Source organism: Ranitomeya variabilis, chromosome 3 (assembly GCF_051348905.1).
Source record: "Ranitomeya variabilis isolate aRanVar5 chromosome 3, aRanVar5.hap1, whole genome shotgun sequence".
NCBI lineage: Eukaryota > Metazoa > Chordata > Amphibia > Anura > Dendrobatidae > Ranitomeya > Ranitomeya variabilis.
Window position 1 is genome coordinate 537,276,652 of NC_135234.1, and position 255,159 is coordinate 537,531,810.

A 255,159-nucleotide genomic window follows, 5' to 3' on the forward strand; every position below is an offset into this window, starting at 1 on the left:
ATTATTGTGTGATTTGCTCTAATGTACACTGAATAGAAAGGAAATGACATTTTGCACTAATGTGTAAATTGAAGATGCCTGACATACCGTGAAACATTCTGAGGCTCATGCATGTAATATTGCATATATGACAGTGTTAATATATTTGGTTCAGTTCTGGTCAGGAATGACATCATCATGGCGATCACCTGTTCTCAGCGTGTTTGAGTAGACTGCTAGGTGAATAGGTTTCCTATTACATTGATCCGTGTGAATAGGATCACATTTTGAGCATCAAAAAAAGGGATCGCGAGTCGTGACCAATGTGATAAAGCACCGTCTACAAGCGAACATGAACAAGCATTACATTAGTGATTGTACATTAGCCTGGAACTAGCTGCAACCCAAATTAGATGGTAATGACTGAGATAACTACAGTCATTAGCTAATCGGATCTAATTACAATGGATAGGAGTGCGGTAGTGAAGGAGTTAAGTGATGAGGTCTTCCCTACAGTAGGTGGCGATGATTTTCTGTAGAATAGCCCAGGGTTATGTTATTGCTGTTGGGGTGGGGAGGACTGAAATAAGAGGACAGGGGATTAGAAGGGCAGGCCTGGCTTGTTCTGCAATCCCATCTGACATCTCTCAGGACTTCTGTTGAGCTGCACTGTGCACCTGACACTTTTTGGAGGTAAGGTGTATGAGGCTGGGATTCCTGTATTCATTTCTATCTGGGCAGGAAAGGGTTAACCCTGCAGGATTACATGAAGTGGCCATGTCCTGGGCTGCAGTGCTGCTGCCTGATCCCCCTGCACACAATGGTGTCTGGACCAGCCATCTGCTGGGGCTTTGTTGTGGCCAGGTTGTCTTGGTGCTGCTGCTGACGCAGCCCGGGATCTCCATCCATCTTCTGCTATTTCCTTAATATTCAGATCCTGACGCTATTGGATCTCATTGTTCATCCTTTTACAAAAAATAATCTAATCGTTACGTGTTATATGAACCGCACAAAGCAAACTCAGGGCCGTGACATTACAGGCATGACAGTGTTTGACAAAGACTTGATCATCACATATAAGATAAACATAAGATAAACATATATTTCATGACCTGTAAGTTAACGCGGTTCACGTGGTTTTTTGGTTTTTTTTAAACTTGATAAAATAATTGTAAATTCTAAAATACAAAAAAAAAATCATAGGCTCCGTCAGATTCTGAGTGGTTGTGTTTTGTTTTTAAGTAACAACTGCAGCATGATAAACACTTCAGGGTTACGTTCCCACATAGTGAACATACAGCAGTTTTCTGTCTCCAGGATCTGCCATGTTTTACTGTATCACTGTGTATGAAATTTTAAGAAATCTTATGCACACGCTACAAAAAATATCCACAGTGTAAATAGACCGACATGTCAATTTATTGTGAACATGTCAGTGAATGTTTCATGTGTGGCAATGCGCAGGGTGAAATGAATGAGTTATGAAATTGGCAGCGATATCTCCAGATTTTGCTGCAGGAGATTTGCACCATTAATGTGGAGATGCAGGAATATGCCCTCGGGACACATGGAGCTTGCCAGATTATGTTTATGTGGCTATTACACAGAACAATCAGTCTGTGATGCCTGTGGCTGGTATGTTACATTCCCAGTGGCCAGCAATGCACAAGTAACGCCCAGCAATTTTTCATGGATTTCTAATGCATCCTCCTATTTGGTGTTATGCAAATGTACTGTACTCTTCTTACTTCTTTTACACCTATATTAGTGTTCTCTTATGGCTTGCCCGGAATGTTACAGTGGTCATACATGTGCACTATCCTACCCTACAGTACTAGGCACTTTTTCATCAGGGCTGTGTTCACACGTTTCAGGCAAATCATGGTCGGTGAGCGCCTGTGATGCAGTCGGACCCCATGCTGATAACAGCAAATAGCAATGAATATTCTTTCAGCCATCAGCGCGGTTCTGGTCCGCCGTACAATGTGGCCGGAGTATGTGAACACAGTCCATAGGCTCAAAAAGGTTATAGATGCTTGGTGCCGCTGCAGCAATCAGTGATTTTTTTTATTTTGATATTGACCTATTCTTCATTGTGGCCGTCAGAAATATTTTTTTGCAGTTTTTGTATTTTCCTTAAACAGCATTGTTATTATAAAAATCCATTTTTATCTTAAAGGGAACCTGTCACCCCCAAAATCGAAGGTGAGCTAAGCCCACCGGCATCAGGGGCTTATCTACAGCATTCTGGAATGCTGTAGATAAGCCCCCAATGTATTCTGAAAGATGAGAAAAAGAGGTTAGATTATACTCACCCAGGGGCGGTCCCGCTGCGGTCCGGTCCGATAGGCGTCGCGGTCCGGTCCGGGACTTCGACGCCCATCGTACCGGGACCGCCCCTGGGTGAGTATAATCTAACCTCTCTTTCTCATCTTTCAGGTAACATCGGGGGCTTATCTACAGCATTCCAGAATGCTAAAACATACAAAAGAAAAAAGTAAAAAACCCTGATATAACTAATATAAGTAATGATATAAGTAAAAAAGCAAAGGTGCATTTAAATGACACAGAGTTTTTAGTAATACTGTTTTTTGATCAAAAAATAGCACAAAAGCCATCCCACCTCGTCAAGGTAACTCTGATAGGGACAGTCCTACACTGTCTAATATTAAAACCTTACCATGTGTCAATGTTGACCTCAGTGTGAATAAGGGCAGATAAAAGGACTGGGCCCAACCAGTGAAACACCAGACTGGGGAAGCCTTATATATAGTCTCTAGCTCAGAAACAGGGAGGCCACACCCCGGCTTGCACAGAATGCAACAATACAGAGAGAATTTTTTTTTTAGCTTAGGCTACTTTCACACTAGTGTCGCTTGCTGTACGTCGCAATGCGTCGTTTTAGAGAAAAAACGCATCCTGCAAAGTTGCCCGCAGGATGCGTTTTTCTCCATAGACTTGCATTAGCGATGCATAGTGACGGATTGCGACACGTCGCATCCGTCATGCGACGGCACAAAAAAGTTACATGTAACTTTTTTTGTGCGTCATGTCCACCATTTCCGGACGCGCATGCGCGGCCGAAAACTCCGCCCCCTCCTCCCCGGACATTACAATGGGGCAGCGGATGCGTTGAAAAACTGCATCCGCTGCCCCCGTTGTGCTACTTAACACACTGTCCGTCGGACGTCGTGCTGACGGTTTGCGACGGCACGTACCGACGGACTAGTGTGAAAGTAGCCTTAACTTGAGTTGGTACACATGCAGCATACATCGGGGCTTATCTACAGCATTCCAGAATGCTGTAGATAAGCCCCTGATGCTGGTGGGCTTAGCTCACCTTCGATTTTGGGGGTGACAGGTTCCCTTTAAGCCTTGTTGCGTAACTGCACAAGAATAATATTTTGAGAATAATACATTTTAAAATGACATAACATGTGTTCAATTTTAAGATTGGTGGTGCAGAATCCACCACATAAATCCACAGCTACTCCTGAACATGTGAACATAGCCTTACAGATATCGATTACATTTTCTGTTCTGATTTCTAGAAGATACTGCATATTCATGGAAACCACTCATACCTACAGTACAGAGCAAAAGTTTGGACACACCTTCTCATTTAAAGATTTTTCTGTATTTTCATGACTATGAAAATTGTACATTCACACTGAAGGCATCAAAACTATGAATTAACCCATGTGGAATTATATACTTAACAAAAAAGAGAATGCCAAGAGTGTGCAAAGCAGTCATTAAAGCAAAAGGTGGCTACTTTGAAGAACCTAGAATATAAGACATAATTTCAGTTGTTTCACACTTTTTTGTTAAGTATATAATTCCACATGTGTTAATTCATAGTTTTGATGCCTTCAGTGTGAATGTACAATTTTCATAGTCATGAAAATACAGAAAAATCTTTAAATGAGAAGGTGTGTCCAAACTTTTGCTCTGTACTGTACATAAATTTAGGTAGGGGGTAGATATTGGTAGATTTGGCACAACATTATGTTTTGATTATTCTTATCTGAATTTTCAGTTACACTACTATGAAAGATCAAGTACCAACATGGATCTTATGTGCTTCAGGATATGTGCCAACGATCAGGAATTGCTGCAGGTTTGATGGTGCGTATTTATGCAACGTCAAACCCGCAGCTGCCAGATTTTACAGCATAGTGGATGGAATTTCAAGAAATCCCATTTCCACTATGCGTCCACAGACGACTATGGATTATCCACGGAGACGGATATGCGGTGCGTCTTTCCAGACCGCGGTAATTTCTCTGAAATTACATCAATAGAATGTATTGAACGCGCTAAATCCGTACGGTTCAGTGATCACATGCGGATTTACCTGCGTTCAGTAGACGGCAGCGCTTTGGACGCAGTGAACATACACTGTGTCCAACATGCTGCTAGTTCAGGATTGTGGGCACATGGCAGATCACTTTTACTGTGGAAATCAATGGCTGTCCAATATCCCACATCTCTAATATTGATCCCCTTCATGTATGTATGATACAGAGTTGCTCTAACTTGGTCCAGCAATCAGTCGACTGCTGAAGCCGGACTAGAGAAGTCTTCATTTCTGTGGCCAGCATCTTATGCTTACTAAGCCCTGCAACATCATTACGACTCGTGAGGCTTAAAGAGCAAGTTACTAGACCTCAATGGACAACATGATCTTGCAGAGTTTAGGAAGTGCAAGAGGCGCCCAGTATACCGGGCCGAGTATGTTGGCCACAGGGGTCAATGTGGTCTGGCTGCCATGGAAGACCAGACTGGACCAAGGCAACACAAATCAGTCCTAATGACACATCACATAAATATTTCCCTTTGCGGTTATGTCATCATCCAGAAATTACCACAGCAAATTCCACATGTATAACATACGTATGCCGTTTCTAGTGGATTTCACCCCTCTTTGTTGAAAAAGGTAAAATCTGAGGTGGAAGTCTCTACCAGAAATTGACATGTAGCCATTAAAATTCGCACTTGAGGTCAGTTTCTGTGAAGGGAATTTGTGCAGCATATTAATGAGATTTATCCTGGTTAAATCCAAGTATCTGCTACACTAATCTGCTGCAGATTTACCAAATCTGCATAAATTCCATCCCATACAGTCATGGCCAAAAGTATTGACACCCCTGCAATTCTGTCAGATAATACTCAGTTTCTTCCTGAAAATGATTGCAAACACAAATTCTTCGGTATTGTTTTCTTCATTTAATTTGTCTTAAATGAAAAAACACAAAAGAGAATGAAGCAAAAAGCAAAACATTGATCATTTCACACAAAACTCCAAAAATGGGCCAGACAAAAGTATTGGCACCCTCACCCTAATACTTGGTTGCACAACCTTTAGCCAAAATAACTGCAACCAACCGCTTCCGGTAACCATCAATGAGTTTCTTACAATGCTCTGCTGGAATTTTAGACCATTCTTCTTTGGCAAACTGCTCCAGGTCCCTGATATTTGAAGGGTGCCTTCTCCAAACTGCCATTTTTAGATCTCTCCACAGGTGTTCTTTGGTATTCAGGTCTGGACTCATTGCTGGCCACCTTAGAAGTCTCCAGTGCTTTCTCTCAAACCATTTTCTAGTGTTTTTTGAAGTGTGTTTTGGGTCATTGTCCTGCTGGAAGACCCATGACCTCCGAGGGAGACCCAGCTTTCTCTGTTGTGAATTTGCTTTTTGCTTCCTCTAGTGGTTACTAGTTTTTTGACTCTGGTTTTTCTGTCATTCCTTTTATCCGCACCTGGGTCGTTAGTTAGGGGTGTTGCTATATAAGCTCCCTGGACCTTCAGTTCAATGCCTGGCAACGTAGTTATCAGAGCTAGTCTGCTGTGCTCTTGTCTACTGATCCTGGTTCCAGTTATATCAGCTAAGTCTGCCTTTTGCTTTTTGCTATTTGTTTTGGTTTTGTATTTTTGTCCAGCTTGTTCCAAATCTATATCCTGACCTTTGCTGGAAGCTCTAGGGGGCTGGTGTTCTCCCCCCGGACCGTTAGACGGTTCGGGGGTTCTTGAATTTCCAGTGTGGATTTTGATAGGGTTTTTGTTGACCATATAAGTTACCTTTCTTTATTCTGCTATCAGTAAGCGGGCCTCTCTGTGCTAAACCTGGTTCATTTCTGTGTTTGTCATTTCCTCTTACCTCACCGTCATTATTTGTGGGGGGCTTCTATCCAGCTTTGGGGTCCCCTTCTCTGGAGGCAAGAAAGGTCTTTGTTTTCCTCTACTAGGGGTAGCTAGATTCTCCGGCTGGCGCGTGTCATCTAGAATCAACGTAGGAATGATCCCCGGCTACTTCTAGTGTTGGCGTTAGGAGTAGATATATGGTCAACCCAGTTACCACTGCCCTATGAGCTGGATTTTTGTATTCTGCAGACTTCCACGTTCCTCTGAGACCCTCGCCATTGGGGTCATAACAGTTTGCCAGGCCAGTATTAAATGTTTAATGCATTGCAGAAGAGGGATTATAAGAAAGAAGATTCTGAGTTTTTTTTTTCTTCTTCCCCTTTACCTCAGAGTGGCTATGCTTGCTGCAGACATGAATGTCCAGACCTTGATTACAAGTGTGGACCAGCTGGCTACTCGTGTGCAGGGCATACAAGACTATGTTATCAGAAATCCTAGGTCAGAACCTAAAATACCGATTCCTGAACTGTTTTCCGGAGACAGGTTTAAGTTTAGGAATTTCGTGAATAATTGTAAATTGTTTTTGTCCCTGAGACCCTGTTCATCTGGAGATTCTGCTCAGCAAGTAAAAATTGTTATTTCGTTCTTACGGGGCGACCCTCAGGATTGGGCTTTTTCGCTGGCGCCAGGAGATCCGGCGTTGGCTGATCTTGATGCGTTTTTTCTGGCGCTCGGGTTACTTTATGAGGAACCCAATCTTGAGATTCAGGCAGAAAAGGCCTTGCTGGCTATGTCTCAGGGGCAGGACGAGGCTGAAGTGTATTGCCAAAAATTTCGGAAATGGTCCGTGCTGACACATTGGAACGAGTGTGCACTGGCCGCTAATTTTAGAAATGGCCTTTCTGAAGCCATTAAGAATGTTATGGTGGGTTTTCCCATTCCCACAGGTCTGAATGATACTATGGCACTGGCTATTCAAATTGACCGGCGGTTGCGGGAGCGCAAAACCGCAAATTCCCTCATGGTGTTGTCTGAACAGACACCTAATTCGGTGCAATGTGATAGAAAAACCGCAAATTCCCTCATGGTGTTGTCTGAACAGACACCTGATTTAATGCAATGTGATAGAATCCTGACTAGAAATGAGCGGAAAATTCATAGACGCCGGAATGGCTTGTGCTACTACTGTGGTGATTCTACACATGTTATCTCAGCATGCTCTAAACGTATAGCTAAGGTTGTTAGTCCGGTCACCGTTGGTAATTTGCAACCTAAATTTATTCTGTCTGTAACTTTGATTTGCTCACTGTCATCTTATCCTGTCATGGCGTTTGTAGATTCAGGTGCTGCCCTGAGTCTCATGGATCTCTCATTTGCTAAGCGCTGTGGTTTTACTCTTGAACCATTAGAAAATCCTATTCCTCTTAGGGGTATTGATGCTACACCATTGGCAGCAAATAAACCGCAGTACTGGACACAGGTTACCATGTGCATGACTCCTGAACACCGCGAGGTGATACGTTTCCTGGTTTTACATAAAATGCATGATTTGGTTGTTTTAGGGCTGCCATGGTTACAGACCCATAATCCAGTCCTGGACTGGAAGGCTATGTCAGTCTCAAGTTGGGGCTGTCGTGGTATTCATGGGGATTCCCTGCCTGTGTCTATTGCTTCTTCTACGCCTTCGGAAGTTCCGGAGTATTTGTCTGATTATCAGGATGTCTTCAGTGAGTCTGAGTCCAGTGCACTGCCTCCTCATAGGGACTGTGACTGTGCTATAGATTTGATCCCAGGCAGTAAATTTCCTAAGGGAAGACTGTTTAATCTGTCGGTACCTGAACATACCACTATGCGTTCATATATCAAGGAGTCTCTGGAGAAAGGACATATTCGTCCGTCTTCTTCCCCTCTTGGTGCGGGATTCTTTTTTGTGGCAAAAAAGGACGGATCTTTGAGACCTTGTATTGATTATCGGCTTTTAAATAAGATCACTGTCAAATTTCAGTATCCTTTACCGCTGTTGTCTGACTTGTTTGCCCGGATTAAGGGTGCCAAGTGGTTCACCAAGATAGACCTTCGTGGTGCGTACAACCTTGTGCGCATTAAGCAAGGTGATGAATGGAAAACCGCATTCAATACGCCCGAAGGTCATTTTGAGTACTTGGTGATGCCTTTTGGGCTCTCCAATGCGCCTTCAGTTTTTCAGTCCTTTATGCATGACATTTTCCGGAAGTATCTGGATAAATTTTTGATTGTTTATCTGGATGATATTTTGTTTTTTTCTGATAATTGGGATTCGCATGTGGAGCAGGTCAGGTTGGTCTTTAAAATTTTGCGTGAAAATTCTTTGTTTGTCAAGGGCTCAAAGTGTCTCTTTGGTGTACAGAAGGTTCCCTTTTTGGGGTTCATTTTTTCCCCTTCTGCTGTGGAGATGGACCCAGTCAAGGTCCGAGCTATTCTTGATTGGACTCAGCCCTCGTCAGTTAAGAGTCTTCAGAAGTTCTTGGGCTTCGCTAACTTCTACCGTCGTTTTATCGCTAATTTTTCTAGCATTGTGAAACCTTTGACGGATATGACCAAGAAGGGCTCCGATGTAGCTAACTGGGCTCCTGCTGCCGTGGAGGCTTTCCAGGAGTTGAAACGCCGGTTTACTTCGGCGCCTGTTTTGTGCCAGCCTGACGTCTCACTTCCCTTTCAGGTTGAGGTGGATGCTTCGGAGATTGGGGCAGGGGCCGTTTTGTCGCAGAGAGGCCCTGGTTGCTCTGTTATGAAACCTTGTGCCTTTTTCTCTAGAAAGTTTTCGCCTGCCGAGCGAAATTATGATGTGGGCAATCGGGAGTTGTTGGCCATGAAATGGGCATTGGAGGAGTGGCGTCATTGGCTCGAGGGTGCTAAGCATCGTGTGGTGGTCTTGACTGATCACAAAAATCTGATGTATCTCGAGTCTGCTAAACGCCTTAATCCGAGACAGGCCCGCTGGTCATTGTTTTTCTCCCGCTTTGATTTTGTTGTCTCGTATTTACCAGGTTCAAAGAATGTGAAGGCCGATGCTCTTTCTAGGAGCTTTGTGCCTGATGCTCCTGGAGTCGCTGATCCTGTTGGTATTCTTAAAGATGGAGTTATCTTGTCAGCTATTTCTCCGGATCTGCGACGTGTGTTGCAGAGATTTCAGGCTGATAGGCCTGAGTCTTGTCCACCTGACAGACTGTTTGTCCCGGATAAGTGGACCAGCAGAGTCATTTCCGAGGTTCATTCCTCGGTGTTGGCAGGTCACCCGGGAATTTTTGGCACCAGAGATCTGGTGGCCAGGTCCTTTTGGTGGCCTTCCTTGTCAAGGGATGTGCGGTCATTTGTGCAGTCCTGTGGGACTTGTGCTCGAGCTAAGCCTTGCTGTTCTCGTGCCAGCGGTTTGCTCTTGCCCTTGCCTGTCCCGAAGAGACCTTGGACACATATCTCCATGGATTTCATTTCTGATCTTCCGCTATCTCAGGGCATGTCCGTTATCTGGGTGATATGTGATCGCTTCTCCAAGATGGTCCATTTGGTTCCTTTGCCTAAGCTGCCTTCCTCTTCCGATCTGGTTCCTGTGTTTTTCCAGAACGTGGTTCGTTTGCACGGCATCCCTGAGAATATTGTGTCAGACAGAGGATCCCAGTTCGTTTCCAGGTTCTGGCGATCCTTTTGTAGTAGGATGGGCATTGATTTGTCGTTTTCGTCTGCTTTCCATCCTCAGACTAATGGACAGACGGAGCGAACCAATCAGACTTTGGAGGCTTATTTGAGGTGTTTTGTCTCTGCTGATCAGGACGATTGGGTGACATTCTTGCCGTTGGCTGAGTTTGCCCTTAATAATCGGGCTAGTTCCGCCACCTTGGTTTCGCCTTTTTTCTGCAACTCTGGTTTCCATCCTCGCTTTTCTTCGGGTCATGTGGAGCCTTCTGACTGTCCTGGGGTGGATTCTGTGGTGGATAGGTTGCAGCAGATCTGGAATCATGTGGTGGACAACTTGAAGTTGTCACAGGAGAAGGCTCAGCGCTTTGCCAACCGCCGCCGCGGTGTGGGTCCCCGACTACGCGTTGGGGATTTGGTATGGCTTTCTTCCCGCTTTGTTCCTATGAAGGTCTCCTCTCCCAAATTTAAACCTCGTTTTATTGGGCCTTACAAGATATTGGAAATCCTTAATCCTGTATCTTTTCGTCTGGATCTTCCTATGTCGTTTGCTATTCACAATGTATTTCATAGGTCCTTGTTGCGGCGGTACATTGTGCCTGTAGTTCCTTCTGCTGAGCCTCCTGCTCCGGTGTTGGTTGAGGGCGAGTTGGAGTACGTGGTGGAGAAGATCTTGGATTCTCGCCTCTCCAGGCGGAGGCTTCAGTACCTGGTCAAGTGGAAGGGCTATGGTCAGGAGGATAATTCCTGGGTGGTCGCCTCTGATGTTCATGCGGCCGATTTAGTTCGTGCCTTTCATGCCGCTCATCCTGATCGCCCTGGTGGTCGTGGTGAGGGTTCGGTGACCCCTCACTAAGGGGGGGGGTACTGTTGTGAATTTGCTTTTTGCTTCCTCTAGTGGTTACTAGTTTTTTGACTCTGGTTTTTCTGTCATTCCTTTTATCCGCACCTGGGTCGTTAGTTAGGGGTGTTGCTATATAAGCTCCCTGGACCTTCAGTTCAATGCCTGGCAACGTAGTTATCAGAGTCTGCTGTGCTCTTGTCTACTGATCCTGGTTCCAGTTATATCAGCTAAGTCTGCCTTTTGCTTTTTGCTATTTGTTTTGGTTTTGTATTTTTGTCCAGCTTGTTCCAAATCTATATCCTGACCTTTGCTGGAAGCTCTAGGGGGCTGGTGTTCTCCCCCCGGACCGTTAGACGGTTCGGGGGTTCTTGAATTTCCAGTGTGGATTTTGATAGGGTTTTTGTTGACCATATAAGTTACCTTTCTTTATTCTGCTATCAGTAAGCGGGCCTCTCTGTGCTAAACCTGGTTCATTTCTGTGTTTGTCATTTCCTCTTACCTCACCGTCATTATTTGTGGGGGGCTTCTATCCAGCTTTGGGGTCCCCTTATCTGGAGGCAAGAAAGGTCTTTGTTTTCCTCTACTAGGGGTAGCTAGATTCTCCGGCTGGCGCGTGTCATCTAGAATCAACGTAGGAATGATCCCCGGCTACTTCTAGTGTTGGCGTTAGGAGTAGATATATGGTCAACCCAGTTACCACTGCCCTATGAGCTGGATTTTTGTATTCTGCAGACTTCCACGTTCCTCTGAGACCCTCGCCATTGGGGTCATAACATTTCTCACACTGGGCCCTACATTATGCTGAAAAATTTGTTGGTAGTCTTCAGACTTCATAATGCCATGCACACAGTCAAGCAGTCCAGTGCCAGAGGCAGCAAAGCAACCCCAAAACATCAGTGAACCTCCGCCATGTTTGACTGTAGGGACCGTGTTCTTTTCTTTGAATGCCTCTTTTTTTCTCCTGTAAACTCTATGTTGATGCCTTTGCCCAAAAAGCTCTACTTTTGTCTCATCTGACAGAGAACATTCTTCCAAAACGTTGTAGGCTTTTTCAGGTAAGTTTTGGCAAACTCCAGCCTGGCTTTTTTATGTCTCGGGGTAAGAAGTGGGGTCTTCCTGGGTCTCCTACCATAAAATGCCTTTTCTTTCAGATGCCGATGGATAGTACGGGTTGACACTGTTGTACCCTCGGACTGCAGGGCAGCTTGAACTTGTTTGGATGTTAGTCGAGGTTCTTTATCCAACATCCGCACAATCTTGCGTTGAAATCTCTTGTCAATTTTTCTTTTCCGTCCACATCTAGGGAGGTTAGCCACAGTGCCATTGGCTTTAAACTTCTTGATGACACTGCGCACAGTAGACACAGAAACATTCAGGTCTTTGGAGATGGACTTATAGCCTTGAGATTGCTCATGCTTCCTCACAATTTGGTTTCTCAAGTCCTCAGACAGTTCTTCGGTCTTCTTTCTTTTCTCCATGCTCAATGTGGTACACACAAGGACACAGGACAGAGGTTGAGTCAACTTTAATCCATGTCAACTGACTGCAAGTGTGATTTAGTTATTGCCAACACCTGTTAGGTGCCACAGGTAAGTTACAGGTGCTGTTAAAGGGAACCTATCACCCCGTTTTTTAAAGATTAGATAAAAATAGTGTGAAATAGGGGCAGAGCTGGGCTTTACATTACTGCCTTTTTGGTGCCTTTACACCCCCGTTAGGCTGCCGAAATACCTTTGTGAAGTGGCCGTTTTGTCCTGTCACTCAAGTTGGTCAGGTCGGATGGGCGTGGTCACAGCGCTGTTTCTCCCCCAGATCAGGCTCATCATTACGTTGGTGGCGTAGTGGTGTGCGCATGTCCAAGGTCCCGAATCCTGCACAGGGGTGTGAAAATAGCAGCGATGTCCGTTATTCCATTGGTGGTCGGTGGGCGCGGCCATCTTGCTTTGGCCGCGCGTGCGCAGAAGCGGCGCTCTGCTGGCCGCGGCTTCAGGAAAATGGCCGCGGGCATCCGCGCGTGCGCAGATGGCTATCGCGGAGGCCATTTTCGTGAAGCAGAGTTCGCATCTCGGCTTCACGAAAATGGCCGCCGCGATAGCCATCTGCGCACGCGCGGATGCCCGCGGCCATTTTCCTGAAGCCGCGGCCAGCAGAGCGCCGCTTCTGCGCACGCGCGGCCAAAGCAAGATGGCCGTGCCCACCGACCACCAATGGAATAACGGACATCGCTGCTATTTTCACACCCCTGTGCAGGATTCGGGACCTTGGACATGCGCACACCACTACGCCACCAACGTAATGATGAGCCTGATCTGGGGGAGAAACAGCGCTGTGACCACGCCCATCCGACCTGACCAACTTGAGTGACAGGACAAAACGGCCACTTCACAAAGGTATTTCGGCAGCCTAACGGGGGTGTAAAGGCACCAAAAAGGCAGTAATGTAAAGCCCAGCTCTGCCCCTATTTCACACTATTTTTATTTAATCTTTAAAAAACGGGGTGATAGGTTCCCTTTAATTACGCAAATTAGAGAAGCATCACATGATTTTTCAAACGTGCCAATACTTTTGTCCACCCCCTTTTTTATGTTTGGTGTGGAATTATATCCAATTTGGCTTTAGGACAATTCTTTTTGTGTTTTTTCATTTAAGACAAATTATATGAAGGTAATAATAACAAAGAATTTGTGTTTGCAATCATTTTCAGGAAGAAACTGAGTATTATCTGACAGAATTGCAGGGGTGTCAATACTTTTGGCCATGACTGTATGTACCAATGTCCAGAAACTCTGTAAATGTCTTATACAAAAAATACCTGTTAAAGTCCAGAGCAAACTACACAAAAATCCGAGTTGTCACTTATCACTCTATGTTGGCATGGGCCTGATTACACAGAAGCCTGCTCCATCATTTACTGGCATTACCATAAATACTCTTCATGGCATCCACATGTTCAACATGGTACTTTGCTGGACTAAAATGAAAGAGTTTACATATTTTGGCCACATGTTTATTATAATTACTAGATGGTGGCCCGATTCTAACACATCGGGTATTCTAGAATATGTACGTAGTTTATTTATAAAGTTTTCAGAATAATGCAATTTATACAGAGGATTCAGCCGGCCAGGCGCGACCAATTAGCGAAGCGTGGTTCAAATTCCGCGCCAATTCGCGGGTGGACTGCGCCTGTCGCTGATTCGTCACGCCCGGCCGCGAACAATCAGTGAAGCCAGGGCCTGCTCCAGGTTTTTGAGGGCCCTGGGCGAAACAAGTCTCAGTGGGCCCCCCTCTTTAATGCATACCACGATTCATGATGCACAGATACAGCAGAGAAATATAGCACAGCCCAAGTAGCATACAGCCCACGTAGTATATAACACAGCCCACGTAGTATATAGCAGCCACGTAGTATATAACACAGCCCACGTAGTATATAACACAGCCCACGTAGTATATAACACAGCCCACATAGTATATAGCACAGCCCACGTAGTATATTGCCCAGCCATGTAGTATATTGTCCAGCCACGTAGTATATAGCACAGACACGTAGTATATAGCACAGACTGTCATGTCGGACGCTATTCACACTAGGGCGTCCGACAGACAGCGGTAATTCCACATTCATCCACTATACGCTCAGTGGCGCCGGCTAGATTTTATCCAGGTTGTCTGGGGTTAATCTAGCTGGTAATCTGGTTGGAGGCTGGGTCTTTCCCGTGGCCTTTAAATAGTCATTCTGGACTTTGGGAGTCACCGATTATAGCTTGTGTCTTGTGCCTGGTGATCTCGGTCTGGAGTGGTGGTCTAGGAGAAGAAATATCGTATCTTCTGGTGGTGTATTATCCTTTGTCATATTTCTCCTTCCTATATTTGTGTTTGTTTTGCCCTGTGCACATTATAGTGTTTTTCCTGTGTCTGCGGCGTGGTGCGTTTTTTAGTTTTCCCTGTCTGTGCTTTCTGTGGAGGTTGGTGTGTGGTCTAATCACTGGGTGGCGGGTGGAGGTTTCAGCATAGGGCTGAAACAGGAGTCAGGGTCAGGCCTGGCGGCCCAGACAAGCATACCATCAGTGTAAATTCTGGGAAAGGGACAGACAGGGTTTTCCCTAGTCTGAGGGATATCGCAGGGGCCCGGGTAATCAGCTGTAGTCTACCCAGTACCCCCGTGACATTATAATCGGACTAAATAAATTTTGGATGCCATGAATCCCATGACTTCCATAACCCGCCAGTTGGAGGCGCTGTCCTTACAGGTCACTGAGTTGAAGGGGGCAGTTCAGCAACAGGGTCTTGTAGTATCTAATGTGCAAACTGAAACTGCAGGTAGAGTTGCAGAGCCAAAGATCCCTTTACCTGAGAGGTTTGCTGGGGAACGCAGTAAATTTGTTGTTTTTCATGAAGCTTGCAAATTATATTTTCGTATGCGCCGGTTTCCTCAGGTAATGAGGCTCAGCGTGTGGGCCTGGTATTTTCATTACTGAACGGAGACCCCCAAGCATGGGCATTTTCATTACCATCTGATTCAGCTGCATTTAACTCAGTGGAGTTTTTTTTTTCTGCTCTTGGACTCATATATGATGATCCTGACAGATTGGCTGTAGCAGAATCTAAAATACGCGCTCTCCACCAGGGGGAGCGAATGGCGGAGGATTACTGTTCTGAATTTCGCCGCTGGACGGTGGACACACAATGGAATGACCCTGCGTTGCGGAGTCAGTTTGTACATGGGGTGTCGAGAAGGGTTAAACAAGCCCTCCTGATGTATGAGACTCCTGCTTCTCTAGAGTCTGCCATGAGTCTTGTTGTCTGCATTGATCGCCGTTAGCATCAGGGGGTGCAAGAGACGCCGCTTATGGGGGAGGGCGTAGGTGCACGTGAGGTTGCTACAGGTGAGCCCACGGAGCCTATGCAAATCGCAGGGGTGTCACATCATCGAACCCCCTCACTCAGGAAGCAGGGAGCCTGTTTTTGCTGTGGTAAAAAAGGGCATTATGTAAATGCTTGTCCTCTGTTTTCTAAGAAAAGCGCAACGGCGGAAAACTACTAAGCTCAGAGGGTGTGGAGGAGGCCAATCTGAGCTTATGCATATCCTCCATGGTGGTCTCTCAATGTATGCTCCCTGCCAGAGTTATGGTCGCTGGCAGAGAGCTGCCAATCAATGTTTTTGTGGATAGTGGGTCGGCCACTAATCTCATTGATGAGGAGTTTGCGCGCACGGCCGGGTTCACGGTCGAAAAACTGCCTCATCCTATCCGGGTGCTACTCCACTCCCACAGGGGGAGATTACTGAGTTTGTGGCTGAGGTTAAACTCCACATTGGGGTCCTACATTCTGAGCAAGTTACATGTAGGGTGCTCAGTAATCTTCCTGCACAAATGGTTCTGGGTTTTCCATGGTTGTCTATGCACAACCCAGTGATTGACTGGAAAACTCAGGGCATAATTCAATGGAGCGGATTCTGCCAGGAGAATTGCCTGGCCACATGTATGTCCGCTGTGACTCCTAGCATTCCTGAGTCACTGCTGGATTTCGCAGATGTGTTCTCTGAGAAGGGTAGCTCAGAATTGCCACCACATCGACCCTATGACTGTACTATTAGGTTTAAACCAGGGGCCAAATTGCCGAAAGCTAGGATGTTTAACATCTCTGGTCCTGAGAGGCAAGCTTTAAAAGACTTCATTGCTGAGAGTTTGAGCAAAGGGCACATCAGGCCTTTGTCCTCGCTGGTGGCCAGGGCTGCCACTAGAAATTTCGGGGCCCCATACTGGCAAAATTTTCGGGGCCCCCTTGAGACTCCACCCAGGCTCCACCCCAGCCCCGCCTCCACGCTCCACCCCTCGAACTGTCCACCGTCCCACCGCTCTCTCTTGGAAAATCTCCACTTCTCACCTATCACACATTGACAGTTCCCATCACCAGATCACACATAAAGCCGGCAGCTTTTGTTTTGGCCAAAAGATTTTTTAAGCCACCAAAATGACAAGGTAGACACTTTTGGCCAGGCCCTACTCTACTGTAACCTATTAAATATTTGTTAAAATATGCAATACAATTTAGGTATATTTTTATTTATTTTTCAATTTTTAAAATGACCTATAATACCACATACAAGGAACAAATACCACAGCACCATGACCAGACACCATATTACCACCAGTGACCGAATAATATCACATACAAGGAACAAATACAGCAGCACCATGACCAGATACCATATTACCACCACAGTGACCGAATAATATCAAATACAAGGAACAAATACCACAACACCATGTCCAGACCACATATTACCACCACATAGTGACTGAATAATCACCATAAGTGCCAGTATTCACAGGAGATCTGTACTTAGTATGCAGTGTCTGTGTACAGGTTATACAGTGATCACTGGTGACATTATACACAGGAGCTCTGCATATAGTGTACAGTGTAGTGTCAGTGTATAGGTAACACTGACTCACCAGTGACGTCTCTAGGTGAAGTCCTTCATCTTTCATCCAGAACAGACCGCCATCACTTCATCCAGCCAGGGCTCGTTTCTGCAGGAAATAACACAGTTATCTAGAGTTCCGCTTGCAGAACACATTACTTAATTTTCCCAACTTCTACATTACACCACATGAAGAAGGCAACATAGTATCACTCTACACAGTAACAGGACCGCCCCCCATTTAAAACAGTATACTCAAAAAATAAAATAAATACATAACTGCAGTAATAATATTACTTAATTAGCCCCTATGGTAATAATATTCGCCATCCTAGCCCCCGTGTGTCTCATTCCTGGCATCAGCCATATGTTCTCGCATCCTGCCCTAATGAGTATCCATTCTGCCCCATATGATCTCCCCATCCTGCCCCATCTGTCTCCATCGTATCCATCCTGCCCCATGATCCTGCCCCATCTGTCTCCAATCCTGCCCCCAGTGTCTCCAATCATGCCCATATCACCATTCTGCCCCGTCTCCAATCATGCCCCCATGTCTGCAATCATGCCCCCTGTGTCTCCATTCTGCCCCATCTGTTTCCAATCCTGCCCCATCTGTTTCCAATCCTGCCCCATCTGTTTCCAATCCTGCCCCATCTGTCTCCAGTCATGCCCCAGTGTCTCCAGTCATGCCGCCATGTTTTTCATCCTGCCCCCTGTGTCTCCAATCATGCCCCGTATCTCCATTCTGCCCCTGTGTCCAGCTTTCTGCCCCTGTGTCCAGATTTCTGCCCCAATGTCCAGCTTTCTGCCCCCCGTGTCCAGCATACTGCCCCCGTGTCCAGCATACTGCCCCCGTGTCCAGTATACTGCCCCCGTGTCCAGCATTCTGCCCCGTGTCCAGCATACTGCCCCGTGTCAAGCATACTGCCTCTGTGTCCAGCATACTGCCCCTGTGTCCAGCATTCTGCCCCTTTGTCCAGCATTCTGCCCGTGTCCAGCATACTGCTCCTGTGTTCAGCATCTCTTCTGCCCCTGTGTCCAGCATCTCCTCTGCCCCAGCGTGTCCAGCATTCTGCCCCCGTGTCCAGCATTCTGCCCCCGTGTCCAGCATACTGCCCCCGTGTCCAGCATACTGCCCCCGTGTCCAGCATACTGCCCCCGTGTCCAGCAAACTGCCCTCGTGTCCAGCATTCTGCCCCCGTGTCCAGCATCTCCTCTGCCCCCGTGTCCAGCTTTCTGCCCCCGTGTCCAGCATTCTGCCCCTGTGTCCAGCATCTCCTCTGCCCCTGTGTCCAGCTTTCTGCCCCTTTGTCCAGCATTCTGCCCCTGTGTCCAGCATCTCCTCTGCCCCTGTGTCCAGCTTTCTGCCCCTTTGTCCAGCATTTTGCCCCTGTGTCCAGCATCTCCTCTGCCCAGCTTTCTGCCCCTTTGTCCAGCATTCTGCCCCTGTGTCCAGCATCTCCTCTGCCCCAGCGTGTCCAGCATACTGCCCCTGTGTCCAGCATTCTGCACCTGTGTCCAGCATCTCCTCTGCCCCAGCGTGTCCAGCACACTGCCCCCGTGTCCAGCATACTGCCCCGGGCCCCCCCCCTGGATCGCCGCTACCAAAAAAAAAATATATGTACTTCTTACCTGGCCGTGCTCCTGCGGCGGGCGAAGCTCACTTTCTCCATGCAGGTGAAGGACGCACTCGCCGGCGGCTGATGATGACGTCAGACGCCGGCGAAGTGCGACTGCGCACTGCGGCCGCTCGAGTCTGCTGCCAGCCTCCGACTGGCTGGCGGCGGCTGTTAACTATTGACGTGCGGGCACGGGCCCGCACGTCAATAGTGTGCCGCAGCGCCTGCAGGCGGGGCCCGGTGAGCAGATTAGACGGGGCCTGATGCGGGCCCCCTCTGCCCACCGGGCCCCATACGCCAGTCATGGCTGTAATGCCCTGATGGCGGCCCTGCTGGTGGCAGCGGGGTTCTTCTTCGTTAAGAAGAAAGATGGCGGACTACGCCCGTGTCTGGATTTCAGGGAGTTAAACCAGATTACGGTTCGTGATCCATACCCTATGCCACTGATACCTGATTTGTTCAACCAGGTGGCTGGTGCCAAGTGGTTTTCCAAGCTTGACCTCAGGGGGACGTACAACCTCATAAGAGTCCGTCAAGGTGATGAGTGGAAGATGGCTTTTAATACTCCTGAGGGTCATTTTGAAAATTTGGTGATGCCATTTGGGTTGACAAACGCGCCTGCTGTATTTCAACATTTCATAAATGATGTGTTCTCGCATGTACTGGGGAAATTCTTTATTGTGTACCTAGATGACATTCTCATTTATTCATGCGACCGTGATACTCATTTAGAGCATGTGAGGCAGGTGTTACAGCTACTCAGAGAAAATAAGCTCTATGCAAAACTGGAGAAATGTGTATTTTCGGTTCAGGAGTTGCCTTTCTTGGGTTATATTGTGTCTGCTTCAGGGTTTAAATTGGACGCCGCTAAGGTGCAAGCGGTGCTGCATTGGGAACGGCCTGATAACCTAAAAGCACTCCAGCGATTCCTTGGATTTTCTAATTATTATAGAAAATTTATCAAAGATTTTTCTACCATTGCTAAACCGCTTACTGACATGACGAAAAAGGGTACCAATTTCTCCGCCTGGCCTGAGGCTGCTGTGTGCGCATTCGAATTTCTGAAGAAGTTTTTCTTCGGCCCCCATTTACCGTGGAAGTCGATGCGTCTGAGGTTGGAGTGGGGGCGGTACTGTCACAAGGCTCATCCTTGGGCGAGTTGCGTCCATGCGCCTACTTTTCCAAGAAGCTGTCGCCCGCCGAACGTAACTACGATATCGGCAACAGGGAGTTGTTGGCTATCAAGTTGGCTTTTGAGGAATGGCGACACTTCTTGGAGGGGTCGGTCCACCAGGTTACAGTTATCACCGACCATAAAAATCTGCTTTATTTAGAGTCAGCCAAGCGTCTGTCCCCCAGGCAGGCTCGCTGGGCATTGTTCTTCACACGATTCAACTTTTTTGTCACTTGCTGTCCGGGGTCTAAGAACACTAAGGCAGATGCTTTATCCAGGTGTTTTCCAGGGGGAGAACCTCGGGAAGATCCGGTACCCATCCTCCAAAAGGGTGTAGTGGTCTCGGCTCTCACGACAGAGGTTGAGGCTGAGATTGCCGAGGCTCAGGAGGAAGTACCACCAGAGCTTCCCATTAACAAATCATGTGTACCACTCCATCTTCACCTAAAGGTGTTGGGTGAGCATCATGATACTGTTCTGCCTGGCCATCCAGGGGTTAGGGGTACCTTGGAGTTGGTGTCGCGTCGGTTTTGGTGGCCCAAAATCCGACAGGAAGTGGTCTCGTACGTATCAGCATGTACCACGTGTGCTAGGGCTAAGATGCCTCGCTCCCGTCCTGCTGGCTCATTACATCCTCTAGGGGTACCCAGTAGGCCATGGACGGAGATCTCCATGGATTTTATTACAGACCTACCCTCCTCAGCTGGGAACACGGTCATCTTGGTGGTTGTTGATCGGTTCTCAAAGATGTCGCACTTTGTGTCCTTGCCTTCATTGCCTAACGCGAAGACTCTGGCTCAGGTTTTTGTGCAGGAGGTGGTCAGACTTCACGGGGTCTCGTCTGATATAGTGTCTGATAGGGGTACTCAGTTTGTGGCAAAGTTTTGGAAAGCATTTTGCTCACGGCTGGGGATCAAGTTGTCGCATTCTTCGGCGTTTCATCCTCAGTCAAATGGTCAGACCGAGCGTATGAACCAGAATTTGGAGCATTACTTACGCTGCTTTGTTTCTGACAACCAGGAGGAATGGTCGACGTTCCTTCCTTTGGCTGAGTTTGCCATTAATAATCACCGCCAGGAATCGTCTGGGGAGTTCCCGTTCTTTTGTGTTTACGGGCACCATCCTCAAATTTGTACTCTGCGTCAGGGTGGCTCTGCTGGCGTTCCGGAGGAGGACCAGCTAGGAGCACAACAATCATCTGTTTGGAGGAGAGTGAAACAGCGCTTGCTGAGCGTGGGTGCAAGGTACAAACGAGTGGCTGACAGTAGACGTGTGCCAGGTCCGGACCTCAGTGTGGGTGATTGGGTGTGGTTGTCCACAAAAAACATAAAACTCAAAGTACCATCCCTTAAATTGGGTCCAAGGTTTATTGGTCCATTTAGGGTCGCCGCCATCATTAACCCGGTAGCCTACCGATTGGAGCTTCCTACGGTATATAAAATACACAACGTGTTTCACAGTCTTGGTGGATGGCAATTTGGATTTTGAAGTCTCCAAGGTGGTTGACTCTCGTATAGTGCGCCGCACATTACAGTACCTGGTACACTGGCATGGTTATGGGCTGGAAGAGAGGTCTTGGGTACCAGCTTCGGACATACATGCGGACCGGCTGGTCAGCATGTGTTATGAATTAGACTTTTTTGGCTCCCTCTTGTGGTCACTAGTGGTATGACTCTGGGATTGTCTTTTTTCTGTTTGGCACTCACCTGGGTCGTTAGTCCAGGGGTGTCGCTATATTAACTTCCTGGATCCTTAGTCCAGTGCCTGGCATCGTTGTAATCAGATCCTTCTGTTGCTCCTGTCTGCTGGTCCTGGCTCTTGCAAAGTTAAGCTAAGTCTTGCTTCTTTGTTTTTTGAGTTACTTGCTTGCTACTATTTTTTGTCCAGCTTGTACTAAATGTGATTTCTGACCTTGCTGGAAGCTCTAGGGGGCTGGTGTTCTCCCCCCGGCCGTTAGACGGTTCGGGGGTTCTTGAATATCCAGCGTGGATATTTTAATAGGGTTTTTTGCTGACCATATAAGTCATCTTACTGTATTCTGCTATTAGCTAGTGGGCCTCTCTTTGCTAAATACCTAGCTCATTCTTATGTTTGTCTTTTCCTCTTACCTCACCGTTACTATTTGTTGGGGGCTTGTATCCAACTTTTGGGGTCTTTTCTCTGGAGGCAAGAAAGGTCTTTCTTTTCCCTTCTAGGGTTAGTTAGTTCTCCGGCTGGCGCGAGACGTCTAGAACCAACGTAGGCACGTTCCCCGGCTACTTCTATTTGTGGTGCTAGGATTAGATATATGGTCAGCCCAGTTACCACTGCCCTATGAGCTGGTTTTTTGTGTTTGCAGACTTGGTATTTATTCCTGAGACCCTCTGCCATTGGGGTCATAACAGTATGTTTCACCGCTGCCATCTGGACAAGCCGGGTCCTGTAAGTCGTGAGGGCCCTGGGGTCCCTCGTAGAAGGCGGGGTACTGTCATGTCGGATGCTAATTATACTAGGGTGTCCGGCAGACAGCGGTAATTCCACATTCGTCCACTATACGCTCAGTGGCGCTGGCTAGATTTTATCCAGGTTGTCTGGGGTTAATCTAGCTGGTAATCTGGTTGGAGGCTGGGTCACGCCCGTGGCCTTTAAATAGTCATTCTGGACTTTGGGCATCGCCGATTATAGCTTGTGTCTTGTGCCTGGTGATCTCGGTCTGGAGTGGTGGTCTAGGAGAAGAAATATCGTATCTGGTGGTGTATTATCCTTTGTCATATTTCTCCTTCCTATATTTGTGTTTGTTTTGCCCTGTGCACATTATAGTGTTTTTCCTGTGTGTCTGCGGCGTGGTGCGTTTTTTAGTTTTCCCTGTCTGTGCTTTCTGTGGAGGTTGGTGTGTGGTCTAATCACTGGGTGACAGGTGGAGGTTTCAGCATAGGGCTGAAACAGGAGTCAGGGTCAGGCCTGGCGGCCCAGACAAGCACACCATCAGTGTAAATTCTGGGAGAGGGACAGACAGGGTTTTCCCTAGTCTGAGGGATATCGTTCCATTGCACAGCCACGTTGTAAATAGCATAACCACATAGTATATAGCACAGAGACGTAGTATATAACACTGCCCATGCAGTATATAACACAGGCCACGTAGTATAGAGCACAGCGATGTAGTATATTGCCCAGCCATGTAATATATACCACAGCCACGTAGTATATAGAACAGAGATGTAGTATATAACACAGCCCACGCAGTATCTAACAGAGCCCACGTAGTATATAGCAATGTGGGCACCATATCCCTGTTAAAAAAAGAATTAAAATAAAAAATAGTTATATACTGACCCTCCGTCGGCCCCCCGGATCCAGCCAGCGTTTACCGATGCTCCTCACGACGCTCCGGTCCCAAGAGTGCATTGCGGTCTCGCGAGATGATGACGTAGCGGTCTCGCTGACTGGAGGGGAGTATGGAGCGGGTGCTGACTGCAGGGGAGTAGGGAGCGGCCATTTCGCTGCCGGACTGGGCCCATCATTGATTGGTCGTGGCCGTTTTGCCGTGACCAATCAGCGACTTGGGATTTCCGAGACAGACAGAAAGACGGAAGTGACCCTTAGACAATTATATAGTCTAATATATAATTGCCTAGAATACTACTTCCTGCAATTTGTGCCAACTTCCGTGGCTTTGTCCGGAGCTAATGTCCGGAGCTAATGTCCGGAGATAATGTCCGGAGCTAATGTCCGGAGATAAGTGACGTCACCAGTGTCCTACACCCAGGCAGAGCACAGGAGCCCCAGGCAGCATATGGGGCCCCAGGCAGAGCACAGTGGCCCCAGGCAGAGCACAGGGGCCCCAGGCAGCATATGGGGCCCCAGGCAGAGCACAGTGGTCCCAGGCAGAGCGCAGGGGCCCCAGGCAGCATATGGGGCCCCAGGCAGAGCACAGGGGCCCCAGGCAGCATATGGGGCCCCAGGCAGCATATGGGGCCCCAGGCAGAGCACAGGGGCCCCAGGCAGCATATGGGGCCCCAGGCAGAGCACAGTGGCCCCAGGCAGCATATGGGGCCCCAGGCAGAGCACAGTGGCCCCAGGCAGAGCACAGGGGCCCCAGGCAGAACATGGGGCCCCAGGCAGAGCACAGGGCCCCCAGGCAGCATATGGGGCCCCAGGCAGAGCACAGGGGCCCCAGGCAGAGCACAGGGGCCCCAGGCAGCATATGGGGCCCCAGGCAGAGCACAGGGGCCCCAGGCAGCATATGGGGCCCCAGGCAGAGCACAGTGGCCCCAGGCAGAGCACAGGGGCCCCAGGCAGAACATGGGGCCCCAGGCAGAGCACAGGGGCCCCAGGCAGAGCACAGGGGCCCCAGGCAGCATATGGGGCCCCAGGCAGAGCACAGGGGCCCCAGGCAGCATATGGGGCCCCAGGCAGAGCACAGTGGCCCCAGGCAGCATATGGGGCCCCAGGCAGAGCACAGTGGCCCCAGGCAGAGCACAGGGGCCCCAGGCAGCATATGGGGCCCCAGGCAGAGCACAGTGGTCCCAGGCAGAGCACAGGGGCCCCAGGCAGTTTATGGGGTCCCAGGCAGAGCACAGTGGTCCCAGGCAGAACATGGGGCCCCAGGCAGAGCACAGTGGCCCCAGGCAGAGCACAGGGGCCCCAGGCAGCATATGGGGCCCCAGGCAGAGCACAGGGGCCCCAGGCAGCATATGGGGCCCCAGGCAGAGCACAGTGGCCCCAGGCAGAGCACAGGGGCCCCAGGCAGCATATGGGGCCCCAGGCAGAGCACAGTGGTCCCAGGTAGAGCACAGGGGCCCCAGGCAGCCTATGGGGCCCCAGGCAGAGCACAGGGGCCCCAGGCAGCATATGGGGCCCCAGGCAGAGCACAGGGGCCCCAGGCAGCATATGGGGCCCCAGGCAGAGCACAGTGGTCCCAGGTAGAGCACAGGGGCCCCAGGCAGCCTATGGGGCCCCAGGCAGAGCACAGGGGCCCCAGGCAGCATATGGGGCCCCAGGCAGAGCACAGGGGCCCCAGGAAGCATATGGGGCCCCAGGCAGAGCACAGTGGCCCCAGGCAGAGCACAGGGGCCCCAGGCAGAACATGGGGCCCCAGGCAGAGCACAGGGGCCCCAGGCAGAGCACAGGGGCCCCAGGCAGCATATGGGGCCCCAGGCAGAGCACAGGGGCCCCAGGCAGCATATGGGGCCCCAGGCAGAGCACAGCGATATTTTGGACCACTGTGCGGTGTTTCAGACCCCCTATGTGATGTCTGGGGCCCTGTTCTTAAGTATATTAAAGATTAAAGTAACGTATATTAAAGTATATTATAGATCAAATTTGACACGTTTATGAGCACCATTGAGTGATATACTCAAGAATGACATAATTTTTCAACATTTTATGGTTTCAAACTGTAAACACTCAGAGTTTTTTTTACTTCAACCAGAAAACCTTAACGGTTCATAAAAAACTTGACTGTTCAGGATATGATAAAAGTCATAGTATTCTGAATCTTTAACTTATAAAGATACCTTTACATGGGGTGATTATTTGTTCCAGAGAGACTTTCGGCCGATAATCGTACACATGGCTGGTGACAGGACAATACAATATAAACGTTCAAAGGTAAACACTGATAACATTAAAATCTAATATATAATTGCCTAGAATACTACTTCCGGCAATTTGTGCCAACTTCCGTGGCTTTGTCCGGAGATAATGTCCGGAGATAAGTGACGTCACCAGCGTCCTACACCCGCTCAGGGTGGACAAAGATATATGCCTTCGTGGTGCGCGGCACTTTTCTGATTGGTTGCCGCCTGCCGCGAGCGACCAATCAGAAATGTGCCGTACTGTCAAGAATTGTCAAGAGCTGGTGAGTGCAGCCATTTTTTGTTCTTTCTTACTATTATTTATTAATTGTATTATTCTTACATTTGAATAAATAAAGTATATATGGATTCTAGACTCCCGATTCTTTAGAATCGGGCTGCCATCTAGTAGATCATAAAAGGCTAGGTTCACATTGCGTTAGGGCAATCCGTTTAGCGCTAGCGCTAGCGGATTGCACTAATGCAATGTATTTGTAGGGGCCGCGTTTAGGGGTCGCGCTAACGTCCCCGCTCTCGCAGATCCCCGATCTGCGAGAGCGGGGAACGGACCTTGGGCGCGCCGCGGACGCTGGAAGCAGCGTCCGAGGCACGTCACAAAAGAACGGCACATCGCTAGCGCGAGCCGAAAAAGGCACGCGCTAGCGATGCGCTTCAGGCTGAAACAACATTGCTGTCAATGGGTGCGCTAACGGATTCGTTGCACGGCGTTAATTGCGACATTTTCGCCGTGCAACGCTGTCTGTTAGCGACCACCCACTAACGCAATGTGAACCTAGCCTAAAAGGGATAAAAGCAAGATGAAATAATTAGAGAAAATAATACACAGTGATAAGGCATTAAACCACTGAATTCCGGTCATGTGCAGCAAACCACTGTCCAGTTGCCTGAAAACAGATCAAACAGCTCCTAGAAACGGAGTATCTTTGGAAGGTTTCCACAATGTTAGAGGATGTCATATACATGGTATGTAATATAAAGGAAATAGATTTATTTAGACCAGTGCTTCGGACTGAATAACACGAGACATGGACTCTGTGGATTTCGATCTTTCATGCAGCATGGATGGATAGAAATAATTCTAATCATTCTTAAGAAATTATTCCATTTTTAGTTTCAGTTTAGTTAAATATACTTTCTATCATGATTTTGACTTACCGCCAATTTGTTTTTATTTTATTATTTTTATTTGATTTTGTCTTATCCGATGCTTGCATATTCCTTAGTTTCTCCCGTTATATCCTTCACTTTTCCCTACATTACCTATTCAACCCTAGTGTTATCTGTACCCACCTATTTTATTTTTATGATTAAGATAACAAGCATTTAGTGGAAATAAAAATGTTATATATATATTTTTATACCTTACAGGATTTCCATTCAGTATGAAGCATATGAATCATATCAGAAAATAATCAGTGAAGGAATATCTATTTACCTGAAGCCTGCGCTAACCTCCATCTTGCCTTTTCATTCAATGCCTAACGTAGAGGCAGACAGAGAAGCTAATGGTACCTCCAGCAACGAGCACAAGTCTAAAGAGAAATCTCCGGGAGATCATTCACAAGATAATGTAAAGTCCTTCCATGTGGGGGATTCTGGAAACCTGGGTTCAGGGGGAGAACGCAATTATCCTTGGGGATGTCCAGTGACCCATACAAGGGAAAAATTCTATACTGTTTGTTCAGACTATGCGTTCCTGAACCAAGCAACCTCTCTGTGCAAAACTCCAAGCTCAGTAGGTAGCTCAAGTTCTCAAGATAAACCTGCCTTGAACAATACCCTGACTTACATTGATCGTCAGGCTAATGAGCCTGATCGTAATTATAATGAAGACACAAATTTGGACTCATTGTCTACCAATCTTGGGACTCTTCCTCTTGCCTGGGAGATTGACACATCTGACTTTAACACAATGACTACAAAAATAAAGACCAAACCAGGTGACGTGAATGAAAATACAGCATTTACGTTAATATTTATGGCTATTAATTATAATTGTGTGATGTATTGTCAGTTATCTCAGTGATTGTGTTACTGTATTTGTCACTGATTTAAGGCCTGACTCATGGATGAGGATTAGGTCATACAGTGATATAACATGATTGCCACTATTATCAGATAGCTTTAGAAGAATGTGATAGACTGGCTTAGAAGTTGTCCACAAGTCTCCTAAGTGAAATAAAGGTTATACTCCCCTCCCACATTGGCGTCATTGTAGCAATGCCCACGCTGGGTCTCCTTGCACTTGCGAGACATTATGTCATGCGAGCGCTGCAGCCAATCAGTGGTTGGTAATTGGCTTCTGTTAAAATAGTAAACCCCGCAGCCATTCAATGGTCGCAGCGACTAATTTATATAGCAATGTTCTGTGAGTGCAGTGTGACCCAGCGCCAACGTTGTTGAAAAGGCGCTGGTGCGGAAGAGGAGTATAATACTTATTTGTTTTACTCTTGTGACTTGGGCATTTAACAAGGGGTTAATAGAGGTACATAGCTCCTTAAAAATAAAATGCCTCCTAATTTAAAAAATTTGAACGCGTCTGAAGACGTTTTATAGCTGCCGTACGCTGACAGGTTTTTGGCCCATTGGATCGGCTGAGTGAAGATCAGGATGCCTTCATTCACAAATGATGACTATCTGGTTCCATGTTTAGCTCTTTCACCTTCAGAAAATCTATCCAAAAAGTGACCGAGAGCGAACAGTAAACAAGGCAACATCTTTAACACATTTCTGGATTACAGCCGTGGTTCTCACATTATCACCTCTAACACACGTTAGTGTTCAAAATGGATCCTGTCTTGTAGTTGAAAGAGATTGTCCAGTCATGAGACATTGATGACCTACCTTTGTGACAGGTCATCACTATCAACAGATCAGTGGAGGTCCGACACTCCGCACCCTCACCGATCAGCTGGGGTAATAAGTGTCGAGACCCATTGAATTGATATTGATGACCTATAAAATAGGTCATCAGCATCTTGTGACTGGACATCACCATTAACACAAAAAAGTGCCCATGTAAATAGCTGGATTCATGCACAAAAGATTTTGTGGTTGTTTGGCACAGTTTATTAAAATGAAAAACACATTTAGCCTTTTTCTTACCATTTAAGCACATATCTTACTTCTTAGCTGTAGTTGTGCAACTTTCTAACTTTAGGTTCAAATTCCTCCCTATTTATCCATCTCGGCATGCTCTACAGTAAGTGATAGCATTCATACCTACAACCAAAGGATAAAGGATGAACATCCGCACAGAACCAATGCGTCCCATCCAAGACTGCACACTACAATGTACAATGTCCTCAGTCTGCACAAAAGTCCCAACAGCCTGAGCTCTGTTCATATAGTGTTTACCATGTAAATGAGATGAATCTATTGGTAAAGCTCCTGGCATGTATCGCATATATCCATAGGCCCCCGTTCACCTGGTGGAGACCAAGAGTGTTTTGGCGTTCATTGGACCGGTATACATTGGTTTGGCTTTTATTCTTGCTGTATATGATAGCATATATCTAAAGTTATTCTATATAGTGGTATATACAGTGTGTATATATATATATATATATATACACACACACATACTGTATATATACAGTATATATATATACTGTATATATATACAGTATGTGTATATATATATATATATATATATATATATATATATATACAGTATATATATTTTAACATGAGAGCCGTAGATCACCACATGGCACTGTGTGCCTATATGTCATATACGTCATATGTTGGGGGTATTAATTTTAAATGCAGCCCTCCCTAACTGATACAGTGTATTAATTACTTAGGACAGAAGACAGGTAACAATGTATTACGTTGAAGTCACTGCTGTAGCAGAGCCTCAGATGATTTTTAATAATATTTAACGTATAATAAACTGCATTTTTATTGTTCATCATTAATAAGCTCACTAATTTCCAATAGAAAATGATTGATAAAGTGGTATATCAGTTAAAAGAAAGTGTAACCTATCCGGAGGATAAGTGACAACAACTTCTAAATTCGTGTAGGTCCCACCGGTCACCAGAACATGCAGCATTGTCACCCATCTGAAAGGGCAACTTCAGTTGTCTCTCTATTCTCTATGGGACTTCAGGAGAAACTCAAGCAGTGTAATCTGCTTTGTCCATCAGTCACATAGAGAATGAATGGAGAGATGCTCGTGCAGGCATAGTGTCTTTCCATCCAGCTAGCTGTGGGGTCTTACACTTCGGTCACCCACTGATATAGAATGTGTAAGCTTTATAATAATAATAATAATTTTTATTTATATAGTGCCAACATATTCCGCAGCACTTTACAATTAAGCGGGGACATGTACAGACAAATTCAATACAAGTTAAGACAATTTAAACAGTGACATTAGGAGTGAGGTCCGTGCTCGCAAGCTTACAATCTACAAGGAAATGGGGGGACACAATAGGTGAAAAGTGCTTGTTATTTCAGGTCTGGCAATTATAGTAAATAGGGATTTTCATATAAAGCTGCATGATCCGGTCATCAGCCCGTGTGTTTAAGTGCAATAGTCAAGTAACAAGTGCAGTTATCATGAGCATGGAGGGTGTGGAGACAGATGAATAGTAGGGTGCAGATTCAGAATAATATTTGGAAGGAGGGAACAGGGCAAAGTTAGTTTACTGAGTAGTTGATGTGGTAGGCTTGTTTGAAGAGATGGGTTTTTAAAGCGCGCTTGAATAGGTTGGGGCTAGGTATCAGTCTGATCGTCTGGGGAAGTGCATTCCAGAGAGCTGGCGCAGCACAAGAGAAGTCTTGGAGACGGAGGTGCGAGGTTCGGATTACGGGGGATGTTAGTCTTAGGTCATTTGTAGAACGGAGGGCACGTGTAGGGTGATAGACAGAGATGAGAGAGGAGATGTAAGACAGTGCAGAACTGTGGAGGGCTTTGTGGGTGAGAGAAATGAGTTTATACTGGACCCTGTAGCGAATGGGTAGCCAGTGTAATGACTGGCACAAGATGGAGGCATCGGTGAAGCGGCTGGACAGAAATATGACCCTGGCTGCAGCATTCAAGATGGATTGGAGAGGAGAAAGTTTGGTAAGAGGGAGACCGATCAGAAGAGAGTTGAAGTAGTCCAGACGAGAATGAATAAGAGCGACAGTAAGAGTCTTAGCAGTTTCAAAGGTGAGAAAAGGTCGGATTCTGGAGATGTTTTTAAGATGCAGGTGACAAGAGCGAGTGACTGATTGAATATAGGGAGTAAAGGCAAGTTCGGTGTCGAATATGACCCCAAGACAGAGGGCATGCTGCTTGGGAGTTATGGTTGAACCCTCCAGGGTAATTTCGATGTTGGGTAGAGTGAGGTTAGTAGAGGGGAGAAATACAAGAAGTTCCTTTTTGGAGAGATTTAGTTTCAGATAGAGGGAGGACATGATGTTAGAGACAGCAGACAGACAATCCTTGGTATTTTTAATTAGGGTAGGGGTGATGTCAGGGGAAGAAGTGTATAATTGGGTGTCACCAGCATAGAGATGATACTGGAACCCAAATCTGCTGATTGTTTGTCCAATAGGGGCCGTGTATAGAGAGAAGAGGAGGGGGCCTAGGACTGAGCCCTGTGGAACCCCGATAGTAAGGGGACGAGGAGAGGAAGAGGAGCCGGCAAAGGATACAGTGAAGGAGCGGTCAGAGAGGTAGGAGGAGAACCAGTAGAGGGCTGTGTCCTTGAGGCCTGTGGAGCGGAGCATAGTGAGAAGGAGCTGGTGATCCACAGTGTCAAATGCGGCAGAGAGATCCAGGAGAATCAGCAGGGAGCAATGACCTTTGGATTTAGCTGTTATTAGATCATTAGAGACTTTAGTGAGGGCAGTTTCAGTGGAGTGTAAAGGGCGGAAACCAGATTGTAGGGGGTCGAGAAGAGAGTTATCCGAAAGGTAGCGGATTAGATGGGAGTGGACCAAGCGTTCCAGGAGTTTAGAGATGAAGGAAAGGTTAGAGACAGGTCTGTAGTTAACAGTGCAGTTCTGGTCCAGGGATGGCTTTTTAAGTAAAGGGGTTATGATGGCATGTTTAAATGAGGAGGGAAAGATACCTGAAGAAAGAGAGAGGTTAAATATTTTAGTCAGGTGAGTGGTGTGACCACTGGTGAGAGAGACTGCAGGAGATGTGAAGGAATGGGATCACTGTTGCAGGTTGTAGGCTGAGCAGAAGCGAGGAGCTTGGAAACTTCTTCTTCTGAAACAGGCTCAAAGATGTCTAGTGAGCTTGAGAAGCTTTCCTATGGATAGACAATCATTTCATATAACTGGAATAAAGCTTTCAAATTGCTTGAAATCTACATTCTGCAGATCTAGTTTAGCTATAATAATTATATTTTAATTCACCTTCTTCTTGTATTTTATGTTTTATGTAGGACTGGTCAATAAACAGGTCTCGAAGAAGAAACCAGATAGAAAGGTGAAGCCATTAAGAGACTGCAGCCAACACTTTATTGTGGATGACATTAAGCAGCGGAAAGTTCTTGATCTTCGAAGATGGTATGTAGTATGCATTCATACATCATCTTACAGAAGGAGCCTGATAAGCAGTGATCATTGATTTAAACGATTTTATCGCATGCTGTCTAGAGGGTTATTTCCATCTCATAAAGGGAAAGACTACAAATGTCACATCTGCAGCGTCGGAAAATGATGCTTCAGGTTTTCTTCTCTACACTTTGTTGATGACATTTTGTAAAATCTCATCCCTACACTGGTACTGTCATATGCAGTGGATTATCATCTTAGGTTCCTGCTTTTAATATTAGGGTCCACCTTCTAATACTTCATGTCTGATTTATTAGAATTCAGTGGCTATCATTGTTGCAGTGCAGCTCCACATGCAAAAAATATACTATCCGAGAAAGTAAATTGAAGCACACACCAACTTGTTTTCTTCTTTATTTCCATTAAAACACACAGAACACTGTAGCAAAGAATTGGGAGTGATGGACAGAGGTGACCGACTTTTACATGAACTTGCACTTCTACAGGCCTTACTGGTACCACTTGGCACTCAGCTAAATGTTATAAGAAGATAATATTATTGTGTACAGGCAATCCAAAAATATAGGAGACGTTTCAGTCATATAATGACCTTCATCTGTCAGACGGCATATAAAGAACAAAAAACAGATATATACAGTGTCTTGCAAAAGTATTCACACCCCCCTTCCCCCCTTAGGCTTTGTTAGATTACGGCCCATGTTTAAATATTTTTGTAATCCGATTTGAGCGTGATGCATCAGCAATAAATAGTCTAAGTTGGCTAAGTGAAGTGAGAAAAATATAGGCATAAATTAAATTTATGGGATCAAGTAACTAAAAACTGGCATGTGTATAAGTATTCAACCCTTTTGCTATGAAGCCCCTAAAAATTAATAGAACAAGCAATTACCTCCATAAGTCACATGCTTAGTGAAAGGAAGTGCACCTGTGTACAATCTTAGTGTCACATGGTCTGTCAGTATATACACACCTTTTCTGAAAGGCCACAGAGGCATCACTAACCAAACAACACCATTAAGACCAAAGAGATCTCCAAACAAGACTGGGACAAAGTTATTGAGAAGTACAAGTCAAGGCTGCCTTATTAAAAAAAAAAAATCCCAATCTCTGATGATCACCCAGAGCACCATCAAATCTATTATCATCAAATAATCAGTTATGCATCACAGAAACCAAGGGTAACCCTGAAGGAGCTGCAGAGTTCTCAAGCAGAGACTGGAGTATCTGTCCATACGAGCACAATAAGCCATATACTCCATAGAGGTGGCCTTTATGGAAGAGTAGGCAGAAAAAAAAGTCTTTGCTTACATGCAAATATTGTAAGTCTCGTTTTGCTTGTCAAAAGACATGTAGAAGACTCCTCAAATGTATGGAGGAAGGTGCTGTGGTCAGGTGAGACCAAGAGACCAAAATTTAACTTTTTGGCCACCAAGTTAAACGCTATCCTGGCGCCAAACCAGATCATCACCCCAAGAACACCATCCCCACAGTGAAACATGATGGTGGTGGCAGCATCATGCTGTTGGGATGATTTTCGGCAGCAGGAACAGGGAAAATGGTCTGAGTCGAGAGGAAGATGGATGGTGCGAAATACAGGGAAATTCTTGAGAAAAATCTAATTCAGTCTGTCAGTGATTGGAGACTGGGACAGAAGTTCACCTTCCAACAAGATAATGACCCAAAGCATACAGTTAAAGCAACACTCAAGTAGTTCAAGGGGAAATGTGTAAATGTTTTCGAGTGGCCTAGTCAAAGCTCAGACTTTAATCCAATTTAGAATCTGTGGTCAGACTTGAGGATTGCTGTTCACCAGAGGAAACTTTCTATCTTAAAGGAGCTGGAGCAGTTTTTCCTTGAGGAATGGGCAAAAATTCCCGTGGCAAGATGTGGAAAGCTCATAGAGACTCATCCAAAGCAACTTGCAGCTGTAATTGGCTCTATAAAGTACTGACTTTAGAGGGGTGAATAACTGTGCACACTGAAGTTTTCAGTTATTTTGTCTTTACATGAACTGATGCAAACCCTAAAAAAAAACAGTGAAATTCCAGGTTGTGAGGTAGCAAAACACAAAAAATGCCAAGGAGGAGGGGAGGGGGTGAATACTTTTTCAAACCACTGTATATATACATCAAGTCACTAAAATGAAAATTAACAATAGAGGTGGGGTAATGTAACAAATCACAAATCCACCAATGAAGCAGATAAATTATATGTTCAAACGGAGGGAACGTGGAAGACCAGAATAATACCTTTGAGCAGTAACAAAGAAGAAAGAAAGGAAAAAGGGAGAGAAAGGAAAAAACCTAAGGAAAAATAAAGAAATAAGGTAACAGAACCTGGGATAACTAAATGCAGTAAAAGACATACAGTTTAACAAACATATAAGTATCTCAAAAGAAGTGAATGACTCAATAAGCACACCACTGGAAGGAAAACAACACCAGGGGAAAAGGTGGATTTGTGATTTGTTGCATTACTCCATCTCTATAGTTGATTTTCATTTTGGTGATCTGGTGTGTGTATATATATATATATATATATATATACTAGACTGTGGCCCGATTCTAACGCATCGGGTATTCTAGAATATGCATGTCCCCGTAGTATATGGACAATGATGATTCCAGAATTCGCGGCAGACTGTGCCCGTCGCTGATTGGTCGAGGCAACCTTTATGACATCATCGTCGCCATGGCAACCATTATGACATCTACGTCGATACTGTGCCTGGCAGCCTCGACCAATCAGAGACGCGGGATTTCCAGGACAGACAGACAGACAGACAGACAGACAGACAGACAGACAGACAGAAAGACAGACAGACAGACGGAAAAACCCTTAGACAATTATATATATAGATATATATATATACACACTCACCGGCCACTTTATTAGGTACACCTGTCCAACTTCTTGTTAACACTTAATTTCTAATCAGCCAATCACATGGCGGCAACTCAGTGCATTTAGGCATGTAGACATGGTCAAGACAATCTCCTGCAGTTCAAACCGAGCATCAGTATGGGGAAGAAAGGTGATTTGAGTGCCTTTGAACGTGGCATGGTTGTTGGTGCCAGAAGGGCTGGTCTGAGTATTTCAGAAACTGCTGATCTACTGGGATTTTCACGCACAACGATCTCTAGGGTTTACAGAGAATGGTCCGAAAAAGAAAAAAAATCCAGTGAGCGGCAGTTCTGAGGGCGGAAATGCCTTGTTGATGCCAGAGGTCAGAGGAGAATGGGCAGACTGGTTCGAGCTGATAGAAAGGCAACAGTGACTCAAATCGCCACCCGTTACAACCAAGGTAGGCCTAAGAGCATCTCTGAACGCACAGTGCGTCGAACTTTGAGGCAGATGGGCTACAGCAGCAGAAGACCACACCGGGTACCACTCCTTTCAGCTAAGAACAGGAAACTGAGGCTACAATTTGTACAAGCTCATCGAAATTGGACAGTAGAAGATTGGAAAAACGTTGCTTGGTCTGATGAGTCTCGATTTCTGCTGCGACATTCGGATGGTAGGGTCAGAATTTGGCGTAAACAACATGAAAGCATGGATCCATCCTGCCTTGTATGGAGCATCTTTGGGATGTGCAGCCGACAAATCTGCGGCAACTGTGTGATGCCATCATGTCAATATGGAATAAAATCTCTGAGGAATGCTTCCAGCACCTTGTTGAATCTATGCCACGAAGAATTGAGGCAGTTCTGAAGGCAAAAGGGGGTCCAACCCGTTACTAGCATGGTGTACCTAATAAAGTGGCCGGTGAGTGTATATACTGTATATGATTTTTGTTCTTTATAGGCAGTCTGACAGATGAAGGTCATTACTATATGACCAAAATGTCTTTTTTATTTTTGGATTGCCTGTCTGTACACAATAAAATTATCTCCAATATTTGTATCAGATAGGATCCCACTTGGACTCCATCCACAGGAGTGCTGTAATTACTACTCCGATTACTAGTAGCATGAGATGGGGCAAAACAGCCCTCTGTGCAACGCTCTCCCTCTCTTACTAGTGTGTTTTGTGCGGTGTAATGGTAATAAAGAAGAAAGCACTCATCAGTGAGCATTATAGTCTTTCTATTTTTGTGGATTGCTTGTTTCCACTTGAGAAGTTGAGCACCACCATTGTAAAGGATAGAAAGTTCATGTGATTTGGGGTCTCTCTTGAAAGAATGGACAGTGCCTGTTGTTGGGGTGCCTTTATCTGTAGTAGCCCAAACACTAACGTTGTGGCCAAAAGTATTGACACCTCTTCAATTCTATCAGAAAATACTCCGTTTCTTCCTGAAAATGATTGCAAACACAAATTATTTGTTATTATTATCTTCATTTAATTTGTCTTAAATGAAAAAACACAAAAAGAATTGTCCTAAAGCCAAATTGGATATAATTCCACACCAAACATATAAAAAAGGTGGTGGACAAAAGTATTGGCACTGTTCGAAAAATCATGTGATGCTTCTCTAATTTGTGTAATTAACAGCACCTGTAACTTACCTGTGGCACCTAACAGGTGTTGGCAATAACTAAATCACACTTGCAGCCAGTTGACATGGATTAAAGTTGACTCAACCTCTGTCCTGTGTCCTTGTGTGTACCACATTGAGCATGGAGAAAAGAAAGAAGACCAAAGAACTGTCTGAGGACTTGAGAAACCAAATTGTGAGGAAGCATGAGCAATCTCAAGGCTACAAGTCCATCTCCAAAGACCTGAATGTTCCTGTGTCTACCGTGCGCAGTGTCATCAAGAAGTTTAAAGCCCATGGCGCTGTAGCTAACCTCCCTAGATGTGGACGGAAAAAAAAAATTGACAAGAGATTTCAACGCAAGATTGTGCGGATGTTGGATAAAGAACCTCGACTAACATCCAAACAAGTTCAAGCTGCCCTGCAGTCCGAGGGTACAACAGTGTCAACCCGTACTATCCGTCGGCGTCTGAATGAAAAGGGACTGTATGGTAGGAGACCCAGGAAGACCCCACTTCTTACCCCGAGACATAAAAAAGCCAGGCTGGAGTTTGCGAAAACTTACCTGAAAGAGCCTAAAACGTTTTGGAAGAATGTTCTCTGGTCAGATGAGACAAAAGTAGAGCTTTTTGGGCAAAGGCATCAACATAGAGTTTACAGGAGAAAAAAAGGAGCATTCAAAGAAAAGAACACGGTCCCTACAGTCAAACATGGCGGAGGTTCCCTGATGTTTTGGGGTTGCTTTGCTGCCTCTGGCACTGGACTGCTTGACCGTGTGCATGGCATTATGAAGTCTGAAGACTACGAACAAATTTTGCAACATAATGTAGGGCCCAGTGTGAGAAAGCTGGGTCTCCCTCAGAGGTCATGGGTCTTCCAGCAGGACAGTGACCCAAAACACACTTCAAAAAGCACTAGAAAATGGTTTGAGAGAAAGCACTGGAGACTTCTAAGGTGGCCAGCAATGAGTGGAGACCTGAATCCCATAGAACACCTGTGGAGAGATCTAAAAATGGCAGTTTGGAGAAGGCATCCTTCAAATACCAGGGACTTGGAGCAGTTTGCCAAAGAAGAATGGTCTAAAATTCCAGCAGAGCATTGTAAGAAACTCATTGATGGTTCCTGGAAGCGGTTGGTCGCAGTTATTTTGGCTAAAGGTTGTGCAACCAAGTATTAGGCGGAGGGTGCCAATACTTTTGTCTGGCCCATTATTGGAGTTTTGTGTGAAATGATCAATGTTTTGCTTTTTGCTTCATTCTCTTTTGTGTTTTTTCATTTAAGACAAATTAAATGAAGATAATAATACCAAAGAATTATTTGTGATTGCAATAATTTTCAGGAAGAAACTGAGTATTATCTGACAGAATTGCAGGGTTGTCAATACTTTTGGCCACAACTGTATATCAAGAAGTAATTTGACATTTTATGAAATTGGCCCCTAATGTGTGTCCTGAATAGGTCAAAGTACATTGTCAGCCCCATTAGGAATAAGGATCGATGTGAATTTTTAGAATCTGTACAATCTGAGCTGTGGCATATATTGGAGCTATAAAGGGTGGTTGATAAATAATTAGAACTCAATGTAAAGTTGCACATTAGTTGGTGATTTTAGGTTACTGTTGATTAGAGATGAGTGAATTTGATCGGGTCAGAGCTTATTTGGCAAGCTATAGCGCTTACCGAATAAGCTGCAGAGAGGATCCGGATACATGGAGTGCGCCGGCGGATCAGCTGTTCAGCTCCGCAGCTGCATGTGTCGCGGCTGTGTGACAGTCACAATACATGCATGAAGAGCCTGTTTGTTGGGCTCTCAACAAAGCCACGCCACATGCAGCTTCGGAGCTGAACAGCTGATCCGCCGGCGCACTCCATGTATCCGGATCCCCTCTGCAGCTTATTCGGTAAGCGCTATAGTTTGCCGAATAAACCCTGACCCGATCAAATTTGCTCATCTCTACTGTTAATTCCAAAATTGTAGTCATTTGTATCCGAGGCATAACCCTGGGTCCAGCGTCGGACTGGAGTAGCTTGGGCCCACCAGAGAACATCATTCTAAGGGCCCACCATGCTTAAGGGGTACTAGCTGCAGTGTCTTCCCTTAGCTTCCATCTAGTCAAGCACCCTTATCTGCAGCAGATAATTTTGGGTAAACAAGACAAGTGCTGCCGAGAACAATGATATTCTGTAAGAACAGAAAGATTTTATTATTTAGACATGTGCCACATACACACACTAGACATGACACATACGCACCATTCACACGCTAGACACAGGATACATACACGTGACATACACCAGTCACACGCTAGACACATGACACACTCACACAGCATATAAACACCAGTCACACACTAGACACAGGATTAGAGATGAGCAAACCCTTGGATGTTTGGGTCCGGCCGAACAGTAAAAAAAAAGTCCAGGTTCGGGTACAGCACAGTACCTGGACCCCATTCACTTGAATGGGGGGCCCGAACATCCAGTGTTTACCACTCTGTGCGGTGCAAGACAGTGCGGCAAACACTGCTTCTGATCGGCGGTAAAATCATCCCTGCCAGTCAGACAGCTGAGGTCCACACGCTGTCAAATGATGTGAGCCCGCAGCTGTTGTCGGAGGTATAAAGTTTACCTACGGTCACTCGCGTCGGCTAACCTCATCAAGGTTATAGCAGGTTACTGAGGCTGTGTTCCCAGCTGGGCCCCTGAACTGCGGTGACCTTGGTGAGATCCCCACTAGCACGGTGCAGAGGTGAGTTCACAGCAGTTCGCTTTGAGTAATTTTTATTGGTGAACTCAGCAATGTACCAAGATGCTTTTTCTCATTCCCCCATTCTCCACACAGCCCGTGATCACTCTCCTTTTCCACAAAGCTCATCATCTCCCCTTCTCCACACAGCCCCCTCATCATCCCCCCTTCTCCACACAGCTCCTCATCATCCCTCCTTCTCCACACAGTCCCCTCATCACCCCCCCCTTTTCCACACAGCCCCTCATCATCCCTTCTCCACACAGGTCCTTATCATCCCTCCTTCTGCACACAGCCCCTCAGCATCCCTCCTTCTGCACACAGCCCCTCATCATCCCTCCTTCTGCACACAGCCCCTCAGCATCCCTCCTTCTGCACACAGCCCCTCATCATCCCTCCTTCTCCACACAGCCTCATCATCCCCCTTCTCCACACAACTCCTCATCATCCCTCCTCCACACAGTCCCCTCATCACCCCCCTTTTCCACACAGCCCCTCATCATCCCTCCTTTTCCATACAGCCCCATCATCATCCCCCTTTTCACACAGCCCCTCATCATGACCCTTTTTCCATGCAGCCAGTCATTATCATCTCCCCTTCTCCACCCTGCCCCTCATCATCTTCCCTATACAAGCCTCACTCAAGTTACATCAACCGTTTCCAAAATACATCCTCTCACCACTCTCACTGAATCCTGGGTCTTCATTCTTATTTGTTCAAGGGTCCATTGTGCAGCCCCTCAGTCCTCCCCTCACACAGTTCCATTGTGCAGCCCCTCGGTCCTCTCCTCACGGGGCTCCATGGTGCAGCCTCTCATTTCATTCCTCTCCAGCAGCCTCAGAACAACTCTGCTTCCTGGTCACTGGTCTGATGGAGGCCCCACCCCTTCCGGTGACATCATGTCATTGCCCTCAGGCTCAAAAAATCAACTCTGCTTTAGAGGCTGTGTGATCTGCGTGGTGTGTTATTCCACACCCAGTGCCGGCCGTCTGCACTGCTCAGCAACAAGTGATGTGAGGTGAGAGCTTTCTCATCACCTGCTGCTGCTGCCACTTCTATTGATCTCATTCAGCACACCACAGCTGATAGAGCGGTGAGCGCCACGAGATCAGTAGAAGCCGCAGCAAATGATGAGAAAGCGCTCACATCACTTGTTGCTGAGCAGTGCAGACGGCTGGCACCGGGTATGGAATAATCAACTCACCGCTGGGTGCACGCAATCCTAATACAGGGCAGAGCAGGCACTAATGAATGAGGCAGGACTCAGAGTCTGTTGCTGTTGAGGGGGAGGGCCCACTGGGAGGCGGGCCCACCGGAGGATTACCCGATCTCCCGGTGGGCCAGTCCGACCCTGCCTGGGTCAGAGCCGCATTAAGATTCACAAATGGGAGACCCGTGCATTCCTATGTCTGATACTCTTACTTGTCATAAATCATTCTATACTGGAATATGTGCATCTCAGTGTTCTCATTTTCTGATAAAGTCAGCATAAAGATTTTCTTCATAAGCTGACAATACGATTATGAAATCTTGTTTTCTGTTACTTGGTTTCTCCAGGCAGTGACCATTGAATGCAGCATAAATCAGGAATACATATTGTGAGGGGTTGAGACACTCAGCTGCTTTCCCAGGTAGACATAGGAACCGTTCTGGTAGAAGATCACCTGCTGGTTTATTATGGACAGCATAAACCTTGGCAGGGTTCAGCAAAGTAAACAGCTTCTTGCTGGCATAATGGTAAAACAAACAAAACACAGTCCATAAGAGTCCATTTCCTGCAGGGCTCACCTGCGGTTATCCCACACAGTCCTTTAGCTTCTCCAGGAGCTATGTGGGAGTTCCTGCTCTCCCAAGACACGACACCCACTGACTCTCATGGAAAGGGATTTAACACCCCATGTGATGATCACAAAAAACAAGCGGGGTGGAGGGCACCATCATAATATCACTAACTGGGATCCACCCGGAGTATGTCATGCACGGAACATATAAAAAAAAAAGAGAAGAGAAGACATACACAAAACCAGGGATCACCAAAAATATATGTAAAAAATTACAAATTTTATTATAGTCACACAAGACACATCAAACAATTAAAAACACTTAAAAACCAAAAAATGGTACATACCCTAACAAGGGGGTGCCCCCCAAGACCACATAAAGGCTTATTCCACAATATGTATACATATAAGGTGCAAAGATATAATCAGATAACAATATGTAACCTATATAAACGTGGAAAGTATATAGCTGCTCCAAAATATTTGTAAATGCTCTCTAGGCGTGTAGTCGCTATGACTTATATCATGTTAAATAGAACATGATATATCATATTAATTAAAAATGCAGTATAGAGGTGAAGGAAAATTCCTAACAACACTTTCAATGCATAAGGAAGATAAGAGGATGTACGGTTTAGACAATAGGAAATACCATACCAGGCCTATCTGCAGAAACTGGCTCAGCTTAAACCATGGTGGAAGGAAAATACATGAGATATCAGAGAACGCCCTATAAGATCTACCCAGAGCAGGAGACAGCACCCATGGGGTATGAAGCCGGTAAAAAAAGGGGGGCACAAGAGCCCAACGCGTGTCGCCACGAGCGTGGCTTCATCAGGGGCTATCACTGACGCTAATATGCACAGTGACACATATCTCCCTTCATACACTGTGCCAGTGACCCCGTCACAGTATATACAATATATGTCTGGTTGCACTTGTTTGTATGTGTACATTTGGAAATAGTTCTTTTTCTTCTTGTCTACAAGGTACTGTATCAGTCGACCCCAGTATAAGACATCTTGTGGTATCTCTTCCTTGGTATCCTGCTGGAACTTTCTGTACAGCACTCTGGGCTCAGGAAGGTACTATAGATGAATATTATTATTGCTCGGGGTGGATCACAAGTAGGCCAACTGCAACTATTTATTCTGATGAAGTGTTTTATTTTATTTTCCAAAGTCTTCCACCCCTGACTCAAGAAGAAGCTTTACATATTCTGGGTTTCCAGCCACCTTTCGAAGAAATTCGTTTTGGTCCTTTTACTGGGAATACAACCTTGATGAGGTAAGTCGTTCCAATAGTGTTTCTTCCTACACAATAGAAGTCATGTAACCTTCTGCTAAAAGTAACTATCAGGTCATACAATTATAGAGTCAACTGGAAAGGATTTCACCTAATCTTACACAAGATGTATGTAGACCATACGTACTTACGTACATACGTAAGTTTTTTTCATTAGGGTACAGTATATGCACACATTGTCTTTTCTTTGGTTTTGTTTGTTTCCATGGCCAGTGTGAACATGCTTTAATAACATGCATGTTTTCAAGTCATACTCTGGCTCAGTTGTACCCATACTGTAGATAATAACGTTTATTTGAAAGTCCTCATTTTAAAGGGAACCTGTCACCCCCAAAATCGAAGGTGAGCTAAGCCCACCAGCATCAGGGGCTTATCTACAGCATTCTGGAATGCTGTAGATAAGCCCCCGATGTATCCTGAAAGATGAGAAAAAGAGGTTAGACCAGAACCAGACCGGGACCGCCCCGGGTGAGTATAATCTAACCTCTTTTTCTCCTCATTAAGGATACATCGGGGGCTTATCTACAGCATTCCAGAATGCTGTAGATAAGCCCCCGATGCTGGTGGGCTTAGCTCACCTTCGATTTTGGGGGTGACAGATTCCCTTTAAGGCTAGATTTATATCTGCATTTATTTTGAGTCTCTGTCAAAGATTACATCAAAAAGAAGGATACCTATGAAGAACAAGATGGACCCCAGTCAATAGGATCAGTAGGGCGTTGTTAGTATCCATCATATGACGAATTCAGCACTGCACTGTGGTTTTCGTTATTAATGGAAATTATTACAGTTGCACTCAAAAGTTTACATACCCTGGCAGAATTTTTGCTTTCTTGGCCTTTTTTCAGAGAATATGAATGATAACACCAAAACTTTTTTTCCACTCATGGTTAGTGGTTGGGTGAAGCTATTTATTGTCAAACTACTGTGTTTTCCCTGTTTAAATCATAATGACAACCCAAAACATCCTAATGACCCTGATCAAAAGTTCACAAATCCCTTTTCTCAATGCCGTGTATTGCCCCCTCTAACATCAATGACAGCTTGAAGTCTTTTGTGGTAGTTGTGGAAGAGGTTCTTTATTTTCTCAGATGGTAAAGCTGCTCACTCTTCTTGGCAAAAAGTCTCCAGTTCCTGTAAATTCCTGGGCTTTCTAGCATGAACTGCGTTCTTGAGATCTCCCCAGAGTGGCTCAATGATATTGAGGTCAGGAGACTGAGATGGCCACTCCAGAACCTTCACTTTGTTCTGCTGTAGCCAATGACAGGTCGACTTGGCCTTGTGTTTTGGATCCTTGTCATGTTGGAACGTCCAAATACGTGCTTTACAGTAGGAATGGTGTTCCTTTCATCATAGGCCTTGTTGACCTCTCCCCAAATGTAACGTTTATGGTTGTGGCCAAAAAGTTCAATTTTAGTCTCATCACTCCAAATTACTTTGTTCCTGAAGTTTTGAGGCTTGTCTCTGTGCTGTTTTGTGTATTGTAGATGAGATACTGTGTGGCATTTGCGCAGTAATGGCTTTCTTCTGGCGACTCGACCATGCAGCCCATTTTTCTTCAAGTGCCTCCTTATTGTGCATCTTGAAACAACCACACCGCTAGTTTTCAGAGAGTCCTGTATTTCAGCTGTTATTTCTGGGTTTTTCTTTGCATCCCGAACAATTTTCCTGGCAGTTGTGGATGACATTTTTGTTGGTCTACCTGCCCGTGGTTTTGTTTTTACAGAGCCCCTAATTTTCCATTTGTTAATCACAGTTTGAATGCTGCTGACTGGCATTATCAATTCCTTGGATATCTTTTTGTGTCCCTTGTCTGTTTTATACAGTACAACTACCTTTTCCCGTAGGTCCGTTGACAATTCTTTTGCTTTCCCCATGACTCACAATCCAGAAACATCAGTGGCTGGATGAAAGATGCAAGAGTCTGTCTGGATCCCAGAAACTCACTCAGCTTTTATGCACACACACTGATTACAAGCAAACAGGTCACAGATGAGGATGTTACCTTTAGTAGCCATTCAAATACATTCCTGTGCATGTTATCAGGCCAAAATCACCAGGGTATGTGAACTTTTGATCAGGGTCATTTGGATGTTTTGGGTTGTCATTATGATTTAAAAAGCGAAAACACAGTAGTTTGACAATAAATGGCTTCACCCAACCACCAACCATGAGTGGAGCTAAAGTTTTTGTGTTATCATTCATATTCTCAGGAAAAATGACAAGAAAGCAAAAATTCTGCCGGCGTATGTAAATATATGTAGATATAAATGGAGTCTAAAATAAACCTGAGAAGAGGAAAACTAAAAATGTAGCTTTTGTCTACAGCTGCTGATACGCGTTATCTACACCGCCACACTTTCTCATACCTGAATGGTGCTGTTCCAGAGATCCTCTAATGTCCCTGAATTTGCCACAGCTGAAGTTTGTGCCTACCCTAATAACAGACTAGTCCTCTAATGATTTACTTTGGATTCAGTATAAGGAATATACGCCAATAATATGTGATCCATAATGGTATGGTGATGGCTGATCCACTACAAGGATATCAATGATAAGATTGGAGAATGTAATTATGTATGCTTGGCCTATCCTGCATCATTTCTGTCATTCAGGGAGCTTAGTTGGGGTCATAAAGATACAATTGACTCATTACTCCACGGAGTTATAGCAGCCAATGTAGTATCAGGAAATGTAAAGGTAATGAACATGTAAGCGACGTGATGGCAAATGTTTCATTTCTTTTACAAAAGCATTGCCATTGTATTAGTTACTTATATAAAATTATGACTTCAAACTTTAACAAACCATTAGAGTCCCCTGCACCCAAATAGGGGATTTTCTATACTTCCTACTTACTATAAGAGTTCAACAAATCATATAAAAGAGGGTATTATAGATCCTGACTATTTCTACTGAGATTTATCTTTTAGTTCAGTTTTAGGGTTGTCAGTCATCCGTCAGCAACATATTCTTCCTTCTTTATATGTCACATTGTATTTAACCCTCAACAACATATTTCTTCCTTGATTTTCAGATGGTTCAGACAAATCAATGATCATTTTCATGTGAAAGGTTGTTCCTATGTCCTTTATAAACCTCATGGGAAGAATAAAACTGCAGGAGAATCTGGTGAGTGTGCAGCATAACAAATAATAGCACCAAAATAATTATTTCAAGGAATTGATAACCCTCCCCCCCAAAAAACAATTACAAAAAATCAGTGTGTCCAAACCGTCATGGCTTTTTACATGCCATACCCCTTCCCTTACTTACATTTTTTATAATCATTGTTTCAGCTGCAGCAAAATGATGGCACGCAGACATTAACATGCATTTTTATGTGTATCTGTCTGAGTTTACGGAAAGGAAACCTCTTATTTACTTCTAGAACATAAATGCTATACATACAGGACCATATACTTATCAGCGAAACAAACACCTGGGATCATGATCAGGGCACATTTTTATCCTTTTTTAAGTAAACCAATAAGAGCACCATTCTCAGCTACCGTATTTTCCGGATTATAAGGCGCACATAAAATGTTGAGAATTTCTCAGAAATAGAAAGTGCGCCTTATAATCCAGTGCGCCTTATATATGAACCAAGAGAGAGGTTCATACAGGATCCTTTACCTCTATCGTGGGCGGCAGGGGTCGGCGGCGGCATACCACAGCACCACCACTATTGGTATATATAAGACCAACTGGCTGCGGGCCCGAAGTGAAAGTGAAAGTACAAATAAAGTGCACGCTTATATTACGCCCCTAATTGGCACCTGGTTCCACAGCACAATCTAGCTCCAACAGTATTAAAGGGAACCTGTCACCCCGTTTTTTCAGATTGAGCTATAAATACTGTTAAATAGGGCCTGCGCTGTGCGTTACTATAGTGTATGTAGTGTACCCTGATTCCCCACCTATGCTGAGAAATACATTACCAAAGTCGCTGTTTTCGCCTGTCAATCAGGCTGGTCTGGTCAGATGGGTGTGTTCACAGCGCTCTTTTCTTCCCCAGCTTTCCGTTGGTGGCGTAGTGGTGTGCGCATGTCCAAGTTCCGAATTCCCTGCGCCCACGTGAAGACACAGCGCGCGATCTGCGCTGTCATCCCTTTCATCGGTGGGGGCGGCCATCTTCCTGGGGCCGCGCGTGCGCAGAAGAGTGCTCTGCAGCGTGTCTGCTGCACGGGGCTTCAGGAAGATGGCCGCGGGATGCCGCGCGTGCGCACAAGAGATCGCGGCGGCCATCTTTCCAAAGCCGAGTTTGCATCTCGGCTTTGGGAAGATGGCCGCCGCGATCTCTTCTGCGCACGCGCGGCATCCCGCGGCCATCTTCCTGAAGCCCCGTGCAGCAGACACGCTGCAGAGTTGATGAGGCTGGCGTGCAGGGGTCCCGTGACGTTCCTATACAGCAGGTGGGGCGGAAGAGCTTTGGCCGCAGGGTGGATGTGACCGGCGTGCAGGGTTGCTGTGATACTTACAGCTCTGTGCGCAGGATCCTTGCAATATATCTGTGCTTTAGCGTTAACTATATCCACTACCCCAAAAAATGCCTCCTGTTAAGAGACATGCTTATGATGCAGGTTTCAAGCTTAAAGCTATAAGTTATGCAGTAGAGCATGGAAATAGGGCAGCTGCAAGAGAATTCAACATTAATGAATCCATGGTGCGTAAGTGGAGATTTGCAATTACAGCTGAACCAGTTTCAAGTTATTGTTAAAAAGTGTAATAAATCTTGACTTGCAGTCTGAGCAATGGTTTATTTAACGGTAATGTGCTGCGCCTTATAATCCAGTGCGCCTTATATATGAAACAAAATTGCTTATGAGGCGCTTATAGAAAGTGCGCCTTATAATCCGGTGCGCCTTATAATCCGGAAAATACGGTAATAGCAGATCTTAAAAACACTTGAAGAAAAAATGCACAAATTATGTTAAAGGGAACCTGACAGCGAAAACGTGCTGACCGATCTATGGTTTCAGCCTTATATGTTTAACTCTGAGACGCTGCGGCATTTCAGAGAAAAACATGGTTTAATAACCGCCGGGGACTGAGCCTCAGTGGAGACTATTCAGACAGGCAGGTCTCTGGCGGCTTCTCCCTGCCCACTGCCCTGGAGTGACAGGTCTCTCCAGAACACACATGTAGGGACAGACCTATCACTCCAGGACAGCGGCAGGGAGAAGCCTTTGTGGACCCATCTTACTGGTTAAACGCCCATGCAGCTCGGTCCTTGGTGGTTATGAAACCGTATTTTTCTCTGGAATACCGCAGCATTTCAGAGTCAAACATATATGGCTGAAACCATGCAGCAAGTGTCCATAGATCGGATAGCACGTATGGGCTCTCAGGTTCCCTTTAACTAAGTTTTAGATTCTGAATCCAGAACCCCTCCCCCTTTAAAGGTACTCCGTCATCACACATTGACTGTTCAAACCAAGCACAGGCGCTTGGTGCAATCTTGAAGTGGCCAGACAGTGCAGTGCATATTCCCACATCCTTGTTCTCTCTCGATCTGTTCTTCTCTGGGTCCTGTAATGCCAGAGCTGTGAATCAAGGAAGGAGCAGTGAAGATGGGGGAAAACTAATAGGTAGGAAGTTGTACCTTACTGCACAGCAACAGCAAAGGGGCACCAAGTGCCAGGGTTTGATCTGAACAGTCATTTTGTGCTTACAGAATATATTTATAGCAGCATTACCCATTAGAATTTATATATTTATAGCCCCTTAGTAATATGTTTCTCTATATGAAAATCCAAGCTTTAATCTTCATGTGTGAATGTTGTAAAAAAAAAAAAAAGTTCACTGTGAAAAGTGCTCTATTATATATTTATATTTTTTTCTAGCAATATACCATGACTTACTATAGTGTGACAACCAATTTAAAGGGGTTTTCCAGTATATATTTATTGATGACCTATCCTTCAGCTGAGTCCTCACTATCAGATTGGTGGGGGCAACACTCGGTACCCCGTCCAATCTGCTGCTGGTTGTAACCAGTATGATGGAGAAGAACCCCACCGCTGCATGACACTATTCTCGGGGGGTACTGCTGATCAGATCCATGTACTGCTTTCCTGCTAACATTGCATTATGCAAAAGACTTGCCATTCAGGTTTCTGGAAAACTTGGTGACAACTATGTGTAGGAAATGTATTGGACTTCATATTGGTCTCTCAAAAATAAATCATTAAATGACTCAGTAGAAATATTGCCAACAGAAGGAGACAAAGTCCAGCATTTTATTTGCAGGCATATTTTTATACTAGGTTAACAGCTCTGTGGCAGAAGATTAAATTCTATAACATTTGCACATTTTTCGTGCACATTTAGACAAACACTTTTTGTTATTCGTGACTTCATTGTTGCACTATATTAATTGAAACATGCCATTCTGACCTGGTTTTCAATTTGTGATTTCAGCGGTAGGCGCGTTGTCAAAGTTAACTCAGGGCTTGAAAGATGATTCCATGGCCTATATTTATCACTGCCAGAATCATTATTTTTGCCCTATCGGATTCGAAGCAACTCCAGTAAAAGCCTGCAAAGCGTACAGGTGGGTGTCCATAATGATAGTGGCTGCAGTAAAGCCGCGGATCTCAATATCCATTTGGATGTCACTATACTGTAGCTCTATGGTACGTGCCTTAATAGTATTCGCTTGCATTTTAGGGGTCAGCTATTCCAACATGAAGTAGAATATTGGATATTAATTGGAGAGCCGAGCAGGAAGCATCCAACTATTCACTGTAAAAAGTATGTTACATACTCACTAATAAAGAATTAACCCATTTTATATAGATAGATTTGTAGATGCATTAACCCCTTCATGACCTTGGGATTTTCCGTTTTTCCGTGTTCGTTTTTCGCTCCCCTCCTTCCCAGAGCCATAACTTTTTTTATTTTTCTGTCAGTTTGGCCATGTGAGGGCTTATTTTTTGCAGGACGAGTTGTACTTTTGAACAACATCATTGGTTTTACCATGTCATGTACTAGAAAACGGGAAAAAAATTCCAAGTGCGGTGAAATTGCAAAAAAAGTGCTTGTTTTTTGTTTGGCTTTTTTTGCTAGGTTCACTAAATGCCAAAACTGACCTACCATTATGATTCTCCAGGTCAGTACGAGTTCATAGACACCTAACATGACTAGGTTATTTTTTATCTAAGTGGTGAAAAATTCCAAACTTTGCTAAAAAAAAATAAATTGCGCCATTTTCCGATACTCGTAGCGTCTCCATTTTTCATGATCTTGGGTCGGTTGAGGGCTTATTTTTTGCGTGCCGAGCTGGCGTTTTTAATGATGCCATTTTGGTGCATATACATTCTTTTGATCGCACGTTATTGCATTTTAATGCAATGTCGCGGCGACCAAAAAAACTTAATTCTGGCGTTTCGAATTTTTTTCTCGCTACGCTGTTTAGCGATCAGGTTAATGTTTTTTTTTATTGATAGATCGGGTGATTCTGAACGTGGCGATACCAAATATGTGTAGGTTTGATTTTTTTTTAATTGATTTATTTTGAATGGGGTGAAAGGGGGGTGATTTAAACTTTTATATTTTTTTATTTTTTTCACATTTTTTTTAACTTTTTTTTTTTTACTTTTGCCATGCTTCAATAGCCTCCATAGGAGGCTAGAAGCTGGCACAACGCAATCGGCTCTGCTACATAGCAGTGATCATCAGATCGCTGCTATGCAGCAGAATGCAGGTGTGCTGTGAGCGCCGACCACAGGGTGACGCTCACAGCTACCGGCGATTAGTAACCATAGAGGTCTCAAGGACCTCTAGGGTTACTATTCAGAAGCATCGCTGACCCCCGATCATGTGACGGGGGTCAGCGATGCGCTCATTTCTGGCCGGAAGCGCCGGTTAAATGCCGCTGTCTGCGAAGCGTTCCGCACACGTGCACACGGAGAACAGTGTGCACTCTCCTCCGTGTGCACATACCGCCGCAGGAGAAACAGCGCTACAGTAAGCGCTGTCCCCTGCGTGTGGTGCTGAAGCCGGCATTTATCCCTTCTCTCCTGCTCGGCTGAAAGCAGCGCTAGCAGGAGAGAAGGGATGAAAGATCAAGTTTTTTTTTGTTTAAATTAAGGTTTGGGGTCACCTCCCACCTCCTACCCCCCGTGCGCCCGCTTGCTTGAAGAGAAATACTCACCCAACTCCCACGATGCCTGCTCTCAGCGCCGGCAGCTCTCGTTCTGTGTGAGCGGTCACGTGGTACCACTCATTAAGGTGATGAATATTCATCGCATATTATAATGGTTACCTTGCAAAAAAGAAGGCTAAGGCTACTTTCACACTAGCGTTAACTGCATTACGTCTCAAAACGTCTTTTTTCAGAAAAAACGCATCCAGCAAAAGTTTTTGCTGGATGCGTTTTTTCCCCATAGACTTGTATTGGCGACGTATTGCGACGGATTGGCATACGTCGTGTCCGTTTTACGACGGATGCGTCGAAATTTGGCCACACGTCGTCGGCAAAAAACGTTGCTTGTAACGTTTTTTGTCTCCGCCTAAAAAACGTGTCGCGACGCATCCTGTGGCATACGTCGTTGGCTACAATGGAAGCCTATGAGCGACGGATGCGTCGGGACACGTCGTACGACGCAATGCAGCGCTGCAATACGTTTTTTTGCACTGAGCATGCTCAGAAGCTGGATTTTGTTGCCAATTGGCCAGACACCCCCAAATCTATATAAACCTGGCCTGGGCCTTCAACCCCACATATGCCAGCAAGACCCAGAGAGAAGACTGCCAGCCACAAGACCCCAGCCAGCCACGTATTTAAGTGCCACGTATATAAGTGCCACGTATATAAGTGCCACGTATTTCAGTGCCACGTACTATAAATACTATAACTACGTGGTTATACGTGGCACTTATATACATGGCACTTATATACGTGGCACTGAAATACGTGGCACTTATATACGTGGCACTTATATACGTGGCACTGAAATACGTGGCACTTATATACGTGGCACTTATATACGTGGCACTTATATACGTGGCACTTATATACGTGACACTTATATACGTGACACTTAAATACGTGACACTTAAATACGTGGCACTGAAATACGTGGCACTGAAATACGTGGCACTATGACTGTCAGAAAATGTTCATTAAACGGTTAGGGGTGAGGTTAGGGGTAGGGTTAGGGTTTGGATCCCTTTATCATCATCCGTAGTTCATTAATCGGATGTATCCAGAGTCGCCTCCGTCTCCGTTGCTGCAGAAGCATCCTCCGTTTTTCCGCTGCCGCCTCCTTCTCCCGCACTATGATATCCAGGCGATTCGTCTCAAAGATAATGTCGGTAACCAAACTAGCAATGCTCACAAGAACACCTTCCATCGCTGCCACAAAACTAAAACCCTCAAAGATGGGCTGTAAAAACAGTAACTATATAGTTTTCCATATTTTCCAGTAGCCAATCAAATTTGGGAGCCTCCCTTTTAAAAACGGATCAGTCGTAAAAACGGATGCAACGGATGGTAAAAACGGATGCAACGTATGCAACGCATCCAGTATTTTCGACGGAAACGTTTAACGGACTTGCGACGGATCCGTCGAAATGCTGTATGCGTTGCATACGTTTTTCACTTTTTTGACGCATCCGTTTTTTCGGCAAAAAAACGGATTTGCGACGTAATGCAGTTAACGCTAGTGTGAAAGTAGCCTAAGAGGAGACTTAATAGCTGTTTACAAATATCTGAAGGGATGTTACAGTATAGAGGGATCATCCTTATTCTCATTTGCACATGAAAAGAAGCAATGCAATGAAACTGAAAGGGAGAAGATACAGATTAGATGTTAGAAAAAAACGTTTTGACAATGAGTGGAACAGGTTTCCATGAGAGGTGGTGAGTTTCCTTCAATGGAAGTCTTCAAAAAGAGGCTGGACACATGTCTGTCTGAGATGGTTTAGTGAATCATGCATTGAGCAGGGGCTTGGACATGATGATCCTGGAGATCCCTTCCAACTCTAACATTCTATGTATTTTCCTTGGAAGGGAATGGAACAAAGCTTAACTTTAGTAGCCACATCTCCATTCCATGACCTTAGCTAGAGTGCACGTCTTACAGAGTTAGACAGAACTGAAGATGTTGCCGCAACTATCACTGACTTTGCCAATATATTCTCCCTGGGAGTGAGCATAGCAAGATGATCTTCCAACTGATCTAGATCGTGCTACACATGTAGAGACGACATTTGTCTCCAGTGGGGCTGCCGAAATCTCCCAGGATTTCCTTAACAAACTGTCCATCTTCCATTCTAAAGGATCCTTAAGCTGAGAGGAATCTTTGAATGGTAATGTCGTTTTCTTAACCACTCTTGCTATCTGGATATCATCCTTTGGTATTTCAGACCAACTTATACAAATTTCCTCATCTACCATTAACCTTTTACTTCACCAGACACATTTAGCCGCTTCTCAGGAGATTCCCATTCATCCAAGATTAGGATTTGAACATTTTCGATTATGGGAAATACCATCTTCTTTTTTGATTGGAGGCCTCGAACATCTTTTCATGAATTGTTCGGGTGGTCTTCTCCTCCACTACCTTGATGGTATTCCTTACTGTAGTAATGAGTTCTTCCATATCTTAGGAGGAAAAATAATATTTATTTTTCTCTAGGGCTACGTTTGGGGTTATGGTTAATTCTCCCTCTTCCAATAGCTCTTCCACAAATGCCAGGAAACTTACTGGCATTGGATTAGTGCTGGGCTCTGCAGATCTGTAGCAGGAAGAACATACACCCTCCATAACATTAAAAGGATTGGTCCTATCTTAGGGTGTCTTCTGTACGGGGCACTTATATATCAGTGACCTGACCTGGCACCCTCATTTAATTATACGAGACTGCTTCCCCTGGTCCAATTGTGAAAACAAGGGGTGGTGGGCCCTATAATCACTGGCGGTTATCCTCCCGCCGAATCCTGCTTGTAACAGCTACCGTTAGAAGCATGCGTTGCAGCATGGAATGCAACCGGACGTTCGGACGTGACATTATAAGGGAGCGCCCGGCGTCTAATATCACTTCCGGTAATCAAGAGCTCACTGAACAGGAGTTCCATCGTGGGACGCAACTGGAAGAGACGCTGACTGGAGGAGCCTGGAGTTCAACGTCACCTCCGGCCCCGTGTGTCGGCACACAGAGGGAGAGGAGTGAGACTGGGGAGCTCAGGCAGGCACCCAGCCAAAACACCATCAAACTTTACCCGCAGGCACAGAAGAGATAGGAGTCCTGCGCTTGAGGAGACAGGAGCAACATGGGGAGGCATAGTAGTTGTTCTCCGCTGCCCGGGTTATCCAGGTACATAGCAGTCTCTGCTGCCGGCCACAGAGCACCGCTGGTATGACCTCTTCATCCCAATAGGGACAGGAAAGACACTGGAGATAGGATTTAGGAGGGGCTATTTGACCTCCTTGTGTTTCCTGTCCCTATTAGGCTGCCGTCACACTAGCAGTATTTGGTCAGTATTTTACATCAGTATTGTAAGCCAAAACCAGGAGTGGGTGATAAATGCAGAAGTGGTGCATATGTTTCTATTATACTTTTCCTCTGATTGTTCCACTCCTGGTTTTGGCTTACAAATACTGATGTAAAATACTGACCAAATACTGATAGTGTGATGGCAGCCTTAGGGTGGGATGACATCCTCCCGTGGTGCTATCTTGAACGGTTATTTGAGAAAAACTGTTTTTTTTACTAGCATGCAACTTCTAGGACATAAACAGCTTACGTAGCAACTGTTGCGCAACTTGTGTTCATCTTTTAATGCCCCACCCCCTTTCCCTTTTTATTTTTTCTAAGAAATTATCCTGAAAGTTTAATGTTCTGAACAGATGACTTAATGTCCAAGTATATCCTTGGAGTGTAGCATGCAATCCACACTACATACTAGTTTACCATTTACATTTCAGGTGGGCAGATATTGTTACTGATTTGAACACACAGAATCCTGAATTCTTCGATATAAGACATACAGAAAGGGGCCTTCAATACAGGAAAACAAAAAAGGTAGGTTTTTATCCTAAACTTTGCAAATATTCTGGCATTGGGGAAAGCACCAAACTGCTTTTCATTAATTTTTCATACTTACTGTATTTTGCTGATTATAAGACGCACCGGATTATAAGACGCACCCCAAATTTTGAGGAGAAAATAGGAAAAAAAAACTTGTTGCTGCAGGCCACAGGCTGGGATGAGGGGCTGGCTGTTCGGACGTGCAATGCGGTGCTGAGATCTCATCTCCCGAGATCTTGGTGCCGAGATCTCCATTTGCGCATGCGCCGCCCCCGGCCGGCAGCCATTTTCCTGGAGTCCAGTCCACCACATAGGAAACCGTGTCACTGTGAGGGCTCTGGGCTTTCAAAAGATGGCGGCAGAGCCCCCCCAGCACCGGACACCCGCAACACCAGACATCTGCAGCACCGGACACCCACAGCGGCACGCCGCACCGCACTTCCGAACACTCACTCATCCCAGCCTGCGGCCGGTAAGGTATATCTGCATTATAAGACGCAACCCCATTTTTCCCCAAACATTTTTGGGGAAAAAAGTGCGTCTTATAATCCAAAAAATACGGTATATACTATGTGGAAAGAAAAGTATTGGGACACCTATAGAGTAAACCTAAAGGAGACTTTATGGCATCCCAGCCCAGATCCATAGGCGATACTATGTAGTTGGTCCCCACTGTTAGGGCTCTGCACAGGGGGAATCTCGGGCCATCTCCGCTGCGGTTTCCCATTCTCCTCCTGCCGCAGTGGAGCCTGCTCAGCGGAGACGTCGGTCCCAGCGTCTCGCTCAGTCTGACTCTGTACAAAGAGTTACTGCTGCTTTTCCTGCTTCTGCCATTGAAGTCAGTGCTGGGCAGCGGCGAGCAGACGCTTCTGGGACTAAGTCCTGCTTTTCTCGTTCTGAGCATGCCCAGAGTAAGATCTCTCAGTGGAGATCGAGGGTCACATGATCAGATACTGCAGCTAAGGCCATTGGTCCTTCAGGAAGGTCCTGTAGGTGCTCACGCTCTGTGGCAGCCTCTCATTGGTCCTTCTAGGAAGGTCCTGTATGTGCTGCAACTATTTAAGGCTCGCATGGCCGCACGGCTTTGCGCCAGTGTGGTCATGTGAGTTTGTGTTCAGAGACCCGGCTGAAATAAGCCCCTAGCATGCTGGCACCTCCGGCGAGTTTGTGTGCATGCATGACCACTGACTGCTCTCAGTTGGGTAATTAGCCTGTGCCACTGTGAAGTCAAACAGGGCGCAGTGCTTTGAGTTTTGGCTACTCTGTGAAGTAACAGGGTTAGCTCATACCGCCTTATAGTTCCGTTTGCTAGCAGCAGGTTCTCCTGCATGGTGGACCCCGGGCTGCGAACGCATCTATTATAATAAAACCTCTATATTTACTGGGTGCGTTCCGCTAGCCCTAACACCTACTTTGCAGCTAAAACAGCTTTCACTCTTCTGAAAAGACTTTAGGGTATGTGCACTAGACGTCTTTTTCATGTTGATTGTGCCTGGAACCCACCTGAAATAGCACTAAAAAAAATGCCAAAAAGAATGAATATATAAACTACAATGTCAAAACTTGCTATGCATATGTTCCATCTTTTGTCACTTCTGTTGTCCACTTCAGGCTTCGAAAGCGATCAACTGACTAAAAAGAGTGACCAGTCTATTGTCCAGTCTAGCGACTTCAGCTTAGAAGCAACCATTATGTTATATATATGCAATAATAAAAAAAAAAATACTGAAAGCAGAGTTGGCACAAAAGACAATAAAAAAAGACGTCAGAAAAGACGCACCACCCGCATTTACCTGAAACATCTTCTGCTACAAAAAGTATGTGGGTATGCTGCCGTGCGCGCATACCCTTATATAACATTTTGACGCGTGTATGTGGAAAACTTTGCCCATTTATCCAGGACAGCATTTGTGAGGTTAGACAATGGTGTTAGACAAGAGGGCATGGTTTGCAATCTCCATTTATCCCAATGGTGTTTAATGAGGTTAAGGTTAGGGCTCTGTGCGAGGTAGTTAAGTTTTTCCACACCAAAATTACCCAGCCATGCCTTAATAGACCCAGCTTTGTGCACGGGGTTACAAACATGAGTGAACAGTAAATGCCCTTCCCCATACTGTTCACACCACGTTGGACATAAACATTTGTCCAAAATGTCTTGTACTGAAGGAATAAGATGTCCCTTCACATGAACTAAGTGGTCTGAGCCAGACTTAGAGGCGTTATTCGGTACTCCACAGAACACATTTCCACTGCTTCAGTCCAGTGGTGGTGTGCTTTACAGCTCTTTATCAGATGACTGCCATTGTATTTGGTGACATATGGCTTACATTTCATTGTCCAGCTATGGAACCCCATAGCATGAACCTCCTATCATACAATTTTTTGTGCTGATATTGATGCCAGAGGAGGTTTGGAGCGCTGCAGTGACAGAGTCAACAGAGTGCTAGTGATTTTTATGGCAACTTTTATGCACTACGTGCCAGTCCTCGGTGACCCCACTCGGTAATGTTACAAGGTCTGTCACTTCGTGGCAGAGTTGTGTGGTAACTAGATACTTCCACGTTTCAATAATACTACTCACAATTGAACATGGAATATTTAGGAGGGTATAAATCTCATTAAGTGACTTGTTACAATGCTGGCATCCTATTATAATGCCACACAACACCTTCTATCACAATTGTCAGTAAAGGCAGACTGCATGGCTAAGGGCTCGATTTTATACACCTGTGGCAATGAGACTGAATAAAAAAAAACCTGAATGTGCGTAATAACAGGGTGCCAATGGGTGCCCTGTTGATACTCCTATGAAGCCCAGCCACAGGTTGGATTTCATAACAGACCGTGAATTTACTCATATATTGCACTAAAGTTGTATTGCAATATATAGAATAAGAGATCAGAAGATCAGCTCCTCAAATCCCCTATAAAAAAAATTAAAAAAATATTTAAAAATATTAATTAAAAAAAAAAATTATTTTATTAAAAATATTTTAAAAAACCACCTCATTTGGCATCACCGTGTCCAAAAAAGTCTGATGTATCAACATGAAGTTATTTAATCCATACAATATTATTCAAAAATAGAGGCAGCACTCAAAAGCAGGTCAAAAAAAATAAATCGTTTACTGACCCACTGTGATGGCGACATTCCAAATGTGGAACTTTCCAAACATCGCCATCACACTGCATCAATAAACAATTCATTTTTTTGACCTTGGAGTTCTGCCTCTATTTTTGAATGTTACTAAGGTTTGGTTTTCCCTGGGCTTTGCACCCATTTTCCATTTTTAATCTTGCTGGTGCTGCCCCATTTTTTTGTTAACCCATACAGTGTACGCTGTAAAGCAAAAAAAAATAATAAAATACAACAATTGCCATTTTTTGGTCCCTGCAAATCCTACAAAAAAATGTAATAAAACAATCAAAATATTGTATATACTCCAAAATAGTCTCTCAATGAAAACACATTTCTGAATTTATTTTAATTTTCAAAAGTAAAATTGAAAACAAAAATTATACAAGTTTGGGATCCCCGTAATCGTCTAAACAAAATTCTGGAAACAATGTCGAAATTGTTGATTTTTTGTTATTTCACAATTGGAATTTTCCCCCATTTTTCTCTACATTATATAGTGAAATTTGTTTGTGTACCCCATCTGCCTTTAGTGGTAGTGGGGATTAACTAGTGCTGATCCTGTCCTTCCCTATGCAGGGCTTATTGCCAGGGTCAGGCAGGGGTTACATATCCTGCTCGGTGATAGGTGCGGAACCTATATAGGGAAGCTTAGGGCAGACAGGGTGACGCTAGATCTGCCCAGGGGTCTCCACTCCCCTTTCCCTAGTGTTGGGTTCCCTTCCCCTAATCCCTCCGTGTTGCACTTAGCCTTTCCTACACGGTTCGTGACAATACATCTATAAGACCATATGCCACTTTCATGGCATAGATTATGATGAATTGTCTTGCGGCACCTGGCAACATCCTTCCCAGCAAAGATCCGCCCACTTTTCAAAAAAGTAGCCAGAACTAGAATAAAAATGCTAAATCAAATAAGCCCAAGATACTTCAGATTTTATTAAACCACACATTAATTTTTATTAAATATTTCAATACAAAGATGCAGTGTGACTGTCCTACACAGCCAGTCTATTCTTACCTACTCTAGAAGGAATCCCACTGACGAAGGCTTGGAAGTCACCTTACCAGTGTCTACATTTAAGTGCCTGATATGGTCAATATCTAATTGATACAACCTTCGTGCACAGTTGCTTTCATACATTAATATGTATAGCATGCATTGCAGCATTATATTACAAATATTCTGGAGTAGGTAAGAATAGGTTGGCTGTATAGTACAGCATCAAAAATTTTTTTCTATTGGTGCTACTTGTAATACTTTGGTTGTGTTATACATCCCTGCACTTTATCAGCAGCACTCTGGTCTCTTTTGCTAATGTTTTTATTGAAATATTTAATAAAGATTAAATTGTGGTTTAATACACTCTGAATTATCCTGGGCTGATTTGTGCCTGTGATTTTTTTGTATCTAAAAAAAAATGCTAAATGAATCAAACAACGTGATCATACAATTTAAAATGTACAGTTAGGACCATATATATTTGGACAGAGACAACATTTTTCTAACTTTGGTGGTAGACATTACCACAATGAATTTTAAACAAAACAATTCAGATGCAGTTGAAGTTCAGACTTTCAGCTTTCATTTGAGGGTATCCACATTAAAATTGGATGGAGGGTTTAGGAGTTTCAGCTCCTTAACATGTGCCACCCTGTTTTTAAAGGGACCAAAAGTAATTGGACAATTGACTCCAAGGCTATTTCATGGACAGGTGTGAGCAATCCCTTCGTTAGGTCATTCTCAATTAAGCAGATAAAAGGCCTGGAGTTTATTTGAGGTGTGGTGCTTGCATTTGGAAGGTTTTGCTGTGAAGTAAACATGCGGTCAAAGGAGCTCTCCTTGCAGGTGAAACAAGCCATCCTTAAGCTGTGAAAACAGAAAAAAAACATCCGAGAAATTGCTACAATATTAGGAGTGGCAAAATTTACAGTTTGGTACATCCTGAGAAAGAAAGCACTGGTGAACTCATCAATGCAAGAAGATCTGAGCGCCCACGGAAGACAACAGTGGTGGATGATCGCAGAATAATCTCCATGGTGAAGAGAAACCCCTTCACAACAGCCAACCAAGTGAACAACACTCTCCAGGAGGTAGGCGTATCAATATCCAAATCTACCATAAAGAGAAGACTGCATGAAAGTAAATACAGAGGGTTCACTGCACAGTGCAAGCCACTCATAAGCATCAAGAATATAAAGGCTAGACTGGACTTTGCTAAAAAACATTTAAAAAAGCCAGCACCATTCTGGAAGAACATTCTTTGGACAGATGAAACCAAGATCAACCTCTACCAGAACGATGGAAAGAGAAAGGCGTGTGGCAAATGCATGGTACAGCTCATGATCCAAAGCATACCACATCATCTGTAAAACACGGTGGAGGCAGTGTGATGGCTTGGGCATGCATGGCTGCCAGTGGCACTGGGTCACTAGTGTTTATTGATGATGAGACACAGGACAGAAGCAGCCAAATTAATTCTGAGGTCTTCAGAGATACTGTGTGCTCAGATCCAGCCAAATGCAGCCAAACTGATTGGTCGTCGTTTCATATTACAGATGGACAATGACCCAAAACATAAAGCCAAAGCAACCCAGGAGTTTATTAAAGCAAAGAAGTGGAATATTCTTGAATAGCCAAGTCAGTCACCTGATCTCAACCCAATTGAGCATGCATTTCACTCGTTAAAGACTAAACTTCAGCCAGAAAGGCCCACAAACAAACAGCAACTGAAAACCACTGCAGTGAAGGCCTGGCAGAGCATCAAAAAGGAGGAAACACAGCGTCTGGTGATGTCCATGAGTTCAAGACTTCAGGCAGTCATTGCCAACAAAGGGTTTTCAACCAAGTACTAAAAATGAACATTTTATTTAAAATTATTGAATCTGTCCAATTACTGTTGGTCCCTTTAAAAACAGGGTGGCACATGTTAAGGAGCTGAAACTCCTAAACCCTCCATCCAATTTTATTGTGGATACCCTCAAATGAAAGCTGAAAGTCTGAACTTCAGCTGCATCTGAATTGTTTTGTTTAAAATTCATTGTGGTAATGTCTATAACCAAAATTAGAAAAATGTTGTCTCTGTCCAAATATATATGGACCTAACTGTACGTGTAAAGGGACTATCTGCTTTGTATATCATTTACTGTTCATGTTATCAAATTTTTCATATACTACACACCAGTAATTAAATAATGTTATAGTGAAAAAATCCCTTTTATGAAAAAAAATGCTGTTATTTGAGAAATGTGGTTAAAGAAGGGATGGGTGGTGTAAGGTCACATACTGGACCACCAGTTTAGGGGTGCACATTCAGAAAGGTTAGTGGTCTAAGGGAAAGTGTGATACTATTCTGTGGGTATCAGTGGACTTCTTAACTCCTTTTAACAATGACTTGTTTGTACAGTGTTCATTTAGTCCTATAGGACCTGTGCACACATTGCAGATTTGTCACTTTTTTTTCTGCACTGATTTCCTGACACTAGTAACGAGAATAAGAATCCTGAAGTCTCATGCACACGTTGCTTATTTGTGACTTGCAGATTTGGTGCAGATTTTAATCTGCAGTATGTAATTTCTTTCAGCCTTTTTTGCTGCAGATTTCACCCATACTAATGAGTGGGGAAAAATCTTCACCAAAAAAGCAAGTGAAAAAAACACATAAAAAGCCTATATTACGCTTGTTTTTGCTGACAAAAAATGTGTAGACATTTCTCCAGCAAATACTTAACGTGTGCACATACTCATAGTGGATTCTGGAAAAGTTCCAACCTTATTGTCACTCATTACCGTTATAGGGAGTCATACATGCTTGCTCTAACTTTCCTGGTTTTTGTTTTTATAATAAAAAACAGCTTGTTCTATGTGTAGTTTGTTCTCCACAGAAAAAAAACTTCAGAAAAATAGCATGTAGGAAATGTCAAATATAAAAGGTCATGTTGGAGGAAATAAAACAACCTTGTAGCTATCCTGCCTCTTGCCTTTAGGTTTCCAAATAAGACAAGATTGACCTACACTTAGCTGTTTTGCTTACTTCCATAAGACTTGAGACTCAGATTTACTACTGTTTGGTTGTTTAGAATTCTTTGATCTTTTTCCATATTTTAGTGCATTGGAACCAATGTCTTTTGATTTTACAGATGATCCATTATTGTAATCTACTATATAATTGTCTAAGGGTCACTTCCGTCTTTCTGTCTGTCTTTCTGTCTGTCACAGAAATCCCAAGTCGCTGATTGGTCGCGGCAAAACAGCCACGACCAATCAGCGACGGGCACAGTCCGGCGGCAAAATGGCCGCTCCTTCCTCCCCGCAGTCAGTGTCCGCTGTTGTGAAATTGGATTTTGGGCTCCCCCGGTGGCCACTGGTGGAATTGAACTGGTGTGCATCATCCCCTCTGTTCACCTGCTTCCATCAGGATGTGGGAGTCGCTATTTAACCTTGCTCCTCTGTCACTTCCTTGCCGGTCAACATTGTAATCAGAAGCCTTTCTGTGCATGTTCCTGCTGCTAGACAACTCCCAGCTAAGTTGGACTTTAGTCCTCGTTTGTTTTTGCATCTTGTTCCAGTTCACAGCTGTAGTTTCGTTTCTGTGTCTGGAAAGCTCTTGTGATCTGAAATTGCCTCTCTGATGTTATGAGTTAATACTAGAGTCTTAAAGTAATTTCAGGATGGTATTTTGATAGGGTTTTCAGCTGACCATGAAAGTGCCCTTTCTGTCTTCCTGCTATCTAGTAAGCGGACCTCAATTTTGCTAAACCTATTTTCATACTACGTTTGTCATTTCATCTAAAATCACCGCCAATATATGTGGGGGCCTCTGTCTGCCTATCGGGGAAATTTCTCTAGAGGTGAGCCAGGACTATATTTTCCTCTGCCAGGATTAGTTAGTCCTCCGGCCGGCGCTGGGCGTCTAGGGATAAAAACGTAGGCAACGCTACCCGGCTACTGTTAGTTGTGCGGCAGGTTTAGTTCATGGTCAGTTTAGTTTCCATCCTTCCAAGAGCTAGTACCTATGTTTGCTGGGCTATGTTCTCTTGCCATTGAGAACCATAACAGTTTGACCGGCCCAAAAAAGGGTTAAATTAATTGACAGAGAAAGGAGAGAAAAGAGAAGTCTGCTGAAGATTTTTTTTTTTTTTTTTTCCTTCCCTTCAGTTCTGAGTGTGCTTGTAATTGAATCTCTTGCAAGTCTGCCTATATTGCAGCCTTTCTCTCTCTCTCTCTCCTTCTAATCCTGGAATGGCTCTGTGTTCACCTGTTTAAAATGGATATTCAGAGTTTAGCTGCAGGTTTGAATAATCTCACCACGAAAGTTCAAAATTTACAAGATTTTGTTGTTCATGTTCCTATATCTGAACCTAGAATTCCTTTGCCTGAATTTTTCTCGGGGAATAGATCTTGCTTTCAAAATTTCAAAAATAATTGCAAGTTGTTTTTGTCCCTGAAATCTCGCTCTGCTGGAGATCCTGCTCAGCAGGTCAGGATTGTGATTTCCTTGCTCCGGGGCGACCCTCAGGATTGGGCTTTTGCATTGGCTCCAGGGGATCCTGCGTTGCTCAATGTGGATGCGTTTTTTCTGGCCTTGGGGTTGCTTTATGAGGAACCTCAGTTAGAGCTTCAGGCGGAAAAGGCCTTGATGTCCCTATCTCAGGGGCAAGACGAAGCTGAAATATACTGCCAGAAATTCCGTAAATGGGCTGTGCTTACTCAGTGGAATGAGTGCGCCCTGGCGGCGAATTTCAGAGAGGGTCTCTCTGATGCCATTAAGGATGTTATGGTGGGGTTCCCTGTGCCTGCGGGTCTGAATGAGTCCATGACAATGGCTATCCAGATCGATAGGCGTCTGCGGGAGCGCAAACCTGTGCACCATTTGGCGGTGTCTACTGAGAAGACGCCAGAGAATATGCAATGTGATAGAATTCTGTCCAGAAGTGAACGGCAGAATTTAAGACGAAAAAATGGGTTGTGCTTCTATTGCGGTGATTCAACTCATGTTATATCAGCATGCTCTAAGCGTACTAAGAAGCTTGATAAGTCTGTTTCAATTGGCACTTTACAGTCTAAGTTTATTCTATCTGTGACCCTGATTTGTTCTTTATCATCTATTACCGCGGATGCCTATGTCGACTCTGGCGCCGCTTTGAGTCTTATGGATTGGTCCTTTGCCAAACGCTGTGGGTATGATTTGGAGCCTCTTGAAACTCCTATACCCCTGAAGGGGATTGACTCCACCCCATTGGCTAGTAATAAACCACAATACTGGACACAAGTAACTATGCGGATTAATCCGGATCATCAGGAGATTATTCGCTTTCTTGTGCTGTATAACCTACATGATGTGTTGGTGCTTGGATTGCCATGGCTGCAATCTCATAACCCAGTCCTTGACTGGAAAGCTATGTCTGTGTTAAGCTGGGGATGTAAGGGGACGCATGGGGACGTACCTGTGGTTTCCACTTCATCATCTATTCCCTCTGAGATTCCTGAATTCTTGACTGAATATCGTGACGTTTTTGAAGAGCCTAAGCTTGGTTCATTACCTCCGCACCGGGAGTGCGATTGTGCCATAGATTTGATTCCGGGTAGTAAATACCCTAAGGGTCGTTTATTTAATCTGTCTGTGCCTGAACATGCTGCTATGCGAGAATATATAAAGGAGTCCTTGGAAAAGGGACATATTCGTCCTTCGTCATCTCCCTTAGGAGCCGTTTTTTTCTTTGTGGCTAAGAAAGATGGCTCTTTGAGACCGTGTATTGATTATCGGCTTTTGAATAAAATCACGGTTAAATATCAATATCCGTTGCCACTGCTGACTGATTTGTTTGCTCGCATAAAGGGGGCCAAGTGGTTCTCTAAGATAGATCTCCGTGGGGCGTATAATTTGGTGCGAATTAAGCAGGGGGATGAGTGGAAGACCGCATTTAATACGCCCGAGGGCCACTTTGAGTATTTGGTGATGCCTTTTGGTCTTTCAAATGCCCCTTCAGTCTTTCAGTCCTTTATGCATGACATTTTCCGTGATTATTTGGATAAATTTATGATTGTGTATCTGGATGATATTTTGATTTTTTCGGATGACTGGGACTCTCATGTCCAGCAGGTCAGGAGGGTTTTTCAGGTTTTGCGGTCTAATTCCTTGTGTGTGAAGGGTTCTAAGTGCGTTTTTGGGGTTCAAAAGATTTCCTTTTTGGGATATATTTTTTCCCCCTCTTCCATCGAGATGGATCCTGTCAAGGTTCAGGCTATTTGTGATTGGACGCAACCCTCTTCTCTTAAGAGTCTTCAGAAATTTTTGGGCTTTGCTAACTTTTATCGTCGATTTATTGCTGGTTTTTCTGATGTTGTTAAACCATTGACTGATTTGACTAAGAAGGGTGCTGATGTTGCTGATTGGTCCCCTGCTGCTGTGGAGGCCTTTCGGGAGCTTAAGCGCCGCTTTTCTTCCGCCCCTGTGTTGCGTCAGCCTGATGTTGCTCTTCCTTTTCAGGTTGAGGTCGACGCTTCTGAAATCGGAGCTGGGGCAGTTTTGTCGCAGAGAAGTTCCGATTGTTCCGTGATGAGACCTTGTGCCTTTTTCTCGCGTAAATTTTCGCCCGCCGAGCGGAATTATGATGTTGGGAATCGGGAGCTTTTGGCCATGAAGTGGGCTTTTGAGGAGTGGCGTCATTGGCTTGAGGGGGCTAGACATCAGGTGGTGGTATTGACTGACCACAAAAATCTAATTTATCTTGAGTCCGCCAGACGCCTGAATCCTAGACAGGCGCGCTGGTCGTTGTTTTTCTCTCGGTTTAATTTTGTGGTGTCCTACCTGCCGGGTTCTAAGAATGTTAAGGCGGATGCCCTTTCTAGGAGTTTTGAGCCTGACTCCCCTAGTAACTCTGAACCTACAGGTATCCTTAAGGATGGAGCGATATTGTCTGCCGTTTCTCCAGACCTGCGGCGGGCCTTGCAGGAGTTTCAGGCGGATAGACCTGATCGTTGCCCACCTGGTAGACTGTTTGTTTCTGATGATTGGACCAGTAAAGTCATTTCTGAGGTTCATTCTTCTGCGTTGACAGGTCATCCTGGAATCTTTGGTACCAGGGATTTGGTGGCAAGGTCCTTCTGGTGGCCTTTCCTGTCTTGAGATGTGCGAGGCTTTGTGCAGTCTTGTGACGTTTGTGCTCGGGCCAAGCCTTGTTGTTCTCGGGCTAGTGGATTGTTGTTGCCCTTGCCTATCCCGAAGAGGCCCTGGACGCACATCTCGATGGATTTTATTTCGGATCTTCCTGTTTCTCAGAAGATGTCTGTCATCTGGGTGGTGTGTGACCGTTTCTCTAAGATGGTCCATTTGGTTCCCCTGCCTAAGTTGCCTTCTTCTTCCGAGTTGGTTCCTCTGTTTTTTCAAAATGTGGTCCGTTTGCATGGTATTCCGGAGAATATCGTTTCTGACAGAGGAACCCAATTCGTGTCTAGATTTTGGCGAGCATTCTGTGCTAGGATGGGCATAGATTTGTCTTTCTCGTCTGCTTTCCATCCTCAGACAAATGGCCAGACCGAGCGGACGAATCAGACCTTGGAGACATATTTGAGGTGTTTTGTGTCTGCAGATCAGGATGATTGGGTTGCTTTTTTGCCTTTAGCGGAGTTTGCCCTCAATAATCGGGCCAGCTCTGCCACCTTGGTGTCTCCTTTTTTCTGTAATTCGGGGTTTCATCCTCGATTTTCTTCTGGTCAGGTGGAATCTTCGGATTGTCCTGGAGTGGATGCTGTGGTGGAGAGGTTGCATCAGATTTGGGGGCAGGTAGTGGACAATTTGAAGTTGTCCCAGGAGAAGACTCAGCTTTTTGCCAACCGCCGGCGTCGGGTTGGTCCTCGGCTTTGTGTTGGGGACTTGGTGTGGTTGTCTTCTCGTTTTGTCCCTATGAGGGTTTCTTCTCCTAAGTTTAAGCCTCGGTTCATCGGCCCGTACAAGATATTGGAGATTCTTAACCCTGTGTCCTTCCGTTTGGACCTCCCTGCATCTTTTTCTATTCATAATGTTTTTCATCGGTCATTGTTGCGCAGGTATGAGGTACCGGTTGTGCCTTCCGTTGAGCCTCCTGCTCCGGTGTTGGTTGAGGGCGAGTTGGAGTACGTTGTGGAAAAAATCTTGGACTCCCGTGTTTCCAGACGGAAACTCCAGTATCTGGTCAAATGGAAGGGATACGGTCAGGAGGATAATTCTTGGGTGACTGCCTCTGATGTTCATGCCTCCGATCTGGTCCGTGCCTTTCATAGGGCTCATCCTGATCGCCCTGGTAGTTCTGGTGAGGGTTCGGTGCCCCCTCCTTGAGGGGGGGGGTACTGTTGTGAAATTGGATTTTGGGCTCCCCCGGTGGCCACTGGTGGAATTGAACTGGTGTGCATCATCCCCTCTGTTCACCTGTTTCCATCAGGATGTGGGAGTCGCTATTTAACCTTGCTCCTCTGTCACTTCCTTGCCGGTCAACATTGTAATCAGAAGCCTTTCTGTGCATGTTCCTGCTGCTAGACAACTCCCAGCTAAGTTGGACTTTAGTCCTCGTTTGTTTTTGCATCTTGTTCCAGTTCACAGCTGTAGTTTCGTTTCTGTGTCTGGAAAGCTCTTGTGATCTGAAATTGCCTCTCTGATGTTATGAGTTAATACTAGAGTCTTAAAGTAATTTCAGGATGGTATTTTGATAGGGTTTTCAGCTGACCATGAAAGTGCCCTTTCTGTCTTCCTGCTATCTAGTAAGCGGACCTCAATTTTGCTAAACCTATTTTCATACTACGTTTGTCATTTCATCTAAAATCACCGCCAATATATGTGGGGGCCTCTGTCTGCCTATCGGGGAAATTTCTCTAGAGGTGAGCCAGGACTATATTTTCCTCTGCCAGGATTAGTTAGTCCTCCGGCCGGCGCTGGGCGTCTAGGGATAAAAACGTAGGCAACGCTACCCGGCTACTGTTAGTTGTGCGGCAGGTTTAGTTCATGGTCAGTTTAGTTTCCATCCTTCCAAGAGCTAGTACCTATGTTTGCTGGGCTATGTTCTCTTGCCATTGAGAACCATAACAGTCCGCTCTATAATCCCCTCCAGTCAGCGCTCACACAGGGTTAATGGCAGCGTTAACAGACCGCGTTATGCCGCGGTGTAACGCACTCCCTTAACGCAGCTATTAACCCTGTGTGCCCAACTTTTAACTATTGATGCTGCGTATGTGTTATATACTACGTAGCTGTGCAATATACTATGTGGCTGTGTCGGTTCTGTTATATACAACGTCAACTGTGCAATATACTACGTGGCTCTGTTATATACTACGTAGCTATGCAATATACTACGTGCCTCTACAATATACTATGTGGCTATGTTATATACTACGTGGCTCTGCTATATACTACGTCGCTGACCAATATACTACATAGCTGTGCAATACACTACGTAGCTGTGCAATACACTACGTGACTGTGTTATATACTACGTGCCTGTGCAATATACTACATGGCTCTACAATATACTACGTGGCTATGTTATATACACTGTGTTCCAAATTATTATGCAAATTGGATTTAAGTGTCATAAAGATTTAATTGTTTTGTTTTTCAAATAAACTCGTGGATGGTATTGTGTCTCAGGGCTCAATGGATCACTGAAATCAATCTTAAACACATGTGATAATTGGTTTTCCAGGTGATTCTAATTAAAGGAAAACTACTTAAAAATGATGTTCCACATTATTAAGCGGGTCACAGTTTTCAAGTAACATGGGAAAGAAAATGATGCTGAAAAGCATCAAATAGTGCAATGCCTTGGTGAAGGGATGAAAACATTAGAAATTTTCCAAAAACTTAAGCGTGATCATCATGCTGTTAAGAGATTTGTGGCTGTATCTGAGCACAAATGTGTTTGTGCTGATAAAGGCATAATGAGGAAGATTTCTGCCAGGCAAGTTTATCGGATTAAGAGAGCAGCTGCTAAAAAGCCATTACAAAGCAGCAAACAGATATTTGAAGCTGCTGGTGCCTCTGGAGTCCCTCGAACCTCAAGGTGTAGGCTCCTTCAAAGGCTTGCTGTGGTGCATAAACCTACTATTCGGCCATCCTTAAACAGTGTTCACAAGCAGAAATGGTTGTATTGGGCCCACACATACATGAATACTAATTTCCAAACAGTCTTGTTTACTGATAAGTGTTGCGCAACCCTGGATGGTCCAGATGGATGGAGTAGTGGATGGTTGGTGGATGGCCACCATGTCCCAACAAGGCTGCAACGTCAGCGAGAAGGTGGAGGAGTCATGTTTTAGGCCAGAATCATGGGAAACAGCTGGTAAGGCCCTTTAAGGTTCCTGAAGGTGTGAAAATGACCTCTGCAAAGTATATAGAGTTTCTGACTGACAACTTTCTTCTATGGTCTAAAAAGCAGAAACGTGCCTTCAGGAGCAAAATCATCTTCATGCTGACAATGCCCCATCTCATGCTGCAAAGAATACCTCTGAGTCATTGGCTGCTATGGGCATAAAAGGAGATAAACTCATGGTGTGGCCACCATCTTCCCCTGACCTCAACCCTATAGAGAACCTTTAGAGGATCATCAAGCAAAAGATCTATGAGGGTGGGAGGCAGTTCACATCCAAACAGCAGCTCTGGGAGGCTATTCCAACTTCATGCAAAGAAATACAAGCAGAAACTCTCCAAAAACTCACAAGTTCAATGGATGCAAGAATTGTGAAGGTGACATCAAAGAAGGGTCCTGTTGTGACGCCCGTGAGACCGATGTACCCAGCACCAGATCAATGAGGTCCGTCTCTTGAGGGGGATGTCACTAGTGGCTTGACCCGCTGCTGTGGCCTCAGGCGATGCACAGTGTAAGGGATATCATGAAGGAACAGACACTTACTTGATCAGCAGCAGGTCCTCTCAGCTGTGGTGACCCCGATCCTGGATCGATGGCTATTGTCCAAATGAAAGACTGAGGCGCTGAAACGTTTAACCAGTTTACTTTAACAAAAAGGGATTTGCAACCAATACTGTCACCGGAGTCTGTTTAAGAACTCTGAATTACTTTGATCCTGTCAGGATTTCCACCTCTTATTATGCGCAGTTTCTGTATGGCCCTGCTGCTGTATGTGAACTGGCTGCCAACCCAATCTGTCTCTTCTGTGCTCTGGTTCGACGGACAACCCGAGTCCTTTTTTTGTCGGCTTACCCCCACTGGGAGTACCGCTGAACTCTGTGTCTTTTATCAGGAGGAGAATGAGTAAGTGATATGCCAGAACAACAATTTCAATTTAATAATTATTTTTATTGCATACCATAAACTTATTTTAAATCAATACATAGGTCATTTTTTCATACAAAAAATATATAGTGAATCCCACTAAAGTGTTACGTTAGATGCAGGGTGGAGTTAATAAGACTATGAGTACTCAGCTGTGAAAAAGGGGGATCATTAAAGTGCTTTAGTGCTAATTTCGTCACGCAATGAATGCTTCACAGCTTACAGGCACATCCCCCCACTCTCTTGTAACCGTACTCATGATACATGGTGTGGACACTCACAGATGAATCATCACATGGACTTGTATGCCTTCCCAACCGTAACACAATATCCACACTTTGTATCAAAAAACCAATCCAACGTTAGTACATAGAAGAAATTGGTTCTATTTACCCATAATAAGGTTAAACGTCCACCTCCAACCTGCACCGCATTCCCCAACGCGCGTTTCGCGTACAAATTGTGCTGCTTCCTCAGGGAAGCCCCCTGAGGAAGCAGCACAATTTGTACGCGAAACGCGCGTTGGGGAATGCGGTGCAGGTTGGAGGTGGACGTTTAACCTTATTATGGGTAAATAGAACCAATTTCTTCTATGTACTAACGTTGGATTGGTTTTTTGATACAAAGTGTGGATATTGTGTTACGGTTGGGAAGGCATACAAGTCCATGTGATGATTCATCTGTGAGTGTCCACACCATGTATCATGAGTACGGTTACAAGAGAGTGGGGGGATGTGCCTGTAAGCTGTGAAGCATTCATTGCGTGACGAAATTAGCACTAAAGCACTTTAATGATCCCCCTTTTTCACAGCTGAGTACTCATAGTCTTATTAACTCCACCCTGCATCTAACGTAACACTTTAGTGGGATTCACTATATATTTTTTGTATGAAAAAATGACCTATGTATTGATTTAAAATAAGTTTATGGTATGCAATAAAAATAATTATTAAATTGAAATTGTTGTTCTGGCATATCACTTACTCATTCTCCTCCTGATAAATGATGAATTTATGAGTTGTTGTGCCTACATGGGTCTATAATAATGTCTGGTGTCGTATAGATTGAACTCTGTGTCTGTTGCTGCGTCTTACCCTGGTGAAGCTGATATCACCTCACTTCCTTCCGGTTGCTGTATTATACAGTGCCTACAAGTAGTATTCAACCCCCTGCAGATTTATCAGGTTTAATAAGATGCAAATAAGTTAGAGCCTTCAAACTTCAAACAAGAGCAGGATTTATTAACAGATGCATAAATCTTACAAACCAAAAAGTTTTGTTGCTCAGTTAAATTTTTATAAATTTTAAACATAAAAGTGTGGGTCAATTATTATTCAACCCCTAGGTTTAATATTTTGTGGAATAACCTTTGTTTGCAATTACAGCTAATAATCGTCTTTTATAAGACCTGATCAGGCCGGCACAGGTCTTCTGGAGTTATCTTGGCCCACTCCTCCATGCAGATCTTCTCCAAGTTATCTAGGTTCTTTGGGTGTCTCATGTGGACTCTAATCTTGAGCTCCTTCCACAAGTTTTCAATTGGGTTAAGGTCAGGAGACTGACTAGGCCACTGCAACACCTTGATTTTTTGCCTCTTGAACCAGGCCTTGGTTTTCTTGGCTGTGTGCTTTGGGTCGTTGTCTTGTTGGAAGATGAAATGACGACCCATCTTAAGATCCTTGATGGAGGAGCGGAGGTTCTTGGCCAAAATCTCCAGGTAGGCCGTGCTATCCATCTTCCCATGGATGCGGACCAGATGGCCAGGCCCCTTGGCTGAGAAACAGCCCCACAGCATGATGCTGCCACCACCATGCTTGACTGTAGGGATGGTATTCTTGGGGTCGTATGCAGTGCCATCCAGTCTCCAAACTTCACGTGTGTGGTTGGCACCAAAGATCTCGATCTTGGTCTCATCAGACCAGAGAACCTTGAACCAGTTAGTCTCAGAGTCCTCCAAGTGATCATGAGCAAACTGTAGACGAGCCTTGACATGACGCTTTGAAAGTAAAGGTACCTTACGGGCTCGTCTGGAACGGAGACCATTGCGGTGGAGTACGTTACTTATGGTATTGACTGAAACCAATGTCCCCACTGCCATGAGATCGTCCCGGAGCTCCTTCCTTGTTGTCCTTGGGTTAGCCTTGACTCTTCGGACAAGCCTGGCCTCGGCATGGGAGGGAACTTTCAAAGGCTGTCCAGGCCGTGGAAGGCTAACAGTAGTTCCATAAGCCTTCCACTTCCGGATGATGCTCCCAACAGTGGAGACAGGTAGGCCCAACTCCTTGGAAAGGGTTTTGTACCCCTTGCCAGCCTTGTGACCCTCCACGATCTTGTCTCTGATGGCCTTGGAATGCTCCTTTGTCTTTCCCATGTTGACCATGTTTGAGTGCTGTTCACAAGTTTGGGGAGGGTCTTAAATAGTCAGAAAAGGCTGGAAAAAGAGATAATTAATCCAAACATGTGAAGCTCATTGTTCTTTGTGCCTGAACTACTTCTTAATACTTTAGGGGAACCAAACAGAATTCTGGGGGGTTAAGGGGTTGAATAATAAATGACCCTCTGAAAAAACTTTTCACAATTAAAAAAAAAAATAAACAAAGAAATAACATTCTTTTTTGCTGCAGTGCATTTCACACTTCCAGGCTGATCTACAGTCCAAATGTCACAATGCCAAGTTAATTCCAAATGTGTAAACCTGCTAAATCTGCAGGGGGTTGAATACTACTTGTAGGCACTGTATCTAATGAATATAGCCACGGATCCGGTATCCGTCTCTGCGCCTATTCTGGGTAGAGGTTATTGCTACCCGGTTCTCACAATGTCCTTTTTCTCTATTCCTCTTTTCCTACTATGGGTATTACAGGCCTATAATCCGTCATAGGGCTGTTAGGAGTTCAGTTATACGACCTCTCACTTTCAGCTCCTCAACCCAACTGCCAATCCTTTTCTCAGACCAGAATAGATCAAGGGGAGTCTCTGGAGCTCCCCCTTCTGGCCGGAGATGGTAGTGCAGTCTTACTATTTTAATATTTGTATTTGGTGTCAATAACTATTTTTGTGGCAAATATCCCTAGGGGCGCCACATTCCCCCTTAGTTAAGAACAGTACTCCGGGACTGTGGGATGATAACATTTTGAAATAACAATTGATATGTACAGAGTCTTAAAAATGAAAAGTTACAAAAACCACTCAAAGAAACAAAAAAAAATGGAATTCTGTAAAAAGTCACTTCAAATAGCGTTCATTAATACAGTTCTATCCTTGAAGGTACTAGGAAGCAAAGTTCACAAAGCAGTCTTTCCGGAGCTTTGATTTAGTGTTTCCGGGCTGATAAAAAGTTCAAGAATATGCAAGAAGTTCATACAGGTAAGTCTCTGTAGGTACTGGGCTTAAACGTTACAGAACGATAACAATGACTATAGTCTTATAGTTGGTAATCCGCATACCTGGCCGGTAATTGACCCTGGGTACTACGCTGGGATCTACGTAATAGCGGTGTCTCTTTATGTGGTGTACTACTGTCTACTGCGGATATAGTATCTGCCCTCTCTGCTAAAGATAATTCCACCACTATGGGGTTGGCAAGTCCACCGTGAATGGGATCACTCTGATCAGGAATCTGTTCTTCCTGACCTGGAACCTCTTGTAGTACGGGGTCAGCCTCTTCCTGTCTTGGGACTTCTAATATTGGATTCGGTGTTGGATAAAAGGCCACCATGGGAACCACTACTGCACCATGGTATGTTAGTAGGGTTTTGGGAAAGTCTCCTATACAGGTGTGATACATTTCCTCCTCTTTTTCCTTTACTGGTTGAACCTGTATAGGTTGAATAACTTTTGATTCTGGCTGGACAACTTCTGGCTCTTTCAACGTTTCCGGACATAATTTAAGATTGTCTCTTGACACTAGTACAGATGTTAAACCTCCGTTTTTGCTAATGAGACACATTTTAGGATTATCCATTCTTGTTGGTAAAACTGTATAGGGTACGGCTTCCCATTGATTATCCAGTTTATTGGTTCGACGATTCCTCTTGAGTACTTGGTCACCCGGTCTTAATGGAGTTGCTAGAGCATTCTGGTTGAAAGTTCGCTCTTGTCTTTCTCTGGTTTGCTGGAGGCTTCTTTCCACACTCTCTTGCACTTGGCGATACTGCTTTTGCCGTACGACATCCCAATTGGAGTCTTGAACTTCTGCGTCTGGTTTCAGAATTCCCATTTCTAGATCGATTGGCAACTGGCCGGGTCTTGCACGCATAAGATAAGCTGGGGTGCAGTTGGTAGAGCTCACCGGGACATGATTATACAGATCCACCAAGTCAGGCAATTTCTCTGGCCATTGATTCCTTTCCGTTTCAGGTAAAGTCTTTAGTAGGTCTATCACAATATGGTTCATCTTCTCACATGAGCCGTTTGTTTGCGGATGATAGGCCGTCGTCCGGATCTTTTTGCAACCATACATATTACAGAATTCTCTGAAGATCTCTGATTCAAAGGCTGTACCCTGGTCAGTGAGAACCTGTTCCGGATATCCATGGGGTCTACAAAAGTACGTTTGGAACGCTTTGGCTGCTGTTTTTGCAGTCAGATCTTTTACAGGTACTACTACCAAGAAGCGCGAATAATGATCCACGATGGTCAAGGCATAGACGTAACCGGACCGGCTCGGTGTCAACTTCACGTGGTCCATGGCTACCAGTTCAAGTGGTTGTTTGGTGATTATGGGCTGCAGTGGTGCCCTTTGGCTCTTTTGATCGTTCCTTCTGAGGTTGCACGGGCCACAGTTTCTACACCACTGTTCGATTGATTTTCTCATCCCGACCCAATAAAATCTTTCTCTCAGAAGTACTTCTAGCTTTTTCCAACCAAAGTGACCAGCACCATTGTGGTAAGCCTCGAGGACCATCCTCACATCTTGTTTAGGCACGATAATCTGCCAAACCAATTCATGTGTTTTCGGATTGGTGTATCTTCTACAGAGTTTCCCTTGATACAGGAACATTTTGCCTCTCTCTTTCCAGAGTTGATGCGTCTCTTCTGGGGCATCCTCATCGGGATATGCACTTTGCTCAGTCAATAGTTCCTTCACTAGCTTCACAGCCGGATTGCTATCTTGGGTGTCAGCCCATCTATGGTGTGCTAACGGATTAAAATTCACTTCTTGTTGTTTCTGATAGGTATTTGACTGACGATGTTTTACCTTGGGCTGATGAAAGGCTGGTAGTTCAATTTCTTCAAGCTCCCCCGTTTCTTCTTCTACATCTCTCAAGTGTGGCATCCGGGATAGGGCATTGGCATTTCCATTCTTGCGACCTGCTCGATACTTGATCACGAAGTTGTAATTAGATAACCGGGCTATCCATCGCTGTTCTAACGCACCTAATTTAGCCGTGTCTAGGTGGGTCAATGGATTGTTGTCAGTATAGACAATAAATTCTGCACCGGTCAAATAGTGTTTGAAACGTTCAGTCACAGCCCAAACTACTGCCAGTAGCTCCAATTTGAAGGAGCTATAATTTTCAGAATTTCTTTCAGTAGGCCAGAGTTTTCTACTTGCAAAGGCGATGACTTTCTCCCGACCTTCTTGCTTTTGTGACAGCACCGCTCCCAATCCCACATTACTGGCATCGGTGTAGAGGATGAAAGGTTGATGGTAATCCGGGTACGCCAGAACTTCTTCTCCGGTTAGTGCCTTCTTTAGTTGTTCAAAGGAGTCTTCTCTTTCGTCATTCCACTGAAAAGGAGGGTTTCGGTTTGAAGGTTTCTTCGTCTGCCCTATCAAAGCATCTTGCAAGGGCGCTGCCAATTTGGTAAATCCTTTTATAAATCTACGATAGTAACCCACTAATCCCAAGAATTGCCTCACTTCTTTTGCGTTGGTAGGTCTTGGCCAATCCCTTATGGCAGTTATTTTCTCGGGATCCGGTGCTACTCCCTCCGAACTCACGATGTGCCATAAGTATTGTACCTTTGGCTTGAGAAGGTGACATTTGGATGGTTTGATTTTCATACCATACTTGGATAAGGCTTCGAACACCTCTGCCAGGTCTGTTAAGTGCTGTTCGTAAGTCTTTGAGTAGACGATCACATCATCTAGGTACAGGAGGACGGTCTCGAAGTTCTTGTGTCCGAGGCAACATTCCAACAGTCACTGGAAAGTACCGGATGCGTTGCAGAGTCCGAACGGCATGCGATTAAATTCGCTTAGACCCATTGGTGTGGTGAATGCCGTTTTTTCTTTATCTCTCTCAGCCACAGGGACTTGCCAATACCCGCTTGTTAAGTCTAAGGTGGAAAAATAATTAGTTGATTTCAAAGCAGTCAAGGACTCTTCTATCCTAGGCAAGGGATAGGCGTCTTTATGGGTGATGTTATTAATCCGCCGGTAGTCTACGCACATTCTCATGGTTCCATCCTTTTTTTTGACAATCACCAGAGGGGCCGCCCAAGGGCTACAACTATCTCTTATTACCCCGGCCTGTTTCATCTCTCTCAGCATGTCCTTCGCGCATTGATAGTGAGCGGGCGGTATGGGTCTATATCTTTCTTTTATCGGGGATGGTCACCGGTGGGGATTGTATGTTCCACCCCTTCTAACCGTCCGAAGTCCAATGGGTGTTTACTGAAGACCTGTTCATATTCCGTCACTAATCTATACACCCCTTGTCTTTGATGGGTAGGTGTTGAATCTACACCCACGTCTAGCTGTTGGCACCAATCCTCCGATTCTCCATCTGAGCCGTTATTTTCCACCTGACAGGTCGATTCTAAGGGCTCAACGGTTGTGATGGCATTGTTGTCAACAGTATATAACTTTGCCACTGTAGCGTACCTTGGCAAAGTGACCTCTTCCTCTCCACAGTTCAAAAGTCGTACCGGCACCCGTCCCCGGTGTACCTCGACCACCCCTCGTGCCGTGAGTATAGTGGGCCTGCTGTCGGAGTACGCTGGTTCTATTAAGGCTTGATAGTCTCATCCTTTAGTACCAATGGCCGCTCTACACCATACCAGCATTTCTGTTTTTGGTGGGATTACAATAGACGTTGGATCACTCACCCTCGCACTGCCGATTTCTCCACCTGCAACTTCTATCTGTTGCCTTAACATTAATACTTTTATTTCTCTCCGGAGAACTCTCTGCTGGCAGGACCGGGCAGTTTCATCAATTTGTTGTAAGACAGAAATAACTTCGGAAAAGCAGTTCTCTAACACATTCATTCCTATCAATACAGTTGGTTCACAGTTCTGCCGATCAACATCAACGACAATTATACCCTGTTTCTTCAATTCTGCTTTACCAATCTTTATGGTCATCTCCCTGAATCCTAGTTTCGGTACCAACTTACCATTACTGAACCATATATCTAGTTCAACATCACAGGGGCCTTTATCAATATCTACCTCAGCCCAGTACCTCTTATAAAGGATATATGGTATAGATGAAATCTGGGAACCTGTATCCAGCAAAGCGTTGAGGGGAATTCCGTCCAGCACGATAGGGATGATGGGTCGTCCTCCGATGTACCTGTTGTGCTAGGGTGTTGGGCCTTGAAAATTCATTCCTGCGAAGCGGCCCGCATTCCCAGGGGATTCCCGTTTAAATCACAATTTCGTGCAAAGTGGCCTGGCTGCTGGCAACGGCGGCAAATGGGCTGTCCATCCGGTTGGTAGCGGTCACGGGGTCATACTCTCCATGTCGGGTATCTCCGGGACCTCATCCATGGAACATCCTCTCTACGGTTTGCCAACTCCATCTTGGGTTCTCTCATCTCCTGCATGGTTTTAGCCATTGAAGCAACAACATCAGTTAAAGAGTCAAGCTTTTGCTGATGAGCCTCATTAGTAATGGGCCCCAGGGACTTAGCACTGGCACCGGACGTAGCTGATGTCACTGGCATTCCCCGTTGCTGAAGTGCATCTGCCATGGGTTGTGTGAGATCCTGATCCCGAGGTGCCTCTGCCAACTGGAGACGTATAGCGCTCTCCTTTAATTGGGCAAATGTCAATTCAGGGTTCTTAAAAACAAGCATGCTCACATGCCCCCGGTGAGAAGGGGTGTAGAGTCCCTCAATATATTGATCTCTTAGCAGTTTATTGGCTCCTGTGTTAAAAATAGGTTCAGCCAGTGTAAGTGATTTAAGGGCTTCCTGCAGGTTTAAGGCAAAATCTCTCACGCCCTCATTAGCTTTTTGTTTGCAATTAAAGAATCGTACTTTAGCTTTGCTGCTGGTAGTGGTTTCAAATGTAGCTTTTAATCCAGCAAATATGCGTTCAACAGTACCTTTTAGATCAGTTGCCCATGCCGTGACTTCTCGCTTAGCGTGGCCACTTAACTGCATCATCCGGAGACTAACACGCTGAGCTTCACCCACGGGGAACATCAAAATGAGCCAGCATCTTTTCCCTGAAACCGTCAAGGGTATTAGGTTCACCTTCATACATTGGAAGCCACGGGCCACCCGGGGTATATGGCATCAACACCGGCATGATGGGCACCACTCCTTGCACTGCTGCGCTGCCAGGCTCTCTATCGACACTCTGTCTTTCAGCTGCATTAGCGTCGCCGGGTGCTGCGGCGTCTCCGTGCCGCGACATACTGTACCCCCTTAGTTAATCCAGACCCCTCCGGTCCCAGCTTCCGTCTAGATAATGTAGATTCGTTCCTCTGTGCAGCAGGATGACAATGACATGCCCCCTGCTGCCTCTAACTGCCGCACGCTCTGTGATGGTGGATTTTGAAGTTTTTCAGTTAGACTGGGGCTTGGGTAATGACGTAGCTCGATTAACAGTTTTGTGCCTAACGGTTATGAGATGATTACATCAGGGGATGGTGGCCATTTTTACCCCATTATAACCAATGGAGAAAAGTCACTTTCAATAGTTTTCAATGGGGAACGGGATTTTCTTTAACAAAGTCAATTTCCAAGATTTTTCATCCAAATTTTCACAGTTTCAGACTCCAATTACGGCACACAATACCCAGTGTACGGGCTGGCCCAATCCTGTTCGTGACACCAGTTGTGACGCCCGTGAGACCGAGGTACCCAGCACCAGATCAATGAGGTCCGTCTCTTGAGGGGGATGTCACTAGTGGCTTGACCCGCTGCTGTGGCCTCAGGCGATGCACAGTGTAAGGGATATCATGAAGGAACAGACACTTACTTGATCAGCAGCAGGTCCTCTCAGCTGTGGTGACCCCGATCCTGGATCGATGGCTATTGTCCAAATGAAAGACTGAGGCGCTGAAACGTTTAACCAGTTTACTTTAACAAAAAGGGATTTGCAACCAATACTGTCACCGGAGTCTGTTTAAGAACTCTGAATTACTTTGATCCTGTCAGGATTTCCACCTCTTATTATGCGCAGTTTCTGTATGGCCCTGCTGCTGTATGTGAACTGGCTGCCGACCCAATCTGTCTCTTCTGTGCTCTGGTTCGACGGACAACCCGAGTCCTTTTTTTGTCGGCTTACCCTCACTGGGAGTACCGCTGAACTCTGTGTCTGTTGCTGCGTCTTACCCTGGTGAAGCTGATATCACCTCACTTCCTTCCGGTTGCTGTATTATATCTAATGAATATAGCCACGGATCCGGTATCTGTCTCTGCGCCTATTCTGGGTAGAGGTTATTGCTACCCGGTTCTCACAATGTCCTTTTTCTCTATTCCTCTTTTCCTACTATGGGTATTACAGGCCTATAATCCGTCATAGGGCTGTTAGGAGTTCAGTTATACGACCTCTCACTTTCAGCTCCTCAACCCAACTGCCAATCCTTTTCTCAGACCAGAATAGATCAAGGGGAGTCTCTGGAGCTCCCCCTTCTGGCCGGAGATGGTAGTGCAGTCTTGCTATTTTAATATTTGTATTTGGTGTCAATAACTATTTTTGTGGCAAATACCCCTAGGGGCGCCACACTATGTTAACATGTAACTTGGCCTGTTGGGATGTTTTAGCATTAAATAGCTTTTTTGTTCAGTGAATGTGACCTCCTAATGCTGCAAATTCCACAAATGAGCATTTTCAGTTCTTTAAAACATATTAAATGTATAAAAATTCTACTGTGCATAATAATTTGGAACAGTGCATTTTGAGTTTTTATTCATTTTGGAGATTATACTGTTATCATTGGGAGGTTTCTTCAATAAAATTCGATGTATAATCTAACGGGTGATGACTTTTATTAGACTGACTGTCATTTGCACCGACCATTTAGAAAAATCTGAGAAAAATGTAATTTGCATAATAATTTGGAACATAGTGTACTACGTGGCTGTGTTATATACTACGTAGCTCTGCTATATACTACGTACGCTGTGTTACATACTACGTAGCTCTGTTATATACTATGTCGGTTGTGTTATATACTACGTCACTGTACAATATAGTACATAGCCTGTGCTATATACTACCTACACATTCTAGAATACCCGATACGTTAGAATCAGGTCACCATCTAGTACATTATAATTGTAAGAAAAGGGAGTGGGTCAAGAGACCCAAAAAGACGACCAACAGAGTTCCAAAAAATATCAAAAAAATCCTTTATTATTAAAACAGTAACAACCAGGTAGGGTAATGGCGCAGCATGGCATACAGAGACACTGCACAGTCGTGTAAAGTACCAAGGGCGCAAGGAGCCGGGGAATCAAAAACGCCTACATACTATTGTGAATCGCCATAGAGAACCATGCCTTCCCCCAACAGGAGGAGAAATAGTAAGATACAGTATATACATATCTACATAGAACAGCATGGGTGCACTTTCAGCGGACAAATAGGTATATAAACGGGCCACATAGATCATACGAATAAACCTTTGTAGGAAATACAATAACTGCAGACTACACGGTCCTAATAGTATATCACAAAATGAAAAAGTGCTAATTACCGTATGAGCGTATGACTCCCAGGGTCCGTGCGCCCACCCCGACGCGCGTTTCGGTAAAACACCTTCCTGAGGAAGGTGTTTTACCGAAACGCGTCGGGGTGGGCGCACGGACCCTGGGAGTCATACGCTCATACGGTAATTAGCACTTTTTCATTTTGTGATATACTATTAGGACCGTGTAGTCTGCAGTTATTGTATTTCCTACAAAGGTTTATTCGTATGATCTATGTGGCCCCTGTTTATATACCTATTTGTCCGCTGAAAGTGCACCCATGGTGTTCTATGTAGATATGTATATATCTTACTATTTCTCCTCCTGTTGGGGGAAGGCATGGTTCTCTATGGCGATTCACAATAGTATGTAGGCGTTTTTGATTCCCCGGCTCCTTGCGCCCTTGGTACTTTACACGACTGTGCAGTGTCTCTGTATGCCATGCTGCGCCATTACCCTACCTGGTTGTTACTGTTTTAATAATAAAGGATTTTTTTGATATTTTTTGGAACTCTGTTGGTCGTCTTTTTGGGTCTCTTGACCCACTCCCTTTTCTTGTATGATTGCGACTAGTTCGCATATTTTGTCCTAATATATCAGCATTATTATACTTTATTATTTTTCTGATTTTCTTGGTATTTATTTGCATTATGCTGAATTTGGTTGTCTGTGTGTTTAAATTTTACATTATAATTGTGTAGACTGCATAATATGCTTGTATCTTAAAGAGGTTGTTTCGAGTTCCTATATGGGCAAAATTACCAAGTGCCTGTTAAAACAAAAGCTTTGTAGTTTACCCCTTATTAAAAATACTCTGAGTTCTCAAAAATGGAGGGATTCTTATTCTTATAATATATACTTAATTTCCTAGGTTACCAGCCACTCAGTGGGCTCAGAGTAGCCAGTTACATAAGCAAGGAGCACGTGCCGCTTGCAGTCTCTATGCTTTTGAGCCTTTTCCATCAAGCTTCAGTTGCTCTACGCTTCTCCCATGCTACAGAGGAAAAGGTGTCTCTGCAAGGAGCATTGGAGAGCACTCAGTTTGGACAAGTCATGTGACAATGTCGGTGGTCCGAACTGTCAATGTTCAGGAGCGCTACTTTCTCCGGGAACCACGGATGCTCCTGAAGATTAATTGTATGGAAATCCCTCTACATGGAATTATTCGGTACTAGATACAGCATATGATTGAGACAATTAAACAAAACATCACTCCATTTCTTCTATGTAATAAGATTTGTATTTGTCTTAGGTTACAGTTTCCATTATTTTATCACAGATAATTATGTTTTTTATTAACTCAATATTTAGTCTAATTAAGAATCTTGATTCCTATATTTTAGGCTGGAGGAAATCTTCATTGTCTCTTGGCATTTCAGAGACTTAGCTGGCAGAGATTTGGTCCCTGGACTTTGCAGCTTGGAAACCTGAGACCTGAACCTCAACCTCCTGTTCATGCACGAAGAATTCCTAAATCAGAAAGTGAAGATAATGTCTCAAAGAAACTGCATGGGCGTTTGGGCAGGTCATTCAGTGCAAGCTTTCAGCAAGAGCTTGCATGGAAAAGAATACGTAATATTAGCGAGAGGCGGAGTAGTGGATCTCCAGAAAGTGACACAGACGGTGAAGGAACTGACTAATATGAAAAGGTGTCAAAACAGTAAAAAGCTCGGAAAATCCGCCTCTCCTATATGGCCCTTAGCAATAGTGCTGGATTGAAAAAGAGGTGTGAACTGAAGTAAACTACCGTAATATACCTCCCCTATTTCTGCAGATTAGGTTTTTGACCAGTTCAGGACTACAAACATTTCCAAATGCTCTCTGTTACATCATCAGCGGCACATTTATCACAAGAGGTCTTTGACCTTCTCACAATATCAATGTAAGACGGGTTTGACTAAATGGTAAGGGCAAGCTGCATTATATAGCTACGTGGACCGGAACCAGCTAAAAGAAAAGTTGTTGTGATCTACGCTAAGTAGCTTGTGTCTTCGTGATCAATTACTGCTGGAATGGTGTAGGATTTAGTACAAAGCACTGACACACATAAAAAACATATGTGGTAAGAGAAACCCCACAATAGCAGACAAATAAAGCTCCTGTAAAGGATTTATTCAAGGTGAGACTAGAAGAATGGTATTATTAGCGCATATGGAGGTATGTAGTGCAAAAATACATATATTCCATATATTTATATATCCTTCAGATTCATGCTGAAAAAGGATAGGCATTCCCTAAACTATTGCCATAGAATTGGAAGCAGTTGTCCAAAATATTTTGGTATGGAGTAGCTTTACCTTTTATTGGAAAGAAGCCTAGTCAACACCCTGAAAAAAAGCCCTTTCTAGTGATGGGCGAGTGTGCTCGTATGAGGTGTCATCTGATCCCGCTCGTGTCCCGAGTATTTTTGGTGTGCTTGAAAAAAAATGCTTGCGTCACCGTGGCTGCATGTCTCGCTGCTGTTTGACAACCACAATTAACACGATTGCTAACAATCAGACAATCCCTCCATGTGTTGTGGCTGTCGAACTGCCGTGAGACATGCAGCCGTGCGGACTCGAGCTTTTTTTTCAAGCACGCTGAAAATACTCAGGACACGAGCGGGATCAGATGACACCTTATCCGAGCACACTCGCTCATCACTACAGTAGGCACTATACATCCCCATAGATAATGTTTTCGGGACATCTGTCAAATCCAGATTTAGAGGCAATTTGTGTTGTAACAGAGGATAGGCAATTTAAAAGCAACACACTTGAGCACTCTGCACCCCAATTCTGTAAATCTGCATAGTCTTCTGCCTAGTAGCCCAAATCATTGTATATCCTCAATGCTTCAATTTTATGATGCATTTAAAAGCACCGGGCCCTTCAGCACAACCCATACCGCTCCCAATGTTTGTCTTGGTTTGGTGCACTTTTTTGCAACATGTGTCTGAATGTAATAACAAGAGTGTCCAAATACTCTTAGCCATGCAGTGTATTAGAACAAAAGCTTACGGGCTTTTTCTAAAACAATCCTACTCCCATAGAGAGTAACTAGACTTTTCTTTATTATTAATCATCTTCCTGGTATGGCAAAGTTATGCATTTTTGTAAAATACTCCATTACATTATCTCGCTTTCTTCCCTCCGAAACACTCTACTGCAGTGCTGTTTCAATCTCCAGTTTATGCTCCTTTAGGAGTTGCTTTCAATTGCTTCTCAGCAAACATCTGTACACTAAACTCAAGCAATCTGGTAACAGGGATGTCCCTCTGTGTGCCTCTCTCTTCCCAACTCCTGTATTCAGACTGAACAATTCCCCCCTCTAATGTGTGAAGGTAGTGTAAGATCTTGCTTAGTGGCAGTTGAAAGCTTGTAAAAGAGCATGAACTGGGTATTGAAACAGCACTGCAGCAAAGTTTTTTGGAGACGGAAGCAAAATAAGGTAATAAAATAGAATACAAAAATGTGTATGTTTGAAATGACTGGGGATAACTAAATAAAAAGTTTAGTTACTCTTAAAAAAGTTTGTGATCACATGACACAATGCACCAAATGTATCGACGGTAAAGAAACAAAAGACGATTCCTGCAGTGAAGAAGGTGGGAGACTTCTAATGGAGATCTACAGTAATTGTGTAGCTTCTCACCTGGTAATGCTGCATAACAGACACAACAGGATGGTCCACCTGGAGGAGATCCACTGTGGCTGCCCATCCTCTGGAAGCTGAGATCAAGCATCTAGAGTGTAAAACCCAGATGATCCCAGGCCGTACACAACCTAATAACGGCTGCAATCGGAATTCAGATATTATCTATACTCTGATCATCACTCACAGCCGATAGGCACATATCTGTCACTAGTGATATAATAGGAACTCATTTGACCTTGACTTCTTCTCAGGCCAGAACTGCTTAGGTGTGTGAAAAATATACTCTATATCAGACCTGGGCAAGATGCGGCCCGCGGGCCGCATCCGGCCCGCCTGATGATTTTAAACGGCCCGCCAGCTAGCTGTCACTTCTGACAGCCGCCCCCGGCACCGCTCGGCCAGCCGCTTCTGAGGAGGAACGCTGGCGGCTGGAGTGAAGGCCCCGAGCTCATACGCATCGGCCCTGCAATGTGAGCAGCAGAGCCGGGTTGATCACCGTTTTTTTCGGTGGCGGCGGCCATGTTCCCGAGGCCGCGCGTGCGCAGATGGAGTGCTCTGCTTCATGGGGCTTCAGGAAAATGGCCGCGGGAGGCCGCACGTGCGCAGATGGAGATCGCGGCGGCCATTTTCCTGAAGCCGAGTTTGCAGATTTAGATCTCGGCTTCAGGAAAATGGCCGCCGCGATCTCCATCTGCACACGCGCGGCCTCCCGCGGCCATTTTCCTGAAGCCCCGTGAAGCAGAGCACTCCATCTGCGCACGCGCGGCCTCGGGAAGATGGTCGCCGCCACCTATACTCAACCCGGCTCTGCTGCTCACATTGCATTCCGGGCCGCTGCGTCACCTCACCGGTGGAAGGGACCCTGCGCACGCCATACCACACCTCTGCTGCCGCCACACCACTGCTGCAACCCCCCCATGGACACCAGGCCATGGCGTCGCCCGATTAAGCAGGAAGGGACCCTGCTCAGGTGCACGCCACACCGCATCACCCCACCTCTGCCGACACCATGCCTCCTGTGACCCTGCTCTGCCACCGCCAGCCCTCAGGTAAGATACTGTAAATTCGGACAATAAGACGGACCCCCATCTTATAAAAAATCTTTTTTTTCTGCAATTTTCACCCCAAATTTGGGGTGCGCCTTATGGTCCGGTGCGTCTTATAGTCCGAAAAATACGGTAATTATATTAGTCCGGCCCTCTAAAACCATCCCAATTTCTCATGCGGCCCCATGGCAAAATTAATTGCCCACCCCTGCTCTATATGATTAACATTGTTAAACAGCATGACATTGAACTGCATGGTTTCCTGGTAAAAAATAGAGGCCTTTTTAATTGTAACCGACCCATTTGGTAAAGGAATAAAAAGTCATCTAGGTATAGACATTTTCCATTCACAGACTTGTATATGGATTTTTATAAATCTTTCCACATGAAAATAATTACCATACCAACATATTTAGATATGATACTTATGCTGGGATCATTCATTTATTGAACTCAAACCTGACTTTCCTTACTAGTAAAGACTTATTTTCTACTTTTGTAGTTGTACTTGGTTACTGCATCATTTTCCTTTTGATACTGTACTTTCGTTTCTTTCTTATGAAATCCTTAAACTACAAGACCTGAATTTACTTGTCTCTTTTCAGAATGGAAATAATAAAAGTAAAGCTTGATGTATGGTTTTCATTAAAATAATAATCTTTACCAAAAAAAAAATAAAAGTATGAAAAAATAAGCAAAATTTGGGCCAACAGGTTTTGTGCAGAATAGCTTACACTGGCAGGAAGTAGATATCCATTTGTGTATTTTTTTTTTGCATTTTTTTCATGTAGTGACCTCAAGGAATACAGAATAACTGGAAAATATGTTTGAGTGGCATAAAATCATAAATATGCACGTGGTTACTATCTCTGTATGTACTGAAGGTAAATATTGGGCTGAAAACGGGAATGTAGGCCATGCTTGATTGCTTGGCTACTTATATGGTTATTAGTTTATTTATCCATTTAATCATTCATAACAAGCATTATATACCATCTAAATGGGTTTTTTACTACACTCCTATGGAGGACTTAGATTTCAGATTATCATTATATTGGAGAGCGGTCGAGATCAGCTGCTGTTATCATCAGCTCCAGCATCAGCCGGATGTGAACAGTTCGGTCACACTGTATAATGGCTGCTTTCGGGTATTGTAGATTAGCTCCTATTCAAATCAATAGAACTGATCTGTACTATCCCAGAGTGGCTACAGTTTGATGGAACAGTAGTGTTCTGCTCCGTACCCTAGCTTCATCTGGCCAATGCAAAATTAACAGTGGATCGGTGTTGGGTGTTCGCCCACCCACAGAAGGAGTCAAAATTATTGAGCGAATCATGAACAATCTTATATGCGCAGACGATACAACATTAATACAAACAAACATTCAAAAAGCATAGAAAAATAGATCTGTCTAGAGATATATCTATACCCGTCTCTCCGTTAGTAATTATCTATGAATATGTAGTGGATTATATCGTATATCACCTATATATGGATACAAGGTATCCATGAACTACTCACACGGGTGTATAAAATCAATATAGTTTTATTCAACGTTCATTTAAAAACATATATCATACAAAAAAAACAACATATATGTGAGGTTTGTAGCAAAGAGGATACTACAAGTACAAGAGAGATGGTGCTAGGTCAAGCACTATAATAGAAGGCAAAAGTGCCGCATCAGATCAAATCATTTCATCATAAGAAATATAATTACCAAATGGATATTTCAATGATAAACTTGATCCATGCCATATTAGATCAAATCAGTTAGTCTTAAGGAATACAGTAGGCAAAGTGGTCAATTAATAAATAAGTCTGTAATAGATCTCTGTATAGTCCAAATGAATCATGAGAATGAAATTGCTAAAAAGTCAATGCTTACCCATGATCTGATGTATCAGTTCATAAGACACTACCGCAGACGCCTCGACGCGTTTCGCTCACGTGCTTTCTCAAGGGGAGTGTTCAAAGGGAACATTAACCCCCTTCATGACCTTGGGATTTTCCGTTTTTCCGTGTTCATTTTTCGCTCCCCTCCTTCCCAGAGCCATAACTTTTTTATTTCTCCGTCCATATGGCCATGTGAGGGCTTATTTTTTGCAGGACGAGTTGTACTTTTGAACGACATCATTGGTTTTAGCATGTCGTGTACTAGAAAACGGGGAAAAAATTCCAAGTGCGGTGAAATTGCAGAAAAAGTGCAATCTCACACTTGTTTTTTGTTTGGCTTTTTTGCTAGGTTCACTAAATGCTAAAACTGACCTGCCATTATGATTCTCCAGGTCAGTATGAGTTCATAGACACCTAACATGACTAGGTTATTTTTTATCTAAGTGGTGAAAAAAAATTCCAAACTTTGTTAAAAAAAAAAAAAAAAAAATTGTGCCATTTTCCGATACCCGTAGCATCTCCATTTTTCATGATCTGGGGTCGGTTGAGGGCTTATTTTTTGCGTGCCTAGCTGGTGTTTTTAATGATACCATTTCGGTGCAGATACGTTCTTTTGATCGCCCGTTATTGCATTCTGCATTTGACAACGGCATTTAACTAGTTAATAGGCGCGGGCAGATCTCGATTCTGCCCGCGCCTATTACGGGCACATGTCAGCTGTTCAAAACAGCTGACATGTCCAGGCTTTGATGCGGGCTCACCGCGGAGCCCTGCATCAAAGCAGGGGATCTGACCTCGGACGTACTATCCCGTCCGAGGTCAGAAGGGTTAATAGCATGATGGAATGAAGGACTTATTATGAAGTGTCAAGATGGAAAGTTCGAATATGGAACAGCTACTCAATACAAAGAAGACAAAGATATTGACTACTGCCAGGTACAATCGGGACACATCTGAGATGGACGGCAACAAACTGGAAGTTTTAAAGGACGTCAACCTACTTGAACCGATGATAACTCAAGATGCAGCAACAACACCAGAAGTCAATAGGAGAATATCTATGGGAAAATCAATAATGAAGTCAAGTTCTTCAAATCAAGGAACATTTCACTGACGACAAAGACATGCATGGCTCATATACAGTATAGTTTGGTCTTTTCTGTAGTAACATATGGATGCAAAACCTGGATTACAAAGTAACAAGACAGAAGAAGAATCAATGCCATTGAAATGGGGTGCTGGGGAAGGAAGATATCAATACCATGGATGACAAGAAGAACAAACAAATCAATTTTGGAACAAATTTAAGCAAAATATGTCACTCGGATCAAGAATCACCAAGTTATGACTTGCCTAATTTGGACACCATGGTTGGAAGAATAGAATGAACAAGGCAAAGAGGAAGACCAGCAACCTCGATGGCTTGGTACTATTAAGATAATGGTGAAGACCCCGGTAGACTTATCTAGGCTTGTACAAGATCGATCTTCCTACAGGGAGCTAATCCATCAAGTTGCCATGTGTTATGGACCTGGTGGTTAGGAGCACCCGGAATGACCTGATGAGTAAACTAGTAATCGGAACAAGTTCTGGGAAAGTGGGAAATCTGATGACCGCAAACCCTACTCCTATCACACACACTAGAAATAGCCGTGGAGCGTACCTAACTCTCCCTAGACGCCTCTTCACAGCCTAAGAGCTAACTACCCCTAAAGATAGAAATAGAAGCCTAACCTTGCCTCAGAGAAATTCCCCAAAGGTACAGGCAGCCCCCCACATATATTGACTGCGAGTTAAGAGGGAAGTCACAAACACAGGAATGAAACAGGTTTTAGCAAAGGAGGCCAGACTTCACTAAATAGTCAGAGGATAGAAAAGGGAACTATGCGGTCAGCACAAAAGACTACAAAAAACCACGCAGAGTAAGCAAAAAGACTCCCCACACCGACTCACGGTGTGGAGGTGCCACTCTGCACCCCAGAGCTTCCAGCTAGCAAGGGAATATCATGATAGCAAGCTGGACTAGAAATTAGCAGTACTAAGAAATATATTCAGGAAGCAGTAACAACAAATGAACTAGCAAAGACTTAGCTTCTGCTGGAGTAGACAGGTCCTCAGAGAAGTCCAAGAGAGATCTGAACCAATACTGAAACATTGACAGCTGGCATGAAGTAACGATCTGAGTGGAGTTAAATAGGGAAGCCAGCATAGCAATAAACGAGAGCAGCTGACAAAGCCAACCTCAGTGACCAGCAGTTCCGCTCAAAGCCACCAGAGGGAGTCTGTAGTGAATCTGCTTTTGGGCTCCTTCTGGTGGTGGCTAGTGGTACTGGTGACTCGGGTGTGTTTTCTTTCTCAGTTCACCTGTTTTCATCAGTAGTGGGGAGTTCCTATTTATTCCTGCTCTTCAGTCATTGCCTTGCCGGCCATCAATGTAACCAGAGCCTTTCTGTTGCATGTTCCTGCTCCTAGACTACTGATCAGCTAAGTTGGACTCTTAGTCCTAAGTTTGTTTGCATTTTTTGTTCCAGTTTACAGCTATATCATTCTCTGTAGCTGGAAGCTCTTGTGGGCTGAAATTACCACTCCGGTGTCATGAGTTGACACATGAGTCTTAAAGTAATTTCAGGATGGTATTTTAAAAGGGTTTTCAGCTGACCGTGCAGTTCCCTTTTGTATCTTTCTACTATCTAGTAAGCGGACCTCGCTTTGCTGAACCTACCTTCATACTGCGTATGTCTTTTCCTCTGAACTCACCGTCAATATATGTGGGGGGCTTCTGTCTCCTTTTCGGGGGAATTTCCCTAGAGGTAAGCCAGGTCTGTTTTTTCCTCTACTAGGGTTAGTTAGTCCTCCGGCTGGCGAGAGACGTCTAGGGATAAAACGTAGGTACGCCCCCCGGCCACTATTAGTTGTGTGGTAGGTTTAGCTCACGGTCAGCTCGAGATTCCATCACCCAAGAGCTCGTCCGTTATTTATGTGTCCTGACGTTCCCCTGCCATTGGGAACCATGACAGTATGGCCGGCCAAGTGTTAAAACTGTTGGCAGAAGAAAGGAGAGAAAAAGAAGTCTGCAAATTTTTATTTTTTTTTTCTCCTTGGTGCTTGCTCTATAGTTGAATCAGTTGCATTTCAGCTCTAATTGCAGTCTTTGTCTCCCTCTCCTTCTAACCCTTGAATGGCTCTGATCTCACATGCTTAAAATGGATCCTCAGAGTTTGGCTATAGGTTTGAATAATCTTGCCACAAAAGTTCAAGATTTACAGGATTTTGTTATACATGCTCCTATATCTGAACCTAGAATTCCTATACCAGAATTTTTCTCCGGAGATAGATCTCGTTTTTTGAATTTCAAATATAATTGTAAATTATTTCTTTCTCTGAGACCTCGCTCCGCTGGAGATCCCGCACAGCAGGTTAAGATTATAATTTCCTTGCTGCGAGGTGACCCTCAAGATTGGGCTTTTGCATTGGCACCAGGGGATCCTGCGTTGCTCAATGTGGATGCGTTTTTTCTGGCTTTGGGGTTGCTTTATGAGGAACCTAATTTAGAGATTCAGGCTGAAAAGGCCTTGATGGCCTTGTCTCAAGGGCAAGATGAAGCTGAAATATACTGCCAAAAATTTCGTAAATGGTCTGTGCTTACTCAGTGGAATGAGTGCGCTTTGGCGGCGAATTTCAGAGAGGGTCTCTCTGATGCCATTAAGGATGTTATGGTGGGGTTCCCTGCGCCTACAGGTCTGAATGAGTCCATGACAATGGCTATTCAGATTGATCGGCGTTTGCGGGAGCGTAAACCTGTGCACCATTTGGCGGTGTCTTCTGAGAAGGCGCCAGAGAATATGCAATGTGATAGAATTCTGTCCAGAAGCGAACGGCAGAATTTTAGGTGAAAAAATGGGTTGTGCTTCTATTGTGGTGATTCAACTCATGTTATATCAGCATGCTCTAGACGCACAAAGAAGGTTGATAAGTCTGTTTCAATTGGCACTTTACAGTCTAAGTTTATTCTATCTGTGACCTTGATTTGTTCATTATCGTCAATTACCGCGGACGCCTATGTCGACTCTGGCGCCGCTTTGAGTCTTATGGATTGGTCCTTTGCCAGGCGCTGTGGGTTTAATCTAGAGCCTCTGGAAGTCCCTATACCTCTGAAGGGTATTGATTCTACGCCATTGGCTAGTAATAAACCACAATACTGGACACAAGTGACTATGCGTATAACTCCAGACCATCAGGAGGTGATTCGCTTCCTTGTGTTGTACAATCTACATGATGTTTTGGTGCTCGGATTGCCATGGTTACAATCTCATAATCCAGTCCTTGACTGGAAAGCAATGTCTGTGTTAAGCTGGGGATGTCAGGGGGCTCATGGGGACGTACCTTTGGTTTCCATTTCATCATCTATTCCCTCTGAGATTCCGGCATTTTTGTCTGATTATCGTGATGTTTTTGAGGAGCCTAAGCTTGGTTCACTCCCTCCTCACAGAGATTGCGATTGTACCATAGATCTGATTCCAGGCAGTAAATTTCCAAAGGGTCGTTTGTTTAATTTATCCGTACCTGAACATGTTGCTATGCGAGAGTATATTAAGGAGTCCCTGGAAAAGGGACATATTCGTCCTTCTTCATCTCCCTTAGGAGCCGGTTTTTTCTTTGTGTCTAAAAAAGATGGCTCTTTGAGGCCGTGTATTGATTATCGACTCTTGAATAAAATTACAGTCAAATATCAGTATCCTTTGCCACTGCTGACTGATTTGTTTGCTCGAATAAAGGGGGCTAAGTGGTTCTCTAAGATTGATCTTCGTGGGGCGTATAATTTGGTGCGAATTAAGCAGGGGGATGAGTGGAAAACCGCATTTAATACGCCCGAGGGCCATTTTGAGTATTTAGTAATGCCTTTTGGTCTTTCAAATGCCCCTTCAGTCTTTCAGTCCTTTATGCATAACATTTTCCGTGAATATTTGGATAAATTTATGATTGTGTATCTGGATGATATTTTGATTTTTTCGGATGACTGGGACTCTCATGTCCAACAAGTCAGGAGGGTTTTTCAGGTTTTGCGGGCTAATTCCTTGTGTGTGAAGGGTTCTAAGTGTATTTTTGGGGTTCAAAAGATTTCTTTTTTGGGGTACATTTTTTCCCCTTCTTCCATTGAGATGGATCCTGTCAAGGTTCGGGCTATTGTGATTGGACGCAACCTACTTCTCTTAAGAGCCTTCAGAAATTCTTGGGCTTTGCTAATTTTTATCGTCGATTTATAACTGGTTTTTCGGATGTTGCTAAACCTTTGACTGATTTGACTAAAAAGGGTGCTGATGTTGCTGATTGGTCCCCTGCTGCTGTGGAGGCCTTTCGGGAGCTTAAGCGCCGCTTTTCTTCTGCCCCTGTGTTGCGTCAGCCTGATGTTGCTCTTCCTTTTCAGGTTGAGGTCGACGCTTCCGAGGTCGGAGCTGGGGCGGTTTTGTCGCAGAAAAGTTCCGACTGCTCTGTGATGAGACCTTGTGCGTTCTTTTCTCGAAAATTTTCGCCCGCTGAGCGAAATTATGATATTGGTAATCGGGAGCTTTTGGCTATGAAGTGGGCTTTTGAGGAGTGGCGTCATTGGCTTGAGGGGGCTAGACATCAGGTGGTGGTATTGACCGATCACAAGAATCTGATTTATCTTGAGTCTGCCAAACGCCTGAATCCTAGACAGGCGCGCTGGTCGTTGTTTTTCTCTCGGATTAATTTTGTGGTCTCATACCTACCAGGTTCTAAAAATGTGAAGGCAGATGCCCTTTCTAGGAGTTTTGAGCCTGATTCCCCTGGTGATTCTGAACCTACAGGTATCCTTAAGGATGGGGTGATATCTGCTGTTTCCCCAGACCTGCGACGGGCTTTGCAGGAGTTTCAGGCGGATAGACCTGATCGTTGCCCGCCTGGTAGACAGTTTGTTCCTGATGATTGGACCAGTGGAGTCATCTCGGAGGTTCATTCTTCTGCGTTGGCAGGTCATCCTGGAATCTTTGGTACTAGGGATTTGGTGGCTAGGTCCTTCTGGTGGCCTTCCCTGTCTCGAGACGTACGAGTTTTTGTGCAGTCTTGTGATGTTTGTGCTCGGGCCAAGCCTTGTTCTCGGGCTAGCGGATTGTTGTTGTCTTTGCCTATTCCGAAGAGGCCTTGGACTCACATCTCTATGGATTTTATTTCTGATCTCCCTGCTTCTCAGAAAATGTCTGTCATCTGGGTGGTGTGTGACCGTTTTTCAAAGATGGTTCATTTGGTACCTTTGCCTAAGTTGCCTTCCTCATCCGAATTGGTCCCTCTGTTTTTTCAAAATGTGGTTCGCTTGCATGGTATTCCGGAAAATATCGTTTCTGACAGGGGGACCCAGTTCGTGTCTAGATTTTGGCGGGCATTCTGTGCTAGGATGGGCATTGATTTGTCTTTTTCGTCTGCGTTCCATCCTCAGACTAATGGCCAGACGGAGCGAACTAATCAGACCTTGGAGACTTATTTGAGGTGTTTTGTGTCTGCAGATCAGGATGACTGGGTTGCCTTTTTGCCGTTGGCAGAGTTTGCCCTCAATAATCGGGCTAGTTCTGCCACTTTGGTTTCTCCTTTCTTTTGCAATTCGGGGTTTCACCCTCGTTTTTCTTCCGGTCAGGTGGAGTCTTCGGATTGTCCTGGAGTGGATACTATGGTGGATAGGTTGCATCGGATTTGGGGACAGGTGGTGGACAATTTGAAGTTGTCCCAGGAGAAGACTCAGCATTTTGCCAACCGCCGTCGTCGTGTTGGTCCTCGTCTTCGTGTTGGGGACTTGGTGTGGTTGTCTTCCCGTTTTGTCCCTATGAGGGTTTCTTCTCCTAAGTTTAACCCCTTCATGACCTTGCCGTTTTTTGCAATTCTGACCAGTGTCCCTTTATGAGGTAATAACTCAGGAACGCTTCAACGGATCCTAGCGATTCTGAGATTGTTTTTTCGTGACATATTGGGCTTCATGTTAGTGGTAAATTTAGGTCGATAATTTCTGAGTTTATTTGTGAAAAAAACGGAAATTTGGCAAAAATTTTGAAAATTTCGCAATTTTCACATTTTGAATTTTTATTCTGTTAAACCAGAGAGTTATGTGACACAAAATAGTTAATAAATAACATTTCCCACATGTCTACTTTACATCAGCACAATTTTGGAAACAAATTTTTTTTTTGCTAGGAAGTTATAAGGGTTAAAATTTGACCAGTGATTTCTCATTTTTACAACAAAATTTACAAAACCATTTTTTTTAGGGACCACCTCACATTTGAAGTCAGTTTGAGGGTTCTATATGGCTGAAAATACCCAAAAGTGACACCATTCTAAAAACTGCACCCCTCAAGGTGCTCAAAACCACATTGAAGAAGTTTATTAACCCTTCAGGTGTTTCACAGCAGCAGAAGCAACATGGAAGGAAAAAATGAACATTTAACTTTTTAGTCACAAAAATGATATTTTAGCGAAATTTTTTTTATTTTCCCAAGGGTAAAAGGAGAAACTGGACCACGGACGTTGTTGTCCAATTTGTCCTGAGTACGCTGATACCTCATATGTGGGGGTAAACCACTGTTTGGGCGCACGGCAGGGCTCGGAAGGGAAGGAGCGCCATTTGACTTTTTCAATGAAAAATTGGCTCCAATCTTTAGCGGACACCATGTCGCGTTTGGAGAGCCCCCGTGTGCCTAAACATTGGAGCTCCCCCACAAGTAACCCCATTTTGGAAACTAGACCCCCCAAGGAACTTATCTAGAAGCATAGTGAGCACTTTAAACCCCCAGGTGCTTCACAAATTGATCCGTAAAAATGAAAAAGTACTTTTTTTTCACAAAAAAATTATTTTAGCCTCAATTTTTTCATTTTCACATGGGCAACAGGATAAAATGGATCCTAAATTTTGTTGGGCAATTTCTCCTGAGTACACCAATACCTCACATGTGGGGGTAAACCACTGTTTGGGCACATGGTAAGGCTCGGAAGGGAAGGAGCGCCATTTGACTTTTTGAATGAAAAATTATCTCCATCGTTAGCGGACACCATGTCGCGTTTGGAAAGCCCCTGTGTGCCTAAACATTGGAGCTCCTCCACAAGTGACCCCATTTTGGAAACTAGACCCCCCAAGGAACTCATCTAGAGGCATAGTGAGCACTTTAAACCCCCAGGTGCTTCACAAATTGATCCGCAAAAATGAAAAAGTACTTTTTTTTCACACAAAATTTCTTTTAGCCTCAATTCTTTCATTTTCACATGGGCAACAGGATAAAATGGATCCTAAAATTTGTTGGGCAATTTCTCCTGAGTATGCCGATACCTCATATGTGGGGGTAAACCACTGTTTGGGTGCACGGCAAGGCTCGGAAGGGGAGGCGTGCCATTTGACTTTTTGAATGGAAAATTAGCTCCAATCGTTAGCGGACACCATGTCGCGTTTGGAGAGCCCCTGTGTGCCTAAACATTGGAGCTCCCCTACAAGTGATCCCATTTTGGAAACTAGACCCCCCAAGGAACTTATCTAGATGCATAGTGAGCACTTATAACCCCCAGGTGCTTCACAGAAGTTTATAACGCAGAGCCGTGAAAATAAAAAAATAATTTTTCTTTCCTCAAAAATGATTTTTAGCCCAGAATTTTTTATTTTCCCAAGGGTAATAGGAGAAATTGGACCCCAAATGTTGTTGTCCAGTTTCTCCTGAGTACGATGATACCCCATATGTGGGGGTAAACCACTGTTTTGGCACACGTCGGGGTTCGGAAGGGAAGTAGTGACGTTTTGAAATGCAGACTTTGATGGAATGCTCTGCGGGCGTCAGGTTGCGTTTGCAGAGCCCCTGATGTGCCTAAACAGTAGGAACTCCCCACAATTGACTCCATTTTGGAAACTAGACCCCCAAGGGAACTTATCTAGATGTGTAGTGAGCACTTTGAACCCCCAAGTGCTTCACAGAAGTTTATAACGCAGAGCCGTGAAAATAAAAAATGTGTTTCCTTTCCTCAAAAATATTTTTTTAGCCCAGAATTTTTTTTATTTTTGCAAGAGTAACAGGAGAAATTGGACCCCAAAAGTTGTTGTCCAGTTTCTCCTGAGTACGCTGATACCCCATATGTGGGGGTAAACCACTGTTTTGGCACACGTCGGGGTTCGGAAGGGAAGTAGTGACGTTTTGAAATGCAGACTTTGATGGAATGCTCTGCGGGCATCAGGTTGCGTTTGCAGAGCCCCTGATGTGCCTAAACAGTAGGAACTCCCCACAAGTGACTCCATTTTGGAAACTAGACCCCCAAGGGAACTTATATAGATGTGTGGTGAGCACTTTGAACCCCCAAGTGCTTCACAGAAGTTTATAACGCAGAGCCGTGAAAATAATAAATGTGTTTCCTTTCCTCAAAAATATTTTTTTAGCCCAGAATTTTTTATTTTTGCAAGAGTAACAGGAGAAATTGGACCCCAAAAGTTGTTGTCCAGTTTCTCCTGAGTACGCTAATACCCCATATGTGGGGGTAAACCACTGTTTGGGTACATGCCGGGGCTCGGAAGGGAAGTAGTGACGTTTTGGAATGCAGACTTTGATGGAATGGTCTGCGGGCATCATGTTACGTTTGCAGAGCCCCTGATATGCCTAAACAGTAGAAACCCCCCACAAGTGACCCCATTTTGGAAACTAGACCCCCCAAGGAACTTATCTAGATGTGTGGTGAGCACGTTCAACCCCCAAGTGCTTCACAGAAGTTTACAACGCAGAGCCGTGAAAATAAAAAATCATTTTTCTTTCCTCAAAAAAGATGTTTTAGCAAGCAATTTTTTATTTTCACAAGGGTAACAGGAGAATTTGGACCTCAATATTTGTTGCCCAGTTTGTTGTGAGTACGCTGATACCCCATATGTGGGGGTAAACCATTGTTTGGGCACACGTCAGGGCTCGGAAGGGAAGTAGTGACATTTGAAATGCAGACTTTGATGGAATGGTCTGCGGGCGTCACATTGCATTTGCAGAGCCCCTGATGTGCCTAAACAGTAGGAACTCCCCACAAGTGACTCCATTTTGGAAACTAGACCCCCAAGGGAACTTATATAGATGTGTGGTGAGCACTTTGAACCCCCAAGTGCTTCACAGAAGTTTATAACGCAGAGCCGTGAAAATAATAAATGTGTTTCCTTTCCTCAAAAATATTTTTTTAGCCCAGAATTTTTTATTTTTGCAAGAGTAACAGGAGAAATTGGACCCCAAAAGTTGTTGTCCAGTTTCTCCTGAGTACGCTAATACCCCATATGTGGGGGTAAACCACTGTTTGGGTACATGCCGGGGCTCGGAAGGGAAGTAGTGACGTTTTGGAATGCAGACTTTGATGGAATGGTCTGCGGGCATCATGTTACGTTTGCAGAGCCCCTGATATGCCTAAACAGTAGAAACCCCCCACAAGTGACCCCATTTTGGAAACTAGACCCCCCAAGGAACTTATCTAGATGTGTGGTGAGCACGTTCAACCCCCAAGTGCTTCACAGAAGTTTACAACGCAGAGCCGTGAAAATAAAAAATCATTTTTCTTTCCTCAAAAAAGATGTTTTAGCAAGCAATTTTTTATTTTCACAAGGGTAACAGGAGAATTTGGACCTCAATATTTGTTGCCCAGTTTGTTGTGAGTACGCTGATACCCCATATGTGGGGGTAAACCATTGTTTGGGCACACGTCAGGGCTCGGAAGGGAAGTAGTGACATTTGAAATGCAGACTTTGATGGAATGGTCTGCGGGCGTCACATTGCATTTGCAGAGCCCCTGATGTGCCTAAACAGTAGAAACACCCCACAAGTGACCCCATTTTGGAAACTAGACCCCCGAAGGAACTTATCTAGATGTGTGGTGAGCACTTTCAAACCCCAAGTGCTTCACAGAAGTTTATAACGCAGAGCCGTGAAAATAAAAAATAATTGTTCTTTCCTCAAAAATTATGTTTTAGCAAGTAATTTTTTATTTTTGCAAGGGTAACAGGAGAAATTGGACCCCAACAGTTGTTGCCCAGTTTGTCCTGAGTACGCTGGTACCCCAAATGTGGGGGTAAACCACTGTTTGGGCGCACGTCGGGGCTTGGAAGGGCGGGAGCACCATTTGACTTTTTGAACGCAAGATTGGCTGGAATCAATGGTGGCGCCATGTTGCGTTTGGAGACCCCTGATGTGCCTAAACAGTGGAAACCCCTCAATTCTAACTTCAACACTAACCCCAACACACCCATAATCCTAATCCCAACTGTAGCCATAACCCTAATCACAACCCTAACCCCAACACACCCCTAACCACAACCCTAACCGCAACACAACCGTAACCCTAATTCCAACCCTAATCCTAACCCTAATCCCAACCGTAACCCTAATCCCAACCCTAACCACAACTGTAACCCCAACACACCCCTAACCCTATCCGTAACCCTAACCACAAGCCTAATCTTAACCCTATTTCAAACCCTAGCCCTAATTCCAACCCTAACTCTAATTCCAACCCTAACCCTAAGGCTATGTGCCCACGTTGCGGATTCGTGTGAGATTTTTCCGCACGATTTTTGAAAAATCTGCAGGTAAAAGGCACTGCGTTTTGCCTGCGGATTTACAGCAGATTTCCAGTGTTTTTTTGTGCGGATTTCACCTGCGGATTCCTATTGAGGAACAGGTGTAAAACGCTGCGGAATCCGCACAAAGAATTGACATGCTGCGGAAAATACAATGCAGCGTTTCTGCACGGAATTTTCCGCACCATGGGCACAGCGGATTTGGTTTTCCTTAGGTGTACATGGTACTGTAAACCTGATGGAAAACTGCTTCGAATTCGCAGTGGCCAATCCGCTGCGGATCCGCGGCCAATCCGCTGCGGATCCGCGGCCAATCCGCTGCCGATCCGCTGCAGATCCGCGGCCAATCCGCTGCGGATCCGCTGCCAATCCGCTGCAGATCCGCGGCCAATCCGCTGCGGATCCGCTGCGGATCCGCGGCCGATCCGCTGCGGATCCGCGGCCGATCCGCTGCGGATCCGCGGACGATCCGCTGCGGATCCGCGGCCGATCCGCTGCGGATCCGCGGCCGATCCGCTGCGGATCCGCTGCGGATCCGCGGCCGATCCGCTGCGGGTCCGCGGCCGATCCGCTGCGGATCCGCTGCCGATCCGCTCTGTGTGCACATGCCATAACCCTAACCGTAACCCTAACCCTACCCCTAACCCTACCCCTAGTTCTAACCCTAGTTCTAACCCTAACCCTAGTGGAAAAAGAAAAAAAAATATTTTCTTTATTTTATTATTGTCCCTACCTGTTATGACCCCAATGGCGAGGGTCTCAGAGGAACGTGGAAGTCTGCAGAATACAAAAATCCAGCTCATAGGGCAGTGGTAGCTGGGTTGACCATATATCTACTCCTAACGCCAACACTAGAAGTAGCCGGGGATCATTCCTACGTTGATTCTAGATGACACGCTCCAGCCGGAGAATCTAGCTACCCCTAGTAGAGGAAAACAAAAGACCTTTCTTGCCTCCAGAGAAGGGGACCCCAAAGCTGGATAGAAGCCCCCCACAAATAATAACGGTGAGGTAAGAGGAAATGACAAACACAGAAATGAACCAGGTTTAGCACAGAGAGGCCCGCTTACTGATAGCAGAATAAAGAAAGGTAACTTATATGGTCAACAAAAACCCTATCAAAATCCACACTGGAAATTCAAGAACCCCCGAACCGTCTAACGGTCCGGGGGGAGAACACCAGCCCCCTAGAGCTTCCAGCAAAGGTCAGGATATATATTTGGAACAAGCTGGACAAAAATACAAAACCAAAACAAAATAGCAAAAAGCAAAAAGCGGACTTAGCTGATATAACTGGAACCAGGATCAGTAGACAAGAGCACAGCAGACTAGCTCTGATAACTACGTTGCCAGGCATTGAACTGAAGGTCCAGGGAGCTTAAATAGCAACACCCTTAACTAACGACCCAGGTGCGGATAAAAGGAATGACAGAAAAACCAGAGTCAAAAAACTAGTAACCACTAGAGGGAGCAAAAAGTAAATTCACAACACCTACCTATGGGGGTGATAAAGGGGGGGGTTTATTTATTATTTTTTTATTTTGATCGCTGTGGTAGAACCTTCCACAGCGATCAAAATGTACTTTGTAATGAATCTGCCAGCCTGCAGATTCGGCGGGCGTACTGAACATGCGCCCGCCATCTTGGAAGATGGCGGTGCCCAGGGAGAAGACGGACCGACTTCGGGAGGCTCGGTAAGTATGAGGGGGTGGGGGGGGGGTGGATCGGAGCACAGGGGGGGGGATCGGAGGACAGGGGGAGCGGACAGGAGCACGGGGGAGCGGACAGGAGCACGGGGGAGCGAACAGGGGGACGGAGGGGGGTACCGGACAGAACGGAGGACTGGGGAGGAGATCGGGGGCGGTGGGGGGGGCCAGGACATGATTTCCAGCCATGGCAGATGCTATTGCAGCATCGGCCATGGCTGGATTGCAATATTTCACCATTTTCATAGGTGAAATATTGCTAATTGCTCTGATTGGCTGTTGCACTTTCAACAGCCAATCAGAGCGATCGTAGCCACGTGGGGGCAAAGCCACCCCCCCTAGGCTGAAGTACAACTCCCCCTCTCCCTGCAGATCGGGTAAAATAGGAATTAACCCTTTCACCCGATCTGCAGGGATGCGATCATTCCATGACGCCGCACCACAACCCTAACCGCAACACAACCGTAACCCTAATTCCAACCCTAATCCTAACCCTAATCCCAACCGTAACCCTAATCCCAACCCTAACCACAACTGTAACCCCAACACACCCCTAACCCTATCCGTAACCCTAACCACAAGCCTAATCTTAACCCTATTTCAAACCCTAACCCTAATTCCAACCCTAACTCTAATTCCAACCCTAACCCTAAGGCTATGTGCCCACGTTGCGGATTCGTGTGAGATTTTTCCGCACGATTTTTGAAAAATCTGCAGGTAAAAGGCACTGCGTTTTGCCTGCGGATTTACAGCAGATTTCCAGTGTTTTTTTGTGCGGATTTCACCTGCGGATTCCTATTGAGGAACAGGTGTAAAACGCTGCGGAATCCGCACAAAGAATTGACATGCTGCGGAAAATACAATGCAGCGTTTCTGCACGGAATTTTCCGCACCATGGGCACAGCGGATTTGGTTTTCCTTAGGTGTACATGGTACTGTAAACCTGATGGAAAACTGCTTCGAATTCGCAGTGGCCAATCCGCTGCGGATCCGCGGCCAATCCGCTGCGGATCCGCGGCCAATCCGCTGCAGATCCGCGACCAATCCGCTGCGGATACGCTGCGGATCCGCTGCGGATCCGCGGCCAATCCGCTGCCGATCCGCTGCAGATCCGCGGCCAATCCGCTGCGGATCCGCTGCCAATCCGATGCAGATCCGCGGCCAATCCGCTGCGGATCCGCGGCCGATCCGCTGCGGATCCGCTGCCGATCCGCTCTGTGTGCACATGCCATAACCCTAACCCTACCCGTAACCCTAACCCTACCCCTAACCCTACCCCTAGTTCTAACCCTAGTTCTAACCCTAACCCTAGTGGAAAAAGAAAAAAAAATATTTTCTTTATTTTATTATTGTCCCTACCTATGGGGGTGATAAAGGGGGGGGTTTATTTATTATTTTTTTATTTTGATCGCTGTGGTAGAACCTACCACAGCGATCAAAATGTACTTTGTAATGAATCTGCCAGCCTGCAGATTCGGCGGGCGTACTGAACATGCGCCCGCCATCTTGGAAGATGGCGGCGCCCAGGGAGAAGACGGACCGACTTCGGGAGGCTCGGTAAGTATGAGGGGGTGGGGGGGGGGTGGATCGGAGCACGGGGGGGGGATCGGAGGACGGGGGGAGCGGACAGGAGCACGGGGGAGCGGACAGGAGCACGGGGGAGCGAACAGGGGGACGGAGGGGGGTACCGGACAGAACGGAGGACTGGGGAGGAGATCGGGGGCGGTGGGGGGGCCAGAACATGATTTCCAGCCATGGCAGATGCTATTGCAGCATCGGCCATGGCTGGATTGCAATATTTCACCATTTTCATAGGTGAAATATTGCAAATTGCTCTGATTGGCTGTTGCACTTTCAACAGCCAATCAGAGCGATCGTAGCCACGTGGGGGCAAAGCCACCCCCCCTAGGCTGAAGTACAACTCCCCCTCTCCCTGCAGATCGGGTAAAATAGGAATTAACCCTTTCACCCGATCTGCAGGGATGCGATCATTCCATGACGCCGCATAGGCGTCATGGGTCGGGAAGGGGTTAAGCCTCGGTTCATCGGTCCTTATAGGATTTTGGAGATTCTTAACCCTGTATCCTTTCGTTTAGACCTTCCGGCATCTTTCGCTATCCATAATGTCTTCCATCGGTCGTTGTTGCGGAGGTATGAGGTGCCGGTTGTTCCTTCTACCGAGCCTCCTGCTCCTGTGCTGGTTGAGGGTGAATTGGAGTATGTTGTGGAGAAAATCTTGGACTCCCGTATTTCCAGACGGAGACTACAATATCTGGTTAAGTGGAAGGGTTATGGTCAAGAAGATAATTCTTGGGTAACTGCTTCTGATGTTCACGCCTCTGATTTGGTTCGTGCCTTTCATAGGGCTCATCCGGATCGCCCTGGTGGTTCTTGTGAGGGTTCGGTGCCCCCTCCTTGAGGGGGGGGTACTGTTGTGAATCTGCTTTTGGGCTCCTTCTGGTGGTGGCTAGTGGTACTGGTGACTCGGGTGTGTTTTCTTTCTCAGTTCACCTGTTTTCATCAGTAGTGGGGAGTTCCTATTTATTCCTGCTCTTCAGTCATTGCCTTGCCGGCCATCAATGTAACCAGAGCCTTTCTGTTGCATGTTCCTGCTCCTAGACTACTGATCAGCTAAGTTGGACTCTTAGTCCTAAGTTTGTTTGCATTTTTTGTTCCAGTTTACAGCTATATCATTCTCTGTAGCTGGAAGCTCTTGTGGGCTGAAATTACCACTCCGGTGTCATGAGTTGACACATGAGTCTTAAAGTAATTTCAGGATGGTATTTTAAAAGGGTTTTCAGCTGACCGTGCAGTTCCCTTTTGTATCTTTCTACTATCTAGTAAGCAGACCTCGCTTTGCTGAACCTACCTTCATACTGCGTATGTCTTTTCCTCTGAACTCACCGTCAATATATGTGGGGGGCTTCTGTCTCCTTTTCGGGGGAATTTCCCTAGAGGTAAACCAGGTCTGTTTTTTCCTCTACTAGGGTTAGTTAGTCCTCCGGCTGGCGAGAGACGTCTAGGGATAAAACGTAGGTACGCCCCCCGGCCACTATTAGTTGTGTGGTAGGTTTAGCTCACGGTCAGCTCGAGATTCCATCACCCAAGAGCTCGTCCGTTATTTATGTGTCCTGACATTCCCCTGCCTGTTATGGTTCTCAATGGCAAGAGAACATAGCCCAGCATACATAGGAACTAGCTCTTGGAAGGATGGAAACTTAAACTGACCATGAACTAAACCTGCCGCACAACTAACAGTAGCCGGGTAGCGTAGCCTGCGTTTTATCCCTAGACGCCCAGCGCCGGCCGGAGGACTAACTAATCCTGGCAGAGGAAAATATAGTCCTGGCTCACCTCTAGAGAAATTTCCCCGAAAGGCAGACAGAGGCCCCCACATATATTGGCGGTGATTTAAGATGAAAATGACAAACGTAGTATGAAAATAGGTTTAGCAAAATCGAGGTCCGCTTACTAGATAGCTGGAAGACAGAAAGGGTACTTTCATGGTCAGCTGAAAACCCTATCAATACACCATCCTGAAATTACTTTAAGACTCTAGTATTAACTCATAACATCAGAGTGGCAATTTCAGATCACAAGAGCTTTCCAGACACAGAAACGAAACTGCAGCTGTGAACTGGAACAAAATGCAAAAAACAAACAAGGACAAAAGTCCGACTTAGCTGGAAGTTGTCTGGTAGCAGGAACATGCACAGAAAGGCTTCTGATTACAATGTTGACCGGCATGGAAGTGACAGAGGAGCAAGGTTAAATAGCGACTCCCACATCCTGATGGGAACAGGTGAACAGAGGGGATGATGCACACAAGTTCAATTCCACCAGTGGCCACCGGGGGAGCCCAAAATCCAATTTCACAACAGTACCCCCCCCCTCAAGGAGGGGGCACCGAACCCTCACCAGAACCACCAGGGCGATCAGGATGAGCCCTATGAAAGGCACGGACCAGATCGGAGGCATGAACATCAGAGGCAGTCACCCAAGAATTATCCTCCTGACCGTATCCCTTCCATTTGACCAGATACTGGAGTTTCCGTCTGGAAACACGGGAGTCCAAGATTTTTTCCACAACGTACTCCAACTCGCCCTCAACCAACACCGGAGCAGGAGGCTCAACGGAAGGCACAACCGGTACCTCATACCTGCGCAACAATGACCGATGAAAAACATTATGAATAGAAAAAGATGCAGGGAGGTCCAAACGGAAGGACACAGGGTTAAGAATCTCCAATATCTTGTACGGGCCGATGAACCGAGGCTTAAACTTAGGAGAAGAAACCCTCATAGGGACAAAACGAGAAGACAACCACACCAAGTCCCCGACACAAAGCCGAGGACCAACCCGACGCCGGCGGTTGGCAAAAAGCTGAGTCTTCTCCTGGGACAACTTCAAATTGTCCACCACCTGCCCCCAAATCTGATGCAACCTCTCCACCACAGCATCCACTCCAGGACAATCCGAAGATTCCACCTGACCGGAGGAAAATCGAGGATGAAACCCCGAATTACAGAAAAAAGGAGACACCAAGGTGGCAGAGCTGGCCCGATTATTGAGGGCAAACTCCGCTAAAGGCAAAAAAGCAACCCAATCATCCTGATCTGCAGACACAAAACACCTCAAATATGTCTCCAAAGTCTGATTCGTCCGCTCGGTCTGGCCATTAGTCTGAGGATGGAAAGCAGACGAGAAAGACAAATCTATGCCCATCCTAGCACAGAATGCCCGCCAAAATCTAGACACGAATTGGGTTCCTCTGTCAGAAACGATATTCTCCGGAATACCATGCAAACGGACCACATTTTGAAAAAACAGAGGAACCAACTCGGAAGAAGAAGGCAACTTAGGCAGGGGAACCAAATGGACCATCTTAGAGAAACGGTCACACACCACCCAGATGACAGACATCTTCTGAGAAACAGGAAGATCCGAAATAAAATCCATCGAGATGTGCGTCCAAGGCCTCTTCGGGATAGGCAAGGGCAACAACAATCCACTAGCCCGAGAACAACAAGGCTTGGCCCGAGCACAAACGTCACAAGACTGCACAAAGCCTCGTACATCTCGTGACAGGGAAGGCCACCAGAAGGACCTTGCCACCAAATCCCTGGTACCAAAGATTCCAGGATGACCTGCCAACGCAGAAGAATGAACCTCAGAAATGACTTTACTGGTCCAATCATCAGGAACAAACAGTCTACCAGGTGGGCAACTATCAGGTCTAGCCTGAAAATCCTGCAAGGCCCGCCGCAGGTCTGGAGAAACGGCAGACAATATCACTCCATCCTTAAGGATACCTGTAGGTTCAGAATTACCAGGGGAGTCAGGCTCAAAACTCCTAGAAAGGGCATCCGCCTTAACATTCTTAGAACCCGGTAGGTATGACACCACAAAATTAAACCGAGAGAAAAACAACGACCAGCGCGCCTGTCTAGGATTCAGGCGTCTGGCGGACTCAAGATAAATTAAATTTTTGTGGTCGGTCAATACCACCACCTGATGTCTAGCCCCCTCAAGCCAATGACGCCACTCCTCAAAAGCCCACTTCATGGCCAAAAGCTCCCGATTCCCAATATCATAATTCCGCTCGGCGGGCGAAAATTTACGAGAAAAAAAAGCACAAGGTTTCATCACGGAGCAGTCGGAACTTCTTTGCGACAAAACCGCCCCAGCTCCGATTTCAGAAGCGTCGACCTCAACCTGAAAAGGAAGAGCAACATCAGGCTGACGCAACACAGGGGCGGAAGAAAAGCGGCGCTTAAGCTCCCGAAAGGCCTCCACAGCAGCAGGGGACCAATCAGCAACATCAGCACCCTTCTTAGTCAAATCAGTCAATGGTTTAACAACATCAGAAAAACCAGCAATAAATCGACGATAAAAGTTAGCAAAGCCCAAAAATTTCTGAAGACTCTTAAGAGAAGAGGGTTGCGTCCAATCACAAATAGCCCGAACCTTGACAGGATCCATCTCGATGGAAGAGGGGGAAAAAATGTATCCCAAGAAGGAAATCTTTTGAACCCCAAAAACGCACTTAGAACCCTTCACACACAAGGAATTAGACCGCAAAACCTGAAAAACCCTCCTGACCTGCTGGACATGAGAGTCCCAGTCATCCGAAAAAATCAGAATATCATCCAGATACACGATCATAAATTTATCCAAATAATCACGGAAAATGTCATGCATAAAGGACTGAAAGACTGAAGGGGCATTTGAAAGGCCAAAAGGCATCACCAAATACTCAAAGTGGCCCTCGGGCGTATTAAATGCGGTTTTCCACTCATCCCCCTGCTTAATTCGCACCAAATTATACGCCCCACGGAGATCTATCTTAGAGAACCACTTGGCCCCCTTTATGCGAGCAAACAAATCAGTCAGCAGTGGCAACGGATATTGATATTTAACCGTGATTTTATTCAAAAGCCGATAATCAATACACGGCCTCAAAGAGCCATCTTTCTTAGACACAAAGAAAAAACCGGCTCCTAAGGGAGATGACGAAGGACGAATATGTCCCTTTTCCAAGGACTCCTTTATATATTCTCGCATAGCAGCATGTTCAGGCACAGACAGATTAAATAAACGACCCTTAGGGTATTTACTACCCGGAATCAAATCTATGGCACAATCGCACTCCCGGTGCGGAGGTAATGAACCAAGCTTAGGTTCTTCAAAAACGTCACGATAGTCAGACAAGAATTCAGGAATCTCAGAGGGAATAGATGACGAAATGGAAACCAAAGGTACGTCCCCATGCATCCCCTTACATCCCCAGCTTAACACAGACATAGCGTTCCAGTCGAGGACTGGGTTATGAGATTGCAGCCATGGCAATCCAAGCACCAACACATCATGTAGATTATACAGCACAAGAAAGCGAATAATCTCCTGATGATCCGGATTAATTCGCATAGTTACTTGTGTCCAGTATTGTGGTTTATTACTAGCCAATGGGGTGGAGTCAATCCCCTTCAGAGGTATTGGAGTTTCAAGAGGCTCTAAATCATACCCACAGCGTTTGGCAAAGGACCAATCCATAAGACTCAAAGCGGCGCCAGAGTCGACATAGGCATCCGCGGTAATAGATGATAAAGAACAAATCAGGGTCACAGATAGAATAAACTTAGACTGAAAAGTGCCAATTGAAACTGACTTATCAAGCTTCTTAGTACGCTTAGAGCATGCTGATATAACATGAGTTGAATCACCACAATAAAAGCACAACCCATTTTTTCGTCTAAAATTCTGCCGTTCGCTTCTGGACAGAATTCTATCACATTGCATATTCTCTGGCGTCTTCTCAGTAGACACCGCCAAATGGTGCACAGGTTTGCGCTCCCGCAGACGTCTATCGATCTGGATAGCCATTGTCATGGACTCATTCAGACCCGCAGGCACAGGGAACCCCACCATAACATCCTTAACGGCATCAGAGAGACCCTCTCTGAAATTCGCCGCCAGGGCGCACTCATTCCACTGAGTAAGCACAGACCATTTACGGAATTTTTGGCAGTATATTTCAACTTCATCTTGCCCCTGAGATAGGGACATCAAGGCTTTTTCCGCCTGAAGCTCTAAATGAGGTTCCTCATAAAGCAACCCCAAGGCCAGAAAAAACGCATCCACATTGAGCAACGCAGGATCCCCTGGAGCCAATGCAAAAGCCCAATCTTGAGGGTCGCCCCGGAGCAAGGAAATCACAATCCTGACCTGCTGAGCAGGATCTCCAGCAGAGCGAGATTTCAGGGACAAAAACAACTTGCAATTATTTTTGAAATTTTGAAAGCAAGATCTATTCCCTGAGAAAAATTCAGGCAAAGGAATTCTAGGTTCAGATATAGGAACATGAACAACAAAATCTTGTAAATTTTGAACTTTCGTGGTGAGATTATTCAAACCTGCAGCTAAACTCTGAATATCCATTTTAAACAGGTGAACACAGAGCCATTCCAGGATTAGAAGGAGAGAGAGAGAGGAAGGCTGCAATATAGGCAGACTTGCAAGTGATTCAATTGAAAGCACACTCAGAACTGAAGGAAAAAAAAAAAAAAAAAAAAAATTTCAGCAGACTTCTTTTTTCTCTCCTTTCTCTGCCAATTAATTTAACCCTTTGTGGGCCGGTCAAACTGTTATGGTTCTCAATGGCAAGAGAACATAGCCCAGCATACATAGGAACTAGCTCTTGGAAGGATGGAAACTTAAACTGACCATGAACTAAACCTGCCGCACAACTAACAGTAGCCGGGTAGCGTAGCCTGCGTTTTATCCCTAGACGCCCAGTGCCGGCCGGAGGACTAACTAATCCTGGCAGAGGAAAATATAGTCCTGGCTCACCTCTAGAGAAATTTCCCCGAAAGGCAGACAGAGGCCCCCACATATATTGGCGGTGATTTAAGATGAAAATGACAAACGTAGTATGAAAATAGGTTTAGCAAAATCGAGGTCCGCTTACTAGATAGCTGGAAGACAGAAAGGGTACTTTCATGGTCAGCTGAAAACCCTATCAATACACCATCCTGAAATTACTTTAAGACTCTAGTATTAACTCATAACATCAGAGTGGCAATTTCAGATCACAAGAGCTTTCCAGACACAGAAACGAAACTGCAGCTGTGAACTGGAACAAAATGCAAAAAACAAACAAGGACAAAAGTCCGACTTAGCTGGAAGTTGTCTGGTAGCAGGAACATGCACAGAAAGGCTTCTGATTACAATGTTGACCGGCATGGAAGTGACAGAGGAGCAAGGTTAAATAGCGACTCCCACATCCTGATGGGAACAGGTGAACAGAGGGGATGATGCACACAAGTTCAATTCCACCAGTGGCCACCGGGGGAGCCCAAAATCCAATTTCACAACACCTGCCATTGGGAACCATGACAGGAGTCCAAGAGCAGAACTAACCAAAGTACCATTCATGACCACAGGAGCATACCTCCCAACTTTTGAAGATGGGAAAGAGGGACAAAGTTTGCGGCGCGCTTTGCGCGCCGCGGCAAATTTTAGGCCACGCCTCTGACCACACCCATTCATAATTAGTCACACCCATATCCACATCCCAACCACACCCATTTAGCACTGCCGATCACAGTTTCATATACAATAATTATAAACAAAAAAATATGGCCACACAGTGCCCCATACTGTATAATGGCCACACATGATGCTCCATACTGTACGATGACCACACATGACGCTCCATAATATATAATGACCACACATGACGCTCCATAATATATAATGAACACACATGACGCTCCATACTGTATAATGAACACACATGATGCTCCATACTGTATGACCGCACATGATGCTCCATAGTGTATAATGACCGCACATGATGCTCCAGACTGTATAATGACCGCACATGATGCTCCATACTGTATAATGACCGCACATGATGCTCCATACTGTATAATGACCGCACATGATGCTCCATACTGTATGACCGCAAATGATGCTCCATACTGTATAATGACCGCACATGATGCTCCAGACTGTATAATGACCGCACATGATGCTCCAGACTGTATAATGACCGCACATGATGCTCCAGACTGTATAATGACCGCACATGATGCTCCAGACTGTATAATGACCGCACATGATGCTCCATACTGTATGACCGCAAATGATGCTCCATACTGTATAATCACCGCACATGATGCTCCAGACTGTATAATGACCGCACATGATGCTCCAGACTGTATAATGACCGCACATGATGCTCCAGACTGTATAATGACCGCACATGATGCTCCAGACTGTATAATGACCGCACATGATGCTCCATACTGTATAATGGCCGCACATGATGCTCCATACTGTATAATGGCCGCACATGATGCTCCATACTGTATAATGACCGCACATGATGCTCCATACTGTATAATGGCCACACATGATGCTCCATACTGTATAATGACCGCACATGATGCTCCAGACTGTATAATGACCGCACATGATGCTCCATACTGTATAATGGCCGCACATGATGCTCCATACTGTATAATGGCCGCACATGATGCTCCATACTGTATAATGACCGCACATGATGCTCCATACTGTATAATGGCCACACATGATGCTCCATACTGTATAATGACCGCACATGATGCTCCATACTGTATAATGACCGCACATGATGCTCCATACTGTCTAATGGCCGCACATGATGCTCCATACTGTCTAATGACCGCACATGATGCTCCATACTGTATAATGACCGCACATGATGCTCCATACTGTATAATGACCACACATGATGCTCCATACTGTATAATGACCGCACATGATGCTCCATACTGTATAATGGCCACACATGATGCTCCATACTGTATAATGACCGCACATGATGCTCCATACTGTATAATGACCGCACATGATGCTCCATACTGTATAATGGCCACACATGATGCTCCATACTGTATAATGGCCGCACATGATGCTCCATACTGTCTAATGACCGCACATGATGCTCCATACTGTATAATGGCCGCACATGATGCTCCATACTGTATAATGACCGCACATGATGCTCCATACTGTATAATGACCGCACATGATGCTCCATACTGTATAATGGCCGCACATGATGCTCCATACTGTCTAATGACCGCACATGATGCTCCATACTGTATAATGACCGCACATGATGCTCCATATTGTATAATGACCACACATGATGCTCCATACTGTATAATGACATACAGGCACGCAGCTCACACACAGGCACGCAGCTCACACGCACGCAGCTCACACACGCACGCAGCTCACACACGCACGCAGCTCACAAACACATGCAGCTTTGACACAAATGCATCACACACGCAGCCATCACACACACACGCAGCCATCACACACACACACGCAGCCATCACACACACACACACGCAGCCATCACACACACACACACACGCAGCCATCACACACACACGCAGCCATCACACACACACGCAGACATCACACACACACACGCAGCCATCACACACACACACGCAGCCATCACACACACACACACACGCAGCCATCACACACACACACACACGCAGCCATCACACACACACACACACAGCCATCACACACACACACGCAGCCATCACACACACGCAGCCATCACACACACGCAGCCATCACACACACACAGCCATCACACACACACACACAGCCATCACACACACGCAGCCATCACACACACACACACGCAGCCATCACACACACACGCAGCCATCACACACACACGCAGCCATCACACACACACGCAGCCATCACACACACACAGCCATCACACACACACAGCCATCACACACACACAGCCATCACACACACACAGCCATCACACACACACAGCCATCACACACACACAGCCATCACACACACACAGCCATCACACACACACAGCCATCACACACACACACGCAGCCATCACACACACACACACGCAGCCATCACACACACACACGCAGCCATCACACACACACACACGCAGCCATCACACACACACACGCAGCCATCACACACACACACACGCAGCCATCACACACACACAGCCATCACACACACACACACGCAGCCATCACACACACACACACGCAGCCATCACACACACACACACGCAGCCATCACACACACACAGCCATCACACACACACACCCAGCCATCACACACACACACACGCAGCCATCACACACACACAATCTCCTCTGTGATGCAGGGGCGGCTGATGTCCATGTGCAGCTCTCTGCTGAAGTCTTCAGTCTCCTGCTCACAGCTCTGCACTATCCCGGCACCTCCCCCGTCTCTCCTTCTCTGCCGGGATAGCAGCTAAGAGCAGAAGCCGGAGCTCCGTGCACACACAGCCAGAGGTAGTGAATCGCTGACCTTTCTTCTTGATTGCTGCAGGCTCTCTCTCCTTCAGCGTGGCAGCGCCGCACAGGGGGCGGGAGGGGGGGGGGGGTGTTGCGCGGGCGGTCAGGAGGCAGCTTTTATAAAAAAAAAAAAAAAAACAGGCTGGCTCTCTCTACGTCCCGGAAGTGGGCGGGGCTTCACCGGCGGCCGCAAATTCGGGATTTTAAATGCCCGAAGCGGGACAGCGGGACCCCGGTGCCAAAGCGGGACTGTCCCGCTGAAATCGGGACGGTTGGGAGGTATGCAGGAGGGAGTCCGAGAACGGAATTCACAACAGCCATGGCTCGAGACCCAGCCGAAGGACGTTAAATAATTAGTGTAGTGGAAAAATCCTTCAAGTAAATATGAAGGTACAGATGATTGACCTCGTGGAGACCAAAACATCCAACACCGCGGAGACACCATCACGTGTTTCTCAACGCAGTGATCCAGAACACTGCCCCAATATGCAAATGCATGTAGAGTAGCTGCGGAGACACCATCACGTGTTTCTCAACGCAAGCAGTGAATAGCCAGGCCTTTCCCCGGGAAAAAACAACCACGGGAAGGGCAGCATCTGATAAAGGAAAACATCCAATAAAGGAAAACCACCTATGCCAAGCATGGTATCATCCACAGACAGCTGTTTCGGGGTTTTTGCCCCTCATCAGTGTGGAGTAGGAAACTGGCTATTAGGAGCAGTGCCTAGTAAAAAGGCTATGAAGGTACAGATGATTGTCCTCGTGGAGACCAAAACATCCAACACCGCGGAGACACCATCACGTGTTTCTCAACGCAAGCAGTGAATAGCCAGGCCTTTCCCCGGGAAGGAACAACCACGGGAAGGGCAGCATCCGATAAAGGAAAACATCCAATAAAGGAAAACCACCTATGCCAAGCATGGTATCCATCCATAGACAGCTGTTTCGGGGTTTTAGCCTGCATATTGGGGCAGTGTTCTGGATCACTGCGTTGAGAAACACTTGATTGTGTCTCCGCGGTGTTGGATGTTTTGGTCTCCACGAGGTTAATCATCTGTACCTTCATAGCCTTTTTACTAGGCACTGCTCCTAATAGCCAGTTTCCTACTCCACACTGATGAGGGGCAAAAACCCCGAAAACAGCTGTCTGTGGATGGATACCATGCTTGGCATAGGTGGTTTTCCTTTATTGGACGTCTTCCTTTATCGGATGCTGCCCTTCCCGTGGTTGTTCCTTCCCGGGGAAAGGTCTGGCTATTCACTGCTTGCGTTGAAAACACGTGATGGTGTCTCCGCAGCTACTCTACCTTCAAGTAAATATGACAATATAAAAATCACTCTAGTTTAAGCCACATGGAATCTGTAAAATTTGCGATTTATGCTTATTTCACAATATAATTTGTAAATTCGCAACATGCCCTAAAATAGAAAGATTTTTCTGCTACATTGTGCTAAAGTCTGAGGTCACTCGATGTGCCCATTTGGCGTTTTCTTTTGCCATGATCACATTAAGTTGAAGCATAATATTTTAATGGTATTTTGAAAAATTGCAGAATATGATGAGTTTTTGTCACGATTGTGGTAATAAAATTCAACGGCAGCAACATGTGAACACATAAATATAAAGTGTGTATACTGGCGCCTAGTCACCTGAAAGGGTAGAGTAGAATGCTACGGGAGCTGCAAGTAGTTGCAACAAGTTCTGTGCCAATCCTGTTAAAAAGAACAACCAAGTAGTGAAAGATAATAGAAACCACTGCGCTTCCCAAAAGCAACAGAACAAGCAGAAGAAAAAAACTAGACTTACTTGATAAGGAATTAGTTAATGGGTATAGGAGCCGAAAGTTCCCTTAGGAGCAGAGTAGAACCTGATTACGGTATATAGCTGAAAGGAATGTCATACAGTCAATGGGGTGTTAATAGAATAGTGCAAATGCGATAATAGAGAATATTGTATGCTCGCCGGGGCACGCGAGGCGCTGGTGATCTCCCGCGCTCCTGCGCTCTCGCTAGAACGCGCTTCTGCAGAAAACCCCTGGTATCACCCTGCACCACCAATTGCCGGACCTAATCAGCGCTACCATACTTAGAGGCACTGACCCTAGCAGTACCTGGTGAGTGAACGGACAACTTTTATCCCTTTGCTACCGCCAGCTTTATATGTTCCAGGACAGATTGTTTATGTTACGATAGATTGCTTATATCATCATTCTATCCTTCTCCTTATCAGTATCGGCTAAAATCACACTGCGGCTAGCTAGCACCACCGGTGCAGCCACCAGACCCCCATATAAGCAGTGAGTAGCCTGAATCCATATCAATAAATAGGTTGAAGTTGTATGTTTATGCTTTTTAATACGTAACACACTATTTCTCCTTAGAAACATTCTCTAAGCTTGGGGAAGGAGGATTAGCAGTACCTACATAGGAACACTTTTACAGTATAGCATACAAAAGCCTCTAATAATAAGTAAGTGCGCATACAATATTCTCTATTATCGCATTTGCACTATTCTATTAACACCCCATTGACTGTATGACATTCCTTTCAGCTATATACCGTAATCAGGTTCTACTCTGCTCCTAAGGGAACTTTCGGCTCCTATACCCATTAACTAATTCCTTATCAAGTAAGTCTAGTTTTTTTTATTCTGCTCGTTCTGTTGCTTTTGGGAAGCGCAGTGGTTTCTATTAACATGTGAACACAGCCTAAGTTAGGAATTTTTTTTGAAAATGCCACAGTAAACCTGGAACATTGGAATGCAAAGCCTTATGCCACAAGCCGGTGATGCCAATAACTATGACATGAACAGAGGGCAGGAAGTTAATACGGTTAAATGATGGTCTATACACCTTTCTTGCATCTGTCAATTATTACCCCCCAAAAAACCACAATAAATGTTTACACCAGGGTGCTTTATTTATACATACAATAGGAGATATCATCATAAATTATTTGCCCGTAAAATATCTCGAACACTGGAAATATCAGTTGGGGTAGTCCGACAGCAGCCTCCTGCCAAGATAAATAGAAACTAATAAGTACATGTCACATGAGACTGAACCTTTTTAGTAAATTAAACCCTGAACTACAAAATACATAGACTTGATTAATCAAGAATGGCATTTTGTGCACCAGCCTAGATGAAGAGCGCCAAATTCACCAAAAAGGTGTGTGCCTCTATATTAATTTGGAGCGTATTTTAGCTGCCGTGTCCCCGCATACAAATGTACTCAGTATATTTCTGATGTAGTTTATGCCACAAAAGTTTGCATATATTATGACTAATTTGTTGGTTGTCCTCTCTTGTAGTGTGCAAAGTTTGCAGCAAAATTTTTGTGCAACTTAGAATTGCAACACTTCAAGCTCTTTTATTCCAGGAAGGTGCTCAAATCTGTTTGATGAATTGGGGCCATAATGTTTTCAACCCAAAAGTCCCCATTTAAGTTAAAAATGTAGAGATGAGATACTCACTAATGATGAGCAAACATGCTCGGATAATGTGTTGTCCAAGCATGCTCGGTGCTATCCAAGCATCTGGGTGTGCTCGTGTATTATGTTCGAGTCCTTGCAGCTGCATGTCTTGCGGTGTAGACAGCCACAACTCATGTGGGGATAGCCTGTTAGGCAATCCCCGCACGTGTGGAGACCACCGCAAAACATGAAGCCGCAGGGACTCAAATATATTATCCGAGCACACCCAGATGCTTGGATTACACCCGAGCATGCTCGGACAACACACTATCCGAGCACGTTCGCTCATTACTAATACTCACTAATAGGGAAAAAAGATGGCTGACAGTATTTTTGTTTCCAATACCAAGCTAAACAATAGACTTTACTAATTTGAAAGTGGTGTAAAATAAAGCTAAGGCTACGTTCACATTTGCGGTGTGCGCCGCAGCGTCGTCGCCGCACCAAAACGCATGCGGCGTGCGGCCCTATCTTTAACATTGGGGCCGCATGGCGCCGCATGTACATGCGTTGTCATGCGTTTTGGTGCGTTGTACGCCGCATGCGGCGTTAGGGCGCACCTGTCAGGGCGCGGCAAACGCAACATGTTGCATTTTTTGGGCGGCGCAGACTTTGGAAAAAACGCATGCGTCGTGTTTGCGTCGTCGATGCGGCTTTTTTCCCATTGACTTGTATTGACAACGCAGACGACGCAAGTACTTGCGTCGTGGTGCGTTGTACGACGCATGCGTTTTCCAATAAAAAATGCAAAACATTGTCTAGACTTTTGTCTAGACCAAAAAAAAACACTATATATATATAAAAAAAAAGGGGTTTGGCATTGTCTTTCACAAGGCTATTCACTACAGACAAGACTGAGAGGAGAATCTGCTTTCCAAACCTGTAAGTATATATTTCTCTTTGCATATTTTTTATTCTGTGTGTTATTTTTTGATTTGGATTTAATTTGTGCAATGTTTGGTCTGTGCTATTGTACGGTTATGGCACTGTGGGTTGTTAGTGAAAAATTGTGTTTTTTAATCTTGTTTTGATGTACTTCTGGCGTTATATGATGGCGTTTATTGTCACCGGCCTTGCTTGGTTTTGGATTGGTTTTATGGATTTGGGGTTGTTCTGGTGTCATGCGGTTGTTCAATGTCTTTAAATTTGGCAGATTTTTATGTTAAATTTCTGTTGCATGTTTTTCTGGTTTCTATTGTTGGGGGTATCCGTATGGCATTTTCTTGGCTCATGTCTTGCTGTGTTTTATGCTGTTGGCATTTTTTTTTCTTTCCTTGAGTGTCTTTTCTTGCTGGTGGGGGGGCTGCATTTATGATGTTTCATTTGTATTGTATTGTTCTGTGCTGCTATGCCATTCTATTTTCAATTGTATTTTCCCTTTTTTTTTTTTTTTTTAACTGATGGTTTTATGTCGTTTTCCCCATGGCTTCCGTATGTATCTCCTTTCTTGAATGTTTCCATTGAGAAGTGTGTAGTATGGCCTCTTTTTTTTTTTTTTTTTTTTTTAGTTGGGGGCCTTTTTTTTTTAATTTATTGTGTTTTCTTTTCATTTGGACTATGTTTTATCTTTTGGGTTGCTGTATATTGTAACAGCGGTTGTCCCGTAATGTTTATTGCTTAGTATCTAGAATGTTATTTAGCGCCTTTTTCTGATGTATTTTGGTGGATGTCACCAGATGGTGTTGTTTTGGATTATGTCTTGTTGTAATTGTAAATTATGGCGTTCATAAGTTTGCTTTATTTCATTGTGCCTTTTTTTTTTCCAGTAGAAATTTTTTGGTGTCTATTTTTTCTGAATTTTATTTGGTTCTATTCTTGTATTGTTTCTTCTATTGTATTCTCTTGCAATGTATGGCGTTGTGGTGTCGCTTTTTGAGTTTGCATTGTCCTATCAGTCAACAGTCATTTGTGGTTGTTTTAATGTTTTGGGCCTATTTTACTGTATGTGGCATTGGATGTAATTTTTTGCTCATTTTTTTCATTGCAGAACAAACTTGCAAGAATGCCAAGTTCTTCGGAGCATAGCCAATCGGCGCGGGGGAGTGCGGTGAGTAATTATGTCTAGTTGCTTACAATTCGCTGCCATTTGTAGCATTGACAATAATTTTTGTATACAATTCTTCAAGGCTTCTTCAAGTGAGGGGGAAGACGGTCAGCGGGAGCAGAGAGATCGGGGCCAAGATGTAGCGTCAGGCCGGCGAGTGAGTATTTTTTTTCTTTATTTATTTTTTTTTCAGTAGCATCCTGCTGTGAGGAACATTACATTTGAGGAGCATCCTGCTTTCACTAGGGATGTTTACTAAGCTTAGGCCCCCGTCACACATAGCGAGATCGCTAGCGAGATCGCTGCTGAGTCACTAGTTTTGTGACGCAACAGCGACCTCAGTAGCGATCTCGCTATGTGTGACACGTACCAGCGATCAGGCCCCTGCTTTGAGATCGCTGGCCGTGTTGGAATGGCCTGGGCCGTTTTTTGGTCGTTGAGGTCCCGCTGACATCGCTGAATCGGTGTGTGTGACACCGATCCAGCGATGTCTTCACTGGTAACCAGGGTAAACATCGGGTTACTAAGCGCAGGGCCGCGCTTAGTAACCCGATGTTTACCCTGGTTACCAGCGTAAATGTAAAAAAAACAAACAGTACATACTCACCATCTGATGTCCGTCAGATCCCTTGCCGTCTGCTTCCTGCTCTGACTGAGTGCCGCCGTACAGTGAGAGCAGAGTGCAGCGGTGACGTCACCGCTATGATCTGCTCTCACTTTCCGGCCGGCAGACAGTCAGAGCGGGAAGCAGACGGCAAGGGACCTGACGGACACCGAAAGGCGAGTATGTACTGATGGGTTTTTTTGGTAACCAGGGTAAACATCGGGTTACTAAGCGCGGCCCTGCACTTAGTAACCCGATGTTTACCCTGGTTACCCGGGTGCTGCAGGGGGACATCGGCATCGTTGAAGACAGTTTCAACGATGCCGAAGTCGTTCCCCTGATCGTTGGTCGCTGGAGAGCTGTCTGTGTGACAGCTCCCCAGCGACCACACAACGACTCACCAACGATCACGGCCAGGTCGTATCGCTGGTCGTGATCGTTGGTAAATCGCTATGTGAGACGGGGCCTTTGTACATTATAGATTTTCAGGGCAGCAAGTATTGGGGGAAGGTAAAATAAAGTTGAACTCCCTGCACACAAACATTCCAAAACACAGGTGTAGAAAACATCAATATACATACATCAAATGGCAAAGGATAGGGCAAAGGTACCTATCATTCCAGGTACTGGTGGTTGTTATTATTTGCATATTTTTAACCTATTTGTTTTCTAATTTTTCTAGGTTTCACAACGGGACCAAGGAGATACTGGAATTGATGTTGACCTCCTGATCTCCAGCATCCAGGAGCGTGGCCCGTTGTGGGACAGCCGTGACCCTCGGCACATGGACCAGGTGGTGTCGAGGCGTTTGTGGGCAGAGGTGGCAAAGTCGCTGTGGGATGGCTTTGACAGTGCCTCAGCGAAGGCCAAAGGCAACTTTAGTGAGTATTGCAGATACGCTGCTATGACCCATCTTGCCAGGATAAACACAACCGTGTGTGATGCGATCAACGCCTAAACTTTGCATCGCTCACGGTTGTTTTATCCTTTTAAAATGCTAAATATGTAACCATTTTTTTGTCTTTACATTCACAGTGAAAAAGTTGAGGACCAGATGGCGATCCATGAAGGACCGTTTCAATAAGGGGATCCGTGCTGCGGAGGAGCAAGCTCGGAGTGGTGCTGCTGCGTCCAAGTCGGTGCCGTACAAATACAACAGGGCCCTCCAGTTCCTAAGACCGGTCCTTACCCGCCGACAGTAAGTATTTTGGCCACATAACATATTGCACAGCCACATTGTACATTGCCCAGACACATAGCATATTGCACAGCCACATAGTACATTGCCCAGGCACGTACATTGTGCATCCACATAGTAGATTGCCAGGCCACTATATAGCAGCCACATAGTACACGTTCTAGCTACATATACACATAGTATATTTCCAAAGGAACATAGTGTATTGGCCATCCATGTAGTCATTGTAGCATTTTGGCCATCCTTTTACCCTAGTGGAATGGTATATAGCCCATTAGTAATTTTTTGGTTAGGCGTGAGTCATTGTAGTCCATGACAGGTTACGTTCTGAGTCAGGGTAGTTCTGATCGCATGAATAATGATGACGTCTGGATCACATGATCCTAACGTCATGGCCGTTCCTGCGATCAGATCAGCAAAGTGTATTTATTTATTTTTTTTTTTTTATAAATGTTTTTTTTTAATTTAAATTTTTTACTAATTTTGCGGCATAGGCAGCATCAAGAAAGATTTTTTTTTTTTAAATGTTTTAAAACGATGACAGAGGTATGCATTAACTTTTGCAGCGGGAATGACCAGTCATTTTCTACCGTAGGTATGTCCATGATTGTTATCGTCAGCCCTAATGGTCAGCTGGCGGTAACAATCAGCAATTTATTATAGGCAACACAGACTGTGAGACAGGGGATTGTAATGTATTGATGTGTCATGTAATGTTAATTTTTTAACAGGAGTTGGCGTATGTGATAGGTTATTAATTGAAGACTAATTTTTTCCTTATCTTTTCACAGGACACACAGCAGCACCCTCCAGCGAGCTCGCCCCTGTGAAGCGGAACTTCATGGATCGCCATCTGACCCGTCACAGCCCTCCCACAGCGACAGCAGGCTTGCACCACCATCATCTGGAGAACCGGCTGCCGGTACATCAGGTTTTCCCCTGCCCGAGGCCTCTGGCGCACCTTCGTTCGGGAATTCCCGACAGCGCCAGCGGGCCTCGGACAGGTCAGTCATGCCCGAATTTTTGCACTTGGGCACGGTGTTCCAGAACGGTTTCAAGGCGTTGAGCGATAAAATGTCCAGTATGGAACGGCGCCTTGAAATCCTGGAAGCCGAGCTCTCAAATCCGGCAAAGCATTTTTTAAGCACAATTGCTAAAGGCATGGTGGAAAACCTTACGCCGGAACTCCAGATTTCGGTGATGCAGGACTGCAACAATTCCTACGTGAGGGCTCTGCAGCAGTCTCGGCGCATGCAGTCAGCGACACTGCCAGTAGTACCGTCGCTGGCTAGCATGACTCCGACTACTGCTGCAGAGCCACTCCAGCCAACCCACCCTGGTCCAAGTGCCGAGCGACGCCACCACAGGCACCATAGCAGTGTGCCGCCGACTTCTGCTCCTGCCAGGCCCTCATCCTCCCGCAGCCATCATTCTAGGGGAGATCGTGGAAAAAAAAGAAAAAGAAAACAGAAAAGCAAGAGGACACGCACTGAGGCTCTGGCTGCTCCAGTACAAACAACAAGTAGACGTAGGGGCTCTAGCCGCAGTAGGAGCAGCCAGAGCCAACCAAGAACCTCACAAAGGCTCGTGTTGCCTCCTCCCTCCCCTGCAGAGGTGGCGGTTTGCTCCCCATTAGACCTGCCATCCAGCCTCCTGGACTATAGGTCCACATCCTCCTCCTCCTCCTTGTCGTCGTCATCCTCATTTTCCGCTCCCCATTCCGAAAAAGATACATACCATTCCCCCTTTGTGGCACAGGTTGATACCCCCTAAGTTTATTTCCCCTTTTTTTTTTCTGTTTCCCCCCAATAAAAAATTTTGGTTGTAATACAATATTTGCTCTTATTTACCTGTATACTTCTCAGCAAGTCACACCGTGCGCCGTCTACACATATTTTGTGCTTCAAACAACTCATATATGCAATGTCAGACACTATTTTTACCATTTTTATTTTGCCTTTTTTGGTGTGTCTCTCATTGCTGTATGAGGTGTTCACAAACAATAAAAGTGTATGAGGTGTTTTCAATCACTAAGGCTATGTGTCCACGCTCAGGATTGCATGAGGATTTGGTCATGATTTTACATAAGTATTTGTAACCCAAAACCAGGAGTGGGTGATAAATACAGAAGTGGAGCATATGTTTCTATTCCACTTTGCCTCTAATTGTTCCACTCCTGGTTTTGTATTACAAATACTGAAGAAAAATCGTGACAAAATCATCATGCAATCCTGAACGTGGACACATACCGTAGCAATGCTGCAGCGAAACATACAATGATGCAGATCACTGCAGCATCGCTATTTGGTCGCTGGAGAGCTGTCTGTGTGACAGCTCTCCAGCGACCAACGATGCCGAGGTCCCCGGGTAACCAGGGTAAACATCAGGTTGTTAAGCGCAGGCCGCCGCGCTTCCGATGATTACCCTGGTTACCAGTGTTAAATGTAAATAAAACAACAGTACATACACTCAGAATTGCGTCCCCCGGCGTCCGCTTCCCTGCCCTGACTGAGTGACGGCCCTAACAGCAGAGCGGTCACATCACCGCTGTGCTGTGCATTCACTTTCCGGCCGGCGCTCAGTCAGTGCAGGAAGCGGACGCCGGGGGACGCGAAGATGAGTATATGTCCTGTTTTTTTTAAAAACTTTCACACTGGGAAACAGGGTAAATATCAGTTTACTATGCGCCGCCCTACGCTTAGTAACCTGATATTTACCCTGATTACCATTGTAAAACATCGCTGGTATCGTTGATTTTGCTGTCAAACACAACGATACACGGCGATCTGACAAACAAATAAATATGTTATATGGTATGGTATAAATTTTGTCTTTGAAGCAGGGTAGAAAACTTAAGAAAATTTTTTTATTAAAACACAACATTTTAAAAACAAAGGGTTCCAAGTTTTTTAGATAAGGCACATTACATTGGTGAACTATTTTTAGCATAGTCACACCAGAATACAGTCCAACAGTTTACTACACCATTGTATCTTGCCATGACAGACGGCCAACATCTGACACAAAATAGGCCGCAAAACGATCCCTCATCTGCGCAATTTCCACACTTGTCCTCAGAGGATGATCATGGAAATTGGGCAATGGGTTGGCTATGGTTTCATCAAGATCAACGTTCAGTCTCTCTTTGGCCAGAATAAAATTGTGGAGAACCACACACGCCTTCACCACCTCATCCACTGTCTCAGTTTTCAGATTAATGGCGGATCCTAATATCCGCCATTTTGAGACAAGGATGCCAAAGGCGCACTCCACAGTCCTTCTGGCCCTGGACAGTCTGTAATTGAACACCCTTTTCGTATGGTCCAAGCCCCGACTGGAGTAGGGTTTCAATAGGTTGGCAGACATTTGGAATGCCTCATCCCCAACCACAACAAATGGCATCGCAGGGCCTTCGGTGTGGGGAAGAGGTCGTGGCTGGGGGAAATTGAAATTGTTGCCATATAATTTTTGGCCCATATCCGAGTCTTTAAATGTGCGCGAGTCATTTGAACGGCCAAACGCACCAATGTCGACTGCGAGAAAACGGCAGTCCGCACCGGCAATTGCCATCAGCACAGTGGAAAAATATTTTTTGTAGTTGTAGAAAAGGGATCCACTTTTCCCTGGCTTGGTAATCCGTATGTGCTTGCCATCCACCGCGCCAATACAGTTTGGAAACGAACACACTTCCTCAAATTTCTCGGCGTTGGCCAACCAGATATCGCTTGTAGGGACGGGTAAAAATTCTTCCCGGAGATTATCCCACAAAGCGCGGCATGTCTCAGCAATAATTCCGGAGAGAGTGGAGACTCCAATCCGGAACTGAAATTGAAGGGATCGCAAGGTCTCTCCGGTAGCCAGGAAACTGCCAAGAAGATAAAGAAATTACATTAGTACATTGCAATTTATAAAAGTACATTGACCATACCACCCCCAACAAAAATTAAGAAAAAAAAAAAAAAAAAAGGGAAGATGTGAACGTAGCCGAACATATCTCAGTCATTCAAACAGCTACGTACCGTAGAGTCACCAGCAGCCGCTCCTCTGCGGATATAGCTCTCCGGAGCTGAGTATCCTGCCTGCTAATGGCTCCTTCCACCCGACGCAGAAGATACCGGAAGCTCTCCTGAGACATCCTGGTGTACTCGAAATATTTCTCCAGGTTCTCATTCAGTTCGCCAAACAAGCTATGGTATGCTCCACGGCTCTCCCGGACTTCCAAGATAGGGTGTATCCAAAATCGGCGATGAATCCATCTCCGTTTTTCTCTTTCTCTTTGATGAGCACAGGTGACAGCATAGGCATGAGCCAAGGCAAATTCCATCTCCATATCCATGACGATACTGTCCATGGGACGCTCCATCATGAATACCAGCAAAATGGGAGGAATTCATGTCTGCCATGGTATATATACACAATTACATAAACACCAACCCTCTTCTAGCCATTGGTGGCCCTTATCTATTGTGTAGACACTTTTTTTTGTGGGTGGGATGAAGAATGACTCACTGCACAAAAAACGCATGCGGCGCAAAACGCTGCGTTTTTTGTTGAAAACGCAACTGCGTTTACAAAAAACGCTGCGTTTTGCGCCGCATGCGTTGAAAGCATGCGGCGCAAAACGCAGCGTTGTGCATGCGTTTTGCTGCGTTTTTGTTTGCGTTGTGCGTTGCGGCGACGACGCTGCGGCGCACAACGCAAATGTGAACGTAGCCTTAAATGTAACATTAGTTGTAGTGTTATACTTCAGCATATTATTAAATGTACCTGTAACAAAAAATATTAACCCCTTCATGATGTGGCCATTTTCCATTTTTTGTGTTTTCGGTTTTTCCTTCTTAGGCCCGTAACGCTTCGTTTTCTCTCCACATTTACATATGAGGGCTGTTTTTTTGCTGGATGAGTTGTACTTTTTAATGACACCATCCATTTTACTACATAGCGTACTGGAAAATGGGAAACAAAATTCCAACTGGGGAGAAATTGTGAAATAAACCCCGCAATTCTGACATTGTTTTCACACTGTACATTTTGTGGAAAAAATGACTTTGCAATATGTTTCCACTGATCAGTGCGATTACGGCGATCCCAAACATGTCTAGTTTTTTAAATTATTTTAGTGGTGAAAAAGAAAAAACAACTTTAACAAAAAAAAAATACATTTGGGTTGTGTCACCATTTTCAGAGACCAGCGACGTTTTCATTTTTCAGTTGATGGAGCTGTGTGACGGCTTATTCTTTTTGCAGGGCGAAACAAAGTTTTTATCAATACTATTTTGGGACAGATATGATGCTTTGACCACTTCTTACAACAGCTCTGTAGCACTGGAGCGACCATTTTGGCGTTCTTAAATGTTTTTATTTACGGCGTTTACCAATCGGGTTAATTATTTTTATATTTGATAGGCCGATTTTTCTGAATTCAGTGATACCACATATTTTTATTACCTTTATTTTTAATGGAGAAAAAGGGGGATGATTTGAACTTTTATATATTTTTTAAAACTTTTTTTTAACTTTTTGCTGTCCTTACTAGTCCCTCTAGTAGACTTGAAGCTGTGATTGTCTGATCGCTTGTGCTATATACATCGCTGCATATAGTAAAAATCACAGTCTCCTTTGAAACCCTGGGTTTTAAAGGTAGCTCCATAATGACAAGCACTGAGGTCTTCAACAGACCCCCTGCTATCATAGCAACCCACCGTCGACCCGCAATCACATCACGGGTGCATGGATTCACTTTCCTCCATGCTGGTGTGTGTTAAATGCCACTGTCAGAGTTTGACAGCGGCATTTAACAGGTTAACAATATCAGGGGGAGGCGCTTTGCGCCACCTGCGATTGTTAGAGGCTGTAACACACGGCCTTGTTTTGGGCCCGGTCCATGGACCCGCTTCCGACTTGCGCCTTACGTGTACGGCGGGTGTTGTGGAGGGGTTAAGGTTTCATTTATCATAAAAGAATAAATGCATCCCTCACTTATGGGCAATGTAAGACAATATTACCATATAAAATAAATCCATTTCCGCTTTACAGACCGGAATCAACTATACCGCTAGCTGGGCAACAAGCTACTCACCAATCCATCTTGCACCCAACTGAACCCATTCTAGAGCATATGCAGAGAGCGCCTTATCTGTATTGGAACCTTGCCAGCTATATGAAAAAGCAAGTATAAAATATCGATAAACATGTAAAAAGACTTTATGTACCCAAAGAAATAGCTTAAAGGGATCTGCCAGCAGTGTGAATTGGGCATGATTAAAGCATAATAGACTCCAAACGTCTGCCCCTATTACTCACACTTGACTCATAAGGCTACGTTCCTATCATGAGTTTTTGGAGAGTTTTGTATGCTGTGTATTTTACCCCCCAAAATGCACATAACCTATTTTAGGTTCTGGGTACAGAAATGGTGCAGAAAATGTGCAACATCCAAAGCTCATCATGGGAACGTGGCCTAAGCCTCTTTGTTGTTTTAATTTTTATTACATAAATCCATAGTAGGCATGAAAAATATATGAAAATAAGCAACTGTGTAGTAGAACGGAGACATTTATTGCTTCTTTCTGCTCCTGGATTGAATATTCACTCTTTTATGGGTAAAATCTGCATTCAGGTTAAACAAATCTCCCAAGACTGAGATAGAAGATGGCAGCGGGTTCTATCAGAAGCCAACGTATGCCTTCTGCTGCAAGTTCTCCGGAAGCGACAGATAGGGCCTGTTCACAAGTGGAGTTTCTCAGCTCAAAAAAATGCAGCGTTTTACTGTAACAACAAAGTGAAGGAGAATTCGGAAATCTCAGGCACATTCTGCTTACTTTTTCCTTGCAGAAGTGAGTCAGCTTCATGGCTGCAGCATGTCAATTCTTTCAGCATGTTTCACTCATTCAAATGAATAGGGGAAAAATATGCATCACAAAAACCCACATATTTTACACAGTGTTTTTCCTGCTAAGAAACACGTTTTCATGCAGAAATGCCTGCTGCCAATACCTAACATGTGCACATACCTTTAGGGTTCTCCAGAGATGTTCATGAGCACCAACTGTTATCTCCCAGCTAAGTAATGGGAAAATCTGTGTTCATTGAAGAGAGATTTTACCAGTGACTAGAGAAAATGATCAGTCCAAAAGGAGAAAGAAGATTTCTCTGCTAAGATATATTACTTTTTTTATCTTCATGTGTACTATTGATTTATGGGGAAAATAATTAAAACAATGGTTACTCTTTAACATACTAACTAAAAATACTGATGGAAACACAATCTGGTATTGCACCACCACCATACTCTGGTTACGTACCCCAGGTTGTGGTCCCATTTCTCTCCACTATTGGGATAAACAATCCAATTAATCTTTCGCCCCCGCTTGTTGTTGGCAGATGTTAGGAGGGGACTAACAAAAGCAGGTGAACAGCAATTCACCCCTATAGCCACCATCTGGTTCGATTCTGCCGCGATATTCACTGCTTCATCAAACCTGTCTCCGAAGCTCGTCGTTGTCGGGCTCTAGATGGATAATAAAAACGGCAAATGCTTTGGCAGACTGTAGGTGTTATGTAAGATAGCAGAGCAGAAACTGTGAGTAGCAGAACTACAAAGAATACCGCCTGGATAATGGAAACCAGCGATCACTTACCTGACAAGAGTAGGAAAGCCAGGCTTTATTGTTTGGGAACTCTCTCAGAAGCTGCACCAGGGCTTCTGCCTCCTTCTGACTCGGTATTGTCTCGAAAGCAAAGAGCTCAATCCCGGCAGCTGCCAGACACTGCATCTGTACCCGATGCCAATCCTTTAGCTCCTGCCACCAAAAGACACAGGAGAAATTATTCGATCCGTGCCAACATTTAGGAATATGGGTCTTCTGGCTCTCATGACTGTCCCCTTATTTCCTTGTCCTCCGTCAGCCTTTGATGGACAGGTCACTCTTCTCTCTTCAATCATTGCCCGGGGGCATCTTGTCTGACGGGGCAGCACTCACCCAGTAACCCCCTGATGCCATAGCGGGAGCTGACATAACGATCTGTACGTGCGCTGCTCCCTCTGTTGAGATGACCCCAAGCAATGATTCGGCACCTGTGCAAAATCGCAGCCTAGGGTCGTCTCATCTGAGTCATCTCGTCTGATGAGGCGACCATGGGCCATAATGTGGTGCCTGTGCAGAAGCTTAGGCAGGAGAAGAATGACCTCAGTTAAATACTGAAGGAAGAAACTGAGCAGAACCTCTAGGTTTTTGAGGAGTTTTGCATTTTTGAGAAGGAATTGAAGAGTTTCCTCTTAGTTTCTGCTCCAAAAACTCATCAAAACACAGTGTGTGTACCTACCATAATATAATAATAATCTTTATTTTTTTTATATAGCGCTAACATATTCCGCAGCGCTTTACTGTTTGCACACATTATCATCACTGTCCCCGATGGGGCTCACAATGTAAATTCCCTATCAGTATGTCTTTGGAATGTGGGAGGAAACCGGAGAACCCGGAGGAAACCCACGCAAACACGGGGAGAACATACAAACTCCTTGCAGATATTGTCCTTGGTGGGATTTGAACCCAGGACTCCAGCGCTGCAGTGCTAACCACTGAGCCACCGTGCTGCCCTAATATGGCAACAGACAGAGAAAACAAGTTATTTTTGCCTGTTACAACCTTTGCCAATCTTACTGCCATTTGGTAAAACCCTATAGATTTTCCGCCCAAAGTCTGGGCTAGGAGGCAGAGGAGCGGCAATACTCACCCCAATACTCATGTCTCGTGCATAACTTCCTGTGTACTCCGAGCCGTCGTGGAGGAATGCTCCATATGGGCCTATAGATCCAGCAATTAGAATTTGCCTTTTTTCTATAACAGAAACAGGCCTATTAAAGTGCACTAAGTGACAGGCTTATTTGTGTATCACTTATTTAGCCTCGTGTTTAATATCGGTGTCAATATATTCAGCGTCGGTCTTTGATTCCAGCGATGTATCACTTACTGGGCTGCTTGTTGTAGTTTTGATAAAATCCCTGTTTTGTCTTATGTAGACGTACCAGAGGTAAGACTTTTGGGCTGTGAACAACCCCACTTGCCCTGACTGCCAGCTTCCTGAGTACAGCCTACTTTGTTGTACTGCCAATCAGTGGTGGGGGCGGGGTTACACAGATTAGCCTGACTGGCTTGCACGTGAGACCTAGTCATGTAGTGATAATCTTCTGTTGATAAAACACTGATTGTATTAAAACTACATCACACAGCCTAATAAGTGACACATTCATGGAATCAGGGTCTCTTGCCCTATATTATGCTGCTCTCAGATTAATTTGCAAAAACCTGCTGACAGATAACCTTTAAGTGACTGAATTTCTTATTCATTTAACATGTATACTAAACTGTTTCAAGAATATTACATATCAAATGTGCATGTAATAGAAAAACAAGAGAAATTATATTGCTACACTGGACGGAGAAGATCACGTTGGTTCCTATTCTTCATAGTGGTATCTGCTTCTTACTAACCATGGACATGGTAACATAAGCCATACCTAAGGGCTGCATTGTGAAATCTTCTGCAGCCTCTTTTGCCTGACGCACTGCGACTGTAAAAAGGTTTGCTGCTTCATCAAAGTTCAGCCCGAGATGCTGTGTAAAGCCTTCTATACTGGCCTGATAGGATGCTGTGCTCAGTACATCCGCGCCGCTTTTCAGAAAGCTGGACAAAAAGAAATATGAAGATGAGACAGTAAATATTAAGAGAAGATTTTTTGCTAATTACAATTCACATTCACGACCTTAAGAAAAACCCAAAAAACAAATCACTAAACAGCATCATCCTATTGTTCCCAATTATAGCAACAAACAAAAGACACATTGCGAATATACCATCCCATCTTCCAGACTGCCGATACACCACCCCATCTTCCAGACTGCCGATACACCACCCCATCTTCCAGATTGCCGATACACCACCCCATCTTCCAGACTGCCGACATACCACCCCATCTTCCAGACTGCCGATACACCACCCCATCTTCCAGACTGCCGATACACCACCCCATCTTCCAGACTGCCGACATACCACCCCATCTTCCAGACTGCCGATACACCACCCCATCTTCCAGACTGCCGATACACCACCCCATCTTCCAGACTGCCGATTCACCACACCATCTTCCACACTGCCGATACACCACCCCGTCTTCCACACTGCTGATACACCACCTGCGTCTCCACAAGATAAATTGACATGCTGCGGTCTTAGCACAGGGACATTTTATTTAATCATTTCCTATTGTGGAACTTATAATTATTCCAAGATCTATTGATTAAAATGAACTTTGTATGTGGGAAAACCCCTTTAAGATCCTAATATCTATCCTTGTGGCTTTGCACCATGCCAGGGTTGCCATATTCAGGTTACTTAAAATGTCAATGGACTTGTTACTATGTAAGGACTACTCACAACTGTCTTTTTGAAGACGGGAAGAATATATTAGAGGTTTTTCCTTCCTACATCAGCTATATCACAGTGTAGTTGTCACTTCATTATGATCGGCTCTGCTCAGCTCTTCTCTGAGACCCTGGCTTAGCGATGTATGGACTCGCAGGCTTTCTGTGAGTGGACAGGAGGAGCGAAGATCATAGCTAGGAGCAAACATCATGGCTGAGCACTTCTGACCCTTCATTTTAGATATCAGAGGGGGTGTCAGCTCCTGAACCCCCACTGATCACAACTTCTGATATTGTTAAATAAAGCCTTTTTGGCAATGTAAGTGTCTGTCCATGCAGCGCACAAATGTCGCTCCATAATGAGGGCAAAGGACATCAGGATGACTTCCAGGATTCTTTTACTCAGTTCTAAAAACAGAAAAGAGCATTGCTCCGGCTTCATCTGCAGACTTTCACAGCTTAAAGCCACTTGTCCCTATTTTTTGTAAGCTCTCAATAAAGGAATCCTTAAAGACAAGATGCAGTCCTTTGCCTTCCCTGCCACAATCCTTCTAATACGACAATATGGCAGAGAGTAGAATGAAACCGTCGGTACACCGTGAAGGGATTTTCAGAAATTTCCCTGAATCTGGGAAACCCCCGTAGACATTTAGTACTCGGGGATCAAGGATGACTATACCGAGAGCACCGAGCAGATACAGGCAGCCGGCAGGGTTTCCTCCAGCGATCACTTACTCAGTGTGAACAGTCTTTATCGCTTGAGGATTGGTGTGCAGAAGTCTCGCGCTCCACAGCGGATCGCCCTAGAGAAAAACGGACACAGCGAAGAATATTCACAGGGAAATGGAATATTTCTTGGTGTAACGAACCAGGAGCGGTAACGAGGTTGTCCAGGACTCTAAGTTAGGGTGAATGCTGTACATCGATCTTTTATACTCACCTGGTCACTGTCCTGCTGCTCCGGGGGTCCCGGGGGTCTCGCTGACCAGCAGTGATGTCTGAGTGTGACGCACAACTAGACGGCGGCGAACATTTTTTAATAAAATTCTAAACAATACGAATACAACACATCCATCTTAGCTGAATGTCATTCACCCAAGTGACAGGTTACCTGTGTGAGGAGACCAGCAGCTTCCAGTTCAGTAGATAAGCCTCCACTCAGTACTGTGACCTGCTCGGCCATTAGTGGCCCTCTGCGCTCAGTGCCGGACCAGTCTCGTCTGCACAACACTGGGACACATATAGCCAATTTACCAAGTTCAAAGAACAGCAGTAAGTCCGCCCATCCTGCAGACGGCGCTGTGAGAAGTGCAGACACTCAGCGCAGAAACCAACTCACCAAAGGAGAAAACTACTCCCTATGTTCTGTATGCAGCGAGAGCGCTCCTCCCGTCACTATAGTGGTATCGTCCATCGGGTTATTGAATTGTGGATATTGTAGTATTGTACTGAGCAATAGCTGAAATGTTTTCTAAGCGCGAAACTACAATTCCCAGAAGTCACTTCCTCACCGGTAATCACGTGTGTTGAATTAACCAATAAGCATTAGACATACAGGAAGTGTCAATAATAACAGCTGCTTGTGTGCTGTAAGTTGAAGTTCCTGTGTTGTCAGTGCTTTATACCTAGTGAGGGAGGATGCGCGGAGCGTAATCTGTGCTGCTGACTGCAGGTAATGCTGTACTGTACGTGTGAGCCCGGGGCTGTCAGCCATGTCTTCTCATGCTGCTGCTGCCCTCCAGCTGCGGGGCGGTGCTCTGGTAATTTACAGCCGGCTGTGCAGGGCGCACACTGGGACTCGGCGATCAAGTGCAAGGACAAGCGCAGGTCTCCTGTACATGACTTATACAGGAGGTGCCACAGCAGTCAGGGATTGTACAGCGCTGTGTTATTCCTGCATGTGTGCACTCACAGTGGGCCAGACTGTCACTGGTGGGTGTCCGGCACCGCACTGTATACCGTCAGCTGCCTCACCGCACTGTATACCGTCAGCTGCCTCACCGCACTGTATACCGTCAGCTGCCTCACCACACTGTATACCGTCAGCTGCCTCACCGCACTGTATACCGTCGGCTGCCTCGCCGCACTGTATACCGTCAGCTGCCTCACCGCACTGTATACCGTCGGCTGCCTCACCACACTGTATACCGTCAGCTGCCTCACCACACTGTATACCGTCAGCTGCCTCACCACACTGTATACTGTCAGCTGCCTCACCGCACTGTATACCGTCAGCTGCCTCACCACACTGTATACTGTCAGCTGCCTCACCACACTGTATACTGTCAGCTGCCTCACCGCACTGTATACTGTCAGCTGCCTCACCACACTGTATACTGTCAGCTGCCTCACCACACTGTATACTGTCAGCTGCCACACCACACTGTATACCGTCAGCTGCCTCACCACACTGTATACCGTCAGCTGCCTCACCGCACTGTATACCGTCAGCTGCCTCACCGCACTGTATACCGTCAGCTGCCTGTCCACACTGTATACCGTCAGCTGCCTCACCGCACTGTATACCGTCGGCTGCCTCACCGCACTGTATACCGTCAGCTGCCTCACCACACTGTATACCGTCAGCTGCCTGTCCACACTGTATACCGTCAGCTGCCTGTCCACACCACACTGTATACCGTCAGCTGCCTGTCCACACCACACTGTATACCGTCAGCTGCCTGTCCACACCACACTGTATACTGTCAGCTGCCTGTCCACACTGTATACTGTCAGCTGCCTGTCCACACTATATACCGTCAGCTGCCTGTCCACACTGTATACCGTCAGCTGCCTCACCACACTATATACCGTCAGCTGCCTCACCACACTGTATACCGTCAGCTGCCTGTCCACACTGTATACCGTCAGCTGCCTCACCGCACTGTATACCGTCGGCTGCCTCACCGCACTGTATACCGTCAGCTGCCTCACCACACTGTATACCGTCAGCTGCCTGTCCACACCACACTGTATACCGTCGGCTGCCTCGCCGCACTGTATACCGTCGGCTGCCTCGCCGCACTGTATACCGTCGGCTGCCTCGCCGCACTGTATACCGTCGGCTGCCTCGCCGCACTGTATACCGTCGGCTGCCTGTCCACACCACACTGTATACCGTCGGCTGCCTCGCCGCACTGTATACCGTCGGCTGCCTCGCCGCACTGTATACCGTCAGCTGCCTGTCCACACCACACTGTATACCGTCAGCTGCCTGTCCACACCACACTGTATACCGTCAGCTGCCTGTCCACACCACACTGTATACCGTCAGCTGCCTGTCCACACCACACTGTATACCGTCAGCTGCCTGTCCACACCACACTGTATACCGTCAGCTGCCTGTCCACACTATATACTGTCAGCTTCCTCACCACACTGTATACCGTCAGCTGCCTCACCACACTGTATACCGTCAGCTGCCTCACCACACTGTATACCGTCAGCTGCCTCACCACACTGTATACCGTCAGCTGCCTCACCACACTGTATACCGTCAGCTGCCTCACCACACTGTATACCGTCAGCTGCCTCACCACACTGTATACCGTCAGCTGCCTCACCACACTGTATACCGTCAGCTACCTCACCACACTGTATACCGTCAGCTGCCACACCACACTGTATACCGTCAGCTGCCTCACCACACTGTATACCGTCAGCTGCCTCACCACACTGTATACCGTCAGCTGCCTGTCCACACCACACTGTATACCGTCAGCTGCCTGTCCACACCACACTGTATACCGTCAGCTGCCTGTCCACACCACACTGTATACCGTCAGCTGCCTCACCACACTGTATACCGTCAGCTGCCTCACCACACTGTATACCGTCAGCTGCCTCACCACACTGTATACCGTCAGCTGCCTGTCCACGCCGCACTGTATACCGTCAGCTGCCTGTCCACGCCGCACTGTATACCGTCGGCTGCCTGTCCACGCCGCACTGTATACCGTCGGCTGCCTGTCCACGCCGCACTGTATACCGTCGGCTGCCTGTCCACGCCGCACTGTATACCGTCGGCTGCCTCGCCGCACTGTATACCGTCGGCTGCCTCGCCGCACTGTATACCGTCGGCTGCCTCGCCGCACTGTATACCGTCGGCTGCCTGTCCACACCACACTGTATACCGTCGGCTGCCTCGCCGCACTGTATACCGTCGGCTGCCTCGCCGCACTGTATACCGTTGGCTGCCTCGCCGCACTGTATACCGTCAGCTGCCTGTCCACACCACACTGTATACCGTCAGCTGCCTCACCACACTGTATACCGTCAGCTGCCTCACCACACTGTATACCGTCAGCTGCCTCACCGCACTGTATACCGTCAGCTGCCTCGCCGCACTGTATACCGTCGGCTGCCTCGCCGCACTGTATACCGTCGGCTGCCTCGCCGCACTGTATACCGTCGGCTGCCTCGCCGCACTGTATACCGTCGGCTGCCTCGCCGCACTGTATACCGCCGGCTGCCTCGCCGCACTGTATACCGTCGGCTGCCTCGCCGCACTGTATACCGCCGGCTGCCTGCCCGACACCACACTGTATACTCAGGATGCATGACCTCCTCACTACTGACCCCAGAGAATCCTGACGGCGTGCAGTGCATTCACTGTGAGAATTCCGAAGTCTAAAGTCACATAGAATGACTGCAGATACATCACGTTGGCCAACTCCTTTAACCCTTTCCCGACATGCGCCGTCCATGATCATGCGGCCTCACAATGAGTGTTGCGTCGATCCGGTGCAGGTGTCAGTTCTGTGTGAAAGCTTATACCCCGATAGCACCGATAGCGGGCATTTAACCCCTGTGATGCTGTTGTCAGTAGTGACAGCGACATAGAGGAGTATTTCACAGGGAATGAGTTCTCTGCGCGCTTCCATCAGGATAGCGCAATGCGATTGCGTTGTCCTGATGGTCTCCATGGAGACCCCCAGTCTCAAGATGGCCACGTGGGCCTTCAGGGAAGGTGGCTTCGCAGTGCCTGCAGAGAGCAGGACCTGAGACACACCAGCCTGAGAAGGGAGTGTGCTCATCGCCCTTGAGCGTCGGACCGGGACCGGGAAAATAGCTATTTTCTGTCCCTGAGGAAGCCGCCACAGTTGCGGCGATACGCGTGGGTTTGCCCCCCACACCCCTTTTCCCTCTCCTATATGATATGGCTTTGTCCTCTATTGGCTCCTGCATCATTCCACCTAGGCTCGGACCACCATTTGGTGTATCCTTGTCTATCAACTACCTCCTGTAAGGAAAACTTTCTTTCCTTGGCTTATTTTGTGGGTTAGGTGGTACTGTGATACAGGTTGGCCCTGCTATACACTTTCAAATAGGTGGGTTTTTGCTTTCAGTTTTGTGAGCCTAATATATGCATAAATATTTATTTATCTATTTAATGATAACATTCATGCACTGCCTGCATTCTCACTTACTATTACTAGGGGTCCTGGGCTTTTACATCTCAGTCCAGTTTACTGCACTTTATATTTATAACCATTTGTTGGAGAGGGCAGGGATGTGGTCTGTCATCTTCCCCATATTAGGAGATGACTGCTTTGTTTTTTTGTGTGTTGCATTTTGCATTTTTAATTGGTTTTAATTGTGTTGTGTGATATTGTTTTTGCTGTGCTATTATAAATAAATAAAAGCCTTACCTTTTTTGAATATTCTAATATGTTTTTGGGTTTGCTCCCAATTGTATGGACATGATCTTCTCTTCTACTCAGTCTTTAGTGTTCTTTTGTCCATGGTGAGCCCCTAATTCCCACAATCAGTGGTGCCCTCCGCTTCTATATATATATATATATATATATATATATATATTTATTTATTTTTGGGAAAAAAGTCAGTCTTATAGTTTGAATACGGTAAATGTTTATTTTCTCCTTCAACATTCCAAAAACTCCTGTGAAGCACCTGAAGGGTTGACAAACTTCATGTATGTGGTTTTGAGCACCTTGAGGGGTGCAGTTTTTAGAATGGTGTCACTTCTGGGTATTTTCTGTCACATATGCCCCTCAGTCTCTTCAAATGTGATGTGGTCCCTTAAAAAAAAAAAAATGGTTTTGCAAACACTGTTGTAAACAATGAGAAGTCTCTGGTCAACTTTTAACCCTTATAGCTTCCTAACAAAAAAAAAAGTTTCAAAAATTGGGCTGATATAAAGTAGACATGTGGTAAATGTTACTGAATAACTATTTTGTGCGATATGACTCTCTGATTTTAAGGGCTATGAAAATTTAAAGTTTGAGGATTTCAACATTTTTAAAATTTTCGCCAAATTTCAACTTTTTCCACAAATAAAAGCAATTCATATCAAATAAATGTTACCACTCTCATAAAGTAGAATATGTCACGAGAAAAGTCACCGGATCAGTGGGATCCATTAAAGCGTTCCACAGTTATGACTTCATAAAGTGAAAGTGGTCAGAATTGTAAAAATTGGCCTGGTCAGGAAGGTGAAAACAGGCTTTTGAGCAAAGGGGTTAATGCTTCTAATATAAATGTAGTAACCCTTAACTTGTCAAACATCCTAATGCTTTATTAACATGACCATGTATCATGTAAACTTACAAGTTATGGATTGTTACATGTGTACAGGATTAGAATCAATAACGCCACAAGAATACATCACCAGAACCACCGTCAGTAAATTAGATAGCAGCGTGATTATTATGTTCCTGAATAAAAATATCTGCCCTACACTATGGCCCCAGAATAAATAATTTCCCCTCACTGTGATCCCTACACACCCACACTGTCCCTCTCCTTTCCATACTGGGCCCCCTCTTCACACTGTCCTCTCAAACTGTCCACAGTCTCTCTATACTGTGCCCCTGTCATCATACTGCCCCCATACTACCCAGTCTCTATTCTGTGCCCTTTCACACTTTTCTTCCCCCTATGTCTCCTCACATTATTTCCCTCAATCGTCTCCTCACATTTCCTCCCCCTTGCCCTCTATAAAATCTCCTCTTACATCCCCATCCAGTTTGCTCTCATATTCCCTCCCACTCCTCATATTGTTCCCTCAAATATTCCACACTCCCAAACTATCGCCTCACAGATTCCCCCCCACTCTACAAACTGCCTTACTGTCTCTTCACAGGTCCCCCATCGCTCCCACATACTGTCTCTTTGCAGGTCCTCCCTCATTCCCCATACTGTCTCCTTACAGGTTCTCCTCATTCCCCATTCTGTGTCTGCACCAATTCTCCCCACCCCTGCTTCTCATACTGTGTCTGCACCGAAAGGCCAGGACTGTTATTACTCATTACACCTTGCGCAGAAGTTACCTGTCTGTCCTGGGCCACTCCTTTGTGAGATATAATGACACCCTTCTCTGATCTCTGTGCAGAACGATTGCTAGTTTCTGTGAGCACGATAGACATAAGTGTGATACTGACACTGATCTCTCAGCTCTGGACACACACTGTGGGTAGCAGCAGTACAGCAGCAGTTATTTAAGAGTAGTAGAGCTGACAGAAGGGTTTGTACTGTGACACAGCTAAACTCCGCTGCACAGCCTCTTCCCCCACACTGGAGTAGATCAGGGCAGTCTGTCATTACACATCTCACACACTGATAGATCTGTTTTAAGCTATGCTTGTGGGTGGTCTTCTTTCCTTTCACTGTTGCTGCCTGTCTATGAATGGTCAACATCGTACAGGGGGAAGACGTACACCTATCTATGTCCAGTAATATTTCTATAAATCACAGCAGTGAATTGCAAACCTCTTTTAATCTATAGCCACATGTTTATTATCTATATTGCCATCTATTTATTTGTAGGTGAATCTATAAGGACGCCACATATGTCATCATGGGAGTTCAAGGACTTTGGAAGCTTCTTGAATGTTCTGGAAGGCCAATAAATCCAGAGACTCTGGAGGGGAAAATCCTCGCTGTTGGTATCCTTGCAATATATCGAAATGACATGCAAGTCTTACACATAATTTTCCTCCACCAAGATTTTAAATAAACGCATTACAAGCTATTATCGTGTACAGATATTGCGTCGTTTTAGTATATATTATCATGTAATGAAGAAAGATTGAATAGTACGGGAATAATGAGACTTTAATTACAAAGGAGCAAATGTGTAAGAGAGAAAAATGAACTGCAAAGACCAGTTATTTCTTGTATTTTGAGGGAAACTGTCCTTCTATCTCCATGATACAATCTTGTAGAATTATTTTGCTTGCTTAGTTGGTCCCTGACTGGATTCGCATCCGATAATGGGCCTAGGTCGATGACCATTCCCCGCACTGCCATAGATTCAGTATACGATGGGAAACCAAAAGAAGTGTAGATGCGGCTTTATTGGTCAATGCTTTTCGAGGTAATCCAACCTCTTCATCTGGACAAACCACAGTGGGTATCCTGATAAAGAGGTTGGATTACCTTGAAATTCGTTCATGAATAAAACCGCATCTTCACTTCTTTTGGTTTCCCATCGTATATTGAACCTCTGGCACTGCGGCTTTACACCTTCCTACTTAAAGCCTACCTTAAGGCCTATTCACACAGTCTAGACAAACTTTGTTTTAAATGGTGTGGTTACTACAGAATTGTGATGGTGTTTTATGTCTGGGTTTTTTTGTAAAATTTTGGCAAATTGGCATGTTGTTGCAATTTCCTGGCATCTGCCTTAATAAGCCACAGTTTTACTGATGGTGTAATTATTGACCAGATTCCTTTCTCAGCCATCACTGCGTGTACGGGGACATTTACACGATCGTATCTTCGTGTCCGTGAAAAAAAAAATGGACTTCACATGGTCAGCACTCAGACCAGTGTTATTCCGTTAGGCTGCGTGAAAAAAAAATTCTCAGCATGCAGTAGTGTCTTCATACTCTAGATAACATTCATTTAGTCAAGTCTTTTGGTAGGCAAAAAAAAGATTGGATCCCATACAGCATCCAGTTCTTAAGGGTTTTTTTTTTTAAAATTTATTGCAATTATTAACATTTGTAACTTTTTTTTTGGTCTTGTAAATTTTATCAATGTCTGATATATAAAAACGAATGCCATATGGTGACTTTCTGAAAATCGGACAAATCTATTTTTTTTTTTAATCCGTTCATGTGAATTTTGCCTAATATTAAACCTATCCGTGTTTTCGCTCCCTTTTCTCCCTGTGTAATGTGGGAATCATAGTATTTTCATTAACAATCTCTTAAGATATCAGCATTTGGTTGAATCAAGCGATAAAAGGCGCAAGGGATCGTCATGGGAATGCCATGCAGAACGCTCATCTGCTCACCTTATTCCATCGACTGTGTAAGCTGTTGTTCTTCAGAATCCGGCCCATATTTGTGTTTGACGGAGAAGCACCGCTCCTAAAGAAACAGACTCTAGTAAGTATCTGCTTCTTCGTAGTGAAGAGAACTGATACTGTTCTCAAATGACTAGCCATACTGAACAAAGAGGCAATTTTCTGTATTCTCTCAAAATTTAGGCAAAAAGACGACAGAAGAAAGATACAGCAGCTAGTGAGGCCAAGAAAACGAATGAGAAGTTACTGAAAACCTTCTTAAAAAGACAAGCTATTAAAGCTGCCTTATCTGGGACTAAGCAGAGGTATGTGCCCCTAGTGTCAGGCAGCGCTGGTGTTACACTTTCTAATGTGGCTACAAGTCTATCAATGTCTCTTCTGTTTTTAAAGCGATGAAGACTATCCGAGCCTCTCACATGTACGGAAGAAGGAAGAAGACGATATTTATGCCCTTCCTCCCTTGGAGGAGGATGAGAGAAATAGGTAAATTGCAATAAAACTTTTAGGTTTATTATCTGTTCCTCATCTGCTGCTGCTTGAACCATTTTTCTTACTATAAAAGTGCATTCCTTTAAGAAGAAGTTATCACCTTTCATAGTTCCTAAATTGGTGGATGTCCAACCTCTGAGACCCCACTGATGACGAGAACAAGAGGCTATTGTGCTTCGTTTGATTGGAGCAGCAATCGAGCATGGCCATACTGCTCAATCCACGTTCTGTAGGACTGTTGAAGATGGCAGTCCCGGACTAATTTTATTCCGAACAGCCCATTGATAATGAACATGTACTTTAGTGCTCTATTCAATCGTTACTTCCTGCAGTTGGGGGATGGGGCAGAAGTTGCTCCTGGTGATTGTGAGGGTCTTAGTGGGCAGAAGTACACTAATCGACAAGTTCAAACCTATCAATTTCTTACTAGGGTACCCCTCTAATACCAATTCCTAATGCTCAGCTGTTCCATTTTTCACTTAAGTTGTGATATTTTGCTGTTCGTCAGGCGTGTCACAGCTGGGACTCCCACCAATCCTGAGAACGAGACCCTCCAATGCCAAGTTTGAAAGGAATGATGGTCCCCCATGTGCACCACTGCTCCATCCTTTATCTAAAGGGCTGAACTCCAGAGCCCCATTCTCTGGATTAGTTGGAGTTCCAGGGGTCCACTATCCGGTTACCTTATTTAAACTACTTTATGACCTACAGCCAGGATGTGCCCATCAGTATGTGATCTCGGTGGCTCCACCTGTTTGGACGCTCTGTTGAAAATAAAAGTGCTTGTTCCTGTGTGGTGCCTCACGGCCCCGTTGGCAGTTGTCAAGCACTCTTCTCCTTGTGCTTGTGATCTGGGTCTGGTTTTGCAGATCTGCGCCATTAACATGTCCTGAGCTGCGGCACCAGATATATTGTGTATATGAAGATGGCTCGGTGTCTGGCATACTATGCGACAATTCACCAGAGAAGAAGCCTGATAGAATTCTAAAGCTCCAGTCCAAGAACGAAAAAAGGACCAAACATTCATCATTCCCTTCCCAATACGCCCCGATAAATCCTGTTATGTGTAGACTGATAGTTGATTCACCTGTTTTTTTTTGTTTTTTTTGTTGTTTTTTTTATAGTTCCGAAGAGGAAGAAGAAAAGGAATGGGAAGAACGAATGAATCAAAAACGACTACTTCAGGTACTTTTTTTTTTTTTTTTTTTTTGATGCAGTACTTTTTCTAGTGTTTGTGATTTGAGCCAGTGACTGCGTTTGGAGGGGTTACTATATCCTACACAAATCTAGCCTTGTGTCTCCTTGTGGCCAACCTGCTCTCCACATTCACAGGACACTGCTGGCACTTGTAGACCTCACTGCAGAGTGTCACGGTCTTGCATTTCCCATGTGTTCTGTACTGTAACTAGTGTTTTGTACGTATAGGATGAAATCTTGGCTAATCCTAATTCTGTGGACATAGACTCCGAGGACTTTAGTAGCTTGCCTGCGGAGGTAAAGCATGAGATACTGACTGACATGAAGGAATTTGCGAAACGTAGGAGGACCTTATATGAAGCTATGCCAGAGGTATGTATACTAAACTCATCGGCCATACATAAAATACACCATTAGAAAGGATGAAACTCCTATAAGCAAGGTGACACCTTAGTCCAGTCTGTCTCCTATACCAATATTATCTGAAAATTAGCATAAATCTATCAGTTACATGAAACTTTTTTTTTTTTCCCGCGTAAAAGGCATATAACATGTCTGGTCACTAGTGATGAGCGAACGTGCTCTGATAAGGTATTACCCGAGCATGATGCTAACCAAGTGTCTCCGGCGTGCTCCAAAAATATGTTCGAGTCTCCGCGCCTGCATGTCTCCGGCTGTTAGATAGTAACACTATAGTAATAGCTGTAACAGTAATAGCTGTAACAGTAATACAGTAATAGCTGTAACACATGCCAGGATTGCCTAAGAAGCAGCCAATCCCTGCATGTGCTGAGCTGTCTAACGGCTGTGAGACATGCAGCCGCGGGGTCTCGAACATCTTTTTTGAGCACGCCGAAGACACTTGGTTAGCACCCAAGCATGCTCCAGTAACGCATTTTCGCTCATCACTAGAGGTGAACCAACTGCATAGAAATATTCTATAACGTGCCACCAGATGGCTCCACCTGCATGTGTATTAATATGGTCTCCCTGATGAGGCTACTGGACCATAATGCATGAAATGGCGATGTCTCAAACATTCTATTTGTCCTTGTATATTGGTAAATCATCAGGGACTCCTTTTTAATATTGCAGCTCTCACAAAGCTTTCCTATACTTGTCTGAAATATATATTATCTGATTGTTTAGCCAGGTGTTGCCAGAATATATGGGGGCTCTACTTGTCTCGAAGTGAAGGAAGTTGCTGTCATACCATTAGACATCGGACCCCCAGGCAGTCATTCCGACTCAATCTGATGCTGAGCAAGTGTACATCACGCCACGGTTGTTATGGAGGAGCAGAGTCCCCTTCACATGTGGCAGCTGTTATACAGCCAACTCCTGCCCACAATTGCTAGGATGAAAGATGTGAGGAGAGATTAGTCTGATTTTTTTTTTTTCTATAACTTACTTGGAGGGTATGTAGCGGGCTCAGGCGCTGAGCGTGCCCCAAATATGTTGATGATGGCTATGTTATACAGCTGAAACTTGCCTGCATCTGCCAGGAATAGACATAGCTGAAAGGCTAGGTGGACACTGCATCTGTGCTCCAGGCCTACAATATACCTTTAGGGATGATTCCCATTATGTACTGTAATGTCACAAAAGGCCCTGATTCACAAAATGGAAGTGTGTTCTTTTGCCCTTTGGCCAGTGTGCATCTACATGCCGTTTACTTAAAGGGAACCGGTCACCAGAAAAAACACTCTTAACCTGCCTGGGGCCCTCACTTCGCTGATCGCTGCAGGGAGAAAATGAACTTTATTGCCCCCGGCAGTGTCCCGATTTCAGTCACTGGTCTGAGTATAGAGACTACATTATGTAGTTGACGAAGTGGTGCTATTAACAAATAAAGAATACCCACAATATACAAGCCTATATGCAGCTATGTCGAATGAAGGATTTAAAAAAGTATTTATGAAGATAAAAGAATGAAATTGGGAGAAAAAAAAAAAACTTTGGCTACGTGACAAGGGGTTATATTGTGAACACATTTGTGTCCATAATTCTGTGTGGATTAATTTTCTAGTATTTCTTAGTTACTCGAGATCTGGACACACACACAGATTTTATAAAGTGTTTTTGTATTTTGTATTTTCACTTGACCCAGCCAAACGTGACATTTCCCTTTTCTCTGCCCAATTGTTATATGATCTGGAGTCATGCACTTGGGCACATCACCTTTGCACCTCAGACTCTTGTGTCTGTTTCTGCTGCGGCTGTGTGTGGGGAATATACGGCTTGTGTCCAGCATCAGAAGTATCCGTGCACCTAGTTGTTTTTGTTTGGTGGATAAAGACATTGAGGAGCTGGATGGAAACCAAAATGTCATCCCGTCTGTTCTGATGGATTGTTGCTTGATTCTCCTTGACCCAGTTTAGTGTATTTTTAGGAATCCTGAAATTGCTGTAGAACTGTATGGACTTTTGGAGCTGATCTGATTAAAAGCCTATTAAACAAGATATTTTTATGTTTACAGTAAAGATGTCCTTGAAAGGCTTTTATTCAGACTATCTCTTACACTAGAGCCTTGTTCACATTGTGGTTTTTAAAGGGTTGTTCCTGTTTTCTTCAGGAGTGCACCGCTCCCCTTCCTCCCATCTTGCTGGTGGCAGTGCTCTCATAAAGACTGACCTTTGAGACCAGTGGTATCGTTGTGCTGCTGTATGGACATGTGCTCTCTCCCATGCACTGACAAGACACAGCGTTGATTCTGCAGCATCAAAAAAGCTCAGTGACCCCGGGGTCTGGCAGAACCCACCGATCTAGTTGGCTTAAGAGCAGCGCTCACATACTCTTCACCAATGTCCTCCAATGCTAGTCCTCAAAAGCCACCAACAGATCATGTTTTCAGGATCTAGTCAGTATGGCACAGGAGATGGAATATGAAATTATTACCTGGGCATTATTAAGGCTACTTTCACACTAGTGTCGGGCACTGCACGTCGCAATGCTTCGTTGTGGAGAAAAAACGCATCCTGCAAAGTTGCCTGCAGGATGCGTTTTTTTTCTCCATACACTTTTATTAGCGACGCATTGCGACACGTTGCAACCGTCGTGCGACGGTTGCGTCGTGTTTTGGCGCACCGCCGCCACAAAAAAAGTTACATGTAAAGTTTTTTTGTGCATCGAGACCGCCATTTTCAACCGCGCATGCGCGACCGAAACTCCGCCCCCTCTTCCCCGGACCTTACAATGAAGCAGAGGAAGCTTCTTAAGACTGCTTCCGCTGCCAACGACGGGCATTTTATTCACAGTATGCGTCGGTACGTCGGGCCGACGCTAGTGTGAAAGCAGCCTTAGAAAAACCTGAAAACATGGCTGTTGGGGAGCACTGCTCTACAGTATAGCAGAGGTGGCCAATACAAATACTAAGACAATAAGCAGTAAATAATAAACACTAAAAATCCCTTGCTTCTTGAGAATCTTATAAAATGAGGCCAGTGCTTTTAGGTCACTAGACGTAAATGTTGCCGTGTTTTGGATAAATTTCTGGTTCGGTTGTAAAACGCATAACAGTAGATGATGATGATTTCCAGTATCCATATTGTTTTGCCTTAAAACAGTAGTAGTTTGTTCAGTCTGCGGGCAGTCTTCATCTTCTGCTATGGTGATGCTCTTCTGCCTTCTTTTCAGGACTCCAGTGATTTCTCCCAGTATCAGCTGAAAGGATTGCTGAAAAAAAATAACTTGAACAGGTGCCTCGATGATGTGCGGAAAGAGATGAACCAGCAGTGCATCGGGGAGGTCCGCGCTCAGTTTGAAACAGAAGGTGGATTTATGAAAGAGGTTGAAACGCGGCGTCTGGTCTCAGAGGACACGTCTCATTATATTCTAATTAAAGGTATAAGTACACAGGGCAGCAAGTGCTTGGTAGGAACAGCGCCAGCTGTACCACATCAGGTTGTAGGAAGGGAGATTCTCCGCATTACTGCACACACCTCATTAATATTGTAAACCTTATGTTTGTCTTCAACTTTCTAATGATCAAATTCTATTATTAATTTTAGCACTGCTTTTACAAATTGAAATTTATTTTAATGCATTACATTTGATTTTTATGGTGAAAGTCAAATGCTTTTATTAATCTATTAAACCTCTTGAAAATGCGTCTGCCGCTCCTTGCAAATAGCTGGTGCCAGTCAGTCATTTGGTGCTTCAGAAGAAATGATGTATTATTGCTTGGTGATCATTCAGATGAATGGGGGCTTTGTGTAGTAGGATGGCTCAAGTTTGCCAAAATTAGACCCATATTTGCAGAGAAACCGTCCATTATGTCTCTGAGCAGAAGACCTTTATGATATCCAAATGCCTCGATATGAGGGGATTTTTCTTTGAGACCACCCCTAGGATTGGACACCAGAATATTTTAATTTTAAAATTGGAAGAAAGAAAAAAAAAAAATGATTCACCTGCTGGACTCCTACCACTGCTCCGCATCACTTCCCAGGGGCCCTGCTGGTGTCCTCATTTCCTCTTCCACTGGGGGACATGTGCCCACTGAAGTCAATCAGTAGTCTGCAGCCATGACATTCTGGAGGAGAAGGAGTGAAGAAACTGTTTTTTCAGCTTTGACCGAATGGCTTGGCTTAGAGAATCTCCCTGCCGGTTTTTAGTATGTAATCTGTGAGCATCATAATGTAGTCACTGAGAGCCTGATTGCAGGTATGTGTCGCTTAGGCTTCTTTCACACTTCCATCGGTTGGCGGCCGTCAGAATGCGTCACTGCGAGGTATCGACGGATGTCCGAAAAATAGTGGAAACCGGATGTAACGCATCCAGTTTTTTGACGGATGCGTTGAATTAGGCGCTGCCTGAATTTGAATGTCAAAAATGATGGAGAGAGAGAGAGATTCCCCTGACTAGAAAATCCTTCCAGGCATGCTCAGAATAGAAAAACCGGATACGTCGCTGGATTCCTGTTTTTGACGCTCAGCGACGGATCCTGCGTCCATAGGCTTCCATTATAGCCAATGACAGGCAGCGCAGGACCCGTCGCTGAGCGATTTTCCGACGTGCAGAAAAAGCGTTCCTCTGAACGTTTTCTCCGCCCGACGGACAGCGATTTTCTGACGGATCCAGTGCACAACGGATGGCCATTTGTCACAATCCATCGCTAACACAAGTCTATGGGAAAAAACAGGATCCAGCAGAAAAATTTGCAGGATCCTGTCTTTTCAAAAATCAACGGATTTCGACGGGAGCTAAAAGACGGAAGTGTGAAAGAGGCCTTACTGGGTTGTGTTGTAGTTTACATACAATGAGTGTGTTATCAGCAGGAGATGAACTCTACATGACTACTTCTCATGTGCAGACAGATCAGGTTCATCTATAACCCTGCCCTCACCACTGATTAGCAGCTTGCTGACACTGCACAGTCAGGGGTGTGGGCAGTATTACACAAAGCTCTGCATTCTAAACGGATTAAAACTGTACCAAGCAGTCCAGTAAATGACACATTGCTGGAGTCGGGGTCTCCTGTCCTATATTATGTTGCTCTCCTATTCCCATACAAGGCAAAAACCTGCTGACAGATTCCCTTTTAAGCCAATCAGGGTTTGCTGAGTGGCTGCAGGGGTTCCACACTGGTAGAGGAAGCCAGGAATACCGGTGGGTGGAGGTACCAGCAGAAGTGGGGCATTCAGTAGGCAAGTTTGTGCAATAAAATATTGTTTTGAACAAACCCTTTAATCTTAGTAATTCTAGTTATTTTTAACATTTATTGCATAGAAATGTTTTTACCACTTTCTTTTTTTTTTTTTTTTTTTTTTTTTCTTTCTAGGAGTTCAGTCAAAAGCAGAAGATAAGGAAGATAATATGCCTGAGAGAGAAATACCCTGTAGTTCTAGTGATGCACCAAAAACCTACCTTGATATGAAGCTAGCTTCTGCTCATAAACCTAAGAAGGCACAGGATAATGTTCCAGATGAGGCACCACCATCCCCAAGAACATTTCTTGCTATACAGGAAGCCATGATGGAGAGCATCTCTGATGAGGAACTCCATGTCAGTGGGACAACACAAAGCTCCGATAATTCATCCGAGTCTGTTGAGGCCGTAGATGGCAGTGTCTCGCCCAGAACCCTGAAAGCGATTCAGGAGGTTATTGCTGAAGATGAAATGGGCTTGAGCAGGAAAAGGCATGTTGAGAAAAATGTGGTCGAGGTAGAGCAACCTAAAGCCAAGGTTTTGGCAGTTAGCAGCTCAGATGAGGAAGTTGAACCCTTTGTTATTGCGAATGAAGAGAAAACTCCCCCTGGTAGATCTCAAACAAGCTCTGGGCAATTCAGGTCTACAGATGGCAGTGGTGAATCCATAATCCATAATTTGGTTTCTATCACAAACCTGGATCGGCTACGTCACAAACAAAATGTTACCGAAGTAGACAACAAAAAACCAGTTTGGCACGAGGCCAAGAGAAATCTTTTCCAATCATGGGATACACGTGCATCCAGCAATATTAACAAACCGGCCTCTATACAACCTTCCCTTAAGAGCAGTAATTCATCTCCATGGAATATTACTCCTGTATTTTACGGTTCATTGGAGATTCCTATGCTTAATCCCATGAACACGTCTTTCCCATTCAATATTTTAGCTTCTTCGTCACGGTCCGTGCCAGATTTTCCTGTATTATTGCCTGAAGACAAGGGGCAGGAAGTCCTACTGCCACCACAGCAGAAGGCCTCTGGCGAGGAGAAGGCTTGTTGTCAAGAAGTATCTTCAGCAAATGTTCCTGATGTAGGATATGTTCCCATGACTCCAGAAAGCATACCTGCACCTGATGAAGAATCGGACAGAGATAAAGAAATAGATTCAGACTCTAATAGTAAGTGCATTTCATCTGATATGTTATGTATTGTTCCAGTGGCCTCTTATTTATTAGTTCAACTTGATTATGTTGATAGTGTTACATAGAATTTGTTAAAAGGGTTTACTGCTTTACTAAAAAAGTAACACATTCTCCATCATAGCAGATAATATCCAATCGGGTCTGGGGGAGGAAAGGGTTAACCATGCACGGTCTACTCTGTTTATCTACGTGTCCACCCCTTACCACACACTACTTCTCCCGTGGATATAAAAAGTGTACACACCCCTATTAGAATGCCAGGTTTTTGTCAAGTTAAAAAAAAAAAAAGAACAATTTTGGATCTTTTTACACCTTTTTAAGCTCTCTTCCCGAAATGGCCTTTTTTTGGTTACATTTTCGTTTCATTTTATTTATATTTTTTTCTGTCCACATAGACCTATGAAGGCTTGTTTTTTTTTTGCACTTTGTGAATTAGACCATTAATTTTACCATACAGTGTACTGGAAAATGGGAGGAGAATATTTCAAGTGTGGTAAAATGGCATAAATACGCAATTCTGACTTTTTGGGAATGGCTTTATGGTGTACATTGTCTGAGACAAATAACCAGGCATCATGATTGTTCAGGTCAGTACAATTTACAGCGATACATAGCTGGTCTAGTTTATCTTAATATTTTACTGGTGTTGAGAAAAAAATGTATTTTTTTTTTTTTTTTTTTTTTTTTAGTAACCCCCCACGACAGCACACCGGACGATGTTACCCCTCTCCTAATAGGGAGAGGAAATACCAAAGAGGATAAATAACCCCTCCCACGTCCCATCCCCCCCCCCCCTCAGTTTTCTTTCCTGTTCCTACTAGGGATGAAGAGGTTATCCACGGTGTGTTGTGCTGGCACCAGTCATCGGTGGGGGGAAAGAGATTCAGGCCGGGCAGCAGGGAACCAGATTTGCCCCTCCTCCCCGAGCACTGCTCCCGTCTCCATTCTGGACTCAAAACCCCGACACCCCCCCCCCCCCTTCCCCTCCAGTCCCCACATTCGGGTAAGCTCTGTGGGGGATTATTCAGCTGCAGACCTCTCTGAGCTCTCCAGCCCCCTCTCCTCCGGCATTGTGGATCTAGAGCAGCGTGTCGCGCTGGGCGTGCACGTGTGAAGACTTCCGGGTCTGAAGCCGGCGGAATGATGTAGCGTCACACGCTGGCCAGCTTCAGCATGCAGAGAGGATTTTTGCGTTCTACGCTGGAACACATAGGCAAATTACGGTGCAGATGGTGTCGGCATGCCCCTTCCCACCCTACACTTGGACATGGGAGGGAGGAGCTCCTCTAATCCAGAGCCCCAGACAAGGAAGGCATCTAACGTAGGACCACTGTGTGGTAAACAGCATGGAGATGTCAGGATCCTCTCGCTCTGTGTCTGCATATCCCAGAACCCTCCCGGCCCCAGTGAAAGTCCATTCCCTGTGTGCAGGTTTTGAGCCTTATTATTCCTTCTCCCCTTTCTTGTAGGGGGACAAGGAACCTGCACCAGGAAGCAAGTCCAAGAGTTCACGGAGATGTGCAGTCTGTACAAAAAAGCTGGCCCCTTCACATAAGAATACATTATGCAAAGAGTGCACTGAGAAAGTCATCAGGAAAGAGCAACCATACTTGATGGAAGAAATTAATGGCCTAATCCAACAGGAGATAAAAACCTCCCGGGCTGCTTTTTCCCCGGCCATACCCTCACCCAGTGTCCCTCCAGAAGCTAAAAGGAGGAAGCTTAATTTAGAGGAGGAAAGGGATGATGACTCTCAGGATGAAACATCTATCCCAGACGAACCTCTGGACGAAGGCGAATTAATCCTGGACCCAGAGGTCTCAACAGGAGAGATATTATTTCTCCCAGGTGATATAGAGGAACTCCTCACGGCAGTAAGGACGACCATGGAGACTGAGGTTTAGAAGACTGCCCAGATGGTACAGGAATAAATGTTCGGGGGTCTCCATTCTAGGAAGAAGCAGGTATTTCCCATTCATAAAAACATCTGGGACCTGATCTCAGAGTGGTAATCTCCAGAAAAGAGGCTGACCATTCCAGCAGAGATGGACAAGTTCCCTGTGGACGACGAGAGGGCATCATACTGGTCAGAGATTCCAAAGGTCGATGTACAGATTGCTCTGGTAACTAAGAAGACCACACTTCCATTTGATGATGCCTCACAGTTGAAGGACCCTCTGGAATGCAAGATGGATGGGCTGCTGAGGAAATCATGGGAAACCTCGGCATCTTTACTGAATACCAACGCCGTATCTACCTGTGTGGCCCGATCGATGTACCGTTGGCTGGGGCAGCAGGAGGAACACCTGTCCAAAGGTACTCCCAGAGAGGACATCCTAGCTTCTCTAAATCTCTAGAAGGCAACAGGGTTCCTAGCAGATGCCTCTGCAGAATCCGTGAGAGTGGCAGCAAGATGTCAGTGTTGTCAAACTCTGAGACGAGCGCTCTGGCTGAGATCTTGGAGCGGGGACATGGCTTAGCTTCATTTTTTTTTTATGTTCTATCCCCTTCAAAGGGAAATACAGGTGCATCTCACAAAATTAGGCTGTTTGCACACAATGCGGATTTAGTGCAGATCCGCTGCATTTTTTTCCACGCAGAAACGCTGCAGATCCGCAAAGTGATTTACAGTACAATATAAATCAATAGAAAAAAAAATGTGCTAATGGTGCGGAAAATTCAGCATGAAAAATGCTGTGGATCTGCAGCGTTTCTGAACCATTCCATTATAGAAATCCACAGTGGTAAAAAAACGCATACAATCCGCATAAAAAAGCGTCAAATCTGCACCTGCGTTTTCTGCCAGGAGATGCGGATTTTTTGCAGAAAATTCTGCACCCCAATCTGCAACGTGTGCACATAGCCTTAGAATATCATCAAAAAGTTATTTTGAGTTCTTCAATACAAAATGTGATTAAGTCATTACAAATGGAGTGATGTATTTCAAGTGTTTATTTCTGTTAATGTTGATTATGGTTTACAGCCAATGAAAACCCAAAAGTCGTTATCTCAGTAAACTAGAATAATTCATAACACCATCTTGATTTTAACATCCGAAATGTTGGCCTGCTGAAATGTATGTCCAGTAAATGCACTGAATACTTGGTCGGGGCTCCCTATGCATCAATTACTGCATTAAAGCGGCGTGGCATTGAGGCAATCAGTCTGTGGTACTGCTGAGGTGTTATGGAAGCCCAGGTTACATAGTTACATAGTTGTTAAGGTTGAAGGAAGACTTTAAGTCCATCTAGTTCAACCCATAGCCTAACCTAACATGCCCTAACATGTTGATCCAGAGGAAGGCAAAAAAAACCATGTGGCAAAGAGTTAACTCCACCATGGGGAAAAAAAATTCCACCCCGACTCCACATACGGCAATCAGACTAGTTCCCTGGATCAACACCCTATCAAGGAATCTAGTGTATATACCCTGTAACATTATACTTTTCAAGAAAGGCATCCAGTCCCCTCTTAAATTTAAGTAATGAATCACTCATTACAACATCATACGGCAGAGAGTTCCATAGTCTCACTGCTCTTACAGTAAAGAATCCGCGTCTGTTATTATGCTTAAACCTTCTTTCCTCCAGACGTAGAGGATGCCCCCTTGTCCATGTCTCAGGTCTATGATTAAAAAGATCATCAGAAAGGTCTTTGTACTGTCCCCTCATATATTTATACATTAAAATAAGATCACCCCTTAGCCTTCGTTTTTCCAAACTAAATAGCCCCAAGTGTAATAACCTATCTTGGTATTGCGGACCCCCCAGTCCTCTAATAACCTTGGTCGCTCTTCTCTGCACCCGCTCCAGTTCAGGTATGTCTTTCTTATACACCGGAGACCAGAACTGTGCACAGTATTCTAAGTGTGGTCGCACTAGTGACTTGTATAGAGGTAAAATTATGTTCTCCTCATGAGCATCTGTGCCTCCTAATGGATCCCATTATTTTATTTGCCTTTGTAGCAGCTGCCTGACACTGGCAACTAAATGTGAGTTTGTCATCCACCCATACAGCCAGGTCTTTTTCATTGACGGTTTTGCCCAGAGTTTTAGAATTAAGCACATAGTTATACATCTTATTTCTTCTACCCAAGTCCATGACCTTACATTTATCCCCATTAAAGCTCATTTGCCATTTATCAGCCCAAGCTTCTAGTTTACATAAATTATCCTGTAATATAAAATTGTCCTCCCCTGTATTGGTTACCCTGCAGAGTTTAGTGTCATCTGCAAATATGGAAATTCTACTCTGAATGCCCCCTACAAGGTCATTAAAGGGCCACTGTCACCCCCTCCAGCCGTTATAAACTAAAAGAGCCACCTTGTGCAGCAGTAATGCTGCAGTCTAACAAGGTGGCTCTTTTAGTTTTTGCTTCTGTTATTCCCTCAATAAAGCGTTTTATAATTTTCCCCAAATACCTGTCTTTGTACCTGGAGGCGGGTCTGAAGCCTCCTCTGTGAAGCGCCCAACTGCCGTCACTCATCTCTTCTGGGGCGATGGTCGCCGCCCCCTGCGCGCTGTTTTTCTTAAATCCGGCGCCTGCGCTGTGCGTGCCTGCCCGGGGCTTGCGCAGTGTTCATTGGCCGTCATAGCTCAGATGCCGGGTGCCTGACTGCGCCTGTGCGGGCAGTGCGGCCACCCTGTTACTGAATCCCTGCCCCGCACTGTGTTATGCATTATGCACAGTGCGGGGCTGGGATTCCTGGGCATGCGCACTGCGCTGTTCAGACGCTCCCCCGCCTTCCAGCGTTGCCGGAATATACAGGTTTCCTTGCCGGCGTTTGGAACAGCCACAAAGAACAAAGCTGAAAGGCGGGGGACCTGGGGAGCGTCTAAACAGCGCAGTGCGCATGCCCAGGTATCCCAGCCCCGCACTGTGCATAATGCATAACAGTGTGGGGCGGGGATTCAGTAGCAGGGTGGCCGCACTGCCTGCACAGGCGCAGTCAGGCACCCGGCATCTGAGCTATGACGGCCAATGAACACTGCGCAAGCCCGAGGCAGGCACGCACAGCGCAGGCGCCGGATTTAAGAAAAACAGCGCGCAGGGGGCGGCGACCATCGCCCCAGAAGAGATGAGTGACGGCAGTTGGGCGCTTCACAGAGGAGGCTTCAGACCTGCCTCCAGGTACAAAGACAGGTATTTGGGGAAAATTATAAAACGCTTTATTGAGGGAATAACAGAAGCAAAAACTAAGGCTACTTTCACACTAGCGTCGGGAACAACCCGTCGCTGTGCGTCGGGCCGCCGTTCCCGACGCTAGCGTGGTCTCCGCCGCACAACGGGGGCAGCGGATGCATTTTTCCCACGCATCCGCTGCCCCATTGTGATGTGCGGGGAAGTGCGGGGAGGTGGGGGCGGAGTTCCGGCCGCGCATGCGCGGTCGGAAAAAGCGGACCGTCGGGAGCAAAAAACGTTACATGTAACGTTTTTTTCTCCCGACGGTCCGCTACCACACGCCCAAGCGTCGCAAAACGGACGCGACGTTTTGCAATGCGTCGCAAATGCGTCGCTAATGTTAGTCTATGACGAAAAAACGTATCCAGCAAGAACTTTTGCTGGATGCGTATTTTCGGCAAAACGACGCATTTGCGACGTATTGCAGTTAACGCTAGTGTGAAACTAGCCTAAAAGAGCCACCTTGTTAGACTGCAGCATTACTGCTGCACAAGGTGGCTCTTTTAGTTTATAACGGCTGGAGGGGGTGACAGTGGCCCTTTAATAAATATGTTAAGAAGAGGGCCCAATACTGAGCCCTGTGGTACCCCACTGCTAACCGCGACCCAGTCCGAGTGTGCTCCATTAATAACCACCCTTTGTTTCCTATCCCTGAGCCAGCTCTCAACCCACTTACACATATCTTCCCCTATCCCCATTATTCTCATTTTATGTATCAACCTTTTGTGTGGCACCGTATGAAAAGCTTTTGAAAAGTCCATATACACTACATCCACTGGGTTCCCTTGGTCCAGTCCGGAACTTACCTCTTCATAGAAGCTGATCAAATTAGTCTGACATGAACGGTCCCTAGTAAACCCGTGCTGATATTGGGTCATGAGGTTATTCCTCTTGAGATACTCCAGCATAGCATCTCTTAGAATGCCCTCCAGGATTTTACCCACAGTAGAGGTTAAGCTTACTGGCCTATAATTACCGAGTTCAGTTTTTGCCCCTTTTTTGAATATTGGCACCACTTTAGCTATACGCCAGTCCTGTGGTACAGACCCTGTTATTATGGACTCTTTAAAGATTAAAAATAATGGTCTATCAATGACTGTACTTAATTCCTGCAGTACTGGGGGGTGTATCCCATCCGGGCCCGGAGATTTGTCAATTTTAGTGATTTTTAGACGCCGCCGTACTTCCTGCTGAGTTAAGCAGGTGACACTTAATGGGGAATTTTTGTTATCACTGATCATATTGTCTGCCATGGGATTTTCTTCTGTAAATATTGATGAAAAAAAGTCATTTAGCATATTGGCTTTTTCCTCATCCTCATCCACCATTTCCCCCAGACTATTTTTAAGGGGGCCAACACTCTCATTTTTTAGTTTCTTACTATTTATATAGTTAAAGAATATTTTGGCATTATTTTTATTCTCTCTGGCAATGAGTCTCTGTCTCAATTTTTGCTGCCTTGATTTGCTTTTTACAGAATTTATTTAATTTTCTGTATTTATTTAATGCCTCCTCACTACCTACTTCCTTTAATTCTCTAAATGCTTTCTTTTTGTCCCTTATTGCACCCCTTACAGCTCTATTTAGCCATATTGGTTTCCTCCTATTTCTAGTATGTTTATTCCCATACGGTATATACTGTGCACAGGTCCTATCCAGGATGCTAATAAATGTCTCCCATTTTCTTTGTGTATTTTTGTGTCTCAGGATATCGTCCCAGTTGATTGCACCAAGATCATATCTCATCCATTGGAAATTTGCCCTCCTGAAGTTTAGTGTCCGTGTAAGGCTAGTTTCACACTAGCGCTTACCTGATCTGCGGCAGGCTGCGGACTTCCTCCGTGAAGCCCCGCCCTCGGCCGCACCTCCGCCTACTTCTGCATGCAGCCCGCATGCGACCTCCGTACCTATCTTTAACATTAGGTACGCAGGTTGTGCGGCTGTATGTAGATGCTGCCCCATGCGTCGTTTTGACGATGCGGAAAAAAAAAATGCTACAGGCTGCGTCCTACGCTGGTCACCGCATCGTCAAAACGACGCATGCGGCAGCTTCCGCATACAGCAGCACGACCTGCGTACCTAATGTTAAAGATAGGTACGGAGGTCGCATGCGGGCCGCATGCAGAAGTAGGCGGAGCTAGCGGCGGAGGTGCAGCCCAGGGCGGGGCTTCACGGAGGAAGTCTGCAGCCTGCCGCAGATCAGGTAAACGCTAGTGTGAAACTAGCCTTACCCCTCTACTGCACATCTTATTGAAGGATACATGAAAACTTATTATTTTGTGATCACTATTCCCCAAGTGACCCCCAACCCTTATATTTGATATGCGGTCTGGCCTGTTGGTTAATATTAGGTCTAGCAGTGCCCCCCTTCTTGTTGGGTCCTGAACCAGTTGTGAAAGGTAATTGTCTCTCATAGTTGTCAAAAACTGATTACCTTTGCTGGAACTGCAGGTTTCTGTTCCCCAGTCTATTTCAGGGTAGTTGAAGTCCCCCATAATAATGACTTCTCCTTGAGTCGCAGCTTCATCTATTTGCTTTACGAGGATATTCTCCATTGCTTCCATTATTTTTGGAGATTTATAACAAACCCCTATCTGAAAAGGCTATAGCCCTGCAAGTTAACAGCCCAGTCATGGCTCTCATCCAGCCATGTTTCATATATCCCCACCATGTCATAATTATGCTCCAACAACATTAATTCTAATTCGTCCATTTTGTTGGCGAGGCTTCTGGCATTAGTATACATGCACTTGATGTTCCTCTCTGTACCTCTATTCTTTCTTAAATTATTAATTGATCTAACTCCACCCCCCATGCCACCGCCACCCCCAACTTCCTTATTTGTGCCCAGGTCTCTATTTGCACTATCTTCCCCTCCTAAAAATTGAATACCCTCCCCCCCAATCCCTAGTTTAAACACTCCTCCAACTTTCTAGCCATTTTCTCCCCCAGCACGGCTGCACCTTCCCCATTGAAGTGCAGCCCGTCCCTAGCATAGAGCCTGTAGCCCACTGAGAAGTCGGCCCAGTTCTGCAGGACCCCAAACCCCTCCTTCCTACACCAATTCTTGAGCCACTTATTAACCTCCCTAATCTCCCGTTGCCTCTCTGGCGTGACACGTGGTACAGGCAGTATTTCGGAAAATATCACTTTGGAGGTCCTTGCTTTCAGCTTGCAGCCTAATTCCCTGAAATCATCTTTAACCCCTTAAGCCCCGAGGGTGGTTTGCACGTTAATGACCGGGCCAATTTTTACAATTCTGACCACTGTCCCTTTATGAGGTTGTAACTCTAGAACGCTTCAACGGATCTTGGCGATTCTGACATTGTTTTCTCTTGACATATTGTACTTCATGATAGTGGTAAAATTTATTCGATATAACTTGCGTTTATTTGTGAAAAAAAATTAAATTTGGCGAAAATTTTGAAATTTTCCAACTTTGAATTTTTATGCCCTTAAATCACAGAGATATGTCACACAAAATACAAAATACTTAATAAGTAACATTTCCCACATGTCTACTTTACATCAGCACAATTTTGGAACCAAAATTTTTTTTTGTTCGGGAGTTATAAGGGTTAAAAATTGATCAGCAATTTCTCATTTTTACAACACCATTTTTTTTTTTTTTAGGGACCACATCACATTTGAAGTCATTTTGAGGGGTCTATATGATAGAAAATACCCAAGTGTGACACCATTCTAAAAACTGCACCCCTCAAGGTGCTCAAAACCACATTCAAGAAGTTTATTAACACTTCAGGTGTTTCACAGGAATTTTTGGAATGTTTAAATAAAAATGAACATTTAACTTTTTTTCACACAAAATTTATTTCCGCTCCAATTTGTTTTTTTTACCAAGGGTAACAGGAGAAAATGGACCCCAAAAGTCGTTGTACAATTTGTCCTGAGTACGCTGATACCCCATATGTGGGGGTAAACCACTGTTTGGGCGCATGGCAGAACTCGGAAGGGAAGGAGCGCCATTTGGAATGCAGACTTAGATGGATTGGTCTGCAGGCGTCATGTTGCATTTGCAGAGCCCCTGATGTACCCAAGCAGTAGAAACCCCCATAAGTGACCCCATATTGGAAACTAGACCCCCCAGGGAACTCATCTAGATGTGTTGAGAGCTTTGAACCCCCAAGTGTTTCACTACAGTTTACAACGCAGAGTTGTGAAAATAAAAAATCTTTTTTTCCCACAAAAATGATTTTTAGCCCCCCAAATTTTTATTTTCCCAGGGGTAACAAGAGAACTTGGACCCCAAAAGTTGTTGTCCAATTTGTCCTGAGTACGCTGATACCCCATATGTTGGGGTAAACCCCTGTTTGGGCGCACGGGAGAGCTCGGAAGGGAAGGAGCACTGTTTTACTTTTTCAACGCAGAATTGGCTGGAATTGAGATCGGACGCCAGGTCGCATTTGGAGAGCCCCTGATGTGCCTAAACAGTGGAAACCCCCCAATTATAACTGAAACCCTAATCCAAACACACCCCTAACCCTAATCCCAACGGTAACCCTAACCACACCCCTAACCCTGACACACCCCTAACTCTAATCCCAACCGTAAATGTAATCCAAGCCCCAACCCTAACTTTAGCCCCAACCCTAACTTTAGCCCCAACCCTAACTTTAGCCCCAACCCTAACTTTAGCCCCAACCCTAAAATGGAAATAAATACATTTTATTTTTTTTTCCCTAACTAATGGGGTGATGAAGGGAGGTTTGATTTACTTTTATAGCGTTTTTTTATAGTGGATTTTTATGATTGGCAGCTGTTAGTAAACGTTGACATTTGCGGTCTGCGCCGCAGCGTCGGGCGCCGCAGCATCGCCGCATGCGTCATGCCCCCCTATATTTAACATGGGGGCGCATGGACATGCGTCGCACTTGCGTTTTGCGGCGCACGCGTCCGGGCGCAGAGGACGCAGCAAGTTGCATTTTTGCTGCGTCCAAAATCAATCAAAAAAAGGACGCATGCGGCGCAAAACGCAGCGTTGTGCATGCGTTTTGCTGCGTTTTTGTTTGCGTTGTGCGCTGCGTCGCCGACGCTGCGGCGCACAACACAAATGTGAACGTAGCCTTGCACACTAAAAGACGCTTTTTATTGCAAAAAAGTTTTTGCGTCTCCACATTTTGAGACCTATAATTTTTCCATATTTTGGTCCACAGTCATGTGAGGTCTTGTTTTTTGCGGGACGAGTTGACGTTTTTGTTGGTAACCTTTTCGGGCACGTGACATTTTTTCATCGCTTTTTATTCCGATTTTTGTGAGGCAGAATGACCAAAAACCAGCTATTCATGAATTTCTTTTGGGGGGGGCGTTTATACCGTTCCACGTTTGGTAAAATTGATAAAGCAGTTTTATTCTTTGGGTCAGTACGATTACAGTGATACCTCATTTATATAATTTTTTTAATGTTTTGGCGCTTTTATACGATAACTATTTTATAGAAAAAATAATTATTTTGGCATCTCTTTATTCTGAGGACTATATAACTTTTTTATTTTTCGCTGATGATGCTATATGGCAGCTCGTTTTTGCGAGACAAGATGACGTTTTCAGCGGTACCATGGTTATTTATATCTGTCTTTTTGATCGCGTGTTATTCCACTTTTTGTTCGGAAGTATGATAAAGCGTTTTTTTTTTTTTAACGGTGTTCACTGAAGGGGTTAACTAGTGGGACAGTTTTATAGGTCGGGTCATTACGGACGCGGCGATACTAAGTATGTGTACTTTTTTTTTTTTTTAGGAATATTTTTTTTTTTTTTTACTTTGTCCCGGGGGGCACATCACAGATCGCTGATCTGACAGTTTGCACAGCACTCTCTGAGCAGGTGCTTGGTAAGCCACCTCCCTGCAGGACCCGGATGCAGCCCCGTGGCCATTTTGGATCCGGGGCCTGCAGGGAGAGGAGGTAAGAGACACTCGGAGCAACGCGATCACATCGCCTTTCTCCGAGGGTCTCAGGGAAGCACACAGGGATCCCTCTCTCTGCGCGATGCTTCCCTATGCCGCCAGAACACTGCGATCATGTTTGATCGCAGTGTGCCGGGGGTTAATGTGCCGGGGGTGGTCCGTGACCGCTCCTGGCACATAGTGCCAGATGTCAGCTGCGATAGTCAGCTGACACCTGGCCGCGATCGGCTGCGCTCCCCCCGTGAGCGCGGCCGATCGCATATGACGTACTATCCCGTCACTGGGAATTAAGTCCCAGGTCACCTTGACGGGATAGTACGTCATATGGGATTAAGGGGTTAAAGTTGTTTTTTTTGTTTTTTCACATCCAAGGGGTCACTAGCCTTTAACCCCTTCACCCCCAAGGGTGGTTTGCATGTTAATGACCAGGCCAATTTTTACAATTGTGACCACTGTTCCTTTATGAGGTTGTAACTCTGGAACGCTTCAACGGATCCCGGTGATTCTGACATTTTCTTGTAACATATTGTACTTCATGATAGTGGTAAAATTTCTTTGATATTACCTGCGTTTATTTGTGAAAAAACGGAAATTTGGCGAAAATTTTGAAAATTTCGCAATTTTCCAACTTTGAATTTTATGCAATTAAATCACAGTGATATGTCACACAAAATACTTAAGTAACATTTCCCACATGTCTACTTTACATCAGCACAATTTTGGAACCAAAATTTTTTTTGTTAGGGAGTTATAAGGGTTAAAAGTTGACCAGCAATTTCTCATTTTTACAACACCATTTTTTTTAGGGACCACATCTCATTTGAAGTCATTTTGAGGGGTCTATATGATAGAATGGTGTCACACTTGAATATTTTCTAAAAACTGCACCCCTCGAGGTGCTCAAAACCACATTCAAGAAGTTTATTAACCCTTCAGGTGTTTCACAGGAATTTTTGGAATGTTTAAATAAAAATGAACATTTAACTTTTTTCACACAAAATTTACTTCAGCTCCAGTTTGTTTATTTTACCAAGGGTAACAGGAGAAAATGGACCCCAAAAGATGCTGTGCAATTTGTTCTGAGTACGCTGATACCCCATATGTGGGGGTAAACCACTGTTTGGGCGCATGGGAGAGCTCGGAAGGGAAGGAGCGCCGTTTGACTTTTCAATGCAAAATTGACAGGAATTGAGATGAGACGCCATGTTGCGTTTGGAGAGCCACTGATGTGCCTAAACATTGAAAACCCCACAAGTGACACCATTTTGGAAAGTAGACCCCCTAAGGAACTCATCTAGATGTGTTGTGAGAGCTTTGAACCCCCAAGTGTTTCACTACAGTTTATAACGCAGAGCCGTGCAAATAAAAAATATTTTTTTTTCCACAAAAATTACTTTTTAGCCCCCAGTTTTGTATTTTCCCAAGGGTAACAGGAGTAATTGAACCCCAAAAGTTGTTCTCCAATGTGTTCCGAGTACGCTGATACCCCATATGTTGTGGTGAACCCCTGTTTGGGCGCACGGGAGAGCTCGGAAGGGAAGGAGCACTGTTTTACTTTTTCCAACGCAGAATTGGCTGGAATTGAGATCGGATGCCATGTCGCGTTTGGAGAGCCCCTGATGTGCCTAAACAGTGGAAACCCCCCAATTATAACTGAAACCCTAATCCAAACACACCTCTAACCCAGACACACCCCTAATCCCAACCCTATTCCCAACCGTAAATGTAATCCAAACCCTAAGTTTAGCCCCAACCCTAACCCTAACTTTAGCCCCAACCTTAACATTGCCTTAACCCTAGCCCTAGCCTTAACCCTAGCCTTAACCCTAGCCCTAGCCTTAACCCTAGCCCTAGCCTTAACCCTAGCCCTAGCCTTAACCCTAGCCCTAGCCTTAACCCTAGCCCTAGCCTTAACCCTAGCCCTAGCCCTAGCCTTAACCCTAGCCCTAGCCTTAACCCTAGCCCTAGCCTTAACCCTAGCCCTAGCCTTAACCCTAGCCCTAACCCTAGCCCTAGCCTTAACCCTAGCCCTAGCCTTAACCCTAGCCCTAGCCTTAACCCTAGCCCTAGCCTTAACCCTAGCCCTAGCCTTAACCCTAGCCCTAGCCTTAACCCTAGCCCTAGCCTTAACCCTAGCCTTAACCCTAGCCCTAGCCTTAACCCTAGCCCTAGCCTTAACCCTAGCCCTAGCCTTAACCCTAGCCCTAGCCTTAACCCTAGCCCTAACCCTAGCCCTAGCCTTAACCCTAGCCCTAGCCTTAACCCTAGCCCTAGCCTTAACCCTAGCCCTAGCCTTAACCCTAGCCCTAGCCTTAACCCTAGCCCTAGCCTTAACCCTAGCCCTAGCCTTAACCCTAGCCCTAGCCTTAACCCTAGCCCTAGCCTTAACCCTAGCCCTAGCCTTAACCCTAGCCCTAGCCTTAACCCTAGCCCTAGCCTTAACCCTAGCCCTAGCCTTAACCCTAGCCCTAGCCTTAACCCTAGCCCTAGCCTTAACCCTAGCCCTAGCCTTAACCCTAGCCCTAACCCTAGCCTTAACCCTAGCCCTAGCCTTAACCCTAGCCCTAGCCTTAACCCTAGCCCTAGCCTTAACCCTAGCCCTAGCCTTAACCCTAGCCCTAGCCTTAACCCTAGCCCTAGCCTTAACCCTAACCCTAGCCCTAGCCTTAACCCTAACCCTAGCCCTAGCCTTAACCCTAGCCCTAGCCTTAACCCTAGCCCTAGCCTTAACCCTAGCCCTAGCCTTAACCCTAGCCCTAGCCTTAACCCTAGCCCTAGCCTTAACCCTAGCCCTAGCCTTAACCCTAGCCCTAGCCTTAACCCTAGCCCTAGCCTTAACCCTAGCCCTAGCCTTAACCCTAGCCCTAGCCTTAACCCTAGCCCTAGCCTTAACCCTAGCCCTAGCCTTAACCCTAGCCTTAGCCCTAGCCTTAACCCTAGCCCTAGCCTTAACCCTAGCCCTAGCCTTAACCCTAGCCCTAGCCTTAACCCTAGCCCTAGCCTTAACCCTAGCCCTAGCCTTAACCCTAGCCCTAGCCTTAACCCTAGCCCTAGCCTTAACCCTAGCCCTAGCCTTAACCCTAGCCCTAGCCTTAACCCTAGCCCTAGCCTTAACCCTAGCCCTAGCCTTAACCCTAGCCCTAGCCTTAACCCTAGCCCTAGCCTTAACCCTAGCCCTAGCCTTAACCCTAGCCCTAGCCTTAACCCTAGCCCTAGCCTTAACCCTAGCCCTAGCCTTAACCCTAGCCCTAGCCTTAACCCTAGCCCTAGCCTTAACCCTAGCCCTAGCCTTAACCCTAGCCCTAGCCTTAACCCTAGCCTTAACCCTAGCCCTAGCCTTAACCCTAGCCTTAACCCTAGCCCTAGCCTTAGCCCTAGCCTTAACCCTAGCCCTAGCCTTAGCCCTAGCCTTAACCCTAGCCCTAGCCTTAACCCTAGCCCTAGCCTTAACCCTAGCCCTAGCCTTAACCCTAGCCTTAACCCTAGCCCTAGCCTTAGCCCTAGCCTTAACCCTAGCCCTAGCCTTAACCCTAGCCCTAGCCTTAACCCTAGCCTTAACCCTAGCCCTAGCCTTAACCCTAGCCCTAGCCTTAACCCTAGCCCTAGCCTTAACCCTAGCCCTAGCCTTAACCCTAGCCCTAGCCTTAACCCTAGCCCTAGCCTTAACCCTAGCCCTAGCCTTAACCCTAGCCCTAGCCTTAACCCTAGCCCTAGCCTTAACCCTAGCCTTAACCCTAGCCCTAGCCTTAACCCTAGCCCTAGCCTTAACCCTAGCCCTAGCCTTAACCCTAGCCCTAGCCTTAACCCTAGCCCTAGCCTTAACCCTAGCCCTAGCCTTAACCCTAGCCCTAGCCTTAACCCTAGCCCTAGCCTTAACCCTAGCCCTAGCCTTAGCCCTAGCCTTAACCCTAGCCCTAGCCTTAACCCTAGCCCTAGCCTTAACCCTAGCCCTAACCCTAGCCCTAGCCTTAACCCTAGCCCTAGCCTTAACCCTAGCCCTAGCCTTAACCCTAGCCCTAGCCTTAACCCTAGCCCTAGCCTTAACCCTAGCCCTAGCCTTAACCCTAGCCCTAGCCTTAACCCTAGCCCTAGCCTTAACCCTAGCCCTAGCCTTAACCCTAGCCCTAACCCTAGCCTTAACCCTAGCCCTAGCCTTAACCCTAGCCCTAGCCTTAACCCTAGCCCTAGCCTTAACCCTAGCCCTAGCCTTAACCCTAGCCCTAGCCTTAACCCTAGCCCTAGCCTTAACCCTAGCCCTAGCCTTAACCCTAGCCCTAGCCTTAACCCTAGCCCTAGCCTTAACCCTAGCCCTAGCCTTAACCCTAGCCCTAGCCTTAACCCTAGCCCTAGCCTTAACCCTAGCCCTAGCCTTAACCCTAGCCCTAGCCTTAACCCTAGCCCTAGCCTTAACCCTAGCCCTAGCCTTAACCCTAGCCCTAGCCTTAACCCTAGCCCTAGCCTTAACCCTAGCCCTAGCCTTAACCCTAGCCCTAGCCTTAACCCTAGCCCTAGCCTTAACCCTAGCCCTAGCCTTAACCCTAGCCCTAGCCTTAACCCTAGCCCTAGCCTTAACCCTAGCCCTAGCCTTAACCCTAGCCCTAGCCTTAACCCTAGCCCTAGCCTTAACCCTAGCCCTAGCCTTAACCCTAGCCCTAGCCTTAGCCCTAGCCTTAACCCTAGCCCTAGCCTTAACCCTAGCCCTAGCCTTAACCCTAGCCCTAGCCTTAACCCTAGCCCTAGCCTTAACCCTAGCCCTAGCCTTAACCCTAGCCCTAGCCTTAACCCTAGCCCTAGCCTTAACCCTAGCCTTAACCCTAGCCCTAGCCTTAACCCTAGCCCTAGCCTTAACCCTAGCCCTAGCCTTAACCCTAGCCCTAGCCTTAGCCCTAGCCTTAACCCTAGCCCTAGCCTTAACCCTAGCCCTAGCCTTAACCCTAGCCCTAGCCTTAACCCTAGCCCTAGCCTTAACCCTAGCCCTAGCCTTAACCCTAGCCCTAGCCTTAACCCTAGCCCTAGCCTTAACCCTAGCCCTAGCCTTAACCCTAGCCTTAACCCTAGCCTTAACCCTAGCCTTAACCCTAGCCTTAACCCTAGCCTTAACCCTAGCCTTAACCCTAGCCTTAACCCTAGCCTTAACCCTAGCCTTAACCCTAGCCTTAACCCTAGCCTTAACCCTAGCCTTAACCCTAGCCTTAACCCTAGCCTTAACCCTAGCCTTAACCCTAGCCTTAACCCTAGCCTTAACCCTAGCCTTAACCCTAGCCTTAACCCTAGCCTTAACCCTAGCCTTAACCCTAGCCTTAACCCTAGCCTTAACCCTAGCCTTAACCCTAGCCTTAACCCTAGCCTTAACCCTAGCCTTAACCCTAGCCTTAACCCTAGCCTTAACCCTAGCCTTAACCCTAGCCTTAACCCTAGCCCTAGCCTTAACCCTAGCCCTAACCCTAGCCCTAACCCTAGCCTTAACCCTAGCCTTAACCCTAGCCTTAACCCTAGCCCTAGCCCTAACCCTAGCCTTAACCCTAGCCTTAACCCTAGCCTTAACCCTAGCCTTAACCCTAGCCTTAACCCTAGCCTTAACCCTAGCCTTAACCCTAGCCTTAACCCTAGCCTTAACCCTAGCCTTAACCCTAGCCTTAACCCTAGCCTTAACCCTAGCCTTAACCCTAGCCTTAACCCTAGCCCTAGCCTTAACCCTAGCCCTAACCCTAGCCCTAACCCTAGCCCTAACCCTAGCCTTAACCCTAGCCTTAACCCTAGCCTTAACCCTAGCCCTAGCCTTAACCCTAGCCCTAGCCTTAACCCTAGCCCTAGCCCTAGCCTTAACCCTAGCCCTAGCCTTAACCCTAGCCCTAGCCTTAACCCTAGCCCTAGCCTTAACCCTAGCCCTAGCCTTAACCCTAGCCTTAACCCTAGCCCTAGCCTTAACCCTAGCCTTAACCCTAGCCTTAACCCTAGCCTTAACCCTAGCCTTAACCCTAGCCTTAACCCTAGCCTTAACCCTAGCCTTAACCCTAGCCTTAACCCTAGCCTTAACCCTAGCCTTAACCCTAGCCCTAGCCTTAACCCTAGCCCTAGCCTTAACCCTAGCCCTAACCCTAGCCTTAACCCTAGCCTTAACCCTAGCCTTAACCCTAGCCTTAACCCTAGCCTTAACCCTAGCCTTAACCCTAGCCTTAACCCTAGCCCTAGCCCTAACCCTAGCCTTAACCCTAGCCCTAACCCTAGCCTTAACCCTAGCCCTAACCCTAGCCTTAACCCTAGCCTTAACCCTAGCCTTAACCCTAGCCTTAACCCTAGCCTTAACCCTAGCCCTAACCCTAGCCTTAACCCTAGCCTTAACCCTAGCCCTAGCCTTAACCCTAGCCTTAGCCCTAGCCTTAACCCTAGCCCTAGCCTTAACCCTAGCCTTAACCCTAGCCCTAGCCTTAACCCTAGCCCTAGCCTTAACCCTAGCCCTAGCCTTAACCCTAGCCCTAGCCTTAACCCTAGCCCTAGCCTTAACCCTAGCCCTAGCCTTAACCCTAGCCCTAGCCTTAACCCTAGCCTTAACCCTAGCCCTAACCCTAGCCCTAACCCTAGCCCTAACCCTAGCCCTAACCCTAGCCCTAACCCTAGCCCTAACCCTAGCCCTAACCCTAGCCTTAACCCTAGCCTTAACCCTAGCCTTAACCCTAGCCTTAACCCTAGCCTTAACCCTAGCCTTAACCCTAGCCTTAACCCTAGCCTTAACCCTAGCCTTAACCCTAGCCTTAACCCTAGCCTTAACCCTAGCCTTAACCCTAGCCTTAACCCTAGCCTTAACCCTAGCCCTAGCCTTAACCCTAGCCTTAACCCTAGCCTTAACCCTAGCCTTAACCCTAGCCTTAACCCTAGCCCTAGCCTTAACCCTAGCCTTAACCCTAGCCCTAACCCTAGCCCTAACCCTAATGGGAAAATGGAAATAAATGCATTTTTAAAATTTTTCCCTAAGCGGGTGATGAAGGGGGGTTTGATTTACTTTTATAGCGGGTTTTTTAGCGGATTTTTATGATTGGCAGCCGTCACACACTGAAAGACGCTTTTTATTGCAAAAAATATTTTTTGCATTACCACATTTTGAGAGCTATAATTTTTCCATATTTGAGTCCACAGTCATGTGAGGTCTTGTTTTTTGCAGGACTAGTTGACGTTTTTATTGGTAACATGTTCGGGCACGGGAGATTTTTTGATCGCTTTTTATTCCGATTTTTGTGAGGCAGAATGACCAAAAACCAGCTATTCATGAATTTCTTTTGGGGGAGGCGTTTATACCGTTCCGCGTTTGGTAAAATTAATAAAGCCGTTTTATTCTTCGGGTCAGTACGATTACAGCGATACCTCATTTATATCATTTTTTTTATGTTTTGGAGCTTTTATACGATAAAAACTATTTTATAAAAAAAATAATTATTTTTGCATCACTTTATTCTGAGGACTATAACTTTTTAATTTTTTCGCTGATGATGCTGTATGGCGGCTCGTTTTTTGCGGGACAAGATGACGTTTTCAGCCGTACAATGGTTATTTACTGTATATCTGTCTTTTGATCGCGTGTTATTCCACTTTTTGTTTGGCGGTATGAGAATAAAGCGTTGTTTTTTGCCTCGTTTTTTTTTTTTTTTACGGTGTTCACTGAAGGGGTTAACTAGTGATATAGTTTTATAGGTGGGGTCTTTACGGACGCGGCGATACTAAATGTGTACTTTTTATTGTTTGATTTTTTTTTTATTTAGATAAAGAAATGTATTTATGGGAATAATATATATATTTTTTTTTCTTTAGGAATTTTTTTTTTTCCTTTTCCACATGTGTAAAAAAAAAAAAAAAAAATTTTTTTTTACTTTGTCCCAGGGGGGGACATCACAGATCGCTGATCTCACAGTTTGCACAGCACTCTGTCAGATCGGCGATCTGACTTACAGTGCTGCAGGCTTACCAGAACCTGGTCTGCACCCGGAAGTAATCCCTGCAGGACCCGGATGCAGCCCCGCGGCCATTTTGGATCCGGGGCCTGCAGGGATAGGAGGTAAGAGACCCTCGCAGCAACGCGATCACATCGCGTTGCTCCGGGGGTCTCAGGGAAGCCCGCAGCGAGCCCCCTCCCTGCGCGATGCTTCCCTATACCGCCGGCACACCGCGATCATGTTTGATCGTGGTGTGCTGGGGGTTAATGTGCCGGGGGCGGTCCGTGACCGCTCCTGGCACATAGTGCCGGATGTCAGCTGCGATAGGTAGCTGACACTCGGCCGCGCTCCCCCCGTGAGTGCTGCCGATCGCGCTGGACGTACTATTCCGTCCTTGGAATTAGGGCCCACCCCACATGGACGGAATAGTACGTCCAATGGCAGAAAGGGGTTAAGGACCTTCCACCTCCCTCTAACTTTGTCATTTGTGCCAATGTGCACCATGACCGCTGGGTCCTCACCAGCCCCTCCCAGTAATCTGTCCACCCGATCAGCGATGTGTCGGACTCGAGCGCCAGGTAGGCAGCACACCGTTCGACGATCCCTGTCTTTGTGACAGATTGCCCTATCTGTTCCCCTAATAATTGAGTCCCCCACTACCAGCACCTTTCTGGCCTGCACTGCTCTCCTATTTCCCTTCTTACTGGAGCAGTCACTCCTCTGGCTTTCAGAGGACATGCCTGGCTGCAGCAGTGCTACCCCTGTACTGGCACCCCCCTCATCTGCCAACTAAGCAAACTTATTGGTGTGTGCCAGATCAGGACTAGCCTCCCTGGCACTCTTCCCTCTACACCGCTTTCTAACTGTCACCCAGCTTGCTGCTTCACTGTCCTGCAGCTCCATCCTACCATCCCCCCCCCCTCATCTATCCCATTGAGCGTCTGCTCAGTGAGCAGAAGACTCCTCTCCATATTGTCTATGGATCTCAGTGTTGCCAGCTGCACATTTAGATCCAGTATCTGGGCTTTCAAATGCACAACGTGCTCACATCTCGCACAGCAGTATTCACCCTTGACCGGCTGATCAAGGACTGCATACATGTGGCAAGATGTGCACTGGATGGCATTAACAATAGTGGAGCACATTTCCTAATGGGGATTGTACCAGACAGAAGCGTTAAATAAAAATAAATACTAAGTATTAATAAAATACAGACAGCAATTCCTCCCTTGGAAACTCCCTGATTCCAAAGTCACTGAATCACAAGTCACACTTACCACCGTTCACACTTACGCTCAGGTCACACTCAGCTTGCTCACACTTACTAAGCTGAAGATTTAAAGATTTTTATTTTTTTTTTAGTGTGGACAGGTGCCAAGTCCTGCTGGAGAATTACATTTCCCAAAAGCTTGTCCGCAGAGGGAAGCATGAAGTGCTCTAAAATTTCCTGGTAGACGGCTGTGCTGACTTTGATAAAACACGGGGACCTACACCAGAAGTTGACATGGCTCCCGAAACTATCATTGATTGTGGATACTTCACACTAAACCTTGGAAATGAAGGTCCTAGAGCATGGATCCCCTACCTGTAGCTCAGGAGCCACATGTGGCTCGCTGTCCCATGAATTGTGGCTCACGGCTGTCTGCCAGCTTGGTGTTTTAGCTCCAAGTTGAGCAAACAGGTAAGAAGAGCACATCTCAAAATGGTGAGTTTTGTGAGTACCCCTGCAGGGAAGAGCAGATCTGGAAGCACGTATACTGGTCTCGGGTTTAGAGATAATTTAACCCCTTAACGACCACCGATACACCTTATAACGGCGGCAGTTAAGGGCACTTATTCCTCAGTGCCGCTTTTTAACGGCGCTGAGAAATAAGGTTATAGCGCCCCCCAGCATCGGAAAATATCCAGGGTCTCGGCTGCCTGGGGTAGCTGAGACCCCGGAGAACATGATTTGGGTTGGTTTTTACCATCCTCAGTCTTGTGATCGCTGTTATTCACCAAATAACGGCAATCTCAATCAAACAAAAAAAAGCCAATTGCCCATTCATTTCACTCTCCTCTGATATGATCTAGCATACCAGAGGAGAGAGAAATTGGGTCCCCCGAACCCTCCCCCCCCCAGTACTTCCGATGTCCCTAGACCCATCGGCTCTGTCTCCCAGCCCTCGGCGTCTTCCGGGAAGAAAATGGCGGGCACGTGCAGTGAGCCTGCCAAGATCTGCTGGCCAGCACCTGGCAACAATAGGAGATTTTTCCTATTGGTTCATTGGTAGAGCTGGGGTTACTATTGTGGTGGTTTTGGAGTTACAGTTGGGATTAGGGTCAGTGGTAGCAAAAAGTGTCACTGGCGCACAACAAAAATAGCACAATATAAATAATCATGGGGGTCAATAAGTAAGAACAATGAAAAAGAAGAGGAAAGAAACCACTGTAAAGTATGCACACACCAGTCTAATTATTATAAAAGTAAAAAGCTTTATTATGATACTATGATAATATGATTACAATGATTAAAACAACCTAAAAACAGTATATCAAAAACCCTCATGAATCCCGCTTCTATGTGAACCAATAAATGTGGAACAACTTACCACTAATTTAAACACATGACAACCAGAGTATTACACATGGTAATCTTGTCTGCAGAATAAACCTAACACAGTCAAATGATGATGACAATTGAAAATTAAATCACACCTGGGGATTTAAAAAGTGAATAAATAGTCCCTAATGGTAAAGAGGTGTCAATTCAATTCTGGCAAAGTGTTTGGTGAAATCAGCCACACAAAAATGTGTGTGCAATCCAAATGCCTACGTGTAAGGTTTAACCCCTTCACGCCGCAGCCCTTTTTCGTTTTTGCGTTTTCATTTTTCGCTCCCCTCCTTACCAGTGCCATAACTTTTTTATTTTTCCATCAATATGGCCATGTGAGGGCTTATTTTTTGCGGGATGAGTTGTACTTTTGAACGACATCATTGGTTTTACCATGTCGTGTACTAGAAAACGGAAAAAAATTCCAAGTGTGGTGAAATTGCAAAAATAGTGCAATCCCACGCTTGTTTTTTGTTTGGCTTTTTTGCTAGGTTCACTAAACGCTAAAACTGACATGATATTATGATTCTGCAGGTCCTTTCGAGTTCATAGACACCAAACATGTCTAGGTTATTTTTTATCTAAGTGGTGAAAAATTCAAAACTTTGCTAACAAAAAAAAAGCGCCATTTTCCGATACCAGTAGCGTCTCCATTTTTCGTGTTCTGGGGTCGGATGAGGGCTTATTTTTTGCATGCCGAGCTGGTGTTTTTAATGATACCACTTTTGTGCAGATACGTTCTTTTGATTGCCCGTTTTTGATCGCCCGTTATTGCATTTTAATGCAATGTCGCGGCGGCAAAAAAAACCGTAGTTCTGGCGTTTTTAATTTTTTTATCGCTACGCTATTTAGCGATCAGGTTAATGCTTTTTTTTATTGATCGGGCGATTCTGAACTCGGTGATACCAAATGTGTAGGTTTGATTTTTGTTTTTGTTTTATTTTGGATGGGGCAAATGGGGGGTGATTTAAACTTTTATATATATATATATATTTTTTTTTATTCATATTTTTTTAAAATTTTCTACTTTTGCCATGCTTCAATAACCTCCATGGGAGGCTAGAAGCTGGCACCACTCGATCTGCTCAGCTACATAGCAGCGATCATCAGATCGCTGCTATGTAGCTGAAATGCAGGCTTGCTATGAGTGCCGACCACAGGGTGGGGCTCACAGCAGGCCAGCATCAGTAACCATAGAGGTCTCAAGGACCTCTATGGTTACCATCCTGATGCATCGCTGACCCCCGATCATGTGACGGGGGTCGGCAATGCGCTCATTTCCGGCCGCGCGGCCGGAAGTGGTAGTTAAATGCCGCTGTCAGCGTTTGACAGCGGCATTTAACAGGTTAATAGCGGCGGGTGGATCGCTATTTCACCCGCCGCTATTGCGCGCACATGTCAGCTGTACAAAACAGCTGACATGTCGCTCCGGTGGTGAGCCCACATCAAAGGGAGAGACACGACGTGCGCAGTACTAGTACGGCGCATGTCGTGAAGGGGTTAAGGTCCAACCCCTGGAGCAGGTGGGAGACACTTCTCACATGCATAGCAAGATGTCCTTTGAGAAAAGATCCATGTTAGGAAGCCAGTGAGTGAGAAGCGGGGTAAAACAGAGGGAAGAACCCAAGGCGTGTTGCCGTTACCCGGACGGCTTCGTCAGGGGAAGTGGTAGGGCTGTGTTAGGGTTGGAGTTTGAATTGGGGGTTTCCACTGTTTATGTACATTAGGGGGTCTCCAAACGCTACATGGCACCTGCCATTGATTCCTTCCAGCCAATTTTGTAAGGCTATGTGCACACTTATAAATGGTCCTCTGTGGATTTTTCCGCAGCGGAATTGATAAATCTGCAGGGCAAAAACGCTGCGTTTTTGCTGCAGATGTATTGCGGATTTACCGCGGTTTTTCTGCGGATTTCACTGCGGTTTTACAACTGCAGTTTTCTATTGGAGCAGGTATAAAGCAGCTGCAGAATCCGCAGATTGAAGTGACATGCTGCGGAATGTAAACCGCTGCGTTTCCGCGCGTTTTTTTCTGCAGCATGGGCACAGCGTTTTCTGTTTCCCATAGGTTTGCATTGTAATGTAAACTCATGGGAAACTGCTGCGGACCCGCAGCTGCGGAAACGCTGCGGTTCCGCAGCAAAATCCGCAGCGAGTGCACATACCCTGAGGGTGTGTGCACACGCTGCGGATTTTGCTGCGGGTCCGCAGCAGTTTCCCATGCGTTTACAGTATAATGTAAACGTATGGGAAACGAAAACCGCAGTGCACATGCCCTGGAAAAAAAACGCGTGGAAACGCAGCGGTTTACATTCCGCAGCATGTCAATTCTTTGTGCAGATTCTGCTGTGGGTTTACACCTGCTCCAATAGAAAACTGCAGGTGTAAACCCGCAGCGGAATCCGCAATAGAAACCGCAATAAATCCGCAGGAAAAACCGCAGCGGTTTTGCCCTGCGGATTTATCAAATCTGCTGCGGGATATTCCGCAATGGAATCCGCAGCGTGTGCACATGGCCTTCAAGTCAAACGGTGCTCCCTCCCTTCCGAGCCTTACCAAACAGTGGCTATTTTCCCACATACGGGGTATCTGCGTACTCTGGAGAAATTGCACAACAAGTGTCATGGTCCATTTTTCCTGATAGCCTTGTGAAAGTAAAAAAGTTTGGATCTAAAGTTAAGAAAAAAAAAAAAAAAAAAAAAAAATTTGTGAAAAAAGTAAAATGTTCATTTTTTCCTTCCACGCTGCTTTAGTTCTTGTGAAGCATCTGAAGGGTTAATAAACTTCTTGAATGTGGTTTTGAAGGGTGCAGTTTTTAGAATGGTGTCACTTTGGGGTATTTTCTGTTATATTGACCTCCCCCAAACTCACTTCAAATGTGAGGTGGTCCCAAAAAAAATGGTTTTGTAAATTTTGTTAGAAAAATGAGAACTTGCTGGTCAACTTTTTAACCTTTTATAGTTTACTAACAAAAATATGTTTTTAAAATTGTGCTGATGTCAAGTAGACATGTGGGAAATGTTATTTTGTGCAATATGACTCTGATTTTAAGGGCACAAAAATGTAAAGTTTGATCATTAAAACATTTTAAAAATGTATGCCAATTTTTTTTTTTTCGTAAATAAACGCAAGTTATATCGAAGAAATGTTACCACTAACATGAAGTACAATATGTCACGAAAATAAAATCTCAGAATCCGTGAGATACGTTAAAGCTTTCCTGAGCTCTAACCTCAAAGTGACAGTGGTCAGAATTGTAAACATTGGCTGTGTCACTAAGGGGCTAAGAATGGTATTCTGGAGACAGGATGATCCTGTCAGAGGAGGCTCTTGAATCGATGCGACAGAGTGTTGGAAGAATACTGACTGGGGGTATTGTGGGAACCCCTAGGTTTTGGTATTCTGCTTCTAGGTGATTTATGTGGAAAACCTTTGGCTATCATTATACCTGTAAGGGTAAGTTCACACAAAGCGTTTTTGCTGCATTTTTTTTTGCTGCTTTTTTATGCTAATTTTCAGCTGCTTTTTACAGTACCAGCAAAGCCTATGGGATTTCAGAAATCTCATGCACACACATTGTTTTTTTGTCATCAGTATTTTGTGCTTTGCTGCATTTTTTTGGATATGGAGCATGTCACTAATGTTTCAGCGTTTTTTCAGCGTTTTCCACCCATTGACTGGAATGGATGGTGAAAAAGCGCTGCAAATACGCAGGGTGACTTTACTTGCAGCGTATTTGTTGCAGAAAAGTCAAGGACAGCCGGATGTGACATCACACTTGGCTCTGCTTCCTCTAGATTGCAGGCGGCATGATGCGTCCTTGCAGCCTGTCATCCAGCAGACTTGAATGGGGGGTCCGACAATACAGTGTTTTAACATGCTGTCAGCGTGGCAAACTCCTTCTGATCGGCGGGGAAATCCTCCCTGCCTGTCAGAGCCGCGGTTCCCATGCTGTCAGAAGATCGGAGGTATAAACTTCACCTCCGGTCACTGGTGTCAGCTGATGGCACTACTGTTCCCATCATCTGACACCTACAGCCGCTAATTACAGTGAGAGCAGGAGCGGCGGATGGGAGTTTTCATCTGCCTCTCCTGCGCTATAAGTAAATAAAAAAAATAAAAAACACACGTGGGTTCCCCCCCTATTTTTGATAACCAGCCAGACAAAACTCAGTTGGGAGCCACAACCCTCAGCTGTCAGCTTCAGCAAGGCTAGTTATCAAGAATAGTGGGGCGCTCACGCTTTTTTTTTTTTTTTTTTTTAAATTATTGACAACCAGCCTTGCTAAACCTAAAAGCTGGGGGCTGGTATTCTCAGGCTGGTAAGGGGCCACTGATAAAGGCCCCCCCAACCTAAAAATAGTAGCCTGCAGCTGCCCAGGAAAGGCGCATCTATTAGATGCACCAATTCTGGAGCTTTGCCCGGCTCTTCCCCCTGTAGCGGTGGCAAGCGGGGTAATGAGGGGTTAATGTCGCCTTCCTATTGTAAGGTGACATTCAGCTGGCTTAGTAATAGAGGTTAAATGAACACACATACAGTAAGAAAAAAAAGTCTTTTAATGAAATAAAACACCACACAGTTTTGCCATCTTTATTAGTCTGCCATTCCAAGCAAAGCCCTCAATCTTCTGAAATAAAAATAATAAACCAACACAAATACTCCCTGATCCGTCACAGTCCAATATAACGAGTGTTCCATGCAGAATCTGGGGGAGATAAAGTTTACAACCAGGAGCGCTGCTAATGCGACCGCTCGCGGCTGTAAGCAACTGGGGAATGAATGAGATGCAGCGGGCGCAGGCTCAGTAACGAGCGGTGACGTCACTGAGCCTGCGCTCCCTCGCTGCCTGACCGGAGGTAACCTCTGGACCATGGGAAAATGCCAGTGAAGAGGTTACCGCAGGTAATCTATTGATCTATTTTATGTGTTCTATCTACAGGAAGTTGTCTTTTTTTTTTTCTGTGTGCCCTCAACTTTATTGGCATGCACAAAGAGGGGGGAAAAAAAACGCGACAAAGCGCACCTAAACCTGCTTTTTAGGCGCAACTTCTTTCCTGCCAAGAAGATCAGGTTTTGGTGCAGCAAAAATGCCCTGTGAGAACTTATGGGGGCTTTGGTTGTCCCTACTGTGAGGGGGCGGGAGCTGAATGTGGCTCACGACCCTCTTCCAGAGCTGAATGTGGCTCTTATGGTAAGAAAGGTTGGGGACCACTGATTTAGGGGTGCAGTGATCATATTGACACCACAGGTGTGTCACATAATTTTATACCATTGGGCAGTGAAGAAAAAATAATTACATTTTTACCACCAAAATCATGTGGTGGCCCCAGATTTTACATTTTCACACTGGCACACTGGGAAGTTGGTAAAAATGGCACCAAAATTTGCCCCACAATTTCTGCTGAATGTAGAAATACCCCACATGTGGCTGTACAGTAGGGAGGGGAAGGATGAAGAGCTATTTGCCTTGCGAACTGCAGATTTTACTAGAATAGTTTGTGGACTCCATATACAGAGCTCCTAAGTGTTAAAAAGCAGAATGCCCTCTCAAGTGACCCTAATTTGGAAATTTACCCCTATGAGAATTTATTTATGGGTGTAGTGACTTTTGAGTCCATGGGTGTTTGCCAGAAACGAGCAGCAGTGGATGTTGCTTAAAGAAAATGGCAAGCTGCCATTGTAGTGCCCAGTACGTTATATTAACCAGTACGTTGTAGTGCCCAGCTCATACTTTTGGAGACACACATGTAAGTTAGGCGGGCTCTCATGTGGATGCTAAATGTAGTTTAGGCACACTGGGGCTCAGAAGGGTGAGGGGAGTTTTGATTTGGGAGCGCAGAATTTGCTGATTTTTTTTTTTGGGGGGGGGGGGGGGCAAGGAGCCATTTCGCCTTTTACAGATCCGTTGTAATACCAGTAACATGCAAACCTCCTATATTTCCATTGACTGGTGACGGACCTGAGTGGGGACTTTTTTTTTTTTTTTGTGGATTGATTTGAAGCTTTTATTGGGAACATTTTACATAATGTTTGGGATCGCCTTTATCCGGCGCTCTATGCTGAGCACTTACATCGGGATTTACATCTAAATCTGAGTGACGGTGACAGATGAAACCCCTGATGGATCCATTCACTATAATGAGGCAGTACAGCTACTCTGGGCTCCATCCGGCCTCTGTTCAACATTATCCTCTGCACAAAACTGCGGATGTTGTCATGATGACCTCTGGTCAATCAGCCCCTCACGATACGTCGCGGGGGCGCCGATCGGAGGGCAGAGGGGGGCCCCCTCTCTCTGCCTGCTTCTAAATGCTTCAATCGACATCGCAGTGAGTGTCGGGTTTCAGCTTTCATATCAGCTGATCACCCAGCGGTGGTCACCGCTCCCAGCCTCCTATGCGCGGTCGATCGTCATCATATATGTATGTGTGTGTGTGTGTATATACTTAGTTGCTCTGGAAGTTCTTGCCAACCATGACGTGTGTGTATATGTGTGTGTATATATATATATATATATATATATATATATATATATATATATATATATATATATATATATATATATATATATATATATATATATATATATATATATATATATATTCTCAAATGTCGGGATGGGGTTAAAGAGTTTACTGATCGGATTAATTTTCATGTTTTGATACCACTTATACAAAAGTGACAATACCACATCCGTGTATTTTTGTAAAAATTTTTATATTTTACTTTTAATGGTAAAAAAGGGACGTGAGTCAATTATTATTATTATTTTTTTTTTATACACCTAACAGTGTATTGGTTGGTTAATACCCCTAAATGGGACTTAAAGGGGTTGTCCAGTTTAAATTGAAAAAGTCTGCAGTGACTGCAGACTTATTAATCCCCAAGTGCACGCAATGTTTGCTGCGGGGATTTGTCGGTTTCTCAGCCAGTACCAACGGGTACGTATTTGGCATGCATATGCCTGGCAATAACCCAACTAGAGGGTGCGGCCTTGCTCCATACACTTGTACTGAGTGAGGTGGCGCCCACTGGGCAGTTGCATCACTAGACTGGGTGTGGCCTCGCTCAGTACAAGTGTATGGAGCGAGGCCACGCCCAATAGTCAGGCTCTGGTCAGGAGTATGAATAATGCATGTGTACCCCTGCTGGTTCCGGCTCAGAAACTGGTGAATCCCCACAGTGCACAGTGTGTGCATTGGGGGGGGGATTCATATGTCTGCAGTCACACAGAGTAATTGCAGATTTATCAATTTAGACTGATCAAGGCCTTTAAACCTGCAATCGTCTCATTGTTTGTCCTATAAACAGCAACACTTTAGTGAATACAAATGCTGGATTTCAACGGAGCTCCATGATGGTACACACTGGAATCTTCAAAAGACTCCTGACTGCCATTGCAACCCATCATCACCCTGAGATTACATCACAGGATCACAGGGCGGTAGATACACATTGAATAACGTGTATCCTCATGTCTGCGCACTGTTAATGCCGCTGTCACAAAATTTGGTAGTGTAGATTGGCTACACACGTGGCTGTTAGACAAGCAGCCATTATCTGCCAGGTATAGGGCTGGTTCAGCCCACTTCATACACCTGCTCCCAGCTTGCGTGGTACATGTTTTGGTGGATGTCGGGAAGGGGTTAATGTCGCCCATATTTTTTACAATTCAAGTGAAAAATAAACTGAAATCTTTTCAGATGGCAAAAAAAGAAATAAAGAATTTAAAATAATTTGATTGCATAAATATGCACACTGTTAAAGGGAATCTGTCACCCCAATTTTCGCCTATAAGCTTCGGCCACCACCATCAGGGGCTTATCTACAGCATTCTGTAATGCTGTAGATAAGTCCCCGATGTAACCTGCAAGATAAGAATAACAGGTTATATTATACTCACCCAGGGGCGGTCCCGGTTTGGTCCGATGGGCGTCGCCATCCAGGTCCGGCACCTCCCATCTTCATATGATGACGTCCTCTGCTTTCTGCCACAGCTCCTGCGCAGGCGTACTTTATCTGCCCTGTTGAGGGCAGAGCAAAGTACTGCAGTGTGCAAGCGCCGGGCCTCTCTGACCTTTCCCGGCGCCTGCGCAGTGCAGTACTTTACGCTGCCCTGTTGAAAAATTAAGTCACCCGGCTTCGGCCTGTACTAGGCCGCAAGCCAGTAGCTCCACCCACTCGCCCGCATCACGCTGGCTTTGCACTTCTTGTTCACCGCGAGAGTGCCTTCCCTGACCCCTGCAGCCATCTTTATTTGCCAGCTGCCTCTTTGGACTGATTCCCTGCACTGCAGCAAGTGGATTCAGACCTCTGTATCCTTGGCACAGTAGGACCGCTCACAAGGCCTCAGGACCTTGGTGAGAGCTGCGCTGCTACATACCCAATGGCCCTTTACTGCACTTTTTTATGCTGCAGAGCTGCTATATACTACCGGCCCTTCTGCAGTATATATTTGGGGATTAGCCACATGTCCCCCTATTGGGGCAGGGGTACACCATGTCACTCACTAAAATTTCCAGAAGGCCTAATAAAAGTGATTTTACCTCATGTACCACCTGTCAGACTTCGTTGCCACGGGGGAAAAAAAAGCCTGTGATCCCAAATGTGCCCAGGAGCGCTCCACCGCGACCGATCCCAGTATACCTAGCCCCTCTGAGTGGGCTTAGTCACTGTCGCAGTCTATGGCTTCTTTAGCCAAAGCAATTTGAGTCCCTTCATGATCCCTCCATGGGTAGGGACATCCGTCTGCCTTTCTTAGAGGGTTCCTCTTCCACATGGGAACAGTCGGCCTCTGGGGCCGCTCTCAGTCAGAAGATACGCAGGCATCTAGAAAACTGACCCATAGCACATCGCCCTGGCCTTCTAGCGCCACGGCATCTGTGAGCTCCGTTTCTCGCTCCTCCTCGCCAGGGGTTTGCAGCGAGCAAAACTGATGGGGCCCCTCGACCTGGACTCGCCGGGTTATCAGGCGACGGTGGATAGTCTCATAGAGGCCGTCAACCAGACTTCGAATGTTGAAGAGGAATCTACCTCTACCCCGGAGCACGTGGTGTCCTTTTAAAAGGACTAATAAGTCCTCATAGGGTGTTCGCCAATCACCCTGAATTTTAGGACATACTGCGGCGGCATAGAGACCGCCTGGACAAACTCTTCACAGGTCAGAAGCCTCTTGAGACCAGAAACACTTTCCCATCTGATCTGTGTAAGCAATGGGTGGAATCGCCTCCAGTGGATCCACCGGTATCTCGCCTGGCTTCCAAAACCCTCCTATCCTTGCTCTATTAAGGATCCCATGGACTGTCGGATAGAGAGCCTTGCCCGTTCGGTCTTTGAGGCCTCGGGTTCGGCACTCTCTCCTGCCTTTGGATACCCATGTTGTGGCAAAGCCATGATCTCCTGGGAAGATGCTCTAACTACGACCATTACAGGGAAGTGATCTTCCCACAGAAGCAGCGGATCTGGCCAATCAGATCTCCTTGGCTGGGGACTATTTGGTACACGCATCCCTGGACGCGGCTAATTGCGCCGTGCTTGCGGCCTCAAACGTGGTCTCTATCAGACGGGCACTATGGCTTAGGGAATAGCGGGTGGACTCTACATCCAAGAAGTCCCTAACCTCTCTGCCTCGTTATTTGTACGGAAACCAGCTGGATCAGCTTATGTCTGATGCCAGAGGAGGTAAGAGTAAATTCCTCCCCAAGCATAGGGTTAGGTGACCCTTTTGCCGCCAGCAACAGTGACTTTTCCAGTCCTTTCGCAGCAATCACAGTTTATTCACCACCAACTCTTCCAAATCGGGGCTCTCCCCTCACGGGGACAAAGGTCCACAAGTTTCGTGGAAGAGCCGACCCAAACAGTCCAGATCCAGGGATTGAGGTCCCTTAAATTCTTATCTAAATGACTCATGTGGCATCGCCCGGTCGACACAGCAGAGTAGGCGTTCGCCTACTCCGGTTTCACCACGCCTGACTCGCTGTCGTTCACGACGAATGGGTCAGGGACCTGGTGTCCTCTAGATACAAAATAGAATTTGCTTCTCGTCCCCCACCACGGTTCTTCCCATGTCGTCCCCCCAAAGCGGAGACGCGGGCACGGTCCTTCTACTAAGCCATCAATGCTCTTCCTTAAGACTGGGTCATTACTCCGATTCCAGAAAACGAAAGGTTCGTGGGGTTCTACTCGAACCTATTCGTGGTTCCGAAAAAGGATGGGATGGTGTGGCTCATCCTGGACCTAAAACTCCTAAACAAATTTGTCAAGGTCTGGCACTTCAGGATGGAGTCCCTCCATTCTGTCATCGCTTCGATGGAAAAAGGGGGTTTCATAGCGTCCATCGACATCCAGGATGCCTACCATCATATCCTGATCTTTCCCCCTCACCAGAAGTCCCTGCGCTTTGCTGCCCGCGAGGAACCTTTCCAGTTCACAGCCTTGCCTTTTGGCCTCACCAACGCTCCCGGTGTTCACAAAGGTCGTGGCGGCCGTCATGTCCATTCTGCATTCTCGGGGCATGGTTATTTGGCCGTACCTAGACGACCGTACCTAGACGACCTCCTGATCAAGGGGCCGTCATTCCAAGCCTGCGCGGAGTGCGTCCAGATCATGTTGGATACACTGTCTCACCTTGAAAACTTGAACAAGTCTTCCCTTGTCCCAGCTCAGCAGATGTCCTTTTTGGGAATGACCCTGGACACTTCACGAGGGTTGGAGATTCGACCTCAAGACAAGGTCTTAGCCCTTCATCAGGGAGCCTGGGCACTGTCGTCCTTATCTCCATCCGATTCGGCATGGGGGTCCTGGGCAAGATGGTGGCAGCAATGGAAGTGGTTCCCTTCACCCAGATACCTCTGTCCTCTTTAGCATGCGCTTCTGGCAGCCTGGGATGGGAGCCCGTGCTCCCTCAACCGACTGTCGTTTGTCCCCGTAGGTCAAGCAGGCGCTCAGGTGGTGGACTTTATGGTCTTCCCTCATTCAGGGGACATCCTTTCTCCCGGTCCATCGGCTGGTGGTCACTACCGACGCCAGCCTTCTTGGCTGGGGAGCTGTCTTCCGTCAACACACTGCTCAGGGGTGTTGGTCTCCTCTGGAGTCACGCCTTCTGATCAATGTCCTGAAGATTCGGGCGATCCGGTTGTCCCTGCGGGGGTTCCATCTTCTGGTGGATCACCCTATCCGAATTCAATCTGACAACGCCACAGCCGTGGCTTATATCAATTATCAGAGGGCACCCGCAGCAGGGCACAAATTTGCGAGGTGGGACACATCCTCCGCTGGGCCGAGAGGAATCGCACAGTCATCTCGGCAGTGCTCATGGTCCTGTGCCCCCCAATGTGGCGAAGGAGAAACAAATTTGTGTACGCACCGTAAAATCCTTTTCTACGAGCCACTCATTGGGGGACACAGCACCCACTCTGTTGACCTCATGGCTAGGTTTGTTCTTTGGTTTGACATGTTGTACATGTATTGGATAGTTATGATCTCCTACTGCTTTGTCACTGAACTAGTTCTGTCTGGAGTCAGTAGTAGGTGTATACTGCAGAGGAGGAGCTAATTTTTTATGTTCACTTGATGTCAGCCGCCTAGTGGCAGGAGCATACACCTATGGTCCTGTGTCCCCCAAAGTGTGGCTCATAGAAAAGGATTTTACGGTGAGTACACAAAAATCCCTATTTTTTTATGTTACAGCCATAAACTTAAATGTTTTATTGGGATTTGATGTGATCTACCAACACCAAGTAGCAAGTACATGTGAAGTGTAAAGGAAATTATGCATTTTAAAAATATAAATATGAAAAAGAATTGTTCGGTTTTCCAGTGATCACATATTCTTTCTTTCTTTTTTTTTTTTTTTTTTTTCATTTTCAATGTATCACCTATCCTGTGGATAATGATATATGTGGTTTATTGGACAATCCTTTTTACCGAAAATCATCAAGTTCGGAGTTGCCTCTAACATGCATACATTTATTTGTACTGTCAAATTTTCTTCTTTCTCATAGGTAGCTTCATTGAAGTAGGTCATTTGGATGGCAGTAATTCTCAGCTAGTACAAGCCGCTGAACCTCTGAAGGATACAGTAGAAAGAGAAACTGATGATTTGGCTGAGGCAGCGTCCACCTCTACTACACTGCTAGAAACCACCTTCAGAGAAGATGAGCAGACGGCTGTCCAGAGTGCTGCCCTGCAGCAAAATGAGGAGCCAGAAGATGCAGAAGTAGAACCCAATGAATGGCAGGACATAAGTATGGTAATGTTAATGACGGCTTTCATTTTGTCTTTGTAGGAGAAGTATGGCGATTTAAATAGTCTTGACTGACATTTTGTTCATTAGCTTTTCTCTTATTTGCTTGTGAAAGCCATTATGTTTTATATTCTAAGATTCCAATCATAAGTAAATTTTCAAAACAACTCGGGGTGCTTTCACACTGAGTTTTGCCCCCCCCCCCCCCCCAAAAAAAAAAAAAAAAAAGAAACATCATTCGGGTCTATGTGCTGACAGACTATAGACTATAATGGTACTGACAAAGTGAACATGTGCTCTGTTGTTGTTCATTTTCAGGTGTGTAAGCCTATTGGAGACAAACTCAGATGCAGTATACGGGAAGTGGATGTGCTGCTGATGGTACACACAGAGGCCTTGGGCCAGGTGAAACTGTGGCTGGAGTCCAACAAACATGCTCATCCACAAGACCTAGCTTCGTGTTCCACTTTGCAGTGGGGTGCAGGACACCCCTCGTGTAGCCAGAACAGTGTGAACAGGTTGTCGGTTGGATAGCAAATAATGCTTCCAGTATGTTTCCTAGCACCATCCTGTCTTCCACTCGGTCCAGTCTCACTAGCCAAGAGTCTGGGCCACATTCTCCTCACACTGATCCTCCTTCACCCCACCATGGCAACTCCTGGGAGACTAGTGATCCCACACTCTGACACTCCAAGTAGCTCTTTGCGTGTCTGTTGATTCTGGCGTTTCAAGAGGGACATGAGGAAGCTTGTGTTTAATGACGCACAAATATTTGAGCACCTATGGTCAGTAGAAGATGACTGTGGGGAACTGCAGTTACAGTCTCAAGAGCACAGCAGCGTGAAGGGGAGGAATCTACAACCTGCAGGCAATAGAGTGGCCAGAGAAATAAGGAGGGCAACTGTTCCACAAGGCACCCACATGCGATGATATCCCATTATAAGTATTGGTTGTTTCTCAGTCTGGCTCTTTTTCACAAAGTGCTTAAGACAAGAAAACTGTCATGTGCAACTTGTGCCATACCAAAATCAGCAAGGGCCTGACCATCACCAGCATGCTCATGCTCATAATATAAAAATAAAAAGTTTGTTCAGCTCACCCCTATGAAGGACTTCACATGGACCGTTTGTGGAGCACAGGATTTAGTCTGACGGACATGGAAGCAATACAACAGTGAAGGTGAAAAACCAGCTCACAGAATCCAATAAAAAAACAATCTTTTATGGTAACTCAATAAAACATAGGCATTGTTGTGTGTAGTTGGAGAGGAGAGAAATGGGTGATGAGTTAACCGGACGCGTTTCAAACACGATTCGAACACGATGATGTATTCTTAGGCCAGTGTCACACTTGCGAGTGCAATGCGAGAAATTCGCACCTCAACACCTGGCACTGCCACCAGCACTCAGGACAGAAGTGTACAGCTGCATAGGAATACATGCAGCCACACACTCTGGTCCCGAGTGCCAGCGACAGTGCCGGGTACTGAGGCGAGAGACTCACACGAGTTTCTCACAGTGCAGTCACAAGTGTGACCCCGGCCTTAAACTCGTTATTGTGTTCGAAACGCGTCCGGTTAACTCATCTCCCATTTCTCTCCTCTTCAACTATGCACAATACCTGTTTTATAGTTATTATTAAAGATTTGTTTTTTATCAGATTCTGTTAGAGCTGGATTTTCACCTTCACCATTGTACTGCTCAGGTACATGCCATCAAAGCAGCTGACTAGGTAGGCAGAATCCTGGGTCCACAATTAGTGTCTGTGGATGACACCACTGCCACTTCCCATGTGCTAAGTGCTAGCCAATCCCCTGTCGAGGACACTCGGGTGGATGCCTCCCGCCCTGCACCACCTGTCGTTGCACATTTGCAACCATTTCCACTACGTTATCCTAGCGCAGCGTTCAGCTGTCCGTACCCCAGGCCTTGGAATGCAAGAGGAAATACACAGCCACCCACCCACAGGGCCAAACATAAACTGACACATTTCCAGACTCCTTTCCTGGAAATGTTTCCTTTTAGACTCGTGGATACTGAGGCTTTTCGCAACCTCATGGTGGTGGCCATCCTCTGGTACTCGCTCCTTGTGGCCAGGGACGCTACATTTCTCTGACTGCACACTGGATGAACCTTGTGGAGGCCGGGACCAAGTCGGACGCTGGGAATCCACACGTGCTCCTGACTCCTAGAATTGCCGGCCCTAGTCCTCTACCAGTTCTTGCACCCCATCCACCTACTTATCCTCCATCTCCAAATTATCGTCCATATTTGTCACAAGCTGGAAGCACTGCAGTACTGGCTCTGTGAAGTGGCAACAGGCTCTGCAGAAACTAATTTGTTTAGGTGACAAACAGCACACCGCCACAGAGTTCAAAGGTCTAACGGACCAGACAATCTGGTTCTCTCCACTGAACCTACAACCAGGCATGGTCGTGTGTTATAATGGCCATAACCTGGTGGCGGCTGTGAGGCTTGGCAAACTCGTACATGTTCCATTCCTAGCCTATGTTCTCAATTTAGTGTTTCAGTGCTTTCTGAAAACCTACCCAGATTTGACAGAGCTACTTGTGATGGTACGTCGCGTGTGTGCTCATTTCTGCAAGTCCTCTACAGCTGTTGCCAGTCCGTGCTGCAGCAGTGCTTGCAAGTGCTTCTTCAGACTAGTTTGCAACCTGACCACGCACTGGAACACAACGTTACATATGTTGGCAAAACTTTGTGAACAGCAGCGGGTAGTAGTTGAATGCCAGCTGCAACATGCCAATCAGTATTCTGGTCAGCCTCCGCGCATAAGAACAGATGAGTGGGCATGGATGTTTGATAATCTGTGCTGTCCTCCAAAACTTTGAGGAATCAATCAAGATGGTGAGCAGCAATGGCTCCATAATCAACATAACCATCCCTCTTCTGTGTCTACTTAAATGCTCCCTGCTCACAGTGAAAGAGGAAGCTTTGAATATTGACCAGATGGAGATGGGGGAATAAGGTACACAGTGATACTGCCCAGCCTTATCTCATCTTCTCAGTGCGGATGGGATGATAATGAGGAGGAGGAACAGGAGATGGTTGCCTGTGCTACAGAGGGTACTACCAACACTAGCTTCTTGTCTATTCAGTGTGGATGGCCTGAAGAGGAGGAGCACAGTTGTTCTCCTGGTGGGGACATGGAAGTCTTGCCTGTTGGGAGTCTGGCGCACATGGCTGACTTTATATACTGCTGTCTTTCCTGTGTCCTTTTTTTTTTTTTTTTTCAACACCGATCACTGGTTGGTCACACTTCTCGACCCATGCTACAAGGATAACTTTCTCTCTCCTTCCTGTGGCAAAGATGGCTAGTAAAATTGGTGCAATACCGGAAGGCCCTAGATGAACAATTAGTCAAAAAATTCCCATTTGACAATGCTGGTAGCAGAGGTCAGATTTATTTTATCAACCAAGGAGTAGAGATGAGGGAGATGCGCACTAGGTCCAACAGAGGCAGAGGAACACTACCAAAGATTTGGGACAGTTTCATTAGACCCTCCCAGCGCTCAGGCCCTGAGGTGCAGGGTACTCTGACAAGGAGGGAAGAAAAGTATTGGAAGATAGTGAAGGAATACCTAGCTGACTCTTACCAGCATCCTCCGTGATTTTTGTGCTGTACAACTATTGGCTATCCAAGCTGAACACATGGCATGAACTATATCTATGCCTTGGAGGTCCTGGCTTGCCTTGCCACTAGTTTAAACACTATATAAATGCCCAGAGCATAATAAATAGGACCAAAACTCAAACTGATATATGTCAACACAACATGGATCCAGAGAACCACAATTGAGTATAATCCAAATGAATTTTATTACAAAAAATCAAACAAACAATAAACAGAACAATAACAAGAGAACCACAGATGGCCAATAATAGGACACAACATGCCCAGCACACCAGATAAATAATACTATAAATATAAGTACCATGACAATGCCATATAAAGTGCATAAGAACAGGCTAGACACTAGTCTGTGCAACTGTTTAATAAATAATTAACACTTCACTAGACCCACTGCCCACTGCCGCTTACATCACGTCCGGTATTGACGGCGCATGCGCCGCCTCCATAGCTACCAACAAGGGCCATCACGGGAGCGGCCATGGAGCGCAAACACAGAGCGCCGTCATGGAGACGGCGCCCACGTGCAGCGCGCGGGTGCCGCCCACATAATGACCCGGCACTACAGAAGCGGCGCACACCGGACATGAGGTGATCTTGGCCAGGAAGGCTCAGGATGTGTAAGTGCTACAGATAAACAGGGAGCGCGTACTACATAATAGTAGCAGTAAGCGCATACTAAGTACTAACAGTTGACACTAAATATAAATGTTAAACAGTGCTAGAAATGCAAATATTGCAAAATATCAGTGATTGTCAGGTAAACCAAGCCTGACACTCAATACACAGTGTAAATATTACATATCAATAAAAAATATATTTAACAGTAGCAAAATATGTTAAAAACATAAAAAAATAATAATAAATATGCATATATACAAATAAGTGTAAAGGAAGTGAAATTAGATAATCTATGTTGTGCAACATAAATAATATAACATATCAAAACTACAGTGCAGTAACACATAAGGTGAAAATTTCAGCAATATTGTTCCCTCCGGCATTATAAAATAGGCTTTTCTCCAGCACGGCCGTTCACAATTTCAAAGTACAAGGCAGGATATACAAGGCGTAAACCAATAGGTCAGCACTAAAATATTAAAAACAAAGCAGAGAATAAGCATACAGTAATAAGTACAATAGATATAAACAAATTAATAAAAAAAAACACCCCCATAAAAAACGTGAATGATGTCTCAAAGAAATGATCCAAACCCAAAACCCTCATTTAGGCCGCCGGGAGCCACTGTATTAAGTCGGTATATCCAGCGGCTCTCCACCCTAGCCAGGGCTCTAAATAGATCTCCACCTCGTGGGCCCAAAGAAACCTGGTCAATGGCCTTAATTTTAAGTTTGTTGGCATTACACTCATGATGTAGGAAAAAATGGCGAGGCAGCGTCTTTAGAGAGCTCAAATCTTTGCACGTTTTGGCCTTTTCTATATCACGCACATGTTCTCTTGTCCTGATTTTCAACTCACGGGTAGTCATCCCGATATAAACCTTATTGCATGGACACTGTGCGTGATGGATTACGCCTTTAGAGGCGCATGTAAGTCTATGACTAATTTTAAAACATCGGCCACCCTGGAGATTAGAGAACTCTTTGCTCTTAACATGATTCTGACAGCCCTTACAGAATGTACAAGGAAAGAAGCCATATATAGAATCACTTGCTCCTTTGACCTTGTACCTACCTGGAGAATAGTGGCTTTGAACTAACAAATCTCGAAGATTATCAGATCTCTTGGCTGTAATTGATGGCCTATCAGGTAAAATAGTATTCAAGATAGGGTCAGACCGCAGAATTCCCCAATGTTTGTTGATAATTCCAACAAACTCCTTCCACTGGCTGTTAAATGGGGTGATAAGTCTCACCTGCTTGTCGTCTTTATCTTTGGATGAAGTTCGATATAAGAGATCATTGCGAGGAGTTGAACACGCTCTTTTATAACCCCGACGGATTTGTCGATGGCTATAGCCACGTTCTCTGAAGCGACAATATTAATCACGGGCCTGATTCTGGAATTTTTCCTGGCTAGAGCAAATACTCAGGACACGTACTGAGTGGAGGAAACTTCTTAGATTTATTGAAGAGGTGAGTGGGAAAATTACTCACCGAAGTGGGGTTTTGTTCCTCCAGTAGGGATTCCAAGATTGCGACTACTTGTTGATCCTCAGTCAAATCCGACTGGGACGTAGAAGCAGATCTTTCATGGTACCTTTTTAAGAATCAATTTACGGGCAAAAAGGTGGACATCCTTTACCGCCGTGAAGGGATCTAAAAATTTAGCAGGAGAGAATGTTAAGCCCCGTTGCAAGAGGTCTTCCTGCTCTACAGTTAAGATGCGGTCAGATAAATTAATTACCTTTGGTTGTTCACTTTTTAATCCCTGTTTTCTGGAAGGACCATGATTAATCCATTTTCCACCAAAGCGAGTTTTCACATTATAGGGACGTGTACCATCTGTTTCATGTTTGCTGATCAGATATATCTCCAGCTTCAGGGGACTGCCATGGGGGCCGCCTGTGCCCTGTCCTATGCCAATTTATTTTTGGGTGCCTGGGAGAGGGACATCTTCCTTGCTAGTCCAGTGGTGCACATTGATCAGGTGCACCACTGGATTAGATATATTGACGATGTGTTCTTTATTTGGGAGGGGACAGTCGACCAATTGAACGAATTTATGGCTGAGCTTAATAGGAACAACTTGAATATCAAACTTGCCTTTTCCCATGGTCGACAGGTCAACTTTTTGGATCTCGATGTTGGTATTTCTGTACAGGGATTGATTGAAACTAATGTATACCGGAAACCTACTGCTACCAACACCTTGCTCCATGCAAGCTCTTCACACCGTCAGTCTACCATTAATGGTATCCCAATTGGACAACATTTGCGAATCAAGCGTATTTGCTCTAGCCAGGAAAAATTCCAGAATCAGGCCCGTGATTTATATTGTCGCTTCAGAGAACGTGGCTATAGCCATCGACAAATCCGTCGGGGTTATAAAAGAGCGTGTTCAACTCCTCGCAATGATCTCTTATATCGAACTTCATCCAAAGATAGACGACAAGCAGGTGAGACTTATCACCCCATTTAACAGCCAGTGGAAGGAGTTTGTTGGAATTATCAACAAACATTGGGGAATTCTGCGGTCTGACCCGATCTTGAATACTATTTTACCTGATAGGCCATCAATTACAGCCAAGAGATCTGATACTCTTCGAGATTTGTTAGTTCAAAGCCACTATTCTCCAGGTAGGTACAAGGTCAAAGGAGCAAGTGATTCTATATATGGCTTCTTTCCTTGTACATTCTGTAAGGGCTGTCAGAATCATGTTAAGAGCAAAGAGTTCTCTAATCTCCAGGGTGGCTGATGTTTTAAAATTCGTCATAGACTTACATGCGCCTCTGAAGGCGTAATCTATCACGCACAGTGTCCATGCAATAAGGTTTATATCGGGATGACTACCCGTGAGTTGAAAATCAGGACAAGAGAACATGTGCGTGATATAGAAAAGGCCAAAATGTGCAAAGATTTGAGCTCTCTAAAGACGCTGCCTCGCCATTTTTTCCTACATCATGAGTGTAATGCCAACAAACTTAAAATTAAGGCCATTGACCAGGTTTCTTTGGGTCCACGAGGTGGAGAGCCGCTGGATATACCGACTTGATACAGTGGCTCCCGGCGGCCTAAATGAGGGTTTTGGGTTTGGATCATTTCTTTGAGACATCATTCACGTTTTTTATGGGGGTGGGGTTTTTTATTCATTTGTTTATATCTATTGTACTTATTACTGTATGCTTATTCTCTGCTTTGTTTTTAATATTTTAGTGCTGACCTATTATTGGTTTACGCCTTGTATATCCTGCCTTGTACTTTGAAATTGTGAACGGCCGTGCTGGAGAAAAGCCTATTTTATAATGCCGGAGGGAACAATATTGCTGAAATTTTCACCTTATGTGTTACTGCACTGTAGTTTTGATATGTTATATTATTTATGTTGCACAACATAGATTATCTAATTTCACTTCCTTTACACTTATTTGTATATATGCATATTTATTATTATTTTTTTTATGTTTTTAACATATTTTGCTACTGTTAAATATATTTTTTATTGATATGTAATATTTACACTGTGTATTGAGTGTCAGGCTTGGTTTACCTGACAATCACTGATATTTTGCAATATTTGCATTTCTAGCACTGTTTAACATTTATATTTAGTAAACCAATAAATACGACCTCTTAAAGTGACGCTTCCCTAAATTATATAAATACCAAAAGGAGAAACACCAATGGAAGCATCGTCACAATATTAAAAACTTGTAAATTTTATTGAAGGTCAATTGACACAAACATTATAAATAAATATTCATATAAAAGAGTAATATGATACCATCCTCTGGGGAACAACATACAGTCTGAGACCACAGGTGCTCGGCCCCATATAGCAGTCACATATATATGCTCAAAAGACACTCAGAATAATCAAAAAAGTAAATATATATAGTTCCTATTAAAAATTAATAAGTCTATATATTAGTTCTTAGTGGGGGTTCACCCCTTATCACAGTATGCCTGGATCAGTGCAAAAGGGAACTATAAATATATAGAGTAAAGTGCCAAGTGCTTTAATGAGCCCACTAATATTTCTGCCAATAGTCTATCTGAGATCATAGTAGTAGTATGAGTAAGGGGCTAGTGAAAGCACCATGCCCTATATCAAGCTTATAGTTCCGGCATGAATAATGAAAGCTATACGTAACCGGCACGTGTAGTCCTGACAGCCCCAACGCACGTTTCGCGTCTTGCTTCTTCCGGGGGAGTATGTCAAACTCCCCCGGAAGAAGCAAGACGCGAAACGCGCGTTGGGGCTGTCAGGACTACACGTGCAGGTTACGTATAGCTTTCATTATTCATGCCGGTACTGTAAGCTTGATATAGGGCATGGTGCTTTCACTAGCCCCTTACTCATACTACTACTATGATCTCAGATAGACTATTGGCAGAAATATTAGTGGGCTCATTAAAGCACTTGGCACTTTACTCTATATATTTATAGTTCCCTTTTGCACTGATCCAGGCATACTGTGATAAGGGGTGAACCCCCACTAAGAACTAATATATAGTAAAACATATGGACTTATTAATTTTTAATAGGAACTATATATATTTACTTCTTTGATTATTCTGAGTGTCTTTTGAGCATATATATGTGACTGCTATATGGGGCCGAGCACCTGTGGTCTCAGACTGTATGTTGTTCCCCAGAGGATGGTATCATATTACTCTTTTATATGAATATTTATTTATAATGTTTGTGTCAATTGACCTTCAATAAAATTTACAAGTTTTTAAAATTGTGACGATGCTTCCATTGGTGTTTCTCCTTTTGGTATTTATATTTAGTGTCAACTGTTAGTACTTAGTATGCGCTTACTGCTACTATTATGTAGTACGCGCTCCCTGTTTATCTGTAGCACTTACACATCCTGAGCCTTCCTGGCCAAGATCACCTCATGTCCGGTGTGTGCGTGCGCCGCTTCTGTAGCGCCGGGTCATTATGTGGGCGGCACCCGGCGCGCTGCACGTGGGCGCCGTCTCCATGACGGCGCTCTGTGTTTGCGCTCCATGGCCGCTCCCGTGATGGCCCTTGTTGGTAGCTATGGAGGCGGCGCATGCGCCGTCAATACCGGATGTGATGTAAGCGGCAGTGGGCTGTGCACCCACGGTATGGTTTACAATTTTGTAGTAATTGGGAATTATTCAGTCTGATTGGTCAGTGTGCGTTTAAATAGTTGGAACCCCCTCCCCAATGCACGCCTCCTGAAGAAGTCTCGACGAAACGTGCGTTGGGGCGGCAGGGACCAACTGGCTACCAGCACCCAGGTTTACTCTGTAAGTACATCATGCCTTTTTTGGTTTAAATACCCTTTGCATTCTCATGGTCCATCTTGGCTTAGTGAACATGTATCCCCTTTAAAACAAAATAAATTTTATTATATATGTTAAAAAATACACCACTCAGTGCTTTTAGGCAAAAGAGCCTAGACATACAAAAAAGGAGACCAAGGTCTAGCACATACCCTACAATCGCCTATTCTGTCCCCTGCCTGGCTGTGGAGGTTGGCACCCTGATTACGATTTTTTGGCGCCCCCACTTAACGTGGACTACCCCTCACTGCCCTACTTCACCCTATGTTGCAGGTGTGAAAACAATGATATTTAAGAACAGAGATGAAAAAAGCAAAAAAACTGGTCAAAAAAAAACAAAAACAGAAAAACACAATATAATGAAAATAGCAAAAAACAGGAGGCAAGGGTAGGATAATCACTATAACCTTTTAGAATCCAGCCCCTATTATAAATGAATATATTGCTAATCTCTAGTAATTGGCACTGGGTATGCTGTCAAAAATGCCTCAAACACAATACTTTAGCATCAACCACTAAAGCCTATACCACACATATTCCTAGACTGCAGACTAAGTAATATAAATTGGGCCCATATAGGGTTACAGACTGCAGTAATTTCACAGAGCCGCACAAATAGATAACCAGGGCTCAGTGGTAGAACTTCTCAGTGGTATAGATGAAAACATATATTATTTATCATGATATATTGCAACTCGCCTCATAGCCTTAGCATGAATAATTGCTTTTAGCATAGATAACTGCAATATTATACCATTTGCATTTTGGTTATAAAAGGCTGTCTAGCCACAGATGTAATGGCCCAGCAGGTTGCTCTCATGTAGATAGGGCCAATAGCCACAAACACAGTTATTATCATGCAGAGCCCACACAGAGCCAGGACCATACAGGGTGTCAATGGTATCAGCAGAATGGCGTGTTACTTATCATGGTATACTGCGCCTCGCCTCGACGCGTTTCCCCGTGGTACGGTTCATCAGGAGGCCCGTCAGAGGATTTTTAGATGCTAGACGCCATAGATGAGAAGCATCTCATCTATGGCGTCTAGCATCTAAAAATCCTCTGACGGGCCTCCTGATGAACCGTACCACGGGGAAACGCGTCGAGGCGAGGCGCAGTATACCATAAGTAACACGCCATTCTGCTGATACCATTGACACATTGTATGGTCCTGGCTCTGTGTGGGCTCTGCATGATAATAACTGTGTTTGTGGCTATTGGCCCTATCTACATGAGAGCAACCTGCTGGGCCGATACATCTGTGGCTAGACAGCCTTTTATAACCAAAATGCAAATGGTATAATATTGCAGTTATCTATGCTAAAAGCAATTATTCATGCTAAGGCTATGAGGCGAGTTGCAATATATCATGATAAATAATATATGTTTTCATCTATACCACTGAGAAGTTCTACCACTGAGCCCTGGTTATCTATTTGTGCGGCTCTGTGAAATTACTGCAGTCTGTAACCCTATATGGGCCCAATTTATATTACTTAGTCTGCAGTCTAGGAATATGTGTGGTATAGGCTTTAGTGGTTGATGCTAAAGTATTGTGTTTGAGGCATTTTTGACAGCATACCCAGTGCCAATTACTAGAGATTAGCAATATATTAATTTATAATAGGGGCTGGATTCTAAAAGGTTATAGTGATTATCCTACCCTTGCCTCCTGTTTTTTGCTATTTTCATTATATTGTGTTTTTCTGTTTTTGTTTTTTTTTTGACCAGTTTTTTTGCTTTTTTCATCTCTGTTCTTAAATATCATTGTTTTCACACCTGCAACATAGGGTGAAGTAGGGCAGTGAGGGGTAGTCCACGTTGAGTGGGGGCGCCAAAAAATCGTAATCAGGGTGCCAACCTCCACAGCCAGGCAGGGGACAGAATAGGCGATTGTAGGGTATGTGCTAGACCTTGGTCTCCTTTTTTGTATGTCTAGGCTCTTTTGCCTAAAAGCACTGAGTGGTGTATTTTTTAACATATATAATAAAATTTATTTTGTTTTAAAGGGGATACATGTTCACTAAGCCAATAATTTATTCCCAGCATATTAATATGTTTTTCTAGTAAATCATGGTCCATCTTGGCCTCTTATGCACTATGCACTTTACCCATTCAAGTGGGGTCTAGTGAAGTGTTAATTATTTATTAAACAGTTGCACAGACTAGTGTCTAGCCTGTTCTTATGCACTTTATATGGCATTGTCATGGTACTTATATTTATAGTATTATTTATCTGGTGTGCTGGGCATGTTGTGTCCTATTATTGGCCATCTGTGGTTCTCTTTTTATTGTTCTGTTTATTGTTTGTTTGATTTTTTGTAATAAAATTCATTTGGATTATACTCAATTGTGGTTCTCTGGATCCATGTTGTGTTGCCTTGCCACTAGCATAGTGTCTGAGATGGTTTTTAGTGCCTCCTGTGGGCATAATCAAAATGAGCAAATCCTATATTGACCCAGACTTCTCAACCCCTTCGGATGACAGCAGCGGAACATAATGTCCACTAAAATGTTCCTTTTTTTTGTGGTGTATTCCCATACACCCCTTCACACCCAAACAAAGGTATACGGTTCTTCTTTTCTAATTTTTCATGTCCTCCTCAGGGCTCTGATCCAACTCTCGCTCTTAATTCTTCCAATGTGTGTATGATCCACTACTAGATATATCACACCGCATAGTGGGTACGCTTTAGCAGTGCATGAGTCCCACTCTGTAATCGGAAATATATTTTTTTTTCTGAGGACCTCCTATACGTGTCTTCCATGGGGTATTGCTGTCCCTCATTCTTATTTTTGGCAGAACTTTAAGCCTACTCATAGAGCCAATGCTCTCTTAGTGTAGGGCTAGCTGTTGAAGGGACAGGTTAGCATTAAAGGCATATGGGCAGAGTTTATTGCCTTGAAGTCCTTTCTGCTGCAAGCTAAAACCAAAAGTCCTTTTTAGGGTTACATCTATTATTTTCCCTATTAATACTGCTGTTACCCGCACTGATTGTATAGGGATAATTTGCCAGGGAAAGGGAAGTAAACTGCGCTTACTGTAATAATGGTAATCAACTAACTCATATGAAGTGCTAGTTTGTCAACGTGTTTCAGAGTTACCCCAACTCCTTCTTCAGGACAACCAATCATTAAAAAAAAAAAAAAAATCTTTCACTTTCCAGTCTTCACTCAGCACGTCACCTTTATGAAAATTCAAGTCAAGTTCTTTTTCCCATCTTGTTGTATTTCTCGTTGTCAAATGTCAGTATCATCTGACAGAAATGAGTGTTCCTTCTGGTTACATGAATCTTTTCCAAAGTCCACAACGTGATCACTTCTTTCCATGAATTCATTGACAAATTCTCTTTGTGCAATCTTGTTAAAATTTTAACAACATTTATTCTGAGGCCATCCTATACGTGTCTTGCAGGGTGTGTTGCAATCCTGCCTTTACATTTTTGCAAAGCCTTGCAGCTAGTGCATAGGCTTTACCTGTCTAGGAGTCCCACTCTTTTTGATAGAATTTAAAAAAATTATAAAAATTATTCTGGGGCCTTTCTGTGTCTTCCAGTGTGTATTGAAGTCCCATCTTCAAATTTTTGGCAACCCTTGTGCTTAGTTCATAGATATTCTGAGTCTAGTCCCAGTACCTGACAATTTTAACATTGTATATGAGGCTCTTCTCTGTCTACTACAGGGTATATCAGAGTTCCTCTTCCTTCTAATTTTTGGCAGTTCTTGCATTGTCTGCGTAGGCTTTGAGTTTGAGTCCCTCCTTCATAAATTAAACAGGATGTGTTGGACCATGTCACACACACCACATGCCCAGATAAGGTAGTAAAATGTTAAAATTATATTTACCAGTGAATGTTTTTTTTTTCTTACCATTAAAAGCAATGAGAGTGTGAACATGCCCCCTGCACTCCCCAGACCTCCTGGGAGGGTCTGCCAGAAAAATGTTCGAGTTGCAGTTATACTTGTTACTTGAGCCCATACGAACGTCCAACCTTCTCGATTCGAGTAACAAGCACTTGAACATTTTAGTGCTAGTTCATCACTAATTGTATGCTATCACTGAAGCATTAATGCTGGACTTGCAGGGGATATAATAGATGGGGTTATTGTATTGGGGTGTTTTGTATCTTTACACATTCTACTACTGTTTTGTAAAACTCTTAAAAGCCTGATTAAAAATATATAGATATGTAAATCTATCTATGTAACGGAATTGATATCTTTATTCAACTGCCAGAAGCTGTCTGTTCTATATGCTTTAAAAAATCTTTTACTTTTCTTTCAGGAGGAGCTGGCGTCACTGGAGAACAATCTATTTGTCCAGCAAACCTCGCTCCAGGCGCAGAGACAGCAGCAGGAACGTGTTGCTGCATCGGTGACTGGGCAGATGTACCTGGAAAGCCAGGTTAGTGCTTTCTGTGATGCTATACAATACCATATTTTATGGCATTACAAAGTAGCTTTTTTCTGTTTTTTGTTTTATTCAGAATTTACTGTTGGAAATTCTTGTAGAAATTGACTATGAGCACATTATACCTGGAGTCCTACACACATTTTGTTCTTGAGCTGTCATTCTTCCATGTACAAGTCAAAATGGCCTTCTAATCTGTAATGTCTTTCAAATAGTCGCTAATGAAAAGATAATTTACATTTATACCCCACATTACATCACATACATTTTTACATTACATTTTACCTTACAGCAGCATTGACCTCATATTTTTGGTCATGATGCCATATTTGTACATTTATTTGCACACATACAAAATGTTTCTGCCCAAGTCACCAGGGCTTTTTCTATTTAAGTATTTTGCACTGAAACATTTCATTTTGGGAACTACCGTGTCTTATTTTTCGCCTACATTATCTTGCAGTGGTGGCATTTTTTTCCATCCTTGTCTTTTTGGAAGTTGGGATGAACAGATTCGTACCCTTCACTTTCAGAGTGAAAGCACTGCTATATATAGAGAGAGAAAAGCTGTTTCTGAATATTTGTATATGTACAAAATAATTGTCTATTGTATCTTCCCATGCTGTAGGAGTTATTGCGTCTGTTTGGCATTCCTTATGTTGTTGCCCCTATGGAAGCAGAAGCTCAATGTGCTATTCTGGACTTGACTGACCAAACCTCAGGCACTATCACAGATGATAGCGATATCTGGCTATTTGGGGCTCGGCATGTCTACAAGAACTTCTTTTCTCAGAATAAATATGTGGAATATTACCAGTTTTCTGATATTCAGAATCAGCTGGGTGAGTACGTTTTAAAAGCCTATAGCTTATTTAGAGAGAAAAAAATACAATGTCTAGACATTCCTATTACCGTCTTGAGTATAAAGCATATCTACAGTCGTAGCCAAAGCTTTTGAGACTGGAATAAGTTTTTTTAGTTTTCAAAAAGTGTGGTCCTTTAGTTTTTATAGGGGCAATTCATCTGATCATTCTTCATAACAATTCAGAGTCAATACAAAGCCATTCCTAGCTAGCCATGCCATAACATGATCTCCTTACATAATTTCAGTGAATATCTGATTAACTCAAGAAAGTGTTTAATGCGGACAAGGCAGCTGATATCACTGTAGTGAATGAAGTTTAAAGGGAACTTGTCACCCCCCCCCTCCCCCCCCAGGGCGTTGTTAAGTAAAAGAGCCACGTTCAGCAGCACTAAGGCTGCATTCTGTGAAGGTGGCTCTTATGTTTCTGATCCCTAGTAACACTGAAATATTGACTTTTATAAATTGCGCCCCATACCTGTATTGAGTCCCAGAGGTGTGGTGTCTCCCCCTGTTTCAGCCGCCTCCCAGCCGTTCATCATTTCCCTCTTGCGTCTGTGCGCCGCCTCCTGTGCGCCGCCTCCTGTGTTGCTGTTACATGCCCTGCTCCTTCTCCTCCTTTCTCTTTCCTCCCTCGGCAGCATCTTATGAGCTGAGCTCCCCATACGAAGTTCACTGGCAGGTCAGCTCATCAGACCCTGCCAAGGGAGGAAAGAGAAAGAGGAGGATGGGGCAGGCGCAGGGCATGTAACAGCAACACAGGAGGCGACGCACAGGAGGCGGCGCACAGACGCAAGAGCTGGATGATGGACGGCTGGGATGCGGCTGAAACAGGGGGATATACCATACCACTGGGACTCAATACAGGTATGGGGTGCAATTTATAATAAGTCAAAATAGCTCCAACAAAGTATTAATCCGCACAGCGGGGAAGCCCACTCAGTGCACAGGTAATTGCATGAACTGATGTTGCAAGCATGTATACAGCAGTAAGTGCTCCGTGAGCCGGGGTGCCACTCCAAAGAAAATAGCCACAATGGATACAAAAATTGAAAGGAACGGATGGCTAATGTCCATTCCACTCCTGCTCCCATCCTCCCGACGCCAATGTTTTAAAGTATTGGAATAAAGAAGTTTTTTTTTTTTAACCGGTGAGTGCCATCCGTTCCTTTCAATTTATAAAAGTCAATATTGCAGTGTTACTAGGGATCAGAAACATAAGAGCCACCTTCACAGAATGCAAGCCTTAGTGCTGCTGAAGGTGGCTCTTTTTTACTTAACGCCCTGGGGGGTTGACAAGTACCCTTTAAGAGCAGACTGGCTTTTCTGTTAACCATTCTTACCTCCAAGGAAACCCATGCAGTCATTACTTTGCATCAAATGGGTTTTACAGGCAAGGACATTGCAGCCTTTTAGATTGCCCCTAAATCAACTTTTTCGGATCATCACAAACTTCAAAGTTCTTTTCAAAGGTTCATTTGATGTGAAGAAGGCTTCAGGGCATCCAAGAAAGTCCAGCAAGTGCCAGGACCATCTCCTAAAGAGGATTTCTGTATGCGACTGATTCAACACCAGTCAAGAAGGAGAGGGAAAAGGCACCTTGTGCGAATCAACAAGGCAGGAGAGCTGAAATTATTAAAATACTGCTCACCTATGGAAGATGTGCTGCTGTGTCACATCACTGGCTAAATTGGATGAAAGCTCTGTTAGCTGCTGGTCCACCTGCTAGATCCCGTCAGGGTTCAGATCCAAATAGCAGAAAAAATTGGGTTATCAGGTGGTGCGTGTCCAATCACGAGGCAAAAATATTTTAAAAAATGTATTGCTCCTTCATCAGGCAAAATACAAATATACCATATACAATGACTCCAAACCATTATATTCACCCTTGGGTATCTGCTGACAAATCAGATGTTAGGACATTTAGGTGATCATGAAGTAATCAATTAACATTGAATATCAATCACTTTGGTTGTTACAATGTAGCATTAACCATTTCCAACAAATGTACCTGTAAAAGAAAGATACACACGTACAACCCCATATATTGAGCTACACATTATGAAACCGTTAATTCTTTGAAAAGAATTTATTGATCCATAAAAGCTAACACAAGTTATGAGAAAAAAAAAAAAAAACACTTTCTCCCAAAGCCCACAAGAATCCCCATCCCCATACATTCATTCAATCCTTCAAGCTTGAGCATGGAAAGTTTGTAAATTCAGTAGGATTCCCTACTGATCAGCCTTTGTAGACTGTTCTGCACATTTCCTGGAATCTGTTCAATGATGGTTAGTTTCAAATAGCTGGGATCCCTATTGTGTTCCATTGAAAAATGCCTGGAGAGACTATGTTGAACACCCGTTCTGATGTGGTGTTTGTCCATTCATTCTAGAACAATGATTGTCCAGAGAAGAAAAGGTGAGCACTCCCATAAGTCCTGTGTTATTCCAACAGTAAAGCATCCTGAGACCATTCATTTGTTGGCTTTCCTTTCATCCAAGGGCATAGGCATACTCACAAGTTTGCCTAAAATACAACCATTAATAAAGAATGGTTTCTAAATATCCTCCAAGAGCAACTTTTCCAAGCTATGCAAACCTTTTTCCAGCATGATAGAGCTATGTCCCAAGGCAAAAGTGATAACTACGTAGCTCTGTGAACAAAACATTGACATTTTGGAGCCTTTGCCAGGGATCTCCATGCCGTTTTGAACCTGTAGTGATTGCTTAAAAAAGTGGGTGGACAAACAGACAAATTGTAATAAACTCCAAGCTCTGATTACACAAGTATGGGTTGTCATGAGTCAGGATTAGGTCAAGAAGCTGGGTCAGCACTGTAAATATTGACGCTTTCCATAAACTTGACATAATTGTCAAAAGTTTAAAAACTTACAAAATGCTTATAATTGTGCTTCAGGTTGACATCTGACTAAAATATAAAAAAATGCTGAAGCAGCATACTTTTTGTGAAAGTCAAAATGTCAGTCTTTTTTATATCAGAGGTAAAACATCTGACATTTACCTGCTTGATGCCTAATATATTTATGCGGTATCCGCAGTATATGCCAAAGATGTATGATGGGTGTGGAAATCGCATCTTGGTTTTGCAGAACATAGAAATAGAAATGATGTTTATTGTGACAACATTTTACATGTCTGGAAGGTCTCCTTTGACAACATTGTCACTTTGGAACTTAAAGCCCTTTTGTTGGTGTTGATTAGAAAGAAGCCCTTTGTTGGTGTTGATTAGAAAGGAGCTTAGCAAATAGGCCAAGGATATCATTTATCCAACGTTAAATCTTGCTAAGACCCACAGCTGTTGTGTAAAATAGTGCTGTTGTTCCTGGTGTAAATCCTGATAAATGGCATTTGGCATCCCTGTCTTCTGTCGGGAAAGAGCAGGAGCTGAGCAAATTGGTTTTATAGCTTTGTGGGAAAAGATTCAGTGTGAGTTGCATTTTTTTTTTTCTAATTTAACCCCTTCACGACCTTAGATGTATCCATACGTCCACCTTGGTAATTACTTAACTGACCTTGGATGTATTGCTGAAAGTCACCTTGTCCCTCAAAAAACAAGTCGCCATACAGTCAGCTGACCATCAAAGATATATCTCTCAGAATAGTGATGCAAAAAGATTTTTTTTTTTCTATAAAATAGTTTGTGTAAAGGCGCCAAACCATAAAAAAGTGCTATTGCTGTAATGATACTGACCCGAAGAATAAAACGGTCTTATCAATTTTACCACACGCGCAACGGCATTAGAAAAAAAAAAAAAAAAAAACAATTCTTGAATTGCTGGTCTTTGTTAATTCAACCTCTCAAAAATCGGAATAGACAGCGATAAAAAAAAATTGCGCCTTTAAAATGGTACCAATAAAAACCTCAACACGTCCCACAAAAAACACACCTCACATGACTGACGAAATATGGAAACATTATGGCCAAATATGGGATGGAAAAACTAGTTTTTGCAAAAAAGTAAAAATCATGTTTGTGTGTTTCGGCATTCAAAATGAAACCAATTTTTCACCTGCTGCTGATTTGTTCATTCTGCCTACCAACCAAGTTTCGGCTCATATTTATCCTGCGATCTACATTAAGCGCTTTCATCGGGGTTTCCATGTAAGTCTCTGAAGTATGTGATTCAAATGGAAGTCCTGCGGAAGACTTCCTATAACAGTGATGGTGAACGTTTTAGAGACAGAGTGCCCAAACTGCAATCCAAAACTCACTTATTTATGGCAGTGTGTCAACACTGCAATTTAACTTGGTTTTAATTTAGAAAAATAAGTCCTACATTAGCACGCTATAGAGTCTATAATGGCAAAGTACTTGTAAGCACTGCTCTTCACGCCTAAGATACTAGCCACCGATTCCTGTAGAGGTCTTTTCTTGAGAATGGAGAGTATTTTTAATCAAAGTAAAATTGCAAAGTTGTTTGTTTTTATAACCTCGTTCCAATTGTAAACTTTTATCATGATCAGAATAACTCTTTTAAGCCAGGGATGTCAAATGCAAATACACAGAGGGCCAAAATTAAAAGCTTGGACAAAGTCGCTTGCCAAACTTGCTAATTGATAAGGAAAAAACTTCAATTGTAGACCCTTTTTTTTAATCAAATAAAATTATCAACTTTTAGAATTATATTGGAATAATATGTTATGTAAGAGCAGTAAAAAATATATGGTCTCATTTAAACATGTAATATCAAAGGATAAAAAAAAACCTTGAATAAAACAGATAAAGGATGCAAACAAGTGCCCCCAAACACAGTAGGATACCCCCACAATGAATTCCTCCACATGCACAGTATGATGACCCTACTGTACACCCTTCCCTCAATCCCCTCAACCAAGAATGGTGACCCCCATCACCATATGATTCTCCAACTGTAATCCCCACACAGCCCTCCATACAGTATAATGGGCACAAAAAGTCCTCCATACAGTGTTATGGGCCCCACAGAATGCTTCATACAGTGTAATGGGCCCCACAGAGTGCTCTATACAGTGTAATGGGCCCCACATTAAAAAAAAAGAAAAAGTAAATAACTACTCACTTGCCAGTTCCCCCGCTGCTCTGGATTCTTCATATATTAAAGTCCTACCTGTGGGCAAGTGCACCATCTCCTCATCATTAGCGTAGCCACCCTCGGCATGCGAACAGCCTGATGGGACCGTGTGTGCAGAGGAGATGGTGCACATGCCCACTAGGAGGGCTCTGCGCGCCTGCTCTGGCTCACTTGCCATAGGTTGCCACCACTATCCTATAATGATGGCGGTTGGAGGCATTATGGACTCAGTCTGGCCTACGATCCGATCCTGCAGTGTCTGTCTCTTTAGATGTGCATAAAAGTGCCGTCGGCCACAGTTTTGAGCCCCTCTGGGGGAAAAAAAGGACACTGCTGAACAGAGGCCAGACTGAATCCAGACTAACTCTGCTGCCTCGTTATAGTGATTGGATTCCTAGGGGGTTTCATCTTAATCATGTCATACAGAGATCTAGATGGAACCTCAAGATAAGTGCTAAACGTAGAGCACTGAGTAAATGTGATCCAAATGCCATGTAAAATGGCCCCAATAAAAGCGTAAACGCAATCCACAAAAAAATCAAGTCCCCACTCAGGTCCTTCATCTGTTAACAGACATGTAGGGAGCTTCTGTGCACTATGGCTCCTTGCCCTCCCTTCCCCTAAAGAAGTCCAGGGAATTCTGCACTCCCAAATCCAAATTCTCCCCCCTCACTTTCTGAGCCCCACAGAGTCTAAACCCCATTTAGCGTCCACATGTTTGGTCTTTCTGTAGCGATGAGGGCCCTCTTAATTTACGGGTGCAAGTCTCCAGAAGCACGAGTTGGGCACTACAATAGCAGATTTGCAAATATCATCACTATACTTGTAGATTAATTCCTAAAGGTGTATAATTTCCAAAATGGGGGTCACTTGAGCGGGGAATATTCTGCACTTCTAGCACTTAGGGGCTTTGTATATGGAGTCTGCAAACTATTGTTGGAAAATCTGGGGATAAAACATTTTTTTGTGATCAATGCACCGTTAGATGAATTCATTGAGTAGTGTGGTTTGTAAAATGGGGTCACTTATGGGGGTGTTCTGCTGTTCTGGCATCTTTGGGGGTCTTCCAGTGGGTCATGGCACCCGCGAACCATAATGGTAAAATCTCCATTCTAATATGGCGCTCCTTCCCTTCTGAGTTTTTTACTGTGCCTGAAAAGTCATTCCTGATTACATATAGGGTATTGGTACGCTCAGGATAAATTGCACAACAAACACGGAGATCCATTTTTATTTTTTTTTCTTAGTAAGCCTCAAAAAAAAAAAATAAAATAAAATAAATTGGGGGCTAAAACATAATTTTAGTGGTAAATAGGTAATTATTCATTCTTCACCGCCCAATTATATACATTTCTATAAGGCACATGTAATGTCAACCTACTCACTAAACCCCTAGATAAATTCATTGAGTGGTGTAGTTTTGTAAAATGACATCACTTATGGGGGTTTCTTCTTTTCCGGCACCTCAGAGGCTCTGCCAATGTGACATGGCGCCCTCAAACCATTCCAGCAAAATTTGAACTTCAGTATGGCGCTTCTTCCCTTCTTCTGTCATATACACTGTGTTCCAAATTACTATGCACAAAGAGTGTAGGAGTGATAAGGTTAGAATTTTTTTGTTTGTCATTTAAACTCATTGATGGTGATGTGTGTCAGGGCTCTTTATATCACTGAAAGCAATTGCAGATACCTGTGCAAATTAGTTTGGCAGGTGTGTCCAAATAAAGGCAAGAGTACTTAAGAAGGCTGTTCCACATTATTAAGCAGCCTACATTTTTTGCCAAAATGGGAAAGAAAAAGGATGCGTCGGCTGCTGAGAAGCAACAAATTGTGGAGTATTTGGGTCAAGGCGTGACTACAATCAACATTGCCAAGACACTTCATCGTGATCATGGCACAATCAAGAAGTATGTAGCTGATTCCCAGCACACACGTGTGCGTGCTGATAAGGAAAAATTGAGGACTCTTTCCAACAAGCAATTGCGTAAGGTTAAAAGAGCAGCTGCAAAAATGCCTTGTCATAGCAGCAGACAAGTTTTTGAAGCTGCTGGTGCCTCCAACGTCCCCAGAACAAGATGCAGGGTCCTTCAGAGGTTTGCAGCTGTGCGTAAGCCATCCTGTCGACCACCTCTATCCACTTCACACAAGCAGAAACGGCTCCAGTGGGCCAAACGATACATCAAGACTGACTTCCAAACTTGTTCACCGATGAGTGCCGTGCAACGCTCGATGGTCCATATGGATGGAGTGGAGGATGGCTGGTTGATGGACACCCCATGAAAACACGGCTAAGGCGCCAACAAGGAGGAGGTGGAGTAATGTTTTGGCCTGGAATCATGGGAGAGAGATTGTCGGCCCCTTTGATCTCTGAAGGGGTAAAGGTGAACTCCATAATCTATGTGGAGTTTCTAAAACAACACTTCCTGCCATGGTTCAAGAGGAAAAACCGTGCTTTCCGCAGCAAGATCATTTTCATGCATGATAATGCACCGTCTCATGCTGCAAAAAACACATCTGCATCTCTGGCTGCTATGGGCATAAAAGAGGACAAACTTATGGTGTGGCCACCATCTTACCCTGACCTCCACCCCATTGAGAACCTCTGGAGCATCATCAAAAGGAGTGTCTATGATGGCGGGAGGCAGTTCACATCTAAGCAACAGCTCTGGGAGGGTATTCTGTCCACATGCAAAACAATTGAAGCAGAAACCATCCAAAAACTGACAAATTCAATGGACGAGAGAGTTCAGAAGCTTCTTTCGAACAAGGGGTCCTATGTGCAAATGTAACATCACCTAGAATAAAGTTTTCACTTGAAAACTGTTTGATTTCATTTTGTAATAAGCTGATAATGCTTATAACTTCACAATTGACCTTTTTTTTTTTTTCAAAATAAAAAAAAAAAAGGTTGAAAACTCTCCTGTGCATAATAATTTGGAACATGCATTTTGAGTGTTTATTTTTTTTTTTAAATATACTGTTTTCATAGGCAGTTTGTTCCAAAACATTGCAATTATACTAGAATAGTAGATGACTGGAAAATAACAATGACTGCAATTCAGATAGGTAATTTAGAGAAAATAAGAGGAAATATTATTTGCATAATAATTTGGAACACAGTGTAGGTCACTCAGTCACTTCAAATGTAATGTTGTCCCCCCAAAAAATGGTTTTGTAAATTTTGTTGGCAAAATAAGAAATCTCTGGTCCACTTTTAACCCTTGTTACTTCCTAGCAAAAGCAAAATAGTTTGCTAATGTAAAGTAGACGAGGGAAATGTCAATAACGGTTGTGTGACATAATTTTTATGCCTTTTAAATCAGTAAAGTTTCAAAATTGCAAAGCTTTCCAAATGTGTGTCAAATGTCCTATATTTTCACAAGTAAATGCAAGTTGTATCGAACAAATTTTAGTACTATCATGAAGTACAATATGTCACAAAACCATCTCAGAATTGGTAGAATCCAGCGTTCCAGAGCTATAACCACATAAAGTGACAGTGGTCAGAATTGAAAAATTTGGCTTTGGTTAGGAAGGTGAAAACAGGCTTTCGGGTGAAGGTTTTAACACAAAGGTGTGGAAATGGTGATTTCAACCATAATGGACATTCATCTGTTAAAGTTGACAAAAAAAATGATTGTTACAGATGAGACAGCCATGGTTTGAGTTTTGTTTCAGACAATCTTTCTTGAACTGCTTTGCAACCACTGACTTATATGTATTTGCTGGACTCTGTGCATTTATGATGAGTGTTTCTCCGGCGATTGGGTCCCCCACAATGTCACTAGTGTCCATATCAAGCTTTTCAGGACAGGACCTGGAGACCCCATCAGGACTTCAACCAATCATGGCGTTCTCAGAATCCCAGCGCTGCTTCTTGTCTGGGCTTGTGTGAGTGAGCGATCAGAAGACAGTGTGCAGGCGGTGTCCGCTATATATTACAACTTACGTTTCACTGCTAAGCCCTTGATCTTTGTAGTATAGCTCTGTTTGTCCCGAACAAACCGCAATCCCTGCATGCGTGAGACATTCCCAGCCATGAGACATTCAGCCTCGGGGACTTAGGGTACTGTCACACAGTGGCACTTTTGTCGCTACGAAGGTACGATCCGTGACGTTCCAGCGATATCCATACGATATCGCAGTGTCTGACACGCAGCAGCGATCAGGGACCCTGCTGAGAATCGTACGTCGTAGCAGATCGTTTGGAACTTTCTTTCGTCGCTGGATCTCCCGCTGTCATCGCTGGATCGTTGTGTGTGACAGCGATCCAGCGATGCGTTCGCTTGTAACCAGGGTAAACATCGGGTTACTAAGCGCAGGGCCGCGCTTAGTAACCTGATGTTTACCGTGGTTACCAGCGTAAAAGTAAAAAAAAAAAAAACAGTACATACATTCCGGTGTCCTTCAGGTCCCTTGCCGTCTGCTTCCCGCTCTGACTGACTGCCGGCCGGAAAGTGAGAGCAGATCACAGCGGTGACGTCACTGCTGTGCTCTGTACTGCCTTACGGCCGGGAGTCAGTCAGAGCGGGAAGCAGACGGCAAGGGACCTGAAGGACACCGGAATGTGAGTATGTACGGTTTGTTTGTTTTTTTACTTTTACGCTGGTAACCAGGGTAAACATCGGGTTACTAAGCGCGGCCCTGCGCTTAGTAACCCGATGTTTACCCTGGTTACCCGGGACCTCGGCATCGTTGGTCGCTGGAGAGCGGTCTGTGTGACAGCTCTCCAACGACCACACAACGACTCTCCAACGATCACGGCCAGGTCGTATCGCTGGTCGTGATTGTTGGAAAGTTGCAGAGCGTGACAGTACCCTTAAATATATTTTTTGAGCACACCAAAGACACTGTTCTCATCCGATCATACTCGCATAACACCTTATCCAAGCATGTTCGCTCCACACTATTAAAGGGGGGTGAATCGCACAGGATTCTCTGGGGGTATGTGTCTTTAAACTACTCTGCATTATGTGAGCAACATCCCTTTGTAAAGACAATGAAAATGATGTGCAACATAACAAACAGTGCTGATTTATATAGTACACCTAAGTTTTTGGGTGACTTTTTTTTTTTTTTCAAAGTTTTGCATTATACGTGCCCACGTTGCGTTATGTGCTTTTTCTGCTGAACACATATTTGTAATTCTTGCCGAACATCTTTAAAGTCATTTTTCTGCATAATTTGTTACACATGATGAATTTCTTGTAAATAAAAACCTTTGGGTTCAGCATTATCTCTGACTACAAATTTATCATAGATGTTGTACTTCCCACTTTTATTATGTATCTATAGGTTAAACCTCGTCCTTTTTTTTTTTTTTTTTTTTTTTTTTAAATGTAAGTATTAGAGATTATATATATATTTTTTTTTTTCCACCTAAAATGCTTTGTGGTTTATTTTTTCGTCCTCTTCTTCAACCATGGCTTTTATGACCCGTATGTTTTGCCAACCATTACATAAACCCATTCTGAGTATGGTGTCTTTCTCTATGCTTTTGTATTCTGTATGAAATTTAGATCACTCATTAGTGTCATCATTTTACCTTTTTTTTTTTTTTTTTTAAATCACCACAGTAATGTGAATGATAATATTCACTTTCATTGTCCCTTTCTATCTGGACAGGGAAATATCAAGTGTTGTTGGTACAAAAATGTGAACATATTAATTTTACTTCTAATTTTCTTTTTGCAGGCTTGGATCGCTCTAAACTTATTAATTTAGCATATTTGATGGGGAGTGATTATACGGAAGGAATACCCTCAATTGGCCATGTATCTGCCATGGAGATACTGAATGAATTTTCTGGGCATGGTCTAGAACCTCTGATAAACTTCAAGTAAGTTCTGTAGTATGCATGTGTGATTATATAAATCTATAATGTTTAAATATGGATTTGGTTGTCTGGAAGTATTTTTTAACTATAATTTAGTTATTTAATTTTGCATCACCTTATCTGTGTCAATAGGTATAATAATCTAATGCAAGAGGCTCAAACACAGAGCCCAAAAAATGCATGCAGTCCCTGAGGCTGCTTCATGCGGCCTGCAGGCACCAGAGCTCCCGTGATGTGGCTCCGTCCTGGAACCGCGAGGCCAGCGATTCTTTACAGTTGAATGTGTATCCTTAGGCTAGGTTCACATCGCGCTAGGGCAATCCGTTTAACGGATCCGTTTCTAAGCGGCACTAATGCTATGTAACTGATCCGTTAACGCACCCATAGAATTACATTAGTGTAACGCATCCAAACGCATGTCAAAATCGGCATGCGCTAGTGATGGTCCGTTATTTTGTGACGCACCTTCGAACACGGACTACCACGTTTTCGGGTCCGTAACGGCGAATGCACAGTGAACGGAAGCGTTCACTCTGCGTAGAACTCTATTGTTAAAACATGCTAACGCAATGCAACCATGCGTTAATGCGATCGCAAAAATAGACAATTTGGGGCTCATCGTTGGCGCATCCGTTTAACAGACTCGTGAACCTAGCCTTAGACGCACAAGGATTTTCTTAATGTATATGTGAAACGTGGCAGATTTGGGAACATTACTACATGATGTGCACATTACTTTAAGATGAGGACATTACTACAACATGCAGACCAGGATGGGGACAGTACTACAAGATGGAGACAAGGATGGGGACAGTACTACAAGATGGAGACAAGGATGGGGACAGTACTACAAGATGGAGACTAGGATGGGGACAGTACTACAAGATGGAGACAAGGATGGGGACAGTACTACAAGAGAGTGTATCCCAATTGGTTAAAACATAACTTTTACTTAGAATATTAAAATAGAACAAACCATAACAAACAAATAAAGTGCTCACGCCGAAAACTGTGCTCAAGATAAAAAACTGGTTTGATCTCACCAATTATGGACAGAGGATCCCCAGATGGATGAATCGGGTGATCCTAGGGAGGGTCCAAGCAGTAGAATAATGAAAGGGGACAGGGACCTATTCCCCTGTCGTGCCCCAGCACAAAACTCCTGTCCTTACAAGGACAGACCCAAGTATGCTCTACTATGGACACCCCCCACCAAATGTAATTGACGCCTCCCTACGCGTTTCTTCACCAATAATGGAGATTCATCAGGGGAGATTTTTTCATGGCCAAGCAGGCCTGGACATCAGTTCAAAAGTCCATAAATAAAGTCCACTCAAGCATCCAAAAATACGGAGTATACGCAGTGGCTGTATAGCATCCTGGAGATGGGTGATATCATATGGCACTCCACCCTGGTAAGTGAGTCAGCGCAGAGTGGTATATGCTATCCCTTTTTATATGTGGCGAATTAGAAAATCCCTCCCCACCAAGCGGGTATGTACCAACCAGTACCTACCCCCATCCGGTTCTGGTAATACTGCTTACCGGGTCCTTTTGCGCTCCATTACTGGAACGCACGCTGTCTGCCCATGTGTTCAGTGGTCGCCGGCCTCCTCCCAGTGCATATCGCGCAACCGGAAGTGCCGACGCCATATTGGATACCTCATTTCCGGTACGCCGGTGCCGTTGTGCGTTCCAAGCATGAAACGCAAGCGGCTGCTAACAACCTGGCGCAACAGGATGGCATAATCGTATACATGAAACTCAGCTGATCTGAAGCGCTCCGGACACATGGCACTAGTATAATTTATACAGGCACATTCTCCGTATGTAAACACTTCGCTTAAGACTCAAGAACAATAGGCTATCATATGCAAAAACAGGTGATTGTCATTCAGACTAAGTCCACCCCATACAGCTGGGTAACAGATAAATAAACTACAAAAGTAAAACAATAGTCCATTTGCGGAAACTGGAAGTGTCCAGACCACATGATCTACTATAAATATATTCCTTGTTATATGTGGACACTTCTCTATATAATAAGAGGCACATATAGAATAGTATTCGTATGCCTAGTATAGGAAAAGTCGGTAACCTAGACATCATCACCACAACAAACGGTGTGCTGCTCGAATACCACTCGATGTACGGGAATGTGCAAACATAAGAAGAAGAAGCACAGACCCCCTCTATAATACTACAGGGTGGATGATAAAAAGTATCACCATGATAGCGCTATACAGAGACAGGCGTAGATATATGAAAGATGCTGCATAGAAAGGACAAGGGGATATAAGATGGGAAAATTTGAGAGAGAGCCACTTAATAAACTTCAATGCCACATAGATATCAGATATATATAGTTTGTTCAAAATAAATTAAAGTACCCCTAATCTCTGGAAAGTAACACGGTGTACAGACAAGGTCCTAATCTACCGAGACCAGAGATATAGTAGAAACAAGGGGACAATAAGCAGAGTAATAGCCCTGCATATAAATATGCAAATGTTTTGTTTATTATAGCTGGTTCTATGGACTGGAGGTCCAGACACTATCAAAGAACACCCCCTAAAGGGAAAAAGGAGAAAAAGAAAAAGAAACCAAAGTATCTTAAGCAAAGAGAGGGGAGAGTCTCAGATAGGGAACGGATTTTTTTGTATGTATATATACAGGACACACGGGTGCATGAGCACCACTGGAGGTGGTTATGGAGTACCGATGGCTAAAGGAAACAGCTGAAGTTCAGTTGTTCATTGAGTCCCTGGGGGTGACCGGTGTCCAACATAAAAATCCACCTAGTTTCCCTTTGTAGTAGGACTTTATCAAAATCACCTCCTCTGGAAGATGGAGACACCTTGTCAATCCCCATGAAACTCATGACACCCACATTGCCCCCATGATTCGTGGCAACATGTCTGGCAATGGGGGTATCTCTCTCATTACGGATATCCCCCAAATGTTCTCCCACTCGTCTTCTGAATTCTCTGACAGTTTTGCCAATATACGTAATACCGCAAGTACACACTGCCCTATATACCACCCCTTTTGATTTGCAATTGATAAATTCTTTGATGGTATATGTTTTTTGCGTATGGGTGTCATAAAACTCCTTACCCACCCGTATTGACTCGCACGCAACACATCCTCCACATCTGTAGCACCCCCTCGGCCTCTGTGGTAACCAAGTTGTTTTAATGGGTGCAGTCAGGTGACTATGCACTAGTCGATCTCCCAGGGTCTTACATTTTCTATACGTTATCTGAGGATGTGTACCCACAACCTCCCTGAGATCCTCGTCCATACCAAGGATGCCCCAGTGCTTTTCTAGAATTGTCCTCACCGAAGAGGCGCCATTGTCAAATGCACAAATCATTCTAATGGGGTTATGATTACCCCTCTCCTTTTTTCGTGGTACCAACAGATTGTTTCTAACCTGGGCCCTAGCATGATGATAGGCCTCCCTCAGCACCCGATCAGGGTACCCCCTATCCAAGAACCTAGATCTCAGGTCCCTTGCTTTGATTTTGAAATCCGCATCATTGGAACAGTTCCTTCTCAAGCGGAGGTACTGGCCTTTAGGGATGCCTCTCTTCAAGGAATACGGGTGATGACTGTCCCATCTCAATACTGAATTTGTAGAGGTGGGTTTTCTGAAAATTGTAGTTTCAAGACCATCATCACTCTCATTTTTAGAGATCAAAATATCCAGAAAAGGTAGACTTTTTTCCTCCATTTCAAAGGTGAACCTGAGACCTATGTTTAGATTCAGTGATGCCAGGAATTTCTGGAAGACATCTCTAGTACCCTTCCACAGGATAAATACGTCGTCTATATATCGAACCCAAAGGTCGATATAGACAGTGTAGATCTCATTAGCTTCCGAGAATACGATGTTGTCCTCCCACCAGCCCAGGAACAAGTTGGCATAACTTGGCGCACAAGGGCTGCCCATTGCAGTGCCCCTGAGCTGGTGGAGGACCCTCCCATCGAAGCAAAAATAGTTGTTATTAAGAACAAAGTCCAAAAGGGTCATCACGAATTGGTTATGAGGGCCAAATTGTTGACCCCTCGTCCCTAGAAAGTGCCGCACCCCCCGCATCCCACAAGCATGTGGGATAGAGGAGTACAGCGACTCAACATCTATGCTTGCCAAAAAAGTCCCAGGTTCAAGGGAGATTCCCTCGAGCCTCCGTAAAAGGTCCATAGTGTCCCTAATGTAGGATGGGAGCGATGTCACAAACGGTCTTAGGATTTGATCTATATAAGTTCCTGCATTCTGGCAGATGCTCCCTATCCCCGAGACAATTGGTCTCCCCTTTAGAGGCTCAACTCCCTTGTGGACTTTCGGCAAGGCATAGAAGGTAGCCATAACCGGGTGCTGAGGGAGGAGAAAGGAGAATTCTTCTTGACTAATAAGGTTACCTATTTGAGCTTTCTGTAAGATGCTCTCCAAATCCTTTACACAGGATGCTGTTGGATTGTGCATTACTCGAGTATAGGTAGTTTGATCATTTAGCAAGGCCAGGCACATATCTTTATATCTCTCTACATCCATCACAACCACATTGCCCCCTTTATCCGAGGGCTTAAAGATGACAGTTTTGTCTGTTTCAAGGTTGTGGAGTGCTGTAATCTGCGCCTTGCTAAGATTGTGTCTAGACCATGTCCCTGTAAGTTGTTTAATGTCTTTAATAGCCAAATTTAGGAAGACATCTATTGCTGAGACATCCCCTCCTACAGGTGCCATTCTCTTACTCGGGTTTTTCAATTGTGTAAATGGACCCACGCCTCTATCTGTTTGGGGTATGGTATCTAAATTAGCTAGTAATTGAACATCCTGTATCATATCTAGAGGAATCCCTAGATCAGCCGCAGTTTTTTTATCTTTTTGTTGGAACAATTTGTGCCACCTCAGTCTTCTAACGAATAAATGTAAGTCCTTTACCATTTCAAATAGGGCAAAATCTGTAGTTGGTATAAAAGAAAGTCCCTTTGAAAGAACCGACATTTCTATAGAATTTAGATGCCTCTTAGATAAAATTAATGACCTGTGGGGCTACTCCTTGTTGTAATTGTTGTGACTCCTTAGTTGGTAAGGACGGTCTAAAAAACCGGGCCTTGAGGAGGATGAGTGATATCTACCTCCCCTTTGATAGCCTCTGTTTTTACCTCGTTGTCGACCTCTAAAAGGACCTGCTCTACCCTCAGTGTCAGATACGTCGGTTTCAGTGGAGGAAAAATCAGTCTCTCTATCCACCCTTTCTCGTCGGTCTCCCACCACCTGATAGATTTTATTGTCCTTAAAATCTTGTAAGTCTCTCAGGTATTGCTTATGTTTCCTCTCTTTGAGGTTGTATTGAAATTTTTCAATCGTACTCTGCAGCTGACTTTCTTTTGTAGCAAAATCACTTTCTGAACTAAACTTCTTGGTGATCTCTATTTGTTCTGAGTTTTAAATTGAGCCTTTCTAGATTGGTCTTCTCCTCACTGACCAAAATTTGCATTAGCTTAAGGGAACTAGAGGTAGCCTCCTTCTCCCACAAGCTCATAAGTTGTGGTGTTCTACAACGTACAGCTGGTAATAGGGAGATTCGCAGACCCCTAGGTACAATGCTATTAGCCAGATAGTTTTCAAGGCTCTGTAACTCCCACCAAGAAACTATTTGTTCCTTATAAGTTCTAGTAAGATCTTTAAAGACCGTACCATATGTTGGTGTATACTTTTTCTGGGCAAAGGTCTTTTCAGAAAAGATATCCTTTGCTTCCGTCAACCATAAATTAGTGTCCGGCCCCGCTGCCAAGAAACCAGCCATACCAAAACTAGACAATAATGTAATAAGCTATGGCCTGGATATACCGAGCCGTTGCCAACTCTTGGGGATTATAACAGAAATCAGCTAGAAGAGTGTATCCCAATTGGTTAAAACATAACTTTTACTTAGAATATTAAAATAGAACAAACCATAACAAACAAATAAAGTTTGTCCCCAATTGGGATACACTCTTCTAGCTGATTTCTGTTATAATCCCCAAGAGTTGGCAACGGCTCGGTATATCCAGGCCATAGCTTATTACATTGTCTAGTTTTGGTATGGCTGGTTTCTTGGCAGCGGGGCCGGACACTAATTTATGGTTGACGGAAGCAAAGGATATCTTTTCTGAAAAGACCTTTGCCCAGAAAAAGTATACACCAACATATGGTACGGTCTTTAAAGATCTTACTAGAACTTATAAGGAACAAATAGTTTCTTGGTGGGAGTTACAGAGCCTTGAAAACTATCTGGCTAATAGCATTGTACCTAGGGGTCTGCGAATCTCCCTATTACCAGCTGTACGTTGTAGAACACCACAACTTATGAGCTTGTGGGAGAAGGAGGCTACCTCTAGTTCCCTTAAGCTAATGCAAATTTTGGTCAGTGAGGAGAAGACCAATCTAGAAAGGCTCAATTTAAAACTCAGAGAACAAATAGAGATCACCAAGAAGTTTAGTTCAGAAAGTGATTTTGCTACAAAAGAAAGTCAGCTGCAGAGTACGATTGAAAAATTTCAATACAACCTCAAAGAGAGGAAACATAAGCAATACCTGAGAGACTTACAAGATTTTAAGGACAATAAAATCTATCAGGTGGTGGGAGACCGACGAGAAAGGGTGGATAGAGAGACTGATTTTTCCTCCACTGAAACCGACGTATCTGACACTGAGGGTAGAGCAGGTCCTTTTAGAGGTCGACAACGAGGTAAAAACAGAGGCTATCAAAGGGGAGGTAGATATCACTCATCCTCCTCAAGGCCCGGTTTTTTAGACCGTCCTTACCAACTAAGGAGTCACAACAATTACAACAAGGAGTAGCCCCACAGGTCATTAATTTTTATCTAAGAGGCATCTAAATTCTATAGAAATGTCGGTTCTTTCAAAGGGACTTTCTTTTATACCAACTACAGATTTTGCCCTATTTGAAATGGTAAAGGACTTACATTTATTCGTTAGAAGACTGAGGTGGCACAAATTGTTCCAACAAAAAGATAAAAAAACTGCGGCTGATCTAGGGATTCCTCTAGATATGATACAGGATGTTCAATTACTAGCTAATTTAGATACCATACCCCAAACAGATAGAGGCGTGGGTCCATTTACACAATTGAAAAACCCGAGTAAGAGAATGGCACCTGTAGGAGGGGACGTCTCAGCAATAGATGTCTTCCTAAATTTGGCTATTAAAGACATTAAACAACTTACAGGGACACATGGTCTAGACACAATCTTAGCAAGGCGCAGATTACAGCACTCCACAACCTTGAAACAGACAAAACTGTCATCTTTAAGCCCTCGGATAAAGGGGGCAATGTGGTTGTGATGGATGTAGAGAGATATAAAGATATGTGCCTGGCCTTGCTAAATGATCAAACTACCTATACTCGAGTAATGCACAATCCAACAGCATCCTGTGTAAAGGATTTGGAGAGCATCTTACAGAAAGCTCAAATAGGTAACCTTATTAGTCAAGAAGAATTCTCCTTTCTCCTCCCTCAGCACCCGGTTATGGCTACCTTCTATGCCTTGCCGAAAGTCCACAAGGGAGTTGAGCCTCTAAAGGGGAGACCAATTGTCTCGGGGATAGGGAGCATCTGCCAGAATGCAGGAACTTATATAGATCAAATCCTAAGACCGTTTGTGACATCGCTCCCATCCTACATTAGGGACACTATGGACCTTTTACGGAGGCTCGAGGGAATCTCCCTTGAACCTGGGACTTTTTTGGCAAGCATAGATGTTGAGTCGCTGTACTCCTCTATCCCACATGCTTGTGGGATGCGGGGGGTGCGGCACTTTCTAGAGACGAGGGGTCAACAATTTGGCCCTCATAACCAATTCGTGATGACCCTTTTGGACTTTGTTCTTAATAACAACTATTTTTGCTTCGATGGGAGGGTCCTCCACCAGCTCAGGGGCACTGCAATGGGCAGCCCTTGTGCGCCAAGTTATGCCAACTTGTTCCTGGGCTGGTGGGAGGACAACATCGTATTCTCGGAAGCTAATGAGATCTACACTGTCTATATCGACCTTTGGGTTCGATATATAGACGACGTATTTATCCTGTGGAAGGGTACTAGAGATGTCTTCCAGAAATTCCTGGCATCACTGAATCTAAACATAGGTCTCAGGTTCACCTTTGAAATGGAGGAAAAAAGTCTACCTTTTCTGGATATTTTGATCTCTAAAAATGAGAGTGATGATGGTCTTGAAACTACAATTTTCAGAAAACCCACCTCTACAAATTCAGTATTGAGATGGGACAGTCATCACCCGTATTCCTTGAAGAGAGGCATCCCTAAAGGCCAGTACCTCCGCTTGAGAAGGAACTGTTCCAATGATGCGGATTTCAAAATCAAAGCAAGGGACCTGAGATCTAGGTTCTTGGATAGGGGGTACCCTGATCGGGTGCTGAGGGAGGCCTATCATCATGCTAGGGCCCAGGTTAGAAACAATCTGTTGGTACCACGAAAAAAGGAGAGGGGTAATCATAACCCCATTAGAATGATTTGTGCATTTGACAATGGCGCCTCTTCGGTGAGGACAATTCTAGAAAAGCACTGGGGCATCCTTGGTATGGACGAGGATCTCAGGGAGGTTGTGGGTACACATCCTCAGATAACGTATAGAAAATGTAAGACCCTGGGAGATCGACTAGTGCATAGTCACCTGACTGCACCCATTAAAACAACTTGGTTACCACAGAGGCCGAGGGGGTGCTACAGATGTGGAGGATGTGTTGCGTGCGAGTCAATACGGGTGGGTAAGGAGTTTTATGACACCCATACGCAAAAAACATATACCATCAAAGAATTTATCAATTGCAAATCAAAAGGGGTGGTATATAGGGCAGTGTGTACTTGCGGTATTACGTATATTGGCAAAACTGTCAGAGAATTCAGAAGACGAGTGGGAGAACATTTGGGGGATATCCGTAATGAGAGAGATACCCCCATTGCCAGACATGTTGCCACGAATCATGGGGGCAATGTGGGTGTCATGAGTTTCATGGGGATTGACAAGGTGTCTCCATCTTCCAGAGGAGGTGATTTTGATAAAGTCCTACTACAAAGGGAAACTAGGTGGATTTTTATGTTGGACACCGGTCACCCCCAGGGACTCAATGAACAACTGAACTTCAGCTGTTTCCTTTAGCCATCGGTACTCCATAACCACCTCCAGTGGTGCTCATGCACCCGTGTGTCCTGTATATATACATACAAAAAAATCCGTTCCCTATCTGAGACTCTCCCCTCTCTTTGCTTAAGATACTTTGGTTTCTTTTTCTTTTTCTCCTTTTTCCCTTTAGGGGGTGTTCTTTGATAGTGTCTGGACCTCCAGTCCATAGAACCAGCTATAATAAACAAAACATTTGCATATTTATATGCAGGGCTATTACTCTGCTTATTGTCCCCTTGTTTCTACTATATCTCTGGTCTCGGTAGATTAGGACCTTGTCTGTACACGTGTTACTTTCCAGAGATTAGGGGTACTTTAATTTATTTTGAACAAACTATATATATCTGATATCTATGTGGCATTGAAGTTTATTAAGTGGCTATCTCTCAAATTTTCCCATCTTATATCCCCTTGTCCTTTCTATGCAGCATCTTTCATATATCTACGCCTGTCTCTGTATAGCGCTATCATGGTGATACTTTTTATCATCCACCCTGTAGTATTATAGAGGGGGTCTGTGCTTCTTCTTCTTATGTTTGCACATTCCCGTACATCGAGTGGTATTCGAGCAGCACACCGTTTGTTGTGGTGATGATGTCTAGGTTACCGACTTTTCCTATACTAGGCATACGAATACTATTCTATATGTGCCTCTTGTTATATGTGGACACTTCTCTATATAATAAGGAATATATTTATAGTAGATCATGTGGTCTGGACACTTCCAGTTTCCGCAAATGGACTATTGTTTTACTTTTGTAGTTTATTTATCTGTTACCCAGCTGTATGGGGTGGACTTAGTCTGAATGACAATCACCTGTTTTTGCATATGATAGCCTATTGTTCTTGAGTCTTAAGCGAAGTGTTTACATACGGAGAATGTGCCTGTATAAATTATACTAGTGCCATGTGTCCGGAGCGCTTCAGATCAGCTGAGTTTCATGTATACGATTATGCCATCCTGTTGCGCCAGGTTGTTAGCAGCCGCTTGCGTTTCATGCTTGGAACGCATAACGGCACCGGCGTACCGGAAATGAGGTATCCAATATGGCGTCGGCACTTCCGGTTGCGCGATATGCACTGGGAGGAGGCCGGCGACCACTGAACACATGGGCAGACAGCGTGCGTTCCAGTAATGGAGCGCAAAAGGACCCGGTAAGCAGTATTACCAGAACCGGATGGGGGTAGGTACTGGTTGGTACATACCCGCTTGGTGGGGAGGGATTTTCTAATTCGCCACATATAAAAAGGGATAGCATATACCACTCTGCGCTGACTCACTTACCAGGGTGGAGTGCCATATGATATCACCCATCTCCAGGATGCTATACAGCCACTGCGTATACTCCGTATTTTTGGATGCTTGAGTGGACTTTATTTACGGACTTTTGAACTGATGTCCAGGCCTGCTTGGCCATGAAAAAATCTCCCCTGATGAATCTCCATTATTGGTGAAGAAACGCGTAGGGAGGCGTCAATTACATTTGGTGGGGGGTGTCCATAGTAGAGCATACTTGGGCCTGTCCTTGTAAGGACAGGAGTTTTGTGCTGGGGCACGACAGGGGAATAGGTCCCTGTCCCCTTTCATTATTCTACTGCTTGGACCCTCCCTAGGATCACCCGATTCATCCATCTGGGGATCCTCTGTCCATAATTGGTGAGATCAAACCAGTTTTTTATCTTGAGCACAGTTTTCGGCGTGAGCACTTTATTTGTTTGTTATGGTTTGTTCTATTTTAATATTCTAAGTAAAAGTTATGTTTTAACCAATTGGGATACACTCTTCTAGCTGATTTCTGTTTATAATCCCCAAGAGTTGGCAACGGCTCGGTATATCCAGGCCATAGCTTATTACAGGACAGTACTGCAAGTTGAGGATAAGGATGGTGACATTACTACAAGATGCTGACCAGGATGAGGACTTTACTACAAGATGGGGATACTACTATAAGATGTTGGTCAGATTTACTTCATGGTGCTAATTGTAAGACAAAATTACTGTATGTAGCCAATAAAATGCCAAAATAAAGTAAACAATAAAACTGTACACTCAAAATGCTGTTTTAAATATAAACTAAAGTAAACAAAGTGCATGATTATTATCGCTGCATCCGTAATGACCAAAGCAATAAAACTGTACCATAACTCATAAGATGAATGCTATTTAAAAGGATAAAATTAAAAAACAAGCCAAAAAATTTGGAAAAGGCGTATAGAAAAAACAATATTGTATCACTAAAAATATAATCTCATCCTGGAAAGAATGTGGCCCTTCAAGTTCACATTTTTCCAGGTACGGCCCATATACTCAGCCTCGTTTGAGACCCCTGAAAGGTATTGTCTTATGGTTTCAAGGAGCTCTAAGCTTCTGCAAAATGGAGATCAAATTATACATACTACTTTGTTACATTCTTTGTTAGAGGATAGGTCATCCGTGTCTGATCGGTCAGTCCTACACGCGGCACCCCCACTGATCAGCTGATCTCAGTGTCCGTAGTGCCCACCAGCCAGAACGTCTTCTCACTTGCAGAGCTGGCAGTCTTCTGATAGTGGCTGTCTCCTATTAACTTGAATAGGAGGTGGATGTGAAGTGGCCGCCACAGGGTACGATCAGAAGACACCGAGAGCAGCTGATCGGCGGGGGTTCCAGGTGTTGGACCCTGATGGATCAGATGTTCATGAACTATCCTAAGGATAGGTCGTCAATGCTATAGTGGACAACCTCTTTTTAATGTAAGGGGACTCTGAGGACATGTCTTTTAATGGGTTGTCCAGGTTTAACACACGAAAGTCTGCAGACTGTGTGATGGCAAACTTATGAATACCTGCAGCACACTGTCCGGATTCTTCAGCGTCTGCTGGTGGGTCGGTCATAAAACTGCAAGACCCTGGAGAAAGCAGCAGTAGCTGAGTATATTAATACACTTACACAACACTACATGCCCATATACACAGATTTAATTTAAAAATATATAGTTTGGAGTTCTTCTATAATGTTTAGGCAGTGTGATCTTATGACCAGTTCCCCTTTTAAAGTTCTATTGGGTTTTATTTTATGTACAAGCAATATACACTCGTGTAATCTAATCTTTGAAGCCATATGACAAAATAGGTTTTTAATGTTTAGAGACAATTATGGTGCATTATACTATTAAGTGTTCAAAGCATTCTTTCCTTGTCCATTCATTATAACTGAAGCCCCAACCTTCCTCTGCTCAGATCTTCTTAAAGACTGTAACGCTATTGCAGATGTTGAAGCTTCTTAATTACAAGTATTTGATTTGGAGAGGTGACTTTGAAAGGCACTTGGAGTTGCAGAGACTAATTTGGCGGTAGAAACTTGCAAAGGTTTTGAACCTGAAATTATGTGGGGGGTATCCATTTACAGTGTCTGGCATTCTCGTTCTGTAAAAACAAGTTTATGTAATGGGACTCATTCAAGGAGCTGTCAACTCTTGAGGTTTAAAAATACCAGGTTTGTATAGAAGCTGACCTGCAGTACGCAAGAGTGGCCACTAGACTGTGTACTGAGCTTTCTGTCCCGCTCCATGCACAGTTTACACCTTGCCACCACCAGAGTTCGTAACCTCAGATTGGGGGAACGACCCTCAGCACCACCACCAGTATGATATTGCTCACCTATCCTAAGAATAGGATAGAGCATCAGTAATAAAGCAGTCCCTTTTAACCAAATTTCTTTGCAGGGATTGGTGGGCAGAAGCCCAAAAGAATAAGAAGATCAGCGTTAATCCTAACGATACCAAAGTGAAGAAGAAATTACGTAATCTGGAGCTACATACTGCATTTCCTAACCCTGCTGTAGCTGATGCATATTTGAAGCCTGTGGTAGATGATTCCAAAGGAGCTTTTGCCTGGGGAAGGCCAGATCTAGATGAAATCCGGGAATATCCTTTACATAGTTACAATTTGTATAGAATCATCCAGAATAACAGTTTAGAAGTCTTTCAAATAAACTTGTATTCTCACATTTTTATGTATGTTGCAGTTTTTCGGAACATATGGTTTCATTAATAAAGAGGACCTTTCACCAGTTTGAGCATTTTAAACTGTAAACATCCTGGATTGGTGGCTGCCGAGCTGACTAAAATGTACTGTTTTTATTTTTCATCTTTATTACAGAAGTATTAGCATAGATTAGGATCTTAACTGTAGAAGCTGAGACCAAGAGAGCGTTGGCATAAATTGGACTCTAGGGGCATGCTCCCTAGTCCTACATGATGCTCCCTAGTCCTACATGATGCTCCCTAGTCCTACATGACGCTCCCTAGTCCTACATGACGCTCCCTAGTCCTACATGACACCCCCTGCTTCTGATAGGCCATAATCATGCAGGGGAACAAAAAACACTCTACCAGAAAAGGTCACAGCAGGCCTTTTCATTTTGAGACATGTCATGACACACAGCCATGCTCTCTGGTTTCACTGAATCTACGGAGTAGACTAGAGCAGAGCTATGTGTGATTACAAACACTTTTTGCAGCTTTTCTCTCTCATCTGTCTATGGGTTTAGTCTGGTATCGCTACCTATCTAATCTATTGAAATTATTGGGACTGAATTGAAAAGTCAAAAGCACAACCAGTGGAAAGGAGCAGTATCCCTTTTTGTTTTGTTTTTTCCTTGACAACTCCTTTTAATTTTTGTTATTATTATTGCTTGCATCCTTGTTTACATAGATAAAGCATTAATTGTAAACTGTAGTATTTACAATTAAACCAATTTTCTTAACTCCAAATACATTTTGTGAGAGCCGCTTTGGCTGGTATCGATCCAAGACTGATGAAGTTTTACTGCCAGTGATGAAACAGTTAAATTCACAGCAGGTAAGTCCCTATTTACTCGAAAACGTATTCTTTAAGCGTAGATGTGTGCATTTAATATAATGGATCTTTTGAATTATTTTCCTCTTCTTTTTTTTTTGTTTGTTTTTTCTTGTTTTTCCTAGAAACTCTGCACCTCTGAATAGGCTGTATCGGGTATTGCTACTCATTCCCATATAACTAAATAAGGCTGGGGTCCAATGTCATACACCGCCAATAGGCAAGAGTGTTGCTGTGTTTTTTGTTTTTTTTTTGAGGAGGTGGGGGTTGTTTGTAATCTTGGGTCAGACGTCCACCTATGTGATATTGATGACCTATCCTTAACACACAACAGAGATATATATATATATATATATATATATATATATATATCTCTAAGGGGTGCTTCTGTCTGTCTGTCTGTCATGGAAATCCCGCGTCGCTGATTTGTCTCGCCAGCTGCCTGTCCTGGCTGCCACGAGCAATCAGCGACGGGCACAGTCAGGCCAATGCAGCATCAATAGTAAAAAGATCTAATATTAAACATAATAAAAAACAAAAAACCTGCTATTCTCACCTTCCGTCGTCAGACGATGCGCTTGCGCCTGCTGCCTGCTTCCGTTCGCAGAGATGCAATGCGAAATTACCCAGAAGACTTAGCGGTCTCGCGAGACCGCTAAGTCATCTGGGTAATTTCGCAATGCATCCTGGGAATGAAAGATGGCGGCAGCTGCGCGCGCATCGGCACAGCTTCGCTGGACCCCGGTGGGTGAGTATATAACTATTTTTTATTTTAATTACACGGTGAGTGGCCGGGCCCGGGCGTTTTGATCTATGTGTATGGTGGCCCCAGCTGTGCGGAGTAGTCGTGTATCATATGAAGCTTTATGGGACTATTTACTTTCATGGCCAGTGTTAGATACTATGTGGGCTGTGCTATATATTACGTGGGCTGTGTTATATATTACGTGGCCAGTGTTATATACTACATAGCCTGTATATACTGCGTGGCTGCTATATACTGCGTGGACTGTGTTATATACTACGTGGCCACTGTTATTTACTGCGTGGCCTGTATTAACGCATCAGGTATTCTACAATATGTATGTATGTATGTATATAGCAGCCACATAGTATATAGCACAGGCCACGTAGTACTCCTATATACTACGTGGCCTGTGCTATATACTATGTGGCTGCTATATACATGCATACATACATACATAAATACCCGATGCGTTAGAATCGGGCCACATCTAGTATTCCTATAAATACACCGAACATCCCAAATAGAGTAAATTAGCTATATGTTATCACTTCAAAAGACGAACAAAAATAAAAACCTTTTAAATATACATAAAAGCATAATGGGGCCTGAATATTAAATATATCCATACCTAGTAAGTGACCATGCCCTAAATAGCGCAATAAACTAGGCCTGAAAACAGTGGCTGTTTTAAACTAAATGGGGCTACAGTTAATATATGCTAACTAGATGTTTCCAGCCAGCTAACACTCGGCACACTCATTGCTATCTAATTAACACTGCTGGTGATTAAACTAAAGTAAATAATGACAACATTCAATAGCGCTTACGCAGGTGGTAAATTAACTTAAAATGAAGTTAATAACAATAGTGTGATGATGTGTTGGGGGTGGGATTATGTGTGGTAATGGGGTGGGGGGCGGGATTATCTGTGGTAATGTGGGGGCGGGATTATGTGTGGGGGGCGGGATTATGTGTGGTGAGGGGGCGGGAAAATGTGTAGTGATGTGGTGGGGGGCGGTATTATATGTGGTGGGCGGGATTGTGTGTGGTAATGGGGTGGGGGGCAGGATTGTGTGGTGATGTGGTGGGGGCGGAGCTACTGTGCAGGGGGCGGGATTAGCGAGTAATCACGATGCTATCTATATCTATATATAGATATAGATAGATACAAAGGAGAAAAATGACCTATCCAATAATTCAGACAATTGCACCATTTAGTAATTTGACATCTAAACAGTAATAAGTGTGCTGAAAACATTACAGGGAGTGGATACTAAATAATTGCTGTATAAACCCCCACAAGTATCGCTGCCAATTGGCAGCTTACTGTGTAACAGGGAAACGCAGTGGTTATAGTATATCTTGACTTGAGCAAAGCATTTGACAATGTCATTCTGTCCTTATTGAAAAAATTACCAAGCATAGAAGGGCAACTGTTAGGTGGATTCATAACTGGCTTACTGATCGGACCCAAAGAGTGGTCATAAATGGCTGCGCATCCATTTTGAAGAATGTCTCAAGTAGGATACCACAAGGCTCTGCTCTTGTCCCTGCGTTGTTCTTTATCAATGATTTAGATGAAGTATTTGATGGTTAACTGATTAAATTTACTGATGACACAAAGTTAGGAGGGATATCTAATACTAGAGAAGAAAAATGAAAAAAGCATATACAAATTGGGAGGATTAGGGCTAAGCAACAGCACATGTGAAAGACTTGGGTGCACTAATCACAGACTGCACATGAGTCAACAGTGTGCAGCAGCAAAAAAAAAAAAAAAAAAAACATTTTAAGATATATTAAGAGCATCATACAGTCTAGATCACATAAATACTTAAGACCGATATCCAGCCTCTAATACCAGAAGACCCAGACTCATGGTAATATGTGGACAGAGCACTATACACTCAGCCACAGAAAAAAAAACACTCCAAAATAAGCATTATAAAATAGGAGGAGCACAGGAGTGTTTAAAAATGTACAAAAATACTTTATTAGCACCTAAAATGTTACGTACTAATCACACACAAACAAGTGCAAAATAAGGACACACAGTAGTGGTTCTCTGCAGAAATGTATAATTACAGAAAGTTCAGATACAGTTCAGAAAAATCTTTATGGTAAGGTCTGCTATGTAAGTTTGTATCCCTTTAATTGGATACTGCCTCAAATAGGGAAAACACTACATAAATGTCCCATATCAAAAAGAATCAATACTATCCCTTCAGAGGTACAAACACGAATGTGGAATAAAAATGTTACCGTATATACTCGTGTATAAGCCAAGTTTTTCAGCACATTTTTTGTGCTATAAAACGCCCCCCCTCAACTTATACACGAGTCAATTGTCCCAGAAAACCGAGGGGGAGCAGTGGGTCACAGAGGAAGGAGCCGGCAGCTGTGGCTAAAGCCTGTGCCGCTGCTAAAGAGAAATTAATATTAATTTCTCTTATAGCGTGCACTGTGACACTCGCAGCTGCCGGCTTCCAGAAGACATCCTACTCACCCTCCAGCGTGCCCTCACAGTATCTCGTTAGTCCCAACGCCCTCGCAGCATCTCATTGTTTCTGGTTTTCAGAAGCTCTTCCTGTGCTGAGCGATCACATGGCACTGCTCATTAAGGTAATGAATATGCACGCGTGTCCACTTTCATAGGTGTGGAGGGAATATTCATTACCTTAACCCCTTTCCAACCTGTGACGCCACGTAGGCGTCATGAAAGTCGGTGCCAATTCGACCTGTGACGCCTATGTGGCGTCATGGCAGGATCGCGTCCCGATCGGGTGAAAGGGTTAACTGTAATTTCACCCGACCTGCAGGGACAGGGGGGGTGGTATTGCTCTGATTGGCTGTTGAAAATGACATTTCACTTTCAATCAGAGCAATCGTAATATTTCACCAATGAAAATTGGTGAAATATTACAATCCAGCCATGACCGATGCTGCAATATCATCGGCCATGGCTGGAGACCACAATCCGCCACCGATCTCCTCCCTTCCATCCTCCATCCTGTCCCCTGCTCCCCTCCGTCCTCCTGTCCGCTCCCCCCCCCCCCCCCCCCCCGTGCTCTGATCCCACCCCCTCATACTTACCGACCTCCGTTGTCCGTCCGTCTTCTGCATGGGCACCGCCATCTTCCAAAATGGCTGGCAGATTCGTTCATACATTTTGATCACTGTGATAGATCATATCACAGTGATCAAAATAAATAAAATAGTAAATAAACCCCCCCCCCCCCCCCCTTTATCACCCCCATAGGTAGGAAATATAATAAAATAAAGAAAATATTTTTATTTTTCCACTAGGGTTAGGGTTAGAACTAGGGTTAGGGTTAGAACTAGGGTTAGGGTTTCAATTAGGGTCAGGGTTAGAATTAGGCTGTGTGCGGATTCATAGCAGTTTACCATCACGTTTACAGTACCATGTAAACCTATGGAAAAGCAAATCCGCTGTGCCCATGGTGTGGAAAATACCTCTCGGTATTTTCCACAGCATGTCAATTCTTTGTGCGGATTCTGCAGCGTTTTACACCTGTTCCTGTATAGGAATCCGCTGGTGAAATCCGCACAAAAAAACACTGGAATTTGAAACACTGGATTTTTCAAAAACTGTGCTGAAAACGCCGCACACAAATCCGTAACGTGGGCACATAGCCTTAGGGTTAGGGTTGGAATTAGGGTTAAGATTAGGGTTAGGGGTGTGTTGGGGTTAGGGTTTGGCTTGTGGTTTGGGTTATGGTTGGGATTAGGGTTAGGGGTGGGTTGGGGTTAGGGTTGTGATTAGGGTTAAGGGTGTGTTGGGGTTAGTGTTGGAGTTAGAATTGAGGGGTTTCCACTGTTTAGGTACATCAGCGGGTCTCCAAACGCGACATGGCGCCACTATTGATTCCAGCCAATCTTGCGTTCAAAAAGTCAAATGGTGCTCCCTCCCTTCCGAACCCCGACGTGTGCCCAAACATTGGTTTACCCCCACATATGGGGCACCAGCATACTCAGGACAAACTGGACAACAACTTTTGGGGTCCAATTTCTCCTGTCACCCTTGTGAAAATAAAAAATTGCGGGCTAAAAAATCATTTTTGAGGAAAGAAAAATGATTTTTTATTTTCACGTCTCTGCGTTATAAATTTCTGTGAAGCACTTTGGGGTTCAAAGTGCTCATCACACATCTAGATAGGTTCCTTTGGGGGTCTAGTATCCAAAATGGGGTCACTTGTGGGGGAGTTCCAATGTTTAGGCACACTGGGGCTCTCCAAACGCGACATGGTGTCCGCTAACAATTGGAACTAATTTTTCATTCAAAAAGTCAAATGGCTCTCCTTCCCTTCCGAGCCTTGCCGTGTGCCCAAACAGTGGTTTACCCCCACATGTGAGGTATCGGTGCACTCAGAAGAATTTGCCCAACAAATTTTAGGATCCATTTTATCCTGTTGCCCATGTGAAAATGAAAAAATTGAGGCTAAAAGAACTTTTTTTGTGAAGGAAAAAAAAAAGTACTTTTTCATATTTACGGATCAATTTGTGAAGCACCTGGGGGTTTAAAGTGCTCATCACACATCTATATAAGTTCCTTGGGGGGTCTAGTTTCCAAAATGGGGTCACTTGTGGGGGAGCTCCAATCTTTAGGCACACAGGGGCTCTCCAAACGTGACATGGTGTCCGCTAAAGATTGGAGCCAACTTTTCATTCAAAAAGTCAAATGGCGCTCCTTCCCTTCTGAGCCCTGTTGTGCGCCCAAACAGTGGTTCCCCCCCACATATGGGGTATCAGCGTACACAGGACAAATTGGACCACAACTTTCGGGGTCCAGTTTCTCCTTTTACCCTTGGTAAAATAAAAAATTGTTGCGAAAAGATCATTTTATTCGGACTCCCATGACAGCACCACGAGAGAGGGGATCCGCCCTTCAGGAACAGGAAACCTACAGATACAAAAGGGTGGCACCTCTCCCATGCATCAGTTGGTTTCCTGTTCCTAATGGGACGGGATCCTACAGATGAAGTCTCATGGATCCCAGGCCGGCCGGTTCAGGTAGCTGGGGGTCTCCTACCTCGATCTGGGCGGAGTTCCTGGAGACGCCACGGTGGTCCTGGCAGGTCTGCACGGCGGTGGCGTTCGCAGCAGGGAGCGGAGTCCGGAGGATGTCAGTCTCCATAGAAGCCAGCGCCGGGTAAGTATTCCCCAGGTTCTTCTGCTCCAGTGGTGCACTGGTGCCAGAGGTGATGTGTGCAGAGCCGGGGCGTGATGGTGGGCGCTGTCCGGGGCGCCACTGGCAAGCCAGGCGTCCCGCGCTGCTCTAGACGCAAAGCGTCGATGGGCCGTGGTGACGTCTGAGGCAGAGCCAGCATGCGCTTCTGGGTCACCGAGGTTGCTGCGCATGCGTGGTAAATCCAAGATGGCGGCGCCCACCGGAATAGGGACGCCGGACACTTGCACATGTCCCTCAGGCCGGTCGGTGCACTTGTAGGGGCGGAGAGCCAAGTGGAGGACGGCGAGGCTAATCTGCTGACCGGAGGAGGGGATGTAAGCAGGCTCCAGGGAAGGACCCAGGCTTCTGGTCTCCTTTTCTGTGCACAATGGAGAGTGATCATGAGCAGCAGCCTCAGCTGCTGGAAGATGTGCGAAAGTGACAGACGGAGTGAACAGTCCAGTCGTAAGAGCTCCTCCAGGCAGGAGTCAGGAGCTTCGACTCTGATTCTCCCCCCCCCCCCCCCCCCTCCCCCCCTCATTCTGGCACCTATTTGCTACAGGCACTGGTAAGTGATCTACGTGAATGTTCACTCAGTGACGCGGTCCCCCTTATATTTTTTATATAGGGGAAGAGGTGCACAGATAAGGCTAAGCACAAGAAATACGCCCTCTGTGGAGTCCACTTACCAGATTCGTGCCCGAAAAATTAATGTACCCCCGGTATCCAGCAGACGGTGAGGTCTCAGGAAGGGGAAGGGGTGGAGTGGCATTACGCCTAGATAGACTATGTTGCTTTTACTGTCCTCCGCCAGGGAGCAGAAGAGTCTCCTAATATTACTGCAAGCCTGAAAGATATAGTCAGGGCAGAAGTAAAGGAACCGCTGAAGTCCCTGTCTCAAGTAAAGGGCTCAAGATACAAAGACTCTGCTCGTTTTTGCTTGCCCTAGACCGAGTAGATAAACTGGGAAACGGTCAGGGGTACGATGGGCATAGCGGAACCCCATTACAGCTATCCATGCAGGTGACCATGTTTAGTGGGCTGGAGGAGGCGATGGTCTTTCCCTTTAAATGAAAAGATCCAGGAGCTAACTTTGCCGGGAATGGAAAGAGCTAGAGAAGAGGGGCTCTTTACCACTGGCTCTTAAACGTAGATACCCTTACGAGGATCCGGCAGTCAGTACCTGGAACAAAGCCCCTAAGTTAGATGCGGCGGTAGCCAAAGCATCAAAAAGGACCTCTCTACCTTTTGAAGACATGGGGTCCCTTTAAAGATCCCCTAGACAGGAAGGCAGAGACCTTCCTTAAGGGACCCTGGGAGATGGCCAGTTCCCTAAGACCAGCGGTAGCAGCAACTTGTACGGCCACATCCATAATGGTCTGGCTGGACCAATTAGAGTCCCAGCTAAAAGAAGGGGCTACTAGAGATCTAGAGATACAATTCTAGGTGGCCTGCCCTGCCAGTGATTCAGGAAGCTGCAGCTTTCCTAATGAATGCCCGATTGACTCTATTAGGATGGCGGCCAGAACAGCAGGACTTTCCAACACGGCCCGCAGAGCCTTGTGGCTGAAATGTTGGCCGGGGGACATCCAAACAAGATCAAAGCTCTGTACTATCCTGTGCAAAAGGGAGTATCTATTTGATCCAGCCCGGATGAGTTGCTGGATAAGGCAGGGGATAAGAAAGTTCCCAAATTTATCTTCTACGTCCTACCGACGTCCTTTCAATAGAAGGAGGTTTTTTTCAGGGAAGAAGACGCACATCATCACCCACTAGACACCGTTTCAGATGGGGGTACGGGCTTTGTTTAGTCGCTCTTCAGGAGAGCGTAAGAAGCCCAAGAAATGACTAGCAATTTCCGTGGGGGAAGATTGTCGTCATTCCTTTTAGCATGGTTAGAGATCACAAATAGTGACTGGGTGCGGAATAATAGCTAATGGACTCAAGCTTGAGTTCAGTTTTATTCCGCGGAATAGCTTTAAATTAACTCCCTTGCACTCTTCCCCTCTTGAACAAATGGCATTGGAAACAGAGGTTTTGGATTTATGCCTTTAAAGTGTTCTAGTAGAGGTTCCGGAATCTGAGAGTGGTAGAGAATTCTACTCTCCTATGTTTCTCATTCAGAAACCTGATAGATCATTTAGAACCATTATTAATTTTCATTCCCTAAATTTCTAATCAATCGAACCTTTAAGATGGAATCAATCAGTTCATCAATAAAGATGTTGGTTGAAAATTGTTTCACGGCGGTCATAGATTTGAAAGACGCGTACTATCAAGTACCTATCCATACAAATCGGTGTCCATGAGGGGGTAGTCCGCCATTTTCAGTTTACGGTGCTTCCCTTCGGTTTATCGGCTGCCCCTCGGGTATTCACAAAATTAGTTGAAGTCATGGCTCATCTGCGGGAGTCGAATATTCTTATTGTCCCTTACTTACATGATTTCCTGATAGTGGGTAATTCAGTGGATCATTGCCTGTCACAAATAGAAAAACCTAGGGCCAGGATAGAAGCATTTAGGCTGGATAATAAATTATGAAAAATCCCGATTGCAGCCTTTAAAGATCCAGAAATTTCTAGCCCTACTGTTAGATTCTGAAGCCCAACAATGCTGTCTACATCCAGACAAGTTGAATAACCCTCAGGCAGGCCAGGTCCCTATTAGGGTCCCTGACGTCATGTATCCCAGCCTTCAGGTGGGCTCAGTATCACACTAGACCCCTACAGAAAGATGTCTTAGTTAATGATAGAGACTTAGGGGGGTCCCTGCAGAGCCAAATATCATTGAGCTTGTTAAACATCACATCTCTTAGGTGATGGGTGGACAAGGACATCTTATCTTCAGGAGTTCCCTGGGTAACCCACATGACCGTGTAATAACCACGGATGCTAGCTCCTCGGGGTGGGGGGCCCATATGGTTGACATCGTGGTCCAATGACAATAGGACTCCCGGGTGGGATCCTCGTCCAACCAGAGGGAGTCGTTGGCAATAGAAATTATCAGTTAAAAGCTCCTCGTATATCTACAAAATCACCATGTCAAGATTCTTTCGGGCAACCAAGTGGCGGTAGCCTATGTCAACCACCAAGGTGGAACACATTCAGAGGCTCTGATGCAAGTAGCAGATCGCCTATTTCAAACAGCCGAAAGACATTTTCAATCTTTGACAGCGCTTCATATCCGAGGAAAGGACTTTCTAAGCTGCAATACCCTAAAACAGGGAGAGTGGTCTTTGAACAGGGACATCTTCAACCAGATTGTCCGCAAATGGGGTCAACCGGAGGTAGACCTCTTTGCCAACAGGAGAAACAGATAAGTAAGGAAATTCTGTTCTCTAAATCCCAAGGAGAATCCGCTGGTAGTGGACGCATTCCTAACAAAATGGGACTTCTCCCAGGCCTACGCATTCCCGCCATTAGCCCTGTTACCTCTAGTGGTGAGAAAAATCAGGGAAGACCGAGCAAGGGTCATACTAATTGTCCCATTTTGGCCCAGGAGCACCTGGTTCGTAAGGCTCAAGACTATGTAGGTATGCGATCCCTGGGTACTTCCAGGGTCTGCTCTGCTCTGCCAGGGGCTGATCAACCATCCACACGTGACGGGACTTCATTTAACGGCATGGAGTCTGAAAGGTCATTGTTGACAAATAGAGGTTTCTCCCCGAATTTAGTGGACACCCTTCTGAAAAGTAGAAAAGAAATCACAGCAAAGATCTACATTAGAACCTGGAAATGATTCCTAGCCTCTTCTGAGTTTAGTGTTGAAGACTGGGTACCGGTACGACAGATCTTTGAATTTCTCAGAAGGGTTTGGAATTAGGCCTTTCCACGAGTACACTAAAAGTGCAGGTCTCAGCCCTGTGGGCCTTGTTTTCCTGTAATATTGCCAACATCTGTTGGATTTCTAGATTTATTAAGCTCGCTGGGAGAGCTAGGCCCATACACAAGAATAGAAGCATGCCGTGGGATCTCAACCTAGTCCTTTCAGCTTTGACAGAGGCCCCCATTGAACCCTGGAGTCAGCCTCGATTAAGATGCTATCCCTTAAAACAGTATTCTTGATAGCAATAACATCTGCTCGTAGAGTAGGGGATATTCAGGCACCTTCCAGACTTCCCCCTTATACAGAGTTCTTGCAGGACAGGGTAGTCCTAAGCCCGGACCCAGCTTACTTGCCCAAAGTATTATCCCACTTTCACAGGTTGCGAGATAATCCTACCCTCTTTTCTCCCTAACCCTTCTAAGGGTACTGTCACACAGTGCCATTTTGATCGCTACGACGGTACGATTCGTGACGTTCTAGCGATATCGTTACGATATCGCAGTGTCTGACACGCAGCAGCGATCAGGGACCCTGCTGAGAATCGTACGTCGTAGCAGATCGTTTGGAACTTTTTCGTCGCTTGATCACCCGCTGACATCGCTGGATCGTTGTGTGTGACAGCGATCCAGCGATGTGTTCGCTTGTAACCAGGGTAAACATCGGGTAACTAAGCACAGGGCCGCGCTTAGTAACCCGATGTTTACCGTGGTTACCAGCATAAACGTAAAAAAAACAAACCGTACATACTTACATTCCGGTGTCTGTCCTCCGGCGTCTCAGCTTCTCTGCACTGTGAGCGCCGGCCAGCCAGAAAGCGAGCACAGCGGTGACGTCTGACGTCACCGCTCTGCTTTCCGGCCGCTGTGCTTACACAGTGCAGAGAAGCTGAGACGCCGGGGGACAGACACCGGAATGTGAGTATGTACTGTTTGTTTTTTTTACGTTTACGCTGGTAACCAGGGTAAACATCGGGTTACTAAGCGCGGCCCTGCGCTTAGTAACCCGATGTTTACCCTGGTTACCCGGGGACTTCGGCATCGCTCCAGCGCCGTGATTGCAACGTGTGACCGCAGTCTACGACGCTGGAGCGATAATCATACGATCGCTGCGACGTCACGGATCGTGCCATCGTAGCGATCAAAATGGCACTGTGTGACAGTACCCTAACCCTAAAGAAGAGAAGCTTCATACGTTAGACGTTAGAAGATGCCTTCTACAATATATCTCGGCTACTAATCCTTGGAAAAAGGATAATGCATTATTTTTGTCCTTCCAAGGTTCTAGAAAAGGGCTTAGAGTATCAAAATGCACACTAGCCAAGTGGAATAGAGAGGCTATCTCTCTAGCTTTTACAGCAGGTGGGGGTCCGGCTCCGCAGAATCTGAGGGTGCATTCCACGCGGGGCTTGGCATCGTCCTGGGCAGAAAGATCTGGAATGTCAATCAACCAGATATGTAAGGCACCCACATGGTCATAGTTTTTACATAGTAATTACATAGTTATTAAGGTTGAAGGAGGACTTTGAGTCCATCTAGTTCAACCCGTAGCCTAACCTAACATGCCCTAACATGTTGACCAGAGGAAGGCAAAAAAAAACATGTGGCAAAGAGTAAGCTCCACATTGGGGAAAAAAAAAAAAATTCCTTCCCGACTCCACATACGGCCATCAGACTAGTTCCCTGCATCTCCTTCCACCTTTATTAAGCACTATTGGTTGGACTTAGGGAGCTCCTCAGATCTCGCCTTCGGGTTAAGGGTACTGCAGGCTATAGTCCCTCCCTAGGGTAGCTTACAGCTCTGTAATTCTCTTGTGGTGCTGTCATGGGAGTCCGAATAAAGCATTAAGCTACTTACCGGTAGCAGCATTTTTCGGAGGCCCATGACAGCACCCTTAGTTCCCTCCCTTTCATGTGGCGGCTGCACTCCCTTTTATAAAGGTTTCACGTGTGTTAATAAAATTAGTTAGAATTATATATTTTGCATATATTGGTTATATATTTGTGCCATTAACCATGGTAGTCCTCTCAAGCTCTGAAATACAACTGATGCATGGGAGAGGTGCCGCCCTTTTGGATCTGTAGGTTTCCTGTTTCTGAAGGGGGGATCCCCTCTCTCATGGTGCTGTCATGGGCCTCCGAAAAATGCTGCTACCGGTAAGTAGCTTAATGCTTTTGTGACTAAAAAGTTAAATGTTCATTTTTTCCTTCCATGTTGCTTCCGCTGCTGTGAAACACCTGAAGGGTTAATAAACTTCTTGAATGTGGTTTTGGGCACCTTGAGGGGTTCAGTTTTTTAGAATGGTTTCACTTTTGTATATTTTCAGCCATATAGACCCCTCAAATTGACTTCAAATGTGAGGTGTTTCCTAAAAAAAAAAAAAAAAAAAAAAATGGTTTTGTAAATTTTGCTGTAAAAATGAGAAATCGCTGGTCAAATTTTTCTTTACTTTTCTTTTTTTGGTAATAGAAAGCATGCATACCAGGACAGGACGGGGAGCCACGCATACCAGGACAGGACGGGGGAAGGGAGAGCCACGCATGCAAGGACTGCTACGGGGGGTGGGGGAACCACGCATACTAGGACAGCTATAGGGGGAGCCATGCATACCAGGACAGCTATGAGGGGGGGAGCCACGCATACCAAGACTGCTACGGTGGGGGAAACATGCATACTAGGACAGCTACAGGGGGGGCACTCATACCAGGACAGCTACGGGGGGGGGGGGGGGAACCACACATACCAGGGCAGCTACGGAGGGGAAGCCATGCATACTAGGACAGCTATGGGGGAACCATGCATACCAGGACAGCGGTGGTGGTGGGGGGGATGGTCACGCATACCAGGACAGGGATGAGGGGACAATGCATACCCGGCTGATAATCGAGTATAAGCCGATCCGAACTGGGTAAGCTTATTGACTCGAGTATATACGGTATATATGCAAGTTTGGCATAGTAGGCCACTAAAATGTGTATATACTAATAGTTGCATATGTAACCTTACCAAGTCGCAGAGACACCACCGTAAGTAAACAACCCCAACGTGTTTCGCCCGCTAAATCGTGATGTTTTCTCAAGGGGAAGTCCAGCCTCTGTTTTCAAAATTTCCATTGAAAGAGAACTCTCCACCTCTCGCGGCAGCCTGTTCCACTCATTGATCACCCTCCTTGTCAAATATTTTGTTTTCTAATATCTAATCTGTATCTTCTCCCTTTTAGTTTCATTCCATTTATTCTTGTGTTTCCATGTGCAAATGAAAATAAGGATGATCCCTCTACTCTGTGACAGCCCTTCAGATATTTGTAGACCGCTATTAAGTCTCCTCACCCTTCTTTTTTGCAAGCTAAACCTTTTCAGATCCTTTAATCGTTCCTTGCAGTCCGCTCACAATCCTGGTAGCTTTTCTCTGAACTTGTTCGTTTTTCAATGTCTTGTTTTTTTTTGTTTGTTTATCTTTAAATGTGGTGCCCAGTATTCCAGATGAGGCCTGACAAAGGATGTGTAGAGGGGGATAATTACTTAACCTAGACTTTATGCTTCTCTTAATACATCCTAGAACGGTATTTGCCTTTTTTTTTTTTTGCTGCTTCACACTGGTAATACTTGTGCAGTCTGTGATCTATTAGTATACCCAATTCTTTTTCACACGAGCTGTTGCTTAATTCTATTCCACCCATTCTGTAGATGTAATTTTTGTTTTTCTTGCCCAGATGTAGAATCTTGCATTTCTCCCTGTTAAATACCATTAAGGGGGTTGGACCAGATGACCCAGGGGGTCCCTTCCAACTGTACTATTCTGTGACTGTTGTAGAGAACAAAACTTTTTATATATTTATGTAATCCATTGAATATATAATTCAAAGAACTGGTCACTCGATTCATGCTGTCTGAGCCTGGCAGAACGATTGCAGCCATGTATTTCCTTCAATGAAACTCTACTGTTTCATAGAAACAATAGTTTGAAATGAGTTACCGGTAATCATTTTTTGTACATTTATATTTTATTGTTTTATAAACCTCTTTTAGGTTCAATATGATCTATACATTTATTTAACTAACGACGGTATTTGACTATTTAGTCACAGCAGTACTTTTTAATCTGATGTTGCATGGCTTGATAGGAACAATTAGCTGACATGTTGGTTGTGTTATCCTAAAATTACCAGATTATTACATACTTTGTCAAAAGACCTATATTACTGCTACATTTATATGCCTGATGTTCTATACGAGGGCGTGTTGACATTGGCATTAGTGAGCACTGATTGGAGGAATCGTCTGCAGGGCATTTGTTAGATGTTGTATCAAAATGACTGCTCTATCTATGATATGTCACATGTCTCTCTGTAGTAGAAATACCATTGTAGCTGATTTCTTTTTTAGGGCCTAGTGGGGAAAACCCGGGTGAGCCGACATTGAGTGGGGACGCCATTTGCACTTTATTAGGGTGCCAACCTCCGGGGCCAGATAGATGTTTTATAGGGAAATTTCCTCTTGGGCTTCCCTGGACCCCTTTTAATCGCACCAATGTATGTTCTTCACAAAAATAATGTAAGATTTAGTAAACAAGTTGAATCTAGCCATTATAGGCTTTAATTATTAATAAAGGACTGTTTTAATCGTGTATTTTCTGTGAATTGGGTTAGAATACAATACACTTTTTGAATTGGTTTAGTCGGTGCTTTTGTTCTAATTCTGTAATTATGCTTCTGGCTTTTTTATTCACAGACCCAGCTCCGGATTGATTCATTTTTTCGGATGGAGAAACATGAGGCTCAAGGAGTGAAAAGTCAGCGACTGCGCAGAGCAGTGACCTGTATGAAAAGAAAGGAAAAGGACAGCGAAGCTCTAGAAGTAGAAGAAGCTACAATGCTGATGGAGAATGAGAATGCACATAGGGATGTGATAAATGCAAAGCAGTGTAGAACCCCCCAGAAAGGGAAGAAGAAAAATGAGCCAAAATTGGATAGTCCTGCTCCCGAGAATGTGGATGGCGGCTTTCTTGGGTTTGGGACCAAACCGTTGTCTTCTAAGGATGAAAAATCACTTGGTGAGGACTTGGACAGGGATACACAAAAACTCAAGAGTTGCACAGACCCTTGCAAGGAAGTAAGTCCAAGCAAACCTAGCAAAGTTGACTCGAGTGTAAAAACGGAAACACTGGAAACTAGCAGTTCAAGTGACGATGATGACCAGGTAGTGATGGTAGCAGCCAAGCCTGTATTTAAGTGCAATAGGAGAACACCGACAATTCTCAGGAGAAAAAAGAAATAACAAAGACAAAAAACAGCTTTGACCCATTATTACCTTTTTTATACAATATTTTCTAATATTAAATTTTGTGCATCAATTAATTTTGTCTGTATTCATTTAATAGTCGTTGATTCGTTTTTTGTTTTTTTTTTAAGTGAATTTTATACTACTAGTAAATTTTTTAATATATTATAGGAACATCAGGACTTTTGTTTAAAGTATTATGTCCATGTGCTTTTTTTTTATCAATGTAACTGGTATTTACGGTGTCACCGTCCTTAAGTCCTTACACCATTGTTTTAGCAAAAGTAAAACCAGCACAAACTTGTGCAGATCTGTTTGGAATAAAACAGGTGAAATAATTTCCCCAAATCTGGGAATATTTACAGCCTAAATACTAAATATGAATTTTAAGATTAATATGGTTAATATAGTTATGTTTCTGGCTGGGAAAAAAGTTAAATATAGTTCAAGTAAACCATGCACCATGGCCTTCTAGAGCAAAATGCATGCATATTATTGGCTATTCAGCAGAGTCTTACAAATGTCTTTTTTGGAGGGGGGCTCCTGTTGCTAAGATGAATGCAGATCTAGTGTATGTCACAGCCTTAAAATACAGAGGACCTCGAACAAGGCTTCATAACCCTTAGTAAGATAAAACATACGAGGGAAAAGAAAAAAGATCCAGCATTTACTTTACGGATATAACATTGTGTTTATTCTAGAAGTAATTTAAAAAAATATCCCTTTTTCAATCTATAAATTTCTTATATTTTTATGACAGTGCTCCCTATGTCCCCTTTTATTGCACGCTTTGACTATAGACTGCATGTTTTAATATGTTCTTATAAAGGCTCCTGGTAATGTGGTAAGTTTTTTTGGTTTGTGGCCTTTGAGCCGTAGAATGGTTGCATCTCAAGAATGGCGCAGTGCCTAACAGATTTCAACTGTAGCAGGCTTTACTTGGCTCAAGAGAACCTGGTTTAACTCTTAGTCTCTCAATAACTGTACAATCTTAGCTGCTAGATACAGTATTGTAACCCAGAACTTGATGGGTATACTTCAGAGCTGAGTATGGGTTTGCATTTGTGTGGGTTTTCTCAAAAGATGGATGGTAAAATGTGCTTGTGCTACAAGATACCAGTGATTGTCTATCTGTTGTCTGTAACATTGTCTTCCGACTTTTTAAAACTTAATCTGTCAAAAACGGAACTCCTTGTGTTTCCCACCCTCTACCTAGACGTGTGTGGTTCTGCCATAACTCCAAAGTTCTCTGTCTGTTATATTTGAGTCAGATCTTTCACTTGCTCCCTACATGTGATCACTTGCCTGCTCCATGCCATCTGCACCTTAAAAGCTTCACTTCAAATCAACCTTTTCACTCTGCAAAAACTCTTACTATTGCTCGGATTCAGTGTCCTCTTGGCTGTTGCAACTCTCTACTAATCTGTTTCCTTTCTAAACTCCCCTCTCTAACCCATCTTGAATGCAGCAGCTGGGATCATATTCCTGTCCAATTGCTACACCGATGCTGCCGCCATGTGCCAGGCATTGCACTGGTTGCCCATCCTGTACAGAGTCTAATATAAACTTATCACTCGCCTACAAAGCTCTCATCAGTTCTCACTCATATGCAGTGTTATTTGAATAGCCTGTTTATTATGTTCTTTTCAATTTACAAGTTTCAGCAGGTGCAGTACAACTTATATATTTTTTAGCTTAATTTTTAAAGAGGATATTTCACCAATTTTTGCCATACAACTTGTACATTCATGCACATAGTAGCCAGAAAGTACATAAAAGTGTATTTGTTTTTCATTTTTCCTCCATTGTGGTGATACAGGGTGACAAAATTACTGGTGCAAAATGTTGTATTGTTCAGCTGGGCAGTTCGATTCCTTCAGCTCTATGGGCATGTACTTTCATGCCACTAAATCCCACTTTTCATCCCACAAAATAAGGAAGTATCCATAGGCAGAAAAATATAGATGCCCACAGTACTGATCTAAATGAAGTGCCCATTAAGCCTAGGTGCCAGTGTAGTCATGTGAGACATCTGCAATGCCTTCCTCCTTAACAATAATTCTTACCCTTGGTCCTCGACTGCTCTCTCAACGCTCCTCACTCTGAAGCTACTGACTAAGAAGTGGTGTCGGGAAGGAGGCATGGTCTTGTGAGATCGATAACGTCTTGTGAGAATTTGTTGGCAAAGTCCCTGAGCTTAATGGGTATTTCATTTGGGTTAGAAATGTGGGCATCTACCTTTTCCTACCTATGTGCGCTACCATTTTATGATTGGATGGTATCATTGTGAGATGAAAGTGCACGTCCACTGAGCTGAAGGAAATGAACCGCATAGTTGAACAATAAAATATACGAGAAAGATATTTATCTTTTGTACCATCTTAGCCAGTGTAACAACTCTGCTGGCATCACGGCATGGCCTCTCATCTCTCACACCATCTTACCCACTGCTCCAGGTCATGTTGTGGTTTCTGTTTCTTGCCAGCTCCATATTCTGTTCCTCTGCTCTCTGCATGCTTCCTGGCTGTGCGCATAGGGGGGCGGCGCCTGAACTCTCTGATTCTTATAGGAATCAGGTGCACCTGTCAAATCTGTTCCTGACCAATTACCAAGAGGCCTCCAGTATTTAGTGCAGCTCCACCCAGTGGACTGGGCCTGTGCAATGTGTTAGCTCAGTTTGTGTTTTGCTTCTGAGCTGCCAGGCCTTGCTTTGTGTCTTGCCTTCTCTGAAGGCTGTTCTCCTTGCTTTGCCTTGTATCTTGTTTGTCTGCCCTCCTGGAGGCTGAATATCCTGGTCCCTGTGTCTTTGTTTTTGTACCTTGTCTTGTTCCATTACCTTGTCTGAACTTTGTCCTATCTCTGTCTCCTTGTCTGTGTTTTTTTTCCCTGCAGTGCCTCTCTGCTCTGCTCTTGGCTCCGCACTCTGCGACCTTGCTTTGCTCTTGTCTCTGCACTCTGTGCCTTCGCTTTGCTCTTGTCTCTGCACTCTGTGCCTTCGCTTTGCACTTGGCTCTGCACTCTGGGCCTTCACTCTGCTCTTGGCTCTGTACTCTGTGCCTTCACTCTGCTCTTGGCTCTGCACTCTGCTCTTGGCTCTGCACTCTGTGCCTTCACTCTGCTCTTGGCTCTGCACTTTGTGGTTCTACCCTTGTCTCTCTTGCAGCTTTACCTCTGCTCTACACTCCTGCGGTTCTGCTCCATTCTACTCTGCTCCGCTCCTGTTGCTGCAGTAATCTCTTGCTGCAGCTCCTATCCGCAGCCTTGCGGTTCTCTTCCTGTGTGAACAGGTCCCAACCTGTTCCTTCGTACTCTTTTCCTTCCGGCTTGTTTCCGTACCTGCATCTCCTGTGTGAACAGGTCCCAACCTGTTCCTTCATACTTCATTCCTTCCTGCTTGTTTCCTTACCTTCACCTCCTGTGTGAACAGGTCCCAACCTGTTCGTTCATACATCATATCTATACCTGCACCTCCTGTGTGAACAGGTCCCTACCTGTTCATTCATACACCACACCAACCTGCCCTGTGTCTCTGCCGTACCTGCCAGCCCTGTCTCTCTGCCGTGCCTGCCAGCCCTGTGTCTCTGCCAACTGTGTCTCAGCTGTGCCAGCCTACTCATCTGAGTTTCATCCGTGCTTATCTGCTTGTCCTGCCTGATGCCCGCACCAATCCTGGTGTTCCTGTTTCCCAAGTGGGATCAGCAGCCACAGCCAGACACCACCCTGGAGTAGCACCTGGCAGCTACCTGTCGCACAAGCCTGACCTCACCATCAGAGGCTCCAGTGAAGACCAAGGCAGCTGTCAGTCACGCCCCTTGCAGGGTAGTCTGGTTCGTGGCACAGTGGGGCCACAAACCCCGAGCTCACGCCCACCAGTCAGGGCGTTAGCGTGACAGCCAGTAGATAGAAAAATATGTAGAATTGAGAGTGCTCAGTGGTTGATACCTTTTTCATGGCTAACTGAAAATATGGTAATAAATTGCAATCTTTTGAGACTACTCAGGTCTCTTCATCAAGCATATACTAATACAAAATCTGAAGAATCACATATTTATGCACAGCACAGAAATAATGTCATAGATAAGACAGGTGACTTGAAGCAGAACTATCAATATGGGAGAGTGATAAACAGTTGTGTCCATTAATATTGGAGCAGTTCATAGAGCAAATTCCTTAATTGATGTAAAAAGACATAAATCCATACGACACATTCGTTCCTGCACTGAGTGTCAAAGGTCAACATGAGTTTATACTCCCAGACTCTTCTGTCTCTCTGAATTCTAGAAATGTTTTTGAGATGCCGATAAGAAGAGCGAGCCAATGATCGGATGTGGGGGGTGAATGAAAGCTCGGAATCAAGTATGACCCCCAAGGCAGCGGGCGTGTTGCTTGGGAGTAATGGTGGAACCACATACTGAGATTGCAATGTCAGGCAAAGGTAGGTTAGTAGAGGGAGGAAACACAAGGAGTTCAGTTTTTAAACTTATAAAGTGCAGACAATGATAGGCTGTTAAGATAAAATAATCTCCAATGATTTAAAATGGAAAGCCAAACCAGAGAGACATGGAAGCAATCTGGAGACTACTATTCGAATGGATGGAAGAATAGCCAGAATGGCAAAAGCTCAGAAAAAGATCAGCTCCAGGATGATCAAAGACAGCCTCAAGTTACCTGTAAGTACTGTGACCGTTAGACACCTGTGTGATGCTAATCTGTTAGCAAGAAGTCCCTGCAATGTCCCACTGTTAAAAGAGAAAAAAAAAACGTACTGAAGCAGATACAATTTGCCAAACAACACATCAACTGGCCTAAAGAGAAATGGAGAAACATTTTGTGGACTGATGAAAGTAAAATTGTTCTTTTTGGGTCCAAGGGCCGCAGACAGTTCGTCAGACGACCCTCAAACTCTGCATTCAAGCCACAGTACACTCTGAAGACGGTGAAGCATGGTGGTGAAAGCATCATGGTATGGGCATGTTTCTGTTACGATGGTGCCAGATCTATTTACCGAATACCAGGCATCATGGACCAGTTAGCACATATTAAACTTGAAGAGATAATGTTGCCTTACGCTGAAGAGGAAATGCCCTTGAAATTGCTGTTTCAACAAGACAATGACCATAAACACCAGTAAACGAGAAAAATCTTGGTTCCAGTTCAACAAAATTGAGGTTATGGAGTTGCCAGCCCAATCCCCAGACCTTAATTCGATAGAACACTTGTATGGTGACATCAAAAATTCCATTTTGAGGGCAAAGCCAACAAATTAAAAAAAATTGTGGTATGTAATCCAAGCATCCCGGGCTGGAATAACAGTTGACAGGTGCCAGAAGTTGGTTGACTCTATGCGACATAATGTGTAGCAGTTCTAAAAAGAAACTGTGGCTATATAACTAAGTATTAGGTTAGCGAGTCACAGGAATGCTAAAGCCTCAAATAAAGTGGTACATATTGTGAGTTTGTTTATTTTTATTTTCTGTAAAGTAGTTAAAAATTACCATTTCTCCATGTTTTCAATTAGAAAACCATGTGCAATGTTCCCAATGCTTGGAAATAATCACAATCTTTATACTAGTTTTTAACTTATGTTTTTGAACACTATTATTTTGAACAGTACTGTACAGCTTATAAAGCAAAAATTGATGTAAGGTCATCTTTAAAAAGTGCAAAGGCAGCAGCAGAGGTTCTAAATAAATTAATGAATGGGCGAGCTTTATCTGCAATTTGGTTTCCAAACGGACACCTCTCCATTTTTTTATTTCGCGGACAGCCAGTCCCAAAAAATAAAATATGCTAACATTCCCATGGACTATAATTTTATTTGTTCTGTCTGTGAAAAATATAGGTATAAAACATGGACAAGAATAACAGAAATCTCAATGTATCCTAAAAGGAGAAATTCAAGTGATAGAAAATCCACTCCCGGAGTTGTTTCTGAAGCGTGGGCATGAAGGGACAATCACAGAAGGTTAGATTTTTTTGGCTTAGCCAATTTTTCTTTTCTTTTCTTCAAACAATATTGCACATTTTAATAATTACAAATTGGAGCAGATATCAATTCAATGCATTTTTATGAAAAAAAAACAAAACAACCTGATGCTTGTTTTTAACTTAATTTGCAAAATAATATTAAATCACAATTATCCTTCTCGTCTCCTATGCATAGTAATGCCAAATACCGTATGTGTGGAGTACCCTCTGCTTTGTATCAATAAATTTAAGAGATAGTCCCAAAATACTAATTCCCTATCCTATGAAAAACCTGCTGATTGTTGGGTATTCAAGTGCTGGCACCCCACAAGATCCCAGATTTAGCTCTGGAAGCTATGAACTAGACTCTGCAGAACCATGTCTTAAATTAGGTGCGCATGTTTGATCTCTGCTCCATTCATTGTCTCTAGGACTGTCCGATAAAGCCAAGTGTTCCAGAGCCCTTATAATGGAGGGTCCTGTTGCTCATACACGGTACGTTTTTCCATATTCTAACGGTAGGACTTAACGTAAAGGGTATCGGTCACCAGTATTTCCCAATATAAACTAAAACCACTATCTTTAGATGGTCTATTAGAACAGCCTCATGTAAGCCCTCATGTCACCTGGCATATTGCAAAAAAAAACCTTTTAGAAGTCTCATATGCCATATGCTAATCGTCATGGTCCAGTTTGATGGGCGTTGATGGTCTGGGATTTGTGCTTTATCGGCAAAATTGCCGTTGTCCTGCCTTGATTGATGTGGATGCTTTGTCCTATGTCCTCCATAGATCGCTGAGAATCTTGTGTCTGTGCAACTGAAGTGCAAGCGCTTTTCTCTGCAGCAATGCGTTGGCACCCCAGTTAAAGGTGGTTGCTTTAGTTTATATTGTGAGAACCTGCTGACAGGTTCCCTTTAAATTCTTTGGGAACTCTTTAATGCCTGAGCAAATAACTCCCATAATTAACCCCTTCACCCCCAAGGGTGGTTTGCACGTTAATGACCAGGCCAATTTTTACAATTCTGACCACTGTCCCTTTATGAGGTTATAACTCTGGAACTCTTCAACGGATCTTGGCGATTCTGACATTGTTTTCTCATGACATATTGTACTTCATGTTAGTGGTAAAAATTCGATATAACTTGCGTTTATTTGTGAAAAAAACGGAAATTTGGCGAAAATTTAGAAAATTTCGCAATTTTCTAACTTTTAATTTTTATGCCCTTAAATCACAGAGATATGTCACGCAAAATACTTAATAAGTAACATTCCCCACATGTCTACTTTACATCAGCACAATTTTGGAAACAAAATTTTTTTTTGTTAGGGAGTTATAAGGGTTAAAAGTTGACCAGCAATTTCTTATTTTTACAACACCATTTTATTTTAGGGACCACATCTCATTTGAAGTCATTTTGAGGGGTCAATATGATAGAAAATAACCAAGTGTGACACCATTCTAAAAACTGCACCCCTCAAGGTGCTCAAAACCACATTCAAGAAGTTTATTAACCCTTCAGGTGTTTCACAGGAATTTTTGGAATGTTTAAAAATGAACATTTTAACTTTTTTTCACACAAAATTTATTTCAGCTCCAATTTGTTTTATTTTACCAAGGGTAACAGGAGAAAATGGACCCCAAAAGTTGTTGTACAATTTGTCCTGAGTACGCTGATACCCAATATGTGGGGGTAAACCACTGTTTGGGCGCATGGCAGAGCTCGGAAGGAAAGGAGCGCCATTTTACTTTTCAATGCAAAATTGACTGGAATTGAGATGGGACGCCATGTTGCGTTTGGAGAGCCCCTGATGTGCCTAAACATTGAAACCCCCCACAAGTGACACCATTTTGGAAAGTAGACCCCCTAAGGAGCTTATCTAGATGTGTGGTGAGCACTTTGACCCACCAAGTGCTTCACAGAAGTTTATAATGCAGAGCCGTAAAAATAAAAAATCATATTTTTTTCACAAAAATGATCTTTTCGCCCCCAATTTTTTATTTTCACAAGGGTAACAGGATAAATTGGACCCTAAAAGTTGTTATCCAATTTGTCCTGGGTACGCTGATACCCCATATGTGGGTGTAAACCATTGTTTGGGCGCATGGCAGAGCTCGGAAGGGAAGGAGCGCCATTTGACTTTTCAATGCAAAATTGACTGGAATTGAGATGGGACGCCATGTTGGGTTTGGAGAGCCCCTCATGTGCCTAAACATTGAAACCCCCCACAAGTGACACCATTTTGGAAAGTAGACCCCCTAAGGAACTTATCTAGATGTGTTTTGAGAGCTTTGAACCCCCAAGTGTTTCACTACAGTTTATAACGCAGAGCCATGAAAATAAAAATTCTTTTTTTTTTCACAAAAATTATTTTTTAGCCCCCAGTTTTGTATTTTCACAAGGGTAACAGGATAAATTGGACACCAAAAGTTGTTGTCCAATTTGTCTTGAGTACGCTGATACCCCATATGTGGGGGGGAACCACTGTTTGGGCGCCTGGCAGAGCTCGGAAGGGAAGGAGCGCCATTTGGAATGCAGACTTAGATGGATTGGTCTACAGGCGTCACGTTGCATTTGCAGAGCCCCTGATGTACCCAAACAGTGGAAACCCCCCACAAGTGACCCCATATTGGAAACTAGACCTCCTACGGAACTTATCTAGATGTGTTGTGAGAACTTTGAACCCCCAAGTGTTTCACTACAGTTTACAACGCAGAGCCGTGAAAATAAAAAATCCTTTTTTTTCCCACAAAAATTATTTTTAGCCCCCCAAATTTTTATTTTCCCAAGGATAACAAGAGAACTTCGACCCCAAAAGTTGTTGTCTAATTTGTCCCGAGTACTCTGATACCCCATATGTTGGGGTAAACCCCTGTTTGGGCGCACGGGAGAGCTCGGAAGGGAAGGAGCACTGTTTTACTTTTTCAACGCAGAATTGGCTGGAATTGAGATCGGACGCCATGTCGCGTTTGGAGAGCCCCTGATGTGCCTAAACAGTGGAAACCCCCCAATTCTACCTGAAACCCTAATCCAAACACACCCCTAACCCTATTCCCAACGGTAACCCTAACCACACCCCTAACCCTGACACACCCCTAACTCTAATCCCAACCCTAATCCCAACCGTAAATGTAATCCAAACCCTAACCCTAACTTTAGCCCCAACCCTAACCCTAACTTTAGCCCCAACCCTAGCCCTAACCCTAGCTCTAACCCTAACCCTAACCCTAGCCCTAGCTCTAACCCTAACCCTAGCCCTAACCCTAACCTTAGCCCTAACCCTAGCCCTAATGGGAAAATGGAAATAAATACATTTTTTTATTTTTCGCTAACTAAGGGGGTGATGAAGGGGGGTTTGATTTACTTTTATAGCGGGTTTTTTAGCGGATTTTTATGATTGGCAGCCGTCACACACTGAAAGACGCTTTTTATTGCAAAAAATATTTTTTGCGTTACCACATTTTGAGACCTATAATTTTTCCATATTTTGGTCCACAGAGTTATGTGAGGTCATGTTTTTTGCGGGACGAGTTAACGTTTTTATTGGTAACATTTTCGGACACGTGACAGTTTTTCATCACTTTTTATTTCGATTTTTGTGAGGCAGAATGACCAAAAACCAGCTATTCATGAATTTCTTTTGGGGGAGGCGTTTATACCGTTCCACGTTTGGTAAAATTGATAAAGCAGTTTTATTCTTCGGGTCAGTACGATTACAGCGATATCTCATTTATATCATTTTTTTATGTTTTGGCGCTTTTATACGATAAAAGCTATTTTATAGAAAAAATAATTATTTTGGCATCGCTTTATTCTGAGAACTATAACTTTTTTATTTTTTTGCTTATGATACTGTATGGTGGCTCGTTTTTTGCAGGACAAGATGACGTTTTCAGTGGTACCATGGTTATTTATATCTGTCTTTTTGATCGCGTGTTATTCCACTTTTTGTTCGGCGGTATGATGATAAAGCGTTGTTTTTTGGTTCGTGTTTTTTTTCTTACGGTGTTCACTGAAGGGGTTAACTAGTTGGACAGTTTTATAGGTTGGGTCATTACGGACGCGGCGATACTAAATATGTGTACTTTTATTGTTTTTTTTTTGTTTTTTTAGATAAAGAAATGTATTTATGGGAATAATATATATTTTTTTCTTTATTTAGGAATTTTTTTTTTTTTTTACTTTGTCCCAGGGGGGGACATCACAGATCGCCCATCTGACAGTTTGCACAGCACTCTGTCAGATGGGCGATCTTACTTTCATCAGAGCAGGCTGCTCTGCAGCCGCCTCCGGACCCTGACCCGGAAGTACTCCCTGCAGGACCCGGATGCAGCCCCGCAGCCATTTTGGATCCGGGGACTGCAGGGAGAAGACGCTTGGTACAAGGTGAGTACATCACCTTGTACCGATCATCTCAGGGAAGCCCGCAGGGAGCCCCCTCCCTGCGCGATGCTTCCCTGTACCGCCGGTACACCGCGATCATGTTTGATCGCGGTGTGCCGGGGGTTAATGTGCCGGGGGCGGTCCGTGACCGCTCCTGGCACATAATGCCGGATGTCAGCTGAGATAGGCAGCTGACACCCGGCCGCGATCGGCCGCGCTCTCCCCGTGAGCGCGGCCGATCGCATATGACGTACTATCCCGTCGGTGGTCATACGGGCCCACCCCACCTCGACGAGATAGTACGTCAGATGTCAGAAAGGGGTTAATGTGTATCTGTTTTATGCAAGATGTATAATCCTTTTATTTTTGCTAATGTCTAGTGATGAGCGAGTATACTCGTTGCTCAGGTTTTCAGTGGTCTCCGAGTATTTATGACTGCTCGGAGATTTAGTTTTCCTTGCTGCAGCTGGATGATTTACAGCTACTAGCCAGCTTGAGTACATGTGGGGGTTGCCTGGTTGCTAGGGAATTCCCATATGTACTCAGGCTGGCTAATAGCTGTAAATCATCCAGCTGCGGCAAGGAAAACTAAATCTCCGAGCAGTCATAAAAACTCGGAGACCACCCGAACAACAAGTATAGTCTCTCATCACTACTAATGTCCTCATGGAACTGGCTGTTTGACTACCAGGACTTGTAGAATAACTCCGATCCTTTTGACACAATATAAATTCATGGATTCCTTCATGGTTCAAGCACAATATATTACAGGGCTGTTCATTTCAGGAACAGACCAACGAACGATCCCCAATCCTTTCAGCAAGTGTTTCCACTGCCTTTTGCTCCATTCATGAAGACATTGCTGCAGTGTTGCCAACCGTCCAGAAAATCCAGGACCGTCCGTAAAAATACGGCTTTTTTTTCTTTTCTTTTTTTTTTTTTGTCCTGTCCGGAAAAATTAAGGCGTCCTTGCTTTTTTTTTTTTTTTTTGAGGCTAGGGAAACTTCTACAGATTAAAATAATATTTACAGTCAAAACACAGTTTCCAGTGAAGGCAAGTGATGTCTTCATATCAGAACTATGGGCTGTAGATTATGTCCGTAAAAAAATATTCTGTCCATGATTTTTTGATGAGCTGTCCAGAACAAAAATAATTCGAGTTGGCAACCCTACATTGCTGCTTTTCTAGATTCCATAAAATAGATCACTTTGTGGAATTATCAATATAGGAGGAAAGCGCAGAATGTTAGTGACGTTATTAACGGTGATGACACAGAATTTTGGGAGAATGTTAAGGACAAGCACTTCAGTGACACAATCCTAACAGAGCACAGCCTAGGTGTAAAGACACACTTTTTTTTCAGAACACAGCCTAAGAATAGCTAATCTTTTCAGCAAATAGTTTGGCAGCCTTCTGCTCCATGTATGAACTCGCTGATTTAGCACTTCTTTTTCTCATTGTCTAAAAATAAAGCACTAGAAGGCAAGAAAGCAATTCTCTATCCATTTCATACTGGAAGACATGGCACATACACAAAGTATGTACGGTATATTCTGCACACCAAACTGCAGGATTCTTAGGATTCCATAATGAAAGAAGTTTATACATTTGTTTGCTGTAACCTGGTAAGATTCACCGGGACTCCTCACCAATGCTGACATTCAATATGCATCTACTGCTGACCTGCTCACTTTGCAGTTTGACCCCAGACTGCTGCCTTCTGGGTTTTTTTTCTTCCACTGCGCCATAGAGTCCCAACTGTTGATACTGATCTCCTGAACTATAACTTTAAAGCTTACTTACAGTTTTATAGGACTTTTACCCCCAAGGGTGGTTTGCACGTTAATGACCGGGCCAATTTTTACAATTCTGACCACTGTCCTTTTATGAGGTTATAACTCAATGGATCCTGATGATTCTGACATTTTCTTGTGACATATTGTACTTCATGATAGTGGTAAAATTTCTTTGATATTACCTGCGTTTATTTGTGAAAAAAAAACTGAAATTTGGCAAACATTTTGAAAATTTCGCAATTTTGAATTTTTATGCCCTTAAATCACAGAGATATGTCACACAAAATACCTAATAAGTAACATTTCCCACATGTCTACTTTACATCAGCACAATTTTGGAACCAAATTTTTTTTTTGTTGGGGAGTTATAAGGGTTAAAAGTTGACGAGCAATTTCTCATTTTTACAACACCATTTTTTTTAGGGACCACATCACATTTGAAGTCACTTTGAGGGGTCTATATGATAAAAAAAATACCCAAGTGTGACACCATTCTAAAAACTGCACCCCTCAAGGTGCTCAAAACCACATTCAAGAAGTTTATTAACCCTTCAGGTGTTTACAGGAATTTTTGGAATGTTTAAAAAAACCATGAACATTTAACTTTGTTTCACAAAAAATTTACTTCAGCTCCAATTTGTTTTAGTTTACCAAGGGTAACAGAAGAAATTGGACCCCAAAAGTTGTTGTGCAATTTGTCCTGAGTAAGCTGATACCCCATATGTGGGGGTAAACCACTGTTTGGGTGCATGGCAGAGCTCGGAAGGGAAGGAGCGCTATTTGACTTTTCAATGCAAAATTGACTGGAATTGAGATGGGACGCCATGTTGCGTTTGGAGAGCCCCTGATGTGCCTAAACATTGAAACCCCCCACAAGTGACACCATTTTGGAAAGTAGACCCCCTAAGGAACTTATCTAGATGTGTGGTGAGCACTTTGAACCCCCAAGTGTTTCACTACAGTTTATAACACAGAGCCGTGAAAATAAAAAATCATTTTTTTTTCCACAAAAATTATTTTTTAACCCTCGGTTTTGTATTTTCCCAAGAGTAACAGGAGAAATTCAGCATTGACAACCGTAGAGGTCTGCTTGAGACCTCTGGTTGTCATGCCGAGCCATCGGTGACCCGTGATCATGTGACGGGGTCACCGATGGACGGGATTTATGTTGCGCTCCTGGTAAGCGTGAGTTAAATGCCGCTGTCAGAATTTGACAGCGGCATTTAACTAGGTAACAGCAGTGGGTGGATCACGATTCCACCCGCAGCCGTTGCGGGTAAATCTCAGCACCGGAGCCCGCACCAAAGAGGGAGTCCGACATCAACGTACTAAACCTTTATGAAAGGAACTTGCACCCTATAAAAATCATATTAGCACTGCAGTATACATTTCACCATTGCATTTAGTTTGAAAACTTATGCAAATGAGGCAGTTTTGATGCACCCTTAGTGTGGACAAGAGCTTGGTACACCCTTATGCCTCCCTCATTTTTGGGTACTGAGCAGTTCCCTGATTCTTATTGGCAGTGCTTACTTGCGTCATGGGTATAAAGTGACAGAAGGGTCAGAAGATCATGGTGTCTGGTTACACGTAGACTTGCACTGGTTGGATCTGCTTTGCCTTCCAGTTAGCTGTGCAGATTTCCCTTGTTCACAGTTCTGTTTGTCTCCCAAAGCTCTCTATCCTGAGTTCTCAGCCGTTCTGATTTCTGTACTCCTCTGGAATAAATACCTCTTATCTTGAGTAGTTGCTAGTGATAGCTTGCTATAACCTGGTTAGGAGCTTGAGGTGTGAACTGCGTGAAGAGGTTGTATATGGAGATATGCTTTGAAGTTTGTTTGAGTGTCTTCCTTTTACCTTATTTCCTATTTGGTTAGCCTCACCTTTTTCTTTCCTTTTCAGAGCGTGTTGAGTGATTGCTTTTTCTTTTATCCTTGGCTGTTTCCCTTTATGTATTTGTTAGAGCAGGACTACCCTTCAAACTAGTCAAGGTCATTCTCAGGTGAATACAAGGATAGGAACGGGATTGCCGCACTGGGTGAAATAACCCGTCTAGCGATGATAGGGAGCTTAGGGTTGCGCAAATTTTACTGCTGCTTTGCATATCGACCCCTGGCGTTTTGGTCGGTATACAGTACTACGCTGCGTACTGCTCCTTAAAACTACATTGCTGCTCCTGTGTACTGACTCCTTGGCTATCCCTGACTAGGCTAATACGTTGGTTCCTTCTGGTACAATCTAACTTACAAAGTTGCAGAAAGCTCAATAAAAACAGAGATGTTACAAAAGGCCCAGGAAGATTGCAAAGAAACAACAGATAAACATTGCAAAGCCCCTTCTAAAGGTACCGTCACATTAAGCGACGCTGCAGCGATAGCGACAGCGATGCCGATCGCTGCAGCGTCGCTGTTTGGTCGCTGGAGAGCTGTCACACAGACCGCTCTCCAGCGACCAACTATGCCGAGGTCCCCGGGTAACCAGGGTAAGCATCGGGTTGCTAAGCGCAGGGCCGCGCTTAGTAACCCGATGTTTACCCTGGTTACCAGCGTAAAAGTTAAAAAAACAAACAGCACATACTCACCAGCGCGTCCCCCAGCCTCTGCTTCCTGACACTGACTGAGCTCCGGCCCTAACAGCACAGCGGTGACGTCACCGCTGTGCTTTCACTTTCAGTTTAGGGCCGGCGCTCAGTCAGTGTCAGGAAGCAGAGGCTGGGGGACGCGCTGGTGAGTATGTGCTGTTTGTTTTTTTAACTTTTACGCTGGTAACCAGGGTAAACATCGGGTTACTAAGCGCGGCCCTGCGCTTAGTAACCCGATGTTTACCCTGGTTACCAGTGTAAAATATCGCCGGTATCCTTGCTTTTGCTGTCAAACACGGCGATACACGGCGACCTAGCGACCAAATAAAGTGCAGACCTTCTAGCAGCGACCAGCAATTTCACAGCGGGATCCTGATCGCTGCTGCGTGTCAAATACAGCGATATCGCTATCCAGGTCGCTGCAACATCACGGATCGCTGGCGATATCGCCTAGTGTGACGGTACCTTAAGGTCAGTGACAAGGTTTGACTTTCTCAAAAAAAAAAATCTGAAAACGAACGTACCATCTTCTAAATTGGGTCAAAAATTCATAGGACCTTTTCCAGTTTCTGCACAAGTTAGAAAGTTTTAAACGGAAAGAAACTGGGTTAACAGCCTTAAAATTCACCCTGTGTTCCATGTATCCTTTGTCAAACCATTCAGTGAGAACCCATTTCTACTAAGAACTCCGCAATCTCCTCCACCAGAAAAAGTCCATGAAGAAGAAAAGTACATTGTGGATGAAATTCTGGACTCTAGAAGATTTAGAGCAGTGTTTCCCAAACTCCAGTCCTCACGGACCCCACGGGTCATGTTTTCAGGATTTTCTAAGTATTACCCAAGTAGTGGAAGTATCATCAAGGCATCAGGAATTGTCTAACCTGTGCAACACTATGGAAGACTACCATATCTGGTGCAATGGAGGGGTTACGGACCAGAAGATACTTCATGGGAGCCGGATGGCAACATCCATGCACCCAGGCTTACAAGAGCTTTTCAGCTGAGCCATCCAGAGAAGCCAGTGCCTGAGATATCCAGAGGCTATCCTAGGAGGCGAGTAATGTCAGGACTCAAACCCAGCAGTTCTTGTGCACAAGGCAGCAGCGCTTCCCTCTGAGTTATTCAGCTCGCTGGACAGTTTTGTGCTAACCCAAATATTTGTACCTGTGTTGTTTCTGATTGTCTCCACCCTGAGTTCCTGATTGTCTTCACCCTGATTGAACACCCAATTTAAACCTGGCATTGCACTCCGATCCTTGCAAGATTATTGAGCTTACCAGCCTCTAGTCAAGCTTCCTTTCACCTGCTGCTTATCCTCAAGATTCTACTGCTGCTCTGTGTACCGACCCGTGGCCATCTCTGACTACGCTACATGCTGTTCCTTAAAACTACATTGCTGCTCCTGTGTACCAACCCCCTGTCTATCCCTGACTATGCTACCTGCCGGTGCTGCCCCTAGTGGTTGCAATACCATTACTCCAACCCAGGCCAGTTACAGCAAGCGTCAGGGGTGCCCACCTTTTAATCTTTTCCTAGTGGCTGAGTTCCCCTCCCCTTCCATCTCGCTGTGCGCCATCTTGCTTCTGACAGATGCATGACACTTGGCCATGGTGAATGCTGCCAGAACTCTAACCATGATGCTGTGCATGCACATGGACTATGCAGGAGTCAGTGGTGCACACACAGTACAGTGGCGGTTCCCCCTTTTTATCATTGCCTTCTGTCATGACACTGACGCTTCTACACCCAGAAGTATAGCAAGCAGCTTCAGAGGGGAGAGATCAGTTTAGCCGCTCATACTGTCTTCAGTATGTCACAAAGTAGTTGGCACTGCTAACATTAGCAGCAGGTAACCGATCTCTCCTCCCCTCTGAAGCCATTCATTACACTTCTGAGTTAAAATGTTTCTGTTTTGTCGAAGTCTAAATGACTGTTGTCAGAGAGTTTTCATTGGGGCATGTACTTCTTCCCCTCTATGACGTTGCCCAATCAAAAGCAGGCAGCAACATACAGAAAATGAACACACATTATAATAGCTCAAAATATTCTACTTCTTTGTGAGATGTATTGACAGCCTATTTTGCTCTCACTGCAGAACAAATATAAGTTGCTATGAGCTGTGATTACTGCCACCTTTGAACTCTCAACTGCAGACAGGCATTCTGCGGGGGTGGGGGGGGGGGGGAGTACAACAGAGGTGACAGTGCTATGAGAGGAAGAGAGCTGAGTTTGTAATGTGACATGGCTAACCCAGCCTTGCTGCTCCTCCCCCATATTGACTGCCCTGACCTTTTCTGAAAGGTGATAGTCATCTGTGCTCTACTGCCAGCACTTTCTAATGATACATGAGGTTAGTTCAGGACAAGATATCAGGGCTGTCTGTTATTACATATCACACTGAGAACCTGCTTTAAACCATTGTTGGGTGTGTTCTTTTTCTCCTGTGTGTTGCGTGCTTGTAGAGGGAGAATAACAAGCCCCCAGTGAAAACTCCACTTTGGATTGATAAAAATTTACTGTTAGATGCCAAATACTTATATTACTAATATCTGTGTAATGGAAAAGCCAAATATAAAAATATATGTATATGTAGCACAAACAGCCTATCTGTCTCTATGATGAGGAACATGTTTGGGCTTCGGGGCGGGCTGTGGTCAGATCTTTACATGGTTTCTCTGGCTAAAATCAGGAAGATAAGACTCTGCCCACAGCCCTGCCCCAGAGCATGGGCATATCATTAGCTGAAAACTTCCAACAATGATCAGGGCTGCCACTAGGAATTTCAGGGCCCCATACTGGCAAAATTTTAGGGACCCACTTGAGTCCACCCAGGTTCCACCCCTCAAACTGTCCACAGTCCCACTGCCCAAGGAGCAAATACCGCCACAACATGACAAGACCACATATTACCACCGTATAGTGATCAAATAATAGCACATACAAGGAACAAAAACGGCCACACCATGACCAAACTATGTATTATCACCACATAGTGACTGAATAATACTACATGCAAGTAACAGATACCGCCACACCATGTCCAAACCACATATTACCACCACAGTGATTGAAGAATAGCACATACAAGGAACAAATAAAGCCACACCATGATCAGATCACATATTACCACAACATAGTAACAAATAGGCCATACAAGGAACAAATACCACCACACCATGACCAAATCACATATTACCACAACATAGTGACTGACTGCTACAATACTGATCATTTAATAAAAAACCACAATGCTAATATCACCATAAGTGCCATTATACACAGGAGATTTGTGTTTCGTATACAGTGTCTGTGTACAGGTAATATACAGTGATCACAAGTGATATTTTACACAGGAGCTCTGTATATAGTATACAGTGTATAGTGTCAGTGTACAGGTAACACACTGACTCACCGGTGATGTCTCTAGTTGAAGTCCTTCATCTTCACTTTTCATCTTCATCCAGTGCACACTGCCATCACTTCTTCCAGCCAGGACTCGTTTGGGCAGAAAATAAGTTACCTAGAGCACATCCCCCAATTTTTCTCCAACCTCTATACTATGCCAGATGAAGATAAAAAGTGACAGTTTTGCCCTGAACAGTAGCAGGACCTCTCCTCCCCCACACCGAAAGCAGTATCATCAAAAATAATATCCTTTAACTAGCCCCTACAGTAATAATGTCCCATATTCTGGACCCCACGTGTCCTCCTATTCTGAAACCCAAGTGTCCTCCCATTCTGCCTCATGTCTCTCCATTCTTCCCCCATGTCTCTCCATATTGCTCCCACAGTCATCCATAATAGTAT

At 44.6% G+C, this 255,159-nt stretch overlaps 4 protein-coding genes across 6 annotated transcripts; 3 read left to right on the forward strand and 1 right to left on the reverse strand.

Annotated features, from left to right (window-relative positions):
• The first annotated feature begins 527 nt into the window (after positions 1–527).
• On the forward strand, positions 528–82,703 carry BIVM (basic, immunoglobulin-like variable motif containing). The gene is made up of 10 exons (XM_077297056.1): positions 528–672; positions 26,805–27,376; positions 31,826–31,949; positions 41,950–42,045; positions 42,143–42,247; positions 45,303–45,397; positions 48,689–48,821; positions 48,938–49,021; positions 54,202–54,298; positions 81,925–82,703. The coding sequence occupies exons 2-10, from the start codon at positions 26,911–26,913 to the stop codon at positions 82,219–82,221; spliced, it is 1,497 nt and encodes a 498-aa protein (XP_077153171.1). The 5' UTR covers positions 528–672; positions 26,805–26,910; the 3' UTR covers positions 82,222–82,703.
• Positions 82,704–115,192: 32,489 nt separating this feature from the next.
• LOC143816544 (betaine-homocysteine S-methyltransferase-like) lies at positions 115,193–131,814 on the reverse strand. Of its 2 annotated transcripts, XM_077297057.1 has the most exons (9): positions 131,187–131,378; positions 130,811–130,878; positions 129,172–129,338; positions 128,388–128,491; positions 127,289–127,450; positions 126,953–127,158; positions 125,728–125,804; positions 124,416–124,594; positions 115,243–115,343 (listed from the first exon to the last, which is right to left on the reverse strand). In XM_077297057.1, exons 1-8 carry the CDS (start codon positions 131,256–131,258, stop codon positions 124,440–124,442), a joined length of 1,011 nt encoding a protein of 336 aa, XP_077153172.1. In that variant the 5' UTR covers positions 131,259–131,378; the 3' UTR covers positions 115,243–115,343; positions 124,416–124,439. The 2 variants fall into 2 exon arrangements, with proteins under 2 accessions (XP_077153173.1, XP_077153172.1); XM_077297058.1 differs by lacking the exon at positions 124,416–124,594 and having other exon boundaries at positions 115,193–115,343; positions 131,187–131,814.
• LOC143817561 (uncharacterized) lies at positions 115,472–121,411 on the forward strand. The gene is made up of 5 exons (XM_077299055.1): positions 115,472–115,498; positions 119,133–119,331; positions 119,486–119,648; positions 120,440–121,092; positions 121,407–121,411. The coding sequence occupies exons 1-5, from the start codon at positions 115,472–115,474 to the stop codon at positions 121,409–121,411; spliced, it is 1,047 nt and encodes a 348-aa protein (XP_077155170.1).
• ERCC5 (ERCC excision repair 5, endonuclease) lies at positions 131,627–236,696 on the forward strand. Of its 2 annotated transcripts, none has more exons than XM_077297055.1 (16): positions 131,627–131,664; positions 137,864–137,982; positions 139,256–139,431; positions 139,533–139,654; positions 139,740–139,832; positions 140,963–141,023; positions 141,264–141,407; positions 144,672–144,879; positions 146,818–147,864; positions 181,514–181,761; positions 195,636–195,755; positions 196,390–196,603; positions 207,392–207,536; positions 220,452–220,652; positions 221,505–221,589; positions 236,075–236,696. In XM_077297055.1, the coding sequence occupies exons 2-16, from the start codon at positions 137,895–137,897 to the stop codon at positions 236,618–236,620; spliced, it is 3,498 nt and encodes a 1,165-aa protein (XP_077153170.1). In that variant the 5' UTR covers positions 131,627–131,664; positions 137,864–137,894; the 3' UTR covers positions 236,621–236,696. The 2 variants fall into 2 exon arrangements, with proteins under 2 accessions (XP_077153170.1, XP_077153169.1); XM_077297054.1 differs by having other exon boundaries at positions 131,638–131,747.
• Positions 236,697–255,159: the final 18,463 nt, after the last annotated feature.

Excerpts from the sequence above, each read along its gene's own strand:
- ERCC5 (XM_077297055.1), top strand. The coding sequence starts at position 137,895 with ATGGGAGTTCAAGGACTTTGGAAGCTTCTTGAATGTTCTGGAAGGCCA. Across the intron at positions 195,756-196,389 it reads AGATGTACCTGGAAAGCCAG|GAGTTATTGCGTCTGTTTGG; the intron begins GTTAGTGCTTTC and ends CCCATGCTGTAG. Across the intron at positions 196,604-207,391 it reads TGATATTCAGAATCAGCTGG|GCTTGGATCGCTCTAAACTT; the intron begins GTGAGTACGTTT and ends TTCTTTTTGCAG.
- LOC143816544 (XM_077297057.1), bottom strand. The coding sequence starts at position 131,258 with ATGGCCGAGCAGGTCACAGTACTGAGTGGAGGCTTATCTACTGAACTG. Across the intron at positions 130,879-131,186 it reads CTGCTGGTCTCCTCACACAG|GGCGATCCGCTGTGGAGCGC; the intron begins GTAACCTGTCAC and ends GTTTTTCTCTAG. Across the intron at positions 127,451-128,387 it reads CACGAGACATGAGTATTGGG|GAGCTAAAGGATTGGCATCG; the intron begins GTGAGTATTGCC and ends TTTTGGTGGCAG.
- BIVM (XM_077297056.1), top strand. The coding sequence starts at position 26,911 with ATGCCTAACGTAGAGGCAGACAGAGAAGCTAATGGTACCTCCAGCAAC. Across the intron at positions 42,046-42,142 it reads AGCACTCTGGGCTCAGGAAG|TCTTCCACCCCTGACTCAAG; the intron begins GTACTATAGATG and ends TATTTTCCAAAG. Across the intron at positions 54,299-81,924 it reads AATACAGGAAAACAAAAAAG|GCTGGAGGAAATCTTCATTG; the intron begins GTAGGTTTTTAT and ends CCTATATTTTAG.
- LOC143817561 (XM_077299055.1), top strand. The coding sequence starts at position 115,472 with ATGAAGAGCGCCAAATTCACCAAAAAG. Across the intron at positions 115,499-119,132 it reads GCGCCAAATTCACCAAAAAG|GTTTCACAACGGGACCAAGG; the intron begins GTGTGTGCCTCT and ends TAATTTTTCTAG. Across the intron at positions 119,649-120,439 it reads CCGGTCCTTACCCGCCGACA|GACACACAGCAGCACCCTCC; the intron begins GTAAGTATTTTG and ends ATCTTTTCACAG.